Source organism: Lutjanus erythropterus, chromosome 3 (genome assembly GCF_056507025.1).
Source record: "Lutjanus erythropterus isolate fLutEry1 chromosome 3, fLutEry1.hap2, whole genome shotgun sequence".
NCBI classification, from domain to species: domain Eukaryota; kingdom Metazoa; phylum Chordata; class Actinopteri; order Lutjaniformes; family Lutjanidae; genus Lutjanus; species Lutjanus erythropterus.
In genome coordinates, this window is record NC_139319.1 from 17,047,522 (window position 1) to 17,335,879 (window position 288,358).

General features: G+C 39.8%; 6 protein-coding genes and 1 non-coding gene across 14 annotated transcripts; 3 read left to right on the forward strand and 4 right to left on the reverse strand.

Annotated features, from left to right (window-relative positions):
* Positions 1-85,944: 85,944 nt before the first annotated feature.
* Positions 85,945-152,736, forward strand: lef1 (lymphoid enhancer-binding factor 1). Of its 6 annotated transcripts, none has more exons than XM_084715228.1 (11): positions 85,950-87,039; positions 89,473-89,539; positions 92,383-92,510; positions 120,735-120,867; positions 127,651-127,741; positions 129,837-129,956; positions 132,097-132,259; positions 133,043-133,150; positions 136,263-136,302; positions 136,934-136,975; positions 152,456-152,556. In XM_084715228.1, exons 1-10 carry the CDS (start codon positions 86,836-86,838, stop codon positions 136,966-136,968), a joined length of 1,089 nt encoding a protein of 362 aa, XP_084571354.1. In that variant the 5' UTR covers positions 85,950-86,835; the 3' UTR covers positions 136,969-136,975; positions 152,456-152,556. The 6 variants fall into 6 exon arrangements, with proteins under 6 accessions (XP_084571351.1, XP_084571350.1, XP_084571349.1 ...); XM_084715227.1 differs by having other exon boundaries at positions 85,951-87,039; positions 136,260-136,302; XM_084715226.1 differs by having other exon boundaries at positions 85,956-87,039; positions 136,254-136,302.
* A 1,955-nt stretch (positions 152,737-154,691) lies between these two features.
* hadh (hydroxyacyl-CoA dehydrogenase) lies at positions 154,692-160,799 on the reverse strand. The gene is made up of 8 exons (XM_084715229.1): positions 160,615-160,799; positions 158,850-158,978; positions 158,613-158,770; positions 158,206-158,332; positions 156,977-157,066; positions 156,064-156,136; positions 155,132-155,248; positions 154,692-154,999 (listed from the first exon to the last, which is right to left on the reverse strand). The coding sequence occupies exons 1-8, from the start codon at positions 160,729-160,731 to the stop codon at positions 154,881-154,883; spliced, it is 930 nt and encodes a 309-aa protein (XP_084571355.1). The 5' UTR covers positions 160,732-160,799; the 3' UTR covers positions 154,692-154,880.
* A 1,336-nt stretch (positions 160,800-162,135) lies between these two features.
* On the reverse strand, positions 162,136-170,829 carry cyp2u1 (cytochrome P450, family 2, subfamily U, polypeptide 1). Of its 2 annotated transcripts, XM_084715230.1 has the most exons (5): positions 170,229-170,828; positions 165,842-166,492; positions 164,025-164,186; positions 162,651-162,818; positions 162,136-162,539 (listed from the first exon to the last, which is right to left on the reverse strand). In XM_084715230.1, the coding sequence occupies exons 1-5, from the start codon at positions 170,653-170,655 to the stop codon at positions 162,358-162,360; spliced, it is 1,590 nt and encodes a 529-aa protein (XP_084571356.1). In that variant the 5' UTR covers positions 170,656-170,828; the 3' UTR covers positions 162,136-162,357. The 2 variants fall into 2 exon arrangements, with proteins under 2 accessions (XP_084571356.1, XP_084571358.1); XM_084715232.1 differs by lacking the exon at positions 162,136-162,539 and having other exon boundaries at positions 162,613-162,818; positions 170,229-170,829.
* Positions 170,830-171,986: 1,157 nt separating this feature from the next.
* Positions 171,987-190,350, reverse strand: sgms2a (sphingomyelin synthase 2a). The gene is made up of 6 exons (XM_084712750.1): positions 190,200-190,350; positions 180,895-181,398; positions 178,887-179,004; positions 177,130-177,283; positions 174,824-174,990; positions 171,987-172,771 (listed from the first exon to the last, which is right to left on the reverse strand). Exons 2-6 carry the CDS (start codon positions 181,341-181,343, stop codon positions 172,586-172,588), a joined length of 1,074 nt encoding a protein of 357 aa, XP_084568876.1. The 5' UTR covers positions 181,344-181,398; positions 190,200-190,350; the 3' UTR covers positions 171,987-172,585.
* A 951-nt stretch (positions 190,351-191,301) lies between these two features.
* Positions 191,302-214,915, forward strand: papss1 (3'-phosphoadenosine 5'-phosphosulfate synthase 1). The gene is made up of 12 exons (XM_084715233.1): positions 191,302-191,584; positions 193,635-193,749; positions 193,867-194,102; positions 194,890-195,028; positions 197,152-197,270; positions 197,605-197,718; positions 197,915-198,026; positions 202,262-202,467; positions 206,934-207,069; positions 208,305-208,573; positions 210,112-210,341; positions 214,535-214,915. Exons 1-12 carry the CDS (start codon positions 191,525-191,527, stop codon positions 214,671-214,673), a joined length of 1,875 nt encoding a protein of 624 aa, XP_084571359.1. The 5' UTR covers positions 191,302-191,524; the 3' UTR covers positions 214,674-214,915.
* Positions 214,916-261,507: 46,592 nt separating this feature from the next.
* Positions 261,508-281,794, forward strand: dkk2 (dickkopf WNT signaling pathway inhibitor 2). 2 transcript variants are annotated; one of them, XM_084712770.1, is made up of 4 exons: positions 261,508-262,150; positions 275,509-275,659; positions 277,629-277,760; positions 279,647-281,794. In XM_084712770.1, the coding sequence occupies exons 1-4, from the start codon at positions 261,947-261,949 to the stop codon at positions 279,895-279,897; spliced, it is 738 nt and encodes a 245-aa protein (XP_084568896.1). In that variant the 5' UTR covers positions 261,508-261,946; the 3' UTR covers positions 279,898-281,794. The 2 variants fall into 2 exon arrangements, with proteins under 2 accessions (XP_084568896.1, XP_084568887.1); XM_084712761.1 differs by having other exon boundaries at positions 261,513-262,150; positions 275,506-275,659.
* Positions 270,474-270,555, reverse strand: trnas-cga (transfer RNA serine (anticodon CGA)). Its single transcript has one exon. It is a non-coding gene; the product is annotated as a tRNA-Ser (tRNA).
* Positions 281,795-288,358: the final 6,564 nt, after the last annotated feature.

Sequence of the window (288,358 nt, forward strand, 5' to 3'; positions counted from 1 at the left end):
CATAAGTAATTTACAACCAACTGTGAAGTTCTAGTTCACAAGGTAGTTAGCAAAATGAGGCTCGAGGACCCTTGCAGGTCGTCCCGGACTCAAACGCCCCCAGGACCTGTTGAAAAAGTTACCCGCTAATCTACCTCTGGTGTCCATTCACCCCACATTAGCCCACAGAACAGGTAGGTTTACCATCTTCTGTGTGGAACCTGAAAATATAAATGTCAGCGCGCCATATTGTGATGTTGAAATGTGGTGATCGGGCCAGGAACAAACTAAAGTTTGTTAGCAGTTAGCGTTAACTGTTGCATTACAGCCTCCAGTCATCAGTGGCAGCACTAAGCAGCACTCCAATGAGCAAGGAAATCATTTCTGCCATCTTGGATTTACCATGTATGTGGGGTTAAAGGTCCAGTCTAAGATCTACTGGGATTTATTCGCAGATTAAGGCAGAAATGGAATATAATGTTCATGAGTGTGTTTTCATTAGTGTATAATCACTTTAAAATAAGTGTCACTGTGTTTTATGTTATAATGAGCTGTATCTAGGCTTGGGCGGTGTCAGGATAATATGGCATACCCGTCAGGATAATCAGTTACAGGCAATGGTTGGATGGATGGACAAAAGAAATAACTAGGTCTCTTTGTTAACTAATTAAATATAACTAGATATGGAATCATGAAAATATTGCCACATATAACTTTACTTTGACATGACTTTTTTCAACTATAAAAACAGTTTAGTAGCCACATGATATATCAATCAATAAATCATCTCAGTTCAGTCAAATGGTGTGTTGTATCCATGGCAACAATTGTCATTGGGTCCTTTAGTAAGAATCTGTGGAATAAGGGTGGTTATTTTCTATGTATTCATTAATCTATGAGCTTAAACCCAGTAAGAGTTGTCTAAGAAGGCTAATTGCATATTGTAAGCTTGACTATGTCAAATATGCTACAATGACTTCTATCACCTGCTTTTAATCATTTGTTATTTCATACAAATACCATCATATACAGTATACCATGGTGAAATGTAGGTAAGGTATAAAAAAAAAAGATAGCAACCAAGCCTGCCACTGCTTTAAATGAATTTACCTCCAAAGTAAGTTGCACATTATGACTTAAAGATCCAGTGTGTAAGATTTAGTGGCAGAAATTAAATATAATTTTCATATGTATGTTTTCAATAGTGTATAAATAAGAATCACATTCCCTTCTTCGCTGTATGTGTACTTTGGAGCACTTGCATTTGACATTGATGTAAAAAGCTTACAAGGTTCTTGCAGGATCCGCACCTGAGGTTTTTTATGCTGAATATGATTTTGGTGGGACTAAACTGGTCTATAGCAAAAGAGAGAAAGAAAAATTAACTGCTTCCCCTAAAGACTCCTTTTCATCCCTAGACCTTAGACCTCAACTTTGGGAAGATTTTGACTGACCATACCTTACCTAATCAACATAATCAATGATGAGTCCATTGGGTAATCGCTTGTCTACATTTGAATGAGATTGAGTTGAATTGCTTAGTGTTGTTATGATGTTAAATAAAGACCATAGCACAGAGCATGCATGTATTTAAATTAAAATAAACTAAACATCTCACTGAGAGTTATGTACAACCACCTGTAAATTTGTGTTTGTATGTGTAATTTAAGTGTTTGTGTGACAGACGGAGGGAAAAAAAAGGGAAGCAGTTTCAATTTCTCTTGGTAATTATTATCACATAGCACACAACTAGGTTTAATGAAAATACATTCTGTTATGTTCATTGACATAGACCATCTGTGCAGGCATCATCACATTTAATCAGTCTGATTGATGGCAGTAGTTTTTCCTGAACTCCTCCCTGATTCATGGGTATGGACTTATTAGATCTTTGCCTCCAAACTGATCAATGAACCCTAAGCTGTGTAGTCAATAAAGGAGTAATTTGCTCATGACTCTCATTCCAAGGAATGACCAGTCATCACATGGTGGACAATATGCCAGTGTGGGAAATCACATTTAGGACACAATTGATTCTGGTGACTGCAGTGTGCTCATTAATATTTAAGCATATCATAGATAAGCTATGCACTTGGCCAGCTGAGGTTGGTTAATAAAAGCTACCTAACTGAGCTCAACAGACAACATGGTGTCTGATTGTCCTCTTATCTACTGACCTTCAAACCCAACAACTACATGACTCCTTTCAATTCACTCTTGAGGAAATGCCTTGCACTTTCTACGCATCATACATACAATATACTGCAGTAAGATCTTTTCTGATGGGAAGCGAATGTGCCTGTGTTTATGTTAATCCCCCAAAAGGGCCCTAAAGGAGCATATTTCCTAGAGTTGTTGCACAATGAGCGGATGCATATTGAGACATTACTTTTTCTTTAAACCTCCCAGGCTAAAACAAAAACCTCTTCCACTAAAACAGATACAAAGGAGAGGCGGTATTATTCATAAAAGCAGTTGCTCATTTGTCCGACATCTTTTTGCCATACCCTACCGGCAGTGTGCTGAATACTGTAAGACTGGTGAAAGTCATCAATACTCCCCGAGAGAAGACAGAGAGGGATGACAGAAGGGCTGGATGTAATCAATATGCTTTTGGCAAGAAGGTTGAATTTACATCTGTTCGAGGTTTTATAGAGAAACTGTAACAGGAAAGGCCAATTTAGGGCGCCAGCGTATGATTGAGAGCTGCACAGGAAAACCCCTGAACTTGTTGTATAATGTGTGTCTCATAATGCTGTTAATGTTAAATTCTGTGACCACAGAATTAAACATTAGCTAGAAGGCTTATGTCAAATTGAAGTTATGTTAGACCTGGGTTTGACCATTATCTTATAACTGTTTTAAATGTGGAAACTGGGGTTGGATCATCAGAATCTCATTGGAATGAGTTGACCTGTGACTTGCTTGACCTGAGCAATGACTCAACTTGGCTTGCTTGACTTTATTGCTGCAACTAATGATTATTTTCATTGTCGATGAATAAGTCAATCATTTTCTTGATTAATCCATTAAGTAATCCTGTCATGGTCTTGTTAGTTGAGTCAAGTTGTTTCTGTACCAGTTATTTTCATTATGGATCAATCTGTTGATCATTTTCTCCATTACTCAATTATGATCAGTGTTTCCAAAAGTTGACGTCCTATTAGTTTTGTTTTGTCCACAACCCAAAGATATTTAGTTAGAGGAGTACAGAAACCAGAAAATATTCACTTTTAAGAAGCTGGAATCAGACAATTTTGACTTTTTTCCCATAAGATTACTCAAAACGATTAACCGATTATCAAAATAATTGGTAATTGATTTAATAATTGATTAATAATCTATTAGTCATTGCAGCTCTACTTGACTTATAGCAGGGACTTGACTTGATTAACTTGATCTTACCACAGTTACTTGGGACTTGCGTGAGACTTGAAATTTAAGACTTGAGACTTGCAAATGTGTGTCTCACTCCCGCCACCCCTAGTTGCCATGCAACCAGCAGTCTCCACAAGTTGTCACTCCTACCTGACAGATGCTTGTCAGTGGGGAGCAGTTTGACGCTGTAGCAGCATAGTGTTTTCAACGTGGCATGTTTCATGTTACCTTTGGGGGCCACACCAAATGTTTGTAAGGGCCTCCATTGGCCTGTTGCTGCACTTTGTGAACCCCTGGTGTACACAATAAAGTTGGTGCATCATTAAGCACAGTGTATTACCAGTATTAATGAGTGTCATCATGTGCAAGCTTTTCTTAACCTGATTCAGACACTAATGAAATTGCAGACAAAATCCTCTGCCCAGTCTTTATTTTTTTTTTCTCGTCAGCCATTATCTATCACCTGCTGCTGGATTTATCCTCTCTTACCGGCCGTGAGCTGACTAAGACTGCCTTCAGCTCTTCTGCTGAATGAAGTTATTTATGGGAGGTGTGCCAAGTTTCTTTTTCTAATAAGCTGACCAGTGTGCTTTAGCCTACTGAGAGAAGCTGGACTTGAATAACAAAATCTGCTTTGTCTACAGGTTGCTTATTGAGTAGCAACCTAATGCACGCAATATACACTGCCTGGGCAGTAAAAAGTACACTCTCTCATATTTTGTTGGACTGCCTTTAGCTTTGATTAGGGCACCCATTCACCATGGCATCATTTTGATAAGCTTATGCAATGTCACAACTGCACTGTATCGCTGAACTATGTCTTTAACCAAACTACATACATTTAGGCTATTATGTGAGCTTCTGTTGATAACTAATGTAATAACTAATCTAAATATTTTTCAATTCCGTTCACTGAGCCCACCCTGAACCTCTGTGGAGCCCCCCAGGGAGGCCTGCCTCCTGTTTTAAAAAACTTTAAACTCTAAATTATATCACCACTTCTGGTTTTACTGTAGACTTAAATATCTATGATCTATATTACAGGTTGGATGACTCCTTACAAGCAGTGATATGGACTTGAAGAACCTGCTTAGCGATGTGGCTGCTGGGACTGACAGACCAAACAGGCTCAAACAAACAACTTGATCGGTGAGTCTTTTGGATGGTCCATTTTGTTCTACAGACAAAGACTGCCACCTGGTGCATGTGGTATAATATTACAATACAATAATGCACAATGATGAAAAACTGTAAACAACTGCTATAGAGGTACTAATATTCATTATTCATCTACTTTATTGCAAAAATCCATGCATGCCTTGTTGATGTCTTGCTATTTAAATGAATGGAAAGGATTACAAAGCAGAATTACAGTACTTTCTGTAAGAGTTACACTTTGTGAATGTTTAGCACCATCTTGTGGTAACACACAGTCATCAATATGTTCAACTTAAGTAACAGATCGAAAATGACGCAAGAATGTATGAAATACTGAGTAACCAAAGCATCTAAGTGCATGTCTGTGTACAACACTGTGGTCTTACTAACATCACACAAAAACACCCTGCTCAATGTCAGAATGTATTGCATCTGCAGGAGCGTGAACAGTTTCAAATGATTAGATTAATTACATATGCTACAAAAAGGGATGATAAATTCTCAAACCGATTTAATGTAAAGTTCTCTTGATAATATTAAAAAAGAGACGATTTTCAAAAAGTTTCCTGCAGTTCTGTGTGCATATCATTTCAAATCCAAAGCCCTGTGTAGAGGGACTGTTCCACACACGGAGGCACACAGGCTTAGAGACAAGTTAACCCTGAATTTTTAATATCTGCAGACTGAATATCAAAGGCCTGTGGAAAATTATAGATGAACCATAACAAGTCAAATCCTTTTGAGTTAATTAGACAGAAAGACACACATAGAGAGAAATCCAGAAAACTACTGTATAATCTTCTTATGTACATATACTTTCACTACCTATACTAGGATACTGAACCCACAGTATGTCATTTAGTGGCTTGTGTGGTCAAAGTTATCCTAGCAGAGGTCTCTGTAACACTGACTCGACGCTAGGAGTAAAAGGACCAGTGTGTAAGATTTAGGGGGATCTATTTTCAGAATTTTCATGAATATGTTTTCATTAATTTCTCCTCAGTATTCAGTTGATTGCAATCTACAACCTCACTGCTAGATGCAGCTAAGCCCTACATACTGGTCCTTTACCTTTTATGACACAGGGTGAAGCACAAGTGCTGCTGCTAGACTTAAAGGGATGGATCAGATTGTTTGAGGTGGGGTTGTGTAGTCGGTGTTTTACCTACAGTAGATGTTGGTCGACACACCTCCAGTTTGAACAAGGAGAGAGGAGTACCAGGATGTAAACTAGGCAATACATTGTCATGGACAGGGTCAGCAGCAAAACGGCACCTAAAAAAAATCAATATGAGTTAAAGTGCACACTATATTTTGAATATTTTCACTGCTTTACCTTGCCATCAGCCAGCCTTTTCTGACGGGAAACAGATGTTCTATAAGCCAAACATCGCTCTCTCTTGCTCAACCAGACTTCTTTTTTAAAAAAATAGTTATTAAAAAGAGTAATATGGGAGTTGCTGGTGTGCTGTTGCCTTGATTGTTTAGTTTATTTGTGTTATTGTGTGACTTTGTTGAATTCAAACTAATCTTTTAAAACACTGAAGCCACACAGTAACACAAACTAATTAACCGATTGAGGCAGTGGAAGACCAGCAATTCCGATGTTACACAAGGTAAAAAAAATGACTGATTTTGCCCAGGAAAAGGTTGGTTTGGAGAGAGCAATATTTGGTTTGCCATCAGAAAAAAATGTTTCTCACAGCAAAGTAGAACAATGAAAATATTTTATATATAGCGTACACCTTTTTTATATGGCTAAAATACAGTTTGTTGCTGACCGTCCACAGCAGTACATTGCTTAACTTCTTGCGCCACTATCCCTTCAACTGTAGTTTAATATATTGTGCCTATAAAAAGTATTCTTCCCCTCTTGGAAGTTTTAACGTTTTAGTGTCTTGCAACATTAAATCAAAGTCTTTTTGTGACTCACTGACCAACAAAAAAACTCTTTTCAAACTATTCACAATACAGCTTTGAGTGTTCATTTCTCTTCATTGCGAAGGTTCTACTGCCACAATACTGACTCACCAAAAGTTAGACCTTCCAGATATATGTCTATTTATATTGTGATGGACGGACAGACAGACAGACAGATGGATGCATGGACTTTATGGATCCCAACTTAGGAGATTTTTGTACTAAAGCAGCAGGTTATCCAGGAATGGCATGGAGACAGTAAATATATAATAATACATGTAAACATAAGAATTGAGGACTTAATATCGATTGTAAAATAGTTGAGCAAGTAACAAAAATAAATTAAAATAGCTCAGTGCAAAATAGCAGAAAAAGCCTTAGCACACCCTAATGATGATAAATAATATAAAGATAATACAATAATGCAATTTAATTGCATACTTTAGACACATGCAAATTTGAAATGTATTTTAACTAGCTAAAAATGCAATTAATTTGCTAAAAAATAGTAATAATAATAATAATGATGATGATAATGATAATAATAGCGTAATGCTGTAAACCATGACACTGTCAAAATGTGATATGTTCTGAGATGATTATTGCACCATGAAAATCTCATACCGTTTCAGCTCTGCTTTGTAGAGATTTGATGCATCCTGATAGATGAGTTTAACTCCCACCTGCCAATCAGAGAGTTCTTTTTAGTTTTTTAAATAATTTTATTTATAGTGTTTTTTCATTATATATAATCAGAACAAAGGAATGCAAAACAGTGGAATACAAGGATATTAAAACAAAACAAACAAAAAATATACAATGCAATATTGGAGGTTTTTTTGTGGCCATGTTATAATATGTGATTAATATCCAAGCTTGTAATGTAGTTGGAGAATGTGCAGCATGTGTGTATGTGTGTTTGTGTGTATGTGTGCGTTGGCTGAGCAGAGGCAGTAGAAAGTGGAAGGCTGTCAGAGTCAGAGGGCCGGGCTGTTGTTTGAAGTGCTGGGGAGCGTGGAGCTGAGGTAATTGTGTCTGACGGGCGGCGATAATGATGAGGCGCAGATCAGATCAGCTGCAGATCCCCTGCCTCCAACCCCCCGCTGCTTGCCTTCACTTTTCCCTTCTCTCCTAATTGACCGGGCCGCGTCTCCCCCGAGCCCCTTTGTTATTATTTATTAATAATTCATCGCTAAATAATTCACACCCTTGGACCCGCAGTGTTAATTGAGCTGGGTGGGGTGGCAGTGCTGGTGGGTGTGTGAATGTGTGTGTGGGGGGGCAGTAGAAGGGGGGGGGGGGGGGGGGACTTTAAAAGTAGAGAGGAAATGGGAAGTCCTCAACTTGTAGGGCAACAAAAAAGGGAAAAGGTTTGTTTTGTTGTCAGTAGGGATGGGGCTTCGGGGCAACTGGACAACACAGTTGTACATGTGGTTTGTGTGTGTAGGTGAGAGTGAAAGAGGGAAATGAATCAATAAAGTTCATTATGATGGAAGTAAGGGCTGAACAGGGCTTGCGTCTTAATTCTCACATAGCTCACTAAATAACATTAAGAATCTCACTCTTTTCCTGTTTTGCAAATGGTAAGAAGAGAGGTAAAGTACATTTTTAATATTTAACTGCCATTGCATTAAGGTGAGAAAGCTCTTAGACCTGTGAGTGTTCATCTACTCATACATAAATATGTTAAAACCTTTTTTTTCCATGATTAATTAACCTTTTAACTAATTTTTCAAGCTAAAAATATCACATTTTTGATGATTCCAGGTTTTCAGATGTGACAAATTGCAGGATTTATTTTGTACTATTGGTTGGACAAAACTAAACAGTTTGACGATGGCACCTCAGACTTTGCAAAACCATTCTGGGCACTTTTTATTATTTTTTTTTAACTTTTTAGACAAAATGTTGGACCATGTGAGAAATAAGTATTTTCACTTTTACATGGCCTCTGTATTTTTTGCATCTGTCTGATAATCCATAAATAAAATCAATCAAAATGATGAATTGATTAATCTGGAAAATAATTTGAAATTTAAACATTTCTGCATTAAAATGTCTAAGATCAAGGCTATGTTAAATATTTTGTTGAGTTGTGTACTACTCAAATGTTTCCAACAATGGTCAAACCTAGACAAATCTGTAATTTATTCAATATATCAGTGTGTTTCCTACTAGCTGCTAGATGCTGTAACTTCATGGAAAACACAGGATCCGTTGAATACATCATAGAAACTTAATATTCCTTGTCCATGAACGTGATTTCTGCCTGAAACATTTTCTGTTATTGTTTTAATGTGAGAGAGACTCCTAGTAGCAGAGCTTACATATTGTGTGTTTAATAGATAACAAAAATAATTGTTAGTTGTGGCCATACTGGAAAGCACAAATCTGGTGGAAACTATAAAGACTCTGAAGAGACTGACTGAATGAAATGGAGTGAATAAAAATGTTAAAGGCATAAATGTAGTCCTATAAACAGCAAGAAACTGCAGTATAGAAAGGCCAAATATAGGAAGCTGATCCAGCAGAGGGCACTAAAAAGTGCAGTAAAATGTCCCTCACAGTTCATATCCTGGTCACAATTCTTTGATAAACAACTTTAAGGAATCCATATCAAAAATGTTTGTTTGTGTTAAGTTGTATTGTAAATCAATATGAATAATGATTACTTTATGATTACTCTATCATTAACTCACTTTTAAACTCAAAAATCCGTGGTAAAAGAAGTATTATGTTATTTTACTTAAGTAAAAATAGCAATACCTCAGTGTAGAAATACTCTGTTACAAGTAAAAATCCTGCATTCAAAACCTTACGTAAATAAACAGTTCACCCCAGTATTAAAAATAGACATTTTAATGCTGGTGTGTAGTGTTATTTATCTCTTAAGATTGTTTTGGTGGGAGATGCAGAGTTTTGGAGATATCGGCCATACAGCTGTCCGTCTTCTCTCCAGTATAATTGGACTAAATGGCACTCGCTCTGGTCTACCGCAGAAAGAAAGTAGTTCCTACGTTGCCAGAAAGGGAAAATGGATTATTTTGAGCAACCATGTTATGATTTCTGGAAAGAGTCATCGCTGTTAAGTTTTTCAGATGTATTTTTTCGTGCTTTGAGTCGAGTGCCATTTAGTCCCATTATATTTGTGAGACGGTAGACATCGCTGCAGTCGATATTTTTAATTTATATTAAATGAGTGGATTATAAGTAGTGATGCCTTAACATGTATGCATCACCAATAGCTGCACTAATAAACCTACTTCACATACTGTCAGGTAGCTTAATCCATATTAATATGTGGTCTGGGTGAATTCTCAGTTCTGATTGGCTGCAGGCTGTCCATTAATTCCTGAAAATGGACGCCTGCAAAGTAGTACCAGTGAACATGTCTGTTCACAGTTCTAACTGAATGTGCTGTAATTAATAACCATCATAACAGGGACACATCCTCTGTTTGTCTACAATATACGTCAATACCAGGGGAATTGAGTGCCTCATCCTCTGATCGCCACAGGATGGCGACACACAAGCTGGAAGAGGTACACTGCCCCTCTGGACTTGCTGAAACTGTGCATCACATAAGCAATTATCTCATCCCGTTCACCATTCAACTTGCTTGGGTTGCGGCTAGTTTCGCATATCCAGACCAATCTCTGTACTTCGTTTTAACACTGGCTGCGGATGACAGCACACATGGCCTATCATATCTCTGTGAAAATCATAACATCGCTAGATGGCTTGTAAGTCTTTGGGCGGTGACCATGGTGTAAGCTGGATAATGGCCCTTGAGGTGTCCATAATCAGGAATTATGGACTCTGCATTATTCATTAATTCCTTATAATGGACACCTTGTCAGGCATAACATAACATATCATATTAATATGTATTTGTATTAATAATCAGATCTGCAAGATAACTAGTACTAGTGCTGCCACATAAATGTATGTGAGTGGAATGAAAGGTATAATATTGGTTATATACAGTTCCAGTAAAATGTTTGAAAACATTTTCTCATTCAGTGTTTTTTCTTTATTGTTATAATTTTCCTACATTGTACATTAATTCTGGAGACATCAAAACTTTTAAATATGAAATTTTGTGAAATTTTGAAGTCAGAAAACAAACGTGGAAACAAGGGAAAATATGTTTTATATTTTAGATTCTCAAAAAGCAAAACTGTTTTCTGCACTTGCAATCAAAGATTTAATAACATCGTCGTCATTAAATCTTTGGTTGCAAGTGCAGAAGACTGTGAGAGAGTCTTTTTGCTTTTTTGTTGACACATGGTCTTCTCCTACACACCTGTCGACCTACAAGTGTGCAAATTTTTTTTATTTAATTTTTATTTTTGGTATAGATTCTTCATAGCAGCCACCTTTTGCGTTGATGACAGCTTTGTACTCTATTGGTATAACCTAAACCTTTTCTTATGAAAAAATAAGAAAAACATTGAATGAGAAGTGCGTCCAAACTTTAGACTGGTATTGTAAGTAGTTTAAGTACCTCGGCACCAAAGTAAATGTACTCACTTTCCACTGCTGTCAAAACCCAGTGTCAGTGGGGCCATAATGATGAGGCTGGTATGCTTACATGTAAAACTGTTGTGCAGGTATCATATACTGTTATAAAATCAATACACTGTGGAATGGAAACTAAAAATCTGTTTCACAAACTGGCATATTCAATTTATAGTTGTAAGACCAGCATGTGGTGATAATGTTGAGTTAGTCTTGTAAAAAACTTTGCATTCAGCAGCAGAGCTGTCCAGCAGAGGTCAGCATCAGATCAACAGAATATCCAGCACATACAGTGGAGCTCCTTCATGTGTTTGCAGAGCTGCAGTTAATTTGAAATCACATGCTTTGTTTATGTTAAATTATTCATGCAACCTTTCATTAACACCCTAAACAAATACAAATTGCACAGCATAGAGGGAATCATAGCAGTCACACTGTGCCAAGGAATGTTTTCTTAAGAAAATGCCCGCTTGCTGATTTGTAAACCTGCTTACTGTATATTATTACAGAGATGCACACACCCTCGTCGAAACCCACTGGCCGGCTCCTTCGCTTTCTGCTTGCTAACTAGTTTGCAAGTGATTAGAATACATAAAATATGAAAAGGTTAGACTTTTTGTTGCCTCTGGCAGAGTAGCTCATCACACTGAATCCAATGTTTAAAATTTCAGATAAATTTAAAATTGAAAATGCTGACTATTTCATAACAAGTTACAAAATCATTCTCTCTGTCTTTCCCCCCCCCCTCCTCCTCTCTCCCACTCAGTCTCAAACACTGGCACTGTGTCGAGTCGCTGGGGCAATGCTCGTCTTCAGAGCATTGCCTAGTTGCTAAATCTCTTTTAAGCAGAGCAATATATAAAAAAAAAATCAAAGCAACTGTGAACCCAGTCTTTTAAAAGTTTAGATTTTTTTTGTTGGAGGAAATTTCTGGGTTGTGGGAAAAAAAACAAGCTTGTGAGAGAAAAAAAAAATCTCCCTAGTTTGTGTTTCTTTGGGGAATGGTTCATCTGAAGCTGTCGACAAGGTCCATACAAGTCTCCTGCTACCATGGAGCATACAGACCGTCTTTCATGCTGCGGTGGTTTGGGACCCAGAGAGGAAGGGCCAGCAGAGAGGAATCTGTCTAGCCGAGCTCAGTGTATACGCTGCATGTATTTTTGTAGACATCGTCGTAGACTTCACTTAATCTAAGAGTACATCAAAGCATCCTCTGCTCCTCTTCTTCAGCTAAATCCTGCTCTGGTCCTTATTACCAAAGTGCTCATAAATGCCTTTGGGGAGTTGAGAAGAGGAAAAAACACAAACAAAAAACAAACATGTTTGCTTTTATCTTTCAAATAACTATTTATGCTAGTACAAATGAGCATTCTGAGAGGGGATCATATTGTATCATAAAGATTCACGCTGACTGAAGAGAACAAAGGGAAGATGGTGTGTAGCGGAGTCAATTGTTTGGTGACGTTTGTGAGAATGTCATCATCACTCAGTCGATTTAAGCTGGCTGCCAATCTGGAAAGTGACACTTTTTTTTGATTCGGAAAGTGCCAGCGAACATGAGATTAACAAATGGCTTGCACCAGACTGTTTTTGATTTATTTTTGATGGCTCTGATGTGAGCATGGAAGTGAAGGGACTGGTTGTATACTCGGGTGGACCGTAGGGCCGGGGAGTAAACAGGGCTCTCAGCGGCGCAGGAGTCTTTCCATCAGGATAGAGAGTGTAACCCCATGGAGATCCTAGAGAGTTCTGAAGCCAGAGATGGTGAATAATAGAACAAAGTGAGGATGAGTCTTCTGAGGTTCCACTGCTCTTCAACATCCCTCCATCGCGGGGAGAAGGGGTGTGTGTGCGTGAGAGAAAAAGATGGAGAGAACACTGATAGTTGCAACTTCTCTGTCCATCCTTGCTAAGCTATGAGGAAAAGTTACCTGACATGTTTTTCTTTTAAGCATCACCAAAGTTTCTTTAAAAAACAACTGTAATTGTAAACTCAGTGACAGCTACAACATAATGACATTCATATGACAGCATCCACACCTAACCCCATGGGACTGTGGGCCCCTTTTCTTTTTTTTTTCTCCCTTTTCGCTTATGAAAAATTCACCACAGCCACCCCCCTATGTCTCTCTTCTGTGCGTCTCCAACACCGAGAACTGACATGCGGTAAACGGAGAAATATTCAAAGGCAGGCCGGGGCTGCCTGTCTCCCACAGGGGTCTCCTTTTTACCCCCTCGCCACTGCTGAGAAATCAAAACTCTTTGGACGTCACACAGGCCGATTGAAGTTCGGTGCCTGCTCTGGAGCGGTCCCTTGCCCGACGATGGCAGGCTTCATTAGAGCTGTCAGTCAGGCCCTGGCGACGGGGCAGCGCCGCAGGGCACCCTCAGGGCCCAATCAATGTTGGGGTCCCTCGGAAAGGGCCATCAAACGACCCTGTAAGACGATGCTGTAACCCTGCATCGCCGGGCTTCACGCTCATCCCCCATTGATCACATGATTAATAGCACAGCTCCACACTTTCAGCCCTGTGTTTTTGAACTCTGACGCAAAGCTGCGGTCTTGTATTTTTAATCATTGACTTCCCATCGGCTCGGGTATGGAAATGTGCACCCTGGAAGTCTATATGGGAACAGTCTTATTGCAACTCTAATGATGAAGGAGAATGAAACTTCTCGCACAAACAGCTCCCCACAGTAGCTGCATGCAGTGGGAAACAGGAGCCAGTTGTTATTTTTTGCATCATTTCAAGCCTTGCTTTTTCCCAGTGTGTTGCAATTACAATGAGTCACATGATGCAACGAAAATAAATGAGCCAGTGGGTGCTTCTCTGTCCAACAATCTCCAAATCCTGGAACAATGAGATATCCACGAAATCACGGTACACAATTCAAATACAGGAGCAAACAAAACCCAAACAAAACAAAGCAAGCATCTTTGAAGAGCGAAACGCTCAGACTGCTGTAGTTCCTTTCAACAATATACAGAGTGCAATATTCTCAGTACCAGTATGTTATTCAGAGCGTTCCTCCAAATATTTGGAGAGAAGGAGGGGAGATGAAACGCGGATAGAACAATGGGACTTTGGCTGTGTTATGGCGTTCGTGCACCTCGCCCCGCCAGCCCTTTGTAGTGTGTGTTGTGTAGTGTCCGTGTCCCCTGTCGGTCCCCCGCTTGTTCTGAGTCCAGGTGGGGTCTCAGCCCCCCCCCTCCTCCCCTGGCTCCCCCCTCCCCTTCTATCTGCCTATGTCGCACACACCTGCTCCATCACTCTCACACACATGCACACACATGCACCTTTTTGTTTCCCGGCATCCAAAATCCAAACGCAGATTAAAGAGTCAGTGTTTTGCCGCTGCAGTTGAATTATAGTTATTTGAAATTTGAAGCATTTTCAAAATTACTTGTTCAGCATCAGTCTCGGATCAGGGTTTTTATGGGTGCTGAAAACACTTGAATTATAACAGGACATTTTTAAGGTTTGAAAAGCACTTGTATTTTGGATAAAGTGCTTAAAATTGCTTGAAATTGGTCTTGCATTATTTTCATAATAAATTACTCTGACTTAATAGTAATAATTGCTTTTTCCTTTCGCACAAAATGAAGACAACTCTGTTCAAGCCTTCATGTTGGGCTGTCACAATTTCAGTATTCAATCAAAAGTCATCACAAGTTCAAAACCAAAATCGGTTAATCTACCAGTAGCAGAGTAACCCTAATCCTACCACTGGCACTTGTTCGAAGGAAAAAAACACTTCAGAGACGACATGGTGTAGCTTACTGGACATTTTAATGTACTATAAAGACTATTATTTAAAAGAATTTGAAAATGAAAACAGCTGATGTCAGGGCATAAAATCAATGATCTGTTGATCTTTATAAATCAAGACTCAGTAGTAACAATAACAGTGGCATAGCCATCAGTGTTAATTTTTTTTTAAAGTGAATGGAATCGTGGCCTTATGACAACATGACAAGAGATGACTGAAAAAATATTGAAATTATTATCTTATTATTATATTATTATAATATTACAATATTATTTGTATAGTAATTGCTTACGTGATTGGTTTATATTGGCTTTGTGATGCCAAGGCTACTCACAGACACATTATGAAACCTCGTTGTGTTTACCTTTAATTTGTCACCCTTCTCTAGAGTTCTAGCTATGTATAGCATAATTATATCTGATTTAAAGCTACAAGGAACTTATAACATATTTTGTTGATTTTTGATCAGTGTTTCCCAAAACCCAAAATGATGTCCTCAAATGTCTTGCTTTGTCTGCAAACAAAAGATACTCAGTTTACTGTGATACAAGAGTAAAGAAACCAGAAAATATTCACTTTTAAGAAGCTAGAATCAGCCTTTTTTTCCTCAAGTGATTATCAAAATAGTTTTAGATTACTTTAACAGTTGACAAGTAAGTAAGTAATTGCTATGTATGGTATGGTATGGTATGATGGGTGATACAATGATGGGTAAGCTACACCGCATCCTCTGAGGTGCTGTTTTTTCTACTGGAGGCCTCAAGAAGGCCAAGGTGGAGAGAGAAAACAAACAGTGAGAATCTCAGATTCTGACTTTGATTTTGTTTATTGAAATTGAAAGTGATTTATTTGTTTCAATTTATTTTCGATCGGCCGTACTGAGGCTGTGACATCTCTGTACATGGTATGATTTAGAGGTATTATGTTTATATGAGCTTACATTGTGTTTTTTCAGGATAATGTTGCATATCATGACATGAACATCAGTCTTAGATCAGGATTGGTGACTTGAATCCAAATCTGATTTTGCCCATGAAATCATTTACCCCTCCATAATATTAATAACACTGTAAAATATTCTGTTTGATCTCTTTGGTTCAATTAAGTTACATATGAGAAGGTATTTTGAGGATAACAAAAGTCAGAAAATATGAATAAAAGCTTCATTATATAAAAATGGAGCTGTATTTAATATATACATATTGTATATACATATTCATTGAATCATATATTATTGATTACAAACACAAGACGCTGCTGTCAAGTGCTGTAGATAGATGAAGAAGGATAAAGGGTGTTGCTAATTTATTCAGGCTCTCTTCTAATGGAAATGGGTAAAATATTCTCTCTGGACTGTAACAGTGAAGAACTCCTGAAAGTTTGGTCTGAAAGTTTCCCTTCATTTCAAATGCATTTCATATGTAAAAAGTTGCCCTTAAAATGCCTAAAAGCAACATATTTAAAAGTGGTAAGATATCAGTTTCATTTTATCTCACACTCACATCAAATCCATGAGATAAACCCTTCACTGCTGCATGGTTTCTCCCCCACCCCTACCCCTTCTCCTGTCAGTGTGCAGTACCCACACATACCACTTGGTGATGCTGAGATGTGTGCCGCACGAAAATGAAGTTGTTCAGTCTGGAACAAAGAAAATAAAGTAATGATTTCTCTGTCAGATATTTGGCTTTGGGTACAGAGTGTTGCTTGTGCTCTTAGTACAGGGTGATCATTAGCGAGTAACAGCGACTGTAGACACCTTTTATCCAGCAGTCAAAGGCAAATAGCAACAAAAATAAGGCCTGACCTATATTCAGTCTGCAGCAGCAGCATCCCATAGGAACGACAGCAGGTACCGGGGCATCATGCACCCTCCTAGCAATACATTAACTCCTTACAGTATGTGAAGAGTGCTAAAACAAATATCACCATAACCTTTCTGCTTATATGGATTGAGAATAAGAAACACCTTACAACGCATGATCAATAACTTGAATTATTCAATATTAAGTTTAAATCTGGCTCCCTCCCTCTCTTCGTCTCCCTGTGGGGGTGTTGAGGGGGTGTCTATGGTCAACGTGTAGAGGCTGTGTCTGGTGGAGGTAATCCTTGGTGATCTGCCCTAATCTGTCACAGATACGCAGCTGAAGTGCAGAGAAGCTGTTAGAGGAGAGCGGCGAGGAGGGGGTGAGAGTCAGAAGGGGGGGAAAACTGGATTATGGCAGTACGTCTGCATTAACTCACTGGCCTTATCTCATAAATGCTCTGCAAAAACAGCTTTGGCTTGTACACGGAATGGTGCAGTGTACAAGCTCTGATGTATGTGTGTATGTCATGTGAGCTGAGCTTATTTCATGGCAGCCATACAGGCCTGAGAAATGAGAGTCCTTATTATAGAGAGGAGCACGCCCAGTGCCACCTTGTGCTAGTTCACATCCCTGCCTTCCTAAAGCCTGACAGTCATTCCCAGGTGATTCAGTTTTCCATTTCTTCCTCTTCGGTTTGGCCACAGTGACCGATTTGCTTCTCAGAATACAGCTTCTGGATTGCCACACGCAGATATCAAATCTCTCTTTGTCCGCATATCTGAGCATTATTATGTGCTTTTGACATAATTTTTCCTGTTGAAACCACATGCAATTATGGTTTACACGCTTATTGTGGAAAAATAACTAATTGTCGGTTGTGGATGAAAATGTCTCACATGTTGAGTCGCGCCCCGGTTTGGAGTCTGATTTACCCAGCAGCACACCAACACACACATCCTTCATAGTCATAAACACATACACACAGAATTGTGTTACTATATTCATGGGGACCCATCATGGACATAATGCATTCCCCAGCCCCTTGCCCTAACCCTGCCCATCACAGCTACAGCCTAACCCTAACCCTAAAACCAAATTCTAACCTTCAGACAGCCATTTTAACTTGTGTGGTCCAGCATTCTGGACTGGTTGGACCACACAAGAAGAGATGTTCCAAAACATTTATACTGATACTGATTCTGAAACCTGAACTTTGCATATCAGCTGATACTGGCACCCGATCCAATTACAGTGTGTTGGCCTGGCTCAGATTAAACCCTTTGTAAAATGTTAAGAAATGCATAAACAGACAAGCATGCAGAGAATAAATGCCATAGGATTTGACTTCACCGTCCTTGGTACAAAAAGCTGCTGAGATGTTGCTGAGAAGTAGCACGGCCCTGTTTCAGGGTTAGTGATTGTGTCTGTAGAGCCCCACTCTGGAGTGGCAGTCTCTTCTGCAGTTGGAGCAGATGAGAAGAGGAGGGGGCCGACACAGGCGTGGAGGCTGCTGCTCGCACTTTCTTCTTCTGTCTCCTCTCTTGCAGCAGAGATGTGCGCCTCTCCTGGGCACGGCAAGTTCCTGCAGCAGCAGTCTATCTCCAAATGCTGGGGTCTTTTGCAGCTTCCTCCCAGCTGTTGGGGTCAATGCCTGCCTGTGTCACGTTTACAGACGTCCTTGAAGCGCAGGCAGGGACGCCCAGCAGGCCTGTAGCCCCAGCCTAAATCTAACCTAACCCTAAAACCAAGTATTAACCTATTAACCGCAAATGCCCCTTTTAACTTGTAGGGACCTGCATTTTGGTCCCACAGAGCTGGTTGGACCCCACAAGTTGCTGCTTCAATACTATTTTTCCCTACAATAGAGATTCTGATACCTGTTCTTTGCGTACTGGCTGATACCAAGTACCAGTCTCCTTTTGTAAAACATGAACAAATACAGTGAGGGAATAAATGCCATAGAACATGACTTTGCCATCCTGGGGGAAATTATTTATGGATGCTGCTGGGTAGTAGCAGTGTTTGTTTCTGCATTGTAGGCAGTATCAAGGCATTTTATGGTACTGGTATTTAACAACCCTACCCACAAGTATAGTAAGCTTCTGGTTTTTGGACCCCACAAATATACTGAAAAAAGCCCACACAAACACACATGCACATGCTGTCCTTTCCTCACACACCCACAAAAAAAAAATCTTGACGTGTTCACAAACAACTGTTATAAAATTTTGATATGTTGATTGATACAGCCAATGCAGCTCTTTCTAACACAAACAGTGAGACGACCAGAGGCACGCACAGTCGTGCGCTCGTGCAGTCCCTCATCTCCAGTCATGGGAGGGTCACCCCTTGGCCCTGAGAGAGAGACTGTGTGGATGCTCTCATGTTTATGTTTGGGAGATTAGCAATGATGAAAGAATGCCTTTTCAAGTCTGGGCTAGAGGGGCCTCTGTTCAATGCTCCACCCTTTTCACCATACGCACACACACACACACACACACACACACACACACACACACACACACACACACACACACTCCATGTCACACACATACACACACTCATGCATGTGTGTATCTATACATAGACATACACATTCACCGAGACATGTGTAATTTCGTCATCAATCCCCACACATTGTACTCTATAGCCGCCATATGTTCACCACATCCAAAGATTTGCAAGATTGCAGAAACGTTGGCTGCCTGACATTGATTCAGTCGTCTCTCGGGGTCTGGGATCTTGGTCGTACTGTACGTAGTGGAAGCTGCTTTGACACTTCAGCCTCATCTATCCTCTTCTCTCATCTTTCCTTCATCAGAGAACCCCAATGAAAGAGCCTCATTGTTCTGCTCTGTCTGTATGTGGTCTCCCGCTCTTTTCTCTCTGATTTTCCTCCTCTAGTTCTTGCCGTCTCTCTTGCAGCCATTTGCTTCGTCCTCTTTACTGTTTCTTCATCTCATCTCCTTGCGGTGTCATGGATTATAATGTGACTTATTCATTTTTTGGGGGGTTCCCAGGCCCACGCCACAAGATGAGGACAATGCTCTCCATCTTCCTTGTCATTATCCCTCTCAGCCAAACCAAACAGAAGAAGTTATGAGGTCTAAAGCTGTCTTCCTCTTTATCGGTTGTGGATTTGGATTAGGGAATCCCTCAGTTTGAGGGGACAACATGCTCAGGCAATTTGTTTCCCATTAGTGATAATAAAAAACAGGGTTTTCCAAACAAAACATGATTACCGCTGGGTGAAGCACTCACCGCATCCAGGCCTCTCCCAGAAAAATGATCTAAAGACTATTTGGTCACAGTCCCGTGATCCTATTCACCCTTGAACTATTCCATTGTCTGAAATGCATCCATCACAGGTTTGTTTGACCAGGTATTACAGACTCTATTGTGTAACTTTTCTCCTTTATGCAAAGCTGATTCTGTTTTCTTTGGCTCGTTGACAAGGCCCCACATGACAGTTTCACTCACTGCAGAGATTCATGCTTAGGGAACGGCTCATACTTTTACACCACACTGTAAAAAAAATCACACGAGAATTTAGTAGAAACAACTACTTTTCTTTTTCCCTAAATTATAAACAGGGACATTTGTAAGCACTAGATCCATGATCCATCAAGTACATTTTTGGTGGCCCACACGTAATCTTATGTAAAAACAATACAGAAAAGGCAATTTAAGTCATTTTAACAGAGCCTTCCTTAACTGTGACATTTCTGTTGTCCACTTTTCCCGTGAATTGTGATGTTGTGTTTCCTAAAGGCATTGTTTCCAATGAAAAACAAGCTGTCAGAACACAACGCAGTACATGATGTCCTATTCTAGCCACTTAAACTGCGACATCTATTCACCCCTAAATTTTTGTTGTTTGTTTTTTCATAGTCGGCCTTTTGTGTTTTTGGTTCTTTTGTAAGGATTGTGTTAGCAGTTTGAGAAGGCTTAGTAAAATCACTCTTATTACAGCCATACATGGTCTATGTTGGCCCGTGAGTTTTTATGTAGACAAGGAAACATCTCGGCGAGCATCTTCATTTGGTTGAAGAGCTGAAGTTAGATGGACCCTGGGTAGGCTATTGTATGAACAGGACACAGTATATGGTATTTAACTGCTACTCCTCCACTGTGCCTGGATAGCTGTGTAAAAAGTGACAGCGCTGAACATTTTTCAGCTCTCGGCAACCACAAAAAAAGTGCCAAATGTTCAGTGTAAAATAGACGCTCAGCACCTTGTCATGCTGCAGGCACACACGCAGAGTGTAAATATGCTGTGTTCCCTTTGGAAACAATTTTAATTGACTTTTCAAATGGAGGAAATGTAAAAGTAAATCGAATTTCAACTGAAGAGTTGTTGGTTCAACTTAATATCTTAAACTTTTTTCTTGTACAACTGTAATGAGTTTATTTGACTAGAAATCAACTTAAATTTTTAGGGCAACCCAGACACTAAGGATTTTTTTTAAAGTTAAAACAAATAGTTTATTTTTACAGTGAGGGTTCATGCTTTTCTTTAAACTGACTAACCACTTTGATATTCCCTTGTTTTATTACCTGGCCTAGTGACTGTATCCAGCTACCTCCTTTGTTGTCTTGGCAAGCAAACCATTCATTCATCAAATAATTTGGACCCACAGATGTAATTGAAGTTTTTAGCATGATTGCTGATTCTGGGGGGCCCAGGCTGTTGAGAGGCAAAACTCCCTCAGGTCTTACCTACCAAACAGTGGAAAGCACCTTTTCAGGTGAAGTCATCAGGGAGCAGTTTTGCGGTGGAAGACTGAAGATAGAGGGAAACAGAGGTGTGCTGTTAGAATGTACTGGAAACTACTTAATTAAGCACAGATCCTGATGATAGTCATTATCTTCTGATTGGCTTGATAATGTGTTAGCAACCGGAGCCAGCGTCCTGTTCAGAGAGCAAAGGCACAATAAAATTAAAAGATTGATAGACAGACATATCAAGGAGGTATAAAAGAAAGAAAAAGATGAAACGCTGTCGTAAAAGCCACCTTAGTGAGCAATAAACCTGGAGGCACTGGCCTGGCTGCCTGCGTGCAACATGATATGGCCTCTGTGACAGCTGCTGACACTGCTTGATGTGCTAGACTCAGAGGTTGTGGAACCAGTCAAGAGGTATGGGAGTGTGGATTGTTGCGTGGGGCCGGGGTTGGCATGCTTATCCAAGAAATGCCACAAGGCAAATGATACACCATCCTCCATTTTTAGAATTGTTACTCACAGATTAAATTGCATTTCAGCGTGCCCCACGCTCCAAGAATGAGACATCTTGTGTGTTGTGGCCGTTGTCAATCACTGTCGGGGCGCTCACAGTTAGCGACACACAGGAATGTGATGTCACGGGGAGCTGACCTATATCAACATGCCCTTAATACACATCGTTAACACTGTATACAGTGGGTAGCCCGCTGGCAGCTGCTCTGCTGCACAAGAACAGGCCTCCATTATTTGTCTTAAGGAAGCAAACATATTGACTCAATCAACATTGTCCTCATGAAACTTGTATGAGCAGTGAAACAAACATCCTGGATGTTTTACACAGTATATGCCCCAATATAAAGCCTATAGAGCGATCAAAGCCTCAGTCTGAGGAGCCGATCCATATGCAGGACAGGATATGTGTTTGGACAGCGAAGCACTTTGTTGATGTAGATGTACAGTATTTGTTGTACATGGGGAGCAGATGGCACTACCGTTGACCCCTCCGTGTGTCTTCCTGTCCCCTAGCTGAACCACAGCGTGAGGGGGCTCTTATCTGGTCAAACTGGGCGGTGGGGAGGGGAAAGCTTTGAAGGCACGCTTGTGTGGCGATGCAATCAGGCAGACTGCTGTAGGGGCGCAAACACCAACCCCCCCCACAACCCCTCCTGTCTGTCCAATACCCCTTATTGCCCTTCTTCTGCTGTATAAAAACATAGATGGATGCTTATGGAGCACTCCCAGGCTCCCTTGGTGTTGTTTGAGCAGCAGAAGCTCCTGGACAGGCCTTGGGAATTATGCGGGCGGTATCACGTAGAGTTCTTCCCATTTCACCAATCACAAGTAACATCAAGTGATAAAACACTTACAGAAACCCGAGGGATTCAGTGCAAATTTTCCACCCTGGACAGAAAAATAAATAGAGATTATCTAGAGAGACAATATGATCCCTGTGGTCCCCCTTACTCTACCCTCTGCATGGAAGACACAGATAAAGCATCTCAGATATCAGCTGAAGAAAATGAGGACTTTTGTGATGGGTAACATGTACATTAAATGCAACTAGATGTGGTGTATAGGTCCCAGGCCAATGTTTCTAGACCTTTTTGAGTTGAAACCCCCCGGAATAATCAAGTTGGTGTTCAGAACCCTTCACCTAGAGCAGGGTGTCCTTCAAAAAGTTTTGATACCATATCATTTAGGGCTGCCCCCTGATAGACAACTAACCATTAGTCAATGACATTTTCATTTATTTGTTAGTTGCAGGAAAAAAAAAAATCTCAAATTCCATTCGGGATCTTACCCAGGGGATTGTTGCACATGGACTTTTTTTTTCTGGCGCACTGCTGCTAACTGTGCTGTAGCTGCCATTAGCAAGACACGGCGGGTTCAGGCAGGGACAGGAAGCATGAAGTGGTTGAGAAGCGAGTTTGTAATTCAGTGACTTAATTTGTACTCATCGTCCATGGTGTTGATAAGCCTGTGAATATTTGTTTTTGTGAAGCTGAAAGTTATTTTTTCCTGTGTTGTAATGTAACATTGCCCAGTCTAAAATACTTACCTTGTTTCCCATTATACTTGATAAGAACTTAATTTTATGTTACTAAATGTAAATTTTTGTTAGTGTTTGTATCTGTTCAGAACATGGTAGTTTATGTTGGTAATTGCTGTTTTCATGCTGGTTTATCGTTTTACCCTTAGTGAGGTGTCAGTTATGTTTCTCAAGGCCAGCTGTATTTTATATATTTTGAGTGTATTTTATTTTATTGCCCACAATCATCTGGTGACCCCCAGAAATGATCTTGTGACCCCCAGGTTGAGAACCACTACCTAAGACAAAGCTAATAGCGCTGTGAAAATGTTTCAGCCTGCTGTCAAAAACTCTGTGGAAATGTGGGTGTGTCTTCAAGTCAAGTGATTTCGTTGATGTAATTGCACATAATTTCTGTTTGTTTTGGCTGCTAAAGTGGGAACACAGTCTGCACCGAGCCGTCAGTCAGGTATCACTGAAACTCTGCATGTAAAATGTCACTCGGGCCAAAGAAAGCTACTGCTTCCAGTTCACATGTGGTCGCTCCTATGTAACAACATTTGCATGTTAGCAAAAATGGATGCCAGCTCTCCCAGATTTTTCCAATTATTTCTCATGATATAAAAGACATAATTTCATCTAGCTAACCACTTTGATGCTTTCATCTTCCACTAATATGTTCCACACTAGCATTGTAACAACACTCTACCACTCACAGATATTGATTTGGATTAGGCTCTGTCACGTTCGGGGATTGCGTAAATGAGGCTTCGTTTTTTTTTTTCTTTATTCTCCCCTCACTCATTTTCGTTCCCCCTCTCACTGTCACATCTCCATGCTGCCTCCTCACAGGCCCTTTGATGTGCCTGCTTTAATTTGGAGCTTAATGGAATCTGTGACACTGCTGTGCCTATCGGTGGCAGGATCACAGATCCCAGGGTTCATTGCGGCATGCCTCCATTCTGGTGAGTGGGTGTCAAGATAGCCGTGAAACAATGGAGGAGGGCCTGTAGCCCTAGGAGACGAACCACATTTCCAATGCAGATCCCAGAGTATCGGAAGCCCCTGTCGGGTTATTGCCAGTGTGTTTCACTGGAGGAAATCCCATCTGTGGCTCCATGTTATAAACAACTGTTGACTTAACAAAGACAAAACAAAGCAGAGAGACATTTTGTTGATGTTACATGATGTACTGGAGTAATATGTTTGTAAGAAGAGGGGACAAAATGAGCAATAAAGATTTTAAAACTAGAATAAGTAGGTAATAAAAACTAATAAGAACCATAATGGAAACAATAACATCTGTAGTCACAGTTAGAGTTAGAGGGTGTATTTAGTTACATGCAGTTAAATTACAATGTGAATGTAATGGCAGTCCATTACAGTTGCTGAGAAAAATATGTAATTAAATTACAGATACTAATCAGAATGTTGGTGATTACAAGTGAGTTATATTTAAATATATTATTTTTAGTGAAAAGCTCATATGTAGAATTTGACATTCATGTTGCTTCGCTTCTTTTCGCTGTGCAAGAGCTTTTGGCATATTTCTGAACAACATGGACTAGCAAAACCATTGGAATAAATTTGAAGTTTGCGTTGTTGATTGGTTCTCTTGTTTGAATTTGCCCCACCTCTTGCCTGCCAATCAAATCAAAACACATTGCTCTTGGCAACCCGAGTCTGCCATGCCTACGACCAGCCAACCACGTCGAGGTGGGTGGCTGTGTCATTGGACAAGAAGACCTTTCGGTGCTGAAATTTTCCTTATGAAATCAGAAAATGGCTCTACCCTGACTGTACAGTGTGAAGCTTGTTTAGCCCAGGTGAAAATGCGATTGCAATCGACATTGAAATGCTGAAACCCTACATTACTTTGATGAAGTAATTTAAATAGTTACATTTTAAAGAACATTTAAGTCTAAGCAGTAATTGGTGACATATTACATTTCAAAAGTAACCTTCCCAGCAGTCGTCACAGTAATACCAGCAATAATAATAATGAGGTGGCACTGGTGTTTAAGATGCTGACCATAATTACAACGTCACCCAAACTTCCCCATCACTTTCTCAAATAGATAAAAAACATTACAAAAGGAGAAAGAACTGATATTTATCCACCTATGCAACATCTATGAGTCCACACAGGGATATATATACTGTAAATAAGTGCACTACATGTATGCACATAGAGCACTACATTCACTTCTGGATGCACAAGTAAAGTACAAAGAGTGCATACACGTACAGTACACTGTACACATAATATATTCTGATTTTGCAGGATTCTTGATTTCTCACAGACGATAGATCTTTTTCAGTTGAGCCATAATAAAAGGCTTCTCTTGTAACTTCTGGCCTGAAGACAGATTTACAACTGAAACATCATTAGCAACTCTCATATGTACATAGACTCTAAATAGTATGAAAATTCATAGGCCTAATATGTTTACAAATGCAAGTTTGGACAAAACACAGCAACTTTTAGAACAGGGAGATGTGCTCTTAAGTTTAAAGCACCATCAGACTGGAATAATTTTCCCAACTCACTCAGATTGATTTCTTCCCTTCATGACTTCAAGGCTTCTCTAATTGTTTACCTTAAATCTCCCTGCTCTTGTGTTTGATTGTATTTACCTGCTTATAACTTTGAGTAACTTTGAGTGAAATCAAAATGTACAATATGTCGACAAATACACGTGCAGACAAAATTCACTGCAAATTCTAGACGTCTCAACTCGCCACTTGTCTCTTTTCATTCAGGAGTCTCGACAGTAATTTCCAGTCGGCCTGCATCTGTTTGAACAGCAGGAGTTCCACTTTTGGGATATGCCTCAGCTATAATGTCTGAAACATGTATGTTTTATAGCCAAACCTTCTGGCTTATACAGCTACACATGTGCCCTCAGATGGTAAAAACATAATGTTGATTTATCCCTGTTTCGCACACTGAATATTCATATACAGGTTGTGATTGTTCCTAATGTCCTACAACCATTTGCCACCCTATTGTGGATCACACATTACCTTTAACTCTTACCAGTCGTCTCCTTTGTAGATTTTCTTTTCATATTAGCTGTCCGTATTCAAGTCTTTCTCATAATTCAGACCATCAGGCTCAGAGTCTGGACTGCCCAGAGCCCAGCAGTGCGACTGAACCTAGAAGGAGATGTCAGGGATTTCGCACACTTGCAGTCCAGACTACAACTTTCAATCCGTGGGGGTTATAAATCAAAGCAGGTGGTTTCCTCCCCAAAAACCTCTCCACAGGATAGAGTGCTTGGGGGCAGCGGGTTATGAGTGAGCGATGATAAAAGTATGGCCGTAAATCAATTCTTCATCCTTATCAAAGGCATATTTCAATCTCTGTATGTACCGTTTAACTAGCATGCTAGTAAAAAAAAAAAAAAAAAAAAAGAGAGACAGAGAGAGAAGGAACTTCCATCTGTGTGTGGAAAGAAGACAGGATCTGGGATCTGAGGCCTGATGAGAAATACGCCCTCAGCCATGCATTTGTACAGTATTCAAAGACACTAACAGTCATGTTCAGGCAGTATGCTAGCAGGGGGAAATCCCCCAATACAGGGGCCTTTATCTCTCCTCACATACTCAGCTTAATGAACTCTGCTGCATGTAATGGCACATACAGGAGCTGTGTTGGAGGTGCTTTGGCTCTGTCTTTCTTTCATCCGTGTTTGTATTTGATGTGTGTCTGCCAGATCATTATATTGAAGGGAGAGTTGTTTATGGCTTTGAGGTCCTGCCTTTTGGTAGTTCATGTGTTGCTCTCTTCCTTTATATAGCTGAAAATACATCACAGATTTTGAAGTAAAACACACTAAAGAAGATTAGAAGTGTGTTGAGGTTAACTGTAATCAATAGATTTGTATGAGGCTAGTGATAATACAATCAATTCAATTTGATTCCATCCAGAGGCCTGCAATCGACATGTGATGATATCATATCATCATTTAACACAATCAGATACAGAGCAGGCTGCTACTCATTTCTTTTCTGCTTTTGGGTATAAAAGAATAAAACAACAAATAAATTGTGGTTAAGTTCAGTAAAGCTTACTTAAAATTGACTCCAATAACACACGTAGATAGACTAAAGGAGAAATATGTAAAATATTTACTGTACTAAATCGTAAAATGAGATGAGATTAAGGAAACGTGAAATATCTTCTCTGACAACAAGGCGACAGTCTGTATGTTCTCCTTTTGAAATTTCCAGTTCGGGTCAGGATTTCTGTTTTTTATTGCCCACATCATGTTTATTAGAGTTTAAATTAATGGTGCATGGTTGCTGAATTAGTTGATGTCTCTTTATGAGTCATAAGAAATCGTTAATAATCTTTTAGAAGGAGTAGATTTTAAACGAACAGTTAAATTGAACAGTATGTTAATATTATCTTAAAACACTGCTTCAATGTTTAGGAAGGAGGTGCACTTGGACAGAAATGGTGACACGGTATCTCAAAGGTAAAATATGCGAAATTGTTTGTAAACACACCAATCAATAGATTGATCCATATTGATGGTTTGCTACGCTCCCAACAAGAAAACTTTGTCCATTCAACCTCTCCCATAAATGAGAGACTGCAGAAAAACTGCTTTGAACAGTGAGGCATTTAAATTCCACACCACAGCTTCCTCAAAAATAAGAGACATGTATGCAGACAATCTCTGAAATGTTAATGCAATCTCATTGTGGATGCATCAACAAATGGAAATTATGAATGAATGCAGCCATTTGAAATGCAGAATGTTTAACTGGTGGTGTGTAATTGAGTTTTCTTGTGCACAGAAATGAGATCTTGCCAAACATTTCAGAGATTTCGTGCGTGCACATTTCATATTTTCAACCAGCTTTGGTCAAGAAATTAAATATTTTTTAACAGTCAGTGCAATTAATTCTCTGAAACAGCCTCCACTCCTGTGGGGTTCAGATTAAAACATTCTACTGAAGCTGATTTAGAAAAAAAAATGTGTATTATTACTCGCTCCTGCATTTATTTGATGTCTGACAACTCCTCATACAAAGACATATATTACACTTGACTTCAATGCAGTTCAAAGTAAAATATGTATTTTTTTTTCTCGCTTACAGTGGTTTGAATACTCCTCATGCAGATCAAAGCTGAAAAGTTAAATCTTAACTTTGGTCAAACTCAAATTCCAATACACCCGCAGGCATATAAACAAGATTTACTTTGTTTGTGTAATGTACCTTATGCTGCATCAAGTTAGAAATCAGCCACTCTGGACAAACCTCTGTTGCTATAGTGAGCGTTCACTTCCTGTCATCCCTCTCATGTCTCTCTGAATGAACTCAGTGATATTTAAGAGCCATGAAGATAAAGGCACATGGGCAAATTGCTAATACCATAAAGCAGTTTACTGGCTGTTGGAGCATGCTCTCTCGGGGCTTTGATGTACCGACATACAAACCTTTATGGCTGCCCGTGGACACACCACCTTAGTCAGCCCATGCTTCGGGACTGCGAGCTGGACTGTTTGCGCTCTTGCTTGTAAATCGATGTGTGTAACGAACTCAACAATGAAGCTGCTTTAGCCGAGCTGTCCGAGCTGTCTGTTCCATTCAAATTTGACAGATGAGGAGGTTGTGGAGCCGCAGCCCCAGCTCTCTCGGCCCTACCTGTGCAGGAGAAGCCTCTCCCTCTGATGTCTGTCTGTAAATTGACTTGCCTTTTCAGGCTTTGACCCTGATGTCTGATGTAAGACCCAGACACCCACACATCAAAGAGAACAGGGGGGGTGGGAGAATGGATTTCTATTTTGGAAGAAATATTGACTTTAGGCACTAAAGTGATGAGGCATCCAGCTTTTTCGTATCTTATGTGATATTACAGGATCTAAAAATTGATTTTTTTTTCTTTAAATCAAACTATCATAAACTATCATAGGTAAAATGCGCTGTTTTTAGCTGCATCTGTTTTGCATATTTGGTCATTTTGTTTTTCTGGATTGATACACGATCAAGCCTGATAATGGGCTTTTTTTTTTTCCTACTTTATATGCTCTAATGTTTGTACTTATTGTAGTTATTCTGCTGTCCACACACAGAAAAACATAACATATAAATCACAACATGAAATTAAAAACAAACCAACCAAACAAACAAAAACAGTCCACAGTATTTTTTTTCAGTGCAAATAATAGTAATTTTCATCATATGTTGTTTTTAAATAAAATCTTAAAATGGTGAAAAATTTCATTACAGTTTCCCAAAGCCAAAGATGGCATCTTCACATTTTGTCTTTTTTGTATTTTGACTTTAAGTATTAGTAGCAAAAGTATTCATCATGCAGAATATGATATTATTATCATATATTTTATTAGTAGATTGTTATTGCTGATGCATTAGCAAATATGTAAAACAAAATTGTAATATAACTGGTTGAAGCCGAGCTGATTTGAACTACTTTATTTACTGCTGGGCCATGTACACAATAACAATGCATCATATTTTATAAGATGATCAAATATTTTTGATGTAAAATACTAATCTGTAAAATATCTTTTGTAGCTGTCAGATAAATGCAGTAAAAAGTGAAGGAAAGTAGCAGGAAATGATAATGTCCTTGTACCTCAAAATTTTACCAACACTTATTACAACCAACACTTTAAAGTGGTAAGTTAACTTAGTGGCTTCACATCCATCTGAAAAGCTAAAACCATGAAATGTTTTTGGGGTCGTGGATGAAAAGATGGAATAAAACAAAACTGAATGAACATGATATGAAGTATAGAGCAGTTTAGAAATGATAAAGGAAATGAAATGAGAAATGTATTATGATAAAATGTTTCATTTAAGTTGATATTGATAATTCCTGATCATTTTTAATAACCTATTTGGCCACCAGGACAGAAAAGGTTGAATTTAACCCATTTGTTTTGAATTTAATTGCTGTACTTTGAATTTAACTGCTTTATTAGTCAAGGCAGGTAAGAAATTTCATTGAATAATTTTCTGATCGATACTGATGAAGAGTCTAACTTATCAAAAGTACAAAATACTGGTATGAAAAATGTATTTAATTAAAATATGAGAAATTTGTCATTTGAAAATATAAAAATACATTCTGTACAAACTGATATCACATTTTATCTGTTGCTTCTCCTATCATTGTTAATGACTGACAAAAATGTGGAGTGAGACGGTGTAAACTTTTTCGGCTTCTGAAGGGTGGCATGACAGAATATTTTGAAAACTACTCGATTAATGAATGAACTAATCATTTCAGTGCTATTTGACACCACACACACACCAACCACCTCCTGCAGCACTGAATCCATGAATGAATTTGGTTATACTCACGTAGACACATACAGGCACACTTCAAACCTTATATGTAGGGATTTGTAGTTTGAGAGGCTGGATTGAGAGTGGAGGGATATCAAGCAGCGGGCCTCTCCTCCTCCTGCAGCAGAGTATCAACAAACGGGACCCAGCTGTTGTCACTAGAGACAGGAGCCACCTGCTGCTTATCCTGCAGGCCCATTCTGCTGCAGCATAAACATACCTGCACAGCTCTGGGACTGGGACATCAGGGAGAAGCCAACATACACACACACACACACACACACACACACACACACACAAAGAGTGTAGAACCAGTTCTGGAGGCCTAGAGGTGCTAATTTTACTGATAGCTTAGGTCAGAACAAGGATTGGCTTTGCTGGATTCCGGTAAAGACTCTGGTGAGAGGAGCTGTGGTGAGTCATACACACTGCCAGGAAAGGCTGGCAGCCACAGCGGTTTACTTCTTTTTAATATGCAGTTAGCCGGGACTTTTAAGCATAAGTCACTGTATATATATGTGTCAACGATTTGACGACAATTAACATGCAATGACTTTACCAAAAACAACAATTTTCTCTGTAGTCAAGGCATTTTCTTTCTTTTTTTTTTGTCTGAATGTGATGATGACTCACCTGGACAGGAGTTCACCGAGTAATTAAAAGAAGTGGTGCAGCAGCTACGACACACACAAACACACACATCAGAAAAGGCAAAAGTACAGATGCTTGTGTAAAAAAACGCTTCAACTTTTTTACTCAAGCAAAAGTAAAAAAAATAAATACAGGCTCTAAATTGTGCTCAAAGTATCGAAATTGTGCTAAAGTATTGAGTATCGATACCCAGCCTTAAACACTAGTTAACACTAGCTTAGTAATGGAGTTCATTAATGTCAGCAAATGACCTGCATCTACAACAAACATAACTTTACTAACCAGCTGTCAACATTAATCCAGGCAGTCCCATTCAGTATATCACATATTTTAAGTACATAAATAAATTGAAATACTGCCCATGTCTGTGTACAAGTCAGTTTTTGTCAGCAACAGAACTTGACACATTATGATCAACACAAATAAACACAGGTGTAGCATTTCTACAGGACTACCAAAATCATTTAGCCTCAAGGCTTTCAGAATTCTTTGAATCAAGGCCTTTTGGTCTTAAAAATTCCATCCTGCATTGCAAAAAAAACTCTCACAGCCAGCTGACACCTCTTTTCTGTGGTCTCTGTTTCATCTTTCTCGTGATATGCACTGATGGATACAGCAAGAAATTGTCATGTGTTATGGTCTCATTCATTTAGGCTGAAATTGCACACTAAAAATAATCAATAATTCCCCTCAAATGCATTAAAACTAAAGTAGTGAGCCTGTTCTGAAAAGGAGTAGAAAGTAGATATTTATGTTAAAAAGTAGAGTAAAAGTAAAAAGTTGTCGATAAAATACTCAAGCACAGATACCTGAAAACTCTACTTAAATAAAGTAACAGAGTATTTGAACTTAGTTACCTCCTATCTCTGACACACACACACACACACACACACTCTGAGCAAGAGTCGACACCAAAGATAACACTAAAGCTCCCGATGACGAGACTTTCCTCACACACACACACACACACAAACATGAGCACACACATCTAATGGCAGTAGCAAAGCTCCAGATGATCTTTGTTGTGAAAGTTAGCTGAGACTCTAGAGCCATCTTCAAGGTTCAGTCAGCCGCTGCGCTCAGAGAGGAGTTTGCGGGATGGAAAAGCATTTAAGCTGGATTCACAGTGGGGATCTCCACAAAGCACGCTCAGAAGACAGCAAAACCAAGCATTATACAGCTTTCTTTGAAGAGTGGGAAATACCAGTTGTTATGTTTCCCCAAAATAAGCAGCGCAGCACACTGTGGGTTTGTACCTTCAATTTTTCTCCTTGTACAAATAAAACTAAACATGGGGGAAACGCAAACACACACAGCCATGCATGAGCACACACAGGGAAGCTCTTTTAGATTCAGGGCCATGCTGTGTACATGAAAAAGCCTCAGTGATTTACTGTACTTGTACACGCATGCACACACTACACACACATGGCAAACCACTTCCTAACCCTTTACCGCTAACTAGAGTGTAGCAGCCTGAGACTCGCGTCCCTCCTCTGACTGCTCTTCTCGTAATCGCCGGCTGGCTGCTGGCTGCCACGCTGCCTTGCTCAGGAGCCTGCGGGAAAGCAGGCCAGCCAGCCACCTGTGAGGTAGGCTGGTTGGCCTGCTGCCAGAGCAGAGAACAGATATGAAAGATAGTACCTGTGAAGGCGTCACACTCTACTGCAAACCGTACACACCGATGCTTGCACACACACACACACACACACACACACATACACACAAAAGGAAGGATAATTCCCTCGGCCACATGAAAGCAGGAGGCGGTGGGCAGAACGCCAGGCAGCGCTACCTGGAGACAAAGGAGCAGCACCTCTGGGGGGGGTTTGATGTTCATCTGGGATTCAACATGCTGATGGATCCTGCCTGTGAGGGGGAGACAGTGTGTTTGTGTGTGTGTGTGTGTGTGTGTGTGTGTACGCAGATGAATATATTTGAGCCTGTGAGCGATGTGTGCTCCCAGCATGCTGCAGCTCCGTAGTCTGCAATTAATCTCTCCGACATCAGGCCTTACCCCCGGGGGAGGGGGGGCAGATTTCTCTCTGCTGCTACTGATCTCTGCCGCACAGCGGGCCCGGGGGCGTGTGGGCGGTCTGAGAGCTCACCCAGTCTACTCAGGCAGGCAGGAGGGATCCACCTGAGACATGAGGCACAGTTCACCTGGCTTGGCAGGGTAGATAGTGTGATGTAAGATTAGTTGTGATCATCAGATAATTAAGTGTAAGAAAGCACTTAAAGTAATGTCATGACATGAATGTTTACTTTCTTCGTCATTATCCTCCTCTCATGAGGATGTCATTATAATCTGGTTTTAACTGACCTACTTGGTTAAATGAAAGATTTATTTGTTAGCTACAAATACACTGTTGCCATGTGAAAACTTTTTTTCTCCAAAGCATGACTTCTCTTTTTTAGAGTCTAAGTCAAACAGTAGATTTTGCTTTGATGACAATGCATTTTGACATCATCCGATGGGCTTTTAAAAAGCTTTCATGAGCCCCTCCAGGCCCTCATGGTGTCTATCAACTCTTAGACTTTTCTTCAAATGATCTGACAAGATGAGCGTTACCAGGACTTGGGACAAAGTTTTCAAACATCAGCACAAAGATAAATACGAATACAAATACGAATTTAGTCAATTAAGATATATTTTGAACATTACTCACAGATTATTGGATAAAAGTAGAGGGTTAAAATTAGATTAATTTAGATTACTTGTTTACTTGTTTGGTCGATAAAATGACAGGAGCCAGCAAAAAATGTCCCCCGCAAGCTTTGAGAGCCTTAATTGATGTCTTCTGTTTGTCTTTCAAAGTCAATCAATTCAGCCAATAATCACAAATAAGTAAGTCATTCAAGCAAAAAATTCCAAAAATCTTATAGGGCCAGGATCTCAAAAGTTAGAATTAACTGCATTTTGTGAATTTTCATTATAGTAAACTGAATAGTATTGGGTTTGGGATTATTGGTCAGACAAAACAAGATATTTGATACAGTCACCTTGGGCTTCAAACAATTAAAGCTCAAGATTTAGTGGCATCAAGTGCTGAGCTAGCAGATTGCCAACACTTCGTCTCACTTTCCTCTTCCCATCATTTCTAAGAACCTACTCTGCCTGCAAAAAATGAGAAAGACTGTATCTGGAGCCACTGTGTGGTTTGTCTGTTCTGGTCCACTGTTTAAACAGGGCAGAGCAACATGGTGGACTTTGATTAAGAGAACCTGCTTCCTCTTTAGGTATAAACAGCTCATTCTTAGGTAACGAAAACACAACCATTTTTATTTTCAGGTGATTATACACTGAAGAAAACATATAAAAAGTAGCTCCTGGTTCTCAAATGTGAGAAATTGTTGCCCTTTTCACATTAGTGTAAACAGAATATTACTTGATTTTGGATCATCGGTTGGACAAGACAAGGCAATTTACAGTATATACTCACCTTGAGCTTTAGGATACTGTGATGGAGAAATTTCACTGTGTTCTGATGTTCTACAGACCAAACTATTATTGGAGATGGCTAATGGTCATTGACCACTGAGTCCTCTACCACTGTAACTTTGTCCACACCAAGGCACACAGTAACACAGACAAATTAGTTAGTGATTGGTTAGTTGCACATCCCTGTTTTTTGTCTAACCAAATGTTTTAAACCCTAAAATATTAAGTTTAGTATTGAAGATGAAAACTAGCAAAGTTTTCATTGTTGTTGTTGCAAAGAGCTAAAACAAAATAATTTCAGGCATCTCTGCTTGATTAACTGATTTTTATCCATTATTTTTGCTTTAACTTAGTAATCTATTCATTTTTTTCAGATGTACTCTTGTTTCTGTGGTATAATACAGTTGATAGCTGACACTGACAAGAGAGTTGTCACTAAAACCCCATTATTTCCATTCACCACTTTCCACAGACAACAAAACAAAACAAAAAAACAAGTGACCTGATCTCATCACCCCTCTTTGGGTTAAGACGTTGTGGTGGCACTGTGGTTGAGCTGTGACTTTCAGAGTTACATAATCTGAACCAAAAAAAAAAAGAAAGAGATGACGTTCCAGTAAACAATCTGCCTTTCCGCCCCCCCCCCCCCCCCCCCCCAAGCCTCATGGTTCTGTTCCACCTACGGTACAGCTGACTGGTAGCATCGGTGGAAACGGTGCTGCTGCTGCTGCTCCTGCTGGTGCCAGATAATCCCGTGTTTATGTTTGCATGTGTGTACTGAAACATGCACAGTGTCACTCCACATCAGCACAAAGGACCTGTGATGTGAGGATTACCACGTAGAAGCCACGCGGCGCTTTTGGTTTCATGCGGTGGGACGGTGGTTGGCTGCTGCGCTCCACCAGCCTCTGTACTGTCCTAATGATGTTGTCTGAGCACCGAGGGGTGGGGATGTGGGAAGGGGGGACGTCTGTGGAGGGAGGATGGAGGGGGTACAGGGGGAAAATGGGGGAGGGAAAGGGGGGATGTTACTTATCTCCACTGCTCGGCAGCATTTCTCTTAATTAAAACTCCTATCTGTGTCTTTGAAGTTCATAATGAGTCAGTTTGGTTACGCGGAGGAACAGGGAGAAAATAAGGCCAGGCCTGATATTTATGCTGTTATTTCTCCACCTCTGATTCCTCCTGGTATTCGACACCATATTGAATGTATGTTACTGCGTGTTTGAGCATTGTTGCGTCGTCTCTTATTTAGTTATTTACATGAAAACAACCTAGAGGAGTGACGATGTAAGAAATGAGGCTGATAAAAAGGAGCTAGTGCTGCTCATTTTTCATTATAGGACGTGAATGGGTTTAATCTTATCACGGGCTGCTCCTCACAGCTTGTGCTGATCTCTCTCTCTCGCCGCACACTCCTGCTTTCACAGGCCTTTCAGATTACAGTCAAATATTACAGCCCGTGACCAATCTCCAATTAACCAAATGTTGTAGGGGTATAGTATCACCCTTGGCTCCTTTCATGCTCCTTTAACGCCTTTTCAAGGGGGCTTGAATATTTTTCACTTCTGTTACTATGAAATATCATTCTGTTAAAGCCTCCTTACTCTTTCCGCGCACGGCACCAATGGAAGCTTAACCTAAATAAATCAGTCTTCCTGTAATGTATTCAAAATCAGCTCGGAATTAATTGAACCTCAAAATTGTATTCCAATCAAGTAAATTACCACAGCATCCCAGTTCTGAAAGGCTGACCAAGGAATTTCAGTGTCTCTAATTTTCGTCACAAACTACCAGCCATAATCGGGCGTTAAATGAGCTGATCGTTTGACAACATGGTCGACATGCATTTCGCTGGTTTACATGCGTCTCCTTTGTGTGCGTTTTGACGTGCTTTGGCAGTGGTGTCACTGTTTTTTTTTTTTTTTTAATCTACGCTCTCTCGTGTTTATGCTTCACCATCGTGTCAGTGTTTTAAAGCAGATAGGAAAATAATTAGAGGCTAAAACTGAACATTATGGGTAGAATAAATCACAGAGAACCAGGTCCAGTAACGCCAACCAAGATACAAACTGCTCTGCCAACACTGATGAACAGATTGAAGTCTCTCTGGCTGGGACACTATAAATGTTTTTACAGTGTGTGCTGTGATTTGTTGACCTTGAATTTGCCATATACTGTTTTTACATTAAAATTGGTGCCAAAAGCCACTAAAAATAGGCAATTAACCCTTTTTCCGTTGCTGTTGACGAGATTGCCTTTCTGATTTTCTGATGTGCGCTGGAAAGCTGAGACTCAACTCGTGTCTGTGCAGGAGAGCAGAGATGGCACTTTTAAAAGTTACTGTGTGTTCAGCTCTCAGTACTTTTGTAGATTCTAACTGAATCTCCATGGTTTGAAGTGTAGTTTCTCTCCTGCACCACTGTTTGTGCTCACACTAAGTGTGTGCTGCAGGAGTCGAGTTAAAACCCAACATTTCCTGATTTTGCTCCTTCAAAATAAAAGCTTTTAGATAACAAAGTAACAGAGGATGTTTTTGTGAAATAAAATCCACCATTTCACAGATGCTCGACTAAATACAAGAGCATCATAAGTAAATACACATTTTTGTGTGGGTGGAAACTCCTATGTATGAAAAAGGAAGAAAGGGCTACATAAATCACTGATGGAGGCGATGAGCCTTTATCGCCTGAAAAGGGCAGAAAATTTGTGTGACCACCTGGTTGTCATGTTTACATCGCTACCAGTCGGAGCTGGAGCCAATAAATACCTGTGATTACTGCAGTCATTTGACCCAGGACTGAATGTCAGTTGTACCCTTTCCCACTGAAGACAAAAGCCGGACGTTAGTGGGTTTTTTGTCCAGTGTAAACCACTCAAAACATTTCACAAGTAGTAGCTTATACTGGGTACTGATTTGTCAAATTTGACATGTTTACCATCAATAAAATGTTGTCTTCTTTAGTAAATTTAGTGGCATTCAAATACCAAGCTGTTAAATGTTGGCAGGCAGTACAAACAACCAGTACAAAAAGAGACACAATGGAAAGAAACAACTTCATGTAACTTTCACTAGAAAGTAGGAATGATGAAGAATTTGTCGCAGTCATTTTGCAAAGTTCATGTAAGGAGAAGTATGTAAAACTAGTTGGAGCCATAAATTGTATATTTAATAGGTTGAATTCCTGTTTTACCATATAAATGATGATGATAAGTTGATCAATTGTCTGTTGATGTAAAGCTAAGCCTGTTATCCTGAAAACAAAACACTCTGGAGTTGGAGCTCAGTGACTGTCTGTCTCGCTATTTACCAGACTCCACTAACGTATTGCGCAGTTAAATGGTTACAAACATCAAGGTTATTGATGACTTGTTATGACGCATAAACACAATAACTCACCAACTCATTCTGTGAACATTTGGCATTAATTTTAACTCTCATAAACCTGAAACAGGCAAACAAAAACAGGTTTTCCCAGCCCAAAATGGAAATTTTAGAGGACATGCCAGATGTAGCATTGTTGTCAGGGAAGCCATATTTCAATTTTCCATGTTTTTCTTTTTTAACTTTCTGATGACATATCGTGGTAATTTTATGATTTAATACAGTAAAAATATCACTTTGTATATATTTCTCATTTAAATGATTCTTCACTCAACAACTTTCAAAACTGTACATCTTTTTAAGCGAGTCTGGGGATATTACAGTTACTGGTTTAATGGTGAAATCAGTTGAAACAGACAGGCAATGTTCAGCAACCATCTGCTGAACTGAACATTATGGGTAGAATAAATCACAGAGAAGCAGGTCCAGTGACGACAACCAAGATGCAAACTCCTCTGCCAACATCGATGAACAGACTGAAGTCTCTCTTTGCTGGGAGACTATAAATGTTTTTACAGTGTGCGCTGTGATTTGTTGACCTGCGCGAGTCTTCATTTGCAAGCAAACACAAAGCACATCTTCTCCAACTTTCTTACAGTCTGATTTTTCCTCGAGTGCTTTTCTTTTCATTTTTCTTTCGCTCAGATAAACCCCAGAGACCCAAAAACTTTCTTTTATTCCTTCACTTCTCCAGTTGCTCAAAGCTGTCACCTTCGCTGTTTTCTTCTAAGCAAAGAAATCAGAAGCTTCATGTCCAGATACGCTGGATGTGAAACTCCAGATAGCGTGTTATTTATTTCTCCTTCTTTTTCTTGAAAACTTCAAAAGAACACCCAGATAGTGTGAAGCACGTTTGATGTCGCCAGGGACAAATATTGCAGGCGAGACTGGTGTAAAGTTTGGAGAAGGCGATGTGAAAAGCTCAATATAAGACAGGCAGAAAAAGACTTAGTACATACTGTATGTCATGTATGGCAAAATTGTGTCTTTGTGTTTCAAAATGAGTTTGGATTCTAGTTCTAATATCTCTGAGTTGACCTTTTCTCAGTTTTCTGAGTCACTATGTTAAGAGTGACAAATAGCCACTGTAGTCAGAAGTGAGACTGACGTGGATGTATTGCTCAATAAAGACTGAATTCAAACTGATGACTGTGGGAAAGGAGACTGTGAGAGCGTTTCTGGTTTCTGGCAATAGGTTTCCTGTGTGAACGACTATAAAATCCAGTTCTTGGCTATGTGGCTTTTAATTGCTAATCTAATTGTTTTCATTACTTTTTCTTTTCTGCTTCAAAGGCGGATGATTTGATCAGCTGCAGCCACTGAAGTTTCATAATTTAATTTTTAAATTTTAAACTATTTTTTGTGTTATAGTGCAGTAAATCTACACCAGACTTGTGTAGACTGCCTTAATTACTCCTAATCAAGTTCTAAATAAAAACAAAATGACTCAAGAATTAAAAATTAAAAACACACTTTACAAAGCATGTGGACAGATACAGTCAGCTGTTGGCGATTGGATTTTTTGTTTTTGTTTTTTAAATGATGTGCCTCTGAGAAATGAGTGAGAGGAAAAGATTATAGAGCGCCATAATATTTCACATTTCACTTGGTAAAGTCAGGATTTATTTTGACCAAACCAGAACTGGTGAACAGAGGTAAAACCAACGAAAACGGCTTTGATTTGTAATGTTATTTTGTTTCTGTGGAGTTTGAATGAAGTGTGTTTTACAACGAGTTAACAAGGCAATTAAGCAGTAAAAGAGAGAAACTTGAATTCAGAAGGGAAACAGGTGTAAGAATATTTCCTTTCTTGCCTTCTCATGAGTTTATTTTGTTTGTTTATTGGGTGTAGCGAACGTATGTTGTACACGCAATGTAGCAAACACAACGCTTGCACACAGTTCCCAGTTAAAACTCTGGGACACAGACACACACCTCATGAATATGTCAGCAATCACTTATATCACCCAACTCAGGAACAAAAGTCTGTATTTTCCTTTTAAAACTAGTATTGTAGTTATCAAGAAGATGCATTTTATTAAATAAAATAAAATGTTTCTTTGTAAAATTACTGCTGTATACCCAGACCAAAAAGCTGAACAACGTTAAAATGCTCTGTAGAGCTGAGAGGAACTGCTGAGGCGGGTGATGATGCTCCATGGATTTGTCACTATGGGACACGTTTCACATTGCACATATAGTCCTTTAAACCATTAATAAGATAAAAAACTATTGATAAGCAGCTGTAAAGCTTTAAAATAATCAATTCTAAGCTCAAACTAAAAGAAAAAATGGAGGCACAGAAGAAAGCAAAGTTGACGTGTTTATCGTTGATATCTCAAAGGCCAGGTCTTCAGCCGATACCAGATTTTCCAGCACATCTATTACTGGCACACACAGCCCAGGGCCTGGAAATTGCCTCTCTGTGTCCAGAGGCAGAATTCACCCGAGCATCTTGAGAAAATGCATCTGCAAGGACACAGAAGTCCTCTTCAGGTCTGAACCTTTGATCCTTAAGAGACCCCCACCTTCCTTTTACCCCTTAGGTACAGGCATCAGTGTAATTGAAGATCATTACCAACCCACAATGCAACCCTCTCAGCGAGCGTCTCCATAATGGAAATGAATTGTGCGACGCGGAGCGGCTCACAACAGCAGAAAATGGAAGCCAAGAGGTAGAAGGAGCGAGGGATGTATTCCAAATTGAAATGAAGTGGAAATATCCTGTCCGTGGTGCCATTGGTTAGCCAAGGAGCCGAAACGAGCAAGATTACTGGCTTACATTTGTAGCTCCTCAGTGTTTTTGTTTTGTTTCGCTGAAGTGGGGTGGTATTGGGGGGTGGGGGTGGGGGGGGACTTCAAAAGAATTTGCAACAAACCTAATTCATCTGAAGCGTAGGATGAGCTGGTAAGAAAGATGAAAGATGAAAGTGAGTTGGCATGGAAACAGAAAGCACATCAGTGCTCGCTGGCACACAAAAGGGCTGCCTGTGTTGCATGTTGCATTTCTGCGGGAAAGGATCCAGAGAGGCTTCAAGTGCTATCATGACCTTACACACAAAATTAGCCAATTATGACTAACTAGGGTGCTCAATTTCCACTTTTTTATGAGACCGTGCTTATCATGTTTTTTCTCTATTTTTACACAGGCCTATAATCTGGAGCATAGAATCAACATTTTTGTTACACACCTTCGAGTATATTTCCTCCACGCTTGTTAAGTTAGAGTGTCGCTGATCAACACGCAAGCACATTCAAGATATCCAAAACACCTATAAAGCTCGTTCCATCTCCGTTTCACACTTTTCTTTCAACCTCTGCCTGTCCCCAGCTCTGTCGTTATCACTTTTCATCTTCTCTGAGACGCAGGTGAAGTATTAATTGGAAAGCAGTGAGAGCCCATATATCTTATTTTCCATTTGATCTCAGGTAGGGGAATTCCACAAGTTGCTACTGCACAGACCTCCAGTGCTGCTGCTGCTGCTGCTGCTGCTGCTGTCAATACACACACACACACACACACACACACACACACACACACACACACACACACACATGCACGGCACATAAAAACACAAGAAAAGTCAACAGAACACAAAGAACCGCTAGGATCTCAGAGAGAAAGTTTTTTCTGCAAACTACAGCAGCATTCACACAACAAACAGTCCAAGTAAGAAAAAAAAAGAAAGAAAACATTAAAGCAGACAATCATTTCCAGAAAAGCAAACATTGTACAACATTGTTGCCCCAAAACATTTGTGGTCAGAACATTTGAAACAAAGAGGGCTTCTAAACAGGTAAACCGCCAGGACACAGTGTTTACCATTTCATGCTCTCCCTCCGCAGACGAGTTTGATCTTTTTCTCCTGTATATCCCGCAGTGTCACAAACACAATGCAGTGTCTCGCAGCTTCAAAGGCCCATCAGTGACAGGTTCAGGGGGAAAAGATCAAATATTCATTTCTAAGACACAGAATGGAAATTTAAAATGAAATACTGTGAAAATAGGAAAATAACTGCTTGTGTCACTCGTGACAGGGACTCGCTCGAGAGGAAAAACCTTTGGGCCCTCCTTTGTGTTATGTGTTTTTTTATGTGAGTGTGTTATATTTTTATGACATTGTTCAGCATGGTGAAAATGGCTGTTTTTTTTTTTTCTTAAATTTGCTTGCACAGAAAGTTTCATACTTAAAATAAGTTCTTTGTTTGACAGAAAAACTATGGAAGCCATTTCTGCTGGTAAAAGAAAAAAAAATGTCCCTACAATAAGTCATTTTTATGAGGAAAAATAATCAATTATGAGATAAAAATGTCAAAATTAGGAAATAAAAAGTTGAAATAGAGTTAAAATGTTGAAATTATAAGTTAAAAAGTCATAATCATGAGTTTAAAAAGAAATCTGACCTAGAAGAGCGCTCTCAGTCAAGCACAGATCCTCACCAGGAAACAGATATTGAGGCACCTACTGCAATGTCACCACAGCTGCCAGATGCAACCAGCAGAGATTTGCAAAGTTCTGCCGACACTAACATACATTGTTCTTAGCTGCAATATTACAAGCTGATCACTTGTGGCCCCTAACGGGCGGTTTATGAGAGTGAGAAGTCAGCTGTCAGAGCAGTCAGAAAATAGAATTACAGCCTCACAGTCAAGTTACAGTTTATCTCCATGTCTGTCAAGACTCATATAATGTCTGTAGTGAAGGAATTTAATATAAAACTTACCACCATATTGACCCGTAACTTGGAAGGAATTTAATAAAAGGCATTAAGTGTATTTTTTGGCAGAATAGAAGTTATCATTATACATGTGTGATTTCAGTCAATAATTTCCAGTGAGAGACATGCTGTCTTCACTTAGAGAGTATTTTTACAGTACAGAGGACTGAGAGCTGAACAGAGAGCTGACCTTTGACCTGTTGGATATAAAACATCATCCTCTCATCATTTTATCCAATTAGATATGTGTGTATTTTTTCATAGTTAGCGTATGAGTCCTTGTTGTGATTAGTGAGGTCGCTGAGCTTGACATTTGACTTTTGACCACCAAAATCTAATCAATTCATCCTTGCGTCCAAGTGGTCATTGATGCAGTGTTTGAAGAAATTCCATCAAAATGTTCTTGATATATAATGTTCACAAAGCATAGTGCCTGTAGACACGGCTGCCATTGGTGTGGATTCATAAAAAAAGTTTTTCAAGGTTTTTCAAGAATTCTGAATCACAGAGGTCTTTCACCTTACAGTCATGAATGTGCAAAAAAAAAAAAGGCTGATCATTCCAGTAGGATTCGATTTCATCTCCGGAGAAGATGCAGGTCTCTTGATCACACTCTTGATCATACGCTTTGTTGCCTTCAAATGTATTTCAGATTTCTGTCATATGCATCTTTTAAAGGCCCTTCTAGGGACCGACACTGAAAATTAGCAGTAGCTAAAAATGCTATGATGTATTGCATTGGACAATTACTGTGCATTGCTCTATGTATGTTGTATCTGTCCCTATCAAATGAACATTAAATAAATAAACACACACACACACACATCTCATGATCCATAATAATCATTATGAGATTAAAATACTGAAATAAGATTAAAAAAAAAGGCAATAGTATGAGATAAAAACCTCATAAGTATGAGATAAGAAGTTGAATATGACATTAAAAATGTCATAATTATGAGATAAAAACAGACTTTTTATTTCATGACCTTTAATCACATAATTATAACTTGCCATGGGGACATTTTTTATTTTACCGACAGAAATAGGCTTCCATAGGAAGACAAACAGACAGACAGACAGACAGACAGAGGCTGATTTTAATTATTCCTTCCATCCAAAGTCATTTTCAGCCCTTTATGAAACCTCTGGGTTTCTCACTCCTCACTGTAGCCAACTTTGTGTGTGAAAGATCGCAGACTTGTTTTGCCCTTAATTAAAACTTTTTCAGTTTGTTGCTTGTTATGGCACCAAATGTTCTCATCATATCATCATATTAACTGGCAATCTCCTCTCTCGCTGCATACCATCAACAAAATATCCCCGTGGGCCTCCATGGCACGCCCAGCAAAGAGCTAATTGAATTAAACTGCATTAATATGACATACTGTATGTCCTTCCAACCAAAGAAGAACATCACCCTCTAATGCCCTCATGTTTATGATTATATGGGATATTGATTCCAGCACTTAAAAGAGATGTGCGCTTTATCATATCATCCAAACAGCTCTCTCATGGTTGCTTGTTTACAGCAAAACCCGACTAAATCGTAAACACAGATAGCAAACACATGCATGCAAAAATTCCCACAGCAATTTGAATACCAATCTTCAGCAAACACCCTTTTTACTCTTTCTATGCACTTGCGGGGAGCAACTTAATCTCTCTCCTCTTAGAGGCGAGCCAGCTTGTCAACTGGAATATGGGCGGGCTGCGAACCGATTGATAGCTGAGCGTTTCATCAATATAACAACGATAACAACGGGGCCTGACCTCGTGAAGCCTCCAAATCCAAACTTCACAGAGAGAGGAGGAGGAGCTCCCTCCACTTCTGTTAAGTGTGTGAAGAGGTGGAGGGCTTTAGTGGATTATTGTGATCCCTGCCTGGCTGGCACACGCATGGGAGCGTCTGCGCTGAAAGTCAGGATATCAGGAGGATCCGTCGCTGCGATCATGGACGCCCGATTAAAGTTAAAAGCAGGGGCTCGAGATTAATATGGCAGAACATTTGTCATGTAATTAACACCTGAAATTGCAATTTCCTGCAATATAGAGCCTTTAATCGTGACCAGTAAAGCTGATCTTTCACTGTAAAGCTGTATTTTCAGCAGTGAGTAACAGATAAACACACACTAATTGCATACTGCCACTACAAACAGAGTTCAATTGGGTGATAATTAACCTGATCACCGTTAATAATCAATACACACAATTAAACTATTAATCAAACCGCAACTAACACTTGCAACATCAAGCAACCGTATCATACTTTAGCAGTTGCCTTGTGTTTCTGCAATGATGACAAAACATTCGAAATATAACAGTTTGAATTAAACTAAAACTCCCTGTGCTCTCCGGTGAAAATATTATGCCAAACTCCCTTTACGAAATGTGACTCACGTGTCCATAAAAACACATAACTTGAAATGCAAGATAAAAGGCATCAAATGTCGACAGTCTTCTTGTCAGTTCCGTGCCAATATAATCTATAAAGATTCACCGTATTCCCTTTTGGATTATGGATTTTGTCACCCCAACTCACTAACAGCCTCCGTTGGTTAGCTGTGCTACTTTAGTAAGAGAAAATTGTGGGAATGAGAGGCAAACCATTTCGAAAAAATTATGGTCCCTCACTGAAATAGTTTTTGCCGCTGTTACCAAACCAACCATTTGGTTTACTGCTTCCTGTTTGGTGCTGGAGAGAGCACACTGACCTTTCACAAATATTAAACATGTTTGATTTTATCTGAATGTCTCGATGAAAAAAGACTGACTTAAGACAACTCGGACTGAGTTTAATAGCATTTTTACACCAAAATTAGTGCTTATGTGGGTCTTTTGAACATGGCAAAACTTGCTAAAAATCTTTCTCTCCTGTGTCACTGTTTATACTTTCAGATATCTGCTTTATTTCACAATTTAATGTTTGCTTTCAGCAAAGCTTTAGATAACAAAATAATGGGAGACTTGTATTCTGAATAATTTTTAGGAAATGTTTTTATCCAACATTATACAGCCTTTTGACTTAAGTATGTCAGTTTAATACCTTCAAGCAGGTGCAGAGTCCGCTGAGCCAAGCTGAGCTGACGCACAGAGTCAAACTGAGTCAAGCCAGGCGGCACATTTGTATGAAAAAGGAAAAATCGCTGCAGTAGTTACCGACAAAGGTGTCAAGCCTTTATTGCCTCCGCCAAAAAGGGGTGAAAATTAGCGTGTCCACTCAGGTGTTAGAGTCTGTTTATATTACCGTCGATCAAATACCCATGACAACTGCAGAGTCACTTCACTTGTGAGTGAATGCAAATTGTACCCTTTGCCATTGAAGACGTAATCCAGATGTTAGTGGGTGTTTGTGTTTTTTGTCCAGTGTAACAGTGGCTTTATTGATTGAAAAGTTGTGATGCAAAAGCACGTTTGCTCCACAGCCTAATAGTAGGTGTGCAGCTGCTCCGTTTGCTCAATTGCTCAGGTGCCTATGGCTGCCATCATTGTTTTTCTGATATGACTTTGAGCATCACTGGTCACAGCTATATTGAAGATCTAATGATGCTGCTTATCAAATCCTACAATTCAGTTACTTACAACAGTACAAAAGCTGACCTCTCACCAAACACCAGAGCATGCAGGATTAAATTTCCTCGTCTTTCTTCATCCCTCGCTCTCCTCCTCCCGATACTGCGTTATATCATTCCTTCTCGCCCTTACATTTTGTGTATGTGTGGATGCATCTGAAATGTGAGAGACTGCTCCAGCAGAGGGGAAAGCGGAAGGGAGACCAGCCGGCACATGTTGAAAGGCATGGCTGCTCTTTAATGTGGCTCCAGCTCGGGAGTCCTGGGCCTAATGAGGTGCTGTGGAGCTCTGCTGCTCCATCTCCCATCGCCTACACACCAGCAGCCCACATACTGCCACGGCTGCACCATTCAGGATCATTAAGGAGATGCTCCCAAATTCCTCCAGGGACCCAGTGAGAAAAGACTTAAAAAAAAAAAACAGACCTCAAGATTGGCACAAAGGAGTTTGGGTGAGAACTACGCTCCAGTCGCCAGCAGCCACACCCTACATCTAGCATGCGTGCACACACACACGCAGACACACACACACAGACACACACAGCAGACTTATCCTTGACCAACACTCAGCAGTGAGTCTAGCATCTGTCTAAGTAAAGACAGGTGCAGCCGTGGCATTGTGCACTTAACAAAAGTTTAATGTGAGAACAGCAGAGGCATAGCTGGATATAATTCAGATTTGATCAAATCTGATTCTCTTCTGCTTACTGACAGGATTTCTTTCTGATTCTTCTTTCTCTGATTCTGGCCTATTATTTGTGTAAGAAAAGAAACCAAAATATGTTGAGAGCACCTTGATTTTCAGCAGATTTGTGCTGCTGGAAAAGGTCATTTGTCATCAATGGCCAGATTTTTTTGTGACTCTTTTGCTGAAAAGGTAAATGAAAGGAAAACATAAATATTAATACTTTACTGGAGTCAGACATGCTAATAATAGCTGATTGTTGATCAGTATGACTACTAACGGACTACTAATTTTTTAAATTCATTTAATCAATCAATCTAACGTCTCAATTAAAGGACCAGTATGCAGGATTTAGCCATGAGTTTGCTGATTACAACTAACTGAATCCCACTTGCCTAACCTTTCCCTTTCAGGCATGTAGGAAAAACTACAATGGCTGTGAAAAGCTCATTCTCAAGTAACAAAACATAATTATTTAGAGATGATTATAAACTAATGAAAACATACTTATATTCCATTTATTCCATATTCTGCCAATGGATACACCTAAATCTCACACATTGGTCCTTATATCATTTATTCTTTTAGTCCATGGAAAATAGTCAACATTCCCATCACAATTTGAAAGAGTTCTATGTAATGTTAAACCAAGAAAAAATCAGTTTGCTTCCACATGCAGTGTGACAACACCTCCACCTGGGCACCTCCTGGGCTTGGGGTATATTCAAGCTGAAAATAGTATACACTGTTTTGCGAGGGTTTCTGGATTGAGCAACATGTTTCCTCAAATGATACAGTATCGTGTGCAACAGGCATGGAAGTTTTCTCTCGCTTGGTCAGTGTGTCAGAGTTGTTACCCAATCAGCAGCGATGTGCATGTAAACACCACTGAAAATAAGGTGTTGCAGCACAGTGGAAAATATCTTTGCACAGTGAGTACATTTTTCTGTGCCACTACTGTCTTTAGCTGCAGTTTTGAGTGCAAATTCTTGTTTGAAATCATGTTAACATACTCATGTTAAAACATTAATAACCAACAATCAATTAGCATTTTCCGTTATGAATCCCTGGTTCTTATAAATTTGGAAATTAAAATTTATTTTACTTCTGCATGGGGATTCACCTATTTAAATTTTCTTCCCTCATAATTGTCATGAATGAATCATTAGACCTACATGATGAGGTGAGGATCACATGCAGCTGTGGGCTGTCCGCTGACCGCAACACGACCATATATGTAGCATCAACAGACTTAGTGTCACCTCTTCATGGTCTGCAGCATTATGGATAATGTAGTCTTTTATACGACACATAGCATTTAGACTTATTTGTGCATTCTGTTACCATTGCTTAAAGGTATGTTCTACATCATTTTCCTAAAGAAAACAGTGTATAGATGTATATGCCATCATCCCTTTCAGTGATGACTTATGACCCTCTAGAAGTGAGTGGTGGTGGCTGTATCTGCAAAACCCAGCCTTCTCCTTTTATTTCTTTATTTCTTTTTTCTTATTTTACTGTGCTCGGAAAATTTCACCAACCCACAACTTATTTGACGTCCTGATGCATTTAGGAACAGCTTGGACAAAATCCACTGACTATCTTTAACATGCAAATGACAGTGGAATGCTGTAAGTGGTGTTTTACTCGTAACAGTTCCCCCTCAACTGTTTTTTATATCTTACCAATACTTTTTACGTGAACATGTACCACATTAAATTCACAACAGTTGGCTATAAATGCTATGTAAAACTGCAACTATGGTTAAAGAGAGGTGGTCACTGCAGACCAAATTAGTCAGACAAGTATGTTTTTATGCAAAGTTCTACCTCTGCATTTTTTATTGTTAATTTATATCATAAAATCCAGCAACTGTTAGTAAAAGTAACTGTTTACTGTAACATTTCCACCTGTCCTCAGTGTCAGTCAGACTTTCATTTGCTGTTGGCAGTTTTCACTCCAGGATTAGATTTCAGATTAGAAGAACCTGTCTCCAGTAGATGCTGGGTTGTATATATCAAACATATTTGACAAACATGTCAACATCAAAGTGCTGGAGTGAAAAAAGTAAAAAAAAAAAAAAAATCCTGAGTGGAAATATTAGTGCAGTTATTTTTGAAGAGTGTGCCTGTATGTGTATGTGTATATGCATGTGCTGCTGCTGCTGTGTGACAGTAGTATACGGCCCAGCGAACAGGATGAATAATCCCCAACACCATCAAAGGATCCTCAACTAGGGAGCTCAGGCCATGACAGCAGCACATACAGCGAGTCTCCTAGCCTGTCTCATACCCCCTGGGGACAGCGCAGGCCGAGGAGAAAGGGGAGAGAAATAGAGAAATGGGGAAAATGACGGGAGAAGAGAAGGGGAAGGAGCCAAGAGGGGAAATTGGAAAGGGAGAGAAAAGTGGAGAAAAGCAAAAAATAGAAGATAGTTGTGGGTTGAGGGGAAGAGATAATGTGAGCTGCAGTAAGTTTGAGATCATTTAAGAACTCTTCCTTTGGGTGATGGAGACAAAGTGTAGTAGATAGTGTTATGACCCAGCCCAGGAGGCTGGACTAACATGCAGTGTTGACTCATCACTCCACTCGCTCTCAAGCATGAACGGCTTAAATCAAACTTGAAGTTACAGTTTTTTATTTTCGTGGGTAAAGCTTTGGAGTGAGCGTTACCAAAACAAACAAAACATTCACAATTTGAAAGAGGCCCTGAGGTCCAGAAACATATAATTTCTCTACATTTATATTTAAATTTCTTAAATACCAAACACAAAACAGTGTATCCCTCTCAATCATCAACCACAACCCTCCAGAGCTGTGTGGCAGCACCTGACCATTATCCTGGGCAGGTGATCATGTGATCGCTTATGTGTGTGCGCTTGTGTGAGTGTGTGTGCGTGATCAACTGAAATTCATCTCATCTTGAGCTAATATTGCATACTACTGGACCAGTTTTTGTGCACATTCATGACTGTATGCTCAAAGACCTCGGTGGTTCAGGATTTTGGAAAAAAACTTTTTTTCTTCTTCGTTGTTCTTGAGGGTATTTCTTCAAGCTTGGTAACAAGGTCAGTCTCACCTCACCTCACTAAACATAACTCAAGAATGAATCCACTAATTATAACAAAATTGCACAGAAATGTCTAATAGCATAAAATGATGAGGTGATGGCATTTTATATCCAAAAGGTTAAAGGTCAGCTTCACTGTGACATTATAATGTTCAGCTCTCTATCAGTCCCTGTACTCCTCTTTAATTGTGTCTTTAATTGAAGACAGCATGTTTCCCACTGGAAATTATTTACTGGAATCACACATGTATAGGTATATGGTATATCAGACAAAACAGACTTGTTAAATTTAATCCTTCATGTTACATTCCTTCAAAGGCTTCACTACATATATTATGAGTCTCGACAGACATGGATGTAAACTGTAATTTGACCAGTTGGTCGAGACGAGACATACAACTGCGAGGCGGTAATTCTATTTTTTGACTGCTCTGTTTTATATGACCATTGACTACAAGCGAAAATGTTGTATTTTTGCAGTTAAGTATGGCATATTTTGCTCCTTTACATGATAGTACATTAGCTGCTTTCAACAATGAAAAATAAAGATAACGTTATTGATGATCCTGGCCCTGGTAGTACTTGAAAACCAAATTCTGTGGTATTGCCTACTCCCATTGTTTTGTGTAAAGTTTTTTATTTGACAGAATGCTCTGTTTACTACTATACTTATACAGGATTGTATGTTATAGCCTCATGCAATCCAAAAATCAAAGCAGAACTACACAGGAAGACTCTATAGCTGTCAGTTTCATAATAGACAAAAGACTGTCCATCAGAGGTAGTTTGAGTGATGACACAAAAACTCAACAAAAACAAAAAAAAATGGAGGACCAACAGTGAAGGGAGGCCTCCAAAGACAGACATGCACATGCAATGCTGTTGTATGTGCAGACGCCCGGCTGATCATCTGATCTTTTTACAGTATATAATATATTTATGGGTAATTAAAGGGAACAAAATGGTTTGTTCTGTTGACTCTGTTGATAATCTAGGTGGGACAGGCTGCATGTCATGGTCAGACATTGTAATCTGAACCATCTGAACTGAAGAAACTCCTTGGATGAGAGATGAAAGAACCTACAATGTATGTTTATGAGTATATATAAATGTATATATGTATATATCAGATCTAGGGTCAGTCATAAGGAGCATGACAGTTTGTTCTGATGTCTGATATAGTTCAAGGCTGACGACAGGCCGCATGTCATGGTCTTACAATCTGATCTGAACAGTCTGACCCGAAGAAACTTTTTATATGAGTGTGTTTGAGGATTTACAATCAAGTCCACTTACCCTCGATTCAACTTTTCTTGGATAACCATGACCTGAGTGACTGATAATCTTCACAGACAATCTGATCTAAACTGTAATAGTAAACAACTATTCCACTGTCTGCTGTGGTCTTGCTTACAAAGTTACAACAGTTTTTTCTGCAACAAACCAGTCAGTTAGAAGAGGGTTATTATAGAGAAATTTTAAGTATATCTTAGACAAATAACCAGGTATAAGCAGTTCTTTATAAAACATGACTTTGATGTTGAGATGATCACGTCTCTAAGCAAAGTCTAGATTAGACTTTATTGATTTATGAGCAAAGGATAGGAATTATCAATTAAAAGTTTGAGGAATTAATAGTGACACACTCCCAAGCAATATATTTGTATTTATTTGTCAACCGAATGTTTAGTCCACCTAATTATATGTGTTGTCTGGCTTCAGTGTCCTCTACTATTGCCAGGAAAAAGTTTTCTTTTTTCTTTTGGTCCATGACTATTCCTGATTTAACCTTCATTTGTGAGTGGGACATCATTGATTGTAAGACAGGTGCCATCAATTTTAAGGTAATTTGGGATTTATAGATTACGGGTGCTTAGATTGCAAATTTTACTCTCAGAACCTGCTTGAGAAAAATTTTTATGCTCAGTATCTTTTATGAATTGATTTTAGCATACTGTCAGAAATTATCTTAAGACTGAGTTCAAGTATAAACCTAAGAACATTTTTATAAATGAGGCCTCACATCTAAGTTGAGGCTCCAGAGTGGCACACAGGTTTTGAAGAATCTGTCAAATCTAATCATCTTTAAGGAAATTACTTTTTACTTTTTCATCATTATTAATGTTCCACAGCACAAAACACAAGTTGTTTTTTGTTTGAACTGGCTTTTGTGTGGTCGAGGGCACTCTTAAATTTAGATCTTACCTCAGAACAAATGGGAAGTACAAAAGGAGTGATGACGGCTACAAAACTTCTTTGTTCGCATGCACAATTTGAGATCAAATCTGTTTGTTCATACAAAAGATTCATGCATGAGGACCATTAGACTTTTTTCTGGACTTTGTGGTCTTGGTACATTTACCTGAATGTAAATGTTCAAAAATATAGAAACAAAACACCAACAAACCTGAGCTTCTCACTCTCAATACTGGATTGTGCAAAGTTAAAATTGGCAGAATACTCTTTTTACATGAGACTACATGTTATAGCCTCATGCAATCTAAAAGTCACACCAAAACTACACAAGCAAACTTTAAGTCTGTATTCACATAAAATCAGGCATTGCAGCAAAAACAGCAGTCTCATTAACTTGAAAAAGGTAGTGTATTTAGGCTGTGGTGGTGGAGACCACAGGGGTTGCCTGAAAAAAAAAAGCAGCAGTTAAATGGCCAGATCTGTGGCCAGTCATAAGCATCAAAACATTTGATGCCTCTGATACAGGTCAAGGCCAACGGCTGCATGTCATGGTCAACCAATCTGATCCGAACAATCTGAACAATCTGACCTGAAGACTCTGACTCCTTGGAAGAGAGTTTTCAAGGAACTACAGCCATGGCCAGCTGCCCTCGATTCAACCTTCCTCGGAAAACCGTGACCGGAATGACTGATAATCTTAGCAGACAATCTGATCTAAACTGTGATAGTAAATAAATATTCCACGCATCCGCTGTACATGTTTTGTCATCTTGCTTTTTTCCCAACTCTGCTGTCAACAACGGTCCCCTCTCTTCTTTGTGACTTCCCATCTCTATAAGCTGCCTCTCCTCTTCTCTCCTCTCCTCTCCTCTCCTCTCCTCTCCTCTCCTCTTGGCATCAGTGCTTTACTGGCCCGTCTGACAGGGAAATACAGTAGATCACAGCTGGCTCTGTGCCCACAGATAGAGCGGCTCCCCAGCGTCCTCACACCACTGCCTCAGATCCCGGGCCAATTCCCCTGCCCCGCCTCGTAGGTCAACCTTGGCTGCTCTGTACACCCTCGCACTCCGTCCCCTGAGCCGATGCCCAACCCACCACCCCTGGCACAGACACTCCTGCCTCTCCCTGCCAGCTTTTTACACAAACCAAAGAGGATACAATGCAGTGTTTTTGTTAAGAGATGGACAAGTAATTAACCTTGGACCGTGGGTGTTTCTACTCCGTGTCAAGACTCGTGGAGAGGTACGGAAGGCAGGTTAGCTAACAGTCAGGAGTGTTAGCAGTGTGTGAGGGGGGCTGAATTAATGAAAAAGCCATCCATTAACCTTTGTGGCTCTCTGGCTGCTCACTCAGCCTGAGGTTCTGGATGCATCACAGCAATGTAAACTGTGGACAGCGTGTTTATACTTAGAGCTGCAGTAACTAGACAACTGGCATAAAATTAATCAGACACTATCTAGATAGTTGATTAATCATTTAAGTCATTTTCAAGCAAAACATTCCAGACAGTGGATCCAGCTTCTCAGTTGTGAGATTTGCTCCATTTCTCTGTCTTATTCTATTGCAAACTGAATTTCTTTCGGTTTTGGTCGGTTGGTCGGACAAAATAAGGTCCTCCCTTGTTTCAGCAAAACAACATTTGCTCACATTTAAGTATGCAATAGATTGATTATTGATGGATTAGTATAGATTAGCTATAGGGACAAGCATGTTGCTTCTTCTTACTCCTTGTTGGACATCAATTGTTAATTTATGTTTCTCATTGAAAGTCTGCTTCATTTATTGTTTGTTTCTGTTTTGTTTTTTCTTCTTCATATATACTTTATTTTGAAGTTGATTGTAAGGTGACATTGAGATGTCGTGTATTTTGCTTGTGCTCATTCATTATTTTTAATTGAGATGTGTGACAAGCGCTCTCAAAACTGGTAATGATTGGTGCCTTGGTAACATAGGTGGTAGAGTGTGTGTCCTCTGCAGCAGCTGTTGGTTCAATTCCTGCCTTCGGTCGCTGGATGTATGTCATCTCCCCGCTCACTTTAAAAATCAATGTGCCTTTTTTCAGGTGCATCCGTGACACGCAGACATGGAAAAATCTCAAGAGTTTTTTGAATGGAGCAAGTGCACCGCAGGTCATGTGACAAGAATTAACGAATCAACTCCACCTGCCCATTCTCATTCCCAACTTGGTGATTCATATAGAGGCGCACAGTACCCCTTTGTGGCTGAAAGAGATGCACCAGGCTTTCAAAAGACTTCAATGTGAATCTGTGGCTGTATGACATGCAGCTGGTTTTCAGCGAAGTGTAAAGAGGGAGAAAGTTTGCATCTGGAGGAGGTCGGGTAGCTGCATGGCTCAAACAAATACAGGACCGCAGTTCATGTCCCATGTGAAAACCAAAACATTATTAAAAGTTTTAAAGTACAAAACATGTGTGTCACGTGACTTACATACACTTTCATCTTGCAAGTCGCTTCGGTGAAGTCACATGTTGTACATAATGTAACATACTTATTATAACCCCAAACATCTCATCCTAAACCCAAACAAGTCATTTTTGTACCTAAACTTCCCAAACTGAAATCATTTCCAAGTGTTAACCACATCTTAAAAAGGCTTTCTGGCAGCGTCTCAGTTGCTAAAGGGTACCTTGTGCATCAGTATGAGACGCCAAAAATGTCAGTAAGTAACAAGTTGGGATGAAAACGGATTGGCTCCTCAGGATGTGCTTCACCCTTTCCGTCCAAGGATGTCACAACATCCAGTTGAAAGATACTAGTACTACTAGTAATACTAGGTGTAACAGTGGTGCACGGCTGGCATTGTCCACACGTTTTTAGACGCAACATGTGAATAGCCCCTTATAAGGCCACAAAGTCTCAGAGGCAGGAGGTTGAGGTGGTTTGTTTCCTGTTTCCAGTCTACAGTCAACGTTGGTTTCTTTTAACCAAGATCAGATTGTTCCTTGACTTTAAAGTGGTGTGTTTTTTGGAACAGTCACAGTGAAGGTACGCTAACTTTAACAAGGTAGTAATTTTAACCCAAACAATGTTTCTGTAACCTTTACAAAGTTATTTTTGTGCCTTAACCTAACCAGACCTTACTCACAGCTGTGTCAGGTCAGAAAATAGTTTGATTTTTGACACGGTAATTCGTCATGGTTTTGGAACAAGGAAGTTAGAGGACTTGCTGATGTTTTTATGGATACATTTCAGTATTTCTAAAATTATATAACCAAAATGACAAATAAAAATAATCCTTAGCCATACTTAACCTGTATTTAGAAATAAAAACACATTACACCTCTCCACAGACCACGCCCACGGCTCCCCTTCACCTTTACTTACCGAGAGCCCTGTGAATCATCTGCGAAGGTTACAGTTAAATTTGGATTTGCACAGTCATACAGCTAAAACACCGCTTCCAATGTAAAGATAGTTCTGATCACATGACCCTCTAAGCTGTACCCCCCCATCTGCCAGTTCTGTGACATTGTTCATCAGCAATTACATAAAGCCCTTACTGCTGCTGCCGATGTTAGGCAGCATCTATTCACATGCAGATGTTACTAAATCCTCCTCTTGTTTTTTATCGGGGATGGTTCATTTTGTTTTGGCTCCCCCCTCCTCCCACAGCTCCGTTTCCTTCTGTGTATGTGTCTTCATAGCCAGAAAAAAAGAGGTTAAGCCCAAATGTGGATGTTACAGAAATGTTAATTGGCTGCATGGTCTATATAATCAACCCATGCACGCTCAGGGTGACTGTATAGATGATGTTTGATAAATATTTTATTGTATGTGTGAAGCTGAATGTACAGCATCCCCCCATCTGTGCTGTGTCGCCTCTCTTTAAAAAAAAAAAAAAAAATCAGCTGAACAATAGGCCTGATACTTCTCTAGGTGCTCATCCATTTTTCCTTCTTTTCCTTCTCATCCTTTCTTTAAAAGAGCCTCACAGATGCCCTATCAGCAGGGGCTCCCTTTCATCATATGCTCAATCCATTGCTCGCCATTTTTTTTCTTTCATCACCCTTACAATAAGTCAGGAATCATGGCGACATTACGCAACACGCTGTAACACTATTACCTCATTGTCACATTTTAGCGTTGTCGTGAAGGCGGGCACAGTGTCTTCCAATACCGTAATCCAACAAATTCTAATGTCCCCTCGTACATGAGAGGGAGACACACTGTGACTTCCTCCCTCTGCCAGACAACCGAGTCACACCGCGGCTGGTTGGCCATCTCTAATTATTTCATGCCCCTTGGTTCTGCATGTGCAGGACGACACGGCGTAGTGTTGGAGAAGAATGAGGATGATTGACAGCCAGCCCCCATCCCACAGGAACTCATTAGGCTTCCTGACTAAAAGCTAGTGGGCACGCTCATGCTGCTCTTGCCTCCTTCTTCCTCTGGTCCTCCTTTTAGTCCAACATTCAGTAAGTTGGAAAAAGAAATGCCTGAACTCAGCTGCAAGCGGAGAGTGAACTTACTGTGCTCTTATCTCATCTGATCTGAGGATCAGCTCAGAATAAAAGTTTTTTTTTTTTTTCTTTTTGGGCTCCGTGCTCTTTCATTTTGAGTTTTCTTTTTCTCTGTGAGGGTTTCTGTGTTCATCTCAGCCCCTATGACTCTTTTGCATTTTGGTTTTAGAGTGTTCTCCCTCTTGCTGGCTGTCTCTTGCGTTCTCTTTCTATTTCTCTTTGGCCCTCTTTTCCCTCCCTCTCCCGGGGTGATACAAGGCAGTGGTGTGGGTTCTAAGAAGCCCTTGAAGTGTTGGCTCCTCTGAGAGTACTTTAAAAGGCCATTTCATCATGTTCATGAAGCAGCACTTGAGACCAAGCTCAAATATGACTTATGTGAAACTAGCATAAACTCCCTGGAAAGTTTGTTGCGCCCATTACAGTTATATACCACTTTTCTGTGCTGTGGACGTCAGCTTTTGCAGCGTGTTTGTAGTCTTGCAGTCAGTTATCTTCAGATCTCCATGCATGTACATAATGTTTCTAGTTCAACGAAAAGGAAAAGTGAGTCACTGGATGCTGGAATTATGTTGGATTGTAACCGTGATCTGAGCTTTTCCGTTTCCAGAACTATTGACTTGCAGGCCTCAAACACCACATTTCCTCACCAAAATTGCAAAGACACCCACTTTTAGACATTCAGTGTCCAGACTTCACTGGGCTTTGTGGAGTGGCAATTATGACATGCCAATTAGACCGAGATAGAAAGATGGATGTGCAGCTCTCCGGTTTCTAATCCGCTCCCAAACTGGGAAATCTACAGAGCGAGCGCATCAGATTTGGTTCACTCGCTGTCATTCATTTAAAACATCTGTTATCACTCACGGGAACAATGGGCACTGGCAGACTAATAGGAAAGGAAGCGGTAAGGAGTCTTAATTGTTGATTTTCCAAGAAATGAATTAAAATAAATTTCACTAATTCTTGAAAAGCAGAATTTAAGTTGATTTCAGGCAAGTCTGTTTCCTGATATCTTATTTCAATTTTGTCACAATTGGCATCTAAAGCATGAAGTATGCTTTCTGCGTACCCATAGGTGTGTTAAGTTAATTTTGTCATTGGCCCAATGACAAATTCTTCAGTGTCTTCAATGATTTGGGACTGAACATGATGAAAAATGTGTTAACAACAAGAGTAAACCCACCATGATGTCAGCCATTGTTTTGTGGACTACAGTTTGAAGCCATAAATTTGGCTTTATGGCTGTCACCATCTTCATTTTATGGAGGCAAAGGTGACCATATTTGGATGAGAGCGCGGAGCTGGGTAAGATACGGATCGCTACGCCTCTTATCCTGATTGGATAGAGCCACGCCCTAAAGTGTACTCTGCTTCAGTGTTTATTTTCCTCTAAATGGGACAACAGTTTACAAAATGAACATCATGTTGCACTGAAGAAGACTTGAAGCTAGTGATTGACTGGAACCGGTACAAATGAGTGAACATTGGATTGTTTCAGTTTATTCTAATGAAGATGATTCTCTGTTCAACAGCAAACAGGCGAAACAAAGTGTCACGTTTGACCAGGTTCTATTTTTGTGAAGTTTTACACACTTGCTTCACCTCCAACCTATTTTCTTTGGTCAAAATGTCCATGATGTACTGTTTTCCCTCCAGTCAGCAGTGAACATGGATGAACAGAGTCTAATTTGCGAGGTTGAGAAGCGCACATCACAGAATTTTTATGAGGATATTCTCAAAAACCCTGGCACCCCAGGGCCAAGTCGTGGCTAATGGCAGTTGGCGGTTAGTTAAGTTGCGGAGGTTGTGTTAGTTTCTGTTTCCAGCTAACGGCAGCTAATAGTCACAGTTAGCTACTATAGCAACAGGAGGACTGGAAGACATCAGAGACAAAACCAGAAAATATTTTCTCCGTAAAACAAGATCCAGTTTCAAAATAATCAGTGAATAAAGTTATAAAGTTGTGCTTCTGTGCAGTGAGGCCTGTTTCCTAGAAACAGTCCAGTCTGCTCTGGTGAATGGGTATATTCTTTTTCAATGCTCTGACAGTGATGCAAACAGAAAGCGATTCACTGGATGCATTTTATTATTTTCCAGACAAAGGCAAACTATTAAAAATACCCAAGAATACCTACAAAATGACTTTTTTGTCATTGTTGGACCAGATACTGGCATGTAGGTGACTTATAGTACAATACATATGTGATAAAAAAAAAACACTTCAACATCAAAATACAATTAATTTTAGTTTTTTGAAACAAGTCACGTATCACACCAGTATTTTGTATTAGAAAATAATAAGTCAAATTAAAGAACATGTTTTATTGAGTCTTTAAATTAGTTTAAAGTCAATTCTTCCTCCTGCCTCCTTCTTCTTCCTACTAGATTGTTAAATTAATAGATTCATTTACTAGTATAATACACACACACACAAATACACACCCCACCATGTCTGAACAGATACATTCCATATTATTTAAACTGAATTTGTGTTGTTTGAAGTTACATTGACCCGTCTTCCTCCACCAAAGCTGCTCTCTGTTTCTGTCTCCCAATTAGTTTCAAAACACACCCCAGCAAGTTCCCATTTGAGCTCATGCAATTCAATGTAGACAATTACTTCTTCTACTCTCAGTGTAGTACCAAGACTTTAAGGCTCAACAGCTTGTTGTGGGAGCCGGGGTAAATACAGCGCTGTTTGAGGAAATGTTGACGATGAAATCGCGCAGTTTCATCTACGATTAACATTATTTACGACATTGTTTGGCCTGGGTTTAGCAGTAAGAAATTAATGATGGATTTTAGGAGGCCATAAACACAATCTTTTTTTGGTGCCAAGCCAATGGTTAAATATAAATTAAGAAGAAAGCGGAAGATCAATGGGGCCTCTATCACTCTCAAATCCCCATTGCTTTATGTTCTGTTTGATGTCTCAAGTGAAGAGCTCATTCACACTAAAATCAAAGACCTGTCATCTTGGCTGCAGTAAGAGCAGATAATATCACGGTGTGGGACTTTGGCTATGGGTTAGTTTTTAAGCCTTTAGGAAATAGTTGTTTCCACAGGGAGGTGTATGTGGGCTTGTCTTTGACTCTGCTGCCTCGCTGCCTGCCGACCAACATACTTACACCACTTATTGATTGTCATCAGGGGACCATTGAACAGTCTCGTGGGATTTTGACCAAACAGACTCGGTCAGATGAGTCCTTTCCGACTGATTCTGCACATACAGCATGAGTGACTGGTACAAGAGATTTTTTTAAACTAAATTTGAAAATGTATATATAAACAGTAAGGATGTTTCTGTCATTATTTATGGTTAAAATCAATAAATCAAGAGTAACATATGCAAAAAGGCACATTTTACCTTCTTAAAGCACAAGACTTTTGATATTTTCCTTCCTAAAATACAATAAATCCAATAATTAAAAGAAGAGATCAACACGGCTCTATACAGGCTGCTGTCTGACTCCACCTACAAGGGACAGCTCAGCTCAGTGAGTCATCTCAGACAGTTTTGTAATGCTTGTGATATTCCTAAATAAATTCCTTTTGTTTTAAAAATAATTGCATGTGTTATGAGGCACTCACCTAAATGACTCACTAAGCATTTCTTAAGAGAGAATTTGTTTAAAACCTGACATTAGTCAGAGGAGCAGGGGCCCAGATCATATAAGGCATTTTTTAAAAACAATTAAATAAATATATGCCTGGAATGACTACTGTGGCAACACTGTTAAATGTTTGAACCTATTTTTCTAAACTACACTTTTGGACGATTATTATTTGTTTTTTTAATCAGTCGATCTGTTGATCATTTTCTCCACCATTCGATTAGTCGTTTGGTCCATAGCATGTAAGAAAATATTGATCAGTGGTTCCTAAAGCCCAAGATGACGTCCTCAAATGTCTTATTTTGTCCACAACCCAAATAAATTCAGGAGTTCAGCTAAGTGACACTCACAGTGACATTCATAATATAACAAACAATAACATGTCACCCCGTCCATTACAATATCTATATAAAACCCAAATGAACAGCGCAGTTATACTTTGTTTGGCCGCATACCTGATGTATGCCTCAAAGTAACTCACCACTCTGACTAACTAAAAGCACAGTCACAAAGCTGAAGTGAACGAACAGTCATACACGTCTTTGCTATTTGCTGGAAAACTGGCCAATTATGACTACAGTTTGATAAATTAGCTGACAAATAAGACAAGAAACTCTATACTATCTAAAAAGTATTAACTACATTGTTATGATCTCTTGTGTATTGCTACATAATGTTCGCCATCTTCAAACAAGTCCGGTGACTGTGAGTAGTCCAGGACTAAAGCCTTGTTTATGTGTGTGAGACACTATGGCGCAGGCCTCGTAGATGGTGCATGACCTACAAGCCAACACAGAGACGTTTATGCTCAACATATTGATTATTGCAGTATTCTCCGAAATGCTACGCTGCGCACCATAGGCGCAGAATTGAGATGAACATTCGGGGGTGGGGGGCAAAAAATATCGGTCTATATAATGTTGATGAAATGACCAAATGACCACTTTAGTCTATTATCTGGTGATATTAATAATTATTACTGAGGCAGAAGAACGTAATTTCTACATTAATCAACATTATAATGAACATAATACTCTGCAAACTGCGTGCAGCTTGACCTTTGCTGCAGCTGCATGTGAGGATGAAATGCCAAGTTCAGTCTGTGATATGTCACTGTCGTGGAAGTAATATTTTACAGTTCTTCATATTTCAAACTAACGAAATTCATTAAAACAAGTCGTTTGGTGTTTTCAAAGTCATGTTATTGAGCTGAGATTCCACATTCCGTTGGCGTTCAGAGGCTGCTGCTGAGCACAGCAGACAGCTCCCACTGTGCGCACTTCAATTTTCAACAAAGTAGGTTTAATAAAGTTAATGATCACTGAAAGTTCAGATGTAAAACTCTAAAAAAGTTCTCACTCACTTTATGTGAGGCTTTTGATGGATTCTTCAGGAGCTTTTGTCATCCTTCGTCAGTGAGGAGCACTTTTTGTCACAGCCAGCTGCTGAAGGTAATTCCATCAGATGCTTTAGTATTTCGCCCAGGTGTGTTTTGGATGTATGAATTTATTGTTCTTGAAACTTTGGGCTCCACTTGGAATTTTGTCTTATATTTCAAATGTCACAGCAAACCTCCAGCAGATTTTATCTCTCCTGTGCAGCACACAATTTGTATCTACGTTGTTGAATATTTTTAAGTATTTCCACACAAAGCTGGTGTCAGACATCGTATTGTGTGTCTCATTCAGATGGTAGAGACATGAGATACTGTATTAACAGCATTAATGATCAGAGGTGTTCAAATTCATGGCACTTTGTGCTTGTTAAATAATTATTTGAAGCATTTGGTGTGCTTGTCCGGTAATACATAAGAGCAACAAAACACACACCAGCCCACATGAAATTAAATAGCAACATGCCATGACTTTATTTTCCTTTCCTGTCAAATGCCAAATTGTCTATAATTGTTTTACAACTGCATGTTTTCCTGCTTTGCTCCAAGATCGGGGGGTCGCTGCACCCCCAACTTCAACTTCTGGGGGGCATAAAACCCAATACCTCCCCAGAGATGGTGCCTGTGGTGTGCGCAGACAAAATATTCTGTCAGAGGAACATCATTATCCAACATGGCTGTTCCTACTGACTGAAGCTTGTCACTGCTGAGAAAAATTTATCTGCTGTTAAAAATGACAAAGTCAGTGCAAGATGAGATGTTCTGACTATTACTTACATGCAGAGAGACGTCTCAGTGGAGACGACAACCATATTTTGAGACCGATGCATTCCCATCAACAAGGATATGCAGCTGCAACTACATGTAGCAGCTAAAAAGCTTTATATTTTTATGAAGATGAGTTGGTCAAGACCCATAAAACATAGTCTATACTGGACTTAAAGTCATCAGGTGATGACATATCATATAGCTGAATGAATAAATTATAATCTTCTTCCTAACATCAAGGTAAGGTGTACTGTTTGAACACCTGTCAATCAAAAATAAAAACAAAATACATACAGAAGAGCATCTATTTTATTCCAACTTTTTTCCCCATATGGTAATCTTAATTAAGTTCCCAAAATACACAATTGCTCATGTAAAAAACAAAAATATTTTAATGTTTCAAATGAAACAATCATCATATATGTCATTCATTCAAGTCCTATTGCTCTTTTACTCATGATCCAAACATATAATCAAAGTTAATATGAACAGCTATTAAGATCAAGTGACAATATTTCTGTGGGTATAAAGGAATTTGTAATTGCATTTATAATAATTTAGATGAGATGATAAAGGCTTCAAGAGGAAAATATTTTGTTTAGATACCTTAAAAGTGTTTTTATTTTACTCTACACTGTGGGATCCCTGATTTTTCAGGAGTGGATTTAACATACAGTATATCACAGGTGTTTTGTGATCTATCTTGTTTGAGCACAGTTTTAACACTCTATACTGTGTGTAAGAGTGCAGACATCTGTAAATCTTTCTGTAGCTGAGCCATAGTCTCCAATCACTTTACAGTGGTCTCAATATATGATATTTGTACATGCGATCCTGCTGGTCCAGTCTTCCTCCATGTTGAAATCAGAGGGGCACGACCAAGCCACAAGACACTTTTTGGAGCCCTCGCACCCGAGCCGACACAGGATATGACGTAATTTTTGTCACCAGGCACACTACGCTGACCATAAATCCAGCTTGAGCGTGCATGAATGTCTGACAAGACTTCATATCAATATCAATAATTTTAAAATACTAATAAATTATTTTGTAAAATAAGGCCTATTTCAAATAAAATCAATTTAATTCATCCTTTTCAAAAAATGTCATCCTTAACAATTAAGTTAAATTAATTGTTTCATTGGACTTAGAATCAGTATTTTATTTGATAGCCTTGCAGTTCTGGCATTTGGCCTTCATGCCCTCAAGAATACCAAAAGCCAAAAATGATGTAATTCCAGGCCTGTACATTTTCTGTAGTAGCAGATTTTGGTGTTAACTTTTGTCTTATCGATGATCTCTTGTGACGTTGTGGAGCAGGATGTGGTCATGGCAGATGTTAAAAGCGAAAACTCACACAGGACGTTATTGCGTGAGCTTTCACTTGGATTACGCCTGTAAAGCCACAGAGGAAACCCACACGCCACATCGCGAGAGTAATGAGATGAGACAAACAGACACCACAAGCAGCCACAGAAAGAACTTTTCGTCCCGTCAGACGTCATGACGAGGCCACTCAATGTAAACAAACACTGTGTCTTGAGAGTGATAGAAAGAGGGAGAGGGAGAGCGTGCGTATTGCTGCAATCGTGTGGATTTTAATTGTGCTGCGCCCAGAATGCCTCCACCAATCAGATTCCTCACTCAGGCACGCTCCAGGGTGACCGCAAAGGAACAGAAAACAAATGCTGGGGAAACAAACCAGCCCTGATCCAAAGCCCATCCTGTCTTAGCAGAAACAGAGCTGTCAAGACCCCGATTCCTCCACGCTTTCTCTGTAAGATTTTCCTCCCAAGAGTTTCCTTTTTACCCCAAATGATCTTCTCCTTTCCTTCCTTTTACTTCCCTCTCCTCTTTTGACTTTCTTCCTCACTCTCCCTATCTAACTCGATGCCTTCCGTCTCCCTCCCTCCTTCTCTCCCTCTGTGTCACTCGGCCCATCTGGGCTGTCTGGTGGAGTTGGGAAAATCGGTCCCTGTCAGGGGAGCTCAGTGGGGCCCTGTTGAAGACACAAAGGGCGGATTACTGCAGCTGCCAGTCACACTAAGACCCACACAGCAGCTCTTCGGAGTCTATTCCAGTGTCCTCAACCCTCACACCCAGCCCTATCACAAAGGGACATCATTAGCTCCAGCACAAAGGAGCCCCCTGCTCACCCCCATCTTAAGCAACACTGCAATCAGGCACCACAAATAGCGTGATTAGTGAAGATAATATGCATGTGTAATGTATGCTAAGGCAGTGTCATCTGCTCAAAATAGGAAGGGTGCGTCAAGGGGGCTTTGTTTTTGAGGAGCATCTTTCACAGAGATTTCATGTCATCTCTGCTCATAATTGCACGTATTCTTAGTGGTCGTCTCACTTTCCCAAGATGGTGTTTTTGTCTGTTTTTGTGCAAAGTACCCATAAACATTCGATCACTTTTAGTTTCATGAGTAAGGGCAATTAGAGGTGGTGGGACCGATCCGATTTCAATATCAGTATCAGGGCCCAATATAACTGTTTTTCTTAAACTTTTTACACCGTGTACCACCGCAGAAAATATTACGCTCCCCAAGAGCCACCAGTATGACTGATGTTCAAATACAATAGTAGTAATGTAAAAAGGACAAACCAGTACAACACAAAAAATAACTTACAAAAAGAAGCTTACAAACTGTAAGGTCCTGAAGCCTGTCCTTCTATCCCAGTTTTAGTATTTGATCATCCATTTTCATATACGTTCAGTTATCTTTGAACATATTTAAACATTCTTAATGTCCTTTATGTTTTCAGTTCCTTGTTACAACTGTTGAGTAAATTCACCCTTTAACTGATATACAAAGTAATGTTGCACTGGTCCTCATTAATGGTTTTTCGAACATAAAAATACCTCTCAAATCATGTTGACTTTCTCTCTTTTTAAACATCTTTTGGTTACTGTTGTCAGCCACAGCCACCCTGTACATGAGGGTAACACAAAAACTGGCTCGTAAGCTCTTTCAGCTCTCACACGCCGCAATTGGCAGTCTCTTCATTTTACTTTCACTTACCGTCTTACTATCAGAGTTGAGCTCGTAACTAATCATAGATGTTATATCTATGCACTGTGTGCATGAACATGACCACATAACAGGCTGATACAGGCTGAACAAAAATATTACAGTAAAGAAAAAATTATTTTAAAATATATTTCTCTGATCTCATAGTATCCTCAAGTATTGAAATTTTGTAGTATTTTTGATGATAATATTTTTTATTTAGTTTTAAAAAATATTAGGAAATTCCTCTGTGTACCACTAGAGTGGGCTTGCAAACAGTCGTACTTGTACTGTAGTTTGAGAATCTAGGGCATCCATCAGGTATCAGACTTGCAATCCACAATATGACCTAAATTTCTCAATGCAAATCTAAATCTCACAATGCCACAAATTTCCTGTGTTTTCTATTTGTAAAGCTTTGAACAAGTAGTGTGAATTGAGAGCAGAATAACTTTTTCAATTCTGCTCTGCATTTGCATGTAATGTTAGGGAACTTTGTACCAAGTTCTTATGCAAATGATGCAGCTGGAGTGAAGAAATGTACTAGCCCCTTCACTAATGGCAGTTATGACAGTTACTACCATAAGCCACCATGTTCTGAACAAACAAATTACAACACATCACAAATACATTTCTAAGAATCAGTTTTGCCTTTTGGAAAATAAAAAGGCAAACTTAAACTCTCAGCAAGTTAAGTTACACAAACTACACAAGCTTTCCAGACTGTAGTTCAATTTCAGCCTCATGAAATCTACATCTACTACTACTACTACTAATAATATTAATAACAATAAGAATAATGATAATGGTAGTAATAAATAATCATAAACATAAAAAAGAAACACAAAAAGCTTTATGTTTACATGTGTTTCTGTCCTTTAAATAATGCAAATAGGATAACATCATGGGAAGCTGTACTTTCAGCCTATCAGCTAAACAAGTGAATATCACAAGCCAGAATCCTACAGCGCCCAACAATGGTCGAAGGATCCATTACACAAGTTATATTACACAAACTACACAAGCTTTCCAGACCAGCCAGTACTTGTTAATAATAATAAACAGCAAGAAAATAGAGTGCTCCTACCAGTATAGCATCATATCTGCCAACCAAATTAAGATATCAGAATGAAATCAGAACAGATAAAGAGTGCATCCTTATATTCCTATAAGCAACAGTACATTGTAAACATAAGCCTTAATTACATGATATGAAAGTTCATAACTAAGAAATACAAAAGCTTTATGTTTACCTCTCTCTGTTTCCTTTCCTTTAAACAATCTTAAATCATTTTCGTGTCAGAGGATGAAACTTAAGCCTCATAAAATCGTAATGCTCAACTGAAAGGTTATATTATATATTAAGCAGTTTTAATTATACATCAAAAAGGTGTGTTTTAATTGGACTTTCCAGGAGAATTTCACTCCTTGTCTTCATGACGGCATCTGGTGAAAATATGTTTTTGCCTGAGAAATCATTACATTTGATTTTAATTGTGAGAACAAAGAATTCCCCACCCATCACTCTCACATCACGGAGCAACCACAATACACACAGTTTCCTTTTTGTTTGTTCTTTTTATTTAATCATTCTTCATATCATTGAGAAGAAACAGTTGTGCGATGTCGTGTTGGACTGAGATTAATTTCATTTTTGCCCGCTGTGATCCAGCCCGATCCCCTATGACAGATCACACTGAGCATCTGGCCGGATCTGTTATTGCAGCGAAGCCAAGCAGCACTCAGGGTGCCTAAAACACATATTCGCTGCTCCAACACTCATGCTGGGTCGCCAAAACTGTCCAACGCAGTTATAGTGTTGGCTGTAGACTATGACTAATAACGTCTCCATTCATGCAGTTTGGCTGGTGACAACACTGAATTCATGGCATGGAGAGCCGCTTTCTGTCTTTCAGAGGTGCACAAACATCGTTCTTCGTTCTTCTTCTCTCTTTGGTCATGTTATTCCACTATGTATCCAGACGGCATGATGAGGATCAGAGGGTCAACGGCGCTGGTGGTCATGTCAATAATCTCAGACTAGTCTTGAAATCTTGGCAAAATGTCTCCTTGAGTGGATGACACAATTTCTCTGGAAGTCTGACTTTGTTGGACAGGAGTTAGACAGAGAGGACAAAAAAATCTAAAACATTCTCTGATATTCTTAATATCCACACTGAACCTGATTCTATCTTAATTGTGCTGGGAAACTCAGATTCCCCGTCCGTATTAAGCACAGCAACAGCGTCGTTGCTATGGTTTGACGACAGCCAAAAAAAAATAATTTTGACATTCTGGAAGAATTACACTTGAAAAAATAAAATCCTTTAACAAGATTTGCCTACACCTCATCTGTTACCTAAGACGCAGCTTTCAGTGGATACTCCTCATGTAGTTGACTGTTCATTTTTACTTTTCACCTTTTGTTTTTATTAATTTCACTCATAACCTGTGTTGTCATATGCTACAGCGCAGGCAGGGTTGGGGGGGGGGCGTTAAGAGTCTTTTTCCTTATCTGTTTTATTGTTTTGATTTGTTCTCTGAAATAAAAACATAGATTCCTTTGTCCTACATCATGGAACCCTTCTTCAGTAAAACATACAGTGCATAATCATATGAAAATAAGAATCGTTATGTTTTTGTTACCTTAAAATTAGCTATTTATATCTAGAGTGGGTGCAGGTCCTCTTCCATGAAGCCAAACAAAGTTGGCCTCTCCTCCCCTGCCTGATGAATGAGAAAGAGAGACAGAAATGGTGGTTGAGAGAGCTTATGTGTCAACGAAGCTGTGAATCAGAAATTACATTTAAAAGCACAAATATACACTCCCACACCTCTGGACGCTGGAGTTTGTGTAACAGATCGATGCCCAGGGATGTGATCACAGCAAAAATGACAAAATAAGAAAAGACAAGCACAGGTCAGGGTCTGTGCAGAAAGAAAACACCACGCACATCTAGTGGGTCACAAGTGATGATTGCGAGGGGTTGTTTTTTTCCATACATTTTTTTTAGGAAAATTCTGCATAGTATGCCTTTAAACCATACAGAAACCAAAGTGTAAAAACATCCATTTGCAGTTTTATGGAGGCTATTTCTTGGCCAGGACCAGCCACTGGCTGTAGCCTTACATTAAAGATGAACAACATGCAGTTTTCAAGTACATTCTCTTCCACAGAAACTCTGGAAGCATATGTCTGTTACGACTTTCATCTGCTATAACTGATAAACTTCTCCAGTGTTGGCTGCTAAAATCATCTTCCCCTGTAATAGGTTGGTTGATGAACTAGACTTTTCCATATCAATTGTTTTAACGCCGACCCGAGGAATTCCCATAACCTGAGAACAGTCTTTGAATATGTTGGATTAAAGCAAGAAACGATATAAAATATGAGGCTCAAAGGCTCGATAAAGAGGTTGGAAATGCCTTTTAAGTCTGAACCTGGACCAGTGGCAGTCTACAAAGAGAGGAAACATTCACATGTTTTATGTGTGGTGGGAGGGATTTCTGTCTACGGAAATGTGTGAACAGTTCAAGTGTCGTGTGTGGAGAACTGGCCGGGTTTTCTCTCTTACCTCCATCTGTTTCTTTGTCTTTGACATCGTCGTGCCTGAAAAAGGTGACATTCCCAGACAAATCAAATGTCCAGGCAGCGACTGTATTGGATGGAGATGAGAACAGAGAAATGCACAGGGGAGACTTGTTTATTATCATCACTCCAGGGCTGTATTCAGACCAAAGCAGGCATCGCAGCAAAAAAACCCCAGTCCTCCCATTCTTTTGTATGAGGGAAGTGCATTTAAGCTCTGGTGGTGGGAACAACAAGAGATGCTGAAAAAAGGCAAAAAGTTGAAAGAATTTATTTTGGGAGAAACGCAACCCAAATGTCATGTAAGCTGGTGATCAGACTGCTTCATTATCAGGCTGAAATATCAGTGGAACCAGGTGATATCCAGCTGGAATTCATGGACCAATTTATGATAGCAGTTGTGTCTTTGCTTTGTTTATTTGTGTACCCAGTTTCAACTGTTTTAAAAAAAATGAAATAGATTAATTTAAAAACACAATGCTATCAAAATACTACAAAATCTTAAATGAAAACATAAAATATCATCACTGAAATGTTTCAATATCAATACCTGTAGTCACAGTCATGCATGTAGCATGTGCAGACATCTATTCAATATTTACAAGCTAAACTGTGATGGCAAGATAGTAAATGGGGGTAAAATCAAGACAATGCAAATGAATGCTTCAAAAACACTGCACTGTTGCATCAAATGGAAACTATTACAAAGAGGGGTGCAACTCAGGAGGAAATTATTTTTGAGAAGCCATGTTGAAAATGAAGTAACTGAACCTAGCATGAGTCCCACTGGATACTTAAGAAGTGCCAGTGAAGTGTCCACTAAATCTGCTGCCACCAAATAGGGTAAAACAATAAGGTGGTACTTGGAGAGCTCAGTATTTTTAAAGGTGGAACCCAGTTTTAATTTGAGAAACACTGTTCGAAAGCACACAGCCACACTGCAACACAAACCCACACAATCTTATCTCCTAGAAATTATGTTTGTATATCATTAAATTGTTTTCATAATTACACTGTAGTGACAAATGCAGTTCCTGCCTAGATTATGTCTACAGACAGCGTTTCCTTGAAACAATACATTTATATAATAAAGGAGGTGGTTGGGAGGATGGCAGGCGACCAAAGTGCAGGACTTTAACACAACAGTTCTGGATTCAGATCCACACTCCTGCAACAAGTGACTTCGATAAAGTGAAGGAAATTTCGTCATTTTGGGTGGGTTTAGAAAATAAAACCACTTTCAGTAGGACTGAGGAACGTTTTGGCAACAAAAACACTTAGTCTGTCTGACTTAAGTCCTCTTGACTTGAGGTGAGTGCTCACTCCTGTTAGCTGCTTGTCCTGGTGCGCATATACAAACAATCTCAGACTTTATTACAGTCAGGGTCAGTGAAAGATTATCCTCTCAGTTAAATATTAATAAAAATATCTCATGCCACACACACTGCTGTCTATGCTGTTGTCAACACGACTGGAAAGTGTCTTACAAAATTGCCTTTTTTAGCGGTAAACAAATAAAATATGTTGTCACTGACATTTTTGTGACTTGTACGTTAATTCACAACATTTCCTCATTATTTTAATAGAAACATTTTGGTTTGGTTTGGTATTATACTTCTCTCAAAAATGGGTTTGCTGTTGGACATTAGTTGTATATAATTGTAATTTCTAGGAGACAGGGCTGCCCTACGCTAATAACAGCAACGCTACCCACTGAAAGTCAACTAGAGTCTTAGTTGACCAAGTTTTCATTCATCCATTAGTCACAGAGTAATGGAATGCTGATGGGGAGCGTCCATGCAAATGAAGCTACCTTTGCAGCGACTGAAGACACTGACACACTGCTGCTAACTGTGCTGTAGCTGCCATTACCAAGTAAGCTTAATGAGTGACTTGGACACAACCTCCGAGACCAACGGAGGCCAGTTTGACGACCAGGAATATAGTACCAAGTTGATTTACAGTGGCTCCGACCATGACTCTGACTCTGGGGACAATCAAGACACGGTGGGTTCAGGTGGTGACAAGAGACGTGATGAGGAGCGAGTTTGTAGCGAGTTAATCTGTAAGTATTCATCATCTATTGTGATGACTCTGCAAGTTTTGTATTCCTGTGTTTTGAACTACGAGATTTGTGTAAAAATTAACAAAATGTCCCGTCTCCTTGCTTGTTGTTCCAGCACATCCAGTGTCTTTACCGCTTTTAGCATTTAACAGGCAGCTCCCTTCCTGCTCTCAAAAATATACTGTATATTTCAATAATTAAAATAATATTGTAAATATATAACAGCTTGTCAACAAATGGTTTGAGCTGATGACTACTAGTCAACTAGCAGAATCTTTAGTCTACTGCAGTAATTTGGTGTGAATACATCCTTTGTCAAAGCCAGGGCAAGTGAAGTGAATCAGCAGAGGGCAAATGACATTAACAGCAGTGGGTAGACACAAACACTGGAAAAACCCACAGAGGCCGTAGGTCACCACATCCTGAATGAGATGCTTTCCTGATGCATTTCAATTATGTGCAAGGAAATTTGGAAAAAATAGTATGAATGTTTACAGAAGAGTCTTTAAGGTGTGGTGGCACTAAATCTCCCTCTTGCAGGCCTTTTCGTGACTACACTTTATGAAGCAGATGGCAGGGCGAGGCAGGGCAAGACGGATTTTGGCACAGCCACTTTACTATACATCCTCTGGGATTTTACTGTTTCAGATTTGGCTCAAATTGGGCTGCAACTTGGGCGAGACTGAGGCCAAGAGTTCAATCGCTCTCCTGGCTGCATATTTCAGCTGTAATAAAATTAGTAACAAGACAAAACAGGCTGTAGCCTTACAGTAGACTGTATGTCTCCTGGCCCCCCGTACTGTATGTATCGCACTTCAGAAATATTACCTGCAACCACATGTTGCAGCTCAAAGGGAACTTAGAGGGGAAAATCTGACATTTTCAGTTTAGACTCGGCTCAAAAATGAAGGCCAGCTTTAGAGAGAGACGAAGTCTGCCTTTGATCTCCCCTCCCAGACGGACAAGAACAATAACACACTCATTTACCAACACATGAAGTCATGCATGCACACAAACATAAACTTCAACACACATTTTCCAAAATCTTTTGTCTACACATGCAATTACTCATGCACAATTCAAAACATCGGTTTTAAAATTGGCATTTGTGTGAAACATGACAACTTTTTTATGTTAAGGACAATAAAAATTTCCAGAGATGTAATTTAAGATATCATAGGAAATACATTTCAATATTAGTAATCACCACTTTTATTAGAAGTAATTAAAGCTGTGACAGGATAAGTAAATCACTTTTGTCTTTCTCAAGAACATGGCTATTCTTTTTTTTTCTCCTTCGCCTGAGGCCTGCCAAGAAGAAATGACTCATTTGCAACAATTTCTTCATGTTGGGAGATGTGGGGGGAAAACCCTCAGACAAAGGAATGATAGGAGTTGTTTCCCCACTCTGAAACAGAGTCAAAGACTGCCTGCCTACAAAAAAAAAAAAAAAACACTCATGTGATGCTTTTTAAATACAACAAAGGAGTGGAGCCAAGGTGCCTAACTAAACCTGTCAAATTGGCAGCATGTGCCTGTGTCTGGAAATGCTTTCCTCTCTAGTAACAACTCCCGGGAATTGTGGACTTTTCCTCTGTGAGACTAGAAGAAATCAATCAGCACGAGTAAGTATCACACTCCAGTGGTTTTAACAGTTAATATCCTGATAGTGGAGGCTGGCGCACACAGGAAATCAGCTACCAACCTGGTTAAATATTGCTTGCCCGGGCTCTTTACACAGACCCTCTTCAGCTGTGGGCCCTTAGAAATTAAATGGAGGTGAATTTGCATTAGAATAAACCCAAATAGCCGCATGGCCGCAAACATAAACACATTAACTTTGATTGATTATCGAAGCCCAGCTCAAAATTTAAAGTATATTTGTAGAAGGAAACCTGCTTTTTTTATTTCACTTTGCAGTTTCCAAAAGCAAGGTATGAACCTGGTGTTTCTCTGTGCTGACAAAATTACATGCAATAGAGAGAATCTATCATGAAGAGTTTAAAATAACATGTTATGAGAACGTTGTGTTTTTAATGTCTCCAGTCAAAGCCATAATTTACAGAATATAGGTGTCAATGTGGGTCCAGCTTGAGAAAAGACCAGTGTAAAACAGTCAAGATTAAGCTTATGCAAGGCACATTTTCTGTATTTCATCGTTTAACCTAAACAAATGACAAAATATGATGTCATCATTTATGATGTATGACTGTTTATGGCAACTTAAAGCTGCTGTAATCAAGTTTTCATATCAACAATGACCTTCATAGTGACGCATTCACGGACAGTCAACATCCAGCTCTGCAGTCTGCCTTGGTTTCATTTTTTTAAGTTTCATGGACTGTAGTTTTGTGATAATTGTTTTCTTGAGGCTCCAGCATCAAAAATCTACTCTAGACCTCCTGCTGAGCAGCAAATGTCAGACTATTGACGCTGGACAGCATGACAGCTGAAGAACAAGCCAAAACATCTCACTTGCCCCCTGGTGGCTGGCTGCAGTATAGGCCATAAATCCAACACCTCCCTGTTAGCAGAGGGGATGTGGGCCAAACTTAAAAATCAAAGTACACATCAAATAAATTTTTCCAAGTGACGGTTTCTGTCATTCTGTCATTCCATTATTACCTTGGAGGTTATGGTTTTTGTGCTGTTTGTTTGTCTGTCAGCAGGATAAAGGAAGAACTACTGACCAGACTTTAAGGAAACTTGGTGGAAGGGTGTAGCATGAATCACGGAAACACACACATTCAATTTTGGAGCAGATCCAAATGAGGGGGCCGATACAGAAATGTTTTTTTTCTTTTGTTTATGTTGCATAGCAGAGCATTTGACCTTGGCAGAGATTGGCACTCTTTGAGAGCCCTTCTAGTTTTTCAGATCAGCTTGGATTAAACTAGTTGTTGCTATAAAAGGGATATTTCATATCATCACTGACAGTTGAGCCCTGCTTACCATTGAGTCGACTGGCTGTTTGCAGCTCCAACCCTGGTCACTACTGCACAGACTCTGACTCCAAATTACATCACCAGGAAGGAAGCACAGTCTTTAAAAAAAAAGGACATGCAAACGCTTCATCCATCTTTATAGAGTCAGTGGAACTGACCGACAAATTTAGCAACTAACTTTACTGGTTGTTAAGTTGATTGAAATGAAATTTCAAATGCTAATGTTGCTCCTTGTGTGCTGGATGAGTAAACAAGCCCCTGTTTATCATTTAAAATTTATAAGGTGATTATATATTTGAGTGTTTTCTTTAGGGGCAAAATGCTGTGTGTTTTACCCCTAGTGGCCAAAAAATTAATTATTAAATGTTTAAATTTTCTGAAGATAAAAATCTTTTTTCTTTTAATATATTCTTATTGCTTTAGTTAGTCTAATAACATGGCAAAAATGTATTGTATAACAAGCTAGGATCAAAATCTACATCTGAATTGATCAGATCCAGATAATAATTAGCCCTAACCCTTCGTGTACCGAGGTTCACTCACGCTCAGGCTTTCATACTGATAACATACACCAGGTAGCAGACACACAAACACACAGAGAGCAAAACCAGGCTGGCTGTGTTTACTGTTTAGCCCTGCGTGTTGATGTGATGAGACACCCAGGCTGATAACACAGGGCCAGAGGTACTGCCGCTCTGTGTTTGATCTCAGGCAGCTGAGGCGGGCCGAGGCTGGGTGACGGGACAGACGGAGGAGTGGGGTCAGCGAGGTGTGCTGTGTGCTTGATTACAGACTGGATGGGGGCCCCGCGACCTCTTAGCAGGTCAGCTCTGACCTCTGACCCTGACACAGCAGGGCCCGACGCGGTGCTCAATGCTTTCTCCAATAACACAGTGGGATGAAAGGAGGAGCTGTGTGCGCTGAGAGGACTGGACCACTTCCCCTTTGGACCTGAAGAATGTAGCACAACACAGCAGTGCGCAGCGGAGGACGGCTGGTGGTGAAGCTTGGCCAGCCTCTGGACATATGCAGACCCTGTGCAATAAAAAGGAGCCTTGTCATGCCTTTCTAACCTGATCAATTACACCAGTGGAGCCCTTACCCTTTCCCACAGTGAAACTGAAGGAAATACCTCTAAACTTTCACTAGAAGATGTGCTGTTTTCTTGATCTTGTCTTAAATATTTCAGTAACTACTGGGTTGCGCTGTGTGATAGGAGGCAAAAGTACATTCTTTACTCAAGTAAAAGTAGAAGCACTGATTCAACTTCTTTATTCAAAAGTGGAAAAACTACAGTTTCTGAAATGTACTCAAAGTAAAAAGTAAAAAGTAATCCTCTGGAGGACATTTCTTCCAGTTGTGTCTGTGCAAAGCTGACTGAACCTCACCTTTTCTCTCGTTTTTGTTTGTTTTTCATGTCTTTTATGTTGTTTTTGTCTTGTCACGTCTATTATGTGATATTCGCGAATGGATAAACTAAGGAATCATCTTGTGCTATTGTCCAATGAATTTAGGTTGAAATCAGTCTTTATATTGTGAAGGCGGCGCTCGATGATGCAAAACAAAAATACTCAGTAATTCTCCTCAAATGAATGAAAACTAAAGCAACAAGCTTGTTTCTGAAAGTGTAAGGAGTAGAAAGTGCAGATATTTCTGTTAAAATGTAAAGAGTAAAAATAAAAAGTTGTCCGAAAAATAACTAAAGTAAAGTACAGATACCTGAAAACTACTTAAGTACAGTATGTTACTTCCCATCCGTGGAGCTAGGTCATTTAATATCATTCTCACAGCACACACACGGTTAAACGACTACCCCTATCAACAATATAAACCCCTGGTGCCAGTGGGCAAGCTCAGCAGATTTCAATAAATTCCTGCAAACTGACAGTCCGCTGCAGAGAAGGTGGCCGTCCCAGCTGGGTGAAGTTTGTAGGTAAACACCCTCACCATCATTTTCCCTCAAGGCACCTGGGTCAGCCAAGTGTTAATCTGCCCATTAGTCTTCACGAGTGACAGCGGGACAGGGCTGCATGTGCACACACACACACAAGAGACAGGCTGCCTGTCATGATATTTTATGCCCCAGAGGATTGTTCTTTTGGCTGGAATGAGGCAACACTTACAAGTGTCGGTGCGTGATGTGGATGTGCTGTGTGTTGAGGAAAGTCGGGGAAGAGATAGACTGTGTCTGTGCATGTGTGCGTTTGCCAAATGTTGCTCACCGATGATGGCGGCATGCAAGCGCTCAGGTTTTTGAAGCTCGGAGAATGTAAGTTAATACTGTCTGGCCTGTGAGAGTGAGCCAAGTCTCAGGGGGAAAGTGATCCCTAACTCTGCCTCTCCTCCTCTGAGGAGCTTACTCACCACTGCTCTCTTTTCTGTCAGCATCACTGACTGGCAAGGGCAGAAGGGTGGAGTCAGGTGCCACTTGGTGTGAATCATTCTTTATCTCTGTGAGCAAGACAATAGAGGAGGCTGCTGACTTACTGGATTTGGTAATCTGCGAGGAAACTTGTTTTTCTGCATTGTTTTAGATGTTGAAATACAGCAGCGTTTTATTTTCAGCCATGCTAGCTTCACAGCTCTGTGGATAGCAAAGTCCACCACTTTGGTTGAAATATTTCAGTAACTATTAAATAGATCATCATGAAAGCTTGTGCAGACATTTGTGGTCCTAACTTTTCCTTCTAGTACCACCAGCAGATCAAAGTTTTGACTTATCCAGTAAAACATCTAAACATTACTGCGTAGGCTAATATAAAATAGGACCATTGTGAGTTTGATGTTGGATGGATAGTAGCGATCACAAAACACAGGTTTGGATTATTTTTTGGATCAGCAAGTTGGGGTAAATGTATTTAAAAACACATTACTTTTGCTCTGATGTAGCCATCTCACTCTTTCTGTAGTAACCACTCTGTAGTCTGGCTCAATGTCCTGCCCACAGTGCTATCTGATTGGTTATACATCACGAGTAATAGCCTATCAATACTGAAGGCATGTCACAGACAGCTAAGAGACCAGAGCTGCTCCTGTGAGAGAGTTCTCAAAGGGAAAGGGAAAGCAGTAGATATCGGCGAAACTGCAATAAATGCCACAATGTTTTTTATCAATTTCAATGATATCAGCGTGCCCATTTCCCCAGTTACACCACTGAAAAGGCCCAAAGTCACAGCCACCAGGATTTCACTCAGTGGAAGCAAAAATCATGACTTCAGAGTCAAACAGAGCAAACATCTGTCTTGTCATTTCACTGCAACTCTGCATCAAGATTTGAGGAATTTATTACTTTAAAAAGTGACAGCAGCAGTGGTCTGATTCACCTGATGTATGTTGGTATAAGCCTGCCATTGGTCACTTGTTTCAGGCAGCATCACAGCTTTGTTTTCAAAGTCCCCAGGAAACAGCAAAAACTTCCGGGCTGGAAACCTACATGCTGAAAAAGACAAATTAGCACCTGCATTGCTAGCAGGTGTTATGTTTTCTTTTATGTTTCACCAAAGGAAGAGATAGGTTAGAGATGGAGATAGTGATAGAGCTAGTTCTCCCAAACAGATCTGGCTATGTAAGACCACAGTGGCAGTAAAACTGTATTTCACATTATGATGATTAAATTTTGCAATCAATACAATTAATTAGTTCACTTGCATGCCGAACCAGGGGGATGATCCATACAGATCACAAACCAACTAAATTCTAGTACCTTACCAGTGGATAGTTGTAAAATTTGGTACAAATAATTATCTCCCTCAGGATGAATCATAACTACTCTGGTGATCCCCTGATTTTTCATATACTGTCATCGTCAGCTCAAAATTGCAATTCGGCTAATACTTTGGTTTATGACTAAATACTTGACATCCCCACCAGCCTCAGTTATGCTTTGGATTTAGTTCCAATTAGTAGATGTTACCATGCTAACACACTGAATTAAGCTGGTGAACATGGTAAACATTATGCCTGCTAAACATCAGCATGTTAGCATTGTCATTGTGAGCATTTCAAAGCACCACTGTGCAGCATCAGTGGTAGCTCCCAAGGGGTGGCATGGGCGGTTAAACTACACCCACCAACCATATCACCATGGAGAAGGAAGTGTGCATGTATTCATGGACAAGATACTCGCACTTGTTACAGCGTGGGATATACGCATTAATGACATCCTCCTCGCCTGAACTGTAACCTCTCCACCATGAGTAGATGAAGAAAATAGTTCCAACATGAAACTTCTCATAATGAGGTCTGTGTATTTTCTTGAGTAACGGTCATGATTTCTGGAAAGAGACGTTGCTGTTGAATTCTTTTTAAGTATTTGTTTTTACACTTTCAGCACCACAAGACGAGTGCCATCTGTTTCCACTGTATTCGAGAGAAGATGATATCTCCAAAACTCTGCAACTCGCACCAAAAAAAATCCAGATTGATAAATAGCACCACAGGTAAGAGGGAAAATAAGTATTTTTGAATGCTGGTTGAACTGTCCCTTTAAATCAATAATGTGCAGTATACTTTTCATAATTGCTCATGTGAATGAAAATAACAAAAGCAAAGCCAGCCAGCCACTTTTGAACGTCTGTCACAGTGTGTCATGATGATGGACTGCCTTTTTGTAAACTCCAGTCTCTCCTCTCCAAATTGAACACATCCAAAATATATACATAGCACGACAAATTCCCCTCCTCTTCCATCAAGGAGATAATTTCATTTTAATGACAGTTTGTCGGAGACAGCCTCCTGACAGGGTTGCCATAAATCAACAGATCACACATCGGCCCCTCTCTTCCTCGCCTTACCCCCAAGACACTTTCCTCCCCTTCAAGAAGATGACTCACCTTCACCCAATCAAAGAGCAGCACAAATAATCACTCACCTCGGACCTCCCCTGTTTTTGATTTGTACGTTTGATGAATGGTGTCTTTTCTCGGCTTTAATTGCCAGCTCTTTTCATCATAATTTGATGTTTGTTTCCTGTCGTTTTCTTGGAGATGGCTGGGAGCTCAAGGGCTATAATTTCTACATCAAGGAAGTTGTTATGAATGACTAGCAGGTGGAATAGACAGCGGCAGAGCAGGGATTTCACCACTGAACTCACCTGGCAGGTGAATTTAGGAGCTGATATTGACAAATCATCACACTGAACAGGCTCACACCCACACCCACACACACAGCAGACACAGACACACATACACAGCACAAAGCGCGAATGGGAGATAATTAGGGTAATTTCTGTTTGAAGTATTATGCATTGCAATGAAAATAGAACAGATAAAAGATGAGACAATAATAGATCTAAAGAGGACCTTGACTGAGTGTTGTTCCAACAAAGAGCATTTTGTTTGACACAATTCATATTGTCTACTAAACTGATCTGCTCCCCAACTTTATAAGAGGAGGAATAACATCATATAAAACAAAATTTGCTAAATATGCATTATGTTCATCAACACTTCATTGTATCTCACCAGGAATTGTGTGCCATTAATATATTTATTCCTGTCTTCAGATTGACTACCAGTCTTTAAGGACAGGACTAAGGAATTGAAATCCACTGATGATAAATTATGCCGTGTGTATAGATATATCCCTGCCTTATATAACATGCAAAATGTAGTATCTAAAGTGAGAGACAACTGAATTCAGGTCACAGCGCAGCAGGAAATCTTCCTTTTCATGTGAGATCCAGAGGGGTCACTCTTATGAACTCATTAGGAGAGAAATGCTAATGTAGCTCCGTTTTTTTTCCCCTCCTCCTCTCCTCTCCTCTCCTTCATTCTCTTCTTCTCTTTTCTCTCCACTCCAACTTTCCTGGTTATTTTAACAAACCAGGGCTGTGATACACAGAGCCTCACCTTCGCCAGAGAATATAATGTATTGTGATGTCAAGGGAAAGTGTGAATGGTGGTCCTGACAGCGTCTTCATTAGAGAGGCTGTCGTCCGCTGCCTTGTCATCAAGCCACTAAACTAGAGTCATTACACAGCAAACAAAGCCTCATCTTGATCTGCGCTAGCTTATTCTGCTGCTGCAAACAGTATTCATTATATGATATAAAAAAAAGACGGTGGAAAACAAAATCTATACTGCTCAGTGAAATATGTACACCAGTGATGAACAAATGACCCCTCCTCACAGGCCTTCTAGCCAGGAAGACTGGCTTCTCTGCAGTGGTCTCTCATCATGCAGCAGAGGGCATTAAATAATGAATCTCTCACTCTCACTTCCCCTTTGCAAGACCAGAATATGAAATTCAAGTAAACCTTTAGGTTATTTTAAAAATGTCCATGCAGGAAAAAAACAATTAAACTGAATCCCAGATTGTGTTTTTCTCGTTCCTTTACAGGCTAGTGTGCATCCTGCAAAGCTGCATTATGAAACATTTGCAATAATATGCAATATAAGTTAAAAAATAGAGTCAAATAGGAGTGATTGTTTTATTTTACTTCTTGACTCTCTGATGTTTGCACCTTGAATATTGTCATTCAGCAGACTTAGATGCAGTGGTGGAAAGCACAGCAGGGGCAGATCTGGGTGGGGGTCTTGCAAGATGCCTCATCACACTTGCCTCCACCCCAGTTTTAGACAATCTAATTTAAAAACTATGAACCTCACAAGAGCAATATTCCAATATCCGAGTGCAAGTGAATGCAGCGAGAGCTGATGCTTTCATAGGCTGCATTTTCACTGAACTCCTCTTGCCGTCCCTGCGGTGAGAAACATCTTATCAACCTCAGCACTGTCAAATTGAACAAATTAATGAATTAATTTTTTTTATTTTTTAAATAACACATTAAAATGCGTAAATTAACATATTATTTAATTTTATGTTCTGGCTACATTTTAGACTAATTGATGAGCAATTACATTCAATTAAAAAAAGATGTGTTTTGGAAAACTGTGTCAAGATTTTGAAATAAAACAGTTTATTTACATCCACTGCCACATTTAGATATTTCTATTCAGTGTTTTACTCTAGTGTAATGTGTTTGTTTTAAAATATCTTCATTTGAGAGGTCTTCTAGCAGATATTAATATATGGGAGTGTTTGCAATTAAATTGGTACATACGTATACTCCTGCTACTCCTAAGGGTTAGGGTTAATACTGTATTTAAGCACAAGCAAAGTACTTCTTACTCCACTACATTTGACTGAGCGCTAGTAAAGTGTTACTTTAACAAAAAAAAACACATTTTCATTTTATAAATTAAGATTCTGGGCCATACATTGAACTATCCACCATTAAACTAGTTAAAATGTGCTCCACCTCCACCAGCTGCAACAGCAAAATACTGCTTATCTGTAAAAAGGGCAGTTCACCCCAAGATTCTGTTCTGCTGTTTATCCATTTAGATTTTTTTGTGTGGATTTGCAGAGTTTTGGAGAGATTGGCCATAGAGATGTCTGACTTATCTCCAATATAATGGAACTAATTGGTTCAATTCAATTGAAAAATTCAAAACTAGTGTCTCTTTCCAAAAATCATGACACAGTTACTCAAGATAATCCACAGACCTTGTTGTGAGCAGTTTCGTGTTGGAACTCCTCCTGCTCACAACAAAGTCTGTGAATTATCTTGAGTAACCGTGTCATGATATCTGGAAAGAGACATTGTTGTTGAGTTTTTCAGATGTATTCTTTTGGTGTTTTGAGCAGCACAGGATTAGTGCCATCTAATTCCATTAAATTGGAGAGAAGGCAGATATCTCTACAGTCGAAATCTCCAAAACTATGAAACTCAAATCAAAACGGTGTAGAAGGATAAACAGCACTACAGGCCAGAGGAAAATGTGTATTTTTGATATTTCAGGGTGAGCTGTCCCTGCAAAGCCTCAGTACTAATATTTATATTACATAATGTATAATAATGTAACTCTCTGAAAAGGTTTGTTCTGCCCAACAAGAACTTTTACTTTAATACTTTATACTTTAGAGAAATCATTTTACTTTCAACAGTGTTTTTTACAGAAAGGTATTGTTACTTTCTCTTAAATAAAGGATATAAGCATTTCTTTCACCGCTACTTTTATGCTTCTTAAAAAATGTCTCGTTTTGATTCAGTTTACCAGGTTTTATTAGTTTCTAATATTTCTTCGGTCAGCTGAAGGGAATGTCAATCTTTATCTTAATTAACTCCTTTGTTTTGTTGACACTGGCTTTACTTCATCATTGTTTGCTTGGGTCCAACCTGACTGCTGTACATGTCAAAATAATACTTATAACTGAAAAATCAACCCAGAATTTTGAATAATTTTTTTGCTTTTCTTTTTAATTTGAAAAGTACACAAGTGATAACCTTTCTTCTTGCTACAAACCTGGCAGAATGGACAGATATGGCCATAAAGAATTATATGTCTCATACAAGACAAGAGAAGATACGACTAGATAAGATATCATAAGATAAAATGAACTTTACTGATCCTGAGCTGGGAAAATTCACTCGTTACAGCAGCTCATGAGTCAAGAAAGTAGTAGAAAAGAGCGAGTGATAAATAAAGATACACATAAAATAGAAATAGAAAATAAAAAGCTATGTACAGTGTATGCACCTTTCACTTGTTCAGATATATGGATATATGAGGATAATCGCACACATATTGTAATACAAAAATGGTGTGTAGCACTACAGAAAAAGTACTACCACAGGAAACGGAAAATTGCACAGAGACATAATATAAGCTAAGCATTAAAGACAGGAGGCAACTGATGGTACTGCAAGAACTGCAAGAAAGCACAATATTTCTGAAAATTTACTTTTTTGTTTCCAGTACTTACAAACTCATCATCATACTTACCACAATTAAACAGTTGAGTATAGAGTAGTTTAAATTGGTATGAAATAACTAGAAAAAAAATAATTAAATAAATCAAGTTTGCAGGCTGAATTATATTATATTTTTGCCATCATGTCACAGACCAGAACGAGGAGTTTAGAGGGCTAGAAATGGCCTCTGGGCTGCCAGTCTGAGACCCCTGCATTGAAAAATATGTATTTTATTTGTTTGCCCACAAGGCATGCACAGGATGTTGCTTATGTTTGAGAGATCTAAACCTAAACTTCAATTACAGACATTCAAATATTTGGGATATTTGGGAGTAGTCTGAGACATCATCGGTTCAAAATCAAGTGCATAATCAGTTCTATAAAAATATTAAAAGCTTCAACATATTAAGATAATTAAACAAGTATGTTTTTTTGAGCTGTTAAAGGAGGCTTGGGGCCTCATGGACCCTGAACAGAAATACTATTTTTAAAATCATGTGTATAATCAACTCTCATAGAATTAAGGAAAGTATTAAGGTGGTAACACAATGCTAAGTATGTTTTCTGAGGTGTTAAAGAGAGCCTGGGGCCTCAAGAACCCCAAACAGAACATTAGGATTAACGTTATTCCTCACAAAGTCTTGTATGTTGTATTTTAAAATATCTTACAATGCCAATAAACCCAAGCCAAAAACCAAACATGAATCATTCAGTCCTGTGGTTTATTTAATCTGTTTCATTTTTCACAGTTTGGATCTCTTCACCTCTTACCTCAGGCCCTGCAGGCCCGCACTGTCTCTTTTTAGTTTCTTAATAGGCCTACCAAAAATCGTTTTCCCCCCTCTGATTTCCCCCCTTTTCTCCTAATTTTATGATTAAAACCATATCCAAGGTGAATGCTGCACAAGAAGGGGGGGAAGAAAAAGTATATTTCAAGGCAGTGAGGTTGTTTCTAGCGTGGTTTTAGGTAGCATCATGTCAGATTGTGCCAGAAAAAAGTGGCGGATAATTAAATTAAAAAGTAGTGTAATTAAGTAGAACCTAGCAGGGGAGGAAAACAGCCAGAGTTTTCACCTTGTATCACATTTTTTTCTTCCTCTGTTCTTTTGGCTGGAAACAAGAAATAAAATGTTAAAAGGTTTTCTTTTTTTAAAAAAATGAAAGGTTTGGTTGTTGGGGTCTGCCTGTGTGAAATCTTTCTAATTAACTCTCTCTCTCTTTCACTGCTGTATTTACGCGTGTGTTGGTGCCTGTATCCCGTTATTTTTTTCCGCTCTACTCTGGAATGCGGCCAGTCGCGGCTCTTTTGAATCCACACTCTGCTTCCAAAACCGAAAAGCCTTTGATCTTTTTTCCTTTTTTTTTTTTTTTTTTTTTTTTTCTCGCTGTCTCCTTACCCGGAAGAGAACCCCTTCTCTCTCCTCTCCTCTCCTCTCTCAGCTGGGATGAACGCACACGTGGAAATGTTGGCCCGGCTCCACACTCGGACCAAATTTAGTCATACAAAGGCGAGGGGAGAGCGAGGAGGAGGGAGGGAGGAGGAGGAGGGGTGGAAGAGGGAGGGAGGGAGGGAGGGGTGGCGGCGGTGGTGGTGGAGGGAAACCGGGCGGGGGGAGTCGGGGATGAAAGAGCCAGCCGCCGCAAGATCAAAGGCAGCCGCGGCTCCGCCCCGCTAACCCCACCTCCGCGCTTTATAAAGATCTGCCTCCCCATACCAACTTTGATTCTCACGCAATCTCTCACTGCAGCTCAGACACACACAGAAAAGCAAGCACGCCACTTCCACTGTTTTTTGGGTTTATTTTTCTTTAGCTTTTTCCTGTGTTTTCACACGAAGTTATTCTTTTCCTTTAACCCCTTTCCTCACATGTTTGTGGGCTGTTTTGTGGTGCGTTTTTCCATTCTTAATTAATTACCCAATTGTGTGATTGTGCAGCCCCCCCCTCCCAATAATAACCGAGCAAAACAACTGAGTTCTGATGTGACAATCACTCAGAAAATTCGAGATTTAGTTTAGCCATTTTCTCGCCAAATGCTGTTCCTTTCAGCCTACTGTCAAACTGTTTTTGTTGGCCTCTTAATCGTTTTCACTTGTGTGTATGAGCTAATAATGAATGAAATGAATGATAAAACGTTTAAAAACTTAGATTACGGTGGATCAGATGTGTATCTGAGACTTCAAACTTAGACAATTAGGCGTAACATCCGAAAGTTTATGATTAGTAATTTCGTTAGACCCTTATTAAATTTCAATGTCATCTCCACAGTGGAAAACGTCTTAAATGTATTTTTTTTAAAAAAAGCAATATCATAAATTTAATATTTGCACACATTGCTAGAAATCGTGGAAAACACTAGAAAACCACAAAAACAGCCTTGGTATTGCCAAAACAAAGCAACTTAAAGGGAAGGAATAACAAAACAGACACCTCTCTTTCCCAAAATATTGCTGAATAAATATAAATAAATAAATGAATAATAAATCTATATGAACGACGATGTTTTTTTCAGATATACATCTGATTTTCACGCACGGAAAAGGCGCTAAATATTTGTTTTCTTCCTCTAATGTGGCCTTGGGGTTGTTGGGGGTATTTCTACTGACTATAACACTATTGCCACTTCTTGCGTTTTTATTAAATTCCACTTCTTCTTATTATTATTTTTCTCAAGCTTAAGCTCGTCTTGTTATTTCTTCTATTTCTATTATCGTTTTTATTTACCGTGATTGTTTGAACCCATCACACACACACACACACACTGCGCGTGTCAGCCTCACCGCTACTCTTCCTCCTCTTCCTCTTCTTCTTCTCCTCTTCCTCCCGTCCTGTCTGCCCATTTGTTGTGAGCTGCGTATAAATCTCTCTCTCAGGAGGAGTGTCAATCGGTGTGGTGTCAATCAGAGCCTCGGCTTCCCTTTCATCTCTCCTTCCTCCCAATGACTGAAGAGAGAGAAAGAGGAGGAGGAGGAGGAGGGAGGCACACAGCTACATTACCAACACACACATACACACACTGGTTACATTACACTGTGGAAGCAGTGCGGGGAGCAGTGGGAAGTCGATCCACGACGTTTTTATCCTCTGTATCTACTTTTTTCCTGATTGTTTTATGACTTTTTCGCTTTTATCCCTCCTCAACCGAGCAGCTTTGAGGATGTATTTTTGAAGCACGAGAGTGTCGCTTGTTGTCTAAGTGTTAAAACTGCGTTTTCCTCCCAAGTTGCTCATCCATCAGTTACCTTTTCACCTCCAGACGGTGTTTTGGTTTTGTTAGCCTACTTTTTTTTTTTTCCTCCTCCAAGGACGCCACAGCTTCTTCTTCACTGGACCACCGAGGAAATATTTCTCACTTTATTTCACACATGCACTTTTTAAGTATTTTTTTTTGTTGTTGTTGTTGCTGGACCACATCCGCAGTCGGTTGCGTGACTGAGAAAAAACTAGTGATGAGATTTTAACTCGTGGTTTGTTTCCTCTTTTTTTTTATGTTTTCCTCATGACATTGAGGCGTGCGCCGGCGGACTCTCATTCTGAGCCTTTACACCTCAAGTTTTCAAGTCTGAGTTTAAGTCTTTTTTTAGTTTAAACGCTCGTGGTGAAAAAGGGGACGCCGACAGCAGCCTCACTCCTCCTGTTGCTTCAGTAAAAACACACCGGCTGGCAGCGTGTCTGCACGCCGCTTCCTCTCCAAGTGACTCACGGTCGACGCTCCGCTTCAAAGAAGAAGGGGGGGACGGACGCTTTCCCACTCGGTTTCGGGGGATTTTAGTGGGAGTTTTTCCCCCTCGGTGCTGCCCTGTGTTGCCGTCTTCAGTTTTCTCGCTGAGACAAACAGTAAAAAAAAAAAAAAAAAAAAATTAAAAATGCCCCAGTTATCAGGCGGCGGCGGTGGAGACCCGGAGCTGTGCGCCACAGACGAGATGATCCCGTTCAAAGACGAGGGAGACCCACATAAGGAGCAGATCTTCGCTGAGCTCAGCCACTCGGAAGAGGAGGGAGACCTGGCAGACATCAAGTCATCTCTGGTCAACGAGTCAGAGAGCAGCCCGAACAGCAACAGCCACGATGTGAGTAATGTTGAGTTGCGTGTGTGTGTGTGTGTGTGTGTGTGTTCACTGATGTGGTGAAAGATGAGGAAGGTGGGTATCAACTCTGAACTCGGCCTGTAAACAAAGTTGTTTCTGTCCCCTTTAATCATTAAAAAGACCAGGTTTTCATTTACCTTTGCCATTAATTAATCTGTGTTTGACTGAATGAGTTGTAAGCTTTAAAAGACGGGTGATGCGTTCAAGAGCAAATTGACAATAAAGGCCTAAAATGAATGTCCTCCTGTGAAGACCATGCTAAGTTTTTAATAATGTATGTTAAGCATTGTTATCATAAAGATTTGTCTCAAACTAAAAAAAAATACAAGCTGAGGTCAGGTGCATTTAAAGCTTCCACTGTCCCACTATGTCCTTGTGTTTTATTTTGGAAATGAATTGATAAGACTCACAGTCTGCAGACCCAGGTATGCTAGTTTTTGCACCTTTACATATTCCATCACAAAGCACTCAATATTCTTATTTTTGTGAAAACTGTAGACCAAAAATGTACACTTGACCATCTGTGGCAATTATATTTCATTAATCTGCTGTAATTAAAATATATATATATGTATAAAATATATTTTGAGATGTAAGAACTGTAGCCTCCTCTGTTTCACCTTGTACTTTTATTTTGAAAATTACTAGATTTAGTGATACCCCTCGAAGTCTGCAGACTCAGGTGTGCCAGCTTTTGCCCCTCCACATATTACATCAAAAGCACCCGATAATCTTAATTTTTGAAACATTATAAGCTTAAAATTTACACTTGACCCTCTATGGCAGTTGTGCTTCGATAATCCACAGGGAGATTTGAATAAAAAAATAGAAAAGATATTTTGTATTGTCGATACCAAGTCTGCAGACCCAGCTGTGCCAGGTTTGTTCCACTTTATATTCCATCTTAATCACTGAAAAATCAAATTTTTGGAAACATAATAGGCCTAAAATGCACACTTTACCATCCTTGCCAGTTATAGTTTATTAATTCATCATGAAATTTGGAAAAAAAATAATGGTAAAGATATTTTTAGATGTAAGAACTGGGGCCTTGTGTTCTGCCTGTGACAAGTAGGGTAATAGCTGTGTTTGCAGGGACACACAATCATCCTCAGCAGCTGTAAACACCAGCTCATGAATCTTTTTAACACATGTGGCTTAAAACCTATTGACCAACCGGATAATTCATTTATTTCTTATAAAACACAACCTGAACAAAAGGACAATATCCAATTATTTTGCCAGCAGGATGTGCCTGTTTATCTGTTTCTAATGTCACTCGCATATTTCATTATTATCGTGTCCATTTAATGGTGCTCATAAATTATTTTTGCATTGTTTTGGGGAGAAATTTTTAAAGCATATTTAGAGCTGCATTTGTTTTTGCCCCTGTCCCTACTGATCAGATTAAAAGGGAGCATGAAGAAGAAGAAACCCTTTAAATGTATAAATGTGTTGAATTCATTGTGTATGTAAATGCGTATAGAATCTCAATGGAAGAATTATCTATGATGAATTTTTAATGTTTGTAAAATTATTACTCCGTACATGCAGCATGGCATTTTATTATCGCACGTAAAAAGACAGACAAGGCATGAAACACAGTTAAAATTTTGTTTTTAATTTTCCTGCTGCATCCCTCTCTACCCGTGCACTGACCTCAGGATGGATGCAGGCTGCAGTTTCCCCATCACCAAGTTTAGTCGTCGGCTGTTTTGTCATTAACCGTGGTGTTAATGAAATTTCGGGCACACATCCTGAACGAGACTGTACACACTCCCCACCAAAATGTCCTAGAGACGGCACGAGACGGAGGCTGAATGTTAATTAGGAATCCAGTGAAGTTCCCTCGCTCAGCTTGAAGCCATCCTGAGGGGTCTGAACTCCCAAAAAGAGGTCCTCTTCCCAATTCAGATTCAAAAAGAGAAAGGAAATTGATGTTAGGGGGGGAAAAAAAAGCAAAAACTGCCTTCACCATTTTCTCTTTTTATGGGATGATTTTATTTCAGGCTTTTTAATTCACAACACAAATACACTCTATTTATTTGAATTCAGAAGAAGGCTTAAACAGAGAGATGAAAATGAGAGTGGACCTATGGTATTGAAAACAAGTTAATTTGTAAGCTCCTTAAGGACATGAAGCTTAATTAAGTGGTTCTTTTGAAGCTTTGATGCAGGCTGCTCCATCACCCCTCTGTCGATAGTATGATTTGTGTGTGTGTGTGTGTGTTTCTTTGCGTGTGTGTGCAAGCTTGTTCTGCTTTGGTGACAAGCAAAAGGGACGGCATTTGTCCCAGCAGTGTTTGTGGGTGTCTGACCGTATCAGCACGTCTTCATTTGAAGGCCCTCCTAATTGATTCGCCATCATTTAATTTTTTTTTTTTTCTCCTGTCTTTATTTATTTTTCCTTTACAGGCAGCTAGACAGTCCCAAATACCGCAAGATTCATATCATGAAAAACACAGAGACCATCCGGAAGATGGTAAGTGACACGGCCTTGAGCAAGAGCTCATTAAATCAGCATGCATGGGACAGCCAGGGTGTCGTTTTGCTGCAGAATAATTTGCTGTAGCTTGAGAAGTTGAGGTGGAGGGGGACAGTGTGAAAAAAAGTGACACCTTGATCAGCCCCCCTTCCCAGCACACACACACACACACACACACACACACACCCTCACACACACACACACACACACAGAAAAGTGATCCTTTTCTCTTATCAGAGCCCTTTCTGGAGAATCTGTGATCCAAAGAGTCTTGTCAGGACATGTTAGACCTTCATGGTCACAGCTACCTGTTACCTACCTCACAGATGGGGGCGCCTGCAGAAAGACAAAGAATACTTGAATTGAAAAAGAGGAAGAATATGCACTTTAGGGGTGTAAGAAAATATCGATACACTCAAGTATCGTGATTTTATGTTTTGTGACACTCGATTCTTTTCTTTTTATTAATGGTTTTACATGCAAAGATTTGTGGCAGTTCAGCAGTTTGACCCATGAGAACATAAACTGAGACAGGCAGAAGGAAACAAGATTATTTATCAATTATTGATCAAAATTAATCACCAACTATGTTGATGATTTATCCGTTTGAGTAATTTTCTAAGAAAAAAGGGCAAATTTCTCTAATTCCAGCTTCTCAAATGTGAATATTTTTAAATTTCTTTACTCCTCCAACTGGATATCTGGATATAAAACAAGACAGTTGAGGACATCACCTTGGGTCGATCAACATTTTATGAACCAAACAACTAAGCGACTAATCAAGAAAACAATCAACAGATTGATTGACAGTGAAAGTAATCATTAGTTGCAGCCCTAAGCAGATATCTTTCCTTTGCTCAGATTGTACAGAAAGTAGTACTGTGGTGTTGGATGGAACACGGACTGTGATAAATCCAAACACAGATCCCACGGCACTGACTGAAGTAAACTTTTAAACTCAGATTTATGTATATGCTGGTGTGCTCTTCTATGACAGTTTCCCCAGATTAGATTTAAATAATCAGAATTAGGGCTTGAACTAACAATTATTTTCACTGTTGTTTATTGTGTTGTTTTGTGTCAATTAATTGATTAGTTGTTTGGTCTGTAAAATGTCAGAAAATGGTCAAATACATGGTTGAAAAATCTGTTTCTCAGAGGCCACGATGATGTCATCAAATATTTTCTTTTGTTCATAATGATACTCAGTTTACTGTCATAGAGGAGTAAAGAAATCATAAAATGTTCACATTTAAGCAGCTTGAGTCAGAGAATTTTTACTTTCCTTTTCTTGAACATTACGCAAACTGATTAACTGATTAAGGTAACATCCTCAAATGTCTTCTTTTGTCCACAACCCAGCGATATTCAGTTTACTGTCTATAAATGAGTAAAAAAAACCCCAAACAGAATATATTCATATGTATGAAGCTAGAATCAGAGAATTTTTACTTTTCTTAAGAATTACTCAAACCAGTTAGTTGACTGTCAGAATAGTTGGCGATTAATTAAATAGTTGATAACTAATCGAGTAATCATTGCAGGTCTAATCGTAATATTATATACTGAGATACATATTGTATGTAGGGTTTTTCATTATTGGTTAATCTGGTGATTATTTTCTCAATGAGTTGTTTGTTCTATAAAATGTCAGAAAATAGCAAAAAATGTGGACCGGTGTTTCCTACAGCCCAGAATCACGCTTCTTTTTTTGTCCACAACCCAGTGATATTCAATTTACTGTCATAAAGGACAAAAGAAACTAGAATATATTCGCATTTGAGAAGCTGAAATCAGAGAACTTGAACATTTTTCTTAAAAAAATTAATCAAAGCAAATTATATTTTATCAAAATTGTTGATTTAATAATCAATTTATTGTTGCATAGCCCCAGATTCTTGCCAATCCACAGCAGCAGCAGTTTTAACGTGGAGATGATCGTGATGACACATGACCCAAAAAGTGAACATAATTCAGAACCATATTTCTAGCTTCCTCTTATGTCTCTTATTATACAATTACCCCAATAAACTTTTTTTCCACACGTACACCAGCCCTCTCCGGTCGCATTGTCACATCACATGCAACATGTTGCTGCTCTGTGCTCGGGGCTCGTTGCTCTCTGGCTGTCGCAGTCTGACCCTGCTGCTTGCAGGTCATCATTCTGGCTTTGAGGAGGAGTGTGGCTCCTCTTTGTTCCCCTTTCACTCCTGAATAGGATCCCCCTCAAACCAAACACTGGCTTTCTTCACAACAAGATCCATGTTGCCATCAGGCTTTACACCACAAACACTCCCGACCAACCCCTCCCCCTCCCCCCCGCCTGGGCCTTATTACGCAGCGCAGCACAGTTGAGTGGCGAGTGGCTCTGCATTGAGGCCTCTTGTATAAAACTCCCCCCCCCCTCTCTCTGTGGTCAAAGGCATAGAGGAACAGTTGGGGCGTCTCCTGTTTTGACACAGTCTGTATGTTCTTCTAATTGGTGCTAATTGGCACAGAGGGGCTCCATTGTTCCTCTGCATAATACGACCCTCCTCTCCAAGACGGGAAGAAAGGGCACAAACAAAAGGCAGAGGCAAAATAGGGCACGGGTTAAAGCGATCGACAGTGATATCATTACAGCATCCAAACAGGCGGGCCAACTTTGTGCTCTTATCACAAGCCTGATTTATTAACCCAAGCACGTTTAGAATTTATCATTTGCAGGATTTATTTATGTCTGTTAAAGCTCCGCATAGTTTTGATGCTGAGAAATTAAAAATTGCCTCATGTCACCTTTTTGCAAACGCACATTAAACTGTCACCTTTTAACCTTTTTTTTTTTTTTTTTTTTAAATCAGGAAAACTCCAAGACATGTACAGTAAAGGCCATCCATACCCGGGCTACCCAGGCTACATAATGATGAGCAACATGAACGACTCCTCCTACATGAACAATGGCTCCCTGTCGCCGCCCATGCCAAGAGCGGTAAGTACCGACTTTTTCTGTGCACTTGTGTGATACCATGATATGAAGTGTTTTTAGTGTAACAGTGAGCTTGAGCCCGTGAACCTGAGAACAAGCGTGTCGAAACCACTTTTTTGTCCGAGTCAGACAAAACAGAAATCATCTGAACAGCTCGGTTAGTAAAGAAATAAAAAGAAAGAATTTTCTGTGGCAATGATGAAAAACAAGTAAAAACAAACTTTGATCAGTCAGTTGACAGAAAATAAATTGATTGATTAAATTTAATTAGGGGTGAGAAAAATGACTCTTGAATCGGTGTTTTTTTTTTTCTTGGTATATTTGAGGCATGGAATTTTCTTTAGTGGTTTATGGTTTATGTTTTTTCACACCGTTAAAAGTTGATGCTGAAAGTCCTGGTCTGAAACTGTACTTTTGCTTTGTTTATTAACATGCAAGTTTGGGAGTGAAAGCAAAAACAAACATGGAGGATGATGATAGACCAGCAGAGATTTAACCTCAAGATCAGGCACAGTTTTTGGATATCATGAGCTGAAATTAGATGGCAAAAGTTGTTTGCAAAGTTTTGTCATGGTCATGCTACATATTCTGGTCATGTAATAGATCATGCAGAGGGAGGAAGGAGAAGGAGAGCAACCTGTTGCTCTACCTGCTACGCTGTCTCACTTTTAAAACATTGTTCTTATGATATTATGTCATTGGTGGTAGCGCTGCGCAATTAATCAAAATATTAGTTAAATCGCTGTATGTCTAAATCGTTCTTTTCAGTTAAAATGAAAATTTTGATGCAAAAATGATCATTCCTATTAATTGTGAATCATATCGCACTATATGTCAAAATAGCTGCAATATGAGTGTTTTTTACTATATCATGCGACCCTAAACAGCGGCATCAAGGTTGTTTTCAAGGTGGACCAACTAGAAATCACAGACATTTGCAATACTCAATCAAATCAGCACCGTATGGAAATTATAAGACGGACCCCAAGAGGATTAGCTGTTGCTACGGCTGCAGCTAACGGGGATCCTAATAAATAAAATGAAATTCTATAAGTTATTGCACAACGTGCTACTGTTTCTGGCCCTAATTTGATAGTTGATTTTGTTTGTAACTAATCAAGTAAGATCACAAACATCTACTGTTTTCAAACTTTTCAAATGTGAGCATTTGCGTATATTTCACTATTTCCAGTTATGATAAATTGAGCGCTTTGTTGTTCGGACTGTTGATTTAACAAAATAATAAATTTTGAAATGTTGCTCTTAGATGTGAAAACTTGTTAATGTCCATGTTATTTATGCAATTTTTTAGACATCAAACCCTTAATTGAATTAAGAAAATAGATTAGACTGCTAAGAAGATAGTCGTTAGTTGAGGTAAAAAAAAAAAATTCTTTAGCTTATATGGAGCTGTTTTCATGAGCCTCTTGATATTTATAACTTACCAAAGCTCTTGTGTCAAAACGCATGCAGTGGAGTTAATTATAAAATGAACATTTCATATTTACTAACTAGTTGCTTTGAATTCATCATCATAACAGCACATTTTTTTCTGAAATGTTAAAGTTTAATAAGAAAAGGACAACCATCAATGAGGGAAAAAAAAGTTACTGACCAGCAATTTAACTGTGAAATTATGAAATGGGGATTAAAATGAATAAAAGACAGCATTTAAGGTACAAGATCACATTTATTAACTAAAAATAATTTCTAGTGTTTGTAATGTTTAATGTTTGTGTTGTTGTTGTCCCTTGAAAACCATAACGTGACCCCTGGAAACCAAATGCCTGCCATACTTTCCAGAAGATTAGCATGAGATATATTCAGTATTTCTCATCTTGTTAAAATCTTAAGTGATGCATGTCTACATGACCCAAGTAAGCCCTCTAATTAGCCCAGCATGACAGAGGAGGAGGCCTGAAGGCAACCTCATGTCTCTGAGGCCGCCCTGCCTGCAGAGGAGTTTATAGTACCGTCCATGGGCGGGTGGCGTGTGCTGTCGCAGATATCGTCCCTGTTACGGTATTAATTTCAGGCCAGCTGCAGGTCTCTCACTGGCGGCTTCCTGTGTCTGTCCCGTTTGCAAATTTCTCCTCTCAAGACAGACATAAAACGCAGGGCACACCAGCAGCTGTCCACTCTAATCCTGTTTTGTCCATGTCTCTCTTAGTCTGGCTATGGTTTGGAGCCTTCATACGCTCACACATGGGTTGTTTGGGCTTCTGCAGTGCATACGAGTCAGTTTCATCATGCTAAAGTTGAGAAATGTGTTATTATAAGAATCCGAAGGCTTTCGGAGGCAGATGTGATTGTCGGGGGCAGATGCCACATGCTGCGTGTAAAGGAACTCCATTCACACGCAACTCCATTGCGGAATGATGTTAAAATTGCATTGCTCTCTGCTCTGCCAAAGTTGCAGAGGGGCGAAAGTATGTGACATTGTGGAGAAAACGTGATCCTGGTTACCTCATGGTTCACCCTGTTCAGTTTACTAACAGAACGGTTTATGAAATGTGGGATGTGACGCTTTCCAAATTCTCTTTTTATGGCTTGTTTTCTGGTCAATTTTATCAATTATTCCATCGTATACACCCCGAAAAACTCACCGAGCCCTGTATATGGAGACCAGCTGACTGTATGAGAGGAAATTACCCCTCACTTGCAGATGAATTAGGCCAGGCACTCGCTGCCAAAACTTTTAAAGCCCTGCTTTCATTTCATTTACCATGGCTGCTTTTTTTTTTCTTCTTTCGCCCAATTTTCCCCCTCGCCCTGTCTTCAATAAAACGGTAGTCATTTTATATACGTTTCTCTCACTTATCCAATAAAAACGAGCCAAGGCTTGGTGGAAGGATCACGGAACATGAGTCCTCTGGCTTTCTCACTGATGTCAGCTCGCTGCCTCCGCTGCTGCTGGCCACCGCAGCCACAGTATCTGCAGGCCTGGGATCGGTTTTCACTGAGATCAAAGGCACATTCTCTCTTTCATTCTCTTCCATCCCCCAGCCCCACCGCCGCCGCCCCCGATCCCAGTAGTTTAGATTGATTTCCATTGACCATGACATTCCTGCACATGCCGTCCAGTCATGATGGAGCTGTTGGGGAGTAGCAAGATGATTGTCAGCAGATTTTAGGGGCTTCTAGCTTGATAAGTCGCCTCCGCCACAAGAGCTGAGATCTCAGGACTCAGGAGGATGCCCTAATGGTGTTCAGTTGCATTATACATGTGGATTTAAAACAATGTTGACCACTTCAAAGACACACTGGTGTGTTACGGATAGCCTGATGTTTATGTAAACCTATAGCTGTTGTAGGATGTGGAGTCTGCGGGGCATCCTGAGCAGAGCATGGAGCGGGTCACGTGATGTTGTGATCCTGCTCTCCGAGGAGCAAAAAGGGCAGTTTGTTTACTGCACATGATGCTTGGAAAAATGATCCTCATGCTCACCCATTTTGGACTAATGTTATCCATCATCTTGTCTATTTATATGCACCCAGAAGAAGAAGAAATTAGGTTAAGTTGGCTGGTATATTTTAAGTGTATTAGTGATTAATATGACACCTCAGCTTATAAAGATATCTTTTTTTTTGGATCAGGTCTGTACTGAGAGACATAATAGTTTCTTGTTGTGCTAATATGTATTGATTTTACATATGACCTGCTGTTCGACTGTAGAAATCAACTACTCTTTATTTATTTTATTACAGTCATAATCGGACATAATATTGATTTTGAATTCAAACAAAACGACTCGATATGATTATAGTTCTTAATTTAATAGTTCCTTTTAATAGTTGACAAGTAATTGATTAGCTGGTTAATTGTTGCAACAAAACAAGACAACTGACATGATCTTGGCCTTTGGGAACCACTGATCAACGTTTTTCACCATTTTCTGGACCAAACAAGCAACTGATCATCAAGAAAAATAATCAACAGATCAACTGATAAATGAAAATAATCATTAGTTGCAGCCTGGAGTTTTGGTCGCAACCCAAAGATACTCAGTTTACTGTCATTTAGGGGTAAATAAACTAGAAAATATTCAGATTTGAGAGGATGAAATCAGAGAATTTGGACATTGTCTTTTCTTAAAAAGATATTATGATGATTATCAGAGTAGTTGGCAATTAATTTAATAGTTGACAACTAATAGATTAATTGGTGAACCGTTGCAGCTCTAGACATTTGCAAGACATTTGAGGACTTTTTGGGTTTCAGGAACCACTGAAAGACTTTGTTTTGTTTTTTTCACAATTTTTCTGATATTTTATAGACTAAGCATCCAGTCGATTAATCAAGTAAACGATCAATCAATAATGAACATAATCGTTAAAAACCCAGTAAATCATATATATCTTATCTAGAAGCTCTCCAGAAGAAATCTAGCAGTTATGTTTATTTTATTTTTTTTATCCTGACTAAAGAAATAATTAATGTAATTTAAATTATATTAAAGTTACAACAAACACCAAAAATAATCTGGTTTCTTAAATACAGAAGCAGACTGATGATCTATTCTGTCATCCTGATCAGGGTGAATGTTTCTGTCCTGGCAGCCTCCTACCTGATCATTTACACATCCATTAAATAATGTGAAGAGACTTGTCTTCAATGTAATGATTCATACATTCTGTCCTTATGAACTTTGGCCTTTGGAGTAAAAGAGTAGGAAGAAAATTATTATTAATCATGAAGGCTTCTGTGCCTTCATGATGGCTTGTATTGACAAATGAAGTTAATGTTTCTACAATATTTGGTCAGAATTATCATTATCAATAATACCCTATAATAGGATTGATGATAATGGTCGTAGAGTGTGATCTTCAAAGTGTTTAGGATGTCGTCAGTCCAGGTTTGATGTGTGGATGAAGGGAGTTATCTTTCAATAAGCGGTGCTACAGCCTCCTAAACTCCAGTGAAGATGTGAATATGACAGCTATAAGCCTGTGACTAATGATTGTTTTCATGGCTGATTGATCTGATGACTATTTTTTTGATTAATTGATTAGTTGTTTGGATTACAGAATGGTGAAAAATGTCGATCAGTGTTTCCCAAAGCCCAAGGTGACGCCCACAAATGTGTTGTTTTGTCCACAACCCAAAGATAACCAGAAAATATTTACATTTAAGATGCGGGAATCAGTTTTTTTGGGTTTTTTTAATGATTTGAACCAGTAAATTGTTGCTGATTATTTTAATAGTTGACAACTAATCGATTCATTGTAGCATCTCCAGACAGCTTTTAAAAGAAAGTTGACATGAATCTGATGGATTTTTAAATCTGTTCTCATTCTGTGTTGTTAAAACTCCTGTTTACATGCTCCTCTATAGGGTTAAATAAATCCTACGACCTCTGAGCTTGTGATATCCAACTGAAACCCTTTGAGTAAACTCATAAATGCATGGTTGACAAGATAAAGACACAGCAGCATGTTCGTAGTTCTGAGACGCTGATAGTGCAGAGATACAGTACAAGCTTTTTCACCTGACTGTGAAGATGTGTTGGTGATCTCCAGCTGTGTTTGAACAGTCTCATGGTCCGTGCAACAGCTTGAGGAGAGGCAACGGATAGAATCGCAGAATTTTTTTTTAAAGCTGAGTTTTGCTGCCGTGGTTGTGGTGGTGGTTTGGGAAGTGGGGGGGGGAGTAAAGAGAGCTCCCTCTCCTTTTGCCGTGCACTCTTTTTCCCTTTGGACCCTCAATTGCAGATCCTCATGGCGAGAAAGAGGGGGTGTGGAGGGGAGTGCAGCGCTGTACTTTCCTTTGATGTAGTGGGAACGTGACGGATCTGCTAGCCAGTGTCTCGCAGCGTGGAATCACTAACCCAGGCTTACCTAACGGGATTTGGTAGGACCGCTCTGGTGTCCCTCAGTGCCATGTGTGTCCTGAGCTCATGCCCTCAGCACTACCGTGGAAGATCCCTGTTAAAGAGAACACTACATTTACCAGCAGCCTCCCATGTCCACACATAATGTTCTAGATGGCAGCTTATGGCACCTTGTGTAGTTTTTTTTTTTTAAAAGTCTCACTATAGTGTGGACATGGTGTGTAAAGTTTACTACAGCTGTGTGCAGCATTTTGGCTTTAAGTAGCTGTACTCCATATGATCAACCTACTGTCAGTGTTAAAGGATAAATCTGTATTTATATATTTACTGCAATAAATCATAAACTGACCATGATATTTCATCAGTAAATGAGAAAACATGCTAAACTGAAATACTCACTTCTCTGACAATGATCCTACAGCCACCGTATTCTTTTGAAATTTCTGTTCCAGCCCATAATTTGTGTTGTTGTTTGCCTGTTTCACATCTATTAGAGTTCAAATTAATGCAGAATGTTTGCCAAATGAGTAAGTGTACGTTTGAGTTGAAAGAAATAATTTTTAGAAAGAGTAGCTGTTCATAATGGTTAAATTGAGGAATATGTTAATGGGATCTGGCAGGCAGCCACTGAACTCCAACTCCAGAGTGTGTATTTTAAGAGCAGTGGGATTTTGTTTTATAGATAATGGGCTTTGCTTTACACTGACAGACAAATGACATTTATAAGCAGCTGATGAACATACAGCAGAGGACTCATCAATGCATGTTATTGTCGATTTATAATGTTGCGCTTGTCCTGCCTGAGCTTCCTCAAGTCTGGGGAGGAAGGGGTGGCAGGAAACGACTCCTCTCAGCCACAGACCCTATATTAAATAGGAATTCAACCTATTTAATATACCGTCTATAACTCCAACTTACTATTTGGACTGCAGTACTCATTTTTGGATGCGCAATTGCTACGTTTTGCTCCTTTAAGTACAGTACTATCTCTGTCTATTTTAGTCTAAAAATAAAAATATAGTAACTGTCAAAAGACAGAAGTCTAATTGTCTCATTTTATGTCGTATACACCAAATCAGTAATGTTGTATCAAAGAGTCACGCTGACATTGATGTCATCTGCTGTGCAGTGCTATCAAATGGTGAAATATGTGAGTACACATGAAGGACAGCAGCAGCACCAGGGACCTCACACAGAAGAAACACTCAGCGTCTCAGACTCTTTGTAGTGCCGCCGGGTCGTGGTGTTTTATAAACAGCACCATTAACGCCAAGGTTTCTCCTCGTCCTCCGCTGCGTGGTGATGCTGGTTGACACATTTACTCCATATGCACGGCGCTAATGACGCCATGTGGTTGCAATCACCTTATCAGTGTGTTTCATCTTGTTAAATGGAGCACAGCAGAGCGATTGTCTACCAGGACCGGGAAGTTTCTGGCTGATTTTATTTTTCTTGGTGATGTGAGTGTAAGGATTATTTTCATTATTGATTAATTAAGTCTATAAAATGCCAAAAAAATATATGTTAAGTGCTCATTAATTTCCCAAAGTCAAAAGTGATGTCTTCGAATGGCTTCATATGTCCAGCTAAGTCCAAACCCCAAAGGTAAAGAAAGAGAAAAGCTGTAAATCCTCACATTTAAGAAGCTTGAATCAGCAAATGTTTGACATTTTTGCTTGAAAAATGACTAAAACGATTAATCGATTATCAAAATAGTTGGCAACTACAACTGTAAAGGGTGGTCCACACCCAGAACCGTAACAATACCTATAAAAATATCTTTTAAAAATAGTTTTAACTCAAGTGGATGGCGAAGTCTAGACTGCTGCTTTATAGCCTTGGTGTGGCCTTTAGATTAATTGACTAGTAGTTGCAACTCTAGTTTATATGCTCAAACAGACATAACGCAATCAAATGACTTGTATTTCATCTACACTATTTTAACACATTACAACTTACACATCTAATTTAAGGCAGTATAATTACATTAAGTATTAGTATTTATTGCAACAAGCAGTATATATTAGTGCTACAATGATTAGTTGATCAAAAACAATTACTTGCCAACAATCAATTATCAGTTAATCATTTCCGTCAAATTTCAAACAAAAATTAGCTGGTTCCAGCTTCTTAAATGTGAGATCCTGCTGCTTGTCTTTGTCATATATGACAGTAAATGCAATCTGAAGACGTCACTTCGGGCTCTGGAAAATTCTAAGCATTTTTTGACATTTAAAGAATGAATTGTGAAGATTAATCGATAATGAAAATAATCTTTAGTCGCGGCCCTGTTTGTGTTTTATCTGTTATTTTAACACATTAAAACTGACACACCAATTTTAAGGCTGTGTAATAACATCAAAAAACAGAGCAAGCAGTTGCTATAATGAGAACCTTCTGACGGCTTTCTGTTAGTGTGATTTATTTCTTTTTTAATGATTGACGCAGATGAAAGGCGGCTATAGACAAAGTTAAAATCATTAAGTGTTCAAAGTGCTGAAAATGTGTGTTTCTATATGTGTGTCTGAGGACAGCGTCATGGTCATAAGCATGACATGCAGGCGTCGTACACTTAACCCCAGTTGATGTTTATTTTCGGCATGTGTTCCTGCTCAAAGCGAAGCACTCATAGATGATGACACTTTCTTCGCTCCCCATCCTCCCACTGAATTGGATGAAGCTTAACCAATCAAGCTGTGCTGCCTGGAGCCAGCCAGTCAGGCTTCCATGGACAGACAGAAAGACCACTGCTCGAGCCCACAGCACCTGCTCGGAGGGCTTCACTCTTCACCAGCAGCCTGCCCGCTGATCTCCAGGGGTCAGTGCAGGGCCTCGCCAAGGTTTTCCCTCATGCCCAATTCTGTTTGAATGGCCTGGGTGTGGACTTCCTGTAAGGGCGGATCAGAAATGGAGACTAGAGGGCGGTGTGCATTTTTATTTTGTTGATTTATTGTGCAACTGTTGTAAGTGTTGGTGATGTCATGACTCTGGATAGTTAAATGGGATAATGGATGAAGAGGTTTTTGCTTCAGTGCAGAATGATTAAATGTAATAAAAAAAATAAAAAAAAATCAGAGCACTTCTCCAAGATAATCCATCCACCTGACAGGCGTGACACACAGAGATTCTGATTAAACAGCAGAGTTATTGCACAGATGTGTCCTGGACTGGTCACACTAAAGGGCCACTCTAAAATGTGCACTTTAATCTTGAAAAATAGCATTTATTAGGTACTGAACTGTGGCTATTTGACATAGGGCTATATGTTCCAATTTTTTCCCAGGAGGACAAAGTTATGACCACCCTATACTCTGCCTGTGATTGGCTAATGCTTATTGCCCAGGTTAGGCACGAGGAGTGATTGGTTAGGTATCAGGGTGGAGCATGCCATTTCCCTCCTGGAAAAAAGGTATCTCTAGCCTTGATTAAACAGCATGATTATTGCACAATCAAAGGCCAAGCTAAAATGTGCAGTTTTATCTTGGCTACACATACCGATTATTTTTCCAAGGAGGGCAAAATCATCACCCACTCTACTCTGCCTCTGACCGACTTAACCTGACATCCTTATCTTAACCCTAACCAGTCACTCCTCAAACCTAACCAACCCAACCAACAAAGGCAGCTAGTATTAGCCGATCAGAGGTGGGTCACGACCATGCCCTTCTGGGAAAATAGATATCTGTAGCCCTAAATAAAATAGCCATGGTTTAGTGCCTAATAATAACTGTCTTTCTTCAAGATAAAAACTGCGCATTTTAGAGTGGCCTTTTCTTGTGACCAGTCCAAGACACACCTGTGCAATAATCCTGCTGTTTAATCAGCATCTCTATGTGCCACGTGGACGGATTGGCAAAGAAACAGTGCTCACAAACAGGGATATTAACAAATTTGCAAACAAAACTCGGAGAAGTAAACTTGAGAGAAATAAACCTTTTCTTTTTGCCCAGAAAAGGTCTGAGATCTTTTACCTCAACTCAGGAAAAACGGCAGCAAAATCAAAAAATGTTGTCTTATATTTTTGCTCACTATACATTTAAAAATCAAGCTTTCATACTAGTGTTATAGTTGTTGTTTGTTATCTAAAAATGCGTTTAATTTCCCCCTACAGCAAAAGTTTCGCTTAATTGACTGGGTCACTCTTTAGGCCATGATTGAAGCTTGACAGAAGTCCCTCATAGCTGATCACAGTACCTCACTGTTGCCTGATACAGCCATAAAACGAGTAAAAACATGAATAGCTTTATTGACTTCATCCTGACAGCTTGTAGGTCTATATAGAGGCGAGCAGTGTTCCAGCTAGTAAACTGCAGCAAAGGGAACAATAGGACCACAGGAGTGAAACATGGGTGCAAATCCTGCCGGCTGTGTCCAGACTTCAGAGGAGCTCAAACAGCCCTCACTTTGTCCGGCTAAGAAATAGAGCTATGATCAATAGCTGCTCTGTTGTATGAAGTTGGTCAGTCTCTGGCGCGCTCTCGCCCTCCCTCCCTTCTCTTTGCTGTTTCATATTTTTCAGAAGCTCATTATTTCTTTCTGCTGTGGGTGTGAGTGCTAAAGAGGCTCACATGCAATGTGTATCTGACAGCGCTGAAATATTAATGGTCCCCAGTGTAGGAGGTTGGTATAGGGCCTGCATAGTTACAGTACAAAGGGTGCCTTCTCGCCACCAGGCTTTATTAGCCAAGCTGTTAAATGAATAGATGGATATAGCTTGCACTCTTTCTTCATGCCTCCTTTTGTGTTTTTGCGCTAAACATCAAACCGCTTTCCCTTCGTCTGACAATTTCCAACACATATACTAAACGGGTGTTTCGGCGGAGACTTGCACACATGCACGAGTGTAAGAGCTACGCCGCTGAGCCTTCTGTGGGAGGACAAAGAGGAGGGCTTTGCTATCAGTTCATTTTGTGTGGTCTTGGCCATAAAAAACACCCTGTTCTTTGACTGTGAAAAAAGCCTGTCTTTAATTTTTGGGAAACCCATAAAAGTTTGTCGCTCCTTTCATATCGGCTGCAGAATTGAAAACAAATGCTACATTCTCCCCTCCTCTCCTTTGAACTGGCCAATTATGGAGTTGTGAAAATAAAAATCAGTCTGTAGATCTCTTTACCCCCTCTCTTTTCTTTCCTTCCTTCTCTTTCCTCCCCCCTTCTCTTTCTCTCTTTTTCTTCCTCAGTCACTTTCTTTTTTTTCTCCTCCCCCCTTGTTTTTGAAGAAACCGAGGGGGATCACTGATGTCAAAGTCAAAACCAAGAGCATTAAGAAAACTGGCGAAATGCAATACAGCTGCAATCCGACATGACGCTAGAAAATAGGGCTGAGGAGCAGAAAGCCTCTCTCCCGTATTCCCAGGGCGCGCAACTGCTCCCGGCCTTGGCTTTGATCTCTTCAAAGCCTCCTGCCTCCTACTAGATGGAGAGTCTTGGCTGCCGCTCGTGAGCGCTGGAGAGAGGCAGGGAGGGAGGTGGGGGTGTTTTTTTGGAGAGGGGGGGGTAGCCGTCGTCTTTTCCTTTCCAGGGCTGAAATCAATCACAGTGCCGAGGCAATTATGTGTAATACAACCCCAGCCAGATTAGTGACTCTTGTTACCTGAGCGACCGGAGCTCTGTAATCTGTGAGACACACCGGCCTCACCGGCAAAAGGAGTAGCCAGGAGCAGGCGAGGGCACTTGAGGGAAAGGAGGGGACGGAGGGGATGGAGGGGCGAGGTGCTGAAAAGCAGGCTGCCATGCTGCCGTCCAGCAGAGCAGAAAATCAGAGCACAATGGAGTGATTACACTTGCAGATGTAGCCATATTTATGACGAGGTGGATAGAGAGAGCAGAAAGAGTGACGAGCGCTGATTGCCATGGAGCTCACTAGTTAGTGTGCTAACGAGCCAGGTCCCTTTTGTGTTAAAACATGTGCGTAATGTCACCTCCACTGCGCTCCCAGTCCTCCCCCACCATCCGCCGCCCTGTCCCCCCTCCAGTGCCATATCTCTATCCCTCATGCCCTCCACAGTCAGCTCCGAAATGCAAGCTTGGCCAAGGCTCCTGCCCCAGGCGCCCAATTTACTATGGCTGGAGAAAAACTCAGTGGCCCCAAGTCACAGAGGAAAACAGCAGAGCTGAATGCTGCTCTTTCCCCGCTGCTGCAGTTCGTCTGATCTGTGCAACTGTTTCAGTGTCTTAACACACAGCAGTGTAACAATTTACACCCTTCTGCTTTTTTATGTGGCTTAGTGAGGAGATTTATCCCAATTATGTTTGCTCCTAGTTTAGGCAAATCTAGAACGTGGTAGGAGTTTGATGCTCATGACTAATACCACCTAGCGTACGTTATGAGATTATTTATTTGTATGACTTTTTTTTTTTTTAAGCCTGTGATATTTTAGTGGGGATTTTTAGAAACAATTAATTGGAGGTTGGGTAGAGGACAGCTGGAAAAATTCAGATTCACATTATTGGTATTTAATTGGAAATATCTGATTGCCTGAGCTTTGATTCCTCCCCTGTGCTCCGTCTGTAAGCACTGATGTCACAGGGATGAGAACAAGGCTTTGTTTTTTTCCTCAGCAGTCACTTGATGCAGGATGATGAAACCCACAAAGATATCTAGCAAGAATGTGTTTGTTCATCTGATGAGCTCGCCTTGTGCTCCATGTTTCTTTTGATCATCGGACCGCTTGGTTGGTGATGGAAGGCACTTATTTTCCTCGTGGGATGTACACATTGAATAAATTAGATATACCGTCCTGTTATAATAGCTCATAGTTGATCAGGAACTTGATGTCTGCGATAGTTTTAACAAGGCAGGCTGACAGGGAAGTGGAGCTGACTCTAAAAATATAAAGGTCACGCTGAATGGATTATGTGGCATCAATGGAGCCACCGTCCAGCTCAGCAGGAGCCCTTAAATCCACTAGCAGCCATAACCCTCGGCTCAGGGGCCAGGTGATGCTTTTCATGTCCTCCAATGGAGAGACATCACAGAGGCCTCCTCCACTTTGAGCTGCCCGTCATCAAACAATGCATCAAAACATCAAATCAATCCACCCCCACTATATCCCTATCTCTCAAGATGAAAGATGGGGGAGAAACGTAAGTGCCCACTGTGTCCCGCACCGCAAATCTACATTTTTTACTTTTCCTATTGCAGACAGTGACACTCCCTCCACATACTGTATGACTGCAATGATACAGTGACAAAGCTGGGTATGACTTTTATCTGAAAAGTTCAACGTGGTTACATGATCTCGCTTGGATTTTTTATGAAGGGATGAAAACAGGTTATTATACTATTAAAGTTTAGTCCACACCAACCTTGTTTACCCCCTTGGTGTGTTTTGTTGGGATTGGTGTGAATGTTGGATTTGAGTTCTGGTCTGGACCAAAGCCGCTGTCAAGTGGTTCGTCTGCTGATATGCAAATAAACACCAACATGAACAGAACCTGCCTGTGCTCCATGATGTACAGGTAGAAACTGGGCGGTTTGTTGCTTATTTTACGTCTGTGACCAATAATCAAACCAGATTTACACCACATGATTTACAGTTTCTGAATTGTTTTAGCCTTTGTGGATGCGAAGCCATTTGGAAAATTGAACCGATCCTTCCTTTGGATCGATTCAGGAACCAGACCTTTAGGTGTGAACCTGTCCTAGGATTACTACATCCTACCCTACTGTGGTGGATATTGGTAATTCAAGCTGTCTTAAAGCCATAGAATCTGCTGCCTACGATTGCAAGCATGAGTGAACATGACTGTATGCAACTTGAACAGAACATTCAACAGAATATTAGCTTGTCACAAGGGGACAAAGTTTCATTTAATGATTCAGATGTGGATTGTAGAAACCTCTCACAAATATCTGAATAGCTTAAGACTTCCGCTCTCATTACATAAAATGTAATGTCCTAAATTTTACTATGTCCTGCTGTGGTTTGTTAAGATTTGAAGAAGGGGTAGGCAGTTTATTTTTGGCGTCAGTGGAGAAAAGTTTGTTAATTACCTTAAGCATAATGTAATTCAAGTGGGGTGAGAAAAATCAAGACTTCTACTCCTCACTTTGGCTCTGTTTTAAGGTTTAGGTTTTAGGAGACTTGACCAATCACAGGTCTGTAAGATAGTTGATTCTTAGGTCTTACTCCCAAAATATTAGTATTTTACAACCTGGGAATTAGACTTAACAATCAATCTTCCTTGAGACACCAATCCAAAGGTTTATAGATATTCATTTGTTGTTTCCAAGGGTAATTTTCACATTTGCTGGAATTTGCAGTCTAGAAATATTAAAGGTGATACATTCGCACTGCTTGTTTTATCTGACCTACAATTTACTGTGATACATGAAAAGAAAGACATTCAATCCCCACATTTGACTGTTTGGCAGCTAATTGAATCTAAAATTGCTCTTTTTAATAGAGGAAAGAGATTATATTGAAACATATGCACAGTCCACTATGAATAAATCCAGCTAAGAGCTGAATTACCATCATGGTGTGTTCATTGAGGGGCTTATCATTCAGATTTGTGGCATCAGGTGCATGAGTGTGCCCTATAATGTTGCTGTAACCATATGCCCTAAGCCTAAGGAGTCCCTTTTGTGCTCCAGAAATTCACTATTACCATTTCTTTAGAGGTATCAAGGGATAAGCAGACGTTGTCCGTTGCCATGTTGTACATGGTCATTGTTTTGTTTGTGTTAAAGCCCACAAAACCCTGCCACAAAGCTAATTGACGAGGCGGAGTTTTCATGTGACCGTTCAGATCCTTGGAGAGGTTCTTGAAGTGTTCCCTGCGTCTGTGGGGATGGAGAAAAGCCATTTGTTCGGAGGGGATCAGATTTGAATAGCTTTGTGCTTTTCATTCAGATCTTAACAGGGGCGTGTGCGCCCGGCTAGAAAGGAGCCCTAAAATGTGTGGTTTGATTAATGACTAATTCCAGGCTGAAAGGCAGTTGTTGGTAGTCTTTACCAGTTAATCCCTTAAAACGTGGAATCACACCCAAACAGTGGGCTGCTGGTATTGTTGCATGGTCCATAATGTGAATAAGCTGAAAGGTTTGCAATGTGATCCACAGCCATGAATGCTTTACTGTGGCTTGAACCTTGCCTCATTATAACCAGAACCTTAACAGTCATATAAACCTGTAACATAATTAAAAACAGAGCTTTGTCTGGGTGCTTCTTTAAATATGTAAAAAGCTCTTTTTGGAAGTAAAAGGAGGCACAACGTGAACGCCATCAAGCACAATGGTTCACTGAGGTGAAAAGAGCATTGATCATGTGACTACAGGGTCAAAAGTTCAGAACACAGGTGTCATGACACCTGGGGCAACAGGGCATCTTGTGACCTGGGGTTTTCAAAACATTACATAACCTACATATTAACCCTGGCTCCAGAAATGTAGTCTGTTTACACAATTCAGCCATTTTTCTGTGAGTTTTATTTTTGTTCCATTGAGTCGTCAATGGTACTGGCTCACTAACCCATCAATATTTTTATTCTTTCTATTCTTACACATTCTGGTGGTGGGTGTGCATCTGTCTGAGTGAAATACAGAAGGAAAACTAGGTCAATACTCTCTACAGCTCAGGCAGAAGCAGCTCTCATTCAAATCACCTCCCCATCCACATTTTCCTGGTGTGTGCGCCATTGAAAACCTTCCCCGCAAACACGGCAGCTCCTCCACAGCCTGCTGCTGTCTGCCTACGGTACGTCCAGCTCTCCCTGGCTAGCTTGCAATGCTAATATTTACCCCTTCCTTTCTGTTGGATGTAATGTGCAATGTTGCATTGGCGCTAGCTCAGGCTTAGGGAGAAGTGTACTGTCTCTAGCTCTCGTCTCCACAGGTAGAGACACACAAAGACCCCCACCAGACTCTATTTTCCCCCTCAACGCTGAGCTCCCAAATCCAAACTGACAGCCATTCATGCCCAGAATACCTGGGCGAAAGCTGAGGGGGGGAAACACTATCTAGGTGTAGCAGGCAAATCCGCTCTTGTTCGACGGATCTATGAAGCTCCTGCATAAGGCAACTCATCAGCACTTTTCCCCCATTCTGCACTGCATTTTCTCTCCCTCTTTCTCCCAGTCTCTGGTATTGTGCGCAGGCTAAGGTTTTAGCGCGCTTGCCACACAAAGTTAGCTTGTGCTGCGATTTTATTTGTGTACATCTCTCAGGGCCTGCGAGTGTTGTTGTTGAATGTGGATGTTGGCACCACCGCGCTGCCTGGCATGAATGTAGCTACTCAGCAGACCAGAGCTGGCTTCTAATGATAAATCATGCAGTGTGTTAATGCAGCAGCAGAGTTGCTATAAATAGTCGCTGGAGAGGGATGCCAATTGATTCAGGAAGAAAAATAAAATGTACATTTTCTGCTCGCGGTCAGTTTTAAAAGCTGATTTTCAAACATAGAGCCCCAACATTAATTTTCTCCCTGGCTTGAAACACACAGCTGATGAGGTAAATGAGGCGATGACGCGGCTAAACGCTTTATCACTCTGATTTTAATATAGTCGCACCTCCTTTACACCTAGCATTATAATATGTCTCATATCCAGATTGGGTCTAACCTGATTACATTTATACCTGGTGTTAATGTGTCCACATTTAGATCCGATCAGGATCAGTGTTGCCAGCTCTTTCACACTGAAAGTAGCAGCCAGTAAGAGCTCATAAGGTTGTTAAAAGTCACCAGATGACATTATGTGTTAATTTGCATGTTTATGATGTCATTGCACAACTATTTGCATAAAGTATGTGTTGGTTGCAATGTAGGAGAGATCACTAGTCATTTAGCAGGTAGACAGAGAGCTCTAATGCCAAAACATTACAAACTCACTGCAGCAACATTGTGTATTTCAAGTAAAAATGTTATGCAAAGAAAAGGAGACAATCAAACAAACTATTTGAATTTTTGGAAATCAACTATTTAACATTATATTTCCAGATTTGTTTTCTTTTACAGCAGAACTTCTTGGAGTTCATATAAGAACACCCTAATCCAGAGATCCAGAGAGACAGAATGAAGGAGAAACTCAGACTAACTATTTAGATCCAAATGACACGGGGCTCAACAATAAGGATTGGCTGCTTCCCAGGGGCAAATAAAATGCCATGTTGGGCTATTAAGTCTAAACTACTTTGATAATCAATTAATTGTTAAAGTAATTTCTGATGCAAAATAGCACAAAATGCTGTTTTCAGCCTCTCAAATATTGAGATCTACAGCTTTTTGTCGTTTATGATCATATTAAACTGAATATCTTTGGGTTTCAGACTCACAAAACAAGACATTTAAAGACATTCCCTTGGACTTTGAAAGACTGGGATGGACATTTTTCACTATTTTTTGACATTTTATAGACTTTGCAGCTCCAGATTAAACATGACAATTAAGTTTAGTCTTTGTATTTAATAACTGCTAATAAAACCACTTGTCTGACCAGGCAAGTGAAAAAAAATAATAATAATGTTGAACTCTGCTATTGGAGCATCCTGACTGAGAGATCCAGAGAGAAAGACTGAGAGAAGCTCACTTGCACTTTGAGAAGTTCCACTGCAGAGAAAGTTACAGATGGAGATCGTAAATGAAGTCATAGCAGTGAGTGACTGGTGTGCTTCCTGCCAAACACTCCACACTGACCGCCTACATACGGCGCAAAATTAGAGGGAGACCCCGGTGCTATTGGCAGAAAAGGTCGCTAAATTTGTTGGAAGTCACATTTTAAAAATAAAATCGTTTAGAGGGTTTGAAAAATCACGGAATCTAGGGACAAAGTCACGAAGTTGGCAATACCTGAGTTTCATGCGATTGTGTACTTCTGTCAACATACTTTCTGTGTGTAGATTGAAAACGCAAGTGTATTTACACTTGTGGTTAATGCAGTCACAATGTGTTCCTGAGGCAGTTTGTCCATTCAGATCACAATCTGTCCTCTTTACACTTATACTTTTATGTGGTCAAGCACTGTCCAGTTGCAATACTGTCACCCAGGACACAAACCTTTTTATGTCAAGGGCCCCTACAGTAGATGCACATTAGACAACGTACCCCAATTATAAAAGTTAAACTATTCTATTACTTTATTTTCTGGGGACCCCTATGACTCACTCAAGGATAATTGCACCAGATAGCGGTGTTTTATATCTGTTTTGTGCCACCAGTGCTGAGAAATGACACAATTCTGCAGGACTGGTGTCATCTAAGGTTTTGTTGATGTTTTCAGTTTACATGCCTCCGTAGATCCAAGGCGAGTGCTGGTGCTACAGCGAGCAGCCATGTTCTTTGTGGGGGTATATATGCCTAGTGGGTGCTGGAGTGTGTGTGCGGTCTGTCTTTTGTGTATGTGTTTGCGTGTGCGCTCGCAGGCCTGCTGACAGTGGCACTTCAGCAGAATGTTTGCCCTTTCCTCAGTCCTTTGATGTGACCAGGTCCTGCTGTGATAATGAGCCCTGTGCCCCGCCGCAAGGTGAACATCCTGCAGTTCGCCCAGGGCTCTGCCAGAGCAGCGGCCCAACCCCCACCACACCTCCACCGCACACACACACTCTCTCTGCAAACACAGCAGTGGAGGAGCCGACCTCCACTCAGCACTGATCAACTTCCACACAGTGTTTGGATAGTGTGAACACGATGACAATCCTTCATGTGGCATAGAAACATTTCAAGCCCAAAATCTACACCTGTAATTATGCACACAGTCGGCTGAATATGGTGATCAATATCAAGATCTCTCCAAGATACCAATATATTATAAAGTAATTATGTAGATAATTAAATTTAATTTTAAAGCATGTAATTGGTAAGCCTGTTGACATTCTATATTTTTCCTTCTTTTAACAAATCCCACGAAAAGTCCAGAAGCAACAATGACTTGATTGTGCTGATAAGTATTGTCTATATTTCCAAAAGCCTAAAGTATCTTATTCCATTGTGCCTTAGATTGTCCAAAAACAATTAAAAACACATCAGTGAACCAAACCAGAAGCCCAAACGCCAAACCAGCAGCAAACCAAACCTTTGCACTGGGTGACACGTTCCTCATTAACAATGGACTTGAGTACTATAGTTTATTCGAAGTCCAAAGTGCACTGTCCCACTGGCGTACCACATATATTAATTTACTGCTTAAGGTATTCCCTGGGAACTGTTTACCTTTTCTAAAAACTTCAGGGACCAGCAGTTTTAGGAAATTAATTAGCGAGAGCCACAGAAAGACGTTTCAAAACAAAGTATTGAGGGATGGACTAATAAGTTGCTGGCTTTGGTCTTTTCATGTGCTTTGTTAGAATACCATCAGCTTCATCCTTTAAGACTCTAATATGTAAAATTTATGCGTTTACAATGCAGAGAAATTTGTAATTTATTCAAGGTACCAGTGTCCTGCTAGGTAGTTGCTGTATGTTTTGGGAAAACGCGAGGTATATCAGAGAGTGAGGCGGAAAGACAGCGCATGTGACTTAACGTAACGTGAATACAATTTCAGTGTTGCCTCCTCCATGAACATGACATGTCATGACTGAGAGATTTTCATCAGCTATGGTGGCTGTTTAAAAGTAAGACAACATCAAACTTTGTCTTCTGTTATTGTTTTAATGAGGAAAGAGACCCCAGGTGCCAGAATTTAGATATTGTGCAACTGTAGCTGTGTTTCCACCCAAAGTGCCTGAAAACTTTAGTACCAGGAATTTACAAGGAACTAAAATGTTCCTTCATTTTGTTGTCATTTAAAAACTGCGAACATTTGGCAAATTAGTCCAAGGATGTATAAAAAACTGATGGCTGTTTTTACACATCATTTTTCCCTGAAAAAAAGAGAACGCCATACAAAGCGTCAGACAGGCATCATTAATCACTTTCTCGTAGGTCTGTCTGTCATATGTTTTCTTCTATAACTTCTTGTTGACATGTCAAAGCACAATGAACAAAAAACAAACTGTTTTGCGGATGTGGATTTAAAAAAAAAATGGTGGCTGAAATAAAATGCTGCAAGTACTCGACCAGTAAAAAATGTTCAGTGGCGCAAGCCACACCCCCAAAGTCCCTGTACTGTTGGGAAAGGGGATGTAAAATAATTTTCCTGGAATTTAATTTAGACCCTGGTCCCTGCGGTGGAAACACACTTGAGTTCCTCCAAAGGTTCCTGGTCCCTGGGGAAAGTTCCTGCAGTGGAAACACAGATTATGCACAGCTGGTATGTATTAGGCTCCATCAGAGAAAAATGTTCACGTATATAAAACTAAAGCCTTAATAACGATTCCTTTAGTTGCAATTTGCATGAAAACTGCTAAGGCAACATTTAGTTATTTTGTCAGATTTTCTGTGATTCTCAGTCATTTATGATAGTAAATGAAAAGTCTTTGGGTTTAAGACTGTTGGTTGGACAAAAGAAGCAACTTGAAGATGCCACTTTGAGCTGTAGGAAATCGTGAGGAGCAGTTTTCATAATTTTTTTATCCACTAAACAGTCATAAAAATGATCAGCAGATAAAACGATGAAGAAAATAGTTGTAGCCCTACATACATTATTGAACTCTTTCCCAATCTTATACTGCAGCTTCTTTTTCTCTTTAAACCTTCATGACCTCTTGTGTGACCTTTTTTTTTTTTTTTTTTTAAAGCTTTAGCTCTTTAAAAACAGGCTGGCTGCTGTCATTACTTCACTCTTTCTACTTAACTCACTCACTGTACTGTAACAGGGAAGAAAACAGCAACTGGATCATCTCTAATGTTCTGTTGCTCTTCCTCAGTTTTTTTTTAATAGCTCCACGACATATAGAAATTAAGAGTTTGAACACTTTAAGAAGCGGATAAAGTCTTTTCATCTGGGGCAGGCATATTTCACACAAATTATCTTCTTTGCACGTTCAGAATGTCAGTATGAGAGCTAGCGTGATTGGTTTGCTTGGAGCACACGCGCTTCATGCCAACTGAAGGATGATGGGTAATCCACCTCGTCCTATTCAGTTGTGCTCGGTGGCGGCGGCGGTGGGAAAGAAGACAGTCAGCTGTTAATAGCTCCTTTGTGTTCACATGTAGCATGTATGTGTTAAATTCATTAAACGCGTGGTTTTTGCGGTCTCTGATCACCATGTACCGTGACCATATTTTACAGCTATGTGCCTTTGAGTTGGTGGGTTTTTTGTGTGTGTGTGAATTCCATGTTTATGCAGTGGCATGTGTCGGTCATGTGTGTTAATGTGAACGTTTGCTTGTGCGTTTGTGTGGGCGTTACGGTGATATTTAGAGGACAGCGTGACAAGTTTCCTCGCATGATAGAAATGTACTGCTACTAAATACCATAACATTGCACATGTGGTACTGCATGTAGCCTATTTATGCTATCTAAGGAATTCACCAAACACCATTCTGCTTCAAGTTTGTGATATCCTTTTATACCTTTTTGTATTTTTCCCCATTTTTACCAGCTGGCCTCGGCCTTCAGTGTCACTGCTCCTCTTCAACTTTTGCACTCTTGACTAGCACGCAGGATTTATGATTGAAACGAGAAGGAGGAGGGAGAGAAAGAGAGATTGGGGTGCGTCACAGATGTAAATTTCTCTCCAGGGCAGGCTTTTCCTGTTATTCGTAGCCTCCTCCACTCCTGTCCCTGTGGTTGGCTTCGCTTGTTCGTCTCATTACCCCGGGCGCGTGGCGCTCCTTCGCTTGCTGGCGGCCCGGCTTTCTTCTCCATTAATTGGGTTTCGTTACATTAAGCCCCCTGGCCAAGGGGCCATCCTGCCAATAAAACATTCCATTTTTAGCTCTCCACTCAAAGCTGGTGGGGTTCAACCCGCTCTGCGAATGGTAATTGGTTATTTATTTAAGCTTCCTCAGGTTGGTCTCCACTGGTTTTGGTAAAGAGGGAGGAGGGGAGGTACAGTCCCTTTTTCTTTCCTGTGCTGTGAAGCTACTACACTGTAAAATTAAACTATTTTTTTAACTTATAAAAGTTAGTATCCAGCAGCCTTAAATTTATAAGTTGACTAAATTTAAGTAGCAAGTTGAGGTAATTTTGTAATGATACAAAACAAATGAACTTTATGTTAATTCAGTTGTTCTTGAGAAAACATGTTCAATAATCTTGAAAATACATATTTTTCTTTAAATGGCACTCAGCTTTAGGGGCTCAAAGCACCAAAAAATTTAGCAAGATTCAACACCAGTGTCTCTTTCCTGAAATCATGACATGGTTAATCCACTGACCTTGTTGTGAGCAGTGTCATGTAGGAACTATTTTCTTTCTATGGTGGAATCTACTGAAACTACTTTCTTTCTACTAGAGAGAAAGTTGTTCTTACATGAAACTGCTCACAAGGTCTGTAGATAACTGGGTCATGATTTCTGTAAAGAGACACTGGTGTTGAATTTTACAAGCATATTTTTTTTTAGTGCTTTGAGCGCCACAAGCAGAGTGCATCTTAGTTCCATCATAATTGAGAGAAAGGAGACATTTTTACAGCTCTCCAAAACTCTCCAACTTACACAAAAACAGGTTAGATTGATAAATAAATAGCACTATCAGAAACTCTATGTAATATATATTCATTCAACACAAACCTTTAAAGTCAAAATACTTCAGGTTAGAAGAACTCATGTTTGTAAGTTCTGAGGTGTTGGGAAAATAAATACCAGAATTTTTAAGTTTAATTAAGTTGAATAAATCAAATTTATATGTTTGCATCAAGTTAATGACAAAACATAAGTTGATTCCACCGAATCCCTGTTTTTTTTTTTTTTTTTTTTTACAGTGTATGGGAGAATGTTTGCTCACTTTTGTTGAGGAAAAAGGATGGACAACTTGCACACAAACACACCTGAGAGTGAACACCTGGTCTGAGGGTGACTGTAGGATTTCAGCACAGGGCACACCCTTGCTTCATACTCCTACTTTTGGATTTACAGAGGCTTTCCGTCTGTAATCTTGCCTTCTTTATGATCACATTGTCGGTGGAAACAGTAGCCAAAGACGGTGTTTAAACAATCAGACGAGGGTGTGTGCTCTCTGCTAGTTATTGTAAGTGATTTCCTCAGGCGATGGGAATCATGTCATTTTATTGGAGATTTACGGCAAACTCTTGATGATACCGTTTGCAATCACAGAATGGTTTCTTGCCTCATCTTTTTCCTCTTCTAATATCCTGTGCCTAATTTTTATTTTTACCTTTTTTTTTTTCTGCATCCTTTCCCTCCAGAGTGCAAAAATCCCATGAGTAGGTGAGGTTGGGTTTTTGGGGTGAGAAGGGCTTCTTAGTGAAAAGATTTAGCAGCATGGGAATCCATAGCCACCACTTGAGCTGCCATCTCCCCAGCTGTTTGTGAAACACCTCACATGGTTTCTACACACTTGATTGTAGCTGCAGGCGCGAAGAGTCCTCATTGCATATAAATTACAGAAGTGGGAAGTGATTATTATAAAATTCCCGCTTTCCCTTTTTTCCACTCCACTCTGCAGAAGTGGTATAATTGAGTGGAGTACAAAAGCCGTGCTGTGAGGGGAGAGAGGGAGAGGGTTGCTAAAAAGGCAATATTGCAGGGATGGTTATTGCATATACCTCGTAGACACACGTACACACAAACACAGACTCATGCTGCTCAGAAACCATGGCAGGATGGTGGTGGAATCTGACAGAATACAAGCGCAGAGACACCGGCATCACGTCAGTAAAATCCTCCCTAAGAAAAAACAAAAAAAACAAAAACGAAACGTCCCATTTCCCTTCCCCACCCCCAATTTCAGACGGCACGCCAAGTCATTGGCTCCCCGTGCTGAAACACACTGGAGTGTCTCCTCCATGGAGGGCTCCCTGCCAGCTCCAGTTCCGCACAATGAATTTCTCTTAAAACCACATCTGAGAGGTTCTTTAGAAGGGCCGGCCAAGCCTGGATATGAAATTCCAAATGGAACGTTTTCTTTTCAATCCTCGCCGCCTCTCCTCTTTCACTCTCCCTGAAAAATATGAATAGAAAGATCCTAAGCCTATTATTTCTCCTATACAATAAAAAGGGACCTCCAATATGGCCGCCCTCCATTGCAACACCGCTGCTGCTTCTGCCGCTGCTGCTAAGAACTTTCAGAGTCAGGGTTGGGATGAGAGGGGATCAAATTGCAGCGACGTGGCGTGACCCTCATGGTTGTGGTCACTTTAGTGTCTCCAACTACTTCCTCCAGGAAATTGGTAAAAGGGTGTCGTGCGATTTTGTGTGCGTAAACTTGCCAAGAGCTGCAAAGTGGGCGCACTGGGCCAACAAGTCTCCACCTGGAAGAATTAAAATTGTGGCTCCATGACGACTGTTAATGACTGTAACTCTAAAGTGAAACAGTCAAAGCATGTTAGGATTTTACCCTGATGCGATTTTCCCATCATACTTGGAGAGATATGAAGATGTAAGAAACCTAGATGACAATTCATTGCTCCTCCTGTCTTCAGAGAGTAAACTATGGTGAGTTATGGCATGCAGTTTATGTAAATGTGCTCCCAGTAGCCATAAATTCTGTATTGGTCACAGAGGTTTTTCCTTGGTGGATTTTGCCACAATGGAGGCAGTTTATTAAGAAGTTGAGAAAAATGGGATTTGACAGCTGTAACTGAGGAAAAGCATAAAAGAGGGCTCTCTTTCTCCTCTATGGCAGCAGCCTCTAGCTTTCTGAGGTGCTAAGCAGTCCATCACCTTTTATTTTTCTGCAGCAACCTAGTTTATGTGAGTGTGAACAAGTATGAGAGACTAACTTTTGTTTCCACTTGCTTTTCTCTCATTTACAAGTTGGAGAAGACTTCCAGCTAAAATGATAATCCCCCAGGTTCTTATCTCATTCCCACAGGATAACAAATGGGAGTGGAGAGGCGTAAAATAATATGGCCGAGAATGCTATCATTTTAGCCCCTGGTGTAGGCATGTCCCAGCCATCCTTTGGTCCCGGTTAGCCCTCCTTTAGGGTTTGCAGCCACTGCTAATAAGCTATAAGCCCTCCCCTTTGTAGGATGAGGTCTGACACTCCCACACTTGCAGATTATCCCGTCACCTTTGACTCTTGTTGACCGGGGTCAAAGAACCACCACACTCACCTGGGCTAATGTGAAAAGCCTTTGCATCATGACTTAATTAGTTTTCAGCCCAGATTTGTTGTGTTTTTGCTGAATTGAGCAGCATGTATAATCTCAGATGGTGTGATGTGGACCATAGATTAAAAAAAAAAGACAGATACCTCATTGGCTGCTGCTGTATGACTGCACCATCGCTATATTGGAGTGGTTAGGAGTCACAAGTAAACAATACAGATGCAGATTTCACAACATGACTGCAACTCAATTAGTTCTGAGCTGATTTTGAAATTGAAAATGATACTGGTTACTTGTTGGAATTAAACTCTGCTACTGGGGTGATCTAATCATTAACCTTCTGAATAGCTCTGATCTATAAATGGGCTAGATTTTAAATTTCAGCTTTTGTGAGTTAGATTTCTGTGTCTATTATATTGTCATAAAACTGCCTGGTTGCTTGTTATTATATAATGATAAACAATTTTTTTTCCCCCAGACTTGAGTGAAAAGACAAACATCCAGTCAGGTCATTGGTGCAACGCAAGACACACATGATAACTCCACTTCTGCAGGCTGGACAGTTGCCAATACGCAAACACTGTCACAAATATTGTAAACCTAATATAAAATCTCCTAATATAAAACCTAATATAAGATCTCCCACCAGTAACTGGATTTTCAATGTTTAATTTTTCGCATTTATAACAAACCAAATTTAATGAAAATCAGTTCAGAATTAAGTGAGTCGCGGTCGATTTTGTCGTGAAATCTGCATCTGTCAGTACAGATTGTTTACCGGCGGATCTTGACGCGGTATCTTCTTTTCTGTATCTATGATGTTGACTGTGCCAGACGGCTTATGAGGCTCATATCAAGGGAGGAACGAGGAACGAAAGTGGCCCTGGGAGATGAGATTCCCAGCCCGATAAAGAGCCTGATGCGGATGACGTCGCGTCATGTGGTTGTGACAGCCTTTTTCGACACACACACACACACACCACACATACTGCCCTTTGTGTTCCCAGTTAGGACGTTCCCAGAAGGTGGAGGGAGAGGGAGAGGGAGAGGGGGCGTCTTAAGTTGAGACCGGTGCCAGTCTGCGAGAGGTTCGGGGAAACGCAGACATTCCAGCCACCCTTGTGTCCAAGGGGTTTGGTGTGTGTGTGTCTGTGTGTGTGTGGGCAAGGACGGCCACCAGTCACCATATATCACTAGCAGAGGGAAGAAACCAAGTACAAATACTTAAGTAAAGTACAGATACCTGACAACTCTACTTAAGCCAAGTAATTGAGTATTTATTTATCTGACAACTTTTTACTTTTACTACATTTTAACAAATTTCTGCACTTCCTACTCCTTACATTTTCAAAACAGGCCCATTAAGTTTTAATGCATTTGAGGTGAATTATTGATTACTTTTATTTTGCATCATAGTGCATCTTTCAGCCAAATGAATGGGACAGTAGCACAGAAAAGATTCTGGCAGATGCTGTTTGCACCCGGGTTGGAATGGCCAGTGAGGCTATTTGCACCTGAATGTGCTAGCATGGCAGTGACGAGCAGCCAGTCTGTAGTCAACAATGCTGTTTGGACTGGATATTAATAGTTAGTGTGGGAATTTACACCCACATGACAGAAACAAACCATGAACTCTATTTAAACCTAACCAAGTGATTTTGTTGCCTAAACCCAAACAAACTGCAACTGAAATTGACAAATAATAACAGGTACCACTGTCACGTCAAGTCACACTACTGTCAATTTCTAATCGCCGCAGGCAGGACTCAAACTGCATTCCCACAGTAAAGCCTTGCTCTTAACCCATTCATCCACCACAGTCTCTTATCATCAAGGAATTTATCGCTCTTCATAGCTAAAATAAGGGGGTTGGGTGTGAATAGCCAAATTGCTGTCATTTGGCTACTTGTACCCAGGTACAAATAGACACTCTAAAAGATTAATTTGGGTATCCATCGGTGCATATTGCAAGATGAAAACAACCTATGAGGTTCAGTTAACTTTGCAGAGAAATAGCTGGTAGAAATGTCCTTCAGAGGGACACTTTTTACTCTTTATACTCTGAGTTCTGTACTTTTCATTTTTACTTGAGTAAAGAAGTTGAATCAGTACTTCACTTCTTTTTTTTTACATCTACTATCTGTACTTCTACTTGAGTAAAGAATGTTTGTACTTTGCCACCTCTGGTTAGCGCTGCAGGAATGTCACCTTGGCGGACACCTCACTAGGGCGACGCCGTGAGAGCTAATAAACAGTCCCTTGATTATTTCGTCTCTTCAGAAATTCACGCTCGTACTAAATTTAGATGAGTTTCTCCAACAACATTATTAATCAGGTGATTTTCCCGTGAGAGCCTCTGATTACAATTTCATGAAACTCTTTGATTCAAAGCTTGTGGGAGCCGCTTGGTGTAAGACGCTTCTCACCCAGCGGTGAACTGATGTCTCTCCGATTAGCCATATATCCTGTGGAGGTGATATTTTGACTCCAGCTCAGCTCTGGGCTTCAGATCGTGAATAGTAGATTTAGCATGGCTAAGCATTACCATGTGTTCAGTGCTGCTGAAGCATGTAAGCGCTGTTGGCTGGCTGGGGGTAGGGGGCCGGGGTTTTTTGGGGCCTGGCTCTGTCTATTTTAGTTGTCAGGAGGAGGCAGGTCTCTCTCTGAGTCAGCCGGGGATGGGGGGCCTGTGGCCAGGCCGCTGTTGACGTGATTACCCCTGCATTAAGTACTGCTGCAGACATCTGTCTCACTCGCGCTCTCCCCCCTTCTCCTCCTCCCCCTCCTCCTCCATCCCTCATCTCTCCTTCCCCCGGCTCTTGCTCTGTAATGAACTCCCCTTATTCACCAGCTAATGACTGCCTTTGATCTCCCGCCTAAGACCTCTGCTCTAACTCTACCCTGCGAATCTCTCTTTTCTCCCCCCCCTCTCTGGTCTATCGCTTGTTCACTCCTATTCGCTCCAGCTCTGTTTGCGTCTTACTCTTCTTTTGCTGTCTCAAGCACGCTCATGCATCTCTTTGACTTGTTTTTCCTCCTTCCTTCAGGGAATAGGGTTTTTTGGTCCTGCTGACCTAGGCTAAACAAAGTTTTGAGGTGCTGGGCTCAGGCTACTAAAGAAGAATAAACTGAAGGGAAAAAGTAACTACAAAACATTTCTTCACCTACCCACATCTACAAAGAGGCAGACCACCCGCACTACATGCGCCGTACCAGTCCCCCCCCAGAGCATGTGGCGGGGAGCGGGGCCATATTGTGCATTGGAATAATGCAGCCGAAGCTCATGTATAATGTCATCACTCTTTCATAATGTTTTTAAATCTTCTTGTGTTTTTCTCCACAGTCCAACAAAGTCCCCGTGGTGCAGCCGTCCCATGCAGTCCACCCACTCACCCCGCTGATCACGTACAGTGACGAGCACTTCGCCCCAGGGTCCCATTCTGGTCATCACCCCCAGGATGCCAACAACAAACAAGGTAGAGAGCGAGCAGACAAATCAGAGCACGACACAACACTCACAGCTGGTGCAACAACCGTGTGGCAGCAGGTCTCTGGAATGATCAGTGTTCCCAAATATTATGGATGTTCCTGTCATCTTTTTGATTTGCAAATTCAAAGCAGAGGCAACATTTTACATTACTAAATGACTATAACTGATGGCAGAAATTCAGAATCTTACGATAATATTTAGGAATATTTTATATTTAATTAAAGTATGTGTAAGATTTAGTATGTTTTCATTAGTGTTAATGAAAAAACAATTCTTATTTTCAGATGATTTATCTTAGAAGGAGCTGTTTATTTCTCCAGAAGGCGCATGTCCTCCTCCACGGAGTCCGCCATGTTGCACTGCCATGTTTTTTACAGTAAGCTCAGAATAGAAAAACCAAACACTGACTCTAGATGGGACCTTTCAAATATTTCCACTTAATAAGATTACTATCTGTGCTGATACTGTCCCGATGAGGATCAACGCATCCTTATGAAACATGAAACATGAATTTGCAGTGGGATTTACTGTCGGTTTTGCATCCTTCCAACTTTCATCTAATATTTCAAGTCTGTGAGAACAACAGTAACAGCTTAATTTAAAGTCAAAGAAAGAATTAAGTGACCCTGTTTGTTTCCATTTGAAGTAATAATATTATATTGATGTTGGCTGGATTGTGTGTTGCTCTGCTGTAGGGCTTTAAAGGGACAGTTCACTCCAAAGTCAAAACAGATTTTTCCTCTGGCCTGTAGTGCTGATTATCCATCTAGATTGCTTTGGTGTGAGTTTTGAAGATTTCAGCCGAAGAGATGTCAGCCTTCTGTTGAATATAACGGAACTAGATGGTTCTCAGCTTGTGTTGCTAAAAGCACCAAAAAATGCACTTAAAAAAACTCAACAAAAAGCAAAACTCAATCATGTCTCTGTCCAGAAGTCACAAACCGTTTCCTCAGGATAAAACCACAGACCTTTTTGTGAGCAGGATTCATTTAGGAACTGTTTTCTTTATACGGAACTACACCTGCCAACCACATCGCTGGACAGAAGGAAGTGCACATCATGCTGTCAGCAGCACAAGCCTCTCGTCCATGAGTACATGCAAACATTAATGGCGTCCTCCTGGCCTGAGCTGTAATGCAGAGAAATGGTTGGCAGGTGTAGTTCAGTAGGAAGAAAATAGAAAATAGCTCACAACAAAGTCTGTGGATTATGTTGAGTAACCGGGTCATTATTTCTGGAAAAAGACAGTTTTCTAAATCATTTTTCTTTTTTTTGCACTTTGAGCACAAGAAACAGAGGACCATGAAGTTACATTACATTTGACAGAATGCAGACAAAACTCTGCAACTCACACCAAAACTATCTAGATGGTTGAATAGCACTACAGAGGGAAAATGTGTAAGTATAATTTAGGGTGAATTGTCCATTTAATGGAGAGATTGTACAGCACCAAACTTTCTGTCAGTGTGAAGTTTGAAGAAGTCTAAAAGAAGAAGTCTTAAAGAAACTGTGTTAAACAGGGTTACCACAGTCCTTGTTTATGCTTTGCAGACTCTGAAATAAAGCCAGATATTTACCAAAATAGTTCAGTAATGCCCAACAATGACCTCAGTCTGCATCAAACTGAACCTAAATACCTAAAAAAAAAAAATGTTGTTACATCCTTATCAGCCATCACTGTCAGAAATCAATAAGAGACACACAAACTAAAATGTGTCACAGCAAAGTCATCCTTTCTACCAGCTCTTCTTAACATGAACTCATTTGAAGCAGCCTTTGGGACGGCGCGCTGAGCTCTGCTGCCCTCTCCCTCTGCACTCTCTGCCTCTCAGTAACAACATCAAGCCGCCGCTCTGACAGCTGCAGAGGAGCTCCTCAGCAGTTTGGATGAGCTCCTCAGCACCGCGCAGCTGGAGACTTTGGCAGCTTCTCACGAAATGCGAAAAAGACGTGGGCCCCTCCATAGTTCGGTCCCGCACCCTTTTTCTTCTTCTGCTGGCTTTCTTCTCCTGCGGCTGCCAGTTGAAAAGGAGGAGAGGGATCAGACAGGATGTAGGCGATGATGAAGATGATGATGATGAGGCTGGGAGGTTCTGAAGGACCAGCTATAAATAACAATGTGGAACTGAGCGCAAGAGTACACAGCGTAGTGAGATGAAGGGAGCGAGACATATAAAGAAACTGTGCTCCACATATGTCAGAGGAATCATGCATCAGACACGTTTTTGTTGGATATTTTTCTAAAGGAAGCAGGAAAGGAGTTGTGTTGACATGGAATTGAGCAATAAGTACACTGTGCACACATGCACACATTCGATTTCAGAAATTTGTTGTCATGTAGTACAACATAGGAGCTAATCGTGGGCGCAGATCCTCATCTCTCCTCGTCCTCTCAATTCCCCCCCAACTTCTGAAAAACATGAAGACGCTTCCTCCAGTAAATTATCCCAATAAATTATGTAACTTAAAATCTATATATATATTTAATGGGATCTGACTTCACTTTTCAGGGTTCAGTGTTTACGGTCAAGCAGGTGGGTCAAGTATCTACTTGCTAAAAATCAGTTTTTACTTGTCCCTGTATAAATTTGAATAAACTTTACTCATTAGTGGTTATCAAAAAATCACAAAGACAAAAGTTAATTGCCATCTCGGGCTGCAACATTTTGTCCAAAATTTTGTCCCAGTTTCTCACAGTCCAGTTCCTTTTATCAATTAAAATAGCAATAGTGTCGTTCTTTCTCCACTTGGCCAATAGGGCAAGGGAGCTGCCAGATTTACTAGCCCGATGTGGCATTTTGTTTGCCCCAGGCAAACAGGCAATCCATTTTGTTGAGCTCTGCTTTTGAAATGATTCACACACAAAAAACATCATGTTTTTGTCTGTTAATGTCCCTCCTATGTATCCTGCTCACTGTTATGAATCACATACATTACTTTCCTGTCACGGGATGAAAACAAGTGCTATAAAAATGACCCGCGCCAATCATTTCCTGTGCATCTGTGGCAAACACTTTGACAGGTTAGTTAATGATGTGAAAGAGGAAACAGCATGTGTGCAGACTGTACCTGTAGATCAAAATTAACCAGAGAAGAATGTTATTGACTGTAACTAAGTTTTTACTATGAATATACACCTGATTTTTGAATGGAGTTTGGTTTAAAGCTAATACAAGTAGTTTTTAACTGGTTATGAAACATGTAATGCAGTTGCCTCTGTATGACCTATAGTTCATAAGCAAACAAGACCACCAGCAAGATTTTCTTATTTCTTTGTAGCTGTTTTTAATCCTTGCCGCTGGGTCGGACACTCCCTGTGATCAGATGAAACAAGCCTGTGTCGTAAGCGAGTAGTAAGTTAGCTGGTTTGAAGAAAGTAGGAGAAGATTTTTAATTTGATCATTTTGTTTTTGATGTCATAGTTTGTGTTTATGGTGGTGGAAACGCAACCGCTGTTGTCCACAGTTGCCTCCAAAGTCAACAAAATCTGAAGGTTTCTTGTAGTAGCTTTAACTGTCTGTCCACCCAAAAGACTACAGCGAGCAGAGGGTATTTTAATGTTAATAATCCACATGAATTGAGCTGACCTACAGTCACATAATGAACATTATAAACAGCATGAAGTAACTAAAACAGATTTTTACAGAGACGTGTTGAAAAAAGGTCAGAGTAAATAAGTCCAGAGGTCTGTATAGAGCTGCAATGATTAATTGGTTAAGAATTGATTACTCAAACCAATTGTCAAAATCGTTGCTAATTCATTTAATAGTTTTTCAATACAAAAAAAGTTTTCAGCTTCTCAGATGTGAATATTTTCTAGTTACTTCTTTATGAGAGTAAACTGAAAATCTGTAGTCAAAACAAAACACTGAGGATGTCGTCTTGGGCTTGACTGACATTTTTCTGACACTTTATAGACCAAACAACTAATCAATTAATCAAGGAAATAATCCACAGATTATTCGACAATGAAATGAATCATTAGTTGCGTCCCTATAGCTGCTCCCTTGGAGCTAAAGCTCTTCATTTTCACTGCTCATGTTGGTCTTTTCCAGTCCGTAGAGATCCAGTGAGTTTCTGACAAACACAGAAGAGCAGAAAAAAGACCCCCTGGAGGTCTTTTTTCCTCACTATATTTGATCTTTGCACTTGCAGCCCAACAGAAATCCATGTCCAAGCGATCCAGTTGCAGAATTAGCTGCAAATGATTTCCCTAGGCATATTCATGTGCGTGTATACCAGCAGAGCTAAGCTGAAGATGCTTAAAACGAAATCTTCTCTTATTCTCTTTCTTGCTGTCCCTCTCTTTCTCTCTCTCTCTCTCTCTCGCTCTCCCTCTCTCTCTCATATCGACGAATTGCTGCTCCGTCCTTCCTTAGTGGGCTCAGACTTTGATCTGCTCGTTAATTATGAAAAACAATCATGGATTTTCTCATTATGAGCTCTAATATGCGCAGGGCCGCAATGCAGGATGGAAGGTTGAGGGTGTGTGTGTGTGTGTGTGTGTGGTGGTGGTGGGGGGGGGGGCTTTGAACATTTTACATGTGAACCTTCTATGTATTTTGTTTAAAGAAATTTAAATCTAACACAGGAACACTAATTTGAATAGAGATTATTTCCAGGTTTCACAATGAGCACTCATGTCAGTGTTGCTTGTTTTGAGAGGAAATGCAAGTGTGAAGCTGTGCTGGGCGTCAACGGGAAAGTGTGAAAAGGGGGGAGTGAGTAATTAGGCACCTTAGGGGTGTGAGTGACAAGGTTAACACGCTGGGGCTCTTGCCTCCTCCCTTGCCACCTCGCCCCTTGCCTCCTTCCCTTCTTGCCCTCAGGAGGGCCCTCAGGAGTGTTACGTGGTGGATTAGTGGGCAGGGGGTAGTGCTATGCACGCTATGAATCCGGCGTTGCAACATTGGCTTTGGAGATATAAGCCCCCCTGCTCGGCCTGCTTCTCTAAGGAGGGAGGCCCCTTCAGACCACAGCCTGGAGAGAGAAAGAGGAAGAGAAAAAGATAGAGGCAGGGAGAAAAGACTGGCTCCAGCAGGGATTAGAAGATGGTGCTAATCTGGAGGCATTTGCCCTCTTTTTCTTTCTTTGTGTGTGTGTGTGTGTGTGTTTGAGCACACTGAAATAGTATTTTCTGATATCTACAGACTTTAAATCACATTATTACTCTCCCTGCTGTAACATTAAAAACAAATAAGTTAAATTTTAGTCACTTTATTGCTCAATTTCCGGTTAAGTCTTCCTTGCGGAAAGGGACCCCTTCACCTTGAAACCCAGCAGGAACAGGCGAGCTGGAGATGGAGGAGCTTAGTCCTGAAGATCCACCGACAGTTAGTCCAAGTCAATCCCGTGTCTACAGGGAGAGCCGCAGCCTCCGCCACAAAGAGGAAGCCTCAATTAACCAGCTTAAAGATGCTGAAACACACTGGAAGGACTTGAGCTAAGCAGGGAAAATATTATCCTTTTCTTACCGGTTGATAATATGAGGTCAAACGGCGCGTTCAAGCCCTGACATGTGTGCCGTCCTTGACTTGTAGTGAACCAGGATGGGAAAGGTGAAGTAATGCATTTTAAACAAAACAAAATAAACTTAGCCAAAGGTCTGCTTGTTTTTAGTTTTTACGTGTAGCTCTGAGGCTTCCTCTGATTTTTAAAGCTCTATAAAGGCTAAGTTCATGTTTCCAAGTACAAGAATGAACTTTCACAAAATGTTGCTCATTATATGGATGCAAAAATCAAACGCTTCCTTTCATAAGGCTCTGATAGCTGTAGGTCCAGTGCCAGTGCTCTTTTTTTCTCCAAATTTAACCTCACTGCATGGAATGATTGTAAACATGTTTATATAAGATAACTGAGTCTAGGGGATTGCTGTGGCCAAACTGACTCAATGAATGCAACTGATGTAACTAGAAACAATTTGAAATTGATGAAGAAACTGTAATATGGATTGCTTGTCCTTTAGAATCATACTTTACTTTTCTAATCATCAAATTAGATATTCTTCGAAATGTATTTTATAATGGCCCAAATGAAGGCCACATGCAGAAATGCACTAGTCTCACAAATAAGTTGTTCTCTATATTTTTCACATGTGATAACGTTAGGCCCAACATTTGGTACTGAAGGGGATACTTGAGATTATTTGAACTGGGGTTGTATGAGGCATGAGGCACTTTCCCAAACTGGGGACATGTTGGTGGGCATCTACTGTAGGTAGGTGTGATTGTGTGATTTTGGTGAATCTGAACTAACCCTTTAAAACACTCATGTCACACAATAACACAAACAAACTCGTGGATTGAGGCAGCAGTAGACCAGCAACACAAGTGTTGTGCAAGGTTAAATAACTGATTTTTGCTAATGGAGTCTGGTTGATTTGGAGATAATGATATTTGGCTTATATAACAGCAGTTTCCGATTGAAAAGGCTGCCTGACAGCAAGGCATAGCTGTGAAGATATTCTAAATATAGCATACACTTGATACTGATATTGATGTTTTTTTCGTGTGGCGAAAATAAGTAGCAGTACACCAGTATTTCTGTTGCTTCTCTAAACCGTGGGCATGCCGACCACCATCTGTTGTGGGTAATAAACTGACTATTGCGAAGTGCCTCATACAACCCAACTTCCAGTAATCTGAACTATCCCTTTAATGCTCTGGGCTCATTTTGATTGGCGGTTAGAGCCACAGGATGCAGACATAATTGAAAAATTGATCGTACTTCAATATTTTCTAACAGTTGTGTCCCATTGTTGTTTGTCTAGGAATGCCAAGACATCACCCCGGACCAGACATGCCCAACTTCTACTCCCTGTCTCCTGGAGGAGTCGGGCAGATCACACCACCGCTGGGATGGTGAGTCACAGACAAAACAAAAGCAAAAAGCATGCACAGTTGATTCGTGTAAACAAGGAGCAATTACTCTCCTGTCTCTTCACATCCGATGCACACTGACTCTGTAGCAGCTCTGTGTGCTGACGGGGAGGAGTGGTGGCCTGCAGCAGCAGCAGTCGGCACAGGGGAGGTCTGCCTCTGGCTGTTCCTGCTGCACTGCTGCGGCTTCAGCCACACCGCTGCTCTGTGTGCCCAGCACATGTCAAACACATCACAGCATACGTGCCCCTGCATAACCATATGGCTGCTTAACCCCCATCAAAGCTTCCTGGAAGCACTTTGCTCTCTGAGCCTCACTTTGTGTTTGGGAAGCACTTTTTATAGTGTCTTTACCTCTTTTAATTCTTTTTTTTTTTTTGACTGTATCCTTGTCTTGGCCACTCTTGTGTTTTTCTTCCTTTTCTTGCCCTCTTTCTTTTTGTCTCCTTGCTATCTCTTCCTCTGTCAGCGTGATGTTTGTAAAGACAGGGCTTTAGGCATACACTGAGTGAAGCCAGATGTAAGGTGCAGGATCAGGCAACTATTGAAGCCCAACCGGGATGGTCTCCTCCTGCCTTCCTCCTCAGACCCCCTTAAATTTGAATACACAGTACTTTTCACGTTGGAACTCTTCCCCACTTTTCCACCTTGTTCTGATTTTGGATTTGGATTTGGGTTACAGTCCCTTGGATCACGGAAGTGTTGTGTTTGCAGCACTGAACATTGCTGATCAGCAAATTTCATGTTTTACAGAAATCTTTTTTTATAACGAACATTCAAACATAACCACAAAATGATGACGTGTTGAAACAAACAGACAAATGGAGCAAAATGGAAACTGGAGATACAGACGTTATGGACCCACTGATGACAAAAAACAAACTCTGCTTCTTATTATTTCATAAGAAAAGTCTCAAAGACTTTGAGACTGACAAGGAAAGAAAAACATGTCTAAAGATGTTTAGTAGAAATTCAAAGCAGTTCTGAAAGGAACTAAAATGAATTGAAAAATATTTTAAAAATACTAAAGACCACAGTGGGTTTCTGTCACTTCATCCCACTTTGTCTGAGCTGCAGTGAGATACACAAGCATAACTCACTGAGTTGATAATTACTGGATGTTTAGCTAAACAGTGGTATACAGTGCAAAACAAACATGTATGTTCCCATGTAATCATATAAACCAGTGATATACAACCTTTTTTATAATGGTGGTAATATGAGGCAGCATCCCTTGTTACAGATTGCAGTTTAATACAGAGTTTCTGTAGATTCTTAATAAGTCTAAAGCCCAATAATATGGATTTTAGGCTTTAAAATGTCTTAAAAATTACTTACTTCATTAGCTGGATTTAACTTCAGTCTCACTTTTATATGTGTTTTGGGGAAAAAAAATTTATATTGATCCCGCTGTGACAACTACAAATCGAAACCAGCATTGAACCAATAACCACTAATGCAAACTGCATGTGCTTTTTTTGCCAGCATGGACATGAAACAAGTCTTACATTGCATCCATTATGGTCTTAAAAAGTCTTAAATTTAACTTGTTGAAACTTACAGAAACCTAGATCAGTTTTAGAGGCCTGGAAAGGTAACAGCGCAGTATTCCACTGGAAATATTAGATTTTATTTTTCCTGTTTCCTACTTCGGCAATCAACTTATGATCCACTACATTCGTCTTGTGATCTCTTGTAGAGAAAGATTTTCATGTGGTCTTGTTTACTGTGTCCAGCAGGATATTATTATAATTATTATTGACTGCTGTCTTTGAGCTGAATTGCCCCTCGGGGATATTAAAGCTTTACTCTGCTCCCTGCTATATTCTAATATTGCAAGAAAGAGGTTGATGAAATCAGCGCTAAAGAAGATCTAGAGCTAAAGGAACAGCACACACAAGAACTACAGCCAGTAACTCCTCCTAAATATTAAGCACTTAACATTTAACATCAAGTAAATAAATATGTATTCCTTGTTTGTGACTGCTAATGAACGTAGGTGACATTTAGGCGACCTTTTCCATGCTACTGTCCTCCTTTGACCTCTTAAATTAATCAAAGTCTGCTGTTATTGCAGGTTCTCACACCACATGGTGCCCGGCCCCCCAGGTCCCCACGCCACAGGGATCCCCCACCCAGCCATCGTCAACCCACAGGTCAAACACGAGCCTCTGCATGAAACAGACATCATGCACATGTGAGTCCTGCAAACACAAAATACCTTCATCAAACACTCCTCTATCAGCAGTTTTTCTGAGATGACACACTTCCAGGTATTTATGCGCTCCACCACTACAGTAGGCCATCGCTGAACAAACCCTCTGTCAGAGCCTTGTTCTCATTCCCTTGATGTGAGCAGATAAGCAGCAAGGGCCCGCGCTCGCCTGATAACAGGCCTATGCTTCATTTGGCCTCAGGGATCACAACACACTTAGCCAGCAACAGATACAGGTCCTAGATTAGTGCTCAGATGAACTGAATTCACATCCCCAGTGTGTGCGCAGTGGGAAGTGCTGCGAGCGCCCTGAAGTGGTTATCACTGATATTTCCATTATTCATGGCCATCCCAGCACCAAGACTGTACTAGTATCAAAAAGGTTATTAGAAAGTAAGTCAGGAGCGGGAGCAGAGTCTTTTTGAGTGTGCGTCGGTTTTAAAGGGTAGCTTAAGTATTTTTCACTCTGGACTAACCTATCTTCATATGCTTTTGTGTCCGAGGTACTAACGGCTACAAAAATTTATGAAATTGGTCCAGTATTGAAGAAGAATGCTGCAGCTATCTGAAGTGAACTGAGCTACAACATAATTTCATTAATCATGCTTGGGTTTTTTTTGCCACTGACAGGCTCAGATTGTTATAATAAATGTCTGACAGCATTGTGGAAAGAGTCGGTACAGACATACTCTTTTAAGGACTAGTATATGGAGTAAAATATGTTTTGTTTAACCAGAAACAGCTGTTTCATTGTTCTCGCCAAACTAACCAGACTCACCAAAACCGTCTTGGCTCAAGAAGAGCGAGAGGGAAGCTGGACATCAGAGAAGCAGGTTGGGGTGGAAAACAGTGTGTACAGCCAGAATATTTTCACATCTATTGCAGTGATTTAAGGTTTTACTTCAACCAAACCAGAGATGGTGATTGTTGGAGCAGTAAAAAGATGAGCCAAGATGTCTTTGGTGAGTTATATTTTGTTTCTGTCGAGTCTCAGTGAAGTTGACAATGACAGTGTTAAAGGAGAATGCTGAATGAGAAAGAGTCTGTTTATGAGTCCTAAGAAATCATTAATGATCTTTTAGAAGGAGTAGTTGAATTGAACAATGTGTTAATGGAGTCTGGCAGGCAGTGAGACAGGCAGCCACTAACTCCAGAGTTTGTATTTTTGAGCAGTGGGCTTTTGTTTTCAGGTTTACAGGCTTAACTTTACATAGATGGGCAACTGATAAATATAAACAGCTGATCAACTTATAGAGTAGGACTCATCGCTCTGATTGTTATTGTCAGTTTAGAGTGTTGCGCTTGTTTCGTGTTCCTGCAGCCTGCCTGAGATTCCTTGAGTCTGGGGAGGGGTGGGCAGGGGGAAACAACTCGCTCCGACCATGGACTATATATTCAATAGGATTTCAAGCTATTTAATATACAGTCTATGGCTCCAACTCACTATTTGGATGTGCAATTGTAACGTATTACTTTTTTTAACTCTTTTAACTCTTTAAAACAGCTGTTTCTTGTTGAACATAATGTATCATACTCTTTTTAAAAAGGTCTATATCTAAATGGTTCCTCTCCATAATGTTGTCAGACACTTATATTAACAGTATGAGCCTGTCTGTGGCAAAAACAAGCACTTTGACTGGACGGACTTTGACGGTGCGCAGTTGCCCGAAAGGATAACACTGTAGTTCAGTTCAGTTTTGCCTCTTCTGGCTGCAGCGTGCTCCCTCAATACTGGACCAATTTCAAAAATTGTTGTCTCCATTAGTCACTTAGACACAAAAATATGGGAAAATGGGGTCCAGGTTGAAAAATACAGAAGTTACCCTTTAAGCGATTGCCAATGTACTGTGAACAAGAAGGTTTGGTTGTCATTACTGGGCAAAGTAATCTCTCCGCATGAAGTACAACTGCACATGATTAAAGAGGTAGGGGCCCATGGCGTGGCAACCCCTCTCACGCTGCCTCACCATTGGCTGGGAGCAACCAGACCTTCGCTGCTGTTGTCGCCATAGCGGCACCACGGTTTCCCCCCTTCTGTTGCTTTGCTCTTTTATTCCTTCTTTTGGTTTCCTCTTCTTCTTCTTTACCTCCGTCCGTGTTGTTGTTGTTTTTGTCTTTACAGGAAACCCCAGCACGAACAGAGAAAGGAGCAGGAGCCCAAAAGACCGCACATCAAGAAGCCGCTAAACGCCTTCATGCTCTACATGAAAGAGATGCGCGCGAATGTGGTCGCCGAGTGCACGCTGAAGGAGAGCGCTGCCATCAATCAGATCCTGGGACGGAGGGTAGGTGCACCGACCTCATTCTCTTTGTCGCTGGTAGTTTTTTTTTTTTTATCTTTGTTGATTGAGTTAAATCAGCAAGAGATCACAGTTCAACTCTAAAGAGGCTGCGTGGACTGGCTTCCCAGGCCCAATTAGTTTAAAAAGTACAAGGATTCCTCTATATTAACACACACACTCTTTTATGAACTAGTTGTGATTATTGTCATAATGATTGCCCCAGCCAATTACTCCCCTCTCAGCAGCACAGATACAGACCGCCTATCTAACTGACATTTAATCAAATTGGCTTTAATAAAATATGCCTGGATAATGGCACGGTTGGAAATGACAAAATTTGTTCCTTTTGAGGATTGGGAAAAGAGTGGAACCACAGAGCCATGTTAAAAGCCTTAACGAATAGGCCTGGCGGTTGAGGCAGCCAGCCACAGCAAAGCCTAGTTTGTGGCCTGCATAGGGTAATTGCTCGCTGACATAGTTTGAATAAAAAGCGCTGCTAAATTGGAACCAGTGTTTTGATATGAAATCAAAGTTTTTTCCTCCTCTTCTCTCCCTCTGCATGTTAATCTCTTCATCATGTGTCTCCCCTTCTTCTTCTTTGTTGCTCTTTTATCCCCCATTTTTTTTTTCTCTCTACAACAAACGTTTGGAAGTTGAAAAGATTTTTCTTTTCTTTTTTACCAAAAACACAAGCACACACTTTTTTTAATGCAGGAAACATGCAAGTGCATGCCAGTAATTGACTGTATGCTATTTTCTCCCTAATCTCCTTTTGTACTGAAACAGTGGCATGCTTTATCTCGGGAAGAGCAAGCTAAGTATTATGAGTTAGCCCGCAAGGAACGGCAGCTCCACATGCAGCTCTACCCAGGCTGGTCCGCTCGAGACAATTATGTAAGTATCAACAGAACAGATTGGCAGAGGTGCGCGTGCGAGTGTGTATGTTGATTTTATGTTGTTTGTTTATGTCAGCAGCATTGCATGACTTGTTCTTTAAATGGCAGCACAATAATGACACACACGCACACACACACTAATTCACACTAGTCGGCTCCATGCTAATGGGGTTCATTTTTGGAGGCTTTGTTTCAGCCTAATGTGTAATTCATAACACTGTTATATTACCATCCACACTAAAATGGATTGTAGTATCATGGACATTATTATTGCCACAGTGAGTGAAAACTGCCTGGTAATGGTTATGCTAGTCTTTGATGTTCCATATCAGCATGGATGTAAAAAGCACCTGTTAGACTGAGCTGAGGAGGCTGGATCGCACACACAGCAGCAACCTTTGCTCCTCTAGCTGCCCATTTTGTTTGTGAATGTGGGAGGTGCAGCTGGATTGAAGATGCAACTCTGGTTTTTTTGGCGTATATATCACAGTCTGCGTGTGTGCGTGCGTATATGTTTCATGTATCTGCTTGGAAGGTGTCAGATGTGTCTCTGCGTATGTGGCGTGTATGAATCTGTGAGAGTGAGAGCACCAGCCTTTATTAAAAGTGTGGCTCCGGCACTCACATTCACTCCACCACCAAAGTGCTTTGTGGTGTTTATCTGCCTCCCCTCGGACACCGACAGCATCCCTCCTCCTTCTGCCTCCGCTGCTCCGCTGCCAAAATGCCTCGCTGAGGGGAAGAAGACAGGTTTTCACAGCTCTGCTCCCAGTTAAAGATACACAGCTTCAGCTAGTGACAGTTCGCCCGGCTCCCCGTTTAATTTTCAGCTTTGTTGGTACAAACATATTTGACGGGTAGGGGAAAAAAAAAATAGAGGGAATGGCTTTCTACTTGGCATACCAAAGAGATAAAGTGAAACAATATGTTTAACGCAAAACATTTCATACAAGTAAATGTTGTATCACTGCAAGTGCTGTTCTGTGACCCCTCCCACAAACCAAATCCTCAGCTGCTCATCATGCCTGGAAACACCCAAAATAGGTAACGCACTGGCATGGGGAGCGTGTAGCATTCATAGTTTTGCTGTGTACCCCCTCTCTCATCCTTTCTCTCACCCACTCTCACTTAGTCTCTCTTCTTCTTCGCTGTCTGCCGCAGCAGTAGAAGGCAGATTAGCTCATGAATAAGTGGATTAGCAGACTTTGCAGCAGGAAACCAAAGTGCTGCTCATATTTGACTAGAAACGACTCTACGCTGCTATCTATACCTATAGTCTCCCCCCTGGGGATTTAGCATAAGCTATAAATCCTCACACACTCCCACCACCTCGCTGGAAAAAGAGTGGCGCTCTTCACAGTCATTGAGCTAGACTAGCCTAATTACAGTGAGCATTTTTAATTGCACTTCATGTTCATATTTGTCATTAGAGGAAGGACTTCAAAGGTAGTGTGGAAATGTGGAGCAGACTGGTCACAACAGTAGGATGAGCTGTACCTCTATCCGGTTAGGATGGTCCTGGCTCAAAAAAAAAAGCCTAAAAATGATAGAGTAAGTCATTTAAAGCGGTCATGTTATGCTTTTTGGGTTTTCCCCTTTCCTTTAATGTGTTACATAGCTTTATGTGCATGTAAAAGGTCTGCAAAGTCACAAAGATCAAAGTCCCTGCCAAAAGGAGTTACTCATTCCTATAGAAAACACTGCTCTTGAACTGCCTTAAACACCTCGTTTGGAATCCAGACTTTGTTCTTTTACTTGGTGACATCATCGTGTAACACATTAGTATAATGCACAGCTAGTCTGGAATGAAATGTGGAAAGGCACTGGAGCCTTAAAGAGACAGGAGTTAAAACAGAGCATTTCAAACATAGAGGTGCTGCAGCTATGGCCAGTATGAGAAAAATACTGTGTTTTTTGCACATGAAAGTGTGTAAACCTATCCTAGAAGAAACTTTGGTTTAGACCCCTACATTTGGATGTGCTACCTTTTAATCAATATGGAGCTATATATGCTTGCTTACCTAAAATTGAAATGAATAAATAAATAAATAAAATAGTGTTGTCTGTACCTAATAAGTCTAAAAGAGAAGGTAAGAACCTTTAAGAATTGGCTGCTCAGTATTCCTGAACAAAATGTTGTATGCTAACCAATTGAAAAGAAATGAAATATTATATTGTTTGTTTGTTTGTTTGCTAGCTTGCTAAAAAGTTAGTTAGCCTAGTTAGCCTATTATGATGGCTTGGCAAAGAAGCTTTAAATTCTCCTTTAAGAAAACTTTGACATGAAATCTTATGACAGCCTCTTCTAACCAGTTAATTATTTATTGTTGATTGCATTACACATTAAAGTATTTAAGCTCTTCATATAAACTAGATGATGACAGTAATTTTAGGTAAAGTTATAGCTTAGCTAGCTAACATGGAACAGCCTTAGTGACATAAGCAGCTTTCTCAATAACTGACTCTTAACCTAATATGCTACATTATTCATTTATTATCAATACCTTGGCCAGGTTTTGGTTAAGATAAAGTCAGAGGTTTTTTAAGTTGTTTTCCTTACTTTGGTTGCTAAAGTCTTTTGGTTTAACTGAAGGTGATGTTATAGCCTAGCTTGCTAATATAAAGCAGCTTTACCAAGTATAAGTAGCCTGCTCACCCAATGTGCTATAAAAAGTTATTATTATTTTTTTTTAACAACATTTATCCCAATAAATTCAGCCATGTTATGGTTAAGATGGAGTCAGAGGCACCTAAAGTTTTTTTTTTTCTTCACTTTGGTTGCTAAGGTATTTTGGTATAATTAACTATGAGGGACTCCTGAAGTACAAGATCAAGAAAAGCTTAAATACTCAAGTGAATATTTTAAGTAAACCTTAAGGAGAAGACTTAAGGGTGTTTTGTGCCACCAGCCCCAGACTCTTTGCTTGGTCCGTTCCCTCTCAGCGTGGCAGTTTGCGTACAGAGTCCGGAGTGCAAGGGATGCTGGTTGGTTGCCCAGCAGGGGATGAGTGAACATGGCAGTCAGCAGCAGGATACCAGAGTGGTCTAGTGAGCGTGAGTGCTGGAGCCACACTTTATGTGTTCCTCTGTATATTTTTTAGGGAAAGAAGAAGAAGCGGAAGAGGGAGAAGATGCAGGAAACGGCCCCCGGTAAGTGAGCGATCTCTATTCTTCTTTTCTTTTTCTTTCCGTCACACCTTGAAGTTGTGGGTTACACCATCTTTCACATCATCTTTTACAGTATACTGCTGCTTTTTTATAACACGTAGTCTGTTTTTTTAAAAAAATACAACTAATCTCTCAGTAGACAGGGACAAACTGCTATAAAACTGACAAGTTAAATTTCACCTACTATCCTCATTTTGACTCTAATAGACTGGCTTGATTATGTGCAGGCTTCACTCTTCTTATAGACTTTCTTTGTATACATCCCTCCATCCATTTGTTCCCTCCCTCTCCCTCATCCCCGTCTTCACACATTACACCTACTTTGGGATTAGTCTGTCCATTCTATACGACTACTTACTTACCGATTGTGGGCTTTGCACTATTTGTTTGCCTGCTGCACTACAGTATGTCTTTCTGCTGACCTTGTTTATCTGCGCTTATGAGCCTCCTCTCAGCACTGCAACTGTAATCCATTGAGAATTACATCTTAAGTAAAATGTCAGTATTTTTTTTTTTTTTTTTGGTCTGTACACTGTGTAGGCCAAATGGACGGTAAAGATTCTATGCCGTCCAGATACCTCAAAATATTTAAAAAAGATGCAATTTTCTGCAGGTACAGGCCAGAGAATGAAAACGGCGTACATCTGAGAAAATGGTAAGACAAAACCCTCTATCCCCTCCCTGTCTGATCAGTTCAATATATGTCAAGTCTCTTTTTAAACTGCTACTAAACACTGACTTGAGAGTATGTACTCACAGACTAATCCTAAAAAGGTCCACCCTAACCTCACCATAGTCATTGTGTCAGTGGTGTTAAGGCCTGAAGAGGGATTGTGCTTTGTGTGTGGAGTTTGCTCAATGGCCTCTGCACAATAGGCATTGGATTTTCTCCCCTTCTGTGTGTGTGTGTGTGTGTGTGTGTGTGTGTGTGTGTGTGTGTAATCAAACGTGCACGTGTGTGTATGTTGAACTGGCTCAGCTGAATGTTTTGTGTCGAGCACTGGTTAGGTGAAAGGTCTATGGAAGCCCATTTCTGCCAGTAAAAGAAAAATCTCTCATGGTAAATCATAACTGTGAGATTAAAACGTCATAACGATAAAATATCATATTTTTTATCTCACAACTTTTTATGTGAAATTATTTTTATCTCATAATTGCAACATTAATCTCATAATTATCTTTTTTAAACGAGTTATCTCATACTTTTGACTTTCTCACAATTGTTTTTAATCTCACCATTGAGTTTTTATTTCATAAGTTTGAGTTTTTATCTCATTATTGTCTTATTATCTCATTGTTTAGTTTTTTTTTATCTTATAATTAGGTCTTTTTATGTTTCAGGTTTGACTTTTTATCTCATAATTATGTTTCTTTAACTCATAATTGAATTTTTATCTTGTACTTTTGACTTTTAATCTCATAATTGTTTTTATCTTGTAATTATGACTGTATCTCATCATTATGTTTTTTTCCTCATGGTTTCAAAGTCTCTGTCATTATGAAATTTTTAATCTCATAATTATGACTTTATATCATAATTCTGACGTTATTTCATAATTCTGGTTTTTAATGTCATCATTATGACTTACCGTGGAGATTTCTTTCTTTTACACTGGCAGAAATGGGCTTCCATAAACATCAGATGTTTCATCAGCAGTTTATAGCTTATTTTTTTCTGTCATGTGTTACAAAAACGTCCAAACAAAAAGAAAAATTACTGCTTAGTAAATCAGACAGCTCATCCACATGGTGTTTTCTAAACATGGGCTAAATGATACATCTGAAAACAGTTTCACAAGCTCAGAACAGTTTTTTTTTCTTTTCTTTCTGCTGGTGGAGGCTAAAGATGTCAGCTCAGCAGCCCCATATGGACTACATGTGTTGTCTCTCTCTGCATCTTTGTGGAGCCGAGCAGGAATCAGCAGCTTGTTTGGCAGGAATTTAATGAGATGCTATACCTTAATAAGATTTCATGCTATCTGGGGTTTCAGGGTGTCTATAATGCCTTCATGACAAAGGCACTCCGCAGTCGTTTTTTTACATGTGAATGATATGTTGAGATATATTGATTCAGATGACATGTCACTGAACCGTCACCTGTCCTTTTTCTTGTCAAAAGAGGGATTAACGTTCGCAATATGTGGCAAAGGCAACTCTATTTTCCCTCCTTCAGTCATCCTTACTCTCTGTGGATCTTCCTGCTCTCCGTCTCTCTCCTTCCCTTCCTCTCCCTCCCTGTGAGTCTGGTAGCATCCTGTTGTTCCGCTCAGAAAAAGCCGGGCAGATGTGACAAATCTGGTCTTACGTCGAAATCGTCCCAACCAGACAAAGGTTTTCCACTTGATCGATTCCTGACCCAGTGGCTCTCTCTGAACCCAAAATTGGTCTGCTTTTTTTTTGTCTCCTTTTCTCCTCGCCACAGCCGGTTTTCAAAGCGCAGAGAGAGAGAGCGAGCGCTAAAAAGCACTTTATCTCTGATCCAATAATTAGCAGCGCCTAGCCGCAGCGGGATGGACACCCTTGCTGATTCTCAGTGACAGCCTTAAACTAATATGCATAATACCAAGGATACTGCCACAACTCCCCAAGCCCTCAATTTATGCAGATCCCAAAGAGCTGGATTGAGGTTAGCTTGGTGTAGACGCCAAAAAACATCTTTTAAATGAACTCGTTTGTCTGTTTCTTTTCATCTGGCCTAGCCCTCTACCCCATCTGTCTCTCCTCCAACATGAAAAATCTGAAAGGAAATTTGTTAATGAGTTAAAATGCAGACACACAACTCGAACACCTTTTTGCTTGATGGTTCAAGCAGAAATTATATTTTTAGCTCTTGCACAGTCATAATGAAAAATATTCAGCATAACAAAGTGAAATGCTTCAGTCGAGGTAGATTTTATGAAGGGAAAATTGACTTAGTACATGCTCATATTAACATATTTTATGGCTTGTGTTGAGTTTTTCCTGCCTGTGAGGCAAACCAGGAGTTGAGTCGTCGTCGAGCCTGTGTTTTATGGCCTGCCGTTGCTTCTCTTTGTTATCTTTAGCATGTCAAACACTGGGCCCGCCACACAGCTGGCTCTCACCACAGCACTCTGAGAAGTCATTACTCTGACGATGTGAAATGAGGGTTTCCGTCTCTTCCCTCTCGTCACTCCCATTGCCCCAGCCCCCTTTTTTTTTTTTCTTACACTGACTGACTGGAAATGTGCAGTTTTACCCCACCTTTCCTGCACCCTTTTTCTTTATTTAGTTTCTCTCCCTCTCTCGCTTCCTCTCGCGCTGTTAGCCTTTTGTCTGACTAAGCCCGCTGATTCACAGCCTTTTGAGATAGTTATCTGGCCGAGACGCATACATGCCCCGGAGGCTTTCTCCCGTTTCAGCCACTGCACATTTTTTTCACAGGGGGGAGACACTCATAACAAAAGTGGCCTTTTAATCAGGCCAGTGAGCACCACGGCGGTGCAGACACTTGCAAAGTGCTATTAAACTCCATGTGAGTCATCTCTTATGAAGGTCTCTTTTGTTGACAAGTAAAATGAATGACTACACAAATCAATCGGTATTCTCAATCACATGATCCAGGATATCTTTTTAAAGCCTCTGGAAGTTTGGCTTGGAATGGTAAAAATGCATGTATGATATCATTCAGCATCCATTTTCATAAGTGTTAGAAACCTTGTTCAAAAAACAACAATTTGCTGTTAAGATCATTTCTCAAGACTGCAGACATGTTTCATGTTTTGATTGACAGATCCCTCAGGAGTAGAGAGGGTCAGTATTAAAACTTATTTTAGCCACCTAAAAAAACCATCAAGTTAAGTGTACACTATATTTAGAATATTTTCACCACTTTGCATCACTTACTTTGCTGTCAAACAGCCTTTTCTCATGGAGAACTGAAGCTGCCATCTATGCTTTCTTCAAAATCCCCCTCTCTTCTCTTTGGTGGATCACTGCTGCCTTGATCATTGTGCAGTGATTTTCAAAATCAGAGTCACCAGGGGGTGCCTCAGCAAAATGCTAAAAAATGTAAAAGATAGAAAAGAATTATTATTATATGTTTTATTATAAAATAGAATTGATAATAGTGACATATTGAAATCTTGCCCATCTTTCTAATTGCCTGTCAGTCAAAGCATCATTCATCCCATCGTAAGCGCCAGTTTTGACTTGGATCGGTCTGCACCTGCCATGAAGCTGCCGTGCTTCTAAAATTTTGCTAGCTAGCAGCTAGATAGTGCTAACTCATAAAAATTTACATTTGAAAAAGAAAATACCTGACAAGCAGATAAACTACCTGGCCGACAAAAAATCTGCTGCAAAAAAAAATCCAAAAAGTTGTGGGTTGAGCGGCGCGTCACTATTTGTCTTAGTATTGTCAATGGGTCTGTGAAGACATCTTGCAAAATGAGGACCCCGGCTATAAACTAATGCCATTTGGGGGCCTTGCTATGGAAGACTTTTGGAACCCCTGGGTTTGTTTGTTTGTTTGTGTTATTATGTGACTTTGTGGCTTCGACTTTGGTTTCTTGCTGCGGATCAAGGCAGCAGTAGACCAGCAACTCCTGTGTCCTCTGAGGTAAAATTACTGTTTTTGTCAAGTGTCTGTATTGATACACAGCTTGAGTTTTTTTGTTGTTGAGTTGGCTCAGACTCAGATAAAACCGTGCCAGAGAGGTTTTAGTGCACTTGTTTTAGTGGCAAAATCGACATGGATTTTTTTTGCGAATTAATTTTGGAATTTTCATAATAAATGTCCAAGCAAATCAAACTCAATATTACGAAAGTGTACAAAAACTTAAACGACAACATCAAAAATTGTTTGAGTAGGAGCACTTCCTGGACGCAGCTTGTGTTTGTTTGAGGTGCTCTTTGGGTAGGCATACATGTGTACACAAAAATCACAAAAAACTCAAAGGCACGTTCCTTTAAAACAATTAAAATGCCTGTATTGTCACGGCATTTTCACGTTAGACCGTAAAACAAACAGATGTGTTACTTGATGCCTAAATGTGACAAAACTGGTTTGTTTCTAACATGACCGTACCACAACAATGAAGGCATTTTAATTGTTTTATAAGAGAGTGCCTTTGAGGTTTCTGTGATTTAATGACAATATTTGGAATTCAGATTAAAGCTAATATTTAGTACTTTTTAGATACTTAGTAATATGTACATAAGACCCTAAATTACATAGTTATAATGCTAATGTGGCTTTAAAAAGGATGCTTTACAATTATAAAAGTCTGCCAAGTGCATTGATGGTCATCCCTAACCACACGTCCTGGTCCAGATGAAACATGAAAGAAAGTGTTGTTTGAGCAGGAGCTTTGGTGGCTGGATACCCTCTCTCCTCCTCTCCTCTGTCTCAGTCGTGCCCCGGCTCTGCTCCCTCTGATGTGTGCAGCCAGAAGTCAGCTGTCAAAAGACTTTGATGAGCGAGGAGGGAAGAAGAAGAAGAAGAAGAGGAGGGAGGGAGGGAGGGCGTGAGTGTGTGAGGAGGGTTGGGGGGGTAAGAAAAGGGCCAGAAGAAAATCCCTCATTCTCCCGAGTTGTGAGTTTACCCAATCTCACTCGACTGCCACCCCTTCAGTCTCCATCCCTCATTTCTTTCCTCTCTTCTTCTCTCTTTTTATTTGTTGCCTCTCATCTTCTCTCTCTCAGACCCTCATCACTCTGCATTGCCGTCTCCCAGACACACATACACGCACATCTGAGCAGCCCAGCCACACACTCCAGCTGCAATTAGGCAAGATTCAACGTCTGCCTCTATTTCCCGAGTCGTTTCAATTTGGCACCGAGCCTCTAGGCCACCGCGGCACAGCCCAGTGCCTCCACACCCCGCCTTATTAGTGACCTGGGATAATTGGAGAAGGAATCGCAAAAAAAAAAAAAAAACTGACTGTGGGTCTCGCTCTGAGCAGCGCACAGGAGATGAGAGGATGTTTTTAAAACTTCACACAAAAAAAGGAGAAAAAAATGAGTGGGAGGTGGAGGAGAGAGATTTGGGCTTAAATCAGAGCGACGCCCCGGCTAATGTTTCTCTGGGTAGGAAATAGAGTCGGAAACGTTCACCCCCACAGTCCTCCCGTCCTCTCACTCCCCTGACCTCCACAAAGCCTGCTCTGTGGAGAAAAATGACCCTCTCAGCACTTAGTATGTGGACTTCCAGAGGGTGGCAGTATGTCAAACTTGATGTAATTTAAGTATGTGGGTTTAGCACACAAGTACAAATCTTTCACTCTGACAGGTACTTCTTATCCTGGCCTCGCAACCTTATTTGACACTTCTGAGAGGAAAAAAACCATTAAGGAGCCTCTTAAAGCTCTCATTGTTTACATGTGAGAAAATGCAGCTATAGTGCTCCCATTGTTTAGACTGGGGCTCCAAAATTTGTTTTGATTGAGTCACGGGCCTATTGTGTTGTGGTTTGGCCAGCTGCAGTAACAGAATGAGGGTCCAGTCTCTTGGCTTTTTTGTGATGTCTTCTCCACTTCCTCTCTTTCTCTGTCTCTGTCAGTCCCCCTCCACCACCACCCCACCCTCACCCCGCTGTGGCTCCTGGAGGCACTGCAGCCCTCCTTCAGAAGAGGCGGAGATATGTGACCTTATAAAAACGCTCCCCTCATGAGATGCTTATCTCTGAATGAATGAAAGCCCCCCCAGGTAACACAGGGGGCACAGACAGGAAGAGGAGCAGAGGGGCTCAAGGAACCTGTGTTTGTTTTTTTATTTTACTCAAGTTAGTCTGACCATTGTTGAAGGGAGAGTTTGGATTTTTTGAAGTGGGGTTATATGAGCTTATCTGTAGTTGGTGTAACACCTACAGTACATGGCGTTTGGTTCGCCCCCAGTTTGAAGAAGCAGCAGGAGAACCAGCGCAGGAAGCTAATTGGGGGTGTCATAATTTGTTTTGACTTCTAGTTTTTTAAGGTCATAATTCAACCCGATTTTTGGATTTAAACGGCTTTTCTTTCGCACTAACAGCTATGTTATTGTAAGACTATCAAGTCTTGATTTGTAAAGATCAAAATCAAAAAATCTTAAATTTTCAAAGTATTCTTTCAAAAGACAGACTAATAAGGTATCAAGTGGGAGAAAAAGCTACGTGTTGCTGCACGTAGTTGGAAAGGGGGTGAAGAGGAAGAAAATTCTAGGCAAACAGCTGATTCTGCCTTGAATTTCGATAATTGAAATTTAAAGTTCATTTTAATCCATTCTCTGTTTAATGTTGAAATTGTGACACTCCTAAAGCTGAGCACTGTACTGCTGTGGGCAGGGTGAACAGCAAAATGTATTTTAGCCACGTATAAAAAAGGCCGACCACAAAAATCAATATGAGTTTAAGACTGCGCTATACTGAGAATATTTTAACTGCTCTACCTTGCCGGCAGACAGCCTTTACTGGCCAAATATCGCTGTCTTCAAACCAACCAAACTCCATTGGCAAAATCAGTAATTTTACCTCACAGAACATGGGAGCTGCTGGTCTACCGCTGCCTTGATCAGTTAGCTCTTTTCTGTTACTATGTGACTGAAACTGAATGAAACTAAACTTTTGAAACACCAAAATCACACAATAACACAAACAAACCACTAGATCGAGGCAGCAGTACACCTGACACCCCTGTGTCGTGTGAGGTAAAATTACTGATTTTGGCAATGGAATTTGGTTGTTTTGGTGCGAGTGATATTTTGTTTATATAACGTTGGTTTCCCATCCAAAATCTGTCTGATGGCAAGGTAAAGTGGTGAAAATATTCTAAATATAGCATACACTCAAAATGATATTGTATTTTTGATGCTCAAAGCACCAAAACAACAAGACTAAAAACCAGTGCTGCTTTCCAAAAATCATGAAGATGATCCACACACCTTGTTGGAGCAGTTTCATGTAGGAGGCACTTTCTTTCTGCAGTAGAATCTACAGGAACTCCTGTATTTTCTACTAGAAAGAAAGATGTATATTGGAGAGGAAGTAGTCATATCTACAGGCGATATCTCCAAAACACTAAACAACACACCAAAAAAATCTAGATGGATAAACAGCACTACAGGCTTGATTTTGGGGTGTACTGTCCCTTTATGTTGCTACAATACGTTTTGCTGCTGACGCTCTGCACAGCAGAATATCTTTTAAAGAGCTGGTATTCATATCTGCCAAACAAGGGGGCGTGTTCACTTCCAACTACTGTAGGTAATACGCTGAGTATGCATGAATACCTCATACAACCCCACATCAAATGATCCAAACTATCCCTTTAAAGGAGGCAAAACCTCACTACCATGCAACAGCTCCATCTTTCACTTATTCTCTGGCTTTTTACTCCCTCTGTCCTTGCTCCTCCTTTTCCTGCTCCTCTCCTCTGTCCTGACGGAGAATATGAGTGGCGGCGGAGGCCTTTGAAGTGAGACCACAGCAGAGGGAGCAGTCATTGTGCCGGCTCCTTTGAATGTGCAGCCCCCCCCCCCCCTTTCCCTCCCGACATCCCCCGGCCTGCAGCGGCTCAGACTGAGCTGCGCGGGGGCACACGGCCAGACTTCAGCTGCCCGGGCCCCCAGCGATGCCGCCTCAGATGTGGGCAACGCCTCCCCTCAACCACCTCCCCCCCTCTTCCTCCCACACCCTCCTGTACTCCCCTAGTCTCACCCACACATGCCTGAGGTTTGGGGTTTGGGTAACTCCCCCTCCCCTTTCCCCTTTTTGACCACAAGCAGACCCCACCCTTCCCTTCTCGCCAACATTTAACACAGACATCGTCTTCCTTCCCTCGTCTTTCTCTTCACCCTTTTTCCTGACTGACTTCTCAGTTTCTGATAGCCTCTGTGGAAAAGCTACAGCATCCCCTGAGCCTGCCGTTTGATTGGAGGTTAAAAATTTCAAAGCTTTTTTTTTTAAAGGGTCGATTTCTTTTATGTTGAATGTCTCCGAGCCAAAGAAAGTGCTGACTCTGCACAGCATTTTGTTTAACACATCGCTTTGTCTTCAAGGTGCTGCTTTTTTTTTTTTTTTTTTTTTTTTATTGGCCTGCTCGTTTTATTCCTCCCTCATGTCTTTAAAGAGCGGCTCTGCCACAAACGTATAGAGCAGGGGGCTCCTTTGAAAAGGTGTCACCAAAGCCAGCAGTGTGATCCAGGCTAAGGTCACTGCCAAAACACACCAGCCTTTAAATGTGTGGACAATTAACTTAGTGGAGCTCTCAAGTGTGCTGGTCTGAGCCAGACTGAGCTGAGTGGATGATGTAACAGAGGGTTGGCACTCGGCGTTTGCTGGGGCTCAGGTTGAGATTAAAGGAGCTGTAGTTTCATTATTCACCCACTCATCAGTTTTGACAGACACTGATAGAAATGTGGGTTCTGTTTCTGTCTGAACCAGTGATGGTTCTTGTAACTTGTGCTGAACACTTTGGGTGATTGAGTCATTTACAAGCAAAAATGCCAAACACTGACTCGTTACAGCTGTTTTTCCTGTTCAATTCATCTTTGGGCTTTTTGACTTTGTTACTTTGGAAAATTGTGATAGGCATTTTAAACTTTTTTTTTCTTCTGATAATCTTTAGACTAAACCTGTGGTACTTCCCAACCTTTTTCCTTAAGGGTAGGGATAGGGGAAAACGTGAAACAGATGTGGAAGATTCTGATTTGATTTACAATTGTCAAAAATCGAGGGCTTTCACCAGAGCTAGCAGTGGAGCAGAGAGGCTGCTCTCCACTGCTGGAGAAATAACGTTAATAACAACACAGAGGAGCACTTCACCTCCCCCTCGTTTTGTTATTTTCATACAGGCAGGAAATAAGATGCTTTCAAATTGATGAGCTAATACAGTTAACTTTTTTTTGCCAGTTAATTTTTATATTGTGTTTTAAGTGGAACTGGAGCATGAGACTGAAAACTGTGCCTCCTTTTCTATTAAATCAGTCAAGAATCACATCTGATAAAGAGTCCCACCTCTAAAATGTAACGTGCATCATTTTTACTTTTAAACTAGGCCTTTTCTTCGGTTTTGGTGAGGATGGCTGGGTGTGAGCAACTGCAGATGGAATCTGATACAGTCTGACCACCACCCTGTGGCTTAAAAGCCTAAAATTTTGATGCATCAGGATGCATCGATAATCATTTTATCATTGCATTGTGGCCTTCTCAATTGGATTTGAATAGCGAGGTACCAAGAGATTACCACTTGTACTGAAGCGACCTCTTCTCTCACAGTGAGCAAACTGACAACCTCTGACTGAGTGACATGCTTTATGGATATTTCATGTTAATTCAGTGCATAACAACAGCAGTAAAGAACAGGTCACACAATAACTGCAGGAAGTTTTTTGCAAAACAAGCCATCTGGATAAATTCTGAGCACATTATTTCCTGTGAATTCTGCATGAGAGATGAATTTTCCTGACAGTTCGAGGAACTTATACAGTTCTCTGTCTCTGTACTCATCATACTTACGTAATATGCTTCTTTTTTGAGAAACTGGCTTAACATACAGCTTGGAAGCTTCTTCAGTCAGGAACACTCTTGACATTTAACCATTTATCGAAACAAATTAAAATACAGTTATGCTCGACATTCACGGGCCTTAACATAGCTTGTGTTTAGGATGTGAACATGCGCTTATCTGTTGACATTTTTTTAAGTTCAGATCTTTAATTATAAACTTATTTCATTTAGTTTTCTTCACAGAAATAAATGAAATACTGAGACAGGGGCGTAATGTGTATTTTTTCAAAAGTTTTCTTATACACCTTAAAATCAAGAAGGCCTTGAAGGCAAACAGTGAATAAAACAAAGAAAGAATCAATTAAAAATGACTGACCAATTCTCAGTAAAATTTGGTGAGAATATTTTTGTGCCGTGACTTTGACTGGACATTTAATGAATAACTATTATAGTTGAGTTTAGGTGTCATTTTCCCAATTTTGGCCGTCTGTATTATCAGTTACAGTAAGATTGTGCTAACTGGATTAATTGCTGAGATGTGATAACATGGAACGATTACTCTAAAGAAGTCCAGTGGGGCAAAATGTATGTGCTGTGTGATTATCAGACAGGTTGAATAAAACCCTCACGTGTGCCCCATTATTTAAAAGACACACACACTAATTATTTCTCATTGCACTGGAATAAAGTTCAAGTGTGTTCAGTTTCACCTCCGAAGAATTTGCGACTTATTTCTGAGTGATGCAGGGCAGATAGGTGGGACATAACGCTGACAGGAATCTGGATTTGAATGTTGAAAAGTGGGCGTGTCTGTGTCTTAAGTTTCAGCTCCATGCCCTGAAAAGTTGGAGATGGATTGACAGGTGGATGTCAGGATATTAGTCGGCTCAAGCCTACATAAGAGTATGTCATATTTTGTTCCCACATTTCAGTAAATTTCATCACAGAATCTTTCATTTTGGCCAGCAGCAACCCTATGAAGTTGTCATGAGCTCGATCCAGTCCTTACAACAAGGTATACTTGTATTTTTCCAGTTCCGTAGAATAATCCTGGCTGCGTTAAGGAAGCCTACAACAGCTAACCCAAACGGTGCCTTTGTAAGTCTGGCTGATAGAACACATTGGTCTCCAAGAAGACAAAAACATGGTGTCCTTGGCGAGGGCTGATCCAACCACTCCTCAGCTGTCTGAACCGATCGAGTCCAAAATGGGAAAACCAGCTGACAGTCCCACATGAGGTGTAGAAAATTAGAAGTTGTTTTTATTGTTGAATATTTTTGACATATAGATTGTTAAATAGGTGAACAGTATGACCAGGATGTGATGTAATATAATTGAAATAATCAACCTGATGACCACAGTTTCATCATAACTGATAAAAATTAAGGCCAAAACTATGAAAATAAGACCCAAATTGCAATAAACTGCATTCGTCTTTTAAGATGACACATCTTTCTTGACTTGCATTGCTCTCTATCTCTCTCAGCCCTCCTCTGGTTCCTCCTCCTAATCTCCCCTCTCCTCTCTGCCATGGTAAAGTCTGCGCCTCAGCCTGCGCTGGAGACACCTCTCTCCACTTGGCTTATTTTTAGAGTAATTTGTCGGCGGTGTTTTCCTTTTTAATGGCACCAAAAGAAACCCCAGAGCTGTGCGCAGGGGGAGAGAGAGGGGAGCTGAGGAGGTGGGCGGGTGGGTCGGTGGGTTTGGAGGGTTAGGGGGCTATAAGGCAGGCGGGCCCCAGCTGCGGGCGCTTTGATTTGGCCTGGGAGGTGAAAGCGGCGATTGAGACGCGAGGCTGTGCCAGTTATCTTAACCTCCCACACTTCAAAAGCCGGGCGAGAGCTTGTCCGACTCCTTCCCCTCCTCCCTCCCCTCCGTCCGTCCCGTAGAGGGAAAGGAATTGGGGGAGAAGGGGGGAGACTAAACCTTCGCGAGCCCTCTGAACAGAGGAGCGTTTCATTTCCTGCAAAAAAGTCCAGCCGGCATTCCTGAGCACTAATGTAGAGGGAGGAGGAGGAGGAGAGGAGGGGTCAAGTTGCTCCTGAATCCCAGTGTTTGTGTCGGCTGGACCTTGTGAGGAGCTGGCCTGCTGCCCCCTACAACCAACCACCACGCAAATACACACCCCTGCTGTTACCACCAGCCTTTTTTTGAAACTTACGCACACACATGCACACACTTCTCCTCGCCCGCAGCCCCTCAGGCCTCTTCCCCAGGCAGGAAGGCCAGAGCTTTTCATGTCTGTGGTGGGGGAAGGAAAAATGCTCCCCAGGAAACCAGGGTGCAGCGCCGGGCGTGCGGGCCGCTTTGAGATCCTGGGATGAAAAGAGTGAGGGCGGCGGAGGTAAATAAAAGCGACAGGGGCTCTCTCTTTCTCTCCGAGCGCTCTGTTCCTTTCAGTTTCTGCTCTGCGCAGCTCAGGGTCAACTCTCCTCGGGAAAGGTGGCCTCTGTCCTGTTCCCTTTTATCCACATGTGGTAAAGCCGTCTGCAGGGTGTGTGTGTGTGTGTGTGTGTGTGTGTGTGTGTGTGTGTGTGTGTGTGTGTTAAGACTTTTTGAGCGTTAAGATGCAGTGAGCAGCAGGGCTCAGCTGACTCCTCTCCTACAAAAACACACTCTTGGCTTTGCCACAAGGGAAAAGCAAACTAATACCGTTTCTTTTCCTTTTTTCGTCTTCACAAAACATCCATCTTTTTAGTCGCAGGAGGCATCCATCCACCTCTGTCTCTGCCTCTCCACTTTGATCACAGATTCTATTTGATGCTGCTCGGGTCTAAAATAACTCTCCTTGGCTTGTCAATAACTGAAGCTAACTCTGTTATGTTAGCTCAAGCCCCGATCACGAGAGGGAAAAGAACACTTTCGCAGCCTGACAAACAATTTCCCCATCAGGGAACAGGGCCAGTTTCATGAGAGTCCTGTGAAGCAGATGGAGCAGTCAGGTAACATTTTTACACCGTGGCATCAGTTACCAACGTAGCTCCATGAACTCCTGCTTGTTTTAACCAACTGGGTCAATGTGGCGATCCTCCTGTGCTGAGAGCGTTTCCTCGTCTTGTTTTCCCAACGCCCACCTGCAGCGGCAGCCTAAATGTCAACCAGAAGCTACACAATTGGGTGCTCGCCTTGAGAGAGCGAGAGGAGGAATGAGTCAGTCAGGGGAGGGCAAAGAAGAGCGCAATGCTGCCAGCTGGGTCACGGCAACCCCCATGTTAGACTAGATCAAAGCGAGACCGGCCCACATCCTGTCACTGACCTATAACCTCTCTGTAGTTCAGCGCTCCGCTCAACTCTGCTGCTGTAAAGGCTTTCATTCAATCAGCTGTAACACTACGGACAAAAACATAATGATTCTTTATGAAGATTTAATGACAGGTTATTTGTCCCTCCTTGAATCAGGGAGACGTGCTTGCATGATGAGACACTCTCGAGTCATTCTGAGTCATCTTGATATGTCTGGTTTTGGTTAAATGTGACGTGGACGTGAGCAGTGTTTTGGTGTTACTGATATGTTTGCTGCTTTTTTTCTCATCAGTGAGGGGTAAAAAAAAAAAGGCTTTTTCCATACAGATGCACTTTTATGGCAACTTTGGTATCTCGGCACCTATTTTCCCATATTTTCGTGTGGTTTTCGTACCTGGCAGGGCTCAACGGTGATTGCCCACTCGCCCGGGCAAAGTAAAATGCCATGTCAGGCTAGTAAATCTGACAACTCACTTGCCTGACCAGGAAGGTGGTAAAAAAAAGAATTAAATATTTTAATATTTGGTCATTTGTTTACATAATTTGTAATGTAAAACAGCAGAAAATGCTGCTCTCAGCCTCTGAAATATGGAGATTTTCAGATTCTTTCCTTTTATTATCATATTAAACAGAGGATCTTCAGGTTTGGGACTAACAAAATGAGACATTTAAAGACATTTACTAGACTTTGAAAAAATTGTGTTGTGCGTATTCCGACATTTTCCGGGCCACTGTGTACAGCAAATATACCCCAACTAAAAGTGTCTGTTTTTGCCACTGACGAGCTCATATTGTTATAGTGTCTGACAACATTATGGAAAGAATCCCTACATTAAGAGTAAGATGTGTTTTATTTAATCAGAAGCAGCTGTTTTATTGCTCTCGCCAAACAAACCAAACCCCAACTGCAAAATCTTACCATCATCAAGATGTCTTGGTTCATCTTTTTGTTGTTTCAGTGATCACAAACTCCAGTTTGGTGGAAATAAACCCTCAAAGAGTTGTGTGCTTATATTAAATATTTATTTTCGACAGTGCTCATGCATAGAGAAATACATGATTTATTCAAGGTAACGGTGGGTTTCCTGGTAACTGATGCTTGTTAGTTTGGTAACTTTTGGGAAAACATGGAAAATGTTGGATACGTCAGCGAGTGAGGAAGGAACTTTGAGCGAGTGTGACTAAACCTAACATGAATATTACCTCGACCACAAAAATGATTCCTGTCTGAGTCATGTCAGATAGATTTTCATCAGCTATGGGAGCAGTTTAAAATTGAAGATGAAGAACCACTGCCATGATCCCACGCTACCTCACAATGTCCTCATCCTACATCTTTTGTTATTATTTTAATGTGATAGAGGCCCCTAGTGGCAGAACTTACATTTTGTACATTTAATTCATGACTTCAGATGTGAATATATTTGGAGAGGAGCAAGAAGGAGGACGGACATCAGAGAAGCAGCAGGGAGGAATATTTATATTTAACATCAAATGTAGCAAATAAAGGGGTTTATTTTGACCAAACAATCAGAATTATTGATTGCTGTAGCAGTGGAAAGACAAGCCAAGTTTGATTTTGTTTGTCGAATTTGAATGAAGAGGATGATGTTAAAATGACAGATTTTGCTAATGGAGTCTGGTTAGTTTGTCAAAAGCAACAACAACAAAAAAACATCTGCTTCCGTTTAAACAAAACGTATCTTGCTCTTTAAAAAAATCTATCTGTACCAAAATTTCACCACCAACAATCTGAGCCAGTCAGTGGAAAAAAACAAGCACTTTTAGTGGACTTTGTTGCCTTTAGGATTATGTTGTAGCAGTGTTTCACAACCTTTTTTCCTTGGAATGATTTATTCCAAAGCTTTATTGATAAAAGTGAACATGATTGATTATAATTGTTTCCATTCTTAGAATTTGTTTTTCCCTGTAAAAGCTTAACATGTATTTTTTTTTTAACCACCCACCAGCGTAGGCTCACATACACTCATCCTTACCAGAAAAATAATTATGATTCATTAACAGAGATTGAGGTCAAGTGCGGTCTACTGAGTAACCTTCTATTTATGAGAGAGGACAAAAAAAAATACCTTTTTAAATAGTATTCTATACAGACCTTTCGTATAATTTGTGATTTTAGTTAATGTGTAAATTAAGCAGACAAATCCTTCCGGACCCCCTGTGACTTTTGCCACCAATGGGAGCCAATGCATTGTGGTGTAGTTTCAAGTCTACCAGCTGCAGCCCTCCCCCTCAATACTGGACCAGTTTCAAAATTTTTGTCCCTATTACTTACGTAGGTACAAAAACATGAGAAAGCACGGTCCAGCTTCGGAAATACCAAAGTTAACCTTTTAGTAACAGCCTCTGTCCACAAAAGAATTTTTAATGGTTAATAGCACCGTTGATTGATGTCTTTTCTTCTCGTCTTTGTCTTTTCTTCTTCTGCAGGAGGAAAACGTAGCAACTTCTCCACATGCAAAGCGAAGGCAGCAGCTACGGGCCCTCTGCTAGAGATGGAGGCCTGTTAGATTCCATGAAGACCCTTAAATCTCCAAAACTGAAGCCTCCAGTTCTCAGAGGACCCCCCACCTCCCCATTCCCGCTCAACCCCACCAAACCACCTACTCCCTTTCCTCCAACACAGTCTCACACGGCACCACCACCACCACCAGAAACACTTCTTCTTCACTGTTTGACTCTACTCCCTTCCTGAAGGCGCCTGCTGTAGAGACACTGAACTGAACAAGACAATCATGACTCGTAGGAGCACCGACACGCAACCACGATCTCTTCACCGAAAAACATCAATTTGACGTCTGTGTTTTTGTCCGTTTCCTTTCACAATCAGCTTTACCACAATCCAAGGCACTGCACTGAAAAACAGCAGCACAGACTTCTCCACCGCACCGCCCGAACACTCCCAACACCCGTTCCTAAGTTGCTGTAATTTATTTGTCACTTAGGTTGCTTTGTATAGTTCATCAGGCCGACATCCACTCCTCTCGACACCCCCCCCCCCCCACCCCCGTCTCTTCTCTCTTCTCTCCTTGGATTTTTGAGACCATTTGGGGTTTCGCCCGACCGACCAAACACCTCTTTTTAGACTGCACTAAGGAAGACGGAGGGATCTCATCTTGTCTAAGAAACGTCCTCAAAAGACGCCATTTTTAGTTCGTTGCTGACCAGTTGGTGCAAAAAAGGATCAACACTTTGATTTGCTTTTCATTTTAGACTGAGTTTTATTTTGAATGCTTTTTTGTATCTTGAATCCTCGTTTCAATTTCTCGGTGTATATTTTAGTGATTTTTTTTTTTTTAAATATTGTTTTTTTTATATAGTGGTATATATGAAAATAAGCTTTGGACACAGGAAAGCCATTTTTCTTGTTGAAGCGTCTTGCAGAAAATTGAAACTTAAAGGCTTCTTTTGATAACTATTTGTAACAAATAGTGACCTCGAGTCTTGCTCAGATGTAAAATAATGCTCAGTATGTGTACTTTTTAAAACTGTCAGGATATGTCAATTTTCTTGGTATTTTTGCAGGCAACATTAGGACAAAGGCGAGAGTGATAGCTCAGAGGCCTATATTTTATTGTTCTAAAACATGACAAATGAAGCAGATATATATATTTACCCCAGCACTTGGCAGTCTTTCTTTTATTGCAATGGACCTTTGTCTTTTCTCTCTGGTAGCTAATAGTGTGGTCTTTAGCCATGTTGTTTATTCCATGCAAGCATCTCTGTAACATTTTGATTTTAATGCTCTATTTTAGTATTACTTGATGAATTCCTTTTTTTATTATCATGTTTCGGGTCACTGTCATCTTGGTATAGCATTTTGCTTCCCAAGTGGTCATATTTGAACTGTTTCAACATGTTTTTGTTTATTTTGTAAGAAAAATAAAAAGGCACCATTGGCTCATTTGATCACTTGTGTGGTGGGAGAAGACCATCAGAGCTGGAAGTGCCCGATGTAACCGTCTGTGTCATCATTGGAGATGATAATGTAAGTATTGGTGGTGTCAAGCAGGTAAAAAAATCAGTGGCGAGTTCAAAAAGCTTTAAAACACACACACACACACACACACTGCTTGGGGCTACTCTTACAGTATTGTTGTAGTAATAATTTCAATTGGGTAAGTAAGTTGATTTCAAGGGTGAGATCCATCTTTTCACAGGTCTCTCCACGTAAAACCAGGTGAGGAGACTGTAAATTCTCTAAAAACTCGTCAGGTCGCAATTGAATTTTTGAAGTTAACACAACATCTATGATGAAAGAGCTGAGATCAAAGGAAAATCCTATTTATAGACGAATATGAATAAAGCCTCTTGTGAATGTCTTTATTTCTAGGAAAACAGCACCACCTTGTGTTCCTGCTGGGTTAACAGACACGATGTGATAGAAGACTCTCAGTCCCAAAGTGTTTCTGAGCATTTATGTCAGCCGTCTTTATAAACCCCAAATTACATTTGTTTCACACACAATCTGAGCAACAACCACAATCCTTAGTCACAATTCAGATCAAAGTTACCAAATACCCCCGTTAACAGGAGTAACAGAAGTTGCAACTGCAATATTAGGTAAATAAGTTTTGAGTATAATATAAAGTATGATTGTCACCCGGAGATGTTTATCTGCAAAGCAGTCGCACCTTTCACTCCTACGACAACAACAGGCACCAAGTACTTCAAAAATCTATTTAATCGGGTTTGATCTCTTCACACATGATGTCATTGATTCAGTGGACGTCCATAAGAAAATGGACTGACAGACAAAAGTCGACCTTTGATGCAGAAGGCACTTTTTCTATTTCCATATATCAATACTTATTGCATGGCTTGTATTTATTACTGTTATACCCACACTGTTAAATTACTTGTACTTATAGAATCCTTCTCCTGTCTTTTTGCCACATTTGCCCTCAGAGACCAACTTGTTCAGCAGTTCACTCGGGGCAAAGAGTTCGTTGCTGGGATCCTTTTCACACCATCCTGCAATAACAAAGAGGAACGGCGTTTTATGTTTTATGGCATTCATTGTTTTCCCTTCCTTGAAGCGGTTTCAAGCTCACACTTACATTTAAGTCATCTGCATTCTTGTATTTTCCACACAGTCTCACTCACCATCTATGATAAATTTCATCGTGTCCAGTCCTACGTAGTCTGCGAGCTCAAAGGGTCCCATGGGATAACCTGCACCAAGTTTCATGGCAATATCGATGTCCTCTTTGGATCCATGACCTGGGGAAGAAAACAGAAAAACATTAATGTGGCACCAAAAAAAGGCCCACAGATCACCTTTCAATGCCACTAAAATAATTTAGATTCTTTTACCGTCTCGTGTTTCCACTTAAATCCATAACATAGTTTCTTTTTTATCACAATGAATGATCCCAATAAACAAACGATGACAATTGTACCATTGCAGGGTACTCCCAGGGTTCTCAAGTAAAATTAAGACTTTTGAAGACCTTTTTAATATCACTTAGGCTGAAATTTGTCCACTTCACAGCCACTCTTGCAAAAGTACAAAGACTATGATGAAAAATAAGCACGGACTTTAAGTCCTACAAAAGAAAAATTTACCACATACTTGAATTTAATTAAAAAAACAAAACAAAACCTCACATTCATATTACTTAGAATAGGCTTAGCACTCTCGAATTTTAGATTCTGCTGCACTTGAAAAACATTTGTCCATTCTGGGGTGACAAGCTAACATTAGCTTTTTAGCAGCAAAGTGCGAAACATTTTCTGTCCTGACAACTGACTGATTCATGTCAGAGCTCACACACACTGAACAGTCAAAAGTGTAATGAAATATACTGATGTAAACAGTAACGTTACACACAAAGAAAACAATCGATACATCCGACAAGTTATTTATGACATTATCGTATTTATTTAATCCAACAAAAACCTGAAGACCACTGCAAATGCAATTCAAGACTTCAAGGCCATTTTTGAGAATATTATAATAAATGCCTTTTTAATGTTTTTAAGAGCCTGCGGTTCTCTTGTATTGACAGGACTGGTCCTCGTGCAGGTTTACATACCTCTCTCATGCAATCGGAGGGCCTCCATCATGTAAGGAACAAGCAGGCGGTTTACAATGAATCCTGGTGTGTCCTGAATAAAAAGACGTTGGAAGCTGCTCAGTGGGATGTTACATATATGTTTAAAAGACTACTAAGAGAGTATTCAGATCCTTTACTTAATTAAAATTACTAATACCACACTGTGAAGATGCTCAGCTACAGGAAAACATCCTGCATTCAAAACCTTAAAGTAAATATTAGCAGCAAAGTTTACTTAAAGTATCAAAAGTAAAAGTACTGATTGTGCAGTAAAATGATCCCTGTCAGTGTTTTATTGTTAAATATGATGTCTTTGGATTAATATTACTAGTGCATTAATGTTTATGTTGCATTTTATTGCTGTAGATGTTTAAAGTTTATCTAAATTTCAACTACTTTAAATACTGCAGGACAGTTTAATCTACAGCAATGTATTATATTCTATAAGACTGTGGTATGTTTGTAGCATTGCTGTCCTGTGAGAACCACACATCTCTAAAAAGTTAACTTTTTATAGTGTCAGAAGAAACAATCTGATCCAAGGGTTTTTTTTTAAATAAATTATTAAGTTTAAGAAACAAGATTTTCCTCAACCCACAGAGAAACACTTAATCATTCAGTTTATCAGAAAAAAAAAAATCAAACTCAAAATCACCATACAGGAGATACGTGGTTTTCACTGAACAGGAAGGTTAAGAAAAATTGTAATCTGAAAAGTAACCAGTTACTCAGGCTGTGAGTGTGTTGAGTAAAAAGTACAGTATTTACCTCTGAGATATAGTGAAGTATAAGTATAAAGTTGCATAAAATGGAAATACTCAAGCAAAGTAAAGTATTTGAGTAAAAGTACTTAGTTACACTCCACCACTGGACATCAGACAGCAGATCTTACCTTGCAGGACACTGGTGTTTTTCCAAGCGCTTTGCTGAAGTTGAGGAGGGAATCAAACGTCTCTTGGCTCGTTGCCGAGGTTCCAATAACCTGCGACACATGAATTCTTCAGCTACTGCGGTTCTTACACAGCGTTCTCTCACTGTCACGGTCTACATCACACCAGGCTGGGACACTTTATTACATTATGTTGTTGGGGCACATTTCAATTCTCAGTATTTCCCTCCTCATAATGCTGAACAAGAAAAAAGCAAAACAATAACCTACAGTATAGATTCACACAAACTGTTTTTTCAGCCCTAGAACATACATACTGATATCTTATATAACAACAAACATGGGAACCTTGAATGGGTTTTGAATGGATCTTTTGGTAACATACGTGTACAGCTATGTATACTTAAACTAACACGCACATATTTACACACCTATATGTCAATGCATACACCGTTGTGTACAACACATATGCACTGGGACGCTGCAATCACATTTTTTTTGCCACAATAATCGCCAGTAGTCTATGAGCCATATCAGGAGATACACAGCCAAAATCTTTTTCTTTTTTTTTTTTTGGTGCAGCAGCTATGTAGGAGTGTATTTTTACTGGTTCACTGCTATGTTGTGTCGTGGGATCTCCTCTTTGGCTGTACGTGCTATGTGACTGTACGGTGCCCGAGAAACCACATGTACGACTTCTGGCCATTGAAGAAGGAGAGAGCGGGACTACACTACACACACGCATGTGGTTGCTGCTCTCAGTCGTATAAGACTTGGATTATACTGCAGGAGTTGTGAAAGAGCTTTCAAACAGATGTTCTGCTACACATTTGCTACTTTCGAAATAAGAGCAGCATGAGCTTCAACAGGTCGGGAAAGCACGTCTTGGATTCATTCCACATTCATGTAAAGGCCTTGAAATGCAAGAAATAAAAAAAAAACTTCAGGAAGCCCAAGCACATATTTTTACTGAATATCAGATGATCAATCTGGAGATCCCTACATATGTATGGACAGTCTGTTTTTCTCTCTTTTGTTGTTTTTATTCTAAAACTGTTTTGTCCCTTTCCCAAATTGTCTAAACCTGAATTTAAAAGCCTGACCAAGGAAGGGGGCTGTAAATAAGCTTTAGCTAGCTGCCCTACATACATTACCTCTGTTGCATTACTTCTGAATATGTAGTATCTGTATATGGACAAACAAATAAATTAAACACAATGATTTATTTTTACCTCTACAAGCTTCATCATAGGGACTGGGTTGAAGAAGTGAAGGCCACCGAATCTGTCCAGCCTGTTGGTGGAGCTGGCGATGTCAGAGATGGGCAGGGAGGACGTGTTGCTGGCAAAGATGGTGTGTCTAAAATGAAACATGCAGAAAAACAGATGTAACTCATAATATGGACAGCGGTTCATAATAAAAGCAGACATGCACTTTCCATTTCCATTTTTCCCATTGTCCTTTGTCCATTGTTGAAAAACCCACCAAATGTGATATGTGTTGAAAATAAAATGGAATTCATTCAGTTAAAAAAAAAAATACTGGTGAGTGAAATACAAAACAACATGTTTTAGATAAGACCACACACAGAGCACCATGAAAAACTATTATCAATAAACAAAAATAGGATGGTGCTTACGCTGGTGCTGCCTTGTCAAGCTGACTGAAGAGATCCTGCTTGATTTTTAGATTTTCCACAATGGCCTCCAACACGAGATCTGTGCCCTGAACCACAGATGCAGCATCTGTAGAGGTCGACACATTGCTCAGGACTTTCTGGATGAACTCTTCACCTGCCTGAAACAAACCAAATGCTCCCATTAAAGACATACATTTCACTCTCTGTTTTTGCTTTTTAATTTCGTTTGTGTCTCACCTCAGGCTTATCAGCGAACTTCTTCTTGACCACTCTTTTGAGGCTCCCTTCAATTCCTTTGAGAGCTTTTTTGAGGATGTCGTCACTCGTGTCCACCAGAGTCACTGAATGACCGGTTGATGCAGCAACCTTTCAGAAAGAAATTATTTCAGGATGATGAGAAACACGGCTGTCAGTGTCAGTGATGTTTAGGTGGGAGCAAATGAAGTCATACTGTTTGTCCTATGGCTTCCCTGTTAGCCATCTTCACTGTCTTAACATCAGGAAGTCTGTCACCTAAAACAGTAAACATAACCAGAGCTGCGCCCCAATTAAAGTATCCAGATTAAAGTAATTTATTAATTTAAAATCGTTAAAACCATGATGATATATTTGTTGGGGTCTGCAACAAAAAGAACATTTTCTTAAAGATTCTTAAGATAAGATTTCCTTCAGATTTTTAGGCCAGGGTATCAATGCAAGACCTACAGCACCACATTAAAATGCTGTTTTCTCACACATTTTTCCTTTTTCACAAAATTGGGATTTGGTTCTGGTTCTGTGATTTGGATACTGCACTTGACCATATTGCGATTTCTATAATACTGCAATGAATCGTGCAGCCTTAGTTGCTGGTAGTTCAACTACATTCATAGTTTACTTAACTACAAGCAATTTGGGACCAAAAAAAGCAAATATATTTCTATTTTACCGTTGTAATGTTACTGACTGATGGTCACTCTATACAAAACCAAAGCTGACATTCACTGTACATTGCACAGTGCACTGTGTTATTTTTTTGGTTCATGTCTGACCAGTGAACAGGTGGGTACTTCTTACAACAAAACCAACTGTGTGAATTTGATGCTGTCATGGACTGTTTTGTATTATTTTGTCATAATTTCATATCACATATACATTGTAGTAGAATAGAAAAGGTAGTTTAATTTCTTTATCTAAGTATCTTTAGTTAACCAAACCTAGTGTGAAGTAACTGGCAGCAGGTTTTTACAGAGTCTTCCCAGACACTGGTGAGCAGTTTACTGTAGATCAAATATGGAGAGCGACACCTTGTGGCACACCTTTATATCTCCTGAAATAACCTGCAGTGCATCGGACTTGTGTGACTTGTCTTGTTATGTTACACCACAGGGAAACAGCTCTGTTTAATGAATGACAACTGAACTATTTCTTAACACAGCTTCCTTGTGAGCTCAATGGTTGATTGTTCTGTGAGACGAAAGACTTTAAAAAAAAAAGCTTTAAAGGCAACTATGTGCTTTTATTTTGGAAGAGTTTAACTTACGATATGGAACATTTAACAAAATGTTACCTGAATGAAACATACGTCAAACAGCGGCATTTTTACTTTCATGCGTGGGCAAACAATAAGGTAATAGAAGTTTATTACAGTTTGGAGCACACGGTGTGACATGGCATGTCTAGCTATAATGAAGCTAAGCACTAGCTAACCTGGGTCGCGTTTAGAAGGGAACACCAGACCCGTGAAAGATCTCGCGAGAGTGATTATTTAAACCCATAACATGATTTTTACCTAACCCTTACGGAGTGTTGTCTGTCTCTAAACCCACTCATATTTTAAACACAACGTCGTCACATTATGAGACACAATTTTTACGTAGTTGGAGACAATACACATTTGTATAGGGCGCACATCAATGAAGCGACGAGTACAAACCTCGCGAGAATTTAGCAAATCCACGGTTCCCTTCTAGACATGACCAGCCACTTAGCTAAACGAGAGACCAGAGCTTTCGTCGCTTACCTGTGCGATTCCTGCACCCATCTGCCCTCCTCCGATGATTGTTATGTTCTTAATAACAACATTCCTGGCAGCCGAGGACGAGAATCCTCTGCAGACTTGGTGGGTGAAGAAAGCCATGTTGTGTGAACTTGCTGCAGGACGTCAGGACTGGGACACACTGGGGAACACACATGCAAAAGTGGGAGGAAGGTCGGCGGTCACGTGGGAAAGAAGACGCGTCCACGACCTTTCACATAGATAGGTAGTAAGTAAAAATACTTCATGCAAGATATAGTTGTGCAGTTAAAAGTGCTATATAAGTAAGTAAAGTAAGTAAAAGTATTCTTCTTCTTCTTCTTCTCTTATTATTATTATTTGATTATTATTTATTGAAATGGTATTTCAGCTTTTTTCTCAAAATGCTAAATTAAAACAAATATTTTTTCTCTGACACTAATACTTAAAGGCCTACCTTATCTTTGATAGTTCAACTTTATTCTCAAAATGCAAAGTTTAAAAAAAGTTCCTTCTCATTTTTTTCACTTATGCCTTGCTCTAATACTCTTTAGTCAATAAAGCATGTTAACAATCAGAAAAGTGATTTTTTTTTTTTTTTTTTTTTTTTTTACTGACTATGTATACATGTTTTTGTTCCTATCATAAATCACTTCCCTCAACCTGATTGTAACTCTGCAGTACTTTGTGCTTATTGAATAAACTCGTTATAAAAAGTGGCCCATGTCAATGTAAACAACACTATGCTTTTGGCTGTGTATTCAATTTTATCACCTAAGTTTAAAAAGTGGTTTAAATGATGAGATTTAAAGCTGTACATGTCAGTGGCTGTAGAACATCTAGAACATTTCAATTTTACACTGGATTTGTAGTGAAAACATTCCTTCATTCTGCACCATTGACAGATACAAGCATTAAGCCAACAATTTCTTCCACTTTCCTGACAAAAGGATTGTCTTATCTCATAAATTATTCACAGCGCTACACCAAATCTCATTCTAGAATGTCAACAACTTAAAACAAAAACACTGAAAAGAGCAAAAAAAAAAAAAAAGAAGAATTGCACCGAAATTTTTAAAAATCATGATATATTTAAGTAATCATCATTAAGATAATCTGTTTTTATTGAAAAGTTGCCATAATAGAATGTAAGGAAAATATTCTTGTGCAAAAAAATAAAATCTTTATTTTCCTAATGCCCCAATAATGTACAATGTATAGACAGATATGTGTGCAAATTTCTGTAACTCATCTGTTTGCATCATTAAACAGTCAAATGATAAACAGATTAGAGCTGAACGAATAAAAGGAAACATAATGCCATTATTTTAACAAATATTCAGATATGATTCATGATTTAGCAGCAAAGGCAATTTTTAAACATCATTTTCACTGAAAAAAGTTTACAATGATGATGATGTTGTGTTTTTTGTGGGGGTCTGTACCAAAAAATCATGTTCCCTTACATCTGGAGGATCTGATTAGTAAAGTCAGGGCATCTCCGTAGCACCACAATTCACTTTAAGAGTATGTTGTAACACAACTGTATCTCCTGTGATTTGGATATTGCACTTAGTCATATTGTGATTTTGATAATATTAGATTCATTGTTCAGCCCCAATACAGATATTCAGCAGGTTTGTATACGTCTATCCAGGACACCTTTACTAACATTTTTTGCCTTTTGCAAGGTACTTTGCATCAGAGCAGCTGGTTTACAGAAAATTTGTTCAAACAAAGTCCTTCGCTTCATCCTCGAAGAGTCACGCACACAGTGTATGGGCAGGGTGCCAGAGTCAGACCAAATCGTCCGTTCAGGGGAGGAGGAGGCGTTCCCTCTGGGAGTCTGAATCTGAAGGCCTGCAGTAAGGTGGTGACCGTCAGGAACAGCTCCATCTTCGCCAGCTGTTCTCCCATGCACACTCTGCGACCTGGAGGAAACAGGATAAACCATTAGAGCCTGGTCAAGCACGGACAATTAAAATGTATTCATAGATCAATGCTTCAGTTATTTAGCCCATATGAGTAAAGGAATGGCATACCAATCCCGAATGGTATAAAGCACTCTTTCCTGAGCAACTTTCCCTCATTGTCCAAGAAGCGTGTTGGGTCAAAACTGTCGGGGTCGTCCCACACGGTGGGATCTCTATGGACAGACCAAAGGTTGGGCAAAACAACTGTTCCTTTGGGAATAGTGAAGCCTCTGAACTCTGAAAAAGTTAAGAAAAATGATGCTGGTGAAATATACTTTTTTCAGATTAACATTTTTGTTTTGGTTTCTTAACAAAATACATAATAACATACGACACAAAACATAGGGTTCATACAAAGCCCCCATCCTAACCCCACGGCTTGTCTTCATTACATACACAGTTGGCCTTGGTTGCAGAGATATAATAGTTTTGTATTTTTGAATTAGTTTTCATTTTTATTTCATCTTTAACTTTTGTTTTCAATTCAGTTTAATTCCAGTTAGTTTTCAGAAGGTGTTTGCTTGGTTCATTTTAGCTTTTACTGTTTAAAAATGTTTAGTTTTAGTTTAGTTTTATTAGTTTCAATGTAAGTTTTTCTATTATACTGGGAGGTATTTGTCAGAGGCAATATTTAAGCAGTTCAGAACAGGTGTTCTAATAAAAATACTTGGCGAAGGCTCAGACATCCAACTTTCAACAAACATAGGCACCAATGCCTCCTCATGCTTGTTGTGTTGACAAATTTGACCAAATGGACAAAGACTAAAACTAAAGACACTTCCTGTATGGTTTTATTTTAGTTTTGCAATAACTCAGTATCCTTTCAATTAGTTATTACATTAGTTATTTAGTTAGTAAGTCTAGTTTTTATGTTTATTTCAGTTAGCTAAAATGTTTTTTTCACAACTAGTTTTAGTTTTTAGTTTAGTTTTAGTTGATACTATAATAACCTGGCATGGTTATCAACATAAATACACCTAATCATATGCAGTGGATACAGATGTTTAAATACAAGATAAAACAACAAACAAATCATCACACAACCAGGAAGTACAAGGAAAGTACATTCATACATACGTACATTAAGCTACTAAACACAAAACATGTCATCAAAACATCAATAGCCCATTCCACCTCCTCAGTCTTCCATTTTCTGTGAAGAATCTGTGTGCCTCTGTCATAACACTAGTCAGGACACAGTTTATGATGCGTTTGTCTCTTCCCATTAAAACTGACCCTTGCATCCCTTGATTTGATCGGTTTAATGTTCTTACAAATCTGGTGCCACTCCTCATCATCCAGTGTTCAGATTATTTTTGTCATGCTGAGCTGATAAGGCTCAAGCTCTGTAGATCTTTATTGTCACTGAAATACAATTATTGCCTGAGACTTGTACATCCAGCTAGTTGGTCATTAACAGAACATGATGTTGTTTAAGTTTACCTGTTGTCTCAGAGGCCATGTGAGGAATAGCCAGAGGAACCACTACAGTCAATCTCTGCACTTCCATGATGGTGGCTTCAGTGAAAGGCAGACTTCCCTTATCAGTCAAAGACGGGACCCGATGTTTGCCCACCACTTCATCAATCTCTGCCTGGACCTTGTCTGAAATCAGAACAGTACAAGAAACGCCACATGCAGGGCAGCAAAATTTAAGTGTCATCTTGGACACACCTTAAAGGTGGAGTCAGTGGGATTTAGTTATTTGTAAATGCATCAGGATGACAAATACTAACATTTTGGGTTTGTGAAACAGCAAAACAATGAGAAAAAATAAGGGAATGCAGGCAGAGGGCAGCGTGTCTGCAGATACTGTCACTACTACAGACTTCTAGAGAGTCAAAAGTGATGACTGAAGGAGATTGTTGTTGTTTTTTAAGGAAAACGTTGCAGATTACACCTTTAAAACAGTCAAAATAATTTTAAAAGTACTAAAAGCGGTAGTAAAATTTGATGTGCTAATCAGTGTGGTTATGAAGCAGCAGCAGAAGTGGTTAAATAAATAATCAAGCCAGACATTTTGTTGTAGGAAGTATTTGAGACATGGGCTCCCACAACAGATTTCCACTTCCTTTTTTCAACAGAATTTTCTATTTATCTGGAAAACAAGTTCTGTGGTTTGATATAAGACCAAAAACATTTTAGACTCAGCTCACTCATCAGTATCTCAACTACAATGTTGTGTAACTGTAATTTTAGCTTATATTGTTGAATTCTTTATACAATGTATATTGAAATTCCAAATAAATTTAACCCTCTGATTGGAAGCATCAGATACCACAGGTGATGGTCCCACAGCTCCACTTTAGTATGATTGTGGAGGTCAGTTTTGCTCAAGCAAACTACACTAAGAGACTGTTTATACCTGGAATTAACATGTGTCTTAGTTTGACTGATCAAAAGAAGACAGCTTTAAATCTTATGATGTTCTTCTGTGGGTGGAGTTTAGGTGGACGCAGAAAAAAATCATATATCATATAAATATATTGGCCTACACTAGCTAGCAAGTTTTGTTTCTTCACAATGTCTGAAGAAAACACAAGTTTTTCTGAGTATGTGCAGTCACTCACTCTCCAGGACCATGAATGTTAGTTCACATTAAGCACTGGGACCAGACTGGCCGACCCGTACACGCTCACTCAGTGTTTGTAGTCTTTTAAAAAAGCCTGCCTCTCTGCTAGGGGTTCAGTCTTGCAACACATGCTTGTTTGAGGGGAAGGAGGTGGGTTGTCACAGACTGGCCATGGTAGACAAGACATCACTGCAACCCACTTAGAGGCAGGTCCAGGATTCTTTGGTCGTGGTCTGGACAAGGTTCATCTCTGCGCAACTCGGCACAGCTCATTGCATTAAAATTGGTAATGGAAATGCAAATTAGCATGGCACAGTTTGACTCAACGTGCCCAAAACAGCCAATGGAAAAGCCCCAAACGTGGGCACATTTGGCCATGACCACCTCCAAATGTAGCCTGCGCATCTAGATTTCAATGTTTCTAAGGTGCGTTCACCTGTACTTAAAGTCAACTCAAATCAAGTCAGATTGTATTTGTATAGCCCAAAATGACAATTTGACTTAGAGGGCTTTACAATCCATACAGTGTGCAACACCTCCTGTCCTACAAACCCTCAAAAGAGTAAGGAAAAAGCTGTCTACTTGTCAAAAAACATGTTAATACCAGGTGTAAACAACATTCTATGTTTCACAAGAGCATGTAAGCAGTCTGTAAAGGATGGACTAAATGAACTGCTCCTACTTTTACCTTGGATATCAGGGTGTATGACCATGTAGAGCAGAATCCACAAAACTGAATTAGCGGTGGTGTCAGTTCCAGCGATGAAGAGATCTCCTATTATATAAAAGAGGTAGTCTTCTGTGAAGCTGCTGTCCTCTTCTCCAGCAGCTTGCTGGGCCAACATCTCTATCAAGTACATGTCTGTGAGATCCCGTGGGTTGGCGGGATCTAATGTTTCCCGGTGCTTTGCAATAATCCTCTTCAGAAATGCAGTGATGTCTGCTTCCACCTGCCGTAACTCCTTGAAGACCCCGAAAGGCAGGTAGTACAGCAGTGGAAACACGTTGATGAGGACTGCAGGGCTGTTCACGCAGATCTCTAGTCCGCGAACCATCAGGCCCACTATGGTGCGGAACTCGGGGTCTTCGTGATGGAAGCGCTGACCCAGGATGAGCGAGCAGATAACGTTTGACACGGCGTTGCTGATCAGCAGGGCCAGGTCTACACCGGCGCCACCAGACTCCTCATTCAGTCGCAGCAGCTCTGTTTTGATGGTGGCCAGGCCCTGCACGATGCAAGGCTCCAAGCTCAACTTCCCCAGGCCAAAGCTTCGGAGCGTGGTGTGACAGAACTTGCGCTGCTTCCTCCACACTGGCCCATAAGGTGCAAAGACTATTCCTAAAGATCAATTAAACCAGAAAGGGAATGGTATATGGCTCAAGTCAACACTGCATTTAGGTGGGGGTCAGTTTAGTTAGTTTTCATTCTTATCTCTATGCAATTGTCACGTGTCACAAATCACCAAATACATGATTTGACTTTCAATTTAACTCAATTCAATTCAAATATTTTTTGACACTAAGGGCTGTGCCATTGTTTGACTACAGTCTTGATTTGTAATGATCAACAGATTATTGGTTTTATGCCGTGACAACAGGGTTTGGGCCAATAGATAATGCCAACATCCATTGCAAAGCCTGACAGTCGTCCCTCTACCATCGAAACATTGTGATTTAAAATGCCTTAGAACTGATGAATATGTAATTTGAGGACTGTCAGCCAGAGAGTGCAAAATGAAGAATGGGTTTAATATAATAGCAGCCTGCACCTGATTTATTGGAGGAAAATGCCTAATTAAAATCAAACACATAAAAATATACAGTATATAAAACAAATTTCACAAATATAATCGTCCATTGTGATGTTTCACTATGGACATCACCATATGCCAATTCAGTAGACATCACCTGGCAGCTGTCATTTATATTTTAAAATTCTTCTTTAAAAGATGGTTTATGTGATATCATGTGATATAACACCCAGTAAGCTACGCTGTGTTGTCTTTGAAGTGGCATTTTGTTTTCTTCAGGCACACGCTGGACACTGCAAGAAGAAGAAATGCTAGGAGAATTGCCTAATTTAAAAAAAGGAAGTTCCTGCACACACTTGTGATCTCTGCATGGACCTTTCTCAAGCGGTCTTGAGGTCTTGAGGTCTACATTGATTTGTTTAAAAAGTACAGATGTTTCAGTCACAGGGGCCTTTCTCAAGATCACCTGAGAAAGTTGTTTATGACCAAAATGTCAGCACTTTTTTTCTCTTTTATAAATCAATACAGAGGTGATAAGTGTGTGCGGGAACCGAGTTTTTTCAAAATGAGTTACCTTTGATTTTGATCATTGAAATTGAAAACTCATTTCAATTGACTTTCAGTTTAATATTGACATGGTGACACCCCTAATAAATAAACAGTTGCACTTGTCAGTAGGTTACTTGAATTGTTCCTGCCATGTTACAGCTGCACTGACAAAAGTAAATGTGTACATTCTGTTATACACACCTTGAAAACTAATGCAGGTTAATTCAACAGTCTTGCAATAGATCTTACCAACATACAGAGGTGGAAGTAACCAATTGCAACTACTCAAATGCCTGTAACTAAGTAATTTTAAAGTACTGGTACTTTCAAGTCTGTGATTTTACTCACACAGAAGTATGCATTATACCAGTGGTTCCCTTTTCCCCTGGAGGCACCCCTACTTATATCTAAGAATTCACACACACACACACACACACGCACACACACACACACACACGTACCCAAAAGAATAAATGATGCATTGCAAAGCATGGCTGTCAAAAATTAAAATCAATTATATAATAATTTATACTAGCAGCAAGGAAGTCAGATTTAATTTAGATGAAAAATTTGGAGAAACAAAAACCCCTTTTGACTGATGCCTGCTATTTATTATGCATTGAACATAAACAGTTAAAAAGTAACTAACACTCTGAGTAGCATTTCAACTCCAACAGTTAAAATGCTGCTGTAATGCTGCTCCAGTAATATTTCAGTGATGTAACAGTAATAGTACTCGTACTTGGATTTTCAGTACTGCCTATGTGACTTTTATAAAGTGCACTTATTTATGGAAAGCTGTTTCAGAGATGTTGATGTTCAACTTTATGATCACTGTAGTCACAACAACTCAGGACTCCATTGGTGTGTAGTCTTGTATTGTAAATAATTAGTTTTGTATGAAGATACACCTGTGAAAATGTGCCTGTATCCTGTGGTTCTACATAGAGGCATTGCTAACAATTTGTCCACCCCATTTATGGTTTAAATTAGAGCAGATTAATACTAAAAAAAAAACACCGCTCAGTGTAAGACAGTGGCTCTAAGACTTTTTCTGGCATGCCACCCTTCAGAAGTGGAAGAAAGTTCATGGCCCACTCTCAACAACATTTTATGAATCATTAACAGTTTGAAAACCACTGGTTTAAGAACAAAAACAGCGTTGCATAATCTCCCAAACAATGTAAGTGGAGAGTGATCAGTTTTCAAACTGATAAAACAAAAAACAAACAAAAACAAAACAAAACAACAACAACAACAAAAAAAAAACATTAAATGCCTCCATACTGTTCACCTGGCATAATCCAAGTCTCTTAAGTCCCCAACATGCCAAGTTGACTTGAAATTTGTTACTGACACCATGTTTTTAGCCTGAATCTTCACTGTAGATCCTTAGGTTGGAGCAACATTCACATGCATGTGCACAACCTGGTGTGTGTTGTGTGCACATGTAAGTGAACAGCATTTAGGAGATTTGGATGACACCAGAGAAGTATGGAAACATTTTATGTTTATCTGCTGTTTTTGTTTTCAAAACAAATTCCAGCAGTGTTTTGTGGACTAAAAAACTAAAGCTGATCTTCAGTCAGCATGAGGGTGAGCAGATAATGACTGAATTTTCATTTTTGGGTGAACTATCCCTTTAACAAGATGAGATTTTTGATAAATAATCCTCAGTAATGTGGATATAATAACTAAGTTGGTAAAAAAAGACACATAATAGAACAGCTAGAACAGTCTGGTGAGTTCAGAAAATAATACCACTTTACTGTAACACAGCTTTTAAAACAAGGACAACACAACATGTATGCCAGATAATGATATAACAATATACAAAATGTCACAAAACAATAACATAACAATGCCTAGTCTCACAATATGATTAGGGCTTGATTGATTAATCAATAGTATTTTGTCTATAAAATGTCATAATATAATGAAAAATGATGATTATTTTTTTTCAAAAGCCCAAAGTGACATCCTTAAAAAAACAACAGAAAATATTCATAATTGAGAAATTGAAATTAGAGCATTTGGTAATACTTTACAATAATGGTCCATTAATTTTAAATAAGTTAATGCTTAATCAGCATTATTTCTGACTGAATGTACAGAATAAATTATTGGGTAGGCTTTAAGTTACTGAACATTACATGAAAATAAAGGAAAAAGCAAACTTTTAAATGTAGACTACAGCTTGTGTCCACTGACCTCAACCTTTACCAAAACATAGTCCAAGGCTGGCGGATGGACAGTGCGTGGACAATTATTACTCTTAAATAAACATTTATAAAAATGTTTTTCTTTACTGTTAACTTCATAATATACATCTTATTCAACATTTGTATCAAATCATCACTAGTACCCTAATTAACATGTAAACATTAAAGAAATGTTAACAAGAGACATTTGTTAACAGAATATACAATAATGCTTATTATTGCATGAATTAACTCTTGGCTGCAACTTATTATGATCTTAAGTAATATTTAGAGCATCTTTATAAACTATTAACTAATGTATGAATTAATGCCAGAGTTAACTTGCTTATTAAGCATTAACTAATGTCAGTTACTGAGCCCTTATTGTAAAGTGTTACATAATATTTGGACGTGTTTTTTAATTAAACTGACCTAAAACAGTTAACAGTTAATTTAATGGTGGATTAATAATTGATTAACTGATTAATCATTGCACTCACTGTTTATGTCTAACATTTACTCAGCACAGTCATAAAGTTGAAAATCCTTGAAATGTCCCTTCGGTGCACCTTACCTTTGCGTTTCGTCATGATGGTGATAGCAGGAATACCCGGTCTGTCTGAGAACACCTCGGGATGGTTTGACAGAGCATCCTTGACCACATCATAGCCATTAAGCACCACTATCAGCTGACTCCCCACAAACAGGCTGTAAACGTGTCCGTACACGTCGGCCAGCTCGGTCAGAAACACCACGGCGTTTCTGTCGCTCCTGTCTGACCGCTGTCCAAACCTCCTCTGGACGAAGGACGGGATGAGGAACCCGCCGAAGTTACCGACAACCGGCCACGGCTTCGGACCTGGCGGGATGTTAGCGAGGTCACGTCGTTTCTGGTAAAATCTAACTAAATAATAAACTATAAATAAGACTGTCAAAGCCACGATGTTTACATTTGAGAGCACCCAGGTGCTCAGACTGTCCGGCCATGACTGCCACATCATGATGTCAAAAGTTAAATTAAAAATAAATTATTTCAGCTGAAACTACTATCACATTTTATAAGTATAAAGCGCGTGAATTATCGTACTGTTTCTGTAAAATAAAATCTTTGATAATACGGCTTCACGACCCTGGTACATCTTTGCGCCGGTTTCACGGGTATTTAACAGACACGCTCTTCCTGTGTTGCTGTGAAACGCCACGAGTCAACGTAGCACCGTTGCTGGCTCCCTATTGGCTGACGGAGCTGTGGTCTGCTGTGATTGGTGCACTGTGACAGCGGGACACCGCCCTTTAATTTGTTTTAAAGGATACACGAGCTTGCTGTCTGCTCTGATGTAACTACGATCCTAGCTAAATTAAATTAAATTAAGACCCGAGTGATTCAGTGTGTAGGAAAATTATGCAGTAATTAGATTAAGAATATTCAACTTGTTTTGTATGGGAGCCAAATGACAGGAGACCAGGGGGCACTTAATAAACAATATGATATTTATTATATACAATGACAAAAAATATTTTAAAGCCCGTAGCTCACCTTTTTTTTTTTCAAATTAAATGACTTGTTAAAGGCACAGTTCATCCAAAAATGAAAATTCAGGCATTATCTACTCATCCTCATGCCAACGGAAGATTTAGTCCACAAAACACTGCTGGAGTTTCACAAGAAAACTGTGTTGCAGAATCTCCCAAACAATTTAAGTGAATGGTGACCAGTTTTCAAATGAAAAAAAAACAAAACAACAACAACAAAAGGAAAAACATATAAAGCCTCCATACTGCTCATCTGGTATAATCCAAGTCTCACTTGCGCGTGCACATTGTCACACCACACACGCCAAGTTCAGAGGGTATGCACGCGCACGTGAACGTTGCTCCAAGCTAAGGATCTATAGTGAAGGCTACAAAGGCTAAAAACATAGAGTAAATGATGTAGATGTGGCATTTAGGAGACTTGGATTATACCAGACGAGCAGTGTGGAGCACTTGATATTTTTTTCTCTGTTGGTGTTGTTTTTTTTTTTTACCTTTAAAATTTGGTCACCACCACATTCACTTAAATTGTTTGGGAGATTCTGCAACACAGTTTTCCTGTGAAACTCCAGTCTAAAAAACAGGTACCAAGTTACAGTAAGAAGTATGTTAGCCAGTTAAAAAAATAAGCACGAAGAGATTTTTATTTGGATAATTTTTATTTTTGATGTTATATTTTTTGATTATTATGGTGGAAACATTACTGCTTTTGTCCACAGGGGCCTTGAAAATCAACACATTATTAAAGTTCCTTGTCCTTGCTTTAATTAAATAAAAAAAAAAAACACTGAAGCCTTAGTATGGTTACATTTTAATACAATAATACAATGTTGAGACTACGGCTAGGATATACACACTCGAGGCTACTAAAATGAATATGATATTAATAATAATAATAAAAAAACAGAGAAAAAACAAAACAAATACAAGACTTGTAATTCTGGTCAGTTTTTGGAACATCTACTGACATTAAACACACTAAGGCACCTTGTGACTTGAGCACATTGATATCATATTGAGGTAAACCCCGTCAACACATACAGTATGAAAGAGTCATGGTAGCAGGTCTAAAATAATCTAAACATGTCTTGTAAATACTGCAACAAATCCTCCAGCCAGGTGAAACTAACTGTCCGTTCATGGATGAAATTCACTGGGAGCTGACACAAGTATCAGTTACAAAAACAATGACAGCTTTGCAGGACCTCATCTCATAAATAAATTACATTGATAAAGAACACATATATGACAATATGATTATTCTTCTAGACACAGAAATATTTCTTTCTTAGTGATTCATTTGGTACCAATATGTTCCTGTCCAGTGAGACTTTATGAAAGAATATCACGTCAGTGGATGGATCAGGCAACACTGCTGGGGCATCAGGGTCGCGTGGGTCACTCCTCTCGTGTGCTCTGCACCATGGAGTACTTCTTGCAGGGGTTCTTAAGGCAGGCGGGAGGCCAGGTGATGGGCCAACTGTAAGAGCACGGCACCGAGGTCTGGACGTTCCTCTCCAGGAAGTTGAACAGTGGGTTCCACCAGGTGTTGGTGAGGTAGTTGTTGGGTGAGCATTTCAGAGTCTGTCAAAAAAAAAAATATAAGTCATCATTCAGAATAATATCAGCTATCATACAAGTCTGTTTCTGTGCAAAGCGAACTGAGCGCTAACTTTTCTCTGTGCTCTGGTCTTCCTTTCTGTCTTTCCTGTCTTTCGTAGGTCACTTTCATCTGATGAAGTCTTCTATGTCGTGTCTATGCCTTTTTCATGTGTTATTGTTCAGTCCATTTAGGTTGAGATCAGTCTTGATGCTCAGATACATTAAAACAAAAGTAACAAGCCTGTTTTGAAAGTTTACAGATATTTTTGTAAGTATATAAGTATTTGTACTTAGTTCCTTCCCACCTTCAATTGGTAGTATTATTATAAGTTATTATTATTATTAGTAGTAGTAGTAGGAGCAGTAGTTATTCATCACACATAATACAAGTATAAACAGTATATATAATATACAATATAATACACAATAAGTATGAACAGTATAGACAATAAACATAGTCAACAGTCTGTGCATTAGGAAGTGACTGAACAGGCACAGGCAGGCAGCAAAATTCTTATATATGCCTATGTCACGTTCTTATCAATTTAAGCTACAATCCAGAAATAATAATAAAGAAAAAATTGGTCGCACTCGTAACCATCGAAACGTGGTTCATTCTTTTGAAACCAAAAGCGAGTTACACATTCATAAATTTATATTTGCGCTGAATGACTACTGAATTTATAGTTGTTTTATTTTTTTTTAAATATGCAAGGAAGTGTAAGTGAGCAATATATTATATACAAAGCCTTATATTCTGATGTATCCCAAATATTTAAATGATGGATAAACTTAAGAGTCTATTTCTGCACTGAACAGGCAGTATAAACAGAAGGAATGTACATCTGACAGCTGTTTTAAGACAGACTTGAAAAGTGGTGAACCTGTCCAAACAGTAAATGATTTGTGAAAAGTTAAATGGGTTTAAATGGACGAAAATGCTTTCTTTCATGGTATGCAAATCTTAGATATTATATTACCATGCTTTTAATTTAACAAAATAATCTGATTAGATATTGAAACCAGCAACCGCTGTTGTGATTTTTGTTGTTTAACATGTTGAGCATATGATGAACATTTAAATGTAACTTCTAAAATAATATTGCTCTGTACCACTTCATGTTATTACCACCCTCTTGATCACTGTACCTTCCTTGTCAGGTAAGGATTAATGCTCAAACACTTTATATTCAATACATAAACATTTGTAATACACATCCATCTAATTTAAGCTCACATGTCACATGTGCACTTTTTAAAAAAAACTCCTTAATCGTTGTGCAATACTTTTATACTGCACTGTTTGCACTGTTTCACCCTAGTGCATTGCTTACTTAATAATATAATAAGTAAGTAATATAGTAAGTGGGTGGCAGTAATGCACAGCTTGAAACAGTTAAATTTTTCTCCTTACTTTTTCCAAGGTAATCAGTTTCCATTTTTTAAGTAAATTTAACTAGTTAGAATTTACAGTGTATCTTTTTTTAAATTAATGTGTTGTCCTCTCATTTCTTTATTTTGTTCTCTATTGCTGCTACTCTCTGAGAGCTACCAAACATAATTTCTGTATGACTTTAATGATAAAGTGTCAGATGTCTTCATAAGCTTTGGCCAGCAGAGGGGGTAATTTGCCACATTAAAAAGCTATAGACTGACTGTTTAAAGGAATGATATCCAGAGACACACATTTATACTCTATACTTACTGTATATCTATAATTATATGTAATCTATAGACCATTTATTTTAAACACACACTGTAATCAATTATACTGTTGTAACTTTTAACTGATACACTTGAGGTAAGCAAAATACAGCCATGCATAACCACACAGACATTAATGACCTCCATGCATGATGATTAATGTGTACCAAGGTTCAATGAGAGGGGAGCCTTCAGCTCTAAAAGCTCTCTCTCTCTCTCTCTCTCTCTCTCACACACACACACACACACACACACACACACACACACACACACACACACACACACACACACATACAAACAGCCACCCAGTGTTCAGCTCTGTGTTCAGACCTGTAAGTTGGCCATGGTGTGGTACCACCAGAACAGGCGGGAGGTGATAAAATAGGCCACGACCACATCCACACTGTAGTGCTCATGTGCCACCAAGATGCACACCACGCCCACGGCGCTGAGCAGCCAGCACATCAGATGGTACCACCAGAACGACCGCGGAGAGTCTTCAGAGAGAGAGGGAAGGAGAGACAAGAGTGTTAATAATATTTATGACAGTTAGTGATCTGTTCTTTCAGGTTTCCACTGTCAGAAAAAGTTAAAGTTTCAGTGCAACGTGCAGAACAGAGGGATTTTTCTGCAACACACAGACAAGCAGAGTCTTAACAACTTAACCTCAGCTTGTAATCATCCACAAAATGTATTTTTGCATCTACAGAAACTTTTTTTTTCATGTTCTTTGTTCTTTCTGCTGCAGCTGAACCATATACTCAGCATACACTCAGCTGCCAATGCTAAATTGTTGTCACCAATAGTTTTTTTTTTTTTTTTTTTTAACAATCTCAAAGAATCTTGTAATTTTATCTCCACACAGTGTTACCAGTAAGATCTTGGTAGAGTTGACAAGCTTTTGTTTTCTGCAAAAAGTGGGTTATCATGATGAAAGAGCAAGACATGGGGGTCATCTGACCTAATGATCGGACAACGTGCTGTACAACACGCAGTCTGCCAGCTGACATTATTAGAATCTGAGTGGTGATGAATGAAGCAGTTAGCATTATAGTTAAAATATTTAAGTTGTAGATTAAGAAGAATCTGTCATGCTTTAAATATTTTTTGTAAGTTTTTTTTTTCTGTGAGATGTGAAAATGCTTTTTTATTTTAGATTTGCTGCTATTTAAAGGTGAATTCCTGGGCTAGTCATCAACAGCAAAAGTGCGATAGTGTTAGACAAAGATCGTCCAGTATTATTTTTGCCGTCACTCACACTGCTCTCACATTATTCAGTTGATATTTTAAAAGTTTGGAATAAAGTATTTTCTCATTTGTGTATTTTGCTCAGACATGTCATTGTAGCATACAACTTCATTATTATAATTTTAGGCAAAAAAGTCACCCAGAAGGTAAATTAGGACATCAAGTACCTTTTCTACGAAGAACCAAATTGTCAGAAACACATTAGCTGTTCATTCTAAACATTTATCATCTGTGACATTAGTGATGTGTAGTCTTAATATTTAATGAACCAGCATCTCCACCCCTCCGCTTTTTCAAGAGCGGATCAGCAGTTAAACTGTATGGGTCATTATATTATGGACATGTGTGTCGACATGTGTCTCCAAATGTTTGTGTGAGACAGTCATGCATCATTTTATCAGTAAAATTGTGTCAGCAGCACGAACAGGTGAGCTTCAGTTTTTTGGCTGATCTCTGACTTCAAGGTTTTCAGATGTTTTCAAGATAATGTTTATGTTGGGACATTGCTACTCTGCCATGAAGCATCTTTTTATTAGCTGCAGGAGACTTGAGTTGTGGCAGTGCACATGCTTTGCACATTTATTTTCTTGTAACATGTCTCGTGAAAATCTATCATATGTGAAAATTAAATGATTGATTTCAATAATGTGATTTATATTAATACAACTGAATGTGAAATATCCATTAAAATAGACAAATGCATCTGATACACATCCTATTTAAGTCAAGTTAGCGAATTCATATTGAATGAAGTAAACATTTTAGAAAGTGTGCATGTTAGCTGCTCCACAATACAAATAGAGTATCCCCACCAAAGTTAAAAGCAAACTTACTCCTGTGCAGCTTAAATTAATGCAGTCTAATACAAAAGCCCTGCAAAAGAATAATCCAACCTTTATCAAGGTTATGACGTTCCAACTGTGGTGAAACCGTTTTACAAGAGGTGTTGTTTTAACTCTAAGGTCATTTAGGAGGCTGTAATTTGTAGCACGTATTGATACTGTGAATAAAATATTGAAAACACATCTCAGTACAACACAACATAATTCAACAGCATAAGAATCTATAGCCTTCAAAAGGACCATAAAGTGGAATGAACACCTCTCTAAAACAGTTTAAATTAGAATTACAACCTTCTTAAGGCACAATTTATTGCAGAGCTGTTGAATATGACTATTATCTTTGGTTTGGTATAACTAACAAAATGAAAAATGAGTGTATATCCAGCCAGATGCAGCTTTACACAGCATACTTAGAAACAGAGACACACATCTCTACTTATGTGAGTCCTTTCAGTACCTAGAAAACCCCATGTGTTCATGTATTATTCATGTGAAATTCCATTACATACAAGCAAACAAACATCAAGTGCTGCTTTGAGTACTCACACTCCTTAATGAAAAGGTAGGTGAGAGTGAGCATCACAGTGTGTCCACTATAGAGGAAGTCTCCACACAGGAGATGGGAGCTTGTAATGGACAGACCCCCACCAGAGACCAGTCGAAGAATGCGCTGGATTTTTGCATGGGAGTCTCCGTGGAGCTGAGAGAGAGAGCACAGGAAGTAAACATAAAGAGGGAGAAATAGATCAACAAGGGATCAGCAGTAACTTTAGAGCTGCAGCAAACAATTATTTTCATTATCAATTAATTTACTGAGTATGGTTTTCAACCATTTACAATCACTTCAAAATGTAAGAAGAAAGTAATATGCATCACAAGTTACCAGAGCCCAACATGACATCTTCAAATTGTTTTGTCAGGCCAACAGTCAGAAAATCAAAGATATGAAATATACCGTGATTTAAATCAAAGAAAAGCAGCAAATCATTATTCATACTGTTAAAGAAATAGCTCAATATTTTGCTGCTGAGTCCTCACTGGTTACCTGACAACCTCATGGCCATGACATGACTGCAAGAATTTAATAATCCCTATAAAACATGTCATTTTTACACTTTATTTTTACAGGGTTTTTTTTGAGTGGATTAGATAAATTAGATACAATATGTGAATTTGTGAAGAAGAATTTTTCTGAAAGTGCCTGCCCTTTTCCAAACAGTGTCTAAGGACAACTTCCCAGATGATTCTGTGTAACGTGTCAGAGATTTTATGGCCAAGGAAACCTTTCAGTGAGTATCATCATTTGGTTCAAGGGCTGAAACTGGAGGGAACCCAGTTGAAGGAGTAGGAGCAGGTCACAGTTTGTGTCCTTTTTGTCCCAGCACTCCTCCACTGTGATTGGACAGCTGTGTGTAAAGGGACAGCAACAAGCAAAGCGTGTTACCCAAAGCTGAACATTTTTCAACTCTCTGGGACCAGAAAAACATGGCGCCTCATCACACTGTGGGGGCTTGTTCCAGAGTGTGAAGATGTGGCATTCAAATTGGAAAACAATTCCTAAAATAAGCTGGCCTCAGGAAAAAATGCTTTGGCGGACACAGCATGCTAGTAGCATCTAGCAGTGAGGTTGTAGATTGTAACCTACTGAAAACCCCTCACCTCACCCTCCTCTTCCAAGAGTGTAGGAGAAACTACGGTGACTGTGAAAAGTTGTGATAAACGCAAAAGGCCATCTGTTCTGGGTTACTGTAGTTGCACATGTGCTGCCCGTAGATCCACCTAAAGCTTACACACTGGACCTTTAATTTTCTTTTGATCTTTTCGACTATAGGCAGCATAATTTGCAGTGGTAAATTACAGGGCTGGGAAATGTGTGGTAAAAACCAAGAGGAATTAAAAGGAAGTAAAACAAAGATTGTTTAGCAGCATCATCAAATACACATGATCAAATCTTGTGCTCCAGCGCTTGTTGCTCAAATCGCTGAGGATAACTCACTTCTTACAAGTAGCTCCCTGTCCAGAACTTTTCAAGACCTTGGGAACAGAACAACTATTAAACTGTCTGACCTCTGATCCTTTTGCACCACGCAACCCAGCAAACAACTGCCAGGAGCACATGCTTTTGATCAAACACTGATGCACCTCAATATCATTGGTGTCCTGAGGCTGTAGAAAGTTGAAATGGCTTTTTTATAGCTGCCTCTCTTGCGTGGTTGAGCAAAATGAGTCCCAGAGGGTGCTTGAGAGTACATGGCTGAGCAACGACAGCTGATGCACCGCTCTGATGTTTTCATGCCACTCACCTTAGGAGCACAAGTCATGTGCATGCCAGGTACAGGCAGGGTGGTGATGTACATAGTGACACAGCGGTACAAATACAGGGTACCAATGAGGAAGAAGAACCGCCGGCTTGCTATTGACCTGCAAATGGACAACATTAGAGCCACAATTAGGTGATACAAAAACGTCTCATGAATATGCAGTACAATTTATAAGCACTACTGAATACAAATTACATGGCAATTTTTGTAATTAGTAGTGTCATTGATTGTTTTACAAAAATCAAAATCAAGGGTGCTCCCACAGCTCAGTTGGTAGAGTGTTCACCCCATGTACTGAGACTGTTGGTCCTCTGCAGTAGTCGCTGGTTTGATTCCCGCCTGTGACCCATTTGCTGCATGTCATTCCCCCTCTCTCTACCCCCCTTCCTGTCATATCTTCAGCTGTCCCTATCCAAATAAAGGCAAAAAAGCCCCCAAAATAATATTTAAAAATCTAAGTCAACAAAAATGCACTTAAGTAGCCCTTGACAATGTAACTACAGTGTAATTACAATTTTTGCCATATCAGATAGGGATCTCATATGGTGCAGCATTGTTGTCAGTATTATTTGGCTTGCATTGCTAAATCCATTTCATTATTATATTTTTGTTTCAATATCTTTATTCTCACAGGCAAAAGGCCAAATGTGGAAGACTTCATTGTAAACGATTAATGTAATGAAACAGTTTTCAGTTATATCTACATTAACATCTCAACAGTGAGGGTCTGGTTTTGGTGTCAGATGTTTTCTAATCTACTTATGTGAAACAGTAATACAGGGGAAAACTCCACTTGAGAAAAGACGGAAATACAATTTCATTACATCATGTGTTAGCCTTAATAGATTATAATATGATGCAATTCCTGTGTAACTGAAAGAGACATGCAGAGAATAGACAAGTTACAGCACATTGCGCATAATATGTTTTTCAAATGTGATAGATCTCTCCATAAAACCATTTGTAGATTTCCTCAAGGAGTTTTATCCTTGTGTTAACTAATATTGTAATGCACTTGCACTGGTGAACTCGGGAGGGGGGCAGGGTGGGCGATAGCCCCCGAGGCATCCCATATTTGAAAAAGCACAGTAGAAGTGCCCTCTTGGATGCTCCTATGGTCGATAAACATGATAAAGTGCCCTCTAGTGTGCCCTACCAGTGGACAAGACATGAGGAAGTGCCCTCTCCGGCAGACATTCCCGGAGACTGGGTTGTGATGCACAGATGGGTCAAAGGAGATTTTGGAATTCTGCACATTTAAGGATTTATATCTGCATTTCACCTTTTTTAAACTATTTGAAATGTGTATATTATTTTACTGATTTCAAGAAAAAAACAAGAGCCTAATCTAATTTATGAAGAAGCTAAAATGGCCTGTTAATGTTTTCTGATGATGGGAAATTAAAAATAATGAGATGGCCTCTTAACTCGGCCTAAATGAGTTTATTTCTCATTTATAAAGTGTTTAACATGTATATATTTTCAATACCACAATTCAAGATGATGTAAGGTGATGTGGAAATGGAAGTAAAAATGTTTGGGATTAATAACTCTCTGCAATATTTACTGAAAAGGCCAATTCTGAATTTGGCTGCAATGGTTTGCCATTTTTAAAAAGTCCCCAGAAAGAAAAAAGGTTTGGAAATAGATATTCTATACCCTTCCAGTGGGCAGAACATAATAAAATGCTCTCTCGGGTAGAAAATGCATGCAGTGTAGGCAGCTCAACATGGAAATTAATTTGCCTCTACGCGCCTCTAAATGGTTAAATAGCTAACAGCTCTCCGTGTGTTTTAATTATAAAAGTGTAATAGTTGTTTAATTTTCATAAAACGCATAATAATTTTAGTCTAAACAAAGGATTGCAACTGTTTTACCATAAATACATCAATTTATATGAATTTGTAGATTCGTACAAAATGAACTAATTTCTATTTACAGGCCCGAAATAAATTCTAAAAAAAAAAAAAAAGAAAAGAAACAATCTTACTTGTATCTGAAGAAGAATAACTGTATCAACCAAATGGCCAGCAGCACCATGCCGTTGATCTCTGTCACTGTAAATGCCCAGTTGACCCTGTCAATATAGTCAAAAAACTTATCAGGAAGAGGTGGGCTGCTCTCTTTGGGTGGGACCCTCTCGTGGACAACAGTGATGACAACTGTGGTCAGGACCAAGTTAAAGCCAGCATAAAAAAAGGCGATTGCAGTCTTCCACCACTCCATGGGCAGACGATTGACCTTGGAGTCTGGCACAGAGATCTTCACATAGTCATTATGCCTCACGATGCCTTTCCGAAAGCCCCTCTTCGTGTCTTCTCCACCTGGGGTGTGGACAGGACATGTTTTACCGCCGTTAGGCAGCGCCCCACCCTCCATTCCTGGATTCATATTATCAGTAGCAGAGTCTCTCGCATCCACAAGCTCCTGTGATGCCATGGGTGCCTGCACTGTCCATCCACAGACACCGCTCCTCTGGGCTGAGGCTTTTTAGCTGCCAGGAGAGAAAACAACAGGTTGGAAACTGACAAAAACTTTTCCGTTTGGAAAACAGAAGCATACTATTATAACTTGCACAAGATAGAAAAGCACAAAAGTAAACAAGTGCTACTTGGTTGCACTAAGGCTGGGTTGCACCAACAAGGATTCATTTATGGCGCACCAAACTTTAAAACTAAAATTAAGAAAGATTAAATTTAAGATGCTCTTTAAACTTCAGTTTAGAGTCTCTACACTACCAACTGGATTTAATAATGTGTGTTTTCTTTCATTCTAGTTGATCCATTAAAACAGTCTCCTAGGCAGTTTCTCTTTCCATACTATGCTGTTGTCCATTTTTAAACTTCGTATTATTGGGACATTGTGCCAAGCCATCATGAGTAGGTTAACTAGGCTAACTAACTGTTTAGCCAGCTAGCAAACAATGTCATGTTTGGTTAACTTTTTAGCTAGCTAGGAATCAATGCCATGCTTTGTTAATGTTTTAGCCAGCTAGCAAACAATATGTTTTCTTAAAGTTTTAGCTAACTAGCAAACAAACAATATAACTTTTTGTGAAGGAACACAGAGCAACCCAAAGTTAATGTTTTTCCTGCCCTCTTTTATATTTACCAGGTCCCAGCAACGTTCATTTTTTAAAATTCATTAATTTTAGGTAAACATCCCCATACTGATTAAACTTTATTTAAGTTTGGTTTACATAAAATAAACTTTGATTCATTAAAAACATAATCAGAGATTATATACAGAGCTATGCTTAAATTCAAATCTGGATTTATTCATTTTAAACCTAATTTTACTAAACTCTGATGAAAACTAATCATGATTCCATCTTTGTTGGTGCAATAATCTAAAAGTGCCAAATCACCATGATGAGAAATGGATGGAGATGAACTATCGATTATTTTTTCCCCTCTTCCTTATCCTTGGGATTAGCAAGGCTGACTCCACAGGCTGAACTGTCCATTTTAGACTGAAAGGGTTTTTTTTTCTGAGTTTACAGTAGCCAACTATTCTGTATGTGGTTGTGTGAGAGTTAACGCTCTCTGTTATATTTTTCTTTCCCTGGACGTTCACCAGAGCTACAATGACAGTTTTCTGTTTGGACGCTCAGTCAGACTCTTATTCTGGGCCCTCCAAAGTCTCTCCACCACACTGCTTTGGTCTTCTGATTTTGTCCTCAACAAGAAGCTGCTGTGGTCACAGCGGTTTTCATGAACAGACATCATGTTGCAGCAGAAGGATTTGCCTGCTCATTATAAAAGTTTCAAGCAGTATGAATGCGAAAGTAACTGAACTAAATTAAACTTCACTTATGAGACTGAAAGTCCATTCTTGACCTTGGAAACTGTAGTCAAAACAGTCTCACCACTGCACCAACACGGTCCATTTAGCAGCCGTTCTGGAGCTTTCTGGCATATCTTGCCACATTTCTGTACAGATGGAGCTGCTATTATCGTGGAATTTGCAGGAAAACACATTTTTTTCTGATCACTTTAAGGACTTCTTGTTAGTGGTAGCTTAAAAGTTCATGAAAGCTGTGCAAATTCCACCTGCTGAAAGATCATGCAATATGATTAAAGGCTCCAGCTACTAAAAACCTTGTGGTTAGATTGTTTTGTCAACAAAAGAAAACAACAAATAAAACTAAATTTAACTACTCAGCTAAACTGAGCTAAGCTAAGCTAAAATCAAATAAAGTAATGGATGGATTGATGGGTGCCAGAGTTGAATGATTAGAAGACAAACAATGTTAAAGATGAGCGTGTACAATGTTTGTTGTTGACTTGAGAGAGCACAACAGCAATGATCTTTTTCATTCTTTCATGTCTAAAAGCCTTCCAGTCCATTTAACAGCTCCATTAATGGATTTGAGGATACCGCTATCAGCCCTGAAATGCATCACAATAAATGTCAATGGGATATGTACAGAATGGCATGTTCACTTGGAGACAAACCTGGCTCTGGGACAAAAGGTGGGATAGAAATAGAGTATGGCTGGATACAAGAGAGCTGCTGAAAGTATCAGTTTCCACAGAATCAATTTTTGGAAAATATTATTACACTGGAGAAAGGCTTATAGCAGATTGCCCTCTGTCTCACCCATAGCAGGTTCAGCCTCTGTTATGCAACTGATGGATGGCTACAGAACACAAGGTCTGACAGACTTAAAGTAAGTTAAAGGGGTCATAAGGTATATTAATTCTGACCAAGATCACAAATAAGATCAACAAGAGCAGACAAACAATATAAGCCAATTACAATGCCATGTCCCTTATGTTACCAGTGGGATTATGTTGCAGCTTTGTGGTTAGTTCTGTGATCCTATATGTCAAGGACAGTTATGTAGGCACTCTATTGCTGGTGCAACAAAGCGTTTACATCATAAGTGTGGGAAAAGCATTTAATAAAGCATAATGCACATTTTTGCATCTCTAATACTGAACAGCTCAGTTTGAACTTGTGAATTTGAAGAAGTCTGGAGTTAAGATAAACATCAGCAAGACAGACGGTGGTGACAGTGTCACCCAGAGACAGCCTTACATGCAAACACAGCCACATCCACCTCTCTCTCTCCGCTGCCTTGTATCATTGTATTAAGCCCCTCCCACCAAACCCACAAGTTCGAGCAGAAGCAGAAGGAGGCGGTTGCCCTGCAAAACCTTGTGCCTCAGTGGGCCTGCACTCCACGCAGCGAGTCTCATCAAGACCCAGATCTTATCGTTGCAACTCGTCTGCTTAAAAGGTGACCCTCCAGCCCTTTAGAATCAGTGGAAGCAGAGGGGCCTACGACACCACATACACACTGTGCCCCCTCAAAACTTATTCCCCAGTGTACAATTTGTTGATAAAAAACCATTGCATCGAAATTAATCACATGCAGGATTTTCTGCAGGGTTTTCCACTACTGAATTAGACTGACGATCTGAAAGGACGTGCATGTGTATCTGCATTTGTAGAGCAACGCCTGGAAAGGCCCTGTTTCTGAAAATACCTATGATTGGCCAGAGTCTCCCTTAATGAGCTAGATATTCTACAGCCTGAAAACAGAACCCAGGGGAGGTGCAGATGTCTTGTTTTCTCTCAGACCACTTGAATTACATAATGCTGAAAAGTTACTATGATTTTTTTTTCCCCATTAATGCCAAAAAAAACCGGACCTTCAATGGTTTAACTTCTCACCTTGCTACAGAAATGTAAAAGTGTATCCCAAAGTGTGTCAGACATCACTGATGGGTGTTACAACAAAGTACACTTTCAACCAGAGAAGGTGGGGTAACACTGCTCTTAAGCCTAGTATTAAATCTTTATTTTAAGCGACTAAAACTACTTGGTGACGGTTAGGGAAAGATTGTGGTACAAAAAACTTGGTTAAGTTTGACAAGACAGTTCCACCTACTTCTTAGCCTTTATGGGCTTTCAATTATATCAGATGAAAATGGATTGGTTGTTATTGGCTGGATTAGCTTTATTCATCTTAGCTCTATTCCATGATTATAAAACCAGTGTGGAGTAAACACACATAGTCACATTATGAATATATACTGATCACACGGATGATTTTCTACTGTATCTTTACTCATTTATCTTTACTTTTGGTTTACTCAAATCTAAAACCCTTGTTAACCCTCTCCTAATACTGCTGTTGCTGTTCCCCCATATTCTGGATCTCTATTAAGAGGGAGGAAAGTAATGGTACAAAAGTAACGTGACCTATTTCTCAGAGGCCTACTTCAGCTTTGGAGGTTATAGAGGATGTCCACCTTTACACCTTTGTTGTGCGCGCACGCAAATTCAGTAGTTGTTTTCATTTCAGCCACAGCACTGTAAGGATTTCTTGTCGATGCTGGCTTAAAAGACAAGTGTGATGAAGCATTTTAAGCCAACACTGACAAGCAGTCTGCACGGTAAGGTCGAAAGCTACAGTAAATTAAATAACTGTCAAATTTCAAAGGTCAAGAATGTACTTTCACATTTACTCGGTTATGCTACTACAAGAAAATCAGGCGCTTAGTACAAACTCAGCAGTTATTATTTGCACAGCAAAATGACGTCACTTGTTTGGAAAACGTAAATGTATTTTAGGATAGGCTTAAGCATTTGAAAAAATGATGGACAGCTAAAATTAAAATCTTAGAGACTGCCACTTTAAAAGGACTATCCTCAGCAGAAAAATGACAGTGTTGTCTTTTTGTTGGTGAAGACAGTCATTTTAAAGTTGCAGTCTCTAAGATTTTAATTTAAATAAAAAACAGTTAAATCACTATCTATCACTGAATGAGGTAACATAATGATGATGTCCCTCTAACAAAAGCATTAAATATTTATACTATACTATTATACTATTTAGATTTAAATGAAAAAACACCCCTTTTATTATGAAGACATCACAGGAAATGCAATGAGTTTGTCAGCAAGATTAGCATTTAGTGCTATTGTTTATCAAAAATGAGTCTACAATACAACAATCCTGTCGCTTTCTGCATTTTTTTGACTGTGAATCAATTTGAAATATTGCAGGGAGTCATGAAAGAAGGAGCAGCCACAGTGAGCTGTTTTGCTGGAAATATACTTGCTTTCAACTACACGTTCACATACGCACCCCTACGCATTCCTGCACTTCGTCGCTGCCTCGCACATCCTGCGTCCATCTGGAGTGATGGCTGTGCTCATCCTCAGAAATTAACGCTACGCATACGCGAATGCAAACACATGGTTACACAGCAAATACATCTCCGGCCTTAGACGAAGAGCTGCAGGTGACAGGCTGCACACCTGCAACTTCTCAGGAAGGTAACAAGGACAGCGAGGATGCCTGTCATTGCAGCACGAAATCTGACTTTTGCTCAAAGAATGATGGAAAAGGGCAATTACTGCCCAAATCTTTACTAAAATAACAATAGTGTTACTTGCTGCCCCCAGAAATCTCTGACCTGTAGTATTAAACCACATTTCCTGTTAAAATACCACCAGCAGAAATCTTCTAGATTGCCACTTAAAGTCTTGATGCTCTGATATTTGACTTATGGAGGCCATAGTTGTTGTAAAATGTTGTCAAAAAACATTGGAGAGGCACAATGCTTTCTGTGTTGTAGTGGATTTTTCCTTTTAAAAAAAAAAAAAGTCTCAGTGTCCTATATTTTCTTGTATCTGTGCACACTCTGTGACAGATCAGGGTCACAGTCAATACAAAGCACATGGGAGATGTTTTATTTTCTAGTGTTCACTGTGAGGCTCCACATGTGTGCAGTACATGGGAGGTCAGCAGAGTGTCTCCATTAGGCTAGTTTTCCACTGGTCCTCCCTAGTGTACAGTGCACCATGTTTTCCCACCAGTCGGAGCACCCAGCACTCTAAAAGGATGGGTGGTGATGGAAAACTGGCAGAAAAACCTATTCCACACGGTCACAGGGCTGTAATGGATAACTTGGCTGCCTCCACTCGTTCAAGCTATTTCAGGAGAAGCCACCCAGTTGCCTTGAAGGCTGTACTTTACTCCAGGGTTACCAGGGCTTTGACTCCATTTTGGGGCCTTCATAATAACATGCTGCTATTGCTGTCCACTCATTTTCTTCTTCACATCGTATGGACTGTCTTCTTCAAAGGGAGGGTTAAAAATAAGTCACACCAGAGGGGGCCCAGCCCTCTTGAGGAGCTCGCTATACATATGTTCAATGTACATCAGGTTGGTGGAAACTGCATGTTCAGCAGTACATCGTGTTTAGGTTTCAGTTTTGTTTTCCTACATGTTATGTTTCATTTCAGTATAAAGGCTCAAAATGTTGGATGAATAGTTCAAAAGTCTTGGTGAAGAGGATATTATTGTGTTATTGTGATGTTTGAGACTCTCTAATAAAATAAAAGATCTCATAAAAAATATTTCTTTATGCCCTCAGACATGATAAGATGGGTGTCCTTCTTCAAAGACTATAATTATTAGTAGCATTCTTTATTTAAGTTAAAATAGCAGAGCAGAAATAATATAATATGAAAAAGGTTTAAAGGTCCAGTGAGTAAGATTTAAGTAGATTTATTGGAAGAATCCTACAGACTCATCCTTTAACTGCACGATACGTAGGTTCTGTCGCTAAGGGTCTCTCACATTAAAACAACGTAGAGATGACGATGTGAAGAAGCAGGAGATCAGGAGAATTAGTGTCTTCACTGTGAAACAACCACCATAGCTGAAAAAAAAATCTGACACGATAAAAGTCATGTTCATGGATGAGGTAATATTATGGAGAGTTTTATTACATTATGTTTAGTCACATGCACTGACTTCCTTCCTCACTAGCAACTAGCTAGCAGAAAATGCATTGTTACCTTGCATAAATTATGGATTTCTTTGTGTTCAAACATTGTTGGAAAGATCTGGGATAACGTAAGCACACAACTCAACAAAATATATAACATATGTCTTGAGTTTTTAGACTTTTTACATATTTTAGAAATGTTACATATTATAGCTTTAAGGTGAAAACCCTGCTCTGTAAATTGTTAATTAAGTGAATAAGTTGCCTATTTTTGAGCAAAAAGTACTTAAACTAATAAAAGTAAAACTTTTATTCATGCACAAAAAAAAATGCCCCTGACTGTAATGTTATTGGATTGTTGATACTGATGCAGTATTTCACAGTTCTAGCTCGTTCAAGAGGGCCTAATGTACTTCATACTGTACTGAGTTTAATAAAGTACAAGCATGTCAGTGTTGTACGTTAAAATGCTTCAGTAAATGTAGTTAATTATTCTTTACCACTGATAGAAGTAGCACTGGTGGGCTCAAGGCAAATGTGCCCTTTGAATGCCCCTACAATAGATAAAACATGATAAAATGTGGTAAAGTGCCCTCTAAGGTGCCCTTCCAGTGGACAAAGCATGTTTAAGTGCCCTCTAGGGTATATATTAGAAAATAGTTTGGCCTCTATGTGCCTTTAAATACTTAAATAGTTCCCTGTGTGTTTTTATTACAGAGTTGTAGTAGCTGTTATACAATCAAACAATTTTAATCTAAACCAGGAATTGGAACTGTTTCACCTTAAATATATAATGTTTTTCGCCACATTGGTGACCCCACGTTCAGGTGGTGCCCTTCTTATTTTCTTTACCCCTGCCCCTCAGACAACCTGAGTCCACCACTCAGTAGAGGTAGCTGTAATAGTAAGCTTTAATCAGTGCACAAAATACCTGGTGGCTGGGTACTGAAGTCTTTCACATATGCAATATATAAGATTTGAGTCTGTATTTTTATCCAAGTGTAACTTTGATGCTGAAGCAGAAAAAGTCCATCCACTGCTTTTCAGGTTGGGGTAACATTATGTTTTCTGATGTACACAAGACCATTTGCAGCAGCGCCACCTGTGGCAGAAAGCCTTGCCAGACACAACCAGCTATTCAAAGACAATATAAGAGAAAGCACCAGAGAAGTTTGTGAATAAATGTTCTGCAATTGCAATAATCAATACTGGAGATAAAATAAAATTACAAAAATAAATTTTAGTGACAACTGCAAAGTGACAAATATATAAGACTCAACAAAATTTTGCTGTTGAAACTTTCAGGGGTTCTTCGGTGTCAGCTGAGGGGTGCCAAACCCCACGAGAACCCCTGAATTTTGCACCATGGTGCTAATAGGAGAAGTAGTATTAGTAGAAGAAGTATATTTGTAAAATAATAGTAAATATTGACATCATGGCAGTATCATTAGTGCCATTTGTAAGAAGTTATAACCATGCATATTTATTTACTAGGAAACATGCCATGATAATAATAAAGAGATGGACAATCTTTGGAAACTTTTGGTTTTACCACTATGAGATTCACTGCCTGTACTGGATTCCATGACTACTGTTTAACACTAGTTCACTGTGCAAAGCTGTACATCAAAACACATATCTTTGTTGACAGAACAAATAAATTTTGTTCTTTTTTTCCCCCCCAAAAGTCATCCAATGTTCCCTCATACAAGCCAAACTGGCCACACTGTGCATGGAGCTACTTTTGGGTGCCATAACCACATGTGGGGTGGATACTAGCAGTAATGTCAGGTTCTGGTTCAGGACTGGGTGTCTCCTCTGCCTCCCATATATTACAGGGCGGCAGTCTGTCACATAGGATGTGTGTGGCTCAGCCGGTTTTGAAGTTTACTTTTGGGGTGTAGTTCAGTGGCCCCCACATACAGTGTTAACCACGAGGTCCCATATAAGGCTGCTGGGTGGGGCAACAGGTCATAGCATCTCCTGTAATTAAGCCCTCTCCTTTTCAGTCAAAGCTATTACAGTTGAGAATTGACAACTTAATTATTAAAATGGAATTAGACTAGGGCACAGCTCGGTCACAAGCAAGCAGTCCGTGTAATCCCGAAATAATTGTGAATTTGAATTTACAGGTTTTAGACCTTCATATGTGACAACTGGCCTACTTACCTCAGTGTGACACGTGATTCTACTAATAAATGACCTGATGACATATAAGTGACATCATCAGGCACGAGAATAAACAAGCTCATTTCTAATGATCCCCCGAATAAAACTTTTAGCATGAATTTATGCGAAACGAGAATTCAAATATTGATTATGTCTACTAGAATTAACATTAGGCCATATGTATTTCTATCTGTAAGCAAGAATGATTTTTTAAAAAAAAAGTTAAATAAAATAAATTCCGGCTACAGCATCCTGTTGATCACACATTAATGCCACATTTCCTCTATTAAACGTGAAGCCCTACACATACCGATGAGAAGACGAAGATCCGTATTAAGATTCACATGTTGCACAGTTTTTTTTAGCATCCTACCTGCCTTCCTCGGGCCTCCTGGTGCCTCTTCCTGTACTTGCAGTTCCTTAAATCCGTCCTGATGCTGCGCCCTGTTTGATCGTTGCTCTGCTCAGCCTGGACTGCTGCTACAGCACGACGGTGGCGCTCGCTTTTGAGAGAGCGCTCCTCCCCGAAGCCTTCATCCAGGCTCTGCAGCCAGCCTCCTGCCCAGCATCCCCTTTAATTCAGACTAACTGTCCTGTAATCAACACAAACGTCGCCCTGTAACTCTGCTCTTTTTAAAATGGGTGTTCTGAAATTGTCGAAATTTTAAACAGCTGTGAGGAATAGTAGGATATTGCATTATTTCTGGGTAATTGTGGTAATTGTGGATTTATTACAGATTCTAAATTCCACTTTTTACATTTTTATAAAATGTAAGATTTTGAAAAAAAACCCAACACCATTAAAATTCGCATTTTATGTAGGCCATTTGTTGATTTAGCCTTGAGTCATTCATGCTCATTTAAGTAATTTCATATATTCTACCAATGTCAGTAAATTTTTTAAACATATATTCCAAATGATCAAATTTCATTACATCTTAATGGGTCGTGTCTAAAAGGGAACCCTTAATTTGCAGAACTCTCGTGAGATTTGTAGGCGTTTTCTCTTCATTTGCCAACCTCAAATCGATTATGTTTTATGTTTTATCAATGTGACAACACCGTGGTTAAAATGTGAGTACGTTAGTGGACAGAAAACACTTGGTTATGGTTAAAGTAATGTCATGTTTTGGGTTTAAATCTTTACTCTCACGAGATCTTTTGCGGGTCTGGGGTTCTCTTCTAGACACGACCATCTTGATGAGAATTGAATTTTCCTCACGGCTAAGGAAACACGTCATTCCGTCGCCGGTGACGCGAGGGTCGTGTCTGGAAGGGAACCCTTGATTCGCACAACTCTCGCGAGATTTTAAAGCGTTGTTTCTTCATCGCGAACCTTGTACAATTGCGTTTTATAATGTGACAACGCTGTGGTTAAAATCTGAAAAGGTTTAGTGACAGAAAACACTTGGTCAGAATTGGAGAGAATCACGGTTTAGGTTGCAATGATCACTCTCGCGAGATCTTTCGCGGGTCTGGAGGTCCCTTCTAGACAAGACCGTGACGTGGCTTCTCGGCCAAGCTCTTCCCGGTTGTTGCGCCAGGCTCATCGGCACTGGGCTCAGCCATTCGCCGGAGATACCTGTGCCACGAAATCAAGAGATAACCTGTACTAACGAACAAAGAGCCGAGCGGTTTGTCGGTTTGTGTGTTTTAAAAGAGGTAGCCGGTTGAATCAGCCGCTGACTGCTGCCAGCCATGGAGACGTATGGCAACTCAAACAAGAAACAGAAGCTAAGCAACGCTGCCGAAAGCTGGGTGAGTTTTCTTTTGCCAAGTTGTGTTAGCTTATTCAACACATCGATTAATCACGCCTGTGTCCATCTCCACTAACTAATCAACTACTACTGAGCTAACAGGCTAACTGGTCAGGCAGCTAGGTTATTAGCTTGCATAACATTACACTGCTATACAGTAATGCTAGCTGTACATTTAATGCCTTGGTTGCTAGCAGGCAGCGCCGTGACTGAAAGAGTGGCTAATCAGTTAACTGCGAATGGAAGGACGTAAGCTGTGGTTCATGTACTTGCAGCTGGGATAATGTTATCCTTCATGGTTCCAGCATCAGTGTCAGCAACATACAAGCAACAACCAACAACCACTGAATGACCCCTCTCATCCATATTACTGTCTTTCAAGGGCAAACTCACTGGATCTTGTACATTAATCACATTATTTTTGTGCAGTATGCATCCATATTAATGCAATGACACTTATTCCAGTGTAATAATTATTGTTAGTCTTCTCCATTAATTGGACCCATACTTCTGCAACAATTCTTGTGCAGTAATGCAAAAACTATTGCAATAGTGCAAAATTCACTGTATTTAGTTATTTCACTTAATCTATTTTGCTGGTTTTATTCTAGTATTTCATATTACTTTAGCTATCATTCCACTTTTCTCAGTATTCTACGTTTTATCCATTATTTGACTGTTTATATTTGCCTACAGAGGATGTTTATGTTCTTGTGTGTTTGTTTCTTCTTTTTATTGCACTGATTAGGAGCAGCACTCCTAAGTTTGTTGTATTCTGTGCAATGACAAAAAGGTAACTTACTACTGCATGAACAAATGTGTTTGTGGTTAATGAATAAAACACACTGTAATTATAATCCTGAGCTGCAGTATTTACAGTTATCAAGGATAAAAATGTAACATTCATACATTGTGTCCCACCAACACACATCAATAACAGCAGAGAAACACACAATTGTACAGAGCCAATACAATTAGCTGATCAATCACTTAATCTACCACAATTTTGTTAATTATGTTCTGCATTTTTTAAATGGAAAAAGGACAGAATTCTCAAATTTTAGGATGTGAAGCTTCATCATAGTCATATGTAATGATAAATGTTCTATTACATTTTATAAACAGAGTGGGCAATTGAGAAAATAATCATTATGTCAGCAGATAATCAAAATTGTTGATACTTTCAGATCTACACACGTTTCAAGCTTCTTCACAATGTAGAACAACCTAGATCAACTTAGGTGTATAGGCTTAATCTGTTCTATTGTCCTGTTGTGCTATTTATCCATCTAGATCGTCTTGCTGAATTTTGGAGATATCGGCAGTAGAGAAGTCTGCATTCCATATAATGGAACTTGATGGCACTCGGCTTGTGGTGCTCAAAGCACAAAAAATACATTTGAAAAACACCAGTGTCTCTTTTCTGGAAACCATGACCAGGTTACTCAGGATAATCAACAGACCTAGTGGTGAGTGGTTTAATGTAGGAACTATTTTCTTTCTACCGCATGCCAACTGTATTACTGGCAGAGGGAAGTATACATCTTTTTATGGACAGGCTCTTGCTCATGACAGTGCGAGATGTAAACATTAATGGCATCCTCTGCTGAGCTGTAATCTCTTTCGTGAGTAGAGTCATGCTTCTGTCTGTGCAATAATGGGGTTGGCAGGTGTAGTTTGGTAGAAAGAAAACAGTTCCTCCATGAAACTGCTCACAGCAGTCTTTGGATTACTGTATCTTGAAGAACCAGGTCATGATTTCTTGGAAGAGACATTGCCGTTGAATTTTCTAGATGTATTTGTGTTAACCCTAACCCTAACACCACAAGCTGAGTGCCATCTCAGCTCTATTGCATTCGAGAGGAAGTATACCTCTCTATGGCGGATATCTAGATTGATAAATAGCACTACAGGCCAGACAAAAAATATGCATTTTCAGTATGGGGTGGAACTGTCCCTTTAACCTCCTATCTTTTCATTTAGATTTTTTTATAAACTTGTATAATTGGTTTTTAAGTGGCTGAATTGACTGTAAATTTATGTCATTTCAGGGAATGCAACGTGCAACTAATGTCACCTATCAAGCTCATCATGTCAGCCGAAACAAGCGTGGGCAGGTTGTGGGCACAAGAGGAGGGTTCAGGGGATGCACCGTTTGGCTGAGTGGTAGGTTATGAATCTCAACAACTTTGATTTACACAATTAAAGTTCAAGGTGTCCCCTCTGCACCTGTGTATCATCTTAAAGCTGTTTCATATTGCTGTTATTTTCTTCTGTGCCAAGGTTTGTCCGGTGCAGGGAAGACCACAGTGAGCATGGCTCTAGAGGAGTACCTGGTGTGTCACGGTATCCCCTGCTACACACTAGACGGGGACAACATCCGTCAGGGGCTGAATAAAAACCTTGGTTTCAGCCCAGAGGACCGTGAAGAGAACATCAGACGCATTGCTGAGGTGGCCCGACTTTTTGCTGATGCTGGGCTAGTCTGCATCGCCAGCTTCATCTCCCCCTACAGCAGAGTGAGTGACTCTCCAAAGAAAGCATCAGCTGTTTCATGAGAGAAATGGATGACAACAGGGTTATATCTAGCTGTGCCTCACTGATACTGTAGTAAATTTGTCTTTTCTTTTGTTATACAATATTTATTGAACCATATTTATAGAAACTGTGGCCCTTATGTGAACAGTTTGTTCTAGGCTGAAAGGAAATCGGCTTTACAGCATTGTAAATTTAACATCCATTTTTGGATTACTTGTAGATTTTGGGTTGAGAATGATGACGCTACTGATCGTGTCAGTGCATCATTATCCTGCTGAGACCGATGATGTCACTTCCTGCAATGGATTTGGAGGCTGTGATGTAGCATGATAAAGTTGAGCTTTTTAAGGAAGAATTTTACATGTTCAGTCCTGGAATTTTTAAAATACTGGGCTTACTATTTTGAGTTGTTTTAATATAGTGAATTTATCAATGTTAAATTTTGAGTTTAAAAAAACCCTAATGAAAATAAGATTAAGTAAACATACTATAGCTGTAAATTGTTTTCAAATTAGAATGGGGTCTGGTTCATGACACACTGTGTCTTTGTGTTTTCTTTTTGCTTTTGCTCATACTGTCTGTTACTGAAAGCCAGTTCTGAGCTGCGCTTGCTGCAATAGGAGCTAAAGTACTGCACACTGCGGTGAATGGTGTCCGTTTTTTGTTTGGTAAAAACCAAACCTGATTAGCCTTGAAGGCGTTATCTTTCACTAACTTTATGGCTTAATCCTGTAATCCCTGATGGTCTGTTTGGTTGTTATTCATCAGGATCGCCTCAATGCCAGGAAAATCCATGAGGCTGCAGGACTGCCTTTCTTTGAGGTGTTTGTGGACGCTCCGCTGGATGTCTGCGAGCAGCGGGACGTGAAAGGGCTGTACAAGAGAGCCAGAGCAGGGGAGATAAGAGGTGGAGTAAAGTTTAATACTGTTTATGTGCAGCGCATCAGCAGAGATTTCCACAAGCACCGGCTGCTGGCCAAACAGCCGACTACTCATTTATGTCCAGACGGATACTTTATTGTATTGCTTTTTGATTCTAATTAAATGTTTTTTATGAATAAGCTGTCATCCAGTATGCATACATTTAACGACCAAGAGCCTTGTCTTTAAAACAATGTGAGCTTGATGAAAGAGAAATGTGCCTGTCTGTTTGTATCAGTCCTGCCCACACATGCTTTATATATGAATGTATGTGTGCAGATACTCAACTGTGAATTGTGTCCATCTGAGTAGAGAGCAGAACGTCCTCTTCAGGACAAATATTAGCAAAATAATTGGTGACAAAACACATTAAGAATTGCATTGATTGCAGAGACGGGGGACATAATTAGATGGGTTACTTTGGTCCACTGAAAGCACTGCATTTTCTGTATACACAACACAGACATTTGTTGACGTAATGAAAGAACAAATAAATGAATTATTCTTATTTACATTGCTGTTTTTACAGCAGAGCCATTTCTAAGATTCATTGCAAACAGTAAAAAAGTAGTCTAAAGTCAAAGTAACAGGTCTGTGTCATATGATCAAAATGTCAGCTGTGCCTCAACCTCACACTGTAATTTTACAGTTTTAAATGTCCTAGAACACTTGTATTTTTTTAACCAGTTATGTGAATGAATGTCAGATGCCCCAAATCATTTTTAAAATGTGAAGTATTTTGTAATTGAACTTCTTCTTGCTGTAATATATATATGATCAAGTATTCATGTTTTTCCACATATGCATTTTATGCATTGTTTACTTTAATTTTTGGTTATGTCATTTAGTAATTTTCTCTTGTGTGTAACAAAGTGAACATTCATTTTTAAATCATACCTGCTTACTGCCCACAATAGCTATTTATAGACTGTGGGCTGAAATGCACAAGAGGGCAAACTTTACACTACAGTAATTTACAATATGTTTACAATCAGGTAGGTAAATTCATTAACATATGCAGTAGTTAAGATGAGTGTATATGGTAAAATTGAGGCATTAGAATGTGCCAGACACCACCAAATGTGTGCTTTCATGGCCAAGATTTTCCCTCAGGGTGCATCCCACTGTCCACCCTACTGGCTACTCTTTTTACACTGTCCGGCTACTGAGTCTGTTATGTGATCAAGACACTCAGAGTTCAGAGAGGTAAAAATTCTCTTATTCCAGCTTTGGGAAACACTAATCTATACACACACACACACACACACACACACACACACACACACACACACACACACACACACACACACACACACACACATATTACCATTTAATAGGCAAACAAGTATTAATTGAAGAAAAAAAATGCTCTATTAATCAACTATCAAAATACTCATTAGTTGCAGCCCTACATTTACATTTGCAGGATAGTTAATTCTGCTATTGATTGTCACATGTAAATTACCATAATTCCTCACTTTCTGATATTATAAAGGCTAATCATGAAATTACACAGAAATTACATGACAGTGATGATAATACTGGTGCATCATTGTTGGAGGAAGTGTTTCTTATCAAACTGTAATGCATATTGCAACTCAATTTCCTGAGTTTTGTTTCATTTCTGTAGAGCAGATTAGTCTTAATTAGAGTCTCCCTTCTGTCTCGGATAGTTGTTTTTTTAATGAGATGGAATTCAGTCCTGACCTATCTTTTGAATTTCCTCTTGTATCCCTAAGAAACAGGAAGAATTCTGATTAGTTTAAATCACAGTTTTCTAATCAATGGCTATTTCCTTGCTAGAACTCTGCTAAACGCACTCAGTGTAATTCCTAATTCAAGAGTTTGGACAAAGTAGTTATTAATCATAGCAGCGTGTTTATTGATTGAAGGGTATTTCAAGAGAGAACTTTTTGGAATTTAAAATAGTGTTACAAGTTGCTGTTGTTAAATGATTGTAATAAGATACCTTTTCCATGCAGTTCAATTCAAATCCATTCAATAATGGAAAGAGAATAAGGACAAGCTTTTCACATTAATTAGGAGATGTATATTTTGTATAGAAGATAAAAGCTCAGACTGTGTATTCGATTCTCTTTACTGTCTCAGGTTTCACTGGAATTGACTCAGAGTACGAGAAGCCAGAGGCTCCAGAGCTGGTGCTGAAAACAGACTCGTGCAGCGTGAATGAGTGCATACAACAGCTTGTTGACCTGCTTCAGGAGAGGGTGAGAGGGAGGAATATCTTGCTTTGACATGTTTAAAATAGATGCATCATGTTCAGAATCAGATGCTGCTGCTTTAAAGAATATTTGTGTGAACATTACAGAGACAGCTGGAGGCTTGAGGTGCAGACTTGATACATAAAGCCCCTCCGTTAGCCACTAGGGGGCAGTGTGACCTCATATTTGTATGAATGTTGATGCCATTGTATCTACACAGTATTATGTAAATCAGTATTTATTTGGTGAATAGTAAACCTTTACCAAAGTCTTGATTTCGCTGGATGTTTTGTAATTGTTTATTTATAATTGCTAATTTCACATTCTTGCAATTCTGCAGGATATCGTTCCTGTTGATGCGTCTTATGAAGTGAAAGAGCTTTACGTTCAGGAGAATAAACTGGACCTGGCCAAGGCTGATGCAGAGACTCTGCCTGCTGTACAGATTGGGAAGGTGCTTCTTATTTTCCTTTTTCATTTTGATAAATCTAAATAAATAAATGAAGCTAAATAGCAATGGATAGTCTTTTTATATGCTCGAGCAGTTATTTATCTATCCACTGATATATTCACTTATGTCCTTTCCACTGGACTGCATATATGATACATATTTAGTCATTATATAACTTTCTGTGTATGTGACTCCTCAGGTGGACATGCAGTGGGTGCAGGTGCTGGCTGAAGGCTGGGCCACTCCTCTGAATGGCTTTATGAGAGAGAGAGAGTATCTGCAGTGTCTTCATTTTGACTGCCTGCTGGATGGTAAGTTGTTTATGTTTTTAAGAATAAGAATTTTAAGATTTCAAAGGGGAAAAAAAAAACAGTGTTGCTATACTCGAGAAAGGGCACTAGATGGGGATGAGTGCTCATAAAATGGATTACTCAGAAATATCCAGGGTTCCTACACAATATGGAAAAGTAGGGACTTTGATGTGAGTAATACTCAGGTCTGGGCAAGTTTAGAAAAACTAAAAAGAATATGGAAAACATATTTGTGTGTTCCAGACTATTGCTCCTATTCTGTTTATAAAATTCAGAATTTCTAAAAATAAGTTCATCATGCAAGCTGAGTGTTATGTGTGGCATCTGGAGCAGGCAGCCAGCACAGCCAAAACGTTTACCACGTGATGTTGAAAGCAATGCAAGAAGCTGACTGAACACACACTCCTACACAGAGCTGCCTGTACATCACAGCCTGCAACACAGTTCTGGCCCAAGTGCTTTATATCTGCACCAAAACCAGACATCTGTGATCAAATTAGTTTGAAAGAATGTACCTTTGATTTGTATTTTTAAATTGAATCACAAATAACCAAAATATTAATCTTGTTTGAACATTTAGGAGAGATGTAGTCATCAGAGAAGAAGACACATTATATCCTCGACCTAGTGAAACCATACCTCTCTAGCTGCATTTGTTGTCACTTCCAAGGACAAAGTGAGCAAACAAGGCTGCACATTTGCCATGAAGATGAAATGATTTAACTTTTTTTCCAACTCATTTTCAGTTCGTATTCATAAGCATTAATATACACGTGTAAGCGTGACAGTGGAATGTCAAACATATAAAGCCTGGTTGGCCAAGGACTCCAAATGATAAAAGCTAAATGTCAAATATGGTTTGAAAAATCTACCGAGAAGTCTGGAAAAGTAGGGAGTTTGGATGTGGAAAATAGTGTTGGAACCCTGAACAGCAGGCTTTCTGTCAGGACATCAGGACACATTTCTCACAACCTGCCTGTTATACTTGTCATCAGTGCATATACATTAAACTAAGCTCTCACTTAATGTGTTCTCTTTGGTTTACCTGTTAGTTCCTAGCCACAGGGTTAATTCCTAGGTGTGTAACATTTGACACTTCTCTGTTTTGTGCTGTTTTTGTCAATTGAACCTCAAATGCACTTTTCTCTTACTTTCCTCTAATAAAAACCGAGCACTCTTGATTAAATTGAGCATTAAATTAAATTATCAAATGCTCCCCACCTGTGTCCCTGTAAACCTGAATGCATATTTTGCACTGTTGGATATGTTGAGTGGCTTAACCGAGTTGTACTTACTGAGAAAGTGCTACATTATCAGTGATGCACAGCTTGGCTAGGTGGTGGAGTAAAACATCGATATAATCAGGAATTAAGTTGATTTAGATTCAGAATTTTAAGATTGACAAAGTTGTATATCATGTTGATGAAGTAAATCCATTTGCACCCAATTCTCAGGAATGCCTTGGTTTCTTTTGGCACCTTCTAGAAAACAAATATCATGTTGAGTGTAGAGCCTCTTGGTGTAATTACAGCAATTTCTCATGTATTGTTTGAAATTCCAAGAAAAAGTCAATTTATTTTTATTGCCCATACGACCACTCAAACCTCAGTTGTGTGTTGTCACGCCAAATATTTTGTTACGTACACACAGCAAAATGAAGAATACATAAAATAAATTGAAAGTTAACTTAAGCTGTATTTCATTTTCAGATCTTGACAGGTATATATTACAACCACTGTCCTCACTGAAGGATAAAACATCAGATTGTTACAATGTCGAACAAAATCCCCGATGATTTAAGGTCTTTACCCTGAAGGACAGCGTGCCTGAGAAACTGGGCTGTCTGGACAAAGATGGAGGCAAAAATATATATTGATGTAAAAAGTCTTGATTCTGCTTTTCCCGTTTGTCTGGAGGGAAAGGGTCACAGAGGAAGAGGCTTCTGTATTGATTGACACCGCACACCGCCATTTGTCCATTTTCACTTCCTTCCAGGGATCTGACAGTGAAAGCATCACAGTGAAAGAATTGATCGCCTACACTTTAACACTAAAATTGGTTGGGAGGCAGAAAACGGCATGTTTGACTAATCAAATACCCTGCAAAAATAAACAGAAACCCAAATTCAAGTTTGTGTCTCTGTCTCGCTTGGACATTTGGCAGTCTTGTGTGTGTGTGTGTGTTTTATTGGAACCAGCTGCTCTACACTGTGACAGAGGGGACGAGAAGAGGGTCCACGGGGGGAGGTTGGGGAAAGCAACAGTCAGCGTCCCCTCCTGTTTCCACTGCATTTGATCTGATGTGATGTGAAAAGCGTGCCGGTCCAAACGTTTTCATCAACCTGGACGGTGAAACACAGCCGCCAACAGAACGCTGTCACTACACAGCTCCAAATCATAAAATGAGAAAGGGTCAAGATCCAGCTTAGCTTAAGAGGGGATTTTCCTCCACAAGCTTCTTAAATTGCAACCTTGAAGTCTCACTGTAGCCTGTGGTTTAGCTCTATAGTCCACATTTAGCCTGAAGGGGTACAGAATGGAAACTTAATTAGAATGGTTGAGCTGTTTTGTTAATACGTAACCTTTTGAACATTTTAACCTGCCTTTTGTAGCATGTCTGGTCTCAGCGTGCCAGTGCTTCGTATTGGGATCCATTACATTGTTTCTCTTGGATTGTTATCTGATATTAAAGGTGCTCTATGGAGTTTACTTGTAAACAAACAAAAGTTATGTTTATATCAAGTGTTAAACATTAAAACACACTGGATCCTAGCCTGGCATCGCCTAATTCATAAATGCAAATTAGTCTGGAAACTCTCAGTTCGTTTTCATTTTCCAAGGGGCGTCATCAATCAGTGCAGACCACAAAGCATCTGCCAATTGGACAGACTGCAACAAATTAGAGCAACGAAACATGACCAACAACCAATCAGAGCAATGAATGTGTGACATAGTGCTGATTGACCCATGCAGTCTGGGGCAATAGTGGTCTGTTTTCAAGCAGGAAATAAAATGGCGGCCTGGTCACAAACCCTCTCAAGTTACAGTTTAACAGTAACTAAAATGTGTTTCTCAAAACTATTGAGGTGAGAAAAAGGCAATGCATTAACAGAATCTTGATTCATGTTTGATTGTCACTGCTTAGTTTGACAGTTTTATCTGAGTTTTTGTTAGCCTTGTGCATTGCGACTTTTCAAATCTGGGGCACATTCATTCTGAAAATGGCGTGTGCTGTTTTGCTATGGTTTCTCGGGTTAAACGACATCTCAGCGGTGTGTACATAAACACAGCCGTATTTTTAAAAAAGCGTTGCAGAGCAGTGCGCTTGTGTACACGACAGGGTGTTCAGTGCACGGACAGGTCTTTTAACATAAACATTTTGCTGTGTTTTGTCTTGGCTAAACATAGCCCTGGACCAGTGACACTCCTCTGTCAGTCATGGTATCAAACGTGCCCCATATTAAATAAACGGTCGTGATCCAGGACGGGTGGAAATCTGTCTGAACGCGAGTGTGGCCAACGTGTCCGTCAGAGCAAATGAAACATGAGCTTGCAGATTTGTCTGGTTCATAGGCTAATTGTGGCCGTCCTTGAGGTGTAAGTGAGGTGTATAGAATATTTACTGGCATGTTTGCTAGCTGTCATCTTCTTTGCTGTTTCCTTATTTCTTGGTGTGTTGCAACCATCAACCCCTGATCAGTGGAAGAGCTTGAAAATGCTGGTATAAACATAGTGGGAGGCTACTCCCAAAAATATTGCTCCATGGTGCTACTAGTGGGCATAAACTTCACAGGGTGTCCTTTAATATAGCTTGGACTGGAGAAACAAGTTTCTTGACAGAAATTTATTGGCGACAAGGATTAATACCAGTCAGTATCAGACATTTTTCAAGCAAAAATGGCAAATTTTAACTCCTTAAAAGAGAAGATTTTATGCTCTTTTTGGTCATGCTTATGGTAAATGGTACAGAGATTGTATTTATATAACCTGATATGTCTGAACTATATGTGAATATCTTAAGGTTCTGGACTGTTTGTCAGACAAAACAAGCAATTTAATATGTCAAATAATGATTAACCATTTTCTGACATTTTCAGATAACAGTGGTATAAAAACAAATGACCAGCCGATTACTTGATAAATAATACAGTATCTAATTGCAGCCCCAGTGTAACTGCTTTCTGCATAAATATTTATTTTCCCCCCTGAAAAATGTTTTTTTTTCCACTGCTCTAGGTGGCGTTATCAACCTGTCAGTGCCTGTGGTGCTGCCGGTCTCTACTGCAGATAAAGAGCGTTTAGATGGCGTGACGGCCATGGCCTTGGTCTACGAGGGCAGACGAGTGGCCATCCTGCGCAACCCCGAATTTTACGAACACCGCAAAGAAGAGCGATGTGCTCGCCAGTGGGGCACCACCTGCAAGGACCACCCCTACATCAAGGTAAAGTTTTCTTTCTCTGACAACTATGTTTACAATATAGGTCAATATGTTGAAAATGCAGAAGAGAAAAAATCTGGAGCTCAACCTTGGAGAAAGAACTGAGCAGCATCACAGAGCTGCAGACGGTCTGTCTCAGAGTGCTATGTGATAAACACTGTGTATGTGAAAGCAAACTGCCTCCCTGGATTCGGCACTGATAGAACACAGAACCGCTCTGGCCTTTTCACATTGCTTATGGAAAGACTGAATAGGTGGCGGAGTGGAGCTTTTCTCACAGTCTGTCAGGACGCCCAGTGTAATCACTTGATCTTCTTGGTCCACCCTCATTTTGCAGGTGTTATATTTGGATGCTGAGTCTCTCGCTCAGCCTCCACCAAATGCATTTGCGAGTGTACTGCAAAGCTGCGGGATCCCTGCCAGCTTCCACCTTTCCGCTCTCCCAGCCCTTCTCCAAATATACCCGGGAATTGTTTCCATCTGTCTCCTATTGACTGCTGTGGGGCTCAGGTAGACTCTGTGGCGAGATAACGTCCTGAAATGATCCTGCACACCCTGCGGAAAGTGGCATTGGCTTGTAGTTGGGGAAAAAAATGGCACAGACAAAGATAGTTATCAGACTGTCTTTTTATAAACCCACCTGGGTGGACCGGGAGTGTAAAATTTGCTCATCCGGCTAATTTTAAATCCTATTGTTTTCTGGATTAGTGCAGTTGTTTGGCCACTTGTACATTGTCAAATGACAAGACAAAATTAATAGTAACTTAAATGGTATTTCGTGATTTCACTCCCTGGGGTCAGACTTAACTATAAACCTCATTGGCTCAATTTAAAGCCCTATGCTGTTAAAAATTCTCAATGGAGATTAACTTGAACATGACCTTCAGCTGTCTCAATATTTCAGTGCAGTTGGTAGCCATTTTTAAGCTTAGCAGATATCTTTTTTTGTATCACCTTGTTTGTGATTAAATCTGTCTTGGTAATGTGTTTTTAAAATGCAAGAGGCAGCTAGTTTCATGAATTGAAACTAGAACTGGAATTGGAATACTTAGTGCCTCAGAATAGTGTATCTCAAAATAATGACTTAGTATGTCAGCAGCCATCTCCGCAGGAAGTGCCACACCAAAGGGAAGTACATGCCCCACTGCAAGGGACGCACTCTGAGCCTGTAAGCAGTGAACCCATAAGAAATCCACCAAAAGAGAGGCCGATATGGGAGGCCAGAGTCAGGTGGCCAAAAACCAGTAACAAAGAGGCATGGAGATGCTTTGAGCACAATTTACACCCGATCCCCCAGAACTCGCCAAAGGGAAGCATAACCTTCATACTCAACCACTTTAGGAACATCATTTATGAAGAAGGCAAGCATAGGTTTGGGGAAATGCCCAAAAACAGAATCACCCCCAAACAGAAAGGAAAGAGAGAGAGAACGAAATCCTTAGGTTGGTGAAGGAAAGACGACTTCTCCGGAAAGCATGGGAGAAAGCGAAGTAGGGTCTCAAAGCTCTCTGGGATCAGCTGAAATCCAGACTCCGGGACCCCTTCAAATTCGCCCGAGATCTGCTCAATGAGAAGAAGTCTGGGAGGCTTGAGGCCATGTCACAGGAACAGGAGAATCACATCAGGGAGGAACTTGCAACAGCAACAGGACACTATCTATCTATCAGCATGGAGAAGAGCTTTAACCACCTTCATCCCAAAAGAGAAAGATTCCTGAAACATCACTCAGTTTTGAGGCATTGCCCTACTTAACATGGAAGGGAAGATTTTCTTTATGATAATGGCTAGACACATGACCAGCTACCTTCTGGCTAATAACAACATTGACACTCGCTGTCAGAAGGCAGGGGTCTGAGGCTTTCCTTGCTGCGTCAAACGCTCTGCCATGATCTGGGAACAAAGCTAGACAGCCAAACGAAAGAAGCTTGATCTCCACGTCGTTTTGTTTGACATGGAAAACGGTTAAGGATCTGTCCCATACCATCACCTTCACACTCAACTTTTTCTTCATGCCTGTACCTGTATCATAAACCTGGTCTCTGTATACTTCAGTAACTTCTATGCTTTCTACACAACTCAAGAAGTCACAACTGATTGGCAGCAGCTCAAGAATAGCATAGTGATGTGTTGTTCAATCTCACCCGTCCTGTTAATAGCAGCCTTCAAAATCATCCTCATCGGTGCAAGACAGATGATCCATGGATAGAGATCTGAATCAGTACAGTGTCCTTCAGTCCTCAGAAGCTACAGGGATGATGCCTGGGGAGACTATACACTGCTGACCTCGCAGATAAACACATGGCTCACTCTGGGCCAGCTGGCACTGGTGGAGGTGTGACAGACAAAAAGGCCTTGCCGGTTATGAACACCTATGCTTCCATCTTAAATTAATGTCTTACTTTCTTGAAATAATGACTTAGTATGTCAAAATAATGTCTTAATATCTCAAAATAATGACTTACTGTCTCAAAATATTGATTAGTATCTCAAAATGTTGACTTAGAATAATGTCTTAATATCTCAAAATAATGTCTTCGTATCTCAAAATATTGATGTGGTATCTCAAACTTATGAGTTAGTATCAAAATAATGTTTTTGTATCACAAAATAGAAACTTTCTCAAAATATTGATATAGTATTTAATTTGTTTCAAGAAGATTTCTTATATAATTACTTACACAATCTTTTTTTCCATCACAGAGAAGCAAAGGTGCAAGACAAAATTAACAGTAACCTACATTGTATATCGTGATGTTACTCCCTGGGGTCAGACTTACTGTAAGACTCATTGCCTCTTTTTAAAGCTCTATGTTGCTAAAAATCTGGATGCAGATTAACTTGAACACGAGCCCAGAGCTGTCTCAATATTTTAGCGCCGTTGGTAGCCATTTTAACCTCAGCAAAAATCTTTTTTGTCTCACCTTGTTTGTGATTAAGTCTGGCTTGGTAATGTGTTTAAAGTTGCAAGAGGCTGCCAGTTTCATAAATTGGCACCATGACTCTCCAGTGTCAACACCTGATGGTCCAGCGCTGGATTTAAACACACGCTGAGTGCTCTGTATTCCCACAACTGTCATTCTTTATCCACTCTTACCCTGTCACAGCTGACCGTGTGTGTTCAGCTTGCTACGATTAAGGTGTCACTCATTAAAGAGTGTGTGTACGTATACATAGTGTATGTTTTAACTCCCCATGCCGGAGCCAGTCTGTCAACACGCCTCTGTGCTGGTAGCTGCAACCTTTTTATCCCGCTCCCTCTCCAACCAAAACTGACCTGCTCCATATTGCATATAGTTAATCCACTGCTTCCTGTTTACCTGTCCGTCAGTCAAACAGGAGCCCCCCTTCATCGGAAACTATGGTGTAGGGGCTGTTTATTTGGGTAGGGCCCTTTTCACATGTGAATTCCAGGGTTAAACAGCGCACATGTGTACGTGATATCTCCACGCAGACATATTTTCCACTCACTTATGTGAGGAAAATAAATTGCGATTTGTCAATGCTGTTGATCTCTCCAAAGAATAAGACTGTTAAGCATCTTTCATGACTTTTCTCAGGCCAGCAGTGGACAGGTTGGATCACTTAGAGTGTGGAAGACAAATCACGATACCATCATGAAAACTTTGTATGACAGAGCCAAGTGGTTATTGATCACGTTAGTTTCTGTTTTTTTTTTTTATGTACTGTATAGTTTGCTCGATCAAACTGAAATCAATATGTTTGTGAAGTATGGATATCAAGGAATGTTTTGGTATTTTTTCAACATGATAAATTACATGTCAGTGAAATGAGTGATATCTTTTTTTATCAACTCCCAGATCAGCTTCTTGTGATGCCTACAAATGTATGGTTTCATTTGTGGCTCTTTTTGTTTCGAGTTCTCTCTGTCTCAATGCTGGAGTCATGTTTCTTTTATTACCAAGCCTGTAGAGAATTGTCACTTTGTATCACATTAACATCGCACAGGCCAGTGTTTTCAGTAACTCTAGCTACGGCCTCATAAATGCCACAAGAGGCAGGCGAGGCAGAGATATTGCCTGAAACAATAGCAGCCTTTGCCTGGATCCTGAGCACTTCTGTGACATTGTTGGAATCTCTTGAGGGGAAAAATTTCTCTCCAATGTGGTCATGAGCTCATCACCAGGTTGTATTGTGGAATACAATCTGATTTTGTCTCCGCTCTGTTATTGAAATTAAGTTGGTGGATGTGGCAGAAGAGTTGTAAGGCCAGAGTTTTGTTGACTGTTTAACGGCGCACAGTGTTTGATTTATGCTGGTGTGCCCCCCCCCCCCCCCCCCCCCCCAACACCCCCCACCCTGTTGTAACTGGGTAATAACTTGTCTGGTTTTATTAGAATTCACGCTGGCCTGGTTCCAGCACAGTGAAGCTTTTATGGACCACAGTGTCTTAAGTCTGGATTATGTTTGAGTTGTGTTCCCTGTCATGATCACTGTGACTCCTATTTCAGATGGTGATGGAAAGCGGGGACTGGCTGGTCGGAGGAGACCTCCAGGTTCTGGACAGGATCCGCTGGAACGACGGACTGGATCAGTACCGACTGACGCCCACTGAGCTCAAACAGAAGTTTAAAGAAATGAACGCGGGTATGGACCAAATTCTGCTGGTGCTTGTTTATTTTCTTGCTATAAAATGGTGCTGAGATCTTGAAGCAGCAACTTTTGGAGAGACAGCAGTGTCCAGGCCTGGAATTTCATCATTTTATGGGCAAGGCCACTTTGCCTGTAGTGTTGTCAAAAGTTTTGCTTTATTTGATGGTCTTTGCACCATTTCAAAATGATGAGAGCATCTCAAAATAATGACTTAGTATCTCAAAATATTGAGTCAGTTTGTCAAAATAAATACACAAGATATTTTCTTACTATCTCAAAATAATGACTTATTGTCTTATATTAATGAGAAATGTTCTCAAAATATTGACATAATATCTAACTCTTTATTTTGAGAAAGTTTTTTTATATAATGCCATACAGGATGTTCTTTTTCTCGTCACATTGGAGGACATTGGTTTCCATAGAGAGAGACAGTGCATGGACAACAGCGCAATAAAAATACACATGTCCAAGTTTCATAGAGGAGATGAGCATTTATAACACAGATCCAGCTGTTTGAGACTACAGTCTGCAGCCTAAACCACTGCATTATGAATAACATTATGCTTCATGATCAAAGAAAGTTTATATCATGTCGACACTTCTGTCCATATTCACACGCTCCCTTTCTCACACTCATCCACACAAGTATTTTCTCGCTCTGTGCTGCAAGTGTGCGTCACACTTAAACAGCCTGGTGGTTTTCCAGCAGTTCATACCAGTATCCAGATCTAACCCACCACTGCTTATGTGCGCAGCGTTTCCCTTGATGTTGCTCAACAAAAGCATATTGACAGGAAAGAGGCAGATGAAAAAACTGTGAAATCAGCTGGGGCAGTGTGGACAGGCTGCTGTGGCTGTAGGGCACACAATGTTTTGAAGGGCATAAGACCAGACTGAGGGGGCACGGCATGGATTTTCTTCCCTGGAAATGTCACAATATTTATAAACTCTTACCTTTTTTTTCTTCAAAAGAAGAGGACACACTGTGTAATCCCGTCGCTTCAATACTTTTGTCTTTTGTTTAGTCTCTGTGACAGAATTTAGGGAGTCAGGGTAGGGAAAGCTCTGGTGTGATTCAGTCCTTCACTGTATGTGGTTTCAGTGGTTGGGCACTTAGCTGCTTGATTATCCTTGGGTACACTGTGGCCTTTTGTTTGTTTTGTACAGATGTGTTCAGATGTGTTTGGTCCCAGTTTAACAAATCCTCTCTCTTTCTCTCTATTTAGATGCTGTATTTGCCTTCCAGCTCCGCAACCCGGTCCACAACGGCCATGCTCTCCTGATGCAGGACACCCACAAGCGTCTCATCGAGCGAGGGTACCGCCGGCCTGTTCTGCTGCTGCACCCACTCGGAGGTTGGACCAAGGATGATGACGTGCCGCTGCCCTGGAGAATGAAGCAGCACGCCGCTGTGCTAGAGGAGGGTGTCCTGAATCCAGACTCTACCATCGTAGCTATCTTTCCTTCACCCATGATGTATGCCGGGCCAACTGAGGTGATGATTATGAAGAATGTTGTATTTGTGGTTACATGCTTGAGCCTTTTTTTTTTTTCTTAATACCATAATGTTTTCCTCAAAACTGACATGGAACAAAAAAATGAGACTGCAGCACAGAGTAATGACAACAGATGCTGTCACATATTTGGTGTCGGCAAATTTTTGAGGGTGAAAAATTGCAGGAAAGGGGATTTACAATTGTCTTGAGACGCTCTGTTTAGTGTTTCCATGCCATGCACAAACCACCTCGTGTGACTGAGCGTAGCTGTGTAGCTGGGAATCTTTTAATCATTCACTTATGATAATGGGAAAACTACGGTGCAAATTATTGAGAGCAGATTGGAGGCTGGTGGATGTCAGGCAGAGAATTTATTCCGTTTGTAATTCTGATTTCTAATTCTGGGAGGTTTAGAGAGCCAGGCTGAGCTCTAGCATTCAGTATCATTGTTCTGACCTTGTTTACCCTTTAATAATAACATATACCCTTGTTTTGCCTGCCACTCAAACTCAAATGCAAGATTGTCTTGGCAGGATGTTCTTAAGTAATACAATGTTTTATGAGCCTAATCTGAAAACCCTAGATTTAGCAATTATTGCTAATGATACACAGAAAAGGAGCCTCAGTGCTTATGGTGAATTGAAATTCACAAAGGGTAATAGGTGTAACTGGCTTTATGTAAGATTTCAGCTAATCTTATGTACCCTACACTGTTTTAGACAATGTTTTGAATTGTAGTGAGATATCGTCGCACCCACAGAAAGCATTTTTCAAGTATTGTTTAAGGTAAACACAATCAAGATCAGCAAACTTTATATATCAAAGACTAACAGAGCATCATGATTCCTCAGCACATCGCATAAGCTGCCCAGTCTATGCACCAACTACAGCAAATACAATGGACTGTTGGCTGAGCACAAACAAAACAAAAACAAAGCAACATGGGAAAAGTTTTATTACCACAAACTATTTTTTACAGCCTGTATAAAGGGGTCTCTGCTGCTCTGAAACTTCCTCCTGATCCCCTCTCCTCTCATATCTGCCACACACGCTACAGCTATTAGTCTTTATGTCTACAATAAATGTCAGTGTGATGTATATTCACAACACACTTGAATAAGAGAGGGATAATGTCGATTTAATGTCTCACTGGATGAAAATGTTCTTTTCAAGAGAGACTTGGGTTGGTATGAAAAGTATATGGTAGTATAGCATATACCACCATATTGGTTGCAGAGGGGTTGCAGGTAGGCATGCAACCCCACTGCATGTCTGTGACTTGTTACTGATTGTAGCAAAAGCAAGAATTTAGGGACTATGAATTGAGATGAGCATACTCTATGCATGACTGTGTGAATACTAAACAACAACTACGACAACTGTGTGTTCACAGTAATACAGGGTAAGCTACCTGGGCTAGCCAGTTAGCTTATCACTTGGCAAGGCACATTCTCAAAGGCTAATTACTAAGACAAGTCTTTACAGACATTTCAGTGGTCCAATGTATGTTTCTCTGGTCTTTCTTCCTCGTTCACAGGTTCAGTGGCATTGCAGAGCACGAATGGTAGCCGGAGCCAACTTCTACATTGTGGGCCGTGACCCTGCAGGCATGCCCCATCCTGACACAGGAAAGGACCTGTATGAACCCACTCATGGGGCCAAAGTCCTCACCATGGCTCCAGGCCTCATCACCCTGGAAATCGTACCCTTCAAAGTCGCTGCTTACAATAAGGTCAAAAGAGCGATGGACTTTTACGATCCCAAAAAGTGAGTACTTGTTTTTGGTACAATTTTATTTTTTAAAGCTTGTATCTTGTTACAGAAATAGTTTGAGTCAAAGCAGCAGTGCTCAGTCATATTAAATTAAATAGCTTATTTGTAGATTTAGTCCAGAGTAATTCCTCTCATTTACCCCAATTAGAACCAGCAGCCTAAACAGAAATTACCTTCTCTAAATTAATTACTCATTAGGCTTGTCTTTTTCTTTCTCTGTCTTTCTATCTACACAGAAATGCCAAGCCAAGAATAACAGGAATTGTTTTTCTTTGTTATCCAGTTAAAAGGTTTTGTGGATTAGTGTGAGCTTTGTAGTTCCTCAGAAATTACAAAGGCCTGTTATTAATTACAGTCCGTGTACGGACCCTGCACATGATGACTAACAAAAATCATGCAATCTCACTAACTCTCATCCGGATTTGAGTCTCCATCATCAGGTTATGCAACTTTAGCTGAGTTTGGCCAGGAATGTTAAAACTAAATATGGTCAGATTAATCATAAGATTTGCTTTGTTTTCCATGATGCATATTTATGACGCTGAGTCCAAAGCAATTTGTTGATCAGGAACATGAAGTACTTTTAAGTGCAGCTAAAAATAGTACGTTTGAAATTATGACCAAAAATTTGTTTAGCCTTCCATGAATTTAAAATTATGAAATGACTTGTTAAAAAAAAAAACAGTTTCATGTTCTGAGTTAAAAACATTTTAATCTGTTTGTTGAATGCCACCTTTTTCTACACTGGGATAAAAAGTTCATTTATCATTTATGAAAGGTGGTTGGGATGATTAAGACTTTTTAATGGGGTTACAATCTGTGACAATACAAAACTGTCAGTCTAAATTATTCACTGATTTAGAGACGAAACAGTGAAACAATTTGTTGTCATAAGTCTTAAAGGTCCAGTGAATGAGATTTATGGGCATTTATTGGTAGAATACGCAAGAAATGGAATATAAAATTCACAAGTATGTTTTTTCATTAGTGTATAATGACCTGAAAATAAGAATTGTTGTGTTTTTGGTACCTTAGAATCAGCTGTAAATGTCTACAGAGGGTGCGCACAAATGTGTTTTGGCACTAGCTAACTTAACTAGCTAACATTCCCTTGGATGCAGCAACACTGAATGGTTCATTTTTGAAACAAAAATGTGATGTGGAAGACAACCCTGGTTGTTTTAAATTCAAAACTTTTATTTGTCCATAAACAAGCAAATGTGTAGTAAAATGCAGTGCGATGTACTCATTAAGACTAGTGTGAAAAATAAGAATGAAGAAATTCACAAAAATAACAAAAAAAGACATAATGGATTAAAATTCAAAGAAGAATTCATAAATATATGCAAATTTTACATGTACGTATGTCACAATTGTACGCAAACTATACAGTAACATTTTGTACAGGCTTGAGTGCAAATACAATGTATATGCAAGTATATATTCTTTGTGGTTGCCTCAAAACATGGAAGATCACTTCCTTGGCCTTCAATGAACTTTTTAAACACATTTCAGAATGTCATGTAAAATCACTCCCCACAGCTGGAGAGCAAATTCAAGATGGTAACTGGATTTCCAAAGTCTGTAGTCGTCACTCACTTAGATTTATGGCATTCCTTTCTCTCATGCACGCTGACAGCATCTTGCCAAATTTCAGGAGGAATATGGATGCTTATCCTAATCACCAGCAAAACCCCGCGGTCTTCCTCTAAAGCATAATGGCTCAGATCACAAGCAAGCTGTTTCTAATTTGACACTGTATAAAAATGTTCTCGGAAGAATGTGCCTGGAGCTCTTTTACCTCACGCCATGTGAACTGTTTGGTCTTCTTCACACTTTCTCATTGTTGGAGTAATGTGACGTCCTCTGTCATGTAATAACAATTAGACAGTGTGCTTCATAAAGAGCCAAACTTTGACTCTTTCTGAATGTTCTATAAAATAAGTGTACATGTTTGCTAATAAGATGTTCAAAACGGTCTTGATTACCCCTGACAGTAATAAAGATGTGATGAGCTTGTGCCAGAACTCCACTCAACACCGGTCTTACATGAAGGCTGTCTTTGGCTGCTCGCTTCAAACAAAGTTGTTCGTATCTATTCTGACCGAGGTGAACTTAATGTGCAGTGAGAAGCTGTCACTCACAGACAGAGGATGGAGACATGAGAATGTTTGAAAGGTACAATCTGCAATCTGATTATCGGACAGAAGCTTCCTGACAGTATTTAATTTGAAGCATGTCAGAGACACATTCCTTCATGCAGACAGACGGTTTGATGGTGGGGATGTTTGACGGTAGCGTACGATACCATGAAGCAGGGATACTCGACTTGATTTGCCCAGGGGCCACTTTTGGAAAGTGAGGCCAGGGGTCAGTTAACAAACAAAGCTTAATAATATTCAGCAGGTAAAATGAATAAACATTAAAAGGCCCATAGCTCATCTTTCTTTGCAATTATTTATTTTCAAGTGAACTGAATTATTAACTCAACTAAGTTATCTTGGTACAAGGATTGACACTTGGCCTATATGACAGATATTTTACTGCATTTAATAACTGCATTTTAGTTGCAAATGCTTCTGTTACATTAGAAAGAGTTCATACATTAAACAAAGCTGGAACCTCTTGCATCATGTTATCACTCAAATGTTGGGATTATTCATAAACATAAACCATATACAAACTGCTCCTACCAGGAACAGAATGAAGAGCATATTTAATCTCTTCTAGTGTGTGTAGGCTAACATGTAACCTCACAAGTAACAGTCAGGGGACCTTTAACATTTGTTAACTGGTATAAACAAAAAATTCACAATGTGAATCAATTTATTTTCATTGCAAATTAGAAAAGGGTTGTTGAAAGACCCGCCACACCAGATTGTAAATTCAGTCGCACTCCCCTAAAGCGGTAATCCAGGTTTTTTAATGTGTTTAAACTAGCGGTCAGTGTTTCATTTTATAAAGTAGTTGCACCAATGTTTGTTTGTTTTTAATGTAGTGATTTAGAGCTTTATAAGAATCAGGCAATGTTGCATCGAATAGCAATTGGTTAGTAGCACTAATTTGCTCGATGTGAGATGTTGTCTTTCACAATGAATTTGGAAATTAATCGTAATAAAGGGATAAAGATGTTTTCATCCATGGGTAGGACATGGCATAAAAATGTTAACTCCAGGTACTGAAGTGGAGCATTTAGAAATAAAAGAACCTAGAATAAATGTGGGCTAATGCATTATAGTAAATGCAGAAATACGTATTAAATTAGTGGCGTTTACATCAGTGTGTGCATTTTGAGAGATTACATTGGAAAAATTAGATGGAAAAGGCAAATTTTAAAAAAGTTGGTAATAACATTTTTATGCTGGCTTGATATGATTATGAAAAAGAGCTAATGTGTTTAATGGGGGTTGGAAACACCTTTTCTGAATAACTTCTGATGGAATACTGAACCACATGACTGATAAGCTGTAGAAGAAGAAATGATAAGTAACATAGCTTATACCACATTCTTGTGACAAAACTACAGATTGTCTCGACTTGTTTATTCAAATTGTACCTAAAGCCTGTGTGTATAGGATAAAAAAAATCCTGACTTTGGCAGCTCCTAGATGTACTAACAACAAAGTTTCTTTGACAGACAGTACTGCATAATAAAAACCCATAAAGTATCTTAAACACAGGCATATAAATTATACATCTGCTTCACACTGAATTTGAAGAATTCATAAATGCTGAAAGTCAGCTGCACTGGCCTCAGTTCACAACCACCATTGCAGTGGCGTGCTGGCGCTTACTGGGTTCTCACAGTATCTCTCCGGCCACAGAGTGATTTTTGAGGAATTACCAATGAATCACAACAGCCAGAAATGTCAGAACAGAACAGTCATCATGTCTCATTTCTTTGCGTAGGATGCAGAGATGTCACGGGCTGATCCGACGTAGGATGTGTGATGTTGTAAGAGCTCCGTTTTGGTTTTGGACTATGAATTGTGTTTGCATAAATGCTAACTGACCTGCTCCTACGCCTCGATGCACTCGGTTCCAAAGCAGCAGGCAGTTATTGTTGGCTCGTATTTCCTGCGCTGCTGATAAGCATCTTTGATACTTGATCTTTGATTTGAAATATGTCTGGTACTCAAAACTCCTTTTCTCTCTTGTTTTTTTTTTTTTTTTGTGTGTGTTTTCAGCCATCAAGATTACGATTTCATCTCAGGCACACGTATGCGCAAGATGGCTCGTGAGGGAGAGAATCCACCTGATGGGTTCATGGCGCCGAAGGCTTGGGCTGTCCTGAAGGAATACTATAAGTCACTGGAGAAAGCCTAAAGGTCTCAGATGAGAATAAAGGAAAACGTGGAAACACACTGGTTTCCACTGATGTTTTAAAATGACGAATGTGGGGACCACTCATCTGCTATCAAAAACCACGCTCTGGCTTCTGTCTGTCACTTGTACACCCAGTCTCAGTTGTTTTTAGGTCTTACCATGTTTGTGTTTTTAACGGTATGTACTTTATGTAACTTAACTTACTCTGACTGTGAAATATAGATGAAGAGGTCACAGGTAAGGGAATGAACTAAAAACAATTTGGTCGCACTTTATTTTACAATACACTTATAAGACGTAACCAGCTGTACTTTGTGTCAATTTAGACAAAAACTAGAAATATGTTTTTTATTAGAGTAATTACTGACACATTAGGGAGACAATACAATAAAAGTGAAATCATGTATCTTCTACTTCCCCATTTAAAAGCAGTATGTGAGCAAATAAAAGCCAAAATCATAGAGGCGCAGGACTGTTTTGTCTATCAGATAATAATGTGATTTGATCAAAGAAGTAAACATCAGTCTTTGCTGTTATTCCACATGTATGGGATGAGCCACAGAAGGTGTGTCTAAGGTAGCAAATATGTGATTTAACTTTATTTTACAGTACAGTTCTGTTGTAATGTGTCCTTAATTACCCTCTAATGCTGGCTAATAAATAACATATTATTCCTAAGTTTTGTCTAACTTGATATGAAGTACAGCTTGGTACGTCTCATTATTGTACTTTAATGTAAAGTGCGACCTTGTGATTCTTCAAAGTAGATGTTTGTGTTTCTCACTAACTTTATAGCTGTACATTCTGATCACTGGTTACAAAAATACTGTGAAAAAAAAAAAAGGTTCAAGACTCATAATGAACTGTATAGAAAGTACTGTTGACCGGTACTTAAATAGGCGCGGATGAATGTTAAATATTCGTGAAATTTTAAGTTTCTGCACCGACTATATTTCACTCAATTCTCTACTGAAACTACTGTATGTTTGCAAGTGGCAGTGGTAATTGCTCAGAATTTGGTGTACACAAGTATTTGATGTAAAAGTTGAGTGCCTTGGTCTTCAGAAAGTGGATTCACATGATGTCTTGCTTGAATTAGGACACAGACACACACCTGCTTCTTGTCCCACTTGTCTTAATGTTACACTGAAACGGTCCAGTAGTTTAAGAAATGATCTGCAACACAGATCAGTATTATAAAGATGTTTTTTTTATCAAGATATGCAACCCTAACCCTTTCCTAAACTCCTACTTTTAACACCTCTCTGTCATATTTATTCTGTTCTAATATTGCATTTTTTTCTCTTATTAACTGTGTTGTGCATGTAGTTTTTGGTGCTTGTCTCTCAACAGTGTTGATATTTTGTTACATTTCATCATTTGTGTTTTTCCCCCCCTCATGGGTTGCTAATATTTTCCATGTGGTAATTCATTTTTAAGAGTTGGTCTGTATAAATAGATGGTTGATGGTTACCATCAAGGGATCAGATTTGTAATCTTCCTTGTCCAATAAACCATTTTTAGCAAAAAGAGCAAATTGTTTACTTTTCCTTTCTATAATCTTTGGATTTGTTGCACACAGTGCATGGTATGTGAGGGTTTTTTCTTCTTATGCAGCACACCAAAGAGTTTAAAATGTATAACATACACTCAAAAAATTCCACTTAATCTTAAAGGACAGCACCGAATTTTAGAAGCTAACTTTCACTGATGAGATCTCATCAACTTTTATCTGCTTCTGACAACTCAATAGCTCTTCATCTCATCATGTCTTTGTCCTGTTTCAAGTGCATTTTGTCATCTACATGTACTGCGCGCTCTTCAGCATTTTAATTTCTGTGATTTCTTATGCCCTGCCTTGGAACTTTTGTGACCTCCCAGTTGGTCAATCAGCTGTATATTGAATGAGACAGACCCTCCAGTGACCCTAATCAGACTCAGACACACTCGCACGCTGTATACAAAGAGGCGCAGCTGGCTCCCAGATGCAGCGCTGCAGTGAAAGTGGAACACACAGGGTTAAATCCAGACCAAGAAGAGTGGCTCTGTCAGAAATACCCTGGATACTTCATCTAATCCAACTCCAAGATGTAATGAAGAGATCTGCCAGCAGCAATTTTTTCTACCTTTCGCCAGATCTTGTTCAATCTCAAACGGTAATCAAGCCAGGTCGTCAGTGTGACTTCAAAAGAAGAGCTCTTTTTTCACACACAAAATGATCAAATGATTTTTGAAAGGTTGCCTTATGATTTTTGTTGTTCTTTAAACTGTCTGGAGATCAGTGCTCTCTGAGCAGTGCAGGTGTCTGTTACTATGTATCCATAATAACCTCTTGATGTTATCTTGCACTGTGTTTTTTTTTTTTAGTTCTGGGTCCTTTTTTCAGCTTGTTCGCCCCATAATCAGACCTCACTTTGAAACTTTTCATCCCTCTCGGAGTGTGACTGCAGAGAGGCACCCTGCCAGAGGAAAAGGTTGAAGGTGCCAGAAGAATTTGTAGTCTTCAGACTACTGTTTACACGACGTATGCCTTCACTCACCTGCACAACCTCATTGCAACTTGAATAACTGTGCAGAGATCATACACAGCTTTTGCCACAGGCAATGAAACTGACTTTACAATTTGCAACTAGAGTGTATCAAAGAAGCCGAATGTTGTACAGATGTCATTAGAAGAGATATACAGTATATATGACATGATTTTTTTTTTTTTTTAATAATATGATACATTCTTTTTAACACATCAAGCTCTCCAACAAGAGAGCATTTGGTGAGAGAATCTAAGTCTTTGAAAAGCACATTGGTGTTTGCGACTTCCTCAAAAAATCCATATTTCAGAAAGTCGGGGTGATGTTTCTGAAACTTGGTGGGAGCTCAGGGCTCTGTTGGAAATGCTGGCGCCTTGAGTTTCTCACTTGATGGTGCTGGTACAAGTGATGTAATCTAAAAACCCTTTTCCAGTCTGAAATTTTCCTCACATTTCCCATCATGCTTGCTGGACTGTTTGTTAGATTTAGTATTTTATATTTCAAAATGAAGTATTACTTTTTGTTAGTGGTTGTGTCTGTTCAGAGCATGTTGGTAATGGTCATAAACCCTTTTTGAGCCACTGTCACGATTATTTGGCTGGAGGCCAAACAAAGGAAAAAGAAAGGAAAGAAAAAGAAAAGAGAAACTGGAGGTTTCTGTCTACTACTCTGAGGATCACCTCAGAGTAGTAGGCCACATAACCAAGCGGAAATGTCATCTTGCTGTGTTGTTGGGTGCCAAAATTGAAGTTTTAGCGCATACCAGCTACCACTGCCAGTCAAAAAAAAAAAGAAAGAAAGAAAAACAACTCTGGTCTAACATAATAAGATGATAACTGGGAGATGTGTACGAGTCACAAAACAAAACAAACTCACAAAATGTCAAGAAAGGAAATATTCCCACACCTATTTTCCTTATTAAACAGAAAAATACAACTGATCACCCTCTGAATTCAAGTTTCTCTCTTTTACCAAACAAAGATTAGCCTTAACTGCCGTGTTAAGTCTCTTCATGGAACAATCTCCAACTCTGGTTTGTTCAGAATAAATCCTTGAAATCTATTCACCGTGTGGTACTTGTTAAAATAGTCTGCCTCTGCAGGCTGATTTACTCGCACTTGTTCATTGTCCTGAGCATTAAATTAGCAAATGAAGATGACAAAAGTTGCCCATGAAAAAATAAATGGCGATGGATTCAGCTAATCATTGATATGTCTCGAACTGAAGGTTGAGAACCACAGATGACACCATCCTCATCGGACTCATCTCTGGTGGGGATGAGTCTGCGGCCGCCTACACGTGACAGACAGCGGAGACTTAAGAGAGAACCCACCCCCATCACCCCCCGTGTGACTCCCCTGTTGACACTGTTTCTTCTTCCTGGGCTCCATCATCACCCAGGACCTCAAGTGGGAGCTGAACATCAAATCAACAGAAGATGTACCTCCTGCATCAAAAGATGACATTTAACCTGCCAAAAGCTATGATGGTCTTCACCACCATCGTTGAGTCCGTCCTCACCTCCTCCATCACCAAACACATCTGGGACGCTGCTGCCACTGCCAAGGACAAGGGCAGCCTGCAGCATATCATTCACTCCACCAAGAAGGTGACTGGGTGCAATCTTCCTTCCTTCCAGGACCTGTTTGCTGCCAGGACCCCGAGGCGAGCAGGAAAGATTGCGGCTGACCCCTCTTAGCTCGGACACGAACATCAGGTCAGTGCCATCTGACTCGATGTGTTATGTTAATGCACATCTTTTTTGGACTGCATCTTTTTTGGATTACTAGCACATTACTTGCACAATTTCCAAATTCTTATCCTGCTATACTGTGAACTTTTGCACATTCCCTAGTGAATACTTTGCACATTCCTGTTCAAACCTGTACAGATGTTTCATGTAAATAACATATTGCACATGTATATTTTTTTTATATTTTTCCATATGTTATTGTCATATCTTCATATTTTATAGTCATGCCTCTTGACTTTTGACTCTTGCTTTTTTTATGTTTATATTTGAATGCTTCCTGTACTGCATTTATTGTTTTGCACCAAATCAGGGCAAAGTCCTCATATCTGTAAACCTACTTGGAAATAAACCTGATTCTGATTATTAACAGTTAATAACTTTTAACTAAACAGTGTAACACACCTGTAATTATATAGTTTCAAATTACCAATAAATAGTTCCCTTCGGAGCTAATGTACAAACAGTACGTCTACAGAATAACTGTGGAGTGGAAATTACAGAATAATGTTTCAATATATTAGTTTTAATCTCTATCAATCTACCCTGCATTAGAATTAAGTTTATCTTTCAAGAAAATTCTTCTATTAATCAGCAACTGCTTATGACAATTTTACACGGCTACCATAAATTCTTGGTTCTCTTCTAAAAACTCAGATAAATGAGGTGGTACTTAACTTACAACTGACTCAGACTATTGCCTCTAACTTAGAAAATAAAGTGTTTCCATTTAGGAAATACATTTAAAAAGAGAGGTTTATTAAGTATGAAAATGTACCCCTGTGTAACCTTTTCTCTGCTAGGACATCTACATGTATGCAACATCGTACACGCCATGACATCAGCGCTGTCTCATCCCATACCACCAAACGTTCCTGCTCTTACATGGAGTCCAGCTGCTTTTATCTCCAATTTCCTTCCATCTGGTTTGAGTTCCATTCAAAGCCAGTCATGATAAAAACAGGCTTTACTTTGCAAAACGCAATAGAGTGATAGAGGACACGTTTAAAATTCAAGGAAAACTGTGCTCCTCAGCGAGGGCTCTGAGGTGTGTGCTCTTCAGCAGAAACGATCTTGCGTGATCTTCTGGACCTTTATGACAGCAGTGGATAAAGCTGTCTCACATTTCGTTTCATGATCTCCAGTGTCAATAAACACGAATGGGTTCTGAGGTTCTGATATACAGTTAACATAATGTACAGATATCTTCTTCAGGGGCAGTTTGATCCTTAAATAAACAAGCACTATCTTAATATGTTAGACTAGAAAGATTAAAATGTATTAAAAATGCATTGACCAGAAATTTACTTTGTTCCCAACTGGGTGCACAAGTCATACACCAATGTGGAATCATGAAGACATTTCACAGCTGTGAGGGTCGAGGGTTAAGTTTAGCATGTTACTGCAGGGATAGTGAGAGTTTTCTAAGCACAGCCATCACTTTCCCACTGGAAAATACCCCTCTGTCGGTCTGAGTGGCGAAACATCCTGCCAGTGAAATAGGATGTAAAAGATTATTTGCTTAAATTTAAGGCAGTTGGACTCAAGAGTGATCCTCGCAATTTACCAAAGAAACCGTGATTCCTGGACACTGACATGTGACACTGAAATGTAATGATGAAAATGATTCAGTACTCAGTAACTACTCAGTATTATGCATAACTTTAGTTGAAGCAGCACTAATGGACAGCTAATTTATTTATAAAGAACGTGGTCAGGATGATCGACACACAGAACTATTAATTACCTAATGATTCATTCATATAAGATTTCCCATTAAGAATCATTAGGGTTGTACTTATTAACGATTAAATAACCATTAACTAATTATTAGCTTTAAGATTTGATTAGGAGTTTCTCATTAACTTATGGTTCACTAGCAGTCAGTTCCTCATTTGTCTCCTTGTAACTACTCTGTGTACCTTGTGATATTTTTCATACATTTTGGGGTTTTGGTATAATGGGCCGATCGGAACAATGGCATGGCACTGATATGATGATAAGTTGCGCTCAGTGTTTACTAATGACTTTCATTATAATAAAACTGATCAAACAAATTGAATTTGATCTAATACTTTATTGGAATAGCCTGGCAGCCCAGATAGACATATGCATGTATGAAAAACACTTCATAAGTCCTTTGATGTTTGTGTACAGAGCATGATGATAACCAAGAGAATAACCACAAATCATTAGTCAACCGTCCATCATATATGTAATACTTCTTCCTCACATGGGCCTTAGATTTAGGATTTAGTAGACACTCATTAAGATTACTAGAGCATGATAAATCCTTCTGCTTTATAATTCTCTTGTCAACGCAGCATGTCAGAATGAGGCTAGACAGCCTCGGGAACATTGCCTGAGGAGCCAGAGGCTCAATATAACGATCATGCATCAAATGATGGTTCGTGACTACATCAAAGGAAAGCATCTGTTTCACAACCTTGGAGGACTCTGGAAAAGAAGGATTCCAGGCTCTTATACAACAGATACACTGTCAGGCACAAAAGATGGGCTTTAAACCCACCTTCAGCAGCTTGCATGACCCTTCTCAGTGAGGGTCCCAGCTAGCGCAGGATGCAACAGCTTAGATGGAAGAAACAGTATATCTATACCTGTCACCAAACAGAGAGAACAGACAGCAGTGCCAACAGATATAAACTGCAGTGGGCTCGACGGAGTAAAGATGATTTTTAATTGATTGATGATTTTTTTTTGTTACCATGAGGATGTGATAAGTAGATGTTAAAAACAACTGACTTAGTGGGGAAACTTAATGTCAGAGAAGTCAAAACTGAAGTGATGTGAACAAGCTGTATTTGTGAAATATAACCGAGGCTTCATCTGAGTGTGGCTGAAGCATTTATATAACTGGAGACATCTAAATAGAAAATAGTAGGGGTTCTGGAATTGAACCTTGATGAACTCCATGTGTAAGAAGAAATTTCCTATTGTGATGAATAATGTCATACACACTATGTCTCCTGTATCTGTCTGAATCAACTCAGAATTAGAAACCAGTCAAACATGTATGGTTTATTGCAGCCATTCCCAAATTTAAGAATGCTTTCAGATTTTAAATCTGAAAATCTTCTGCAGCTCACCACCCAAACCTTTAATCACAACTCTGATCAACACACAAGACTAATCGTACCAAGGACAAGATAAGATGTGTTCTGGTGTTAATGTGACAGATCACCAAATACGGTGTCGCACCTGTTGGTCAACTTGGTCAGATAAATGAAAAATAACATGGAACTTAAATTCCATGGCATTGTTTTATTAGCTCCAATTACTGTTTTAAAATGTCATTAATATTTTATGGTAATTATAAACTTAAAAAGGTTTTATTTATTTTTCATGACCTCTCAAGGCCCACCTGCAGGGCCTTCATGGCCCACCAGTGGGCCGTGACCCACACTTTGGAATAACTGATTTATTACATTAAATGGTAAATTTACTTAAGTAAAAATAACAATACCTACAATATACAAGTAATCCACTGACAAAATAAAGTCTTGCATTTGAAATATTACTTAATTAAAATAACTAAAACTACCATCAACAAAATTTAAAAGTAAAAGTGCTCATTATTCAGAAACATCCTCATATTAGAGATTATTATATATTGTTTTGTTGTGTTATCAATATGATTATCATACATGTACAAGTAGCATCTTATTAAGTGAGGTGGAACTAATTTTAGATAATCTAGAAAACTGTTTTATATAAAGTTGTGTATTTTGAGGTATAACAATGCTTCGTACTTTATAAACTGATGTATAGTGTTTAAAATCCTGTTCTGCTAGTAAGAAACAAGTAACTGCAGTAAATGTAGTGCAGCAAAAAGCAAAATATTTGAACTGTAGTTTAGTGTAATACAGAGAAATACAAAATCGAAACACTCAGCTATAGTCTCAAAATCTTACTTGTTCTTGAGTAAATGAGCCAACTTACCGACCACAAAATTCCAGTGACTCAAATAAGCTATCAGACAAACTTGAACTCATCTTTAAGTTAGGTGTAGTCACAAAATACTGGACACTAGAAAACATGTACAATATAGTATATGAATACATGCACATGTCCCCTTGCATGTATCTGTGTACATCCAAACATGTATACAAGCAAGAAAAAAGCAGTTTTACATGTTTTCATCACACCTAGTCACATTTTTTTTGCATCTGAGGAACCTCCTTTTTCTTTTGCTAGAACATTTTTTCATAGGATATCAAAACAAGTACCCCACAGTACAAGAAAAAAAATACAAAAACCTGCCCCTCCATTTTATTTTTTATACCCAAAAGCTTCATTGCTGTCGACATTTATAGTGTGTGGAAGAAGTCCTTGAAGCCCAAAAACTACATAAAACTAAACCAATAACTGTTTCTTAAAATATATGTTATTTTCTGTGACACACTACTTAATGATTGATAAATAGCAGCATCACTGATTTTCTTTACGGCAATTAATTTTCTTTCCCTCAGACTCGGAGTGATAGGGACATATTTCTCTATTTCTGTATTCAGACATTTCAATCTGTGTCCCAAATTCATTACAATGAAGCGGTTCAAGGTTTTGTCTCTTGACTGTGTCACAAGCTGTCATCTGAGTTACTCTGGTTTCTATCTTTGGGACAGAGTGTTTAGCTTTTTACAAACATTGGATCAGACTTGATTGGATTGAATATTGGAGTAACTTTCTGTTTTGCTGTTGCTGTTTTTTGGATATATTTTAAACTGACTAAACCTCCATCAGACCCTTCAGAGTCCTTTTATTTAGTTAGTCATGCCAATTCCAATTGGAAATCCAATGGTTTATTGAACCTGGACAGTTTATAAAAAGCAGCTTGTGTCTGCTGCATACCAGTGTTCTGCAATATGTGTGTTCACAGGTGCAATTTAATGGAAGAAGGAGAGGGCTGCTGGCATAAAACACCCAAACCAGCCGATTAAATCGAAGGCTCCAGGATTGTTTGATTGTGGCAGAGCATTTCTTGATTTGAGAGTGCAAAGTCCTCACATGTTGCCAGAGAGCGTAACCCTGAACACTGCCAGGGCTGCAAGGTAGCACGGCCAAGCGAGAGCTTTTACGAGTATCATGCCTTTGTGAAACCAGTGCGTGAAGAAGGAGATGTGCCATGTGAGAAAAGTCTGTAATGTCTCAAAGTAAATGAAATTTGGGAAAGACACAGAGCAAATTGACCAGAGAAACATTGTTAGAGAAAAAAAGGTTGCTGTGGACCATATTATCATTACCAAGTAACACTCCTGGCATTAGCATTAATCTCAACTCAGCCAACAAAATGCATTATTAAGCATGGATATGGAGCAGATTTAATTGCAGTGTGTTTCCAATATATGATAAAGTTCACTGAATCATAATCCTACCAAAGTACATTTAACATCACAATTTAAGGCAGAAAATGTGAGTTCTTTTATCAGTTGTTTTCAGTCCACTAACAAGCATATAAAAGTATTTTCAATATAGTTATGTGAGATTTTTGTGGAAACCTGTGAGGGTCACAGACGAAGAAACAATACAGACATGCATGAAAGAGACGCACTGGGCTGTTAATGTAGTATAAAGAGTCCACATGTGGAGGACGTGCCGTGGCTCAGACACACTCAAGAATTTCACCCAGGAGACCAGGGTTGATATCCTGTGTGGAAACCAAAACCGATCGAACACCTCTTGTTTATTTTTGACCTTATCACTTGAAATCTTGTTGGGATCACAGTAACTATGGCACTATGCTTGGGCAGTATAAAGGTATTACTGTATACCAGGGTATTCAGAAATCCCAACGGTATGATTTTCAGTACCATCACAAATACAGATGCTCCTTTTTCTATAAAATTGATGCCGAGATGCTGTGTTGTAGTGTGCAGCTTCCACCACCAAGGGTCAATTTCTGTGTGGCAGCACAGCTGAGCAGACAAACAGCTTTCACATGAAGAAGAAACATTATTTTGGGAATAAAGTTACAGAAAAATGCATCTGCCCCTGTTCTGGATTAAGTTGGATTCAGCCCAGATGATAAAGGTAAGCTAAGAAACATGCAGACTACTGACTGGTCAGGGAAGTGTTTCGTCCTGAGTGTAATGTTGGTGAGCATGACAGAGGGTGCGGGGCAGACTATTCACTGGTGACAGTTACAGTGAATGCGCGCTGTCATTCTGGCAGAATATATACAGAGACCTCAAATAAATTTACAGTTTAGGTTTGACTGTAAGGTTTGACCGTTACAACGATCAGCTCAGTCTATGTTGTGGGAGTATTTAGTACAGTTGAGCCATTTTACAAATACCACCTAGTACCGTATACCCTGGTAAAATGTCAGGAGGGTATGTGTAACAGGTATTGACTGAACCCAACTGCAGCACACAAGCACAGAGACGTTTAGTAATGACCTTTATTATAATGCTGGCTGAACAGGAGCTTGAGCAGGTAGAGCAACAGAGTTAATTCAGCATTAACACAATATCTTTGAGGCTTCGACTTGAGACGAACCAAGCCAGACCCGGAAGTGGGACCGTGAGCGATGGCGTCTGCCCACGGACCCAAACAGTTCTGTTCAGTAGCAGGAGACGGTACCAGGAGGGAGCAGACAGAAGACTGGGTCGACGAGTCTGGAACCAGACGAGCTGACGAGTGACGAACAGGAGGAAAGTCAGGGCCAGGTGGAGAATTCAAAACCAGGTGAGTTGACACACAAGGCAGACAAGCTGACAGGGCGCGAGCAGGAGGTGGGTCAAGGCCAGGTGAGGGATCAATGAGCCGACAGGCAGGTACTCAAAGGACGGTCATGCAGTTAAGTGTGTGGCGACACAATGACCGTCTTTAAACCACAGGTGGAAACACTCACACTGTAGCATCATTGAGTGAAAACGCTGGGCAGCCACAGACAAACAGGAACCAAGGACGCTGAAGCAGATCTCTTGGTCAGGGATGGAAGGCTGGTGCATTTACCAGGAGACAGACAAAGCAGGCAGGTCAGAGGCAGGAAGAAGGGGCAAAGGGGAATCAATCCAGAGGGGAGCACTGGAATGTCTTGCATGGAAAAGAATAACGATCTGAAAACAAGTGCCTGAACTGGAAAGGCTTATATACCAGGTTGATTACTGATGAGCTGCAGCTGTGAGTCCAGGTGAGTGGAGTGGGCCGATCAGGTGGAAGTGGATGGCAGGTAGAGTGAGACAGAGGCGGGGTTAGTGGAAAACTACTGGGAGAGCAGAGGATCTGCATACAGACTGTGACAGTATGAAGGTATGCTGAAACAGATTCATCTGTCTTAACCAGATAAACATTCAATTTTGTCTTTTAAAGGTCCAGTGTGTAAGACTTGAAGAGATTTATTGGCTGAATAAGACAGACATGGAATACAATATTCATAGGTATGTTTTCATTAATGTATAATCACCTGAAAAGAATAATTGTGGTTTTGTTACCTATAATGAGCTGTTCATATTTACAGAGGGTGCAGGTCTTCTTCCATGGAGGCTGGCACGTTGCACTGCCATGTTTCTACAGTAGCCCAGGACAGACAAACCAAGCACTGGACAAACAGCACTTGAATATAGATACACAATAAACTAATAAAGACAGAAAGTTAGTTTAACAATCTCTCTTGAGGATATGAGTTCAATTCAGTTCAGATCATCTCAGACATTCTGCTTTGGACACTTCAGGAAGAAGCAGACCATTCATATTTAGAGATCTGCTGACTAGGGAAACTGGACTGAGTGTAAATGAACTGGGAACCAGTGGAAGTGTGTCTCAGTTCTCAAGGACACTCAAAGGATGATGGTGATTGACAATATACTTATTTTTAGATATGACTCAGGGTTTAAATGTCATGCAACTTATAATAATAATAATAATAATAATAATAATAATAATAATAATAATAATAATAATAATAATTACGTCCTGATCTGTAAAAAACAAAATGTTATTTAATGTTTTAAGGTAAATAATGTTATGTGTGTCATATGACTTCCACCATGTATCATGTGAGTTTTGTCTTGGGAGCTGCAACATATTTATTGTCATCCCCAAAGTAGCTTTTGTGCCTAAATCTACCCAAACTGCAACTGTTTCACAAAGTGAACCAGGTGTTAAAAAGGCTTTATGACAGTGGGTTATACAGCTGTGATGACAAGACACTGGTATGTGAAGGGCTGGGATGAGAATGGGTTGATTAAGATATAAATAGTCTGCTTGGAACAACAATGTGTGTCTGATGTGTTTGTACTGAATAAAAAAAAAATCCACATTAAAATCCTTAAAAAGGCACTTAACTTTGACTTCATCAAATATTCTGGTATGTATGAATATGCAAAGTTTGTTCATTTCTAAGATTTCTCAGTGCATTCTCAGTCCATTCTCAGTGTATGTGGACTAACAGCTTCAAATTTCTACATCACACTTATATTAGTTGCAGATTGGACCAGGACTGGATTGGCTCCCAGTTTATTCGTGATGTCACAAATCATGCACATCAGCCCACCTCTTAAAATCAGATTTTCAGTGAGCACAGAGAGAGCAAACATCCTCCAAGAGTCAAACTCTTAACATAAATCAGACTGCACGGTGAAGCCCAAACATAAGACTATAAAACAAGAAAAAAAAAAAAAACATAAGTGGAGAGGGACTTTCCCAGAATTCATGCTGCTCCTTACATACTGTATGACTGCACCAAAGTATAGATGTTAGTCAGTTTTGGCCGACAAACACACCACTAAAATAATCTGGTGATGGACTCTCATATGATATCCCTTCAGAATTCTTCATATCTATAAGACATTAGGACACAGATGTATCTGTAAAGGCTATATTGTGTTCAGTAGTCAGAGGACAGTATGAGGACATGAGGAGAGTTTGGGTGAACTTTTGCTCTCCAGTTTCATCTTGTGCATCAAAACATCTTTTCACAGAACACATGGGCAAACTGCATCCACACAATAAAGAAAGTTTAATTATAATGTTGAGATAATTATTTTTGCCTGATTCATGTGGGGAATGGCGAACTTAAAATAACTGCCCTATTTTGGGAGAACACAAATATATTTTCAAGTGCAGTTGTTTATCCTTTTGGGAAGATTGAGATGAGAGTGGGTTCAATGTGAGGAAGCTGCGGAGCAGATGAATCAAGTGTACAAAGTTTTTCAAATGCACCTGACTACGACCAAACTGACTAGTTAATGGCAGCATCTGGTGCCTGTTTGCAGTGCATGTTTTGCCGAAAGGCTCCAGGGAGGGCTGCACCTACCACCCAGCAGGGCTTACAGAGGATGTTAGATGTGACTAGCATAATTTATATAGCAGCTTGTACCAAAAGGTTTCTGAACAAAGTAAATAATTGAGGTTGAAGTTTGAGGTTGAATAAAATGAGTCAGAAAAGGAGTGTCTGAATTGTTAAGGGAGAAACTAACAAACAAATTGATCCAAAACGTTATCAGAGTAACTTGGGCAGAAAGGCATGAGGAGGTCAGACCACGAGGTAAATTAAAGCCTTAATATAAAGTTATATGTTGAATTGTTAATCATATAGTAAGACATTTATTTTGGTTACATTTAATCAACCTACATTTTATGAATCAGCACTAAATAACTTTCTGGCTGGAGCTGCTGGCAAAAACCTTCTCCACTCCAGCTCCAGAATGCTTATTTCTAGATTTATGTGCGTGATGTGTGTTGTTTAGGATGTTGTGGTATATTCCATGTTTGTGTGCTGTTTTGTCAAAAAGTACATACAACTATAAAAGATACAGAATACACCACTTTTTTAATCTTTGGAAATTAATTTGTCACAGCCACCCATTTTTGATTATGTGTGTGTGTGTGTGTGTGTGTGTGTGTGTGTGTGTGTGTGTGTGTGTGTGTGTGTATCCACCCTGTGTTCTCTATAGTTTAAAGTTTTATAATGCAGTAGTTTTTCGAGTGTGCAGAAAGCTGGTTTCTCTGATGAGACTACAAGCCCCAAAAAGCCTCTCCACAGGCACACTGGATGTTGTTGGGAGTATTGACTTGAAGAAAGATGTGATCATGGGGACTTTGTTCAGTACATCCATCACAAGACCTGACTTGAGATACTCTGCAGGTTCAGTGTTTGCAGAGACTGCAGGCTGTGTCTGTCCTCTGTCTCAAATGAAGAAAGATCACCCCTAGAGTCTCCTCCGGTGAAAGGTGCAGGCAGTGGTAGTTCTTACAGTGGTAGAGGATTGTGAGACAGAATGCATGCTGGCTTGTCTGGTTGTCACCGGATACAGTAGTTCTGGCATACTGCATTTGACATATAAACTGGGACATGCTAAAAATCTTGCATGTTGGTATTATGGATACTGGATTCCATGTGATTGTGTATTTGTCATAGTAGAAAAACCGCAGATGCTACTCATAACATTAATGATGTCTTTGTTCTATTCAAATATCCAGCTAAGCCATGACAGTGACAGGGACAGTGAGCCATTATGCCACGACTTTGTAACTGAAGCAGCTAACTGAAATTCAGCCATTAATGTTATAATTCATGCCTCTAAGGTTTGTTGTAAAAAAGAATATATATTTTGTCAGTGCCACAGTTTCAAGTCATTTTTTGTATAATTTGTATAATACACATCAATTTGTATAATCCTGTATTTATATATCCTTGACCCCTATCATATTCTGTGAATCATTAATCTGCAGTTCAGTCTGAGTTCATGAGGTCGACACATACACAAAGACATAATGAGTACCTGTGATTGACTTCCAGCCACGTTTGCCTGCAAAAAAAAGGTGTGTTGATGCGGTTTCAGCCTCTCCCTGGCACAACTCACTCAGGCAATCTCAGGTTCCCCCATATCATCAGATGTACTGTTATCCGATGCCGCGATTCTATTTGTCTTGGACATTGTTCTAGCTTTGATCATAAATTGCAGTAATTACTCCGGGCCTTATCCTTCCCTCTGGAAACAATGCATGGAACAGGAGAAGCCGGCGCGTACACAAGAACCGACACAGAGGTCTACAGTACGTGGGAGCGCCGGTGAGAAGATAAATAGCCAGATTAAATGCAGCCTTTATGTTTTTCATTCACAATGTACTTCGCAGCTCAGCTGCCAGTGTGCAGCCACTTAGCAGCGGATCACTTAAGCCCGGATGTGCTAACGAAACAGGGAGTTCTGGTGTAATTGAACCAGATCTCTTTCTGCCTCCTCCTCCGCCTTCCCTCTCCTTTTATCCTTAGCGTCTCCGAGCACAAATAAATAAATGAGCAGAACCTGAGACGTGACTACAGGGAATTGTTCATTATGGACTCTGGAAAACAGCAGCAATCAGGACTAACAACAGGCTGTGTGACTCATTTTGGTCCCTGAATAGTACAGGGGCCACACAATTAACCCCCCACTTGCCACATGGCCTTTCATCTGCTTCACGCAAAAATGATGCCCTTTTGCAGCCTCCCCTCAACAGGAAACAAACATGTTTGAATTCCAAGTGCTGCGTGTATACTGTGATAAAATTTTGTAATTAGAATTCCTGTCATACAACACTGTAACTTCCTGGAATATCATGAACCTCTGTCCCTGGGAATTAAACATCAGGCCGCGGTGGAACCTCAGTGTGGTTATCCAAAAATATGGTGACAGAAATTCCCCAAATTCTCTATTTATAACCATAAAACCTTTAATGATGTGAGATCTAACTCTTCCAGTGGTGTTAGGGGACGTTTTTTATGGCTAGGAAGTTGTTCATCCTCAGCTCTCTGGTTTGCCCTTTGAAAATGGGATATACTGGTGCTGAACATGTAACACTGACCTTTATTAGTGAAAATATTGTGCACTTTGTTCGTAATGTTTAAAATCATGTTTGCTTTGGGAGCTAGCAAACATTGCCTTTGTGGGATTGCCCTCCCAGGAAGAACAACAGCATCAATTATTTCAGCAAGTGCGTTAAAATGACTGAAATCTATTTATTTGCTGTAGTAATTAGAACAGGAGTAAAAAAGGAACTAAGGTGACATTATTATAGAATGGCAAAGTGTGTAAAGAAGAGGTCATGGTGAATGGGTCGCCAAAAAAATCAAACATAACAGTTAAATATTCCCCATTTCACACTGACACAACCACAATCGTCCCCCAACATAATGATGAAGGTCCCTTAACCAAGTGGTCATTTAATCCAAACCATGATGTCTCCTTTACTTTAACAAAATACTTATTTTGACTCAAACCATGATCTTTCCCTAAAACTGTTCTTGTCATTTTTTTTTCCTGCAGTCGTTTCTGTGCCAAAATCTAACCAAACGTCAACCATGGTTTTGTCAGATCCAACAATATGTTGGAAGGAACAGACAATTAGATGATGTCCTGCTGAGATAGAGGCATCAGAGGACATGGACAAACAACATGTTTTGGAGAATTTGTTGCCTTTGCTGAATGTAAGCTATTTATGGAAGACAAGTGTAATTTTTGCAGCAGTTGACAAAACAACAAGATCCATTTAGTGGTCGTTCTGTAGCTTTTGACTGAATCTCAGGGCAAGTTCACACCCAAAGGTTCATGAATCGAACCAATGAGTGGATGATACATAGTTTAAAATTTTCACCTGGTCCAGTACATGTTTACAAAGGCAAAACTCAAACAGTCCAGGAATTGTAAACCCAAACACTGACCCACACACATCAGCAGTAACTTAATACAACTCCTAAACAGCTGAACCTGAAGAAGAAACAGTAAAACAAAGCAGATAACTGAAAGCGCAAACAAACAAAGAAGCAACGCAGGAGAGAAACTAAACTTCAAAACACAGAGATTCAGTTAGAAGCTACAAAAGTACTGAAAGCTGAACATACAGAGAAGCTTTTCAAAATGTCTTCCTCCCTGCTCTCTTGCACGGACATGAGCTGAATCTTAATGGTAGGAGAAGCACTGAATGTCTTGTGAATCCAGGTGTGTCCCCTGCCAGTCCACATTTTGGTAGCAAACACGTTGCTAGTTCACCAGTCACCAAAACAAGGAGAGAAAATGTTTTTAACTGGTGAAATGACACATTCAATGGTAAGCTTCCATGATTGGTTTGAATGGCCTTTGCACCAGAAATGAGTTCACTTAACAGCAGTCCAAGACCATTCCTTCGAGGTGGAAAAGACTGTGGTTGTTTTGTCCAGACTAGAGTTTCAGTCCAGCATTCACATGAGCTCAAACTGCTCAACTGGTGTGAACCCTCAAAGCAGTCTTACTCCAAGGTCACTTTAAGGTGAAATCGTTTTGTCACCTGCTGCTTCCAAGATCAAGCATAAACTGTCGGTCAACACGGATACGAAGTCTGTAGCGTTGTATCATTCAATGCCCATATCTCACACCACACACCATACAGAAGGCAGAACTAGTCACGGTACAGTGGTGGGTCAATAGAAAACAATGGGCTATAGTGGACAACACAGGCCATCGAAAGGTCCTAAGTATCATGGAAAGTTTGAACATGTACATTTCCATGGCAACAAAGCAAACTCAGTCTACTGATGAGGACCATGTGATACGGTTGGAAGGTCTAGATCAGCTACTAAATGGACATTGTGGTGAGATTATTTCATCCACTTGTTTAAACAAGCAATGACAACTTGAATATAAAGTAGATGTACATGACCCAGAGCAGGATGATGGCTGCGTCATGCTGAGAACTTGAAACAGTTTCCCACATATTTCACATTCAGTCACTACAAAGCCCCAAGCTGAGGCATACACTGATCTAATGTGAAAAATATGACTGGGATTCAACCATTGTCACTGGGATTTCAGCCAAAAGTCGAAAATCTAGGGAATGTCATGCTTCAGGAATCTTAAACCAAATTCCATACGCATTAGTTTGAGATAAAATGTTCAGTGTTTATTCAGGACTTAATGGCACTTTCTGGACTTGAGCATCTAATAAAGTTTACGGGAACTCTAAACGCTGGCCGAAAGTAGTGCTTCAAAGTAAAATAACACAGTAATTCTTTCCCAGTACCTCTAAAAAGGCTTATTCTGACAAAAAACAAGACTGAAAGTGATTTCACACTGTGCTCCAGCCTTGAAGTGAATTGTGCAACCCTGTTGATTTCCACAACATTTCTTATTGGAAAACATCCTCAGTACACAGCGAGCGAAATATGCACCCACCAACAGTATCAAATGTGTATCCCGAGGGAGGTCATTACTTTATGATGTGGTGTGTTCAGATGCCAACGTGCAACGATCCACCTCAAGACAGTTTGTGCACTGTCTTCTGCAAGTGAACGCTGCTGCTCAACATAAATACTCTTGACATGTTCAGGGCCAGGATTTAAGGTTGCTCACAGATCAATTCTGCCTGTTACCACATAAGTACCCAAGAGGAAAATCAATCAGTTCTTATTTCAGTGCTGAACTCATGACAGTTATTTTTTAAACTTTGAATTTTGTTAACACGAAAACATTTTATTTTTTTGTCTCCGTTTTTGTCATGAAAATAATTATCACTGTATGTAATGTCAGAATAATGAAATGTGAAATGTAATAAAGTCTCTTCTTTGTGAAGACAATGACAATAAGTAACACAATGACATTTATCATCTCACAACACCAGGGTAATCATGCACGAGGCAGTGAAGGCTTGTTGCCTCTTTGCTCCTTTTCCACACATGCTGCTTCACTGAATTTGACTTGGTGCTGCAGCCCAGCATGGTAGACTTTGCAGCTAAACACACAGACATTTAAAAAAAAAAAAAAAACTCTTTCTCTCTGCTGTCCTGGACACACGAGTTGAGTTGTGTGATCATATGTCATTTTGGGAGTCACTGGCAATCAACCTCTTCTGTCGTTAAGGTATGAGGACATGGTTCGACCTCTGTTTTGGTCTCCACCAACTCCACCATGTTCCTCTGTAACTTTCTCTGCTGTATTATGTTGGGCAGGCAGTGTATGATGGGTTTATCAGAGCTTTTTCTCACAGTTTCTTGCAGCAGCCGACAATGATGCTCTTGAGAGAATCAAAACAGTGACGCTGTGGGCTGGGAAACCAAAACAATGAGCTGAAACACACTAAAACGGTCTTTGAGATGAGGGGGGCCTGCAGAGTCAAGTAAAACTTTTCTGTGGGTTTCTCACTACCACAAACAATTCTTCATATTACACATCATTTTATAAGGTACTGGTTAGTGCAACTTTACAACTGGGTTAAAGATAAAACGCACTTACCAAAAGGCTGTTATGCAACATGCATCTAAAAAACATTCACTGTATGCCAACACATCAAACTGCTTGCATGAAACTGAACTAAGGTCATTCTAAATGTCTGTGTTTTTCCATATTCTCTGTGGTTTGTCAAAATCAAACAAAGTCTGTTGTAATAAACTGCTCTCAGATTAATTTAGCTGTACATCAAGGTGAAGTTAATGCCTAGAAATGTAATTTTGTTTACTGTTCCCTGTAAAGTCGAGCATTTATCCAGCTCTGTGTGGTTTGAGTTTTGTGCCTGAGGTTCAGTTTGCTCTTTCAGTTGTGTTACAGCCTGAACCTCAACATTATAATATTATCCTGCATTAGCCTGGGGATAAGGACCTCCAGTACATGAACACCCAGTCTGCTGCAGTTCTGTAAGCACACATAAGCAGTAATATCATACAGAGTGTAAACAGATAAAAAAGCTGTTCAGAGTTTGTGATTCTTTCCCAGGAACACAGTTTGTTTTTTTACCGTAACAGCCTATTCAGAAAGCTTCTTGTTTTGCCTGCACTGTTTCCACTACACTTCTATTTAGCTCGTTTTCTGGCACAATTCTGACTGAAGCGGTGTTCAGTCTTGTCTCAGGTGAAGCCTCGTGATATTGTATCTGGGTAATAAAGGGTTTAAGTGTAATTGATAATGTTCATGACATACTCTCCAAAATCATGGCATGAGTCATGCACAAGGGCAACACAATGAACTTACAGTACTGTAAAAGTCACAGAGCATATTCATGTTCATTTAAAAAAAAGCTTATATAAAATATGAAAATAATCACAAAGATTAGAGTAAATGTTCATTCTAGTCTGAAAGGTGGAGGAATAGAAATAATCCTGCATACAAACCCCTATAAAACAACAAATTGCCTTTTTTCCTGACTCAGTCCAGTCTAGTTGTTTCCCCAGTTTCCAGTCCTTATGCTAAGCTAAGCTAACCTGCTGCTATCTCCAGCTTCAAATTGACTTATTCATGTTTTCTTCCAGCCAAATTTCAATTTCTCCATGCACGCTAAACGCAAGGTAGCCTTTATATATTGTGTATTAGTTAGTTATGCAACATTGCTATCATGTCTTCCTTTTGGCTAAAATTATATTTTAATGCTACAATAAGAAACTTGTGATGAAATGATCCTGGCACCACTAAAAAGCTAGTAAGTGGGCCTTGAGGTGAGATTTTTCTTGCATCAAATGTCACAAACTGGACCACATGGCCATGACAAAGGACACTGATGCACCCAACCAAGCCAGCAGACCTTTTTCACTGCAGCCATATTGATATGAAACAGTAGGATAAGCACAGGTGTGATCAATGATACTAATTAATGTCCCATTCCATTTAGTGTAGCAGACGCGTTCGAGCGAGCCAACAAACACAATAGCAGCACCCAGACTGACCTGAATAGAACCTTAATTACTATCATTAGTAACACCTGTGTTTACTCTACTATTTCATGACAAAATGGCTGCTCTGAAAATGGTCTATTAACAAAGTGTTTATTTAAAAAAATGCAACATAAGGACAGAACTTAAACTAACAGTGGTGCGTGTAATCAGCAAGATCCCAAATGTAGGTGGGCGCATGAGTGAAGAAGCAACACAAGCTAAACATCAACCGAAAACCAAACGGGTGTTTCAGGGAGGAGAGAACCAGCAAGTGAGTTCGAGAAGGTTTCAGAACAAAAGGAGCAGTGGCACAAAGGGTGTTTACATTTGGCTGAAGACCCTCTGCCACGTCCAGAACCTGCAAAGAAAGCAGCCACACACCAAGTAACAGGCAGACAGGGCGTCACACAAATAACATTTAGCAGCATAGATACAGCAGCACAACTCTGTAGTCTTTCACTGGCTACATGCACAAAACACATACCCAGAACTGTTTTGTTTGTACTTTATTATTAAAGCAGGATTAATGTCAAAACCTACCAGTAAACAAAAACACAGACACAAACCACAGGAATCGATTGTGGAGGTCTGTGATAGATTATGTGCTCAATGTGAAGACATTCAGTGAGCGGAGTAACTTCATACTACTGATGAAATGACACTGATTCCAATGTTGTTGCTGACAAGTTAAAACGCTTATTGTCCAAATTGTCAGCTCGTCATAAATTATAAATAATAGCTTTCTTTCTAACTCAATGACAATACATCTTTGGGTCTAACCAGTGGGATTTAGAAGGAAATTACTTTTTAACTACAAAAGCTCTGAACGTTTTTCTCCTACCCAAACGTATAAACCTCTAAATTGACATGAAAACATGATGAGTTATGAGGTTATAGCATGACAAGAGCAACATGCAATGTCACACACGAAGAGACAGCTTTCAGTTCACCAAAACTCAGCTCTTTTATGTTGGTCCAGACACAAGTTTTTGGTGTGTGGCAAGCTGTTTCCTCATATTTGATTCTTCTGCATTGCCTGCATCTGACCAGCATTCAACAGGATTATACTGCTGTTGAGGAGATTTACTAAATGATTTAATTATGGCTTAACTAAGCTTCACTTACATGAGGTTTAGTTGTTCAGTTTGGGTGTTCACAAGCTTGATTCTGACTGGCTACACTTTGGGATTCCTCTCAGTTAAACAAAACAAAATCCTTTCTCAGAAAAGGTGTTTCAGATCCCGCAGCCACTGTTTACAAGAAATCAAACTCATGTGCTTTCACCGGCTCATGAGTCGACCTCTCTGTAACATCCTCAACACAACATGGATGCACCATCTCCTCTTGTAATTACTGTGCACACACAGAGCAGGAGTTTCTGTCACCACTTTACCTACGTCTGAGGTGCATGGAGAAGGAAAAAAGGGCAGAAGAGGTCAAAGTCCAGCAACACTTGTGGGATATCGAATAACATTTTTGTTAGACTAAGCATTTCAGTGTTAGGCCTTCACACTGGTCATCATGAAACACATTACAAACAACATCATTTACATACACACAAGAATGAGCAGACATTGCATTGGCCTTTGGATTGTACGTCAGCGCCATTTCTGACCAGTGTTTTTCATCTAGAAGAACCGCTGCTTCCACATTCACATGTATTTGTTCACAGGTCAGTGTTGACCTAATGAACACATTTTACACAGGAGAGGCCTTGATGAACATGTGGCTATTTGATGTGACATACTTTAAAAACGGTTTAATTTAAAAGCTTGTATAAAGTGGTGTAAACCGCATAGAAAGAACTGAAAGAGCAACAAGAAAAATCAAATAAATCCATCATAACAAACTCATACAAAACCACATAAATGAGAGATATTACAGAGTTATTATAACAACTCCACATTGCAATAAACATTTGAATAGAAAATTCAAAATGCTCCTCTCTCTGTCATGAGAAAATTGACATTACAACCTCTTCAGAGCCTTCAGACTTTTTTACTGTGCACACAGCAACACAACCATGGGAACCTGCCATACGCTCATCTAAGGGCTTCCAGGAATTAGTCACCTGATGCTCGTCACTTGGCCAGCTCACTCCATTTGGTCTGTCACCGCTTTTCGTCAATGTTTCATTGACAATTCATTTTGGAGACTAAACACGCAGACAATAACTTGAAACAAAACTTTGCATGGAAAAGGGGGAAACTCCAATCCTCTTGACGCAGGACTCTACAAACAGTTCTCTTCAGTTTGGAGACTCACAGCTGCTCCAGATCTCCTCCCTTAATTACTTTGGCGCGCCTCGTCCAAACACACACACGGTGGGTAGCCAGGTAAGCCCACCCTCTAGCCTGACAGCCATGCGGGACAGCCAATAGGGAGACAGAGTGCCATGACAGTTGCATCAAAAAAGGATGCTTATATATCAGTGAACATAAAAATCTGTCTCAAAGACTTGGTGATGCTCAGCGGTATTTTATAATACACATATAAAACACAAGTTCTCCATTTTATGCTCCAAGGCATTTTTTGCTGGAGGCTTTAATGTAATAGGTGAAGGGTTCCAGTTTCACATGGCCTGGAGCTATTATGTTATAAAAAATATTCTGGGAAATGTTTTGAGTGTCATTTACACGCGAGAAAGGGGACATTTTGTTCCTCGCTGTCGCCTGAGGAATGGATCTTCTCGTTGTGCCGTGGTTTTCGCCACTGACCACAGACACTTTGTTCACTTTCTCAAGGCAGAGATCCAACCAACGTCCACAGCATCTGCACGGTAACTGAGGAACAAAACATGCCCAATATGCATCACATGTGCCCCCAACAACTCCCCGGGGAGGTGATGGGTCAACATGCCTCTGAGAAACTCCCAAGACCCCTTCAGCATTCGACTGTTGTCAAAACCACCATGACAAATGTGGTTCTGAACCACAATTAGGGCCCACTGAAATTTGACCAAATATTGCAGAAGACTAGTTCATGACATGCTCTTTAAAAAAAGAGAATTTAAATTAACTTTTTTTGACTGGGTTGTGTTGCTCTCACTGCCAGCCCAACCGTTACCGTTTAATTTGGTTTGACTCAAGGCTTTTTAGAGTCTTTCTAATGTTTTTGAGACAGTCGGTGTAAATCAACGGTCTTTTCAAGTAGCAGACCTCCACGAAGTCTAACATCTGCTATGTAAATACGCTCACCCCACACGGCTCTGCCTCACATCACTCATCGTGTTGTGGTGTCATCTCATGCAGTCACAGAAGCTGTCTTATATAATTTCAACCAACCAAACCATACTGCAGCATCACTAGTCCACCGCCGGCGTGTTTTCACGTTTGTCGAGGTCAACTTTCAGGTCTTTTACATTTTATTGCTCTTCTACGTGAGAGTGGCTGAGCGCCTGGCATCTATTACAGCACATATTGGATTCACACAGACACAGAGACACTGAGATAAACACACTGTTTTGCAGAGTTTGTGTAGTCATAGTTGTCATACCTTCCCCGCTTGCACGTGGATCTTATTTGTAAAGCCGGAGTCAACAGGCCTTTTCATCTTTTATCTTGGGTTTAATTCTTTCGTTCGCCCTTTTTGCCAGTGACACGTTGTTTGAAACCGGTGGCGCTGCTGGAAGCAACAAGTGCTTTGGCTTTGACTTTCACAAGTGAAAACAGAAACTCCATCGCACACAGTTTACACACAGTCTGTAAGAAAGTTAAAGGAATATTCCTGTATTTATCAAAAATATTTGACTCTGTCAAAACAGTGTATATCATGAGGGCGAGCAACATGAGCCTCCTACAGCTTTCAAAATAAACGTCCATTTTACATAAATAATTTAAAGCAGTTGTCTCTGAGGCTGACCTGAAGCAGACAGAATTCTGCCTTGTGGATTAGCTATACCACAATACCTGCCAATTTATCTGCACGCTGCAAGTTTTTTTTTTCTACAACCCCAATTCCAAAGCAGCTGGTACATTTGGTAAAACATCAATATAAACAAAATACAATGTTTTGCATTTTGATCTATATTCAATTGAAGACAATATCTCTAAAGTGACACTAACTGTTTAAGTTTTGAACGTAAAATTCTTTCTGATTCTTGCTTTATATATACCTTCACATGCTCAGCAGTGCAAGATCTCTGTTGTTGTGTTTTTTGTTTCTTAATGCACCATACATCTTCAATGGGGGACAGGTCTGACCTGGAGGCAGGTCAGTCTAGTACCTGAACTCTTTTACTACTGTAAGTCATACTGTTGTAACGCAGAATGTGTCTTGGCATTGTCTTACTGAAAAAGACGTTGTCTTGATGGCAGCATATGTTGCTCCAAAACCTGTATGTACCTTTCTGCATTCATGTGTCTGTCACAGATGTGACAGGTAGCCATGACGCAAATGGCACACGCCCATACCATCACAGACGCTGGCTTTTGAAGTTAGAGCTGGTAACAATTTTCTCCTCTTTAGCCTGAAGGACACGTCGTGCATGGTTTATGAAAACAATGTGAAATGTGAACTCATCGGACCACGGCTCAATTTTCCACTTTCCATCAGTCCATCTCAGATGAGCTCAGGCTGAGAGAAGTCGGCAGTGTTTCTGGATGTTGTTAATATACGGCTTGCTCTTTGCATGGTAGAGTCTCAACTTGCATTTGTAGATGCAGCAACAAAGTGTGTTTAGCAACAATGGTTTTCTAAAGTGTTCCTGAACCCATGTAGCGTTCTTTATACAATTATGTGGGGTTTGATGCCTTTTTTAATGCAGTGCCACCTGAAGGGTTGAAGAGTCATAGGTATTTAATTTGGTTTTTGGCCTTGCCCTTTACATGCAGAAATTTATCTGGATTCTCAGAATGTTTTAATGATATTAAGGATTGTAGATGGTGAAATCCCTAAATTCCTTGCAATTTGAACATAAAATATCGAATATAGGTTGAATTGTTTTGGAAATCATTGCATTCTGTCTTTATTTAAGCATTACAAAATGGAAAATTCATCACACGGGTTGCTTCACTTACAGCTGTATGTCTTTCACACTGTAATGTACTTATTTTAAACCAAACCATCATCTAAACCTAACCAGGAATTTTCTTTGCTTAAACTTAACCACTCTGCGATGTTTCACAACATTAACCAAGAGGTAGAAATGTCTTACACAGATGCTAAAGGGGACTTCTGTTTGAGATGCTGAGAGGTGTGACAAAGGAGCAGCGGTATTTGACAACCTGGGATGAGAACACGTTGAGAGTACACAAATGAAGCAAAATCAAATGGAAGAGAAGAGACAAAGAAATGAGGGAGAGGCAGAAATGCCTGCAAGACAAAGTAACTGAAGAAGCTGGGGTTGTGCCTGTGGTCACTGCTCTCCACCACTGACTGAGGATGAAAACTCTGGTGCAAAGAGTTAAGACTTGAATATTTAGTAGAAACAGCAGTGGTCGGTCCTGCAAATCATGTTGTGCAACTGGAGGCAAAAAAGCAAAAAAACATATATGAAAATAATACAAAATGAAATGAGTGTAAACCCTCAACAACAAGCAATGTCAGAAGCATATAAAAGCAGCTTCCATCATTCATGAAAGCGTGTAATTTTTTATTCATACCAGCAGTTGAGCATATGTGAACCCTATGTGAATAATGTTTGGTCAGTGGTGGCTGATCTGAAGCTTGTGGTTGATGCTGCATAATTAAGAAAATATTTGAAGCTGTCCACCGTGAATTCTCCTGTTTCAAGTTGTTGCTTCTTGTACTGGCTGTTGGAAGATGAGCAAAGGAAAAGATGCAGCATGCTCAAGATGTTCTGTAAACAGCGGCAGTGGTCAGTCCGGCACAAAGGAGCCAGTGATTATATATTGTAAGCAGAGAGGATGCACCTCACTGCATGGTCATAAAGCATCGTTTCTGAGTGATGAGATCATGCACTACCGAGATAAGCCCTCAGCTAATTGAATGGGTGGCTCGGAAACAAGACTGCTGTCCCTTATTTTCTTGTTGTCCCGGAAATGTCTTGGAGTGCTTAGGGTACAATAATTGGCTGAGGACACATGAAAGGAAGCTTTCCTTCAAAGATGCTCTTTCTAAAGTTGCCAGGTTTGACTTATCACTGTTACGCATACAAATTGCTTCAGTTTAACATCGCTGTAGAGAAATTAGAAACATACCACAGGAATGTGTTTCATCTTTGTTTTACTTTTAAAGTTCTTTTCTTTTAGTGTGAGAAAGACAAAACAAGTTTAACCAGGTCAACGTTAACACCTAGAGACATCTGGTCCCATCACATCAAACCAGTAAAAACACCAAGGACCAGGATGGATGACAGTAATAAAAAAGACCCAGACATTTTTTTTTTTCATAGTTGTTCTGTGATGTATGGTTTGACATGCCGCTGCAGTTTAGAAGGCGTCCGGAGGTTGTCCAGGGGGTTAAGCCCTGTGCCTCTGGGATATTGCTGATGCCAAAAGGGTGAAAGGATGTGACAATTTGAGAGGCCCTCTGCTGAAGAAAAATTCCAGTAGGATTATTTTATGAAGAGAAGTAGGTGTCCAGAGATGTAATAGGCCTTCAGAGGGCCCGTAATTCAAAGCTACACCACTGCACATGCAGAAAGTGGCTCCACTCACCAAGTTCTGAAACCGAGAGACAACAGATTTGTCTCCTCCTGTCTCATGTGTTTTGTCACACCAAAAATGAAAACAGTAAGAGTGAGCAGACTTTCCACTCTACTTATTTCGAAATGACAATGTGACATTTTAGGGGGAACAATCCTGGATTATTTGCAACACATTCCTATTCACAACATTTCACTTTTAACTCAGATTTATTACAACTTCTTAGTTTCATAGTTTTGACCATCTCTTCTGTGTCTAATCATAACATCTCAGAAAATATATCACAGATATCACTTAAGACAAGTAATGCACAGCAAGGCACACAAGCAGTCATATCAAGTTTAAACACATCCCCAGATTGAAAGACAAACCAGAGGCTTGTTTTTGGTTTACCTCCAAATAAATTGGTTAAAGTTCAGATATTTGTTTTTTATCATACATTGCACTATATGTCACCCGTACACCAGTATCTTGCCCAACAATGACAAAAAGTAGTTTTGTAGATATTCTCAGGTGTTTTAATGGTATTTCAAAATATGTCGTTTCCTGGAAAAGGATTAAAAACTGTTGATGACAGATCCCGCCTCATTGTACAAAAGCAAAACTTGATTTGTCTGAAACTAGATCATATTTTATGGGGAAAATATTTTCTGGTTCCCCTCTGATGTTTTCCATCTGCTCAGCTTCGACTCTCACTGATTTGATTGCAGAGCTTTCTTGATGGGCACGTGGCGTTAGCTTGCTTGCTGCTAAAGTAGCTGGCTGTAACTGTTAGCTGCTATTAGCGGGCAACAGGACCGGGCTCAGCATCCTCCCAGTGAACGCGACGAACTCAGCCTGCGAGGAAACACAGCACCGGGGTCGTACTGAGGTGGTATTCATGCCCAGCCCCCTGGGGCTTACTGAGCTAACAGCAGTTGGCGGTTAGCTAACTTACTTTGGCTTGGTTAGTCCAGGGGTGCTGCAAGCCAACCCCAGCAAGAACCAGCTCAGTACTGTAGCCCATTCCCTGTCTGGCCTCTGTTGGCCTCGGAGTTTCTGTTTTGGTACGGGACTCCTTAAAATATTGATATTTCTCCTGCATGGGCATGATTTTGAAGGACGTGGCAGTGCATGTTTCAGATCTTTTCAGCCCGTGATCTGAGTACTTGACAAAAATTGGATTGAGAAGCAGAATAGGCTAATTATATTTCTAAAGCTTGGAAAAATAGACAAACTCTGATATCAGAATACAGACCCCACATATAAGTATAATTTTGTCTATTTTTGTTGTTTAGTCCGTCCAAGTTAACTCAGTTTTGAAACAAGGCTGAGAAACTAGGTTGAGAGTTTTAGAGAGTTTACTCAGCTATTTTAAATCAAGTTTGTCAATGAGGGAAAACACATTTTTTCCAGTATAACTTTATGATGGTCAGTTTAAGAATTCATCTACAGTCAGCTAAAAGTCATTTCAAAATCAGTTAAGTCTAATTTTAATCGAGGTTGCAACTGTGCAGCTGTACAAGGAGTCAAAAGTATATCCTTGTAAACTGATGATCACAAAAAGATAAAAAAAAAAATAAAATAAATAAATCTCAGTTTGAAGTGACAGTCAGGTGTGAGGTCTCCTGTAGATTCAATTTAAATAAATAAAAAATTAGGTTGATAAAGAACTTTTTAGGTCATTGTTTTACTAGTTTATTCATAGAGTGAGAGCTGGCAGGACCGTGCATCAGGCACACAATACTGTTTATAACGCAGGACATAAGCCTCAGCCCCCAGGTGAAATACCAGGTTTTTTACAGAGTCCCCTTTTGGTCCAAGTCCAACCATATTCACTGGGATCTTCCAGCCTGGAAAGAGTTAGCGAAAAAGGACCACTGCCACTCTCCCTCCAAGCACTACATCCATGACGGGAGGGGTGTAATCAACACTGCAGTTGGCTACTATAAACACCAATTAATGTCTGCAATAAGTCCCTCTCTAGCTGCCTGTTTTACAGGAAACACATAAGCAATAAACAGTCCACTGGCCCTTACACATTGTGCCATAACAGCGATCTTATAGGTTCATGCAGTGTTATTGTGCAAGATAGGCTTAATCAAATCTGGTTCAAAATCTTTGTCAGACTGTATGATATAAATTTTGAGGCATGTCAGATTGTGTTCAGTGTTGTGTTCAACATTTTGATCCAAATAGAAAAATAACAGGTGGAAACATGCCATCAACTTTCATCATCTAATTTGCACCACACTCATGTTCTGAAAATGCAGCAAAAACAAACTTTGGCAATACCGCCGAAGCTTTTTTCTGATTGTTTCATTAGCCTGTTAAATGAAATGTATGTGTTTATTTATGAATGCTTACAATGTTTAATTGTTCATTGTGTTTTGTTCCATTTGGTGCTATATGCCAATGAGATCATCTATAGACGTGGGTCACAGGAAATCACATTGTGAGAATTTTGCTCTACAGATTTTGTAAATCTCAAGGTCCATGTCAGGAGATCAGTGATTTAGCACCTAACCCCATGCACCTAAAACATATGGGTGTGTCTGTGTGTGTGTGTGTGTGCAGGATGCTGCGGCCAGAATAAATGTGTGTTAAACCATTTTCCTCTGTGGGTGAGTGGTGTTGACTAAATACTGGCGGATAGTTTGTCCATCTCTGACCAAGAAGAACAGATGTCCAGAGATGAGTGATCTCTTTACGATGGGAAGGTCTGACAGTTTGGGCTGTGACATAACAAGGTCTTCACACTTATCCAAACCAGAAATATTCCAACACTGTCCAACACATCTGAGTGACCTATGACTGAGCTGGAAAACATCTCAAATTGAAAGGAGAAGTCACACATGTTTGTGGTAATGTGGTGAATTGGGGTATTGAGAATATTGACTTGAAATGTCTCTATAGTTCTTTTCTCCTGACACCCTGAGGTTTCTTTGGAATGAATTTGTGCCTTTTCGACATTGTCAAATCTGGCAGGATGAAAATTGAAAGAGCACCTGCCCCTTCATTATCGGTATTGCTGTGGTGAGCAAGGCTCTCAACTGCTTCACAGTAGGCCCTCAGTGGCCAGCAGATAGGACCGTGTTTGTATTGGTCAGTTTCCAGGTAAATAACCACAGATCTAATTTTGATTGGAAACAGACTGTGGCAAAGTTCCTCAGACCTCACATTCCTAATTTAATGTTCATGATAAGATATGTAATCCAGAAGAGATCCAAAGGCAGTAAGACCCCTTCCAGTGTGCACCATGAGAGCTTACTTTGGAAAGAATACGAACAGCAGTCTATGGTGAGAGACACATAATATTTTGTTCCTGTTTGAATTGTGCCACAAATTACACATTTGCTGTTTGTCAGCTGAAAGTATAATTTTACAAGACAGGAAAGTCACAGTATGTGGTAGGCACATATGTCCCGCCTTGCACAATATATGTCATCAACAGCAATATCGCTGTCCCTTGTAACTTTAGCTTACCCGAAAGTGTTTTTTCAGCTACTCCTGGTCCTTTTATCAGCTGGGAAGAAAAATAAATAAATCTCTGATCATTAAGAACAGTTCATATTTTTTTCTGAAGTTAGGTCCCATGGTGATCCATTGGAAGGGGCGAAACTTCAACTATTTATTAAGGTGGAGTTATATTTGAAAAAACCTAGTTTATGCCCCTCTGTCTTCAATGGACCGCAGTATTAAGTAGGGTAGGGTATCAGAATACACAATTACTATGTAAACATCATGCAACATACCGCTAGACTCTTGTGTTTTGATAGATACCAACTGTATAATCAACGCCACAAACAAACACACAAATACATACAATACAATACTGAGGCAACTCACCATTGGGGACTGGTAGTAATCTACTGATCAATAATATTCCTACAAAAACAGTCTTGTTACACTGGTTCAGTTGATCCAGTCCAGTCTTAAATTCCTTATTTCCATAGAGAAATGCCCACAAACCAGTTGGCAGATGTTTACTCTACCACTCATTTCTGTGGGTCTGCTATGTAAATATGAGATTCTTGTGTTTTGAATGATGCCAACCATTTTGACATACAGTCACAATGGAAGGTACTCTCAGCACCACAAACAAGCAGATTTGGGCAATTTCAGAAATTGTCAGATGCAGCCCCCAGATCTGACTTGATTCAGTTGGAACATGCAGACGCCTTTAGATCAGATCTAAAATAGAGCAAACAGAAAGAACACCAACAATGACAGCAGCACCAAGTTCACACTCTCCATCTGAAAGGAAGACACATTATTCTTCACACAAAATAATTATGACACACCACCACAAAGTGTGCTCTGACTAAATATCACGTTGGGTTGGGTCTTTGATACAGACCTTCAACCTGCAGGTGAAAAAATGTGTGTGAATGTGAATAGGGCTTTCTTGAGAAAGAGAGCATTGTTCTTAACAAAACTCCACTGAATAAATACAGGTTAAATGTTCACTGTGATGGATTACACAGCTCAAGCAAGTTTCATGAGTCGGTTGATAGATTTTCTTACTGTGCGGAAGTTCATGGAAAAAACTTTCTGGGTGGGACAGGAGGAAAATTACATCCAAAAATCTAAAATATGCAAGCATTTGAAAATGGTCAGCAAAAATGCAAAGTATATATGATTTGTGGTTAAGGAGCTAATTGCAAACATACTGGTAAGGTCCATTAACGTCCAACAGTTCTGCCACTAAACAGCAAGTGCATTCAAAGAAAGATTTGGCTTAGTAGAAGTCCTTAATAAGAGCCAGTATAACACCTCCATAACAATGGCATGCATGAAGTTAATCTATAGCTTTTTAAAACAAACCAGGCAGGGAATGCCCTAGATTTCCACAGGTATATAGTGCTGGATGGAGTGAGTGTTCACAAATGTGCGGGGATACAAAGATCTGAGAGGGAATTACACCGATAGAAGCCTTCGCTTGAAATGCACAAAGAGGTCCACCTCCGTGACTTTCCCGTGCACCGACATCACAGGTTCGGGGACAATGGAGCATTGTGTGGCAGTCATTCAATCCAGTACTACGCAGTAACACTGATAGCGAGTGATCACAGAAAAATGATGTCACCACAGCTGCTTGTAGAAACAACAAAGAAGTACCTTTTAGGATGGGCAGATCTGAAGTAAGATTAAAGCCAGAAGGAAAGTCAGAGTTTGAGGAGCCCCAAATAACACACACACAGACATTGATTATGTGGCATTGTGAATTTCTCAGAAGATGTTAACTATAACCTGGGTCAGGGTTAAAAAGCATTTAAAGCATACATATCAAACTGCAGTGTTAAATCTGTTTATTAATTGTCCCTCTCTCATCAAATTGTTTATTTAAGTATTCAGGTTTAGCTAAAAAAAACTCAAAGACTGGGGTCAGCAGAAACAAGCTATAAACAAAAACAGAAGGTTTAGCAAGGTTGCTGAACATTTCTACTGTTCAACTGAAAATGACAACATTCAAAGAGACTCAACCAACATGGTAAAGTTGCAGGCAAAAACAAACAAAACAATGATCAGAAAGTTGCTAAAAAGCTCTGTAGAAATGATGGGAGCTGCTAAGTGGGGTCATAATTTTCTGCCTTAATCACTACAAGGGACGCATCTCAAACTTAATGTAGACATTTAGTCCATTGTTTAAATACAAGACAGTGGCGGCAAATTACCAAAGTAACTGCTAACTGCTGCTAACTATTTCTAGTTAGCTCTGTTAGCCATGTAGCGAGCAGTCTGGAGCACCGAGAGAGTGTCCAGTACGGGAACTTTAGAATGCTGGGAAGGAGGTTTTCAGGCCCGGGGTGGGGGTGGGGACGTAGTGGGGCATGTTAGCTGGAAGCAGCACCAAAAATGGAGCCAGCAGCAGCCTCACAATGAACACGGCTGCACTGGGACTGAACACAGCCTCCAAGACCGACTGAGGCCAGTTTGACAATAGGGAATACAGTACAGAGGTGATTTACGGGGACTCTGACGAGGACTTTGACCATGAAAAGACACAGCAAGTTCAGGAGGGGACAGGAGAGGTGTGAAGATAACGGAAGTCGGGCATCAGCCAGTGCCCACCTTTGCCCCAGGGTGCCAGGGCCCAAACCAGGCAACAAAAGCCACCTTGGTGTTGTTGGACTGAGGGCACACTGGAGGCTACAGTGACCCAGGTACAAAGTGGTATTACAAGACAGGACGGGCCGGGGCTAGCTGGTTAGCATGCTAAAAATACACAGACGTCTTTGACACAACATCAAAACTGTTGTCTTCACATTCTGTTGATGATTTCACTAAATTTCAGAATTTTAAACTAAAATTTTTACATATTGTACCTTTAATGAATGTGCATCACCTGTATGTTTTGTGTAGTTTTCTGGTTGTGTACTTCAGTGACACAAAGGATCAGAGGCTCAACTTGTCCTTTAATCTATCTGTAATCTACCCATGTGGAAGAAAAAAAAAACATATTAGATTTGAAATGTGTGACAGTAAAGTGACATTAAGTACAAGAACTTCAAATTATACCTGTTGATCTGACTAAAATTTCTCAATCTTTCTTTATAAACCTGACTATAGCAGGTCTGTGTACGGTTTTTCCATCTATACAGCACAGTGTGTAACTCTTGTCATAAAATTAGTTAACTTGCTGATACAGCTATTGGCTACAGTACATGAAAACACTGTTACTGGACGTACACAGACAGGTTTGTGAGTTACAGGGCCAAAATTGTACGCTATTATAATTACTGCAGACATTTTAAGCAGCACTTTAGGGTAAACTTGCTGAGTGCATGCCTGAGCCAGACATAGCATGTGCAACGTACAGGCCGACCACCAGGCTCACATGCATTTGGCCGGGGCTGGCTTCAATTAAAACACTATTACTGTCAAAACTAATCAACACTCCTCATGGGGATCTCAGCAGGAATAATTAAGCTTACATTTATCTGTGCTGTCCACGCAGCGCTGGGCTCTAAGTATGCTATTAAAATCCCACAGATGGTATTATCTAATTTTCTGGTTTACCATATTGATTCAGGGGAATATTTGGAAAATCACAGTTTATCATGAGAACATGGTATTTATAGACTATATTGGTCAGGCACATAATAAATCTCATTTTGAGAGTCGGCCACAAGCTGCCAGACTCTGGCCCCACTGCATGCTGCTCTGCTGAATGTGTACCTGGTGCCTGTTATTCATGGTTTATGCTAGTCCGAACCACAGGCTGAAATTTTCTTTTCAAATATGTCAGCCTCAGCATAGACAACTATATTTAATCCCTCCTCCTCCCATTTAATATTGCAGTGGCTTTGGCGTTAAAGAATGAACAAAAGCCCAGTATGTGTGCATGCTATTGTTCTGTGTGATACCTGTGCCTTTCGTATACGTCTTTGTAATTCTTTGCATTTGCCCACGAGACATGATCGTGGAATGTCAAAGCTGCCTTTTCTCTCATATCAGTTGTCTATAGTGAAACTCCAGGAGGACGGGCTGACGCATCTTTAAAGAAGACTTCAAATAACAGTGGCAGCACGCAGTGACAGTGCGCCTCTGTGTGTCACCACGTCCCACAGCCCAAGGCAAAGAGGGCATCGTTTCATTTACAGGCAGGAATGGCCTTCCTCGCCCTTGATTACCAGAAGCCTGCGTGCTTTCATGTGGTCAGCATTCTGCCAGAGAAGGGTCACTGTTATCGATTAAATAATCTGAGTCAGTTGAAGGCAGAAACAGGGCGCATTCATGTTCCCAACTGATGGCCCGACCCTTCGGAAATGGCCTAATCCATCTTCCTGGGAAATGAGAGGATAGGAACAATTATCTGCCAAGCAACATGTCCTCTTTTAAGCAGAGCCGTGCCGACAGCTCACGGCAGCCTTCAGTTCATCCTCCTGGAATGTGCGGTTGAAAAAAGTTATGGGAGCAGTGTTGGACTTCTGATTAAAGTGATGTTGCTAACGATCCACATCAGAGCTGCAGGATCTGCACTGTATGTTGACTAGGCATTTCTGGAACAATGAACCATTTGATTTCAGAGGAAGTTATTCAGTGGCTTTAGTTTCAAAACTAGTCACAAGAGAGAACATCTACACTCTTTTATGCTGGACTAGGTCTTACAAATTACTTTCATTCATTGACTAATGAACATCCACATATGGCAGAGATTACCTAATCAGAATTTCTACTAGACTAATGACAAAATAATTACCTCTGTTAAAGTGCAGTTGATGTAATTAAGTATTAAGAATGTTTTTGTGTCATTGAGACTGCAACTGTAAGGAAAACATTCATATGTTACATTTGATGTATTGTATGTATTTATTAATTCTACTAATAATCTCTAAAGCACTTAATGGTTTGGTTCCCCAGTACATTTCTGACCTGCCCACTGACTACAATCCAGTCAGACCTCTCAGGCTATCAGCTGGTAGTTTTCTGTACCCGCTGTAAATCTGGTGATCTGATGTTCTTTAACTGAAATTTTTTTTTTTTGATGTAGCCAGAGTCACGATGGTTTTCACATTCAAAAGCAAACTGTCTAACTTTGCTGCTTTCTCAGGTGTTTAATTAGTTATTGTGTGTGTGCATGTCTTCTATATACCACTATACTGCACATTCTTCTTGCACATGTATGTACTTTTGCGCCTACATTTTATCTCCTTGCACTGTTATTTATGTCTCGTGTGTTTTTGTCAGTGTTCATTGTTATAATGTTTAATTGTTGTTCACTTAATGTTCATCATGGTTCATGACTGTTTCCCGTACATATGACAATAAGGTTTGAATTAATTGAATTAAGATGACTGCCTTTTCATGCTTTTACTTATGTGAGAATAATATAGCTTAGCTGCCTCGTTATCATCGTGAAACACACTTCATTCACACTTGACAGGGAAAAAATAATAACAAAGATGTTAAAAACCTGCCATGTCTTTGTCAACCCACAGTCAGAGTCCTGGCTGGGGCCGCTGTAAATTACCCTGCTAATTCTCTCGATGTCATACTGGCCTCCCTTGGTCTTGGTGGCTGTGTGTGGTCCCGCGCCGCTGTTTTGTCAATATGTGCTACCTACTGAGATGTGCTGAGGTTATAGTTGTGTTCAGACCACCTGCAAGTATCAGGGCACAAGTCATGTTCAATGAAAGCCAGAGACACAAAGCCAGAAATGGATGTTTGATGCTGCGTGCCGGGCCAGAAGTGTTACAAATCAAACTAGAGCTGGCCTTTTTCAGCACTGTCTTTATTTTGCTACTTCTGCATTCAGTCTCACTTCTGTGCCATGTAAACAATAGTAGAAAAGATTACTTCTGCCACTAGCCAGTCTGCAGTTGTATTTATTTTCTGACCACAACATTAACAAAAAATGCAGTTTGACGGTCCACGTTCGATTGCTAAACACACAAGCGCTAGGGAGCACTTCACTGTTGACTTTGCAGCGATGTAGCTGGCAACATCTGGCTGTTTTGTAGCTACATCATGGGTAATGTGAACATACGGTGAGGGTTATTCTGCAGTTGATTCGCATTGAGGTAGCATTTTTCAACATCAGGCTCCAGTTCTGATGCCCATTCTGGCAACTCTCTCCACTGGGGTCTCCCTGCCCCAGGACTGAAAACCCCCTCCTCCCAGTGGTCCAAGCCTTCTTTGCAAACACCCACACTCCTGCGATGCTCTAAGCTCCCACTCCTGGCAGAGTCAGCTAACAGGACGGCTACTAGCCGCTAACTGGGCTAACCAGCTAACGGCAGCTATGGTTGTTAGCAGCAGTTAGCAGTTACTCTGTTGTTTGGAGTATGATGGCAGGCAGCCAAAGTCTTGCAATGTGTATATATTCCACCTTTAATGGACAGGAGGAATGATTACAAAAATGCTTCAATGTTCATATGGACATGTGAATGCTATTTTAACAATTTCAAGACTTATAAAGATAGACCTTTTAAAATAAGATTAATTTTAAAAAAAAGGAAGATTCAGTCCATTAAAAGTGTTTGAACTGGGGGATGTGTCAGTCTTTATGGGTTCACAAAATGTATTCAGTGAAGTTCTGCAAAACTGTGTCTCCTAGTAGAGTTAAGTTTGAATACATTTCATAATTTCTGGCTAGTTCTTGTATCAGTCAGCAAGTTCAACCTTTATTATAAACATGTGCACTGGATGTTTTTTTAGTTTGTTTGGAAAGAGATGAAAAGACATTTGCAAGTGTTGAAAGAAAACTGTCCAGATATGTGCTCATCTGTACAAGTAATGGTTCTTATCTAGGACTTAACCAGTGAAATAAGCAAACCCAAATCCTGTTTGGAAAAAACTCTTAATGAGAAGAGATTTCCAGATCATTCATCATTAATGTCATCCTGAAAATTTCCGGTAATAAAAATAAGACCAGTCATCTGCATTTACAATCAAAACAACTCCCACCGAATGTGTTTTTCTTGTGACGTCCAAATGCTTCATTTTCTGGAACTAGACCTGCTTCCTCCTGGAACGTCACTTTAATGGTTAGCCACCTGCCGTACGATCCACGTCATCAGGCCGCCAGCTCACATCTGCCGGCCACGGAGGTAGTTATCTACCAAAGAACAGGGAGACAGTCTCTTGGATCATTTGTTTATCATCTCGTATGGGTGTAGTCCATATGCATGTTCTGTGTGAGTCACATCAAAGTCAGCAAGACAGCCTTTCACTGAGCTCCACCGCACTAACAAAGCATGATTTACAGACATGTTGCTGGGTCTCAACTGTGGGGAACCCCATATTCTGCACACAACATAAACACCCACATTTCTGAACAACCCTGAATCAAAGGCAGCCTCGGGGTGGGCTGACTGATGTGTTGTACTGATGCGTGGCTGCGGGTGGTCAACCAGGAGGGTGAAACCAGTCCTGGACTGTGTGATCCATTAACAAGAACCAGTCTCACTGTGCCACAGTCACACTGATCCGCACTGTCTTCAGTTACATAAAAGGATTGACCCACAATCACTTTAACCTCAATCCAATAATGTTAATCTGAAATTGGGACTTCACACAGCATGAAAGATATTGTGTCTACAGACTACTGCTTTCATGGTGACGTAGCCATTTAACAAATGCTTTATTGCGTAAATTGAACAGTTTCTTAGAGTAAGACTTGCTGTAGACACTGAACTTAACCTGATGCATAAACTTGCAGTCAATTTGTTTTTAGATGCTCTAATGCATCACTTTAACTTGCTCCTGTGTTTGAACGGTGCTAAACAAATAAATCTTTCTTGCGTTGAATGGTCTTATGTCTTGAGGCTGATTCAACTTGCCAAGTGCGCAATGCATATAAGACAAAACACATTCAACTTATCATCACTTTTCACATCACTTTTCTCCAGCTGAGCATTTTTGCCAGTGCACAACTGTTTTTAGCTGTAGAATATGATGCCAGGTTGAGACTACACAATATTTTTGTCTGTTACTATGGTCACTGTGTCAGATTAGGTGATAATAAAGCTGTAAATTCTTGGAGTGACTTGACTGAGAGACATAACCAAGTGGCAACCTCAGAGGCTGAAAAAGGCAACACTGAGGTCCCAAAAACTGTGGTTCCTTCAGTGGCTACCTGGGGTGACTCCAAAAGCAAGTCAGTCCCCATTGACGACAAAATTAAAATGCCCAGCTTTACAGCAGAAATAAACATATCATGTGACATTTTCATCAATTATGATACACTGCATAGGCAGAAACAATGACGGTTGTTCATTTCATTCTCTACATACAGTTGGGTTGTTATCAAGCTGATATTGTGTAGTCTGGATCCAACATAAGGATCATCAGAAGAATGGCAATGCAAGAGACACGACATTTGGGATCATTAAAAACAATGTAAAAATCTTTTTAAAGGTGTTTTTGAAACACAGTTTTAGAATGTCTTTCAACAAACCAGAGATCTGTCACACTGTTTGATGTGTCAAAAAGCTAACTTGAACTATCAAATCTCTCAGTTACCAGTGGATGACTTCGCAGGCATGTTACTATAGCAACAATTCAGTCCTAACAAATCCTGTGGCTCCCTCAGTGGGGTTGTGTTTCCCATGTTCATGAAAAGAGAATAATCATAATCTTAAACATGGGCATTTTTGTAAAGCTCTGAGTGTGCAAGTTTTGACAAAAGTTGATGTATTATATATTTGTGTCCATGGAAGTTGCTCTCAATTAATTGATTTTATTGTGTACTTTATTCATGTTGTTAAGCATTTATTGTCTTCTCGTGTCATAAATATGACCTTAAGTTCAGTTTTGTGCAGCATTAAGCCTGAATTCATTCATTGATGTTTTTTTTGTTTTTTTGCCATGTGAGTATAGTGTTACAAGCTCTAAATACAAAACTGATACATTATCATCTCATAAAGTTGTTTTGGTGAACGTGTTATCAATGAGCTTCCTACTTCAAGTGTTTTGCAGCTGCTTCCTGCCACGGCATGGTGATGAGAGTGATGAGAACCAAATCAAAACAATTAAATGAAAGATGCTAAACTTTTCACAGAGCTCAAGGGAAACTGCAGGGTGATAATTGTTTGTAGGTTTGTAACTATGAGAATCTCCGCACACATTCTAGATTGTCATCTCATCAATTGTTAACAGAAAATACCGATAAAAGCAGTTTTATGTAAGACAATGCAAGAAAGGAATTGATTAAGTAAAGTGTTACATTTTGATTTTAGGCCAAGCTCTCTTACTCTCGCTCGTCTAACTCCTTTAAGAACAGTCCAAGGTTTTGACCAGGCTTAAACTCTATTTATGCTCATAGCCCTGAACAATCAGCCATGTCAGCCAAAGATTGAGCCTGTGGCGCCTGGCAGATGACCACCTGCGTCCCATGACCGTCTCTGTGAACATTAACATCGCTATTATTCTACTGAAGATCTTTTCCAGTTATGATTCACCTGCGAGTGATGCCAGAGTTATCCAGTCTGGCGTCAGGGGAGTCTACCTGCTATGATATGACTTTAATCTTCCCTCAAAACAGACTGCACATCAGCAGTGCTTTGGTTTCTCGGTTGTCAGGTGAACTGATATTGATACGTTCTCAGATATTATTTCACAGATGGTTTGGATTTTTCAACATCTGAGACTCAGCATCGGCTGTGTCGTCAGAGCATTAACGCTGCAAAATAGTGGTCAAAATGTGATTACTGTGTGGAGGCCGGGGTGATGATAGCATGTCAGAACACAAGATAATCCCACGGTAAACTCTTTCCAACTGTGTGAGCCAAGAAAACAATCACAGATCTTGGCTCAGGTGCTCCTCTCTGTGTTTCTGTGAAGCCAAGCTGTGAAAAAACTGAGCCTGTTTCTTCTCTATTTTTCATATTTTTTACACTAATTTACAACATCTTCAAAGCTCTTTGTTAATCCAAAAGACTTAAAAAAAAAAAGTGATGGGCGGATCCTCACACCATTGTCCTTAAAATCTTCTGCACGGAGTCACCACATGTATACCCTTTATCTTAGGCACCAGAAGCTTTGCTGTCCAAATCATTTACATCACCTTCCCTCAATCGGAATACTTTATCATCTGGTGCTCAGGCCTGCCACATCTCATCTGCTGTGGTTCCGCTGGACATCTCTACACTTATCAGCACCAGAACATCAACATGCTGTTTTTTTTTGTCTGCCAGAGTTTCAGCAATATGTCATTTTAAGTGTCTCCGTTTTTCGGCTTTCATTTATTAAAGTGATGAATGTGTTTGAAATGCCATGGATCCTCCCAAGCAGCTCCATCCCTCTTTCCTCCGGTCCTCTCGTTCAGTTTGAGACACTTTCACCGTCTCTCTTCAGGGACTTTTTCAGCTGTTTAATCAGCCGCATTTGAAGCAGACAAAATCCAGCTGGGCATCCCCTGACATTTATGGAATAAATCAAAGTGTTTGCTGTGAGGCACTGCTTTTGTTTTGCTTGTTTTTTTTTTAATCTTCTGAATGGTGAAGTCAGCGCCACATTACGTACCAAGTGCCAAAGGAGGCACCAAGACAGCCTCTCACAGCTCTACTGCAAGAAAACCCCTGTACACCTCATCCTCACGTAAAAATACTGCTTTGTAATAAGAACAGTAATGTGGCTGTATGTGATGGTTATAGCATGTTATATGAAATAAATTGCTGAATTTATGTGTGGAAAAATCACGATACGATCATTCCTCCCTACCAACTCTTCATCACGCTTCCCACAGGAAAACAGCCTCCATTTCAGGCAGTCAGCGCCCAGTAGGTCCCGCTGTTTACCGATGGTGATTATGTCATGTGATTTCGAACAAAAACTCATGTGTCACATTGTTTTTGTTGTTTTCCACAGTGTTGTTGTAGGTAATGTTTATGGTAACTGACATGAGAAAAATCGCTGAATTTACATGTGGAAAAATCGCCACTCGATCAGTTGTCTCTTCTGGCTCTTTGTCACACTTACCCCCCCAGAAAACAGTGCCCATCTGTGGCAGCGAGAGCCGGGGAGGTCCTGCTGTTTACTAACAGCGGAAAAAGATCATAGATCTCCGTGTTATGATGTATATTTCCAGTTCTGGTTATTGATGACAACTTAAAGTATCAACAACACAGAGCTCAGGATTTTCTGTGTCTCTGTGTTTTAATACACTGGGAATGATTTTAAAACGACTAAACACCACGGACACACCCTCATCCACGGCCAACATTACTGTCTTTCAAAGGATGTAGCAAGCTCAGTTTTGAAGAGTGAAGATACCAGTATCATATGAAACGAAAAGACCTACAGTCCATCATGCCATGCCAGCTTGTCAGGGAGAATGTTCCAAAATGAGGCTAAATTTCTGCAAGATAAAAACTGGCATTGCCATTTTGAAAGGGGTCCCTTAACTTCTCACATCAAGATGTAAAGTTTCCACTTTACAGAAATGTCAGCTGTGTGGAAATTCCATGCGGGCTGTGGCAAAAAAACAATGCAGTTCTTTGCATGTAGCATAAAAGTGTTATTTCTGTCTATTTAAAAATTATTTTACAATATTTCCATTTCCACAGCATGAATTTTTCTACGGACCTCCACAAGGTCCTGGGTTTGGAGGGATTTTTGTCCCTTTTTGAAATAAATTATAAGTGGTCAAAAAACTGTTGTTTGTGCACCAAATCTGTGTAATAAAAAAACTGCTGCAACAACTTGACAGATAATTTAGGGAATGACCATCATATACTTCCATCATAATGTTCTAATCCCTTATACACTTTTATCACAGATTTATGACTATGTGCATGCCTATGAATCTTCCATAGGCCACCCAAATGGCCAGCAGCTGCCCTGGGTGAAGTTTTTTCTGCACAATTTTCTGAAACATCAAAATTTTATGTCTAGCAGGTAATTTTTCGTGTGAAAACGGACAATTTCTTTAAAAATGTATCTCTGTGAACAAGCAACTGTCTAATGGCAGTCTTTCAAGGTAAATCACTCTGCACTCGGGTGACAAAGGTGGCTAAAATAGTCTCACCTCTAAGCATCTACAGTTACATCAAACAAGTCCAATACTTCCTCCCACTCCCCAGTTCAGTTGGTTCTCCATTGTCTTCAACAAAAGACCTTGACACTTTGAATTGGAGCCTGTGATGGATCGCTTTTGAGGTCAGAAGCCTTTACCGGTATACTGGTTTCATCCCAGCCCAGCCAAGCTTCCAGGCTTGAATAGATAGTTCCAACTTGTGTGAAGACTAAAGCATTATCAGGCACAGAGTCATGGAGCAATTGTGGGAACGATGGTTTTGGTAACTGGCTGCTTGTTTCTTTCTTTCTTTTTTTTTTTTTTTTTTATTGATAAGATGGCTTTTGTGCTTGATTTACATGCACTGTGGTTTCTATTTGTGCATCATATTTTCCATTTCAGGGGTTTAATGCACTGAGAAGATGATTTGGCGGATGTGGACGTTTCTTTTTCTTTTCTTTTTTCACTTATTTAATTTAGATTAAAAAATATAATAGAAATAAGGCCATTACACAATGTAACAGAAAGAAAGCCAGGGGATTCACATAGAGAAATCCCCAAAAAACATTACCAGCAAAACTGGTATAACACAAGACTGCCTCTTCCATGTGTAGGCTGTAGTAGGGTTATTTAGGTTGGCTCAACAGTGAAGTATGCATTACTAGTGCCATTCTTTTGTTTGTTTTTGCACATTGCTTATAATATGATAAATTGTGTTTTTTGGTGCAGTAATGTGATGCGAAGTGCAGTGTTATCTGTGGATCTCACCTCACTGGCCATCAAGCAGCTGTATGTGCTAAGCTAGCTTGGTGTTAGCCATAGTCACACAGTGTTGCAAATGAATCCCTGCAGTTTGAGAATTTCTTTTCCACACATAAGTATATTTAATTTCAGGCCATTTCCATCAAGTAAATTCAATGCTACATAAAGCAGTAACATATACATACTATACACATACCAGCGTGGAGAGGAACAGACTTCCATACAACAACAAAGCTAACACTAGCTCAGCTAACGTGAGTGCTGCAGTATAAAGTTCCACAAAAAGCAACATGAATTAACTTTTATTTACACTGTTCTTGTTATTTAGTTGACTTCAAATGATGCTTAACGTTTCTCTTGATTGTTCCTCAATATTACAACACGAGTTCAACATTGCCCAGATGGCAGTAACCATATTAGCCAAGCAACATGCTAACACAGAGTTCAACAGACTAAGTTACGAAACACTAAAACAACATAAAACATCCAGCTTTCAAGTTTGAAGTCAGGTCATGGACAGCAATTATCTAACCATCCTTAAGCTTAAATGGTTAACAGCCCTTTTATTGGTGCTGTACAAGAAGCACTGATTAATTCATTTAACACGCACTTGAGAGTAAACGAGAATAATCTCATGAGAAAAGGAAGAAATGTAAACATAGTTGTTGCTTGCCATCCCCTGTGGTTAGCTTGTCAAGAGTGCAGTATTTCAAAATTGCGGTTATTGCAACAATCTTTGGGTCAAGACTAGGAAAGAAATAAAAAGAAAGAAGCACACACACACACACACACACACACACACACACACACACACACACGGGTGGAGGACTGCCAGAATGTCAGTCAGTATACCAGATAAGGCAGTGTTTGCACAGAATAAAGATAGCAGAGGAACTCATATGTTGTACAGTTTGATCTCATCAAGCAACGCCAAAAATGGCTTCCACACCTTATAGAAATAGTATTGTGGATTCCATTTGCTAAAACAAACCTCTTCCATCTTACCAACATAAAGCATTTCGTTGAGCCATCTCCTAAAACATGAAATGGGGATGATGGAGACTTTTGGTCTGGAAATATTAATCTGTAGCTGCTTGATGGATGTTTCTGTACATCACAGCGATAACTTTACATGAGAAAGGCAATAAAAGGCATACATTTAGAAGGAGCTGGAGTTTTAAAACTGATAATATCAACAAAATGAATTATCTCCAGGCAGGATGTGTCCCCCTGTACTAAATACATTATTCTCCCAAAATCATAGGCTTTACCTGCCCAGAACTGAAAGGGTTCATTGTACTTCCACATGAATTATCTAACCAACATGAATATAACTCATCCTGATACATGAATCAAACAAAGGAGCCTCTATAATACCTATATCGCTAACTTTATCACCATTGGCATTCCTTGCATCATGAGGGATGCCTTTCCCACAGAGGGAAAACAATGGTTATCAGATTTTTTTGTAAATTCTAAGTTATTCTGGAATGCTGGTTAAATGGACCCTGAACCACCTCCTGATTATTTACATTTCACATTAGTCAGGACATCATTTCAAAGATAAATCCCATCCCAGTTACGCATGTAGGGTAGACTGGTGACCGTTGCAACAGGGGACGGTTGCAACAAGTCTTATTTCACCAATCAGCAACATGTTAGAGTGATGATGCTCATACTGCACATGCTCAGTTGAACCCTTTGCCCATCAGAAAGACAGAAGACACAGTCAACATCTGCTGCTGCATTTAGTGAAAAAGAAATTCAGTAAGTATCTTTGTCATACTGTCCTGAACTTATCTATGAATTAATCAAAATGTACTGAGTTTGAATAATTGTTTTGTTATCTTCTAAGTGATATGGTTAGCATGTGTCAGGATCTGTGTGTTCAGCTGGCAGATGATATTTTGTCGTGGCTAATACAGTTGGGACCGTTGCAAAAAGTTGTTGCACCTGTCTTCAAAGTAAGCAGCCATATCGAAACAGACCACAAAACAGTATTTTTCAACATAAATGAGTCATTACTGTAGTTTTGTATAATATATACAATGCATACATGTTTCATTAAAGTTTGATTAATTGCAAATTATTAGATTGTTCCTGTCTCACACAGAATATTGAGAGATTTAACATCTGCACACTGATTCAAGGTAGGCCTATTTTCTATGCACAAAAAAAAATCAATTACTGTTATGCAATAAATATTATGAAATAAATAAATACTATGATGTTATTCTAAAAAAATGCTTTTCCCCCCTGAATATTAGCTTACAGAGTCCATCCCACTCTGGTGGACCACCATGGGACCTAACTTCAGAAAAAATATGAATTGTAGTCAGTGGTGAGAGACAAAATCTTCTTCACTTGCATTGTCTTTTAAATTGACGAAACATATATATAATTTATGACACAGTTCAAACAGAAACAAAAAATAATTCTTGCCATAGACTACAGTGAGAGCAAAAGTTTTTTGTGACATTAAATGTATTTTTAATGTGTTGCAACCGTCCTTTGATCATGTTGCACTTGTCTCCAGGACTGGGGTCAGCTGCAACATCTGACTTCCCCCATTCAAATAAAAATTGTGATATACTATATGTAATCATCTTTAAACGTTAAGGGGACTTATCAGACAGATGTAGGTTTATATGTAGAGAGGGATTTAGTTGGTCTAATCTAAATCTTTTCTGAGAAGTTGAGAGAAATGCAAAAAGAGTTGCAACCGCCCCCAGTCTCCCCTACATAATGTGGCGTTTAAGTTTTTCAGACGAGCTGAATGAGAGTATTTCCGATTTCACATTGTTACACACGCAGGTAAAAATTTCCTTGGAACATAAATCCATTCTTGTGATTGTGGAAAATGTTCCACGTTACCTACAAACTCTCCTTAGAGCAGCATAAAAAACCTTGACTTTCTTTTTTCCCCCATTTCCTTTGCGCCCAATCGCCTCGCAGTAAAAAGGGTCAAGCGACCAGTTAAAACACACAGTGTATAATTTTATAGCTTTCTCCCAACGGGGCTCCTGGTGCCGGTGTCGAGACGACAATGCGCAAGCAGCAGTGCCGCACAGAGATCAGTTTCATTCTTTGTCAGTGGTGAATAGGGGCGGAGGAAGCAAACTCATTAGAATCCTATAAAAAGAAAGTATCCGAGATCATAAAACACCCGGCTGCAGGACTAAAGTGCTCACTCACTCACAACCAGACAGAGACAGAGACAGAGTGGAAACCTCCTGTCAAGTAGCTTTCTGACCCTCAGAGCATCAGCATTTTAACAGACTCACTTCTTCATTGTTTCCCCTCCACACTGGGCTCTCTGTGTTTTTCACATAACTGTGTCGATGGCACTCATTCTTCTGAATATCTGATTTTCAGGAACAAAAACTTGGCCGCATCACCACACTGCTTTTGTGTGTTGCAGTCGGGCAAGCGTGACGCATGGACACTGACAGGGCGCACGCTTCTCATTGAGAAACTCAATTTTTTTTCCTGGCATAAAGTTAATCAAGTGATTAAGATTTTTATTTTTTTTTTTATTTTTTTGGTATTTCAGTATTTTTCTTCAAGGATGTTCGTCTTAACTTGGAATAGATGCTGTGCTGTGATGTTTCTCGTCGCTTCACTGAAGACGGGGACATCCCAGGTATCAGAGGCGCGCCCGAAGGCGAACTCCATCAAGCCAGTTCTGTTGGGAGAGACACCTACACCCGCCACAAACCGGTCCACCACCGTCCACAGTGGGATCACCAAGAAATATAACATCCTTGCGCAGGTAATTTCAAATATTTAGCTGAAACTAAGGACTTACAATTGGATACAACAGACGCACAAACACAAATCGGTGGAAAATATCCGTTTATCTTGCGGTTATTGCAACAATCTTTGGGTCAAGACTATGAAAGAAATAAAAAGAAAGAAACACACACCAAACACATCTTATAAAACAAACACAACGTTTAAATTATATCATGAGTGTGCCATGATGCAGTTAATCGTGCGTAATTGTGCGTCACGTCACCAAAACTGTGGAGTATATTGAGGTGCACAAGTAAAATAGTCCTATGCCTTAAAAACGCTCAGTCACGTGTGAATCGTTATTGAAAATTGCAGGGATCGGACCCCTCATAAACCCTAATTGCCTTTCAGACCTGACGCCACAGTCGGGGTGCAGCGCACTTCCACAGTAAATCATTAATGCCAGAAATGTGAGAAAAAGTTAACACTTGGGGTAATTTTCTGTCTGGGTCTTAGTGTCATTAAAGTGGTCCAGACGCTTGCTGGGATTATGAGATTCTTACTGTGGGGCCTCTGAGGGATACTCTTACCGACCACTTAATACCCACTCAAAGAGTTATCAATTCCTGCTGTTTCAACAAAGTGCCACATTACTGTAGTTTGACAGCAAACGTGGGAGCAGAAATGTGAAAGATTTGGCGAGTTTTCATTCTGGCAAACATTAAAAGTTGTGAACATTATGAGTGTTTTTTTTTATTAAGTGAGAAATCAGAGGTATACATTTATTGCTTGGCAGGGACAGCAAAGTTTTTCATATGCCAAATATTTTTAAAGAGGGTATTTTAATTTAAACGTTTTGCCCATTCTGAGAAGGTGCTGGAAAACTGATCAGTAAAACAAACAAAAACCAAAAACTGACAAAAAACAACAGGCATTCATCTCCCAGTGATGAAGATCTGTTGTAAAAGACCAAACTACCTGTAATTTTTAATTAAAAATCTGATTAGGAGTTTGATTTTGTAGCTGTTGACGCCTCAGTATCTTTTTGAGCAGCAGATGGCACTGCCACATCTCCATCACGTCCCTTCTAGCAGCAGCCAGTCTGTACATCAGCTCACTGTAATTTGTGCTTCCTTTTTCAGCATTTTTTGCCTCATAGTCTCAAACTCTAGATTTAACGCTAGCTTATGTTTACATTTGGCCTCTTCGACTGTCTGTAATATCACTTGCAGTTTAGTGATAGTGTTGGATATCGGTGAAGCGCGCACTAGTGCTGAGAGCAGCGCACTGACATCCAGCTCAGACAGGAGAAAATTATGGAAAAGCCACTTTCTCTCCTCCGCGGAGTGTGGAGATCCAACCTCAAGCAACCTTGCCAGACCTCAATTTGAACGCCTGCTTACATCTGTGCCATTGCAATAATAATCTGGAGCGGTTTGGACTGAGGGGGAACAATATGTGTGTGTAGAGGGAGACCACCGCACTGTTACAGAAGTGTCATGGTGTAGGGTGTCCAAATGAAGATGGTCAATAGCATTTATGGCAGACTGGGGGTATATGTATGTAAATGTGTGTGTGTGTGTTCTCTGGCTGCCAAGAGGTTTTCCAGAGTTGTAAAGTAACAGCCGCAGCTCAGCCTTGGCCAGATATGCGGCTTGACGCTGGCAGGCAAACTGCGCTGACCCTCTGCGTCTCATCATGCAGCGGTCATTTATGAGCAAAATAAATCAAAGATAACAAGTCTGCTCTCTTCATGCGGCTGTAATAGCAACGTGTGGCATATATTTAGCTCAGGAGTGATCACAGGGAGCACACAACTGCAATTACTCCACCACCTTAGATTTTTTTTTTTTTTAATTATGATAAATGCCTTCGAAACAGGTTGCAGAGCACAAAACAGCACATTACTGAGTCATTTTCCTTCACAGTAGGCACCCCCAAAATATTTTCATCTTCGTCTGTATTTGTGAAGTGAATTACCGCTGATTAAGGCTTGGGTGTGAGTTTGGAAAATGAGCATGCATCGGCTCACATTTCTCCTCTGGCATCTCCATTAAGGGAAACCTCTGTGCCGATATCCTACAAGCAGATTTACGGTCGAGTTGTCATGCTGCTCAGGCAGATTTTCACACCCCTAGAGGATTCACAGCAGTGTTCAGGATGTGAGCGATCATAAGCTTGCCAGTTATCAGAGTGAGAATCTTCATAATTTACCATCCATTTGATATTTTTTAAAACTATGCACTCAAAAAGGAAAATGTAGCCCACGCACTGGATCAGTGGATCTCAATGGTTTTGATACTTTTATGGCACCGATTGCTTCAATACTGTCAAAAAATGCCTGCCGTTCAATACTAAATTCCAAAACCTAATGAGTAAATCTCATCAACACGCTTGCAGCATACTTGTACCAAGATCTAAAAATGCTGGCCACTGGCTTTCTAACTTTACACGTTATGGAGGCACGCAGGAAAAATTTTACCACTAGGTCTTTAAACAACTTCTTCCTAAAAAGTGACTAATTGTGTTGTAATATGTGATGCAATTTTCTTTTTGTTAAAATGGATTTTGTGTTGAAAAAAGTAGAATTCAGGAACTGGTACTGAAGCCAAGGTCTCGAAAACTTTTGAATGATACCCAGCCGTACCCTCGCCATTACTGTATAACACATGAAAACTACAAAACTCACACAGGACAAACACACTCAAGAAAATTTGTTCTAAGGTGTATTATATCCCTGGTTTAGGTGATGTAATGTATAAGACATTCCTTAGTCTGAAATCCAGCCTTCATGATTGCTGAGAAGTTTAAGTTTGTTATTTTATGCTACAAAATGCAGATGTTTCGTTTTGTTAGTGCTCGTGTCTGATGTTTATGTTTATGTTGGTAATTGTCATATTTGTGCTGGTGTGCAGTTTTGAGTGCTTGTGCCGAATGTCTTTAAGGGGTTGATGCCGCTGATCAAGGGCGTATATCTAATGTCATGGTTGGTGGGGACAATAAACTATCCCTCAGCTGAAGGCACGACGCAGGGGCAAACCAATGTGAGTCATACTGAGGGGGAGCTCACAATCTTTTTGCATAGTTTTGTATCCATAATTAGCACAGGTGCTTTGACAAGACTGAACCTCACATCTAAAATTGACCCTATTTTTCCTGTTTTGTTGTGAACTTCTATCCAGCACCTAGCATCTATCAGATTTGTATGTGCGTGCTTTCGTAAACGTTTTAAAACTCTCCAGTTAAACACAAGAACAGATAACAGTTTTACATGGTGTCAGGCAGCTCTTTAGGGGCTCGAAAATCTCTCCTACTTAAAGCAAATTCAGAAAATTACAAGAAATTTCCACAAAAATTGCCCTCATTGGCTTAATTTCATGTAGCAAATTATCGAGGGCGAGGGTCCAGCAGCCACCCTGCGGAGACGAGCCGCTGAAGCAGGAAACAAGGGTGTAATTTGGTGTTTTATCCATCAGATTAGTAACACTCCTCAAAGGCTTTTGGTTATAGGAAGCATTTGACAGTTTAATGTGCTTTTATTTCCTGTAGCTGCTGACAGCATTTGGCGATAAGGCCTACATTAATCACACACACAAACCTGGGTCAGGTTTTGGCTATCCCTTGGCGCTGAGTCGGAGCGAACTTGCTGAGTGTTTTCCCGTCTCACCCTCTTCACTTCATCCTGACTGGAGTGAAACCGACAAAACCAAAAATGTACGCCTCTTTAGACCTCGACAGCCGGTGCTCGTGGGTGGCACTGTTGGCTCTCTTGGAAGGGAACCAACAGAAATGGATAGCACGGGCAGGCGGTGCTCACCACTCCAACCTCTGATCCCACAGGGGAACCGACAGCGTGGCGGCATTCATGCAGTACGTGTCTGTAAAACATCAGCAGCCGGTCAGTCAGCCCTAACTAGTTGCTTTATTTAATTCGAGACAGAGATTACTTTAACAAGCGATATCTGAGGGCTCGGCCTATAAACGCAGAGCCACGTCCTTTCTCTGTCTCTCGGACCTCCCCCCTTTAACCTAAAATTACTGTTTAGTGATCCTAATGAGCTGAGAAACAGAGAGAAAAGCCAGCGAGAGGTGTGAGTGCTTGTTAGCGCTCGGCTCAGTTTGTGCTTCGGTCTCCTTGTCCTGTGGCCTGTGCAGTCTGTGGGTCCCCTGGGCGCTGTGAGGGCCCTGCACTGGAGCCATTAGGGGCCTCCTGTGGAAACCTCCTTTACTGTAATTGGACCTGTTAATGAGAGAGGAGACCCTTGCACCTCTCATTCCACAGGATTACACCTTTTAGAGCAGATTACCATCAAGAGCTTTCCCCCTTTTCCTTTGATAGTCTTTGAAGAGAGCAGTCAAGTATGCTGACTGTGCCTCTCGCCATGTTCGATGAATAAGATCAACTCAGAATGTATACTTAACTTAAGGAGGGTAAGGTTTTTGGAGACTCTGGGTTCTAGTGCTCAAAGGGACATTACCCATAAACACATGTGTTTTGAGTGATGAAAGACGCCAAGCTGTGTTTGAAGACATGGTTTGTACGAGTGAGTTGTGCGCAGCCATCCCTATGTTATCTGACACCGGCTGTCTGTGCTTTCAGGGCATATGAAGTTTGTTTGTTCAGTGACATCGTTTATTTGACTCTGTAAGGCCCCTGCCACTCATTAACACCATTCACAGTTTCAGGTTGCGAGCCTGATCACTGAAGGTCAAGTGCAGTCACGACACGGGGCTCAAAAAGTGTGGACGTGTACTAAGTGTGTGAAGAAGTCTTTCACTTAAGCTTTATTATAGGTTTTAGTGCATTTCTCTCAAAAGAAAACAATGGAAGCACAGCTGCTGCTCTTATTATCAGGCTGTGAAGTTTTTCTTTAAGTCAGTAGTAAGATTCAAAGAAAATGTTCACATTCCCTGTGCTAAAAAAATGTTTTTCTTTGGATTATATCCCCTAAAATATCTAACCCCTATATTTGTATCTGGGCAAAGTATTTCACTAGAGAAGTGTTTTCACATTCCTCTACTGAAGGAGAGATGAACTTACCTTAAAATCTGAGATTCAGATACTAAGTTTCATACATAACAAATCCAAAAGTTAATCAATGTGATTTGCAAAAAAAAAAAAAAATCATTCCTAATGAAAATTTTAATTGTTATAAAACAAACGTCAATATATTGTGACTTTTCCTCATGAATGCTTTGTTGTTTCATTCTCATATTCACTTTCGTAAGCTAGCTAGCAAACGTCAATACTGAGCTACTTATTTTTTATATAGTACTGTAACAGTTAACTTTAAAATGACAGGGTCAAACTATGGAACTGGATTTATTGTGTAATTCCAAGCGTGAGGCACATTCATCACTAACACAGAAACAAATGAGAGTTTGATCTACTTATGACTCTCTCCACTCAAAAGTGTCCATGTCGTGTTTTTAAAATAGCTTTACCCCTTTTTTATACACATGTACTGGCTTGGCCTGACTCGGTTTGTCTCTGCATGTAAGCCCAGCACAGCAGGGACTTGCATATCCATTACAACAGGGCTACCCATTTGAAGGTGTGGCTTTAAAGTGAAGACAAGCTTAGTTTGGCTAACTAGCTAGCTAGCTAGCTAATTTCCTATAAATCCTTCACAATAAAAGACCATTATCTTGGTATTTAAAAGCTTTTTTTGAGGCAGCAAAATCAGGACAGTTTTCGTCAGCGATGACTTAACACAACTCTTGAAATGGTAAAATAAAGTAACATAAAACAGATACCTGAAAGTACAAACAGCAACACGGGAGAGAAACTAAGCTTGAAACCACAGAGGTTCAGTTAGAAGCTACAAAGTTACTGAGAGCTGAACACACAAAGACTTTCAAAAAATGCCTTTCTTTCTGCTCTCCAGCACAGACATGACTTCAGTCTCAAAACAGATTGGCCAGAGTCTGAGAGACGTCACTGCAACCCACTTTGAGGCAGGTCAGGCTTACTTTGGTCCCACTCCAGAGAGGGTCCATCCGTGATGGAAATGAAAAAAAGTGCAGCACGGTTTGACTCAGCGTGGCCAAAAAGTGCCCATGGAAAAGCCCCGCTAGTATGGCTTAAACAACAAACAATATAAATAAACAAACAAAAAAAAAAATGCTACACTTACCATTCTTATACATCTGTTAATCACCAACTTTGTTGCCCAGTAAACTCGTCATTTGAGTCTGGGTCAGACTGTGGCTCTACTGTGTAGGCTGTGGCTGAATCTCTCTGATGTTTCCTCTAACGCTAACACTAACCACGATGTAGACTGCTCTGTCACCAATCAACCCAGCACAAGCAGCGATGTTAGTTGCACCAGAATCTGAATTTATCAGTGAGGGAGAAAGAGTAGGTATTCTTCCAATCCCTTTTTAAAGGTCTCATTTTATTTTAAATGTGGACAAACCATGTTAAACAATCATTGTAAAGTATTTTCTCTAAACTTTGCCTTGAGGGGAGCTTCAATAGCGCTGGGAAAGTAAAACATAAGACTCATCCTCCCTCACCATCCCAAAAATTTTCATACTGTCCTTGAATTTTAGACCCTCAGACTCAAACAAAGCAGCCGAGACATACTTGACGTTATTTTTACGCATTACAGACCACTTCCGTAGAATTATATCAGCACTTTGGAATGACTCTACAGAAGTAAATAAGGGACCGGAGGGAGGGTTCAAAGCCCTGTATATCCTGCTGTAAATCCCTTGTAGATTGTTGCTCCCGCACATTTAAAGTTCCTCTTCAAAGCCACGGCGCTTTACCAGCACGAGAGCAGCACGAGACAGGGCCGGGGGCTTCCCTTATGGCTCTGTCTGTCTCTTCCTTTATCGTCTCACCAGCATACCAAGAGAGGCTGCAGAGTACACAATTTTCAACCCACTTCCTGCTCAGGATCCAAGGCTGTGCTTTTATGTGTGAAGGCCATCTAGGGAAAAATAAGGGAGCAGCAGTAAAAAAGATGTGAGATGACTGAGATGCATCCAAATAAAGCGCCATCCCTCAGAAGTTGCGAATGAGGCGTTTTAAAACATGACAAGATAAGGCGAGATTATCGGGCGCGATATGGGGGTCAGCCTTGTATCATTGGGTTTCAAAGGGCTGTCTTGCGGTTTGAGCCGTGATGGAAGAGGTGAGCCCCGTCCCTCTTTTTCTTTTACCCCACCCCCCATATGCACTGTGCACTGTAATCGATCCAAGCCTGCTGGCCAGAAAGACAGATAGGAATCAGAGCAGGTAGTATGAAGTACTACTGCACGTGGCTAGGCTCATTTGTCTTCATATTTAGATAACAGCACATTTTTCATGTCAGGGAAAAAAAAAAACTCCTGCTGCACTTTGTTGAACTTCTCCTCAGACCATATTTCCAGCATATTTCTCTCCTCGGCTGTGATTATGCCAGTAGACCATGGCGATTTACATACAGTGTTGACACAAATACAGAAAACTCCCGATGAGGCTGAAAGTTCATACATGACCTCTGCCACAAAAAAAGAAAAAAAAAGGTCTTTCTCAGTGGAGCAAACAAAGCGAAGGAAGGCCATGAGGTGTGGTTAAAAGCTTCAGAAAAACTATCAAGTGGACTTTGAGTTTCACTTGAGAGTTAAGTGAGATCGATCCTACCTTTCTAATGTCTGTGTGTTAAAAACAGAGCTAGAGCCAGGTGTTGATTAGCTAAGCTTACCATGTAGAGCTAGCATAGCTTTTCCTAAGTTCAAAAATACATCACTAGCTCCTCCAAAGCTTACTAATTAACATGTTACATTTTCATGTTTTTAGGGAGAGGGTGGTACAGTACGTGCTGTGACTTTTTGGACTCTCTACGCAGTTTTAAACCATTAAGAAAATGTTGCAATTTATTCAAGTGTATTACATGATGCACATAATATTATGTACCATGGAGATTTCACATGGGACATGAAGCCCAGTCTCCTGGGTGAAAGACTTGTGTTTGTTTGACCCATGCATTCAGCACATCTTCTCTGTACAAGAGACTGTCTCGCTCTTTATACTTTGTCACGTGAAGTGGATGGGTTTAAAAGCCTGATGCATCGCATACAGAAATAAAAGGGTTCTTTGTACATTTGTGTGAGATGCAACGGAGCGTAACAAAGCATTTGACAACCTGGGAATGAGAATGCGTTGTTGGGTCAAGAATTGATTTTCTATTTATTTATGGATTAAAGAACAGAGACAGATTTTGTTAATTAGTGAGCTTTAAAGATGGTTGGCGCTGGTTGGCATGTTTCTGAAGAGACGCGGGATCGTTCTTTCTGCCCCACCCCTAGTCTTTATGCTGAAACTGTAACGTGAAAGCAGCAGTCAGTCATGATGATTTAGTAAAGTGCAACGCTGTGAGCAGGATTTGAACCTACGCAGGGAGACCCTATTGGATTTCGAGTCCAACGCCTTAACCACTCGGCCATCACAGCTTGCTAAAGGCCTTCAAAGGTGACCTTACACATGGAATCATTAAAATTCTAATAAAGCAAGTTGATGGCATCTGTATTAGACCTTACTTGCCTCCGAAAACCCATACCTCTCAGATTTTGTTTGTTTGGTCTTTCTTTACATTGGGCTGTAAATATAAATTTCCCCAAAAGCTCAAGCCAAGATAACCCTAATGACATCACCAAGGTTATTTTCTCAGATTTTAAACAGTTCCGCCAGAACCACAGAAGACATTATACAACTGTATAATGTAAAAAACTGGTCTTGGTGGACTGTCCCTTTAAGTCCTTTGAATATTTTGAGAACAGTTCTGAACAACACAGTAGTAATTAAGAAATATTTACAATCCATCAAACATCAGGCCTTTGTTACTTTCATCAACGCATTAAGCATGTGCATTTTGGGAATCTGTCATAATGATTAATGAGCATTCAGTTTAATATTCCTGCTCATTTTTCTATGCCTGTATCATTGCCTCCATGTGTTTCAGGCCTGAGAAAGTCAGCATGGCATCCGTCCAACGAGTTTAATCTTGTTCACTTTCTGAAGCACATCAAGCAACAGCTCCTGATGTGCTGAAATACTGATATTGTTGAGATTTCAACATGTGGTCCACGTTCACATGTGCCTGATCTTTTTGGGCATGGCATGACCTTTATACCCGAAATGGAGTTTTCTATTTATTGTGGCTATAATGATTTTACTCCGATTTAAACCTCTTCCTTGTTCGTTCTCATGTTTATTGTTCCATGTTTGTCAGCGGTAAGCCACACTAAATCAGATCTGTCAGTGCATTGCCAGCTAAATGTGGTTGTGGTGCCGGTGGTGGTGTGCCAGCCAAACATGTTGTTCTAATGTCAGCCTACACTGGACATAATTTACACAGCCAGAACCCATATCCTGCTAATTTCTACAGATCTGCATACTTGAATAGGTGTTGTGTTGTGCATATGTCTGACAACTCAGTACATCCGTTGCAATAACAATACCCTGAAATCAAACTGAATGGCTTAAAATAAGATAAAGATGTGCAGCAGTTGGAAAAACACAGTGGCCGGACCTTTGTTATGTTTCACCCAACAGATGTGGACTTGAGCCAGAGTACCGATGCTTCTCTGCAGCTGCTCAAAATGTCCCTCTCTCGTGATGAGTTCTGTGCAAATGTGTGACATTATTCCATTTGTCTGAGGAGTTCATTTGACTTGTGATAAGATTTATGTCGAACTCCTTTGCTCCTGCTCCAAGTCTAACAGCGACAGGATTTTGCATGTGTAAGGAATTATATCAAGACAGCGTTTCCAGTAAAACTTCCCATCAGTGCACACGCTTATTATGGAAAAAGTGCAGCTTGGCTTTAATTGCACTTCTCGCTGCTGTGGACAGTGGATGTATGTTTGTAAAGGTGGTGGTTTTTCTAGCATGGTCATTTCAGTGCATTTACAGAAAAGACTTAAAGTTCCCATGAAATGTCTAGTGGAGTGCTTATTGTTCACGTGTTTCCTGTAAAAACAGGCTTGTTGCAGACCAACAGCCTCAGAGAGCAACGGAGGCCAGTTTGTCAACAGGGAATGGGCTCCAGTACCGAGATGTTTTTTCCAGGTTTGTCTCCTGGCACCCTGTGACTGAGTCATGGCTAACCAAGCTAATGGCAAATAGCAGTTAGCTACGTTACTTTGGCAACAGGTAAAGCTTTCGTTCAGGAAACTTTGTAAATTATCCTTCACTACGAGGCTGCAGAGCTTGCTTTCCGCTAACAGCAGGTAACTGTTATGGTATGCTCACACTACCGGCAACACAGAATCAGGCTAAAAGTGATTTTCAGTGGAAGTCAGCAACATGAAGCTAGAAACTGAAGTCCAACACTTGTCACTTTGTGTCGGGTGTGAGACACTACAAATCGAAGTCGAGCTGGGCTCATTTTTCTTTAGCACTCCAAAGACACTGTGACCAATTACATGTCTTTGTTTCAACTCTTCTGTATTCTATCAACACCGTTTCCTGTGCCTTGTAAACAATGTGAGAAAAATATATTCTTACCGTTAGCCAATATTCAGTTTGATTTAACCTTACCCTTTTCTCCTACTGTGAAACTGACAAAAAAAAAATGCAGCATGACGATCCATGTTTGCTGACTCTACACACAACCGCTCATTGATGTCAACGACCACTAAACGGCGCTTCACTGGCAACTTGGCGATAATGTAGTGGGCCACTGTTTGGCTGTTTTGTAGCTATGTTGCCATTAATGTGAACGTACAGTCAAAGTTAGCTACTTTAGCAACAAGTAAGCTAAAGCTCTCTGTCAGGAAACTCTGTAATTAAATCAGAGAGTTGAAGCTGAGCAGCTGGAGGACATCAGAGGGGGAACCGGAAAATATTTTCTCCATAAAATATGATCCAATTTTATCCAAATCAGTTAATAAAGTTACTGTGAGGTCCCCAGAAACATGTATTCTCCTTCCATGCTCCTGCAGCATCACAAACGATTTCAGTGGATGCATTAGTATATGCCCCAGAGTGCAGGATGACTCATCAACAGTTTTAATCATTTTCCAGAAAAAGACAAAAGGGGAAGTACCTACAAAATAGATTTTTTTGTCATTATTGTGCAAGATACTGGAGTATAGGAGGCGTTTAGTGCAATACATACATAATCAAAACACTGAAACATCAATTTTGACTTAATGGAAACTTTAAAGGTTCTCTGTGTGGTTTGCTGGACCTCTTGGTGTAAAAACAAGGAATACTAAAGCAAAAATGAAGCCAAATTACCTTCAGTAATCACCCCTCAATTATGTCTGTAGACTCATTAAGCCTCACTATAAGAGAAATTGAGAGAAACTGAAGTGGTTTTTCTTGGTTTGGAAATTCTAATAGCTCTATTGTGTGGGACCTGAAAAAAATGACCACACCAGTGAAAGACATGTTAATCCCTACAACATGTTGTCCACTGAAATTGGGTGCAGCAGGACCACAGCCTGTAGTCAGTTCACCCAAAACAAACAACCAACATATTTTCCCACTTACCCCCAATGGTATTGAGCCTTGCAGAGAGTTGGGCCTAATTTTCTGAGGCTTTAGATCTCTGGATGCTGCTGTGACTTCTGCCACCACCTCAATACAGTGAGGGTGAATGGCATTTGGTTTTGATGTCCAAAACATCCAGAATTACATTTATGAAACTTAACAGTGATGTTGCTTTCCACAAACATTATAGCTCTCAAGCTGTTAACAATGAACAACCAGGAAATCTTTGATTAAATAAAAAGTGACTCCGACAGTAACCACAACATTCAAAGTTTCCCTCAGTATAGGACCAAACATTTCTCTCATGAAACAGTGGGTTTATAATAAACATTTGTGTGGCACTGATGCAATTTAAGTCCACACAAATAGCTTGGGCTGTCCACTGCTCAGTGGACAACGTTATGGTTTGAGCAAGCTAACTGCTCGGTGCGCGTCATAGCTCGTCACAGTGATGCCAGATAATTAATTGAATGCAGTTTGACCATTTCTTTTTCACACATAGCTATATCGTTACCTTCTGGACATGTCTAGCAAGTGAATTTAGACGCAGCTGCGACACAAATTTGCACACATCATTGACAAGGATCATGGAGCAGAACCAGCCGGCTTCCTTACCATAACAAAGCTAACACAGCTTGTGGTGCAATATGTACTTTGTACATATTAGAAATTCTTGGGTTGACCGTCTCCTCAACAAAATGCAATGCTCTTGATGCAAAATGTGCAATTTTCTAACTTGCATTTCAGTTGGGGTTTAGCTGAGTCTCCAGGTCTTAAGTTTGGTCCAGCAAACTTTTTTAAAAGCACATTTCATCACCAAAATTACAGAGAAATTGAAGGACTGATGTGGACTATGAAGTTTGGACCCACCACCTCCCTGTTTCAGTTGGTTTGGGCCCTCTGATTTTCTGGTCTCCAAAGACCTCTAAACTGAACATAACAAGGATTTTATTTGGCTTGTTAACGGCTACAGTTTTAATTTTGTGACCTGAGGTGCTTGCCGCAACTGTGGTGAATGGAACGGAATGAGAAGGAATGCAGTTGTTGTGTTGTCTGGGTAAGTAGGGGTTTACTAGGCTGTGACCAACAAAATACACCATGTTCCCTGTCTTTTACAATTGTACTCTCTGTGACACAGCAATGAAAAAGAAATTTTGTGGACGTAGCTCCAGGATGAAAATATATGCCCCATTTAATTAGAATAATTTGGGAGCAGATGACACATTGGTTTACCACCCCAAGAAAATCCATTGGCCAATCAGAAGGGCTTGTTTCATGACATTAGATGGTGAAGACAGTTTGTTGGGATCAGTGTTGCTATGGTAGAAGTGTGTTGAGGTGTGGCCTATGCCATTCTGAATGATGTAATTAAGGGAATAAGAGACATTTGTATCATCTTTAGGAAAATATACATAAAGTATAGATGAGCTTTAGAATAAGACCTGCTCATTTTTGGCCCTGTAAAGCCACGAAAATAAAACAAAACATGACCTCATCTTTTGACATCTATCCTTGACATAATCTGAGCATGTGGCTGACGCCACTGCAACCACATTGACACTGACATTGTATGTGCTTGATACAAGCAATTCATTCATACGATAGGTGTCAGATAAAGCAGAAATAAAGGGTATCAAATGAACCGCGTTACTGATATCGGTATCACTTTAAGAATACTGGAATTGCTACTGGTATCAAATTTTTTTAAAACGATACCCAGCCATATCAGGCACCGTACATTCCTCCGAAGTGGAAGCCAAGTTTTAGAGTCGGGAAGATCTGTTGATTTAAAGTCTGATATCACTGAAACTATGCACTTTATTAAGATAAATAAAGTGCTTGTGCAATGTAGGATCTTTCATATCTTTTTACAGATTGAGTAAATGCATCTTTTTTTACCTCAGCAGGTGTATCCATGCAGCAACGATAAGGAATGCAGCGTGGGAAGCTACTGCCACAGCCCTCAACAGGCTCCCTCTCGCTGCCTCACCTGCCGCAGGAGGAAGAAGCGCTGCCATCGAGATGCCATGTGCTGTCCTGGAAACCGCTGCAGTAACTGTACGTACCTGACAAACACAAATTTCAGTGCACGTCGGTTTCAATTATATTGTGACCACAGGGTGCGAATCGGAAACTTGATTTCTTGTCTTATGCAGACATATTCTGGAAAAAGTGACTTGTTCCAGGTCACTGAACACCGTATCTAACCCAGAGACGTAGTGAAGGAGCCAATACATTTAAATAATGTTGAACATATGCTCTCAGACAGTATTCTGAACCATAGTTTAACTGTATTAAGTTGATTCCCAGAGGTTAGAAAGCAATGGTCACATTGCAGAAGGTGTTGTTTCATCAATGAACAGCATGACTGTGTATTTGTGCATAGGCTGTACTTGTACTTCCTGTGAGTATTTCCATTTTATGTAACTTTATACTTTTATTCCATCTCAGAAATCTTGTACTTTTTACTCCACTAAATTTCTCTGACAGCTTTAGTTACTAGTTAGTTTTCAGATTACAATTTTTCATACCCTTCCTGTCCAGGGAAAACCATGTTTCTCTAAAACTAGTGATGTAAATGTCTGTGTGAATGTCAATATTTGTGATAAACTGAAGGATTAAGTGTTCCTTTGTGGGTTGAGAAAATGGTTTTAAAACCCTCTTGGATCAGCTGGAAAATGCATCGTCACAAAGCTAAGACAACAGGATTGTTTTTCCTGACACTGAAACTCGACTTTTCAAACAGAATATAAAGTAGTTAGTTCAATTTCAACCATCTACAGCAATAAAGTGCAACCTTAAAACTTTAAAGTTCCAATGAAACAGCCAGCGGAGTGGGTATTGCTTACATGTTACCTCTAAAAACTGGCAGGTAGGAAGGGACTTGTTGCAGACATGGATAGTGGATAACAGTGCGGCAGCCAGCTGCGCTGAATGTGCATTAACCCCCCCACCCCTCCAGTGGCCCATGAATGTAAGAGAGCAGTTATATTAGCAAGCTGATTCTTCCTGGACCGAAAGCTCCCGAGAACACGGCCAAACAGGACCAAAACAGCATCCGAGAACAATAGAGGCCAGTTTGGCAGCAGGAAGGCAACAGTAATGAGGTGGTTTTCTTGCTGGGTTTGGCTCCTAGCACTCTGGTGTTGACCCATGTCTAACTGAGCTAATGCCGGTTAGCAGTTTACTAAGTTACTTTTGCAAAAAGTAAAACTATCTTTCTGTCAGGAAAGATAGTTTTACTTTTTGCAGATAACCTTGGTACTGTATTCCCTGTCAGGCTCAGAGGCTGTGTACGTTCTGGTCACTGGACAAGTTCAGTGGGAGGCTGCTGAGTCTGGTTCTGTTGCCTGCTAACAGCAGCTAACAGTTACAGTTAGCTGCTTTAGCAACAAGTAAGCTGCTAAAACTATCTGTCCATCAGGAAACTCTGTGATGAAATCATGGAGCGTTAAAGCTGAACAGCCAGAGGACATCAGAGGAGAATACAGAAAATATTTTCTCCATAAAATATGATCCAGTTTCACCCAAATCAGTGGCTCTGTACAGTGGTTTACAGTGGCATCATTAGTGAAAAAGTGTTTCATTGGATGCAATTTAGTGAATGAGTGCAGGATGAGTCATCAACATTTTTTAATTATCTCCCAGGAAAAGACAAGCAATACTATTAAAATACCTGAGAATACAAAAAAAAGTTCAATACACATATGAAAATATAGTGTAAAAATGCTAATACATCAAATTTGGTGACTTTAAGTAAGTTTAACTGGCAATAGTTTTACTAAAGAATAGATTTAAGTGCAGGACTTTTAATTGTAGTGGAGTGGGTAAATAAACACTACCACAAGCTACTAATATATTGATCTAACCATCTGAGTTGTGTAAGGGTCAGTCCATAACGCGATATGTTTAATGAGACACTTAAATTACTTAACTCTGAATGCATCAGGTCAAACTTTCTATTCTGTATTTTCTTTTCTGTCATGTTTACCCTCATATCTTTTTTTCTTTTTTTTTCTGTTTGCAGATATATGTGTGCCTATCTCTGAGAGTGTGCTCTCACCTCACATCTCAGCTTTAGACGAGCATAATAAATTTTCCACCAAAGACCAAAGCTGGAGGAAGAATGGGAAGGGACACGCCAAGCATTCTCTCAAAGGTAAGGGGTTGATGTTATGTTTAAAACATGTTCACTGGAAACCCTGCCATCTCTAAACACTGTCGCTGTTGTTTCTTCTTTTTTGCTGTCGTCCTCCTCGCTGGATCTGGTCTGGGTGGCTGAATCTTTCTGTTGTTCACTGTCTGCATGTCCTACAGAGTTCATGGGCGACGCCAGTCCACAAACTATGTTGATAATTACCCTCTGCTCATATGTCAGTGTCTGTGGGCCCAAAGCACAGCATGGGGAGCCTAAAAGAAACCACAATGCCCCTGCTGTTTCTGCACCTACATAAAGCCATACAAACACTTTCATTGACAGCACACATTGTATGATCCACAAGTGAAAACCACAGAATGCAGGTTTGGCACAGTTATAGCTAATAACTCTCTGTGAGCCCCCTGCTTAGCGTTCATGTCACCATATTTAAGTTAATGTAAGGGCCCGTCCATAAAGCGAGACGTTTAATGAGACACTTAAATTACTCAACTCTGAATGCACTCTCAAGACAGCAGGCTTCGACGCTAAAATCAATGTGAAAATAGCAGCACCACTTAAAGTTGCTATAAATAAGCCCATTTACTTTTATTTGTGCTTGACTCGCTCCCTCTCCTTAAACATTATTGCATTATAATGGCCTTATGCATGTCACTGCTTGAGAAGAATCCGCCAGAAGAGTCAGTGAACACGCAGTCAGGCTTAGCAGTCCATCACACTGATGGTTGGAACTTCATGTCGAAATAACTAATCAGCAAAGTGTGTTTTTGTCAGTGATACAGGATGACTCTGTTTGAGGGGTGAAGCAGCTTTTGGCAGTGACGTGAAACACATTTTAAAGTGTCTCTGCGTGACTAAATTGTACTAATTATGTATTCATAAGAGTAAGTAGTACCCCCCTGCCAAAATATCAGACCCAGACCAGATGGGACGATATGGTTAATATACAGAGTAAGCAAATTGTTTGCTTGATTTATGTTGAAAGCACCATGCTTTGCTTTTGTCTCTGACATGGCCACACATAATGCATTGTGAACTGAAACGTGAAGAAAGGCTTGCATAAACTTATCCGTATGGAAAACATAACAGCTTAATGAACAATAATGATACACTTCCTTTGCTTTATTAAACTGGAGTACCATAACTCCAGGATGCTGGATGGTGTATAATTTCATGCAGGTCTTTTATGTCTCTGATGAAGCATTTGTTTCTTTTTTGACTAAAAAGACCAGTTTATGGAAGATTATTAGGGCCAGGCATAAGGGGAAAATCAGAAGAGCAACATTTTTTTTTTAGTTTGCATTATGAGAATAAAGTTGGAATATTGAGAATATAGTAGAAAGGTTGAATGTTGGGTATAAAGCCTAAATGTTGAGAATAACATTCAAATGTCACAAATAAAGGTGAGAATAAAGTTGAAATGTCGAGAATAAGGCAGAATGTTGAGAATAAAGTCAGAAGTCAAGAAGAGTAAAACTTTCAGTATTAGAGCCAGGCATACAAAATATAAATCACAGGAGAAAGGAACTTTTTTTGTGAGAAGAAAGTCAAAATGTTCAGAAGATTAGAAAAGCTGAAATTAATGGAAAAATATATATTTTTTTAATTTTGCAATATGAGTTGAAAAATACCTTTTCAACTTTTATTCTCAACATTTCAACTTAATTCTCAACATTTTGAGTCTTTATAAATTTTTTTATGCCTGGTGCTAATACTGAAAGTTTGACTTTATTCTCAACATTTTGACTTTATTCTCAAAATGCAAAATAAAAAATAATTCTTCCTCCTCTGTTTTATTCCCTCACTGTGGCTCTAATACTCCATTGTACCAACTTTACACACTGCTGGTTCACTGCTGATCAATATCGTTTGTCTTCTTCCTCTTTCAGGGCATGAGGGCGACCCTTGTCTGCGTTCATCCGACTGCTCGGAGGGATACTGCTGCGCCCGCCATTTCTGGACCAAAATCTGCAAGCCGGTGCTGAGGCAGGGAGAGGTGTGCACCAAGCAGAGGAAGAAAGGCTCTCACGGCTTGGAAATCTTCCAGCGCTGTGACTGTGCCAAGGGCCTTTCCTGCAAGGTGTGGAAAGACGCCACCTCCTCGTCCAAGTCAAGGCTCCACATGTGCCAGAAGATCTGAAGTGGAGGCAGCTGCTGTCGGCGTCGAGGCCTCTGTCTCCATCTGCCAGGGAAAGTTTTTTTAAAGGATGGGTTGTGGCTGTATTGAAAGGAGCAAAAGACAGAGACTAACAAGAGACAGAACAGACTGCGTGGGTTCAAGCTCGCTATTCTGCAAGCGGAGAGAGCGCAAATGGGATTGCTTTAATGTGCTTGCTGTGAGTGGTTCATCCCTGCACCCACATCCAAACACTTACACACACACACACACACACACACACACACACACAAGCACACACACGCACGCACACACACACAAGCACACATACACCTCATGGGTTTGTGGGATCAATGAGCTCATGGTGCGCTTGCTCACAAGTACAAAGACAAACTTTTTACACATTCTCATGACATTCAGGGAGCCACAAAGTTAGTCAGTAGATGCTGTGATGATAGGTGTGGACGTTTTTTAGATGGAGGCAACAGATGAAGCTTCAACTTGTAGACAGAGAAGCCATATTTTAACTGCACAGTACAATCTTTAACAAACTCCAAAGTCAAAGATCACATCTGTAATATCCTGTGTTTTATCCTGTGCTGAAGCTGAATTTTTTGCCATGATGTGTTGTCAAATCTCCATATCTCCCCCTTTGTGTTGTTTGTTTTAAGTCTTGAACAATTCAGCCATTGCTATGCAAGACATTCACAACCATTAACATTGTCCAGACCCAGCAAATACCAGTCATATCATATGAGGAACTAATTGCATACACTGTTTACTCCAGAGCTTGACTTGTGTACTGTTACAGCATCCTGAGACTTCAATGCGACGCGTAATACTCTTAAACCAAAGAATGCAAGAGCATTTACATCAGCGTGATGAGTTTCATGTGGGACATTAGCTCCTCGCCCCGATTTTTAGCCACAAGAAGAGAGATAATGTATTGTGTCCGTTTGATCTGTCAGATACAGCTGCAGTCCATTGTGATACAACTGTGTGGGTTAAAACGGTTTGCACTGAGGTAGTGCTCTGCTGCAGACTTAGCGGTTCCGATACCAGACGAGGAATGGTTCTGCTTTTCCAATCACATGAACGGGATTCAAGGATACGATGGAAGTGCAATTTTTTCCGTTTACAAAGCCAGTGGGAATGAAGACGCGAGATGATTGATTAGAATTGCAAAAAACGCTCCATAAACCTGAGAATCACAGTTTGAATCAATATTTTGTTGTGGCATACAGCCCTGTTTATTTTTTCAAATATGACTGCATTCTTTCTTCTCATGAAATACAGTGCAGTTATGTTGCACCGGAGGTGAAGCAATGCTTTTTTTTTTTTTTTTTTTTTTCAGCACAACTTCTTTAAACAACCACTTGTTACTTACAGTACATAGTCAGTATAGTATCACATTTGCCTCCTTTTGGTTTAATGTTGTTAGAGCATCAGCTACACATATTTTGTAACCATTTAAAATATCAATAAGCTCTTATATTGTAAATAGATTGGAAACAATGAAAATGTATTTAAGAATCAATGTATATCATGTACATATAATAAAAATATGAATATTAAACGTTACAGCAAAATGATTTAGGTGAGAAGAGTAATGAGGGATGAAATAGGATGAGCACAGTTGGATAGATTTGAAATAATGTAGTTCAACCCGTAAAAGCTGTGTGTAGAGGCAAAAAGGGGGAAGGCATAGATAGCTTTGAGTGATATTACAGACTGGATGCATCGAAACGGTAATTCCAAAAGGAGAGACAAGAAGCACATTAATTTCCAAAATAGTTTGTGTAAATGGTGTGTAAATGGTGTCAAGATTTATATCCCACTAAATATTGTTTGTGTTAATACTTTGCATTGATTTGTTTTGTGTATTTACAATGATGAATGAATAAAAGAATGTATTTTGTAACACTGGTTACACATGACTGGTTATTATGAAAAATGCAAACATCATGACATTTTGAAAACATTTTAAAATGAAACTGACAAAAAGGTTCACTGATAAAGAAGACACTTTGATTTTAAAAGTATGAGCAGATTTAACTGTTTATTTGCATAACATGAACTTTAAAACCCTCGAAAACTCTGTTTCAGAAGGTAGAGTTTGAATTATTTGAAGTGGGGTTGTATGAGGTAAATAGTCAGTGTATTACCTACTGGAGACGGCAGTTAGAATATTTTCACCACTTCAGCTTGACATCAATCTTTTTTTGCTGGGAAACCAGCATTATATAAGCCAGATGTTGCTCTCTCTGTCTCTCAACCAGACTCCTTTTGCAAAAACAGTAATTTTACCTCACAAAACATCTGACTTACACAGGTACCACGGCCTTGATGTGTTAGTTGTGGTATTGTGTGATATTTGTTAGTCCAAACAAACCTTTTAAAACATCAAAGACACAAAATAACCAACTGATGAGTCAGCATTAGACCAAAAACTTCTGTGCTCTGCAAGGTAAAAATGACTTTTTTTTCGCAAAATAAATCTGGTTGCTTTTGAGTGATATTTAAGTTTTATAACTGCAGTTTCCCATCAGAAAAGGCTATCTAACTGCAAGGAAAGGGGGTGAAAATATTCTATATATATCTATAGTCTATACATTAACTGATGTTGATTTTTTAGGTGGCTTTTTTAGTGGAGTTTTATGTAAACAACACACATTTATGCTGTCCACAGTGATTCATTGCTTAACTTCCATGGTGGCACTCCTCTCTGCTTCTCCAAACGGGGCGTGACAGCCACGCTCTTCTGTAGGTTATCCACTCACTATGGATAAGTATCTCATAAACCCCACTTCAAAAACCCCAACTTCCCCTTTGCAGTTGCCCTGTGAAGTTTTCTTATACAAACAAAGTTAGGTTTGCATTCAGTGATACTCACCAAAATACATTTTGTGTATCCGTTTTGAGGTCTAACAGATGCATTGTGGAATATATTTCCTTCCTCTGGATTTTTGAACAATTTGAAACCTACATTGTTTACATCCACGTTTACATGCTAGCTATAGTCTTCGGATGATTTTTCTGTTTTTATGGCACATTGCTATGATTCTTGGCGTGCTACCGCTGCTCTTTGATCCGTGGAATAATATGAAACCATTGGCAAGAATGAGTATTTGTATGGTTGTACATATGCACAAAACAGGGACCCATTCCATTGCGCTACAACCGCAGGGTACCTTTAAGTTTTTCTCGTTAGCAGTTTTTTTAATCTTCAGTTAATCAGGCTGTCTCCCTGAGTTTAAGATCTCTTTTCCAAGACCTGAGAACAAGAAACAGTTCCGAGAACACGTCCAGCAGAAAGAAACAACCCAACTACTCAATAAAGAAGGAATTAATAAGAACAGTTACATGCATCACAATAAACATCACCTAATTAAGCTTTAAAGTCTCCGAGGGGAATGTAAAACTCTACTTTAAGAGCAGTTTGCAGTTTATTCCATTTAAAAGGTGCATAGTACCAATTACCTAAAACCAGTTCTGCCAACATTAGTGTGTAAATGAGGGATATTTAAGGAGTTACTGGATCGTGTACTGAAGTGACTTGATTTAAATGAGAAAAGAGAGGTGAGGTAGATTGGAAACTTCAACAGTAGAGCTTTATAAATTGCTAACATGAGATGGTTATTTCTTCTGGACTCTAAGGAAGTCAGTCCAATTAAACATGCACCGCTCAATAAACATAGAATATGCACGGCTAAACAAACATCACTCGAAGCTGAAGTAAAGGAAAAACTTTATTATTAGAAATTCGCTGCCAAATCCTATATGTAAATACATTGCTTTTTTCCAACTGTGCGCCACCCACTGTAATAAGAAGATGACTACAAAAAACACAGAAATCTCTCATGTGAAATGACCTTAACTGTGGCAAGTTTATGTGAAATTTCTGTATTCATATATACTGTGTCTGTGAATTGTCTTCTTTGCCTAGAGCAAGCCTGTTCTGAAAATATGGGGCTTGACTGAACATTATTAATACAGCTGAATTTTATTAGGGTGACTACAGTGAGTCTCCAGCATAATGATAATAAACGTATACCATAAATAATCCACAAAAAATATTTTTGCAATTAAAGCCGTATCCATAAATAGTTAAAAGTAGATTGCAGATGAAAGTTCTCACAAGTGAAAATGTAAATGAGATTAAAGGCTACCATGCCAACTGACCATATAATCCAGGCCGAAAAGAACCATAATTTAAAATATATTTTGGAGACAGACTGATGCAGTAAATCCTGAAACAGTTCAGGGGTCACTAAAACCACCAACCAACTGTGTCTGCATTCGAGATTTTTTCATGAGTACAAATAAGACTTCATAAGAGCCATTATAGGCTGATGCTTTGCAGATGTGATCTATGGACAAAATGCTTTGATATTCTCCTCTTTCACAGTGAAAATGTGCAGGATATGTTTGGTTAGGTAGACACGACTTACACAGTTTTATTGCACATTGTACACTGAGTATGATTAAATAGAAATCTGTGAATTCGTAGCGACATCTTTGAATGCGATCACTGTCCTGACCACTTCAGACAAGAGGCCACTTTGTAGACAAAACGAACAATTTTAAGAACATTATTGTAGGACTTCGCTGGGTCCTGTTTTGACTGTTCCCAAGAGAGAGACATATTTTTTCCATCATCTCTAACAGGAGATTTGCAGAAACATCAAATGCAGCATCGTTGCGGGGCTGCCATTGTTCTCCTCACTGTGCCTCCTTATGTTCAAAATAAGTTTTTGTTTATTGGCTAGACAACTTGTTTTTCATATTCTAGCTCAACTTTTCGTGCTGCAAATGACAAAAATTATAAATAAAATGAAAGCTGTTGAAAACTGTCAACAGTAATGCCATGACGCCTCTTTGAGGCTTTTCTTCAGGTTGTTGTAAATGCACTTTGAACCACGTCAGGTTCAAGAGTGGTGCGGAAACTTTTTACAATAATGCACTCCCAAAGACTTTTGGTAGAAAAAGGAACTTATATAAAGAGGTAAAAAGCACTGCACCATCAGTGTTAGTTTGTTGAGTCCCTCTAAAACAAAATCCTTGCTGATATTATTCTGTTGGCTTTTTCTTTTTCATTTCTTTCACTGCATTTTCAGCTTTAGTACTGCTATGTTTCAACCACAAATCCATTTTCTTTATTTTCGCCTGTCATCCAGTATAGAAACTGGCTTCCCGTTCTTTGTGAATGTGACCGTATATTGACAGTTTTCAATAGTTAACAATTGCAATGAAAATCTGAACATTGAACATAAAATGTGGTTTAATTGGACTCAAGATTTAAGTTTTTACTGACCTTATTATAGCATAATTATTTAAGGAATTATACATGACTAATATATATATTTTAAATATTTTTAAAAATGTCCATACTCCCGTAATACTCCAAATTTAGAATTGCTGTACTACAATATACTTTGTGATTTACAAGCACTGTGTGGTATTTTTGGGGAGACTTACATTCTCAGTTGGACTGCACTAACCAAATCTTGATATATTAAACTAAACTGAGACCTGTCTGCTAATTACCCATACCATGTAAATATGATTACCTATAACATATTGTTTGCTACATTTATTTGAAAGGAAGAAATCAGATGTTGCAACTGGCCCAAATCCTGGGTACAGTTGCAACAGTTGCAACATATTAAAAACACATTGCATTGCTTTACTATAATATTATATATATTTTTTTCTATTTAGTAATATTCATTAAATTAAACAGTTACTGAGTTTTGCTTGTTTATGTGCAGAACATAGCATACCTTTAGTCAATTTGCAGATATTGCAGACGCTATTCAATCTCTCAAAGGAAGAGTGGAACAGTTTGTAATGTCACGTAAAGTTTTATCAAACGTGCATTTGTATTTGGGTGAACTATCTTTTATGTGTCCCACAAAGACTTGTTCATGTTGGAAAAAAAAAAGATGTGTGGTCTGTGTTGATATGGCTGCTTAGCTTGCTGACAACTTGTTGCAACTGTCCCCACCCCTGCAGCCATGACAGAACATCATGTGCTAGCAAGACACATTGACCCTCACACATGCTTAGGGTAAAGGCTTACATGTAACCAAACATGTGCAGTATCGGTATCATCACTCTTGCATGTCTCTGATTGGAGGGATAAGACCTGTTGCAACCATCCCTTGTTTCAGCTGTCCCCAGTCTACCCCTACTGTCAGTATACATTTACACTACAGTGGGGCCAGCATGCCAAGAAAAGCTCTAGTCATTGCGATCAGTAAGTAAAAATTCTTTAGCTTTAACGTCTGGTCAGCACATACTTCTGTTAATTCTTTTGCTGAAGAGTCTTGTTGTAAAATAGCTGCAGGGTTTGATTTGTTGTCTGTCTGTAAATTATTTAAAAATACATATTCAGTTTTTCCTCAGCAGTCATTAGCTTATTTTACAGACTATGTGGAAAAGTCTGGGAGTGACCTCTTATGTAAATGTGTTCACCAGATGTTCAATATTTGTATTTCAAAAAAGGTATGAAAAAACTCCTAAAGGTATACCCATTTACACCATTATCTTCTGTAGTTTTCCCTCGTTGTCCTCTTCTAATGATAACAATGTCATCTAAAAGAAACTATTAGGAACTTTTCCACTATGTGCGCTCAGCTTTGATGGATATTTTATTACCTTTTTTCAATTTAAGGTGGTGAGAGAGACAATAAATCACTTTCTCACATTCCTTGACAGTAAAAAAGCAGAAACCTGCAATAATTATTCAGCACCAAACTCCGTGCTCTGCACTTTACAAGGTTGTGTTTCCAATCCAGCAAGTGTCCAGTCACATGTGCTTTTGATTGAAAGTAATGACTCTACCCTACCTTTGTTTGGATAAGGTTTCTATTTGCTAAAATATTGGATGCCTTTTTATCTGCACAGACACTGGAAAGGGTACATTCAGGCTGAGGTGACTGGAGACTTCAGGTCTCCATGGAAAGAAGAGGTAGATACAGACAGAAAGAAAGAGAAGAAAGCGCTTTTCTCCAGCTCCAGGCCACCCACAGGCTCTGGAGTCTCCACCAAAAACCTGCTAATGAGAGAGCGACTGTCACTGGCTCTGCACTTTCCAGCGTGTGTCAGCAGAAAATACAAATGAAGGAGTTCACACAGACAGGTCTGACTGCCCATGAAGCTGCCAGCTAAATAACTATGCTAAATGATTCAGTGGAAGCCTTTGATTTGGTGCCCGTGTTGGCACCATGTAAATCATAAATGTAATTTGGGTTTGTATGGCTCATATCATTCACCGTGGCAGCGTAGGAAAGTCTTCTCGAGCATCCAGACTTCATGACTTTATCACATGGGCTTCTGCTGCGGGATGTCCTGGATCAAACTCACAGTTGTTGTAAGCTAAAGAAAATTATGATCAGCTTTATGATCTGTATGATCGCTGTGCCTTCATTTGGCAAGAAAAAGGAATTCTTATCCTCAGAAGAGCCAAACTTATAGAAAGGTCCAGAGGAAGAATTCTCAAACATATGAGAAAGTTGGGTTGACCACAGGAAACATGTGGTTGGATACTTGGTGACATTTTACCTTTCTGTCAGAGCGTCTGTTGGTCAAGTTTTTCTTCAGCTTGCGTGGGACACAGAGTTCAGGAATGTACTTTTTGCCCTGTGATTACGTGGGAATTACAGCAGTAATATTGTTCTCTAAGCAGTGGAAGAAGACATATGAAAAGTAGATTAATTTATACTGTGTCATACTGAATCTAAATGCAGCTGTTGCAGGCTGTTAGTTACATTTTAAAAAAACTCACCTTTATTGTATTTTCCAGAGGTGTACCCTTATCGTTTACTTAAGTGAAAGTAGCAGTACAACAGTACTTTACTACAAGTAAAAAACATTATTTAAGTAAACATGTAGAGGTATTAGCAGCAAATTTACTTAAGGTAAAATGGATGGATTAGAGATCAGCCTACCAACAGTGACCCTGAGTTTCACCTGCAAAATATCACTGAAAGAGGCAAAATGACTACAAAGAATGCAAAGCAATCACAAATACATGTAAGTACAAAGAAACATGTTAAATGACTACAAAGAGGTGCAAAAGCTGAGACGCAAAGTAACTTTAAAAAATGGCAAAACGACTACAGAGATGCAAAAAAGCCGCAAACCCACCACAAACACAAAATGACTACGGAGATGCAAAGCAACACAAAATGACTCTAAAAAGATGCATGTTTATAACCATAAACAGAAAAAAATAATTAGATAAAATAACCCCCGGAGAAGCAAAACAATTGTGTTGCCATTTTGTGTGTCTTTCAGTCTGGATGTCTCGCTCCTGTGTAGAAGAAGTGGGGGAGCGTTTACACGTCTGTGATCGGAGGCTCATTGCCTCATAATCCATCACTGGTTACAAGAACTTGTTCCACAGAAAAAAATCAGCTGTCTGTGATATAAATTACATTACTGTTATTCATCCTGATACATCAGATATTTTGTTGTTGCA

What these genes read in the sequence shown, in the direction of transcription:
- lef1 (XM_084715223.1), top strand. Translation starts at nt 86,836, where the DNA reads ATGCCCCAGTTATCAGGCGGCGGCGGTGGAGACCCGGAGCTGTGCGCC. An exon ending in CGAACAGCAACAGCCACGAT is followed by an intron (nt 87,040 to 89,472) that starts GTGAGTAATGTT and finishes TTTCCTTTACAG; the next exon opens with GCAGCTAGACAGTCCCAAAT. An exon ending in ATCACACCACCGCTGGGATG is followed by an intron (nt 127,742 to 129,836) that starts GTGAGTCACAGA and finishes CTGTTATTGCAG; the next exon opens with GTTCTCACACCACATGGTGC.
- cyp2u1 (XM_084715230.1), bottom strand. Translation starts at nt 170,655, where the DNA reads ATGATGTGGCAGTCATGGCCGGACAGTCTGAGCACCTGGGTGCTCTCA. An exon ending in CATACACCCTGATATCCAAG is followed by an intron (nt 164,187 to 165,841) that starts GTAAAAGTAGGA and finishes TTCTGATTTCAG; the next exon opens with ACAAGGTCCAGGCAGAGATT. An exon ending in CTTTATACCATTCGGGATTG is followed by an intron (nt 162,540 to 162,650) that starts GTATGCCATTCC and finishes TGTTTCCTCCAG; the next exon opens with GTCGCAGAGTGTGCATGGGA.
- hadh (XM_084715229.1), bottom strand. Translation starts at nt 160,731, where the DNA reads ATGGCTTTCTTCACCCACCAAGTCTGCAGAGGATTCTCGTCCTCGGCT. An exon ending in TGGGTGCAGGAATCGCACAG is followed by an intron (nt 158,979 to 160,614) that starts GTAAGCGACGAA and finishes TCTTTCTGAAAG; the next exon opens with GTTGCTGCATCAACCGGTCA. An exon ending in AAACACCAGTGTCCTGCAAG is followed by an intron (nt 156,137 to 156,976) that starts GTAAGATCTGCT and finishes CTTTTTATTCAG; the next exon opens with GACACACCAGGATTCATTGT.
- papss1 (XM_084715233.1), top strand. Translation starts at nt 191,525, where the DNA reads ATGGAGACGTATGGCAACTCAAACAAGAAACAGAAGCTAAGCAACGCT. An exon ending in TCATCTCCCCCTACAGCAGA is followed by an intron (nt 194,103 to 194,889) that starts GTGAGTGACTCT and finishes GTTATTCATCAG; the next exon opens with GATCGCCTCAATGCCAGGAA. An exon ending in CTGCTGTACAGATTGGGAAG is followed by an intron (nt 197,719 to 197,914) that starts GTGCTTCTTATT and finishes GTGACTCCTCAG; the next exon opens with GTGGACATGCAGTGGGTGCA.
- sgms2a (XM_084712750.1), bottom strand. Translation starts at nt 181,343, where the DNA reads ATGGCATCACAGGAGCTTGTGGATGCGAGAGACTCTGCTACTGATAAT. An exon ending in TTATTCTTCTTCAGATACAA is followed by an intron (nt 179,005 to 180,894) that starts GTAAGATTGTTT and finishes GTCCATTTGCAG; the next exon opens with GTCAATAGCAAGCCGGCGGT. An exon ending in CTACCTTTTCATTAAGGAGT is followed by an intron (nt 174,991 to 177,129) that starts GTGAGTACTCAA and finishes CTCTCTCTGAAG; the next exon opens with ACTCTCCGCGGTCGTTCTGG.
- dkk2 (XM_084712761.1), top strand. Translation starts at nt 261,947, where the DNA reads ATGTTCGTCTTAACTTGGAATAGATGCTGTGCTGTGATGTTTCTCGTC. An exon ending in TGGAAACCGCTGCAGTAACT is followed by an intron (nt 275,660 to 277,628) that starts GTACGTACCTGA and finishes TTCTGTTTGCAG; the next exon opens with ATATATGTGTGCCTATCTCT. An exon ending in CGCCAAGCATTCTCTCAAAG is followed by an intron (nt 277,761 to 279,646) that starts GTAAGGGGTTGA and finishes TTCCTCTTTCAG; the next exon opens with GGCATGAGGGCGACCCTTGT.